At 43.0% G+C, this 285,913-nt stretch overlaps 8 protein-coding genes, 1 long non-coding RNA gene, 1 other non-coding gene and 3 pseudogenes across 18 annotated transcripts; 8 read left to right on the plus strand and 5 right to left on the minus strand.

Moving 5' to 3' along the window:
- Positions 1 to 11,687: 11,687 nt before the first annotated feature.
- On the plus strand, positions 11,688 to 12,232 carry LOC147574199 (splicing factor U2AF 26 kDa subunit pseudogene; annotated as a pseudogene).
- A 5,752-nt stretch (positions 12,233 to 17,984) lies between these two features.
- On the minus strand, positions 17,985 to 33,286 carry LOC112855338 (protein SLFN14-like). The gene is given in 9 exon segments (XM_086686659.1): positions 17,985 to 20,271; positions 23,673 to 23,921; positions 23,923 to 24,218; positions 24,220 to 24,559; positions 26,583 to 26,917; positions 27,157 to 27,536; positions 30,189 to 30,314; positions 31,861 to 32,336; positions 32,584 to 33,286. Coding segments are annotated over 8 exon segments (2,673 nt in total). The 5' UTR covers positions 33,147 to 33,286; the 3' UTR covers positions 17,985 to 20,271; positions 23,673 to 23,764.
- Positions 33,287 to 38,627: 5,341 nt separating this feature from the next.
- LOC112854578 (uncharacterized) lies at positions 38,628 to 41,449 on the plus strand. 2 transcript variants are annotated; one of them, XR_015244003.1, is made up of 4 exons: positions 38,628 to 39,066; positions 39,187 to 39,286; positions 41,042 to 41,180; positions 41,335 to 41,449. It is a non-coding gene; the product is annotated as an uncharacterized LOC112854578 (long non-coding RNA). The 2 variants fall into 2 exon arrangements; XR_015244002.1 differs by lacking the exon at positions 41,042 to 41,180 and having other exon boundaries at positions 38,631 to 39,066.
- Positions 41,114 to 41,210, plus strand: LOC112855893 (Z30 small nucleolar RNA). The gene has a single exon (XR_003223060.1). It is a non-coding gene; the product is annotated as a Z30 small nucleolar RNA (small nucleolar RNA).
- A 555-nt stretch (positions 41,450 to 42,004) lies between the features above and the next one.
- PEX12 (peroxisomal biogenesis factor 12) lies at positions 42,005 to 46,411 on the minus strand. The gene is made up of 3 exons (XM_025918088.2): positions 45,669 to 46,411; positions 44,839 to 45,392; positions 42,005 to 43,751 (listed from the first exon to the last, which is right to left on the minus strand). The coding sequence occupies exons 1-3, from the start codon at positions 45,792 to 45,794 to the stop codon at positions 43,352 to 43,354; spliced, it is 1,080 nt and encodes a 359-aa protein (XP_025773873.1). The 5' UTR covers positions 45,795 to 46,411; the 3' UTR covers positions 42,005 to 43,351.
- Positions 46,412 to 51,643: 5,232 nt separating this feature from the next.
- On the plus strand, positions 51,644 to 181,205 carry AP2B1 (adaptor related protein complex 2 subunit beta 1). Of its 4 annotated transcripts, XM_086686663.1 has the most exons (23): positions 51,645 to 51,835; positions 58,603 to 58,662; positions 64,734 to 64,833; positions 65,106 to 65,211; positions 70,015 to 70,150; positions 72,012 to 72,257; positions 87,319 to 87,509; positions 89,981 to 90,202; positions 91,423 to 91,543; positions 91,673 to 91,768; positions 99,489 to 99,604; positions 100,093 to 100,258; positions 101,698 to 101,796; positions 110,303 to 110,562; positions 123,246 to 123,438; positions 135,856 to 135,897; positions 136,758 to 136,904; positions 139,348 to 139,493; positions 145,483 to 145,612; positions 165,605 to 165,689; positions 166,612 to 166,698; positions 173,658 to 173,812; positions 180,743 to 181,205. In XM_086686663.1, exons 4-23 carry the CDS (start codon positions 65,189 to 65,191, stop codon positions 180,815 to 180,817), a joined length of 2,736 nt encoding a protein of 911 aa, XP_086542789.1. In that variant the 5' UTR covers positions 51,645 to 51,835; positions 58,603 to 58,662; positions 64,734 to 64,833; positions 65,106 to 65,188; the 3' UTR covers positions 180,818 to 181,205. The 4 variants fall into 4 exon arrangements, with proteins under 4 accessions (XP_025774067.1, XP_086542789.1, XP_086542788.1 ...); XM_025918282.2 differs by lacking the exon at positions 64,734 to 64,833 and having other exon boundaries at positions 51,644 to 51,835; XM_086686661.1 differs by lacking the exons at positions 51,645 to 51,835; positions 64,734 to 64,833 and adding an exon at positions 51,862 to 51,954.
- On the minus strand, positions 176,593 to 178,040 carry LOC147574200 (large ribosomal subunit protein uL24 pseudogene; annotated as a pseudogene).
- Positions 181,206 to 189,925: 8,720 nt separating the features above from the next.
- RASL10B (RAS like family 10 member B) lies at positions 189,926 to 200,964 on the plus strand. 2 transcript variants are annotated; one of them, XM_086686664.1, is made up of 4 exons: positions 189,926 to 190,165; positions 192,902 to 193,265; positions 197,817 to 197,941; positions 198,481 to 200,964. In XM_086686664.1, the coding sequence occupies exons 2-4, from the start codon at positions 193,050 to 193,052 to the stop codon at positions 198,749 to 198,751; spliced, it is 612 nt and encodes a 203-aa protein (XP_086542790.1). In that variant the 5' UTR covers positions 189,926 to 190,165; positions 192,902 to 193,049; the 3' UTR covers positions 198,752 to 200,964. The 2 variants fall into 2 exon arrangements, with proteins under 2 accessions (XP_086542790.1, XP_086542791.1); XM_086686665.1 differs by lacking the exon at positions 189,926 to 190,165 and having other exon boundaries at positions 190,299 to 193,265.
- A 635-nt stretch (positions 200,965 to 201,599) lies between these two features.
- On the minus strand, positions 201,600 to 210,069 carry GAS2L2 (growth arrest specific 2 like 2). The gene is made up of 6 exons (XM_025918160.2): positions 208,884 to 210,069; positions 207,214 to 207,455; positions 206,251 to 206,358; positions 205,059 to 205,155; positions 204,034 to 204,286; positions 201,600 to 203,504 (listed from the first exon to the last, which is right to left on the minus strand). Exons 1-6 carry the CDS (start codon positions 209,266 to 209,268, stop codon positions 201,950 to 201,952), a joined length of 2,640 nt encoding a protein of 879 aa, XP_025773945.1. The 5' UTR covers positions 209,269 to 210,069; the 3' UTR covers positions 201,600 to 201,949.
- Positions 210,070 to 213,402: 3,333 nt separating this feature from the next.
- On the plus strand, positions 213,403 to 216,683 carry PGBDF (plakoglobin binding and degradation factor). The gene is made up of 3 exons (XM_025918255.2): positions 213,403 to 213,515; positions 215,600 to 215,933; positions 216,027 to 216,683. Exons 1-3 carry the CDS (start codon positions 213,503 to 213,505, stop codon positions 216,235 to 216,237), a joined length of 558 nt encoding a protein of 185 aa, XP_025774040.1. The 5' UTR covers positions 213,403 to 213,502; the 3' UTR covers positions 216,238 to 216,683.
- MMP28 (matrix metallopeptidase 28) lies at positions 215,086 to 241,752 on the minus strand. Of its 2 annotated transcripts, XM_025917493.2 has the most exons (8): positions 241,297 to 241,750; positions 229,101 to 229,180; positions 228,703 to 228,890; positions 223,352 to 223,576; positions 221,140 to 221,385; positions 219,746 to 219,895; positions 219,283 to 219,450; positions 215,086 to 218,446 (listed from the first exon to the last, which is right to left on the minus strand). In XM_025917493.2, the coding sequence occupies exons 1-8, from the start codon at positions 241,405 to 241,407 to the stop codon at positions 218,052 to 218,054; spliced, it is 1,563 nt and encodes a 520-aa protein (XP_025773278.1). In that variant the 5' UTR covers positions 241,408 to 241,750; the 3' UTR covers positions 215,086 to 218,051. The 2 variants fall into 2 exon arrangements, with proteins under 2 accessions (XP_025773278.1, XP_086542793.1); XM_086686667.1 differs by lacking the exon at positions 219,746 to 219,895 and having other exon boundaries at positions 241,297 to 241,752.
- Positions 241,753 to 254,822: 13,070 nt separating this feature from the next.
- On the plus strand, positions 254,823 to 284,210 carry TAF15 (TATA-box binding protein associated factor 15). 3 transcript variants are annotated; one of them, XM_086686668.1, is made up of 17 exons: positions 254,823 to 254,950; positions 261,152 to 261,191; positions 262,674 to 262,725; positions 262,813 to 262,897; positions 262,980 to 263,082; positions 265,235 to 265,428; positions 266,722 to 266,842; positions 268,085 to 268,129; positions 274,378 to 274,412; positions 275,032 to 275,064; positions 276,278 to 276,387; positions 277,395 to 277,524; positions 280,471 to 280,563; positions 281,690 to 281,771; positions 281,888 to 281,976; positions 282,085 to 282,601; positions 283,881 to 284,210. In XM_086686668.1, exons 1-17 carry the CDS (start codon positions 254,944 to 254,946, stop codon positions 283,918 to 283,920), a joined length of 1,776 nt encoding a protein of 591 aa, XP_086542794.1. In that variant the 5' UTR covers positions 254,823 to 254,943; the 3' UTR covers positions 283,921 to 284,210. The 3 variants fall into 3 exon arrangements, with proteins under 3 accessions (XP_086542794.1, XP_086542795.1, XP_086542796.1); XM_086686669.1 differs by lacking the exon at positions 268,085 to 268,129; XM_086686670.1 differs by lacking the exon at positions 268,085 to 268,129 and having other exon boundaries at positions 266,722 to 266,743.
- LOC112855678 (U2 spliceosomal RNA) lies at positions 264,767 to 264,931 on the plus strand (annotated as a pseudogene).
- Positions 284,211 to 285,913: the final 1,703 nt, after the last annotated feature.

Raw genomic sequence — 285,913 nt, forward strand, 5'->3', positions numbered from 1 at the left:
CACCCTTACATATGGGAAAATATGCAACAGCATCTCATTTGGTCTGTGCAAATGAAATAAATTCACAATAGAAGTCATCCACCTCCACAACTTACTTGTGGATACACAACACTCTTGATGCATCTCTAGATCAGTTATTTCACTTATACAAATTAGTATCACAAATAGAGTATAATTCAAGTTAGCTATCTTAAATTTGTAAGAGTTAAAAGTAGGTGGAACTAATAAGGGGCTCCTTGCCTGTTTATTTTTATTTTTTTTTTAATATATGAAATTTATTGTCAAATTGGTTTCCATACAAGACCCAGTGCTCATCCCAAAACGTGCCCTCCTCAGTACCCATCACCCACCCTCTCCTCCCTCCCACCCCCCATCAACCCTTAGTTTGTTCTCAGTTCTCAACAGTCTCTTATGCTTTGGCTCTCTCCCACTCTAACCTCTTTTTTTTTTTTTGTTCCCCTCCCCCATGGGTTTTTCTTAAGTTTCTCAGGATCCACATAAGAGTGAAACCATATGGTATCTGTCTTTCTCTGTATGGCTTATTTCACTTAGCATCACACTCTCCAGTTCCATCCACGTTGCTACAAAAGGCAATATTTCATTTTTTCTCATTGCCACGTAGTACTCCATTGTGTATATAAACCACAATTTCTTTATCCATTCATCAGTTGATGGACATTTAGGCTCTTTCCATAATTTCGCTATTGTTGAGAGTGCTGCTATGAACATTGGGGTACAAGTGCCCCTATGCATCAGTACTCCTGTGTCCCTTGGATAAATTCCTAGCAGTGCTATTGCTGGGTCATAGGGTAGGTCTATTTTTAATTTTCTGAGGAACCTCCACACTGCTTTCCAGAGCGGCTGCACCAATTTGCATTCCCACCAACAGTGCAAGAGGGTTCCCGTTTCTCCACATCCTCTCCAGCATCTATAGTCTCCTGATTTGTTCATTTTGGCCACTCTGACTGGCGTGAGGTGATACCTGAGTGTGGTTTTGATTTGTATTTCCCTGATAAGGAGCGACGCTGAACATCTTTTCATGTGCCTGTTGGCCATCTGGATGTCTTCTTTAGAGAAGTGTCTATTCATGTTTTCTGCCCATTTCTTCACTGGGTTATTTGCTTTTCGGGTGTGGAGTTGGTGAGCTCTTTATAGATTTTGGATACTAGCCCTTTGTCCGATATGTCATTTGCAAATATCTTTTCCCATTCCGTTGGTTGCCTTTTAGTTTTGTTGGTTGTTTCCTTTGCTGTGCAGAAGCTTTTTATCTTCATAAGGTCCCAGGAATTCACTTTTGCTTTTAATTCCCTTGCCTTTGGGGATGTGTCGAGTAAGAGATTGCTACGGCTGAGGTCAGAGAGGTCTTTTCCTGCTTTCTCCTCTAAGGTTTTGATGGTTTCCTGTCTCACATTCAGGTCCTTTATCCATTTTGAGTTTATTTTTGTGAATGGTGTGAGAAAGTGGTCTAGTTTCAACCTTCTGCATGTTGCTGTCCAGTTCTCCCAGCACCATTTGTTAAAGAGACTGTCTTTTTTCCATTGGATGTTCTTTCCTGCTTTGTCAAAGATGAGTTGGCCATACGTTTGTGGGTCTAGTTCTGGGGTTTCTATTCTATTCCATTGGTCTATGTGTCTGTTTTTGTGCCAATACCATGCTGTCTTGATGATGACAGCTTTGTAGTAGAGGCTAAAGTCTGGGATTGTGATGCCTCCTGCTTTGGTCTTCTTCAAAATTCCTTTGGCTATTCGGGGCCTTTTGTGGTTCCATATGAATTTTAGGATTGCTTGTTCTAGTTTCGAGAAGAATGCTGGTGCAATTTTGATTGAAATTGCATTGAATGTGTAGATAGCTTTGGGTAGTATTGACATTTTGACAATATTTATTCTTCCAATCCATGAGCAGGGAATGTCTTTCCATTTCTTTAAATCTTCTTCAATTACCTTCATAAGCTTTCTATAGTTTTCAGCATACAGATCCTTTACATCTTTGGTTAGATTTATTCCTAGGTATTTTATGCTTCTTGGTGCAATTGTGAATGGGATCAGTTTCTTTATTTGTCTTTCTGTTGCTTCATTGTTAGTGTATAAGAATGCAACTGATTTCTGTACATTGATTTTGTATCCTGCCACTTTGCTGAATTCATATATCAGTTCTAGCAGACTTTTGGTGGAGTCTATCGGATTTTCCATGTATAATATCATGTCATCTGCAAAGAGCGAAAGCTTGACTTCATCTTTGCCAATTTTGACGCCTTTGATTTCCTTTTGTTGTCTGATTGCTGATGCTAGAACTTCCAGCACTATGTTAAACAACAGCGGTGAGAGTGGGCATCCCTGTCGTGTTCCTGATCTCAGGGAAAAAGCTCTCAGTTTTTCCCCGTTGAGGATGATGTTAGCTGTGGGCTTTTCATAAATGGCTTTTATGATCTTTAAGTATGTTCCTTCTATCCCGACTTTCTCAAGAGTTTTTATTAAGAAAGGGTGCTGGATTTTATCAAAGGCCTTTTCTGCATCGATTGACAGGATCATATGGTTTCTCTCTTTTTTTTTGTTAATGTGATGTATCACGTTGATTGATTTGCGAATGTTGAACCAGCCCTGCATCCCAGGAATGAATCCCACTTGATCATGGTGAATAATTCTTTTTATATGCCGTTGAATTCGATTTGCTAGTATCTTATTGAGAATTTTTGCATCCATATTCATCAGGGATATTGGCCTGTAGTTCTCTTTTTTTACTGGGTCTCTGTCTGGTTTAGGAATCAAAGTAATACTGGCTTCATAGAATGAGTCTGGAAGTTTTCCTTCCCTTTCTATTTCTTGGAATAGCTTGAGAAGGATAGGTATTATCTCTGCTTTAAACGTCTGGTAGAACTCCCCTGGGAAGCCATCTGGTCCTGGACTCTTATTTGTTGGGAGATTTTTGATAACCGATTCAATTTCTTCGCTGGTTATGGGTCTGTTCAAGCTTTCTATTTCCTCCTGATTGAGTTTTGGAAGAGTGTGGGTGTTCAGGAATTTGTCCATTTCTTCCAGGTTGTCCAATTTGTTGGCATATAATTTTTCATAGTATTCCCTGATAATTGTTTGTATCTCTGAGGGATTGGTTGTAATAATTCCATTTTCATTCATGATTTTATCTATTTGGGTCATCTCCCTTTTCTTTTTGAGAAGCCTGGCTAGAGGTTTGTCAATTTTGTTTATTTTTTCAAAAAACCAACTCTTGGTTTCATTGATCTGCTCTACAGTTTTTTTAGATTCTATATTGTTTATTTCTGCTCTGATCTTTATTATTTCTCTTCTTCTGCTGGGTTTAGGCTGCCTTTGCTGTTCTGCTTCTAGTTCCTTTAGGTGTGCTGTTAGATTTTGTATTTGGGATTTTTCTTGTTTCTTGAGATAGGCCTGGATTGCAATGTATTTTCCTCTCAGGACTGCCTTTGCTGCGTCCCAAAGCGTTTGGATTGTTGTATTTTCATTTTCATTTGTTTCCATATATTTTTAAATTTCTTCTCTAATTGCCTGGTTGACCCACTCATTCGTTAGTAGGGTGTTCTTTAACCTCCACGCTTTTGGAGGTTTTCCAGACTTTTTTCTGTGGTTGATTTCAAGCTTCATAGCATTGTGGTCTGAAAGTATGCATGGTATGATTTCAATTCTTGTAAACTTATGAAGGGCTGTTTTGTGACCCAGTATATGATCTATCTTGGAGAATGTTCCATGTGCACTCGAGAAGAAAGTATATTCTGTTGCTTTGGGATGCAGAGTTCTAAATATATCTGTCAAGTCCATCTGATCCAATGTCTCATTCAGGGCCCTTGTTTCTTTATTGACCGTGTGTCTAGATGATCTATCCATTTCTGTAAGTGGGGTGTTAAAGTCCCCTGCAATGACCACATTCTTCTCAATAAGGTTGCTTATGTTTATGAGTAATTGTTTTATATATTTGGGCGCTCCGGTATTTGGCGCATAGACATTTATAATTGTTAGCTCTTCCTGATGGATAGACCCTGTCACTATTATATAATGTCCTTCTTCATCTCTTGTTACAGCCTTTAATTTAAAGTCTAGTTTGTCTGATATAAGTATGGCTACTCCAGCTTTCTTTTGGCTTCCAGTAGCATGATAAATAGTTCTCCATCCCCTCACTCTCAATCTAAAGGTGTCCTCAGGTCTAAAATGAGTCTCTTGTAGACAGCAAATAGATGGGTCTTGTTTTTTTATCCATTCTGATACCCTATGTCTTTTGGTTGGTGCATTTAATCCATTTACATTCAGTGTTATTATAGAAAGATATGGGTTTAGAGTCATTGTGATGTCTGTATGTTTTATGCTTGTAGTGATGTCTCTGGTACTTTGTCTCACAGGGTCCCCCTTAGGATCTCTTGGAGGGCTGGTTTAGTGGTGACAAATTCCTTCAGTTTTTGTTTGTTTGGGAAGACCTTTATCTCTCCTTCTATTCTAAATGACAGACTTGCTGGATAAAGGATTCTCGGCTGCATATTTTTTCTGTCTAGCACACTGAAAATCTCGTGCCAATTCTTTCTGGCCTGCCAAGTTTCAAAAGAGAGATCAGTCACGAGTCTTATAGGTCTCCCTTTATATGTGAGGGCACGTTTACCCCTTGCTGCTTTCAGAATTTTCTCTTTATCCTTGTATTTTGCCAGTTTCACTATGATATGTCGTGCAGAAGATCGATTCAAGTTCCGTCTGAAGGGAGTTCTCTGTGCCTCTTGGATTTCAATGCCTTTTTCCTTCCCCACTTCAGGGAAGTTCTCAGCTATAATTTCTTCAAGTACCCCTTCAGCACCTTTCCCTCTCTCTTCCTCCTCTGGGATATCAATTATGCGTATATTATTTCTTTTTAGTGTATCACTTAGTTCTCTAATTTTCCCCTCATATTCCTGGATTTTTTTATCTCTCTTTTTCTCAGCTTCCTCTTTTTCCATAACTTTATCTTCTAGTTCACCTATTCTCTCCTCTGCCTCTTCAATCCGAGCCGTGGTGGTTTCCATTTTGTTATGCATTTCGTCTAAAGCGTTTTTCAGCTCCTCGTGACTGTTCCTTAGGCCCTTGATCTCTGTAGCAAGAGATTCTCTGCTGTCAGCTATACTGTTTTCAAGCCCAGCGATTAATTTTATGACTATTATTCTAAATTCACTTTCTGTTTTATTATTTAAATCCTTTTTGATCAGCTCATTAGCTGTTGTTATTTCCTGGAGATTCTTCTGAGGGGAATTCTTCCGCTTGGTCATTTTGGATAGTCCCTGGCGTGGTGAGGACCTGCAGGGCACTTCCCCTGTGCTGTGGTGTATAACTGGAGTTGGTGGGCGGAGCCGCAGTCAGACCTGATGTCTGCCCCCAGCCCACCCCTGGGGCCACAGTCAGACTGGTGCGTGCCTTCTCTTCTCCTCTCCTAGGGGCGGGATTCACTGTGGGGTGGGGTGGCCTGCTTGCACACTGCCAGGCTTGTGATGCTGGGGATCTGGCGTCTTAGCTGGGGTGGGTAGGCAAGGTGCACAGGGGCAGGAGGGGCAGGCTTAGCTTGCTTCTCCTTAGGTGATCCACTTCAGGAGGGGCCCTGTGGCAGCAGGAGGGAGTCAGATCCTCTGCCGGAGGTTTGGCTCCGCAGAAGCGCAGAATTGGGTGTTTGCGCGGAGCGAGCAAGTTCCCTGGCAGAAACTGGTTCTCTTTGGGATTTTGGCTGGGGGATGGGCGGGGGAGATGGCGCTGGTGAGCGCCTTTGTTCCCCACCAAACTGAGCTCTGTCGTCCGGGGGCTCAGCAGCTCTCCTTCCCTTTGTCCTCCAGCCTTCCCGCTTTCTGAGCAGAGCTGTTAACTTATGACCTCCCAGATGCTAAGTCGCGCTTGCTGTGGGAACACAGTCCGTCAGGCCCCTCCGCTTTTTGCAAGCCAGACTCGGGGGCTCTGCTTGGCCGGTGAGCCGCCCCTCCGCCCCGGCTCCCTCCCGCCAGTCCGTGGAGCGCGCACCGCCTCGCCGCCCTTCCTACCCTCTTCCGTGGGCCTCTGGTCTGCGCTTGGCTCCGGCGACTCCGTTCTGCTAATCCTCTGGTGGTTTTCTGGGTTATTTAGGCATGTGTAGGTGGAATCTAAGTGATCAGCAGGACGCGCGGTGAGCCCAGCGTCCTCCTACGCCGCCATCTTCCTCCTCCTAAAGGAGATTTAAAAACAAGTAAACTAAATGTAATGCATGATCCTGGATTGAATCCTAGACCAGAATTTTTTTCTTTTGCCATGCAGCATTTATTGGACAATTATAAAATTCAAATAAGGTCTACAGATTACATGACAGCATTGTATCAGCATTAATTTCTGCTTTTTAATATTGTACTGTGAGTGTCCTTAGTTTTAAGAATTACCTGCTGACATGTTAGAGGTGAAAGACTCTCATGTCTACAACTCATTTTCAAATGTTCCAGGGAAAAATTGGCAGTAGGAGGAGACACAGGGACAAGGAGAGAGAAGGCCATCAGGATAATCTACGGTCCACGGACTCTGGTCACAGTGACATCTAGTAACTAAATTTAAATGTTCGCCTTTCAGTATGTACAAACCTTTACAAGTTTTGCTATAGGTAGGACCTGATGTTCCTTGCAAGTTGGGAAATAAAAGAAGAGACCTTTCTTCATGAGATGCAGAGGTGTACGGAGAGGACAAAGCTTGGAAAGGTGTCATGTCAATCCAGGCTGTCCCTGCAGAGGTCTTAGTACAACAGTGCAGAGCAGAAAGAGATAGGAGACTACCAGAAGAGATCTGTAGAATGTGGAAGCATTTCTGGCATTCTCAGAACTCTTAATGGAGGGAAAGTAGATAAAAGACCAAACCTTCTGTATTTACGCACAATGAGAGCTCAGTCTTAGTTGGGCATGAGGGATCTCAGAGCTGCAGAATAATTTTTTCTGCTGCAAAGTAAAAGACAATAAACCAAATACTTTGTCCCTCCCTTCACTTTGTGTCAAATCTAGAGGAAAGAGAGAGTAAAAACAGAGTCAGGTAGATTCCCCAGTGTGTGAAGGGAAACCTCATCCTGGTTTTCAGAACTACATGAAATACATTGTAAATGTGATCCATGCCTTGAAGAGGGAAGCAGATACGAAGGGATGAGATTGTCACAGCCTTATACAAGGGAGAATAAAAGGAGGTTGTAGCAAAGTGGGATGTGGTAGACATGGGAATGCACCACGCAACCTCCCTTCAAGGAAAGACTTGCTACCCAGATTCACAGAGGGCCATCAGCACAGCCTCTATCTAAATGCCACCTCCTGGAAGACTGGCCTCAGTTGGGGGTGAGCCGCATTGTCTGTGGTCATGAGCAACTCCTAGGCTCACAACTCTCACCTGGCTCCTGGAAAATGAGATATGTGACAACATAAAGGCCCAGCCATTCAGCTCAACGCAAGACAACTCTGTTGGGCACAATTCACTCCACGGCATCTGCCGAGTTGGCTGAGGTGGTGAGAGCTGCATCACAGTTCACCTTTTTTCTCTGCCCAATTCTGCTTCCGTTTTTTCTTTTCATGGTTTCCATCTGTCCTAAACATCTTGCACCTGAAACTTGATCTCAGCATCTGTTTCTGGAGAATTCAGCCTGCAGTATGGGCAGACTCTGTAGCCACAGGAAAAAGAAATAGTGTGGCAGACATAGCAGATTATGGACATAGATATTTTCCTCCCCGGAGTGAGAGAGACAAGGAAGACAGGACCCTGGTTTAGCATGAAGGGAGGTGAGGAGAAGGTTGGCATAGGTTTGGATGTTGGTTCTGATGCTTTCAAAGAAATCCCAAATAGACAATGGCATATAGAGAGCAGAAGATTATTTCTCATAGAAAAGTTGAAAAACGGTGGGTTAGCGCTCCTCTGAGAAGTCATCAAAATCCAAGACTCCTTCCATCCTGTTGCTCTGCCTCACTCCACATGCTTCACGTTCTAATCAATTAGGCTATGTTGTGGTGCAGGGGCACATCCTCTCCCAATCTCAATGGCTCACCTGTTGTTTCTTGCCTATAGCGCATGTCTACTGGGGGTTCCCATTGGCTTGGCTCCACATCCTCCTCATGTGGAGATCCAGGCTGCCAGAAGATTCCCTGGGATATCACCAGGGTTCTGCCAGAAGGAAACAAGAGCAAGGAGAAGTAGCACACATCCCTTCTATTGGCATTTAATTGGCCACAGCAAATCATATGACCAGGCTTGATTCCAATGGGCCAATAAATGTAATCCTGACCGAAGGAGGGGCAGAAAATAGTTTGGAAATATATACAAAATATCACATAGATGTGCCCACAAAGATTCACTTCTCTAACCCACCACCACCACCTTTAAGGAAACAACTCAAAAATTCCACCCTAAAGGGATGTCCCATCAAGACAATGCCCAGATCCTGTGATGGTCTGGATAGGACTATCACTGGATGTCTATGAATTAGACATACAAATTAATATATATACTCTATACAATGTGGAACAGTAATGGGACAACCCCAACACCTCCCTCCAATGTAGACAGGGAGAGAATGGGAAGGACAGAATAGTCACTGGTGAACAGAAATTCTTAAATCCTCCAGGGGAGACTTTGTAGGGACCCCTTTCCTGGTGTTGGGAGTGTTCCCTAATCAGTTTTACTCCCAGTAAGTGGTTCCTCCGTGCATTTTTCCCTGTGGTACCTCGTTTCACCCTTATGGTTCCTTCTTTTCCATCACCTTCTTCAGCCACATTTAAAATGGGAATTTAGGGGCGCCTGGGTGGCGCAGTCGGTTAAGCGTCCGACTTCAGCCAGGTCACGATCTCGCGGTCCGTGAGTTCGAGCCCCGCGTCAGGCTCTGGGCTGATGGCTCAGAGCCTGGAGCCTGTTTCCGATTCTGTGTCTCCCTCTCTCTCTGCCCCTCCCCCGTTCATGCTCTGTCTCTCTCTGTCCCAAAAATAAATAAACGTTGAAAAAAAAATTAAAAAAAAAAAATAAATAAAATGGGAATTGAGGGGCGCCTGGGTGGCGCAGTCGGTTAAGCGTCCGACTTCAGCCAGGTCACGATCTCGCGGTCGGTGAGTTCGAGCCCCGCGTCGGGCTCTGGGCTGATGGCTCGGAGCCTGGAGCCTGTTTCCGATTCTGTGTCTCCCTCTCTCTCTGCCCCTCCCCCGTTCATGCTCTCTCTCTGTCCCAAAAATAAAAATAAAAACGTTGGAAAAAAATTTAAAAAAAAAAAAATAAAATGGGAATTGGGAGTCACACCCTCTTTGGATGCTGAGCAACTTTCTCCACACACCACTTGCCCACAGAATGGGTCTAATGGGTTCTTTTAAGTCTCAAAGAGTCAGGGTTTTTATTTTTTCAGCCAAGATTAGGGCTTTTTGGCAATTTAGCTCTGTCAACAATATTTTGTTGTTTGAATCTCTTTGACCTCATTCACTCCCTGTGCCAATACCTACATTGCTTTTTGAGTTACACTTCTCTCTGTAGATATAATTACATATATTACCTTGAACTTCACAGCTTTCCATAGGAGACCGTGCATTCAGGCTCTTTTCTCTGAGCCATTTGGTCCACTGAAAGGATTTGTTTGCTGTCAACTAAGTTGACTCAGAGGCTTCAGTCAGAGGCTTAATGGCCACTTCCATCTTTACCAACCCCAGAAGCGTCTCAGATTTCTTTATTAGTTAGAGATGAGACACATTTGCAACTGTCTACCTCCGAATGTCCATAAATGTCTATATTCTCTATTTTCTTTCCTTCTTGCTTGTAACAAAGTAAAACAAGTAAATGCTTTCCTAAGCACACTAGGGTTTTTTTCCATCTCTGTTAAGTTATTCAAGAGCAACCAAGGAGAATTACTAACACCTGTTTCCTGATCTCTTCCCCAAAGTGCAGAGACCTACTTAACCCATTATCTTTATTCTAAGGTATTGAAGATGACTGTTTTATCAAATATTTAACTATTACATGACATAGGTTGCCATCTTCCCAGGCTGCAGTCATACTTTTTCACTGCACACAGCTTGGGCCTGGAAACGAAGCCACATATTTTAGTGTTTTGTTGTTGTTGTTTTGCAGGATTCCCCCTAAGCACCAATTTCTGTATCAGTCTGAGCAAGCCAGGTTTTGCTGTAGTAACTAATTATCCCAAAAGTTTCAGTGACTTAAAACACCAAAAGGAAATTTGGCTGTATACTTCCTTTTTTTTTTTATGCCCAAACTCATGAAATTCTATGCTTTAAACATGTGCAGTTTAACGTTTGTGAATTATCCCTCAAGACAGCTGTCTTTAAAAAGCAAACATATGAAGAAATAGACCGTGGGCTCCCTGTGGGTGACTCTCACTGAAGGTGAGATCTTCCCTTTGAGATTGACGCACCCAGAACCCCCAAAGCCGGGAGTGCTTTTAAATTCCCCGCGGAGAAACAGAGGCGGGGCCTGAGGTCCCGCCCTTTTCTGAAAGCTCAGATTCCGCCAAGTGCAGTAGCCCTAGGTCGCCTCCCCCTCGGAGTGGCTGCCACCGCAGGCGAGGGGCAGCCACGCAAACTGAGGGTCAGTCCCGGAAACTGAGGCTCAGATCAGGAAAGAGACTGGACGGCACCACGAGTGGCCACCCCGGGGAGGATGAAGGTAAAAATGATTCTTACAGGAGCACGTGGGTGGCTCAGAGGTTAAGCGTGGGACTGGGCTCAGGTCAAGAGGGTTCCAGCCCCGCCTGGGACTGTGCGCTGACTGTGCGGAGCCTGCTTGGATTTTCTCTCTCTCCCTCTCTCTGCGCCTCCCTCTCTCGTGCTCTCTCTCTCTCAAGATAAATAAACTTAAAAAAAAAATTTTTTTTTAAGAATGATTCGTTACATTTTTATTATGAAATATTTCAGATGTACAAAAAGGCTACGGTCACCTGTGTACTATGACCCGTCCTAAAGAAGGATACATTACTACAGCTGAAGAGTCCTGTATATTCCCTCCACGCCTCTTTTCCACCCTCCCTCCCCTCCCCTCTGAAGACCATCTCCCCTCCTCTCCCTCCCTCTCCTTTCTCCGTTCACAAGCCATCCTTCTTATTCAGTGGCGATAGTATCTGACCTAGTAGCCAAGTGTAGTTATTTTGGAAGTTCCAAAGCGATCCAAACGTCTGGCACGTGACTTCCTTGCTTCTTGAGTTCACCCCGCGGAAAATCAAGGACAAGATACATAATCCGTTTGTATGCTTCAACTCCATGAAACAGTTTTATCAAAGGGGATACCTTGGGGCTCCTGGGTGGCTCAGTGGGTTAAAGCATCAGACTTCAGTTCAGGTCATGATCTCACAGTTCGTGAGTTCCAGCCCCTAGTGGGTCTCTGTGCTGACAGCTCAGAGCCTGGAGCCTGCTTCCATTTCTGTGTTTCCCTCTCTCTCTCTGTCCCCCCCCCCCCCCATTCTCTGTCTCTCTGTGTCTCTCAAAAATGCATAAATATTTTAAAAAATTAAAAAGATTCTGTGTCTCCCTCTCTCTCTCTGCCCTTCCCCTGCTTGTGCTCTCTCTTTCTCAAAAATAAACATTGAATTTTTAAAAAAAATTTAAAAAGAAACAAAACAAAAGGGATACCATAATTAGAAGCATTACATCAAATTCTCTTGTATTTATTTTACCAAATGATACTAAAGTCTTCTAAATCTCCACCGAAGTATTAGTAAGACAGAGTTGGAGGGTTTGGGTAAAAATGGCTGAATATTTAGCTTCGATATGCAGGACAGAGACGGACCAGGGTCTGTGCTCCCGGCTGCACAGCAAACTGACTTTCAGCCTGCCCACAGTGTTGCTTAACCTGTACAGGAATCCACAGAACACGGCCCAAACCACGGACCGACTGCACTGTTACAGGAGTGACGTGCAGGCACTAGAACCCTAGGATGACTTCTCTGAGGAAGTGTTCCCGGAGCTGCAGGAGAAGTAGGCAGAGATGGAAGAGATAAATGTGTGCTGAGGGGCAGGGGGAGGGGACCACCTCGAGGGCTATGTCTAGGCGAAGTTTCCACGGCTAGAGAACGAGGCAGCACAGACAGGGGCTGAAGTCAATAACCGCTGGTTCAACTGGCTGCCCATGCTTCATGGGGAGCTGTCTCCTGTCAACGACTTCCTGGGAGTCTCCCTGTAGGCAGTATGGGGGCGGGGGGCATGTGCCCACAGTGGCTTCTGCAACTTCAGGCACCTGTGGCCCACCCAGCTCCCAGAACCTGTATGGGAGGGGACCCAGGCACAGACTAGCCTTGAGACCATCCCAAGACCAGTGCCTAAGTCTGAACTCCCAAACCAGCTGGAACTCCAACCCCCCCCCCCCAACCCAAGATCAATCTGGATCTCCAATCCAGAGATCAGTCCCTGTGCACCTGTCCTGATACCACCCAGGAACTCTGGCCCCCCTCAAGGTCCCATACTGACCACTGTCCCTGAGAAAGAAACGGATAAGTGCATGGCTGCTTCTGAGACTCTGGCTGCCTTGATCTCCACCCCTAATAGGACAAATGTTCCTGGCCAGGAGCCCTCCTGAGAGCTCCCTTAACTCCCCTGTGCCACCCTCCCCAGCTCCAGGGCTCCAGGATGTAATCTGTTCAACACAGGGAACTTCTCTTACCATCCCTCTCCCAGTTCCGTACCGAGGGTTTAAAAAAAGAGGATTAGTAAAGAAGACATTCTCAAATTTTTAAAGTGCTACTAATTTCTGGCCTAAAGTTCATTTAAATATATTGTCTCCTTATCAGCAATAAGATCATACTTCCAAAGTCGGATTTTCCTATTTCTCAATTCAAAAGTTTTTAGAGAGAGAAATGCTTTACATTAGATGGAATGTTGTTTAAATTTTATTCTTGTTTCTACATTTGTGTCTACAATCATGTAGAAACATTTTGTTTCTGTATTTCTTGTTTCTACATCATGTTTATTCTATTCTGAGTGTAGTACTTACCTTTAAATATTTTTTCTCAATTTTAACTTTTTTCAAGTAGAAAACATTATAAAATTCAGGCTTCTGAAGATTAAATTAGCTAATGCATTTAATGTATTTGTGTAAGTTTCAGAGAGTCATGTTTATAGGGTGACCAGTGAGCTTATCTCCTTATTTTCTCCATGCCTACAGAGTGTTTCTTAAAGGGTTGACATATTTAAAGGATTGGAGATTTTGGCTTAATTTCCTTTTTTTTTTCTTCCTGGAAATCTTAGAGTCCCCTCTATTAGATTCATATAAGCACTTAGTAATATGTCAAAACTGACCAATATAGGACCACAGGATTTGAGGATATTCATGCCTCTTTATTTTCTAATATCTTCTGAAGCTAGGCTATTTTCAAAGGAAACTACTTCCCTTAGCTATCCTTAGCATATCCTTAGCACTTCACAAGGAACAAACAGCTTTCTCAACTATAATACTTCATTTCAGAAATGTTGGGGTTCCCACTGGGGCATAGAATTCCCCAGGATTCCTGATTGCATTTATCAGTTCCCTAGCAGTATAGGAAAACTCAGTCCATCAGGTCTCAATATTCTTAAAGCAAGACACTCCAACCATTCCGGAAAAGGCAAAATAATGGAGATACTGAAAAGATCAATGGTTGTTCACAGTTTGGGAGGAGGGAGTGCTGTGGGGAAGAAGAGGTGGGATACAGGGATTTTTAGGACAGTGAAACTGTTCTGCATGATACTCTAATGGTGGCTATGTGTCATTATACCTCTGTCAAAACCCCGCAGAATGTCCAGCACAGAGAGCAGACCCTAATGTAAACTATGGACCTTACTTAGCAATAATGAATCAATATTGGCTCAGCCCTTATAAAAAATGTACCACACTAAGGCAAGGTGTTATTAATAGGGGAAACTGGAAGGGGAGCAAGGAGGCATGTGGGAACTCTTGGTACTTTCTGCTCAATACTTTCCTAGAACTACTTTGAAACATAATGTATTAATTTTGAAAGCTCCAGGTAGAGGGGCACCTGGGTGACTCAGTCAGTTAAGCATCCAACTGTGACTCAGGTCACGATCTCACAGATGGTGATTTCCAGCTTAGGTGGGGCTCTGTGCTGACAGCTCAGTCTGGAGCTTGCTTCAGATTCTGTGTCTCCCTTTCTCTCTGCCCCTCCCTCACTCCTGCTCTCTCTCTCTCTCTCTCTCTCTCTCTCTGTGGAAAATAAAGCAAACTTTAAATGTTTTTAATAAATAAATATTTAAAAATATAGAAAAATTAAAATATAAAACTCCAGTTGGAAAAAGAACAGGAGATATGAAGAGACATTTCATCAAAGAAGATGTACATGGCAAATAAACACACGGAAAGACATGCAACATCACCAGCCATTGGGAAATGCAAATTAACGCCACAGTTGGCTATCACTGTGCACCTATACGAATGGCTAAGGTAAGCATCATCAGCACTAACAGCTAGTGAAGGCACAGAGGAACCGGATCTCTCATACATCACTCACGGGAATGTGAAATGGTACAACCACTCGGGACAAGCCTCTTTGTTTGAAAACTGTGCATTTATTTATTTGTTTATTTATGAGAGAAAGAGAGGAGTGCATGCAGAATGAGGGAGGGACAGAGAAAGAGAGACAGAGGGAGACAGTGAATCCAAAGCAGGCTCTGAGCTGTCAGCAGGGAGTCTGATGCAGGACAAACTGCAAGATCATGACCTGAGCTGAAATCAGATGCTCAACTGACTAAGCCACCGAGGTGGCCCTAGAAAAGTTTCTGGAAAAATGAAATATGGGCTTACCATAGAACCCAGCAATGGCACTCCTGGGTATTTATCCCAGAGAAATGAAAATCTATGCCCACCCGAACCCTGTGCATAATTCTTTACAGCAGCTCTACCTGTAATAGATTCAAACTAGAAGGAATCAATTCAAACTAGAAGTCCCTCAATAGGTGAATAGTTCAACAAAGTCTGGTGCATCCATACCATGAAATACCACACACAAGTAAAAAGGAAAAACTATTGATGGACATAACTGGAGAAATCCTAAAGGTATTATACTGAGTGAGAAGTCACATACTTTATGAATCAGTTCATATAACATTCTTGAAATTACACACTTCTAGAGACAGAAAAAAGATGAGTGGTTCAGGGTTTAGCGATGGTGGGACAGGGAGATGGATGTATATGAGTATCAAGGAGTAGCATAAGGGAGATCTTTGTGGTGGAATTGTTCTTGATGAGGGCAGTAGGTACCCAAATCACAATAAACCTATACCATTGTACCAATGGCAATTTCCTGGTGTGGCACATGGAACTATAATGACAGAAGATGTAACTATTGGAAGAATCTAAAAGGCACACAGGACCTCTCTCCACGATCTCTGAAACTTCCTGTGAATATGTAGTTATTTCCAAATAAAAAGTTCTTTTAAAGACAAGTATAAGTGGAAAGGATATATTTGCAACACAGAAATGACGGTATTAGCATCAGAATATACAAGAAATGCCTACAAATAAAAAGATTAAAACAAGCAATCCAATAGGAGCATGGGAAAAGATTTGAACAAACTGCAGAGGAGACAAAACTGACCAATGAATATAAGAGAAGATGCTCAGCCTCGGAGGAATTGGAGAAATGGAAGGGACGACTGAGGAGTTGTCATTTTATTCCCTTCAGATTGGCAAACGTTTGTAAACCTGGCAACATGAAATGTTGACCAAGATGTAGGGAAGTTGGAACCCTGATTCATTATTGGTAGCAGTATAAAATGGTGCAACATTGTGGAGAGAAGTTGGTAGTAAACTCAACATGTACATAAGCTTTGACCCATCAGTTACACACTTTGGCTTATATTTTTCCTGTTGGTTTATACCTTAGTAAAAAAAACAAAAACAAAAACAAAAACACACACGTCAATATTGTGCACGTGGAGACAAGAGCAGTCATTTTAGCACTGTGTGGAACACCAAATTTTGGAAATAGCTTAACCATCCATCAATAATATACACTATATATACAATAATATTTATTGGGGGAATATTAGGAATGAGTTTAAGAGAATAAACTAGGGGCGCCTGGGTGGCTCGGTCGGTTAAGCGTCCGACTTTGGCTCAGGTCACGATCTCACGGTCCGTGAGTTCAAGCCCCGCGTCGGGCTCTGTGCTGACAGCTCGGAGCCTGGAGCCTGTTTCAGATTCTGTGTCTCCCTCTCTCTCTGCCCCTCCTCTGTTCATGCTCTGCCTCTCTGTGTCTCAAAAATAAATAAACGTTAAAAAAAAAGAATAAACTATAACACACACATTGACATAGATGTGAGAAACAATATTGAGTTCAAACGAGTCTCAGAACTGTACATATAGAATTGTAGCTTTTTTTTTGCTGGGGGAGAGAGAGAGTGGAGGAGAGGGGCAGAGGGAGAGAGAGGATCTTAGGCAGGCTCCACACTGATCTTGGAGCCGAGGCTCAGTGCGGAGCCTTGTGGGCTCCACCTGGGGCTCACCAAGGGGTTCACCAAGGAGCTCGATCCCACAACCTGGGATCATGACCTGAGCCAAAATCAGGAGTTGGATGCACAACTGACCGAGCCACCCAGGCACCCCAGATTATGCCATTTATCTCAGCCTAACGTGCACATGTGACAATGTTCATATCACTCCTGGATATGTGTATGTAAAACAGTGTGTTAAAAACGTGATAAAGGGGCGCCTGGGTGGCTCAGTCAGTGGAGCGTCCGACTTCGGCTCAGGTCATGATCTCATAGTTCATGAGTTTGAGCCCCGCATCGGGCTCTGTGCTGGCAGCTCAGAGCCTGGAGCCTGCTTCGGATTCTGTGTCTCCCTCTCTCTCTGCCCCTTCCCAGTTCATGCTCTGTCTCTGTCTCTCAAAGGTGAATAAACGTTAAAAAAAATAATTAAAAAAAGGCGATAAAGACATGAAGTAAACTCAGAATATTCGTTACCTTTGAGAGGAGAGAAACATGAAACTGGAGATGGAAGGCAAAGAGAACCTCACATTTATCCACAATATTTTATTTTTCGAATTTTAAAAAGGCTTGAAGTAACTATGGTAAAATGCCAACAGTTGTCCATTTGGGGCAAGAGGGTAACAAAAGGCAGGTAATGAAAGAAGTGTTTGTTACAATATCTTTGTACTTACAGGAGTTTATCTTCCTTGCTCTTATGAAACATACACCACACAAACTCAAAGTGGGATTATCCCAGAATACAAGATGGTACAAGAAAACCATTAATAAAATATCACATGAACAATTAATAGAAGTCAAAATTGTCTCACGTACAAAAATCTGTTTGATAATATTCAGAAGGTGTTCTAGAAAAGCATTATTTTAGAATAGTAACAGGAAGATTTTTTTTTTTTTTTTACTTTGAGAAAGATTTGAGGCAACATCTGTCTACACACACACACACACACCTCTGACCCTGGTGACAAGGGCTTGGGGTGTGGTAGCCAGAGTGAGTGTGTGTGTGTGTATGAATGAACATATGCAGGTTGGAAATGGTGATGTGAGAAGGGGTTCATGGTGAGGGGAAGTAGGGTTATGAGAGACTCTGAGAAAATACAATCCACAAAGAAACAAAAAACAGACACAGGACAGAGGAGACCCACACCCTCATACTGGCTCTGACTGTTCCCCAGCATCTTGCTATGCTGTCTTATATTTCACAAAGACCCAAGTCAGAAAAGTTATGATCCAGGGAGCCAGGGTTGATAAGTCAGTTAAATGTACGACTGCAGCTGAGGACATGATCTCAGGGTTTGTGAGTTCCAGGCCCCCATAAGGGCTCTCTGCTGTCAGTTCTGAGCCTGCTTTGGATCCTCTGTCTCCCTCTCTCTGTGTCCCTCCCCCACCCATCCTCTCCCTGTCCCCTCCAAATAAATAACCATTTAAAAATTTTTTTTAATATATGAAATTTATTGTCAAATTGGTTTCCATACAACACCCAGTGTTCATCCCAAAAGATGCCCTCTCTTCAATGCCCTTCACCTACCCTCCCCTTCCTCCCACCCCCCATCAACCCTCAGTTTGTTCTCAGTTTTTAAGAGTCTCCCATTTTTAAATTTTTAAAAATGTTTATTTACTTTTGAAAGAGAGAGAGAGACAGACAGACAAAGCGGGAGCAGGGGAGGGGTAGAGAGAGAGGGAAAAACAGAATCTGAAGCAGCAGGCTCCAGGCTCTGAGTTGTCAGCACAAGCCCGATGTGGGGCTCAAACCCACAAACCGTGAGATCATGACCTGAACTGAAGTTGGACACTTAACCGACTGAGCCACCAAGGCGCCCCCACATGAAACTATTTTTTACTGTTTATTTTTTTGAGAGAGAGAAAGAGAGAGTGTGTGCAAGCAGTGGAGGGGCAGAGAGAGAGGGGGAGAGAGAGAGAATCCGCACTGTCAGCTCAGAGCCTGATACAGGGCTCCAATTCCAGACCGTGAGATCATGACCTGAGCCGAAATCAAGAGTTTGCTGCTTAACCAACTGAGCCACCCACGCACGCCCCCCCCCCCCCACATCAAACTATTATTAAGGAGGAACCCCTGGGAAGTGGAATTGGAGACGAAGAAGATAGGGAGAGAGGAATTATTATTTTGTCAAATAAGCCTGAGTTACTCGGGAAATGTGTCATGCAATAAAGAAAAGCAATGCTGGGGGCACCTGGGTGGCTCAGTTGGGTGAGCATCTGACTTTGGCTCAGGTCATGATCTGACAGTGAGTTCCAGTCCCGCATCTGGCTCTCTGCTGTCAGCGCAGAACCTGCTTCTGATCCTCTGTCCTCCTGTCTCTCTGCCTCTTCCCTGCTTGCCCTCTCTCAAAAATAAACATTAGAAAAAAAGAAGAAGAAAGAAGAGTGATGCTGAAGCCAGTTAGGGAATCAAGCAGTGCATCTCACTGACTTTCTCACTTAATTTTTCTAGTAGGCTCTGTAATTCCAACAGTCGTAGTTAAGTCCCGTTGAACTTTCTCCTGGATTTCCTTTTCTTGATTGGGCTCCTAATGCTGCTGTTATTAGTGGATTTGATTATGGTTTTTTTTTACTTACCACTCTGATCTGCCACTTCCTTCCACAACCCACATAAGTTACAGTTCCTTTGAGCTCTGGTTTGCTTGGTTTCTTTTGGGTGTCCATTTTAGAGATTGCAAGAATATTATAACATGGATTTAGCAATCATTTTTTTAACATTGAGAAAAGGTGTTGTGTACTAGAGGGAATTGAGTTTGAGATGTCATAAGCCAGATAATTAATTCCCAATCTTAGCTGCTCATTGGAAACTTTCACAACCTTTTTAAAAAATGCAGATTCAAGAGCTCCTCCCCCAGACATGCGGAATCCAACAATGAATCAATGAGTCAATAGTACTTTAAAGGTGATTCTACGGTCAGTCAGGCTTCGTTGTTTTTTTTTTTTATTTTTTTAATGACATTTTCTTTTACTAGACTCCCATTTCCTTTTTTAAAATTTTTTTAATGTTTATTTATTTTTGAGAGAGAGATACAGAGCATGAGTGTGGGAGGGTCACAGAGAGGGAAACACAGAATCCTAAGCAGGGCTCCAGGCTCTGAGCTGTCAGCACAGAGCCAGGGGTGGGGCCCAAACTCAGGAACCTTGATATCATGACCCTATCCGAGGTCTGATGCTCAACCAACTGAGCCACACAGGCGCCCCTCCCATTTCTTCTTTTTTTTTTTTTAAGTTTATTTTCAGAAGGACAGAGAGCATGAGCAGGGCAGGGACAAACAGAGAGAGTGGAGAGAGAGAATCCCAAGTAGGCTGGGCACTGCGAGCACAGAGCCCAAGCAGGGCTCATTCCCACAAACTGTGATATAATGAACCCAGGTGAAACGAGGGTAGGATGCTTAACCGACTGGGCCACCCAGGCACCCCCCAGACTCCCATTTCCTATTTCTCATTACCACAGTCTAGTGGCTCACTATTCATAGTGGATTGCCATAGAAATTACTAGTATTAGTAATTAGTATTAGATTGTCACAAAAACCCAATTTGTACCAAATCTGGCCAGTGTCATTACTTCATGATATTGCCTACATGTGGCAAGCAGAGGGGTAGTTATCTGATTGAGAAAGGTAATACAATACACAAATTAGCTTAGAGTCACAGCATTTCAAAAAATCATGCTTGAGGGGCGCCTGGGTGGCGCAGTCGGTTGGGCATCCGACTTCAGCCAGGTCACGATCTTGCAGTCCGTGAGTTCGAGCCCCACGTCGGGCTCTGGGCTGATGGCTCAGAGCCTGGAGCCTGTTTCCGATTCTGTGTCTCCCTCTCTCTCTGCCCCTCGCCCGTTCATGCCGTGTCTCTCTCTGTCCCAAAAATAAATAAACGTTGAAAAAAAAATTAAAAAAAAATCATGCTTGAGAACTATCCACTGAGAAAAACCCACGAGAGCCCAGGGGATGTCTTAATAGCCACTGCTCACAGAGGCTACTAAGTGTTGTGCCAAATCCTGTCCCAATAAGCATTTCTAGTACCCCCTCAGCCCTAGGAAGAAACTAAGCTTCCGAAGGGTTAAGTAACATTGTTGATAAAGTAATTTCTCATAATCACCTAATCATCATCTGACCGTGTGCCTGGCTCTGAGAATTTAGCGGCGGTTCAATAGCTACTGTCTGTTGGCTCTTGGGTTTGTACCAAGCACATGAAACAAAGCATTTAATCTTTACAACAACCATCTGAGGGATATACTGTTGTTTTTTTCCATTTTATACAGAAAATTCGGTTAAGCTGCCCAGATTACATTTGGGTGCTTGAGTCTGAAATTTGAACCTTGTCATGTCTGACTCTGAAACCCACGCAAGTGCACTAGTTACATTTGGGGAAATAAAGATATGTAAGTGACCATCCTTACTCTCAAGGAGCTCCCAGTCTGATTGGAAGAGAAAGGTGTATACATCTATTTCAGGACAGAAAGAACAGACTTGGAGAAGGGGTCAATAGTTCTCAACCCTGGTGGCATATAAGAATCATCTGGACGACTTTTAATAAATACCGATGCTCAAGCCCATGCTTGGAGATGCTTATTTAATTGGTTGGGTGTTTGCCCTGATCTCTGGTATATTTTAAAGCCCCTTTGCCCCCGCACAAACGATTTTCAGGAGTAGCCAGGGCTGAGAACCACTGAGTTAGACCTTCTACTTTAAGCTAGAGTGAGTTATTGAAGTAGACTAAGAACTGATAGACTCTCAAATTAAATATATATAACAATTATTTTTATTTGTATTGTTTTATTTATAATATTTATTTTGGAGAGAGAGACAGAGAGAGACACAGAGCGTGAGCAAGGGAGGGACAGAGAGAGGGAGACACAGAATCTGAAGCAGGCTCCAGGTTCCGAGCGGCCAGCATAGAGACGGATGCAGGGCTTGAACTCACAAAGTGCAAGATCATGACCTGAGCCAAAGTCGGATGCTTAACCAACTGAGCCACCCAGGCGCCCCTAAAATAATTATTTTTAAAATGAATTATTTTATCAGATTATATAATGTATACATACAGTTTAAAAAGTTAAATCGTACTGAGGCTTATGACTAAAATATAGCAGTTCCCTGTTTTTTCCATTCCCCTAATCCCTCCTCACTTGACTCTTTAAATTAATTTTAGAGAATTCACACACCGCCCATTATCCAAATGTTAATGCAGTGGTGTCTTTTGCTTCATCAGAAAAGAATTACTTGCTGGACTTTATTTCTCCCACCCAAAGTACCCAAATATCCCCAAGAAATGGTAAAAGGGAGGAAATGTCAAGTAACGGAAGCAGGAAGAGGCAGGGAGGGGAGAAGTTCTTCTGTTCAGTCCATGGTCAGTAAAGCTGACCATTAGGTTTCAGACTGGCCTGTCTGATCCTCTCCCATCTCTTGGAAAGGTGATGGGCTTTATGTGAAATTATAGCCAAAGGAATATTTCCACACTTTCTTTTGCATTCATGCCTGCCCAGCATCAATAAAGTTTTCTGAAACCTTTCTAGAAATTAAAAGCAATCTGGAGGGGCACCTGGGTGTCCCAGTCGGTTAAGCGTCCAACTTCAGCTCAGGTCACAATCTCACTGTTTGTGGGTTCCAGCCCTGCATCAGGCCCTGCTGACAGCCTGATTCCGCTTCTGTGTCTCCCTCTCTCTCTGCCCCTCCCCAGCTCATGCTCTGTCTCTCTCTGCCTCTCAAACACAAATGAAAGTTAAAAAGCAATCTGGAAGCTGGAATATTTCCAAAGCAACTTAAAAATCCTTAGAAACAGGAAAGCAAGTTTGCATTGAAGAGCACGGCATTGGCTTAGCTGTTTGGGGGCTGACCAGAGAAAGGGAACTGTGTTTATTTCTACTTCACATACACTGGAAGGAAAACATGATAGGAGAGTATTACGTAGATCTTGTTATGCTGACAGCTACTTCTCTGGCACAGTTTATAATGACTTTGGCACGATCCTCAAAAAGTTTCTAAGCCAGAGAATGGCTGCAAAAGGAGAGACAAAATTTAGGTCAGGGGGATGGCGAACGTTTAATTTGAGGAGTTGGCCTTCTGAACAAAGACTTGATCAACAAGCTAGGATTTCAGCAGGTAGAGGGGCAGACAAGGCTTTGAAGGCAGAGAAGAGAAGCACAGCCAGAAGCCAGGAGTGGGTAGGGATGGCATGGGTGGTAGAGTTGCCATCCAGGCTGTTGGTTAAAATTAACACCAAATCATAATGGAAGAGCTCAGGGATGTGCAAAGGCCTCTTACAGACAGACCATTTCCCAGGCCAGCAGCAGAGGATAAGCAGTTTTGAGCCTACGTGAACGTATGAACAGGTAGAGGATGAACATGAGCAGTGTGTGTGTGTGTGTGTGTGTGTGTGTGTGTGTGTGTGTGTTGGGAGGAGTAAGGGGAGGGTTGGTGGTCAACCTGGAAACTTTGGAAACTAGGAGAGAAGAAAAATAAATTTGCTTTATTTTGTAAACCTGACCTGTCTGAGTCCTTGTGGTGGAAATATCACTATTTTGAGATGACTGCACTAGTCGAATATTGCCTAGACTCTTCACACATTTGAATGGGATCCCCATTGCTGCAAAGCTATGCTCATAATTTGGCTTCCAATGTTGCCATTGAATATATGGATTAGCAAAAGCATCTGGCCCACTTACTACTACAGTACTCACTGTAAACTGACAGGGTGACATTTTCATGTGTGCGTTGGTCTTTTGTGAGCTTGACTGGCATCAAACCATCTCCAAGAGACCAATCCATGCTTCGTGCAAAGAGGAAATCAAGTTGTGGGCCCATGAAGCTCGAGACCCAGAGCCAGTATGAGGTACTCAACAAGGTGCTGCCCCTGAGATACCCGGTTAAAGTAAGTAGCCTGGGGGGCATCCTCCCTCCCACTCCCAAAATGGGTCAGCGAGGCTGGGCTGCCTTAGACGTCTTGGGAGAGGAGGTATAACAAAGGACACATTAGGAGAGGAAGTCAGGGTGTATCATGGAAAGCCTTGAGAATTGGTTTGGCTTCTAGCCTGCAGGGCCTCCCTGCAGATACGTTGGCAGGGAATGCCACACAGTCAGTTCCCTATTTAAGGAGAACCGCTGGTCCCTGAAAGATGGACTGGATAGGAAAACCAGAGGCAGGGGACCAATCGTCAGTCTGCCATAAGTGTATAGGAGGAGGAAAAGGACAGTAACAGCACACAGAGTGAAAGGTCACTCCCAAGAGACATTTCTTGGCTCCACACGGTACTTACTGTGCCTTGACTTTCTCACTTGCAATATGTGAGAAGGAGTAGCTGCCACCTCCCCCAGAGAAGAGACTCTGCTCTTTCTGGCACCTGTATTGTTAAAATAATTTTCGGAAAGCTGCCCTCTTTTCATAAAGCACGTAGAGGTGTTTAATGGCTCATGAGGCAAAACGGAGCTCATGTGCTTCTTCTGACAGTGCACATTCTGGACTCAGCCCAAACACAATCTTCCTCTCCAGGCCTGAAAACTGTTGAAACCTTCGTTGCTCCAGGGGTTACAAATAATCCCACTGCTTTTAGCAGTGCAGGCTCATAGCGTCCTCTGTCCTCCCTTTTCCTGCACAGAATGGCTATGTCTTTGGGCAGGTAGCCACATTGGAACAGGTGGTGACACCTTTCCACCACGTGTTTCACAATTTGTTCCATAGTGAGGCCAGTCTCTGTGTCATCCACCCCAGGCAGACCCTGGGCACACACTGCTTCCTTGTAGGCAGTTTCCCTGAACAATGGCAATGTGTCTGGGGACCTGCCAGAGGGCAGATTTGCTCTGATCCCTCCTCATTTCTTCTTTCGTGACCGTTGCTATTTCCAGAGCACAGTGGATCCCATTGGTGATTGTTTTTTGAGGAAACTGAGCAGATGAAGGGGGGAGGCCATTAATATCTGCATGATGGACTTGGAAAGGGTCCAGAAAAATCCAGAGAATCCCATGATGAAGGTTTTCACTCCCAGTTCCCCTCACCTTTGGAAGGGTGATGCTCCTGGCCTTCAAGTACTAGTCTCCATATTTACTGCAGAAATTCTCAGGCTCATCCATCACTATGTGTTTAACCTCTAGGAACTCCCCTTGTAAGAAGGTTTTCCGAGTCACAACTCTGCAGGTGGTTTGTTGGCTAGAGGATGAAAGAGAGAATAAGGTTTCAGGCATATATACAAAGGGAACACCATATGCATCACTATCTACATCGGAATTAGAGGCTAGTTCTCATCTGGAGACTGATTCATTGACTCAGTGGTGTCCTAAACACTACAAAACTACTCTACTTACAAGTTACCTGATAGAATACATAAATTGCAAACTCTACTCTTTGGGGTTATCTAATTAAATCTGAACATGAAAATTTTTGAAATGAACCCAGGTAGGAGATTTCATTTCTATTACTAGTCCATTTCTGCTGCTAGACAATCCCTAAAGACAGGCTCATTACATTGACAGGAAATCTCAAAAGCAATTTCCACTTGTTACTATCATTGCTTAACTTTCTTCCTTTTTAGAGCAGGCAAGCAGGTCCCTGGAGGCATAATTTTCATGTGCAAAAGAGGTATGGGCTAGGATGAATTCCTATCTAAAGCAAATCCTATTTCCCCACTTACTGGTAGTACAAAACCAAAGCCTTTTTAGATTTTGGTAAGGAAAACATCAGGAAGTTGCTGAGTTCCATGACATGTCAAGTAAGATAGAAAATCTACAGGGCTATGCCTCTCTGGGACTGCTACTCTGTTTACTTAGCTCAATTTTCCTTTGTAGTATGTTTTAGTGTACTAGAGGAGGAGGAACAAATTAGAGGAGGCAAGAAACAGCCAATTTCGTTATATAGATAGATATAGGTAATTTTTTCAAAGTAAACTTGGTTGTTTCTTTCCTCTAATTTAGATCCAAATAACATCATTCATTCCTATAGATTTCCTGATTTATATATGCAGTCCTTGGGGATTTACTCCCCCTATGCCTTGAATCACAGCTACTTACGTTCTTCTGTACCTGTTTCGACTGTGTAGACTTCTTGAAGTAAAGCACCGATTCTTAGTCCCCTCATATTAGGGGTTCAATAAATAACTTGTTGAGTTTGCCTTTTGACTGGGATGTTTTTAAACTTACCCATACAGCATAGCCCTTAGCACAGTTTACAAGATCCTCCATAATTCGGATCTCCTTCCTTTCTAACTTCATCACCTGCTACATACCTCTACTCCCTCCCTACTCCAGTAAGACCTACCATTCTGATTCTCTCATGTGCCTTTGCACTTGCTGTGTGCCCTTTGCCTAAAAAGCCCTCCACTTCTCCTACTGACTTCTTAAGAGTATGCCAAAGGATCCTTCACCCAGGACTATTTGCTGGCCAACCTCCAACCTAAGTTAAAATAAGCATATCCTTATTATCATATTAATTATGTAACATTCAATTTGCTTATTTTTTTCTTATCTCCCTTATCGGATCTTTAGGGCCCCATCTTCAATATGTTTTTCCCTGGTAACACTAAATGTACACATTCCTAGCATATAAGTGGGGCCCCAAAAGATTTATTGGGTACATAAGTAAACCAAACCAAAAATTAAAGTGAGTTTGCCCTCATTTGCTAGATTGTATAACAACCAATTTTTTTTTTTTACTACACTGAAAGGTAAAGACTTAAATCAGAGGCAAATTTGCATGTTTTCTGCAGTTGTCGATTCAGAATAAGTCAAACAAATGAAAACAGTTTATAAACAAAATGAAATGGGTATTTAAATTCAAGTTCCTGTTAGGTATAATGTCTAATTAACTGAAATACTCTATGACTTTGAAGCATTAAATATCAAGCAAAATGTATACTTAAAACAAAACAGGCTTATTTCCACTTTTCTTAAAGTTAAGGCCAGAGATTGTAGGGAAAAAAATGTTTCTAGTTAAAGAAATTTAAAGTGATATATATAGTTGGCTAATTTGTAATGAGATGTTTAAACTTGAGCATTACATAGTACCCATTTGTAGCTCAACTACCTGATCATTTGGAGATGTGTATAGGGTTTGGGCTCTCAGATTTATGCAGCTAAAGCCTCACAACGTCTTAAACTAGAAACGCAGATTACTCTTGAGATACTGTCGAAAAGACTGACTAAATATGTTTATCATGTTGAGTCAGTGGCACTCTTACATCACATAATCCTTTAAAGAGTCACTTTCACAAACATAAAGGATCTCTTTTGGTTTGCAGTGCAACAAATGCTTAATTTTCTCCATGATCTTTATGGCTAGGGCTGTCTTCCTGGTTCCTGGAAAGCAGTGGATAAACAATTCTCGCGGCTCCTGAAGGCTTTCTGAAAGCAACTCACATTGCTCCTCTATGAGCAAGTTGAAAAATTCACAGCCCAGCTGGTCACTCAGAAGAGATCTGGAACACAGTGAGACTATGATAAAGGCCGGCAACAAGTCTTCCATTTCATCCTTGGCAGCAAGCCTGTAGGACTGGGGGTAGTGAACAGGGATTTCTTTAAAAAAAAAAATTTTTTTTTAATGTTTTATTTATTTTTGAGACAGAGAGAGACAGAGCATGAACGGGGGAGGGGCAGAGAGAGGGGGAGACACAGAACGGAAGCAGGCTCCAGGCTCTGAGCCATCAGCCCAGAGCCCGACGCAGGGCTCGAACTCATGGACCGCGAGATCGTGACCTGAGCTGAAGTTGGACGCTCAACCGACTGAGCCACCCAGGCGCCCCGAACAGGGATTTCATTGGGGCTGCACTGTGTGCTGGACAGGTGCATCAACCTTGGGATAGCACACACTTTCCCTGTGTAACCACCAATGGTTCCCAGTTTCTGCTTTAACTGATGAACAGTGTTTCGGCCATATTCAAGCCCTCCAATCCAACTGGGGCGTATTAAGATTGTATGGAGTACCAGGGGACTGTTAACTGCTATTAGAAGAGCATCGCACAGGACATCCCGCTCTTTCCTTAAGCCAACATCACTGGCCCAGCTTCTAGAAAATATCACAATCCCCTGAGAACAAGGATATATCTGTGTCTTCATTAACTCCTTGAGTCCTTTATGATCTGAGAAGAGCTTCTTACAGAGGGATACTGGTTTAAACTGTATCTCTTCCTGTGTCACTGAAAATGCAAGAAATAGAAATTACAAACTAAAATTTACAAAAGCATATTGTAAGTATTCCTGCAACATCATAGGAAGAAATGAATCTAGCCATGGAACTATGGGTTTCCTCGTCTACAAAGAAAGCACCCCCTCTTTATTTTGATGTAGCCCAATAATTTATTTTTGCCTTTGTTTCCCTTGGCTCAGGAGACATATCTAGAAAGACCTGGTAATCACAATACTGGGTATTTACCCAAAGAATATGAAAACGCTAACTCAAAGGGATATAGGCACCCCTATGTTTATTATTGCAGCGTTACTTACAATAGCCAAACTATGGAAGCAGCCCAAATGTCCATTGATAGTTGAATGGATAAAGATGTGAGAAATATATATATATATATACACACACATGGAAATATATATGTATATGGAAATACATATGTATATGGAAATATATATGTATATGGAATATATATATATATATATATATATATATATATATATATGGAAATATACATATATATATATGGAATATTTTTGGCCATAGAATGAAATCTTGCCATTTGCAATGACATGGATGGTACTAGAGAGTATTATGCTAAGTGAAATAAGTCAGCTAAAGAAATAAAAATACAATATGATTTCAGTCATATGTGGAATTTAATAAACAAAACAAATGAACAAAGAGGGGAAAAGACACAAACCAAAAAACAGACTTTTAACTATAGAGAACAATCAGATGGTTATCCCAGGAGAGGTGGGTAGAGGCATGGATATGAAGGGGATTAAGAGTACACTTATCTTGGGGTGCCTGGGTGGCTCAGTCAGTTGAGCACAAACTTTGGCTCAGGTCATGATCTCACAGCTTGTGAGTTCGAGCTCCGCACTGAGCTCTGTTCTGACAGCTCAGAGCCTGGAGCCTGCTTTGGATTCTCTCTCTCTTGCCCTTCCCCCGCTTGCATTTTTTTTAAAAAATGTGGTTTTTAAACACTAAAAAAAGAATACACTTATCTTTTTAAAAAAATTTTAACATTTATTGATTTTTTTGAGAGGCTGAGTGTGAGTGGGGAAGGGGCAGAGAGAGAGGGAGACACAGAATCTGAGGCAGGCTTCCGGCTGTCAGCACAGAGCCTGAGGCAGGGCTCGAACTCACAGACCACAAGATCATGACCTAAGTTGAAGTCCGATGCTTAACTGACTGAGCCACCCAGGCGCCCCAAGAGTACACTTATCTTGATGAGCACTGAGTAATATATGGAACTGCTGAATCACTGTATTGTACACCTGAAACTAATGTAACACTGTAATTAGCTACTCTGGAATTAAAATTTTAAATTAACTCAATAATTTTTAAAAATAGAAAGCACCCCCTCTTCACAGGCCAGGACTACAAATTTCCTATTTCTGGCAGCTCTTGTGCAGGAGAAGGCAATAGGGAGGAGTCTTCACAGAATAGAATAGCCTCCTGGTACCTTCTCCTCAACCCCAAGTGGTCCACTACTGTTAGGAGGGCATTTCTTCCGGCTAAGGTGTATGTGTATGTGTGTGTGTGTGTGTGTGTGTGTGTGTGTGTGTGTGTGTACCTGGTGCTTTAGGGATCCAAGAACTTTCCTTCAGGACATTGATTCTTAACCTGTGGCAGTTTTGCCCCCTGGGGGACATTTGGCAATATCTGGAATATTTTTTGTCATAGCTGGAGAAGGTGCTACCGGCATCTAGTGAGTAGAGGGCAGAAATGCTGCTAAATATCCAACAAAGTCACAGGGCAGCCCCCCTCAACAAAAATTATCGAGCTCGAATATCAATAGTGCCAAGATTGAGAAGCTCTGCCTTAGGAAGAGTCCAGGTGACCCCATGGTTCACCTCTCTCTTTTATTTTTAATTTTTTTTTCACTGTTTATTTTTGAATGAGAGAGACAGAGAGTGAGCAGCAGAAAGAGAAGGAGACACAGAATCCGAAGCAGGCTCCAGGCTCTGAGCAGTCAGCACAGAGCCTGACAGGGGGCTTGAACTTACAGACTGTGAGATCATGACCTGAGCCAGTCAGATGCTTAACCTATTAAGCCACCCAGGCACTCCAGTTCACCTCTTTCTGATTGGAAAGCCAGGGGCAGCTGTGGTATGGACTTAAAGAATTTAAGAGAATTCCTATATTTTCTCAAATTTGGAGAACAAAAGCCATACGTGACTGGAAGCCCCAAAGCACACAGAAATATAATGTGGATACAATAACTGAGAAACAAGAGTCCATCGTATATATTATTTCAGGACCATTATGTCTACATTTGACCTCCTTTAAGGACTAATTGCTACCAATTCCTCCCAGTTTATTATTTTTTGTAAACTCTATGTTCAATGTGGGGCTCAAACTCATGACCCCAAGATCAAGAGTTTCACGCTCTACCAACTGAGCCAGGCAGGCACTCCCCAACTTTATTATTATTATTATTATTGTTACTATTTTAACTTTAATTTAATTTTGTTTTTTTTAGGGTTCATGTCCAGCGTGGAGCCCAATGCAGGACTTGAATTCACAACCCTGAATCAAGACCTAGGCTGAGGTCAAGAGTCAGATGCTTAACCAACCGAGCCGCCCAGACGCGCCCCCATCCTCCAACTCAGTTTTAGAAAGCAAAGTCCCTTCAGCTATAATGAAGAAGGAATACCTGGAAACAGACGTTGTAGAGGTCTTTTAAATTCCAGGACTTTTTTGGGAGATGATGGGCTTCCTAGGGCTGATGGAGCCGGTGAACTCAGGTGAAAGCTGTAGTCAGTGGCGAGACTGGAAGTTGCTAAACAAACACACGGCAAGTTGTTTCAGATGAAAAAAGAAAACTCTTTTTCATTGCCCTTACTACTGTTGACGTGAGATGTGCAGCGTGCCTGAGCCACTCATGCTTTCTACGCCTCAAACAGTTCACATATGTTAGGCAATGAAGACTGGAGACTCTTGGAGTGTCATGCATCTTCTAAGTCACTGTGTGGCTCATTTTGGGCAAGTCATTTCCTCTCTCTCGTGCGAACGTGAGCTGGTGGCCCCTAACGTTTCCTTCTAACTCTGATATTCTGATTCTGGGTCACCCCTAAAAGGAAAGGCTGCTGGTGGCTGATCAGAAAAAGGTTAGCACAGTATTTTTTTTTTTTGTTTTTGTTATAGTTTGTTTAAACCCCCATTCAAGGTTTAGTTGGATCAGAAAGCGGCAGGATCTCTAGACTGGGGTGTGTGTCTATGAGAAAAGTAAACTCAAACAAATTTAGGACAGGAGAATGATTTAGCAAAATCACTCGAGTCTTGATCCCAGCTTCTCTTATCAAATTTGGGACATATTGACCATGAAGACAAACTGACCTGTAAGTCCTTTATGGATTGATTAGAAATCACCAGGGCTGATTCTGAGCCAAATTGTAAGGGAGGTGAAAACACTATGAGTCCTTCTTCCCCTCCCTCATCCCCTGCTCAGCATCTCCTTTTACATTGGTTTTTCCCCATTTGGTAGTGCCCCAAGCCCACTGGTTGAAGACATTAGCTCTTAATGTTACAGAAACCATTCAAATTTGTCAACAAGCTTCCCTTAAAGGAATTAGTGGAGGGGCACCTGGGTGGCTCAGTTGGTTGGGCAACCAACTTCGGCTCAGGTCATGATCAGCCGGCTGGTGGGTTCGAGCCCCACATCAGGCTCTGTGCTGACAGCTCAGAGCCTGGAGCCTGCTTTTGGATTCTATATCTCCCTCTCTCTCTGCCCCTCCCCCACTCATGCTCTCTCTCTCTCTCTCTCTCTCTCTCTCTCTCTCAAGAATAAATAAATATTAAAAGAAATTTTTTTAAAAAAGAATTAGTGAAGTCATTCTTAAACAGTGTTTCTCCCAAATACTGACTTCAGAGTGACCCTGTTGATTAATGTTTTTGACTAGAAAACCAGCCTACAAAATTCTTTCAACAGGCAGTTACCGTGCATAAGGGAACTTTCACTAATTCATAGCTGATCGGATAAATTTCCAAAAGTGGACCAAAATCCAAGCATTTCTTGACCTCAAAGAGTTCATATTCTGGGTCTTTGGAGCTGAAAATATTTTTTTAGGATTGTATTTTTAAGTAATCTCCACACCCGCCGTGGGGCCCAAACTCACAAACCCAAGATCAAGAGTTACACACTCCACTGACAGCCAGCCAGGCACTCTGGAACTGAAAATATTTTCAAAAGAACCCTGTAATGGGAGAATATTTGCAAGCAAAATTGCTTTCTATCCTTCAACGAAATTACCTGACCAAATACCCATGGAAGGCACAGAAGGGATTCCTCCCTGGCTGACTAGATTATGACTTCTCTTCTGCTTTACCTGACTGAATATCCAGCATCATGGCTACCCAGTGCTCCGCCGTCAGCCTTGTGACAGAATTGTCCCTCATGATCCAGGAATCCGGGGCCTCTGTGAATACTACACAGCAGAAGGGCCCCATGTGAACCACACAGACATAGCCATACAGGACGTTGTTTTGGTACACATTCAAGATTTTGGTTGTGAAATGCACCTTTGGCTTCTCACAGCAGAAGTGGAAGGTTGGCAATTGTTCTACACAGCTTTCTATTTCCTTTTTTAGTAAGTCAGGGTTCACTTTTTCTCTCTGACAGCCAAACACTTCTTTGCTCTTATCATCTACCCCAATAATTAGGTATCCCCCGAGGGTGTTGGCAAACGCAGAAACGTAATGAGGCAGCATTTCTTTAATCCGAGGGACAATCTTTCTGGTGGTGAACCTTTTAAGCTCCACACGTGTTGACTCCGTAACATTGAGTTTCTCCTTATACAGGAGCCTGTCCTTTTGTTTTTTTTTATTTTTTTTTAATTTTTTTTAATGTTTACTTATTTTTGAGAGAGAGAGACAGAGCATGAGCAGGGGAGGAACAGAGAGAGAAGGAGACACAGAATCTGAAACAGGCTCCAGGCTCTGAGCTGTCAGCACAGAGCCTGACACGGGGCTCGAACTCACAAACCACGAGATCATGACCTGAGCCGAAGCCGGACGCTCAACCGACTGAGCCACCCAGGTGCCCCAGGAGCCTGTCCTTTTGAAACAGTTCTGAGGCAGACACCCTCCTATCTTCCTCTTCCTGAATGTATCCGTAAGGAACTTTCTGAGAACTCCACTCCTTCACCCTTGATCTTCCTCTTTGGGCTCTAGACTGCTTCTCTCTGAGAAGCTCCAAGGCACTGCTGGCGCTCAGGTTGACAGTGGAAGTCATGGCTCTCTGGTAGAGATTGGAACGCAAGCTGCAAATCCTTAGGGGGAGGCTGGAGACATCTGGGCTCCAGGACTTTACAAAAATCAGGAGATTGTGCCCCTGCTGCATGTAGTCAAGGTATTTCTGTGAACCTGAAGGAAGGAGCTTCTGAAAAGAAGTTTCCAGGTCCTGCCCCAGCCCATGGCATCGTTAACTGTAGGTTTTATCATCAATCTCTGCTTTGATCACACCCCCTCCAGAATTTAGCAGCGCACAGGTAGCTTGGATGATTTTTGCATTCTCCGTTCTTTTCAGATAGCTACTGGCCATCTTCTTCCTGCTCTCTTCTCCAAAAGTCATCCTGCCCACGTGTACAACTGTCTTGGGATAGAGCATTTCCATGTCGGTCTGGACGCCATCCAGCCCAGCAGTCCCTCTGTGCTCCAAACAATAACAGAAAAGGGTTCCAGGAAATAACTTGGACAGAAATGTGGTTTCTACATTAACAAGAATCCTGGAGATTACAATATTTTCTTTGAACTTACAGATTACTGGAGATACATTTTAACATTGGAAACACTCTTTGATATTACTATTTTCTAACAACATTGCAAGCTCCCAAGCCTTTCCAGCATGAACAGGTATAGGTAAAGATGAATGCTTAATATTTTGCCATAACAGAAAGATTCCATTGCTGAAACTGTTAGTCGTTTTTCATTTAAAGTCAGGAAGCAACAACAGTGAGCCCAGAGATAAAGGGCACGGATTGGCACAGCAGCCAAAGCAAGTTATACAGAATATGCAGAGGCAGAAGTTGAGCCAAAAGTTGCTCCTATTTATAATTCAAAGGGAAAGGAAGGCAATAGAGAACTAAGGGAGAATAGTTCTGGGATATATGTGATGTGGTCTTACTATAAAAACAAACATAAAAGTTGGTGTTCTTTATGCACTATTTTATACATTTAAAACATTTTACTCCTGGAAGAATGTCTATTGATACCAAATGCAGAAACCGTTATAGCTTCTCAAACCTTCTTCTAAAAATACGTTTTTTCATACACAGTGTGAAGTAGGAGCAGGAGTGTTCTTTCTCTTCTAAATAGTTCTACCCTGTGCTGGGGGAGCCTCCAAGGCTCAGAAGAAAACATGAGCCTTTGGAACATAGTCCTTAAACTATGGTCGATTTTCCTTTTTGCTTCACGGACCAGAGAGCAGCCATCCAATTTGAACTCAGGGCTCTGAAGCAAATGTTTCACAAACGGCCTTGTTAGCTCTTATTAAATGCAAAGCAAAATATTTACTAACCCAAATCAAAATTCTTCCTCTAGGAGAAGAGAACCATTTCTTCTGTGTGATCTCCTCCAAGTAGAGGCCATATGGGTGTTGTTTATGCCCAGCAAGAGGGGAAAAAAGCAGGCATCCGCAGGATGGGTACCCTCCTCTGCCATTTGTTTGCTCTTGGCTGCCTTCTCACTTCCTCCAGACAAACCAGAATCAGCCTGATGAATTGTTTTTTTCATATGTGAGCATCTTCTGTAGGTAAATGTAAACGTATGGCTCTTAGAGAAATTTCTGTTCATATAATAGAATCACAGAAGTGTTGGAAGGAACTTTAAAAATCTTCCAGTCCAACCATTTATCTGATTCCTAAGTCTTCTCTATAATATTCTCGACTCCCAACAAATCTTTTCAGCAACTGCTTGAACACCTCCAGCAACAGTAACTCACTACCTCTCAAATTAGTCCCTTCTATTTTCTGACAGCTCTGTTAGAAACGGCTTCCTGATTTTCAGTTATAATTTGTCTCCCTATAATTTCCACCTGCTGGGACCCACAAAACAAATCTAATTGCTTTTGAACTAGCAAACCTATACTCTCGTGATTGCCAAGTCTCACTGCTATTACTTGGATGCTGATAACAACTATGATAGACAATGTTTTCTGAGATTCTAGCTCCATATGAACATCCTTTGTACACTTCCCCAAATTTCTCACCTCCAATTTATTATTTTTTTTTAATTTTTTTTAATGTTTATTTATTTTGGGGACAGAGAGAGACAGAGCATGAATGGGGAAGGGGCAGAGAGAGAGGGAGACACAGAATCGGAAGCAGGCTCCAGGCTCTGAGCCATCAGCCCAGAGCCTGACGCCGGGCGCAAACTCACGGACCGCGAGATCGTGACCTGAGCTGAAGTCGGACGCTTAACCAACTGAGCCACCCAGGCGCCCCTCCAATTTATTTAAGATGTGTTTATTCACTAAGTATTTCATTTTATCAACAGAGGTAGTTAGGGCACAACCTTTGTACACACTACACACAAACTGACAAATACCAGTGTCCATCTACTCTCGGTTCATTCATAGAGATGGTTCAAAGACTATGGAGAACATAGTGACCGAGAGCAACAGTGCTGGCTGTCCCTCACCACTGACTGACCCTAGCTAAGTCTCCTAACTTTCACTCATTCTCTCATTCAATCAGCTATTGTTTGAGCATCTGAGATGTTGAAATCCTTGCTCTGGCCCTTTCTAGCTTTGAGACCTTAGTTATGCTAACCAAAGCCTCAGATTCCTTCTGTGTAAATTAGAGATAATAATAGTGTCTTCTTTGTACAACTCCTATGAGAACGAAATGTAGCCTGGGGCTACATGTCACAATAAAAACTGCTATTTAGTGATTGGCTTCTTTGGGCCAGATATGCAACTCTGATGGTCTCAAATTGTCCTTATGACAACTTGTAAGACATGCATTATTTTCATCATCTTATAAATGAAGAAACTGAATTCAGGGAAGTAAAGCTCAAGGCTACACACCTAGTAAGTAACAGAGCTGGGATCTGAACCCCTGTCTCTTGCCAAACTCATTTACTATCATTCTGCCATGCAGCCTTACTGTTAGCCAGAATAAGATACACGTCCTGCTCACAATCTAGAGAGGAAAAACATGTATTAACTCATTGCAATTCAACAGATATAATAACATCAGTTGAGCACTTTACCTGCTATGCATTCTCTGTGTGCTCATTCAACTCTTATAACAGCTTGCAAATATAGTCACATGCATGACCATTATACCCTAGTGCCACTCTGGAGAGCTAATAACATATGAACAGTGTGCTCTGGGTGTTCTGAGGAGTGACAGTAACTATGCTCGTGAGTATAAGATTTCATAAATGAGATGGTACATGAGTTGCAACCTGCAAGTAAGAATGTACCAGGTTGAGGGGCACCTGGGTGGCTCAATCAGTTGTGTCCAACTCTTGATTTGGGCTCAGGTCACAATCTCACAGTTTGTGGGATCGAGCCCCACGTTGGGCTCTGTGCTCACAGCAAGAAGCCTGCTTTGGATTCTCTCTCTCCACCTCTCTTTCTGCCCCTCCCCTACTCGTGCACTGTCTCTCAAAATGAATAAACATTAAAAAAAAAAAAAAAAAAAAGAATGCACCAGGTTGAGAGGGAGAGATGGGGAAAGAAAGGGAAACCAGGTAGAAGAATAGCACATGAAAAGACCCATTATCTTCACTGTCTAACGTCTCCTGTCCTGAAACTACAATGGAAATCCTTAATAGGTCTGGTACAGAGACACTCCATTTCTCTACATTCTTCCCTTTTATTTCTCGAACTTCAATCTAAAATGGAACCAGAGCGGGGCACCTGGGTGGCTCAGTCGGTTAAGTGTCTGACTTTGGCTCAGGTCATGATCTCACAGTTCATGAGTTCAGGCCTCACATCTGGCTTTCTGCTATCAGCACAGAGTCTGCTGTGGAGGTCACTTCAGAGTCTCTGTCTCCCTCTCTCTGCCCCTCCCCTGTTCTCTCTTTCTCTAAAAAATAAACATACATACATACATATAAATAAATAAATAAATAAATAAATAAATAAATAAATAAAATAAAATAAAATAAAATAAAATAAAATAAAATAAAATAAAATAAAATGGAACCAGAGGAGAGAAAATGAAATCTCACACAAGGGCCCTCAGGAAAATAAAAAGACTGAGAGACTCATTTCTCATAAATGCCTGATTTACAGAAAACTGATACTTGATATATTTTTGAGAGAGAGAGAGACAGAGACTGTGTGTACAGGGGCACACATGTGCAAACAGGGGAGGGGCAGAGGAAGAGGGAGGTAGAGAATCCCAAGCAGGCTCCACGCTCAGCCCCACACTGGGCTCGATCTCCTAAGTCGTGAGATCATGACCTGAGCCCAATTCAAGAGTCAAGGCACTCAACATATTGAGCCACCCAGGTATCCCTTGAATTTTCTTAAATGATAGTGAGTTGGTCAGGGGTTAAGTTTTACTTATGGTTCCCAAAGGCACAAACAAGAAATAACCCAGGTCAGGTTGGTCTTGCAAAGGAAGCTGAATTGAAGTTTGTTTGTATGACCAGACTGGTTGGTCTGGTCTGGTTTGCTTGGTGAATTTTCAAATCTGGCCTCCCTTTGTTTTTTATTTTAACAGACTCTAAACTGAGCTCTCTCCTCCTTACATTCCCTACCCAAATATGCAGCCTATCCCAAACTCTCAAGGGACTCAATGTAACTTGCTAACGTTTGCAAGTCTTGAACTGCAACTCCTCTGCTCTTCCTAAATAAGCTCATCTTTTTGACAATTTTGCACTTGTCTCAGTCTTCCTTTTTATTTAGGTTGACACCTTCTACCCATCCCTTTCTGACACTCATCACATTCCTCACGCTGCTTTTCATATGCCACCTCTCAATTTCCACTTCCACAATCCTAATTTAGGTTCTTCTTAGCTCTCACCTATGCCAATCACTTGCTATAGTTTCCCTTTCTTTCACTTCGCCCTCCTTTGATCTATTTAAAAACACATTTGCATACATAGTTGTCAAAAGTACAGCTCTGATCACTGATCTACTCCCACTCTGAAATCTTCAAGTCTCCCACTTTCTCCAGAGTAATCTACACAGCCAGTAAGCCACCATCTTTGATGAAGTCTTGATTTGTCTTTCAAATTTCCCACCACCTCCTTTCTTTAACACTAATAGCGGTCCTCAGACTTTGGTATGAATCAGAATCATCCCTGGGTCACCTTTCAATAATACATCTGCCTGGGATCCAACGCTAGAATTTCTGATTAGATAGTCTGGGTTGTGCTCCAGGCTTTTTGTGGTCTTTGGTGCTAGAGGACATACATATTAAGTATCCCCTCGTGTTTTCTAACTCACCAAATTTAGAAACACTACATTTTTTCGACTTTACTTACATTTCCAAGTTCCCCCATGCTTTCTCATTTAATTCGGGCGTCAAATTATTCCTTCTGCCAGAATCTCCTAATTTTCAAAACCCATCCATCTTTCCAGACGCAGATCAAATGCCACCTCTTCCAGGAAGTCTTTCCAGTTCTCCTGCGCATTTCTTTGATATTTAGCTGCACTTTTCTTGCGGAAAGCTGATCTAGGAAGCGTCCAAGCGCCCGATCAACGAAAGAGTTCACAGAATGGAAAGGGACACATTCCTCCCAGCCCCCAGCCCTCAGCCCTCCCGCGGGAATCGGACAGTGCAGTAAATCCTATTGGATCACTATCTGAATCGCTAATTCTTCCCGGAAATACCGGGCTCAACTCTTTCAGATGCCCTCCCCGGTTGTAAAACAAAGGACCGGCAACTGGCAAAAGACATCCCAAAGTCCAAGGGCAGGGAGTTGAGAGGCAGGCAGGAATCGCTCAAAGGCTGAAAAAGCACTAGCCTGAAGACGAAGACCCCCACACTAAGAAGCAACCGAAAAGGCGCTTCCGCCCTCCGTCCCGCTCCACGCCTCAGTGTCGCCTGGCCCTCCGATTGGCTGCTCCTCGCACCCGCCCGACAAAGGCTGTGACCCACGTGACTCAATGGCGGCCGGAGGATTGGTTGTCCGGCGGAGGCTGTTCTGGGCGGGGAGGTCTCGCGAGCTGCAGCAAAGCTAGGCTACCGGCAAGCGGGAAGCGGGACTGAGTTGTAGCCAGGAGCCGAAAGGCCGGGTGACTGCTGCTGTCAGTCTCCGCGGGCCGGAGCAAACCTCCCGAGACAGGGCGTAGGAGCTTGAGGAGTTCGGAGAGCGGGCTTTGGACTCGTGCCTGGGTCTTTGGTTTGAGCCCTGGCTTCGGCCTTACTCGCATTTCCCTGCAAGTACGGTCCCTCTCAGTCTTTCCTGAAGTCGGTGGGGTTTGGACTTTATTATTATTATTTTGTTGAGAGTCCATTGTATGGAAGCACCGGTTGACCTGTGCAGCGCGCCGTGGAGACCGCCATGAGGTAGAAGCTAGGGGAGGGAGGGCTTAGAGATGCGTGTATGGTTACCTGCGTGCAGTATTGGAGGTAAGCTGGCTTTTTAAATTGTGCTGATGACTTTGTAATCTAGGAGTTTAAGTTTAGGAGAGAGGGGCGCCCAGTGACCGAATTAAACGTTCATTTATTGAGCCTCGTCCTATGTACCAGGCACTGTTCCGAGTGCGATGGATGCAAAGGCCAGGAAGACACTGGCCTGGTTCTTGAGGAAGTCCGTGCCATGGGGCTGATGGCAGAGATGGAAGGAGGGGTATGTGCATGGGTAAATAAGTAGCGTGTGATGGCGTGCTGTGGTGGGGAAAAGTGCTGTGTGAGACGAGAGGATGACAGAGTTAGAGACCACTTAGAGAAGGTGACGTTTGAGTAAGGTTACTATAATTAGAAGTTCTCCAGGTTGAAAGGGTTGGGGGAGGCACTCCAGATGGAGCAAAGTGTACTGAGGAAGAGAACTAGGAATGTGTGCGTGCCGTGAATGGCGGGAGCACACTTGGAGCTCCGCTCCCAAGTTTCGTGCTTTTAGACAAAGTTATTTAAGTTCTCTCAGCCTCTGTTTTCCTCGTTTTTAATGTGTACTTCACCGGTGTAGGAAGATGAACTAAAGACTCCAGGGTAGCCCCTGTAAAACAGGCACTTTGTTAGTCCCCTCGCCCCCCGCCCCTTTTTAATGGAGTTTAATTGCTGAATGGTTAACACAGACCAACAGCTGTCAATTTTTAACTAAGGAGTATCAATCTATTGACATTTATAGATGGCTGAAGGAAGCATGTGCTGTCTCCAGAATTGTTACTTAGGTACTGACAACACCATGCTGAAAGGCTGGGGAGGGTGACATTGTGATCCAAGTACTTTTCCACATCAGTGACAACATACCACCAGAAGGTGTCATTTCGAATAAATGAAATGCAGTCAGCTTTCTTTTCTTACTCACTCACTTTTCTTACTTACAATTTCTTACTCAGAAATTGATTATCCAGGTTTTGAATTACTTACACTTTGCATTGCTTCTTCTTTTTTTTTAAACATTTTTTTTAATTTTCTGTTTTTTTTTAATTTTTTATTTATTTTTGAGACAGAGAGAGACAGAACATTAGCAGGGAAGGGGCAGAGAGAGAGGGAGACATAGAATCTGAAGCAGGCTCCAGGCTCTGGGCTGTCAGCACAGAGCCCCACGCAGGGCTCGAACTCACAGACTCTGAGATCATGACCTGAGCCAAAGTCGGATGCTCAACCGACTGAGCCACCCAGGCGCCCCTTGCATTGCTTCTTTTATCTTTCCTATGGCCTGGAGAAAAATGAAATTAAGCCTCATATTTAACTGGTAGTGGAAAAATGTAAATCTGATCATCAAACCTCTGTTCTCTTTCCAGCTCTGCTGTTAGTTAATTTGTTGTGAACCTTTGGCAAAACGTAGCCTCTCTGGATCTTGGACTTTTAAGATAGAAGATTCCAGTATAAAGATTTTATGACTATACTTCTTCTCTTTGTTAGGAGCAGAATTATAAATCAAACTGTATATTAAATGAGCTGGAGTTTATAATGGAATGTAGTAGAAAATCTTTTCTAAAGCTTTTGCTTTAGGATGATAAATCTCTTCACAGACATCCCTGAAATTTTATCATGCCTAGTGTTTGGGCTCATTAAAAAAAAATTTGGGGGGCGCCTGGGTGACTCAGTCATTTAAGCATCCAACCCTTGATTTTGGCTCCAGTCATGATCTCACAGTTGGTGGGATGGAGCCCTGCATCCGTCGGGCTCTGCACTGAGAGCCTGGAGCCTGCTTGGGATTCTCTCTCCCTCTCTCAAAAATAAATAAACATTAAAAAAAATTTTTTTTTAATCATAAATGCTTCTCCACTCTCCTGTATTTCAAAAGCAAAAAAGTTCCTCCAAGTTTGCATTTTTGTACAGCAGACTTGCTTAGAGCAAAACATAATGGAAAATAAAGTATTTGTTGAAAACCCATGGTTGAAACTTATCTATAAAGAAGCCTTTATTTTTTTCATAGGTTAACCTAAGTTTTCTTGGATGTGGAGAGTGTTGGGCTGCTCTTAGATATAGAAGGATGTGAAATGGAATGATGCGATGATGAGTGAAGTATAGTCTGACCTGGTATTGCCACTGCTTCGGTGTTGGCCTTGACCAGGGTATGATCCCTTAATCTTCTCTCTGAGCTGATTCTGGTTGTGGTTTTTCCACATTGGTATGTTTTAATCTATTTGCATACTGATTTTATTATGTATAAGAATGTTTCTTTGATATTCTTTTGAATTGCTGATACTTTGCTGTTTTCCTTCTTAGGCTGAGGTGAAAAATCTGGCTTTTGAGATCTTCGTGGAGGACTACATTATTTCAATCCTGAATCTGGTTCAGTTTCCTTATTGACTTATTATGATATTAAAAATGCTTAGTTAACTATGGTGTTTGTTTTCATAAAACCTTGCGCTCTAACAAGAACTTTTACAAATATCTATTACATTCTTCTTATGCTACACAAAAGTGTTAATATTTTCAAATCCATAGGTTAATCCATTTCAAAATTTAATCAACTTGGTGCTATCAGAGAATGTGCTTTGAATTGCTAAATGAGTGAAAATATTGGAAAACACTTATCTCAGCAGAGGCACTTAAATTATTTTCATCCTTCCTCCACCCATATATTTTCACCAACCTGACTATCCAGTGGCATGAATTTTACTACACAGAACTGAAGTGTTTCTGTAGTATTTCTAAGACGGTATTTCACACAAAGCTGAATTCTTGCTGTTGGAGTAGAGGATTTTTTTCTCCAAGTATTAGATTAGCAATAAAAAAAACCACAAACACACACACACACACACACACACACACACACACACACACACAAGATGTGAATACAAAAATACCTCAAAGTCAAAGGTGGTCTGAATGAAAAATTTAAACACCTCAGTAATCTTTACATTTCCACATAATCATGACAACTTGGAACAGCTCTTTGCCAAAAACATTTATTCTTAAAATTTGTTTCAGCATTTCACAGAAACTTACTAATAGCCAGAATAATTTGTGCCCATTTTGCAGACTCTTAACAGCAAGAAGAAAAAGATTCTTTTGCACAAAGTTAGATCAGTATTTTAGTTCATCTCTTAATTAGATTTGCTTTCACACTGAAATCTTCAGACAACAATATACACTCAACCCCTACTTTTCTTTAACCAGTTTCCCATCTTTATGGCTCATAAAGGAATCTTCTTTAAAAGTTGATAAACTGTAACAGGTGTTACTTAACAAGTGGATCACAGTATATGGAAGGCGCTTTGTTCTTCTAAAGTGTTTCTAAGTATGTCTATAAAGAGCAGGTCTATGTTTCACATTGTTTGCAAACTGATAAAATACCTTCTTCATAGGCAGATAAATGCTTTCTTTTCTCAAGAAGGCTGCTACTTATTCACTACCCGCTTTATGAGGTCTAACTTGGGTTTTTCCTGAGAGCTTCTATACCTCTTGTTCTTCAAGGAAAAGCTTCTGTACTATCCCCTTTTATCCACTTCCTGTACATTGACCTTCATGTCTCCTGTCAGTCCTGATTCTCATTCTAACCAGCTTGGTAAACTCTAAGTAGGAATCTAGACAGCAAGTTAAAAGGTTAAGATCAATGGATACATCTTTTTAAAGAAATCCATATACAGTTGACCCTTGAACAACACAAATTTGAACTGTGTAAGTCTACTTATATTCGGATTTCTTACAGTACAGTACGGTAAAAAGTACAGTATAAAATTTTTTTTAACTTTTATTCATTTCTCAGAGACAGAGCATGAGCAGGGAAGGGGCAGAGAGAGAGGGAGACACAGAATCTGAAGCAGGCTCCAGGCTCTGAGCTGTCAGCACAGAGCCCGATGCGGGGCTGGAACTCACAAACTGCGAGATCATGACCTGAGCTGCAGTCGGATGCTCAACCGAATGAGCCACCCAGGCACCCCCAAAAAAGTACAGTATAAAGGTACTTTCTCTTAATCTTAGTATTTTCCCTATCTTATTTTACTGCAAGAATACGGTATATAATACATCTAACATACAAAATGTGTGTTAATTGACTATTTATTCGTAAGGCTTCTGGTCAACAGTAGGCTATTAGTAGTTCAGTTTTGGGGGATTCAAAAGTTATATGTGGGGGGCCAGTGAACACATGTTCAGGGGTCAACTCTAGTTATTTAAAGTCCATATAATTATGAGTGGAGGATGAGAAGTATCAAACAATACTAGATACTGTGCTGAAAATCAGTCCTGTGGCCTTATAGTGCAGTAATTTTGTTGTGAGATAAAATGCTAATCCGTTTCAGTTCTCAGGGGAGTACAGTTTAATTAGATGTTGTACTTCTGTTGGATAACCTGTTATGGGACAAGCTTGGTGACTCCTGACATAATTAAACACACAGCGATAACAAAACACATAGCCAGAGGTGGCAAGAACAGTATCATTCACCCGGGTTTTACGACACAGTGGGCACACAGTCTTCATTTTGGGTAACAGAGGAGAATCAGAATTGTAGTCCAGGTGTACAGGTGGTGGCGGAGTAGGTAGGGCAGTCAGCGATTTGACGGTTTCTTGATTTTCAGATGAGTACCACCACTCAAGGAATTGCAGAAAGAATACTCCCACAGAAAGGCCAGTAGAGAGGGATAAGGCAGCACCTCCCACAGCTTTCTTCAGAGCTGACTTTATCTTCTCACCAACACTGGTGGGAGAACAGAACGAGGAGACAAAAGGAGAAACTGCTTATGTAGGTATCATCACAGAATGGCTACTAAAATTATAGTTCTTACACTCTTCATCAGAATCACCGATTCAGTTTGGGGATTGAGTAGTTGCTAGATTGGCACTGTCTCCTTTAGTATCTGTTCTAAATGATTTCTTTTTTCTGACCTACAGTCTTTTGGGAGTATAGGAGCTAAACTTTGTATTTAATGACTAGGGTCTTCTTTGTTTTTGTTTTAAGAAAGAAATTAGGGGGCGCCTGGGTGGCGCAGTCGGTTAAGCGTCCGACTTCAGCCAGGTCACGATCTCGCGGTCCGTGAGTTCGAGCCCCGCGTCAGGCTCTGGGCTGATGGCTCAGAGCCTGGAGCCTGTTTCCGATTCTGTGTCTCCCTCTCTCTCTGCCCCTCCCCCGTTCATGCTCTGTCTCTCTCTGTCCCAAAAATAAATAAACGTTGAAAAAAAAATTAAAAAAAAAAAAATTAGACTGATTATATAGATTGTGTGTGTGTGTGTGTGTGTGTGTGTGTGTGTGTGTGTGTGTGTGTAAGGTAGTATATCCAGGAAAAGGAACAACGCTCTTAACAAAAAATAACTTAGCAACATTGAGGAATATATATTTGAACTTGTAGGACACCACAAACACTAACTAGAAGCAGTATAGCATTGTGGTTAAGACACAGTCTTGAGAACTGTTGATCAGGCTTGGATCTCAGTTCTGCCACCTTCCAGCCATGTGGCCTTGGCAAGGGACTTCAGTATCCGGGCTCAGTTTCCTTAGCTGTTAAATGGAACAGTGAATTTATTTCATTCGGTTGTGATGAGGATTGAGGTAACGTACGTAAAGTAAACACCTAGCACAGGGCCTGACGCACGCAGCAAGTGTGCACAAAAATGTAGCTAGTGTGATGAGGAAGTTTACCAGGATGGCCACTCTTGTTCTATGGACACGAGAATTTTTCTGCGTTTACAAAATACCTCAAAGTGAACCGAGGAAGGTGGATTTAATAAAATTGGTTCTGATTTTAGAATATGTTAATGAAATATTTGGGGGAATGTTAAAGCCTTACCTCTTGGCTGGTTGCTGCATCATGCTGACTTCAGCTGGTCTGTGCTCCAGAGCTTGTATATCCTGAACTGTAAGTCGACCTAACCGAACACCAGCCAGACTCAGCAGTGGTGAGTGATGCTGAGCCTTTCCTAGGATGTATCGAAGTTGTTGTACAAAAAACCAGCCTTCCCATGCCATGTTAACAAATGGGTAGGCTGCCAGGAAGGCTCTATAAAACTGTTTCCAACGGGAAGAAGGGGGATGAATAGAATATTCATCCTCTTCTCTCAGGCTAGAAACCAGCTTCTCTAGCTTCACTTTCAGGTAGGGAAGAAGAACCAGGAACATAATTGACTTCCAAAGCTGCTGCTTTGGGAGACCAGCACTGGCCAACCTCTGAAGCTTGTGTGTGTCCTCCATTACAATGCGCTTTAAGCCATAAAAATTTTCAGAGAATGAGGCACTGGTTTTGGACAAATAATGCTGCTGGAGCAGAAGATCTAGCAGGGTGAAGATTTCATCAAACCACCTCCAAAAGAAGCCATAGTGGGCAGGATTGGATTCTGCAAGAACCTAAAGCAAAGTAAATTAATAAAATGAAATTCATTCCATTTCACAATTACTATGCATTGTATTTGCATTTCCCCTTTTTTCTTCTAAATTCCATACTTTAGGCTTAAATGAGCACTTCTTTTGGGGTCTGCCCTATCCTCCCTTAAGTGCTGGGTTATTCAGTACAGGGCTCTACACATAACATGGACTCAATAACCGTTAAACCATAGGATGTGAATAATTATTGGTTTGGTTTTTACCCAGTCCCTAAAAACTCTCAGAGAATTGACACCTTACCTTGACCACATGCTGAAGAGCAGGTCTCACTGCTGTCATTAAACTCTCCTGTGCTACCACCTCAAAGATGGATGGCTGGTCATCCACCACAGAAGCAGTTGTGATGTGAGCCCCGTGCTCAGCCATAATTTCCCGTGTGCACTGGGTTTCACTTTGCCCACAAACTCTTTAGTAAGCATGGACTTGTTTTAGTTATCAAATAGGTGCTCAGTCTTAAAGGTAATCTTTCTGCAAGAGACCCAAAACTCCTCTTTCATGGAAGTGGGGGAAAAAGACCTCTTCTGGAGGCAGAAGGGAGGGGTCTCAAACTAAGGAGGTTAAGAACGAAGTTAAGGCAGACGCGGGTGGAAGTGGTGTGTGGGGTAGGGGTGACTTGTCAAATGCTGTACCTCACAGGGCAGAGCATGCCTATGGGGACAGGGATGGGAGAAGGAGTGATATCTTCTGGAGCTGCAGCCCTGGAGGCTGCGAATCAGGAACTCTAACTCGTGAGGGCTCAAGAGCCAGCTAGCTCTGAGGGGTTAGAGGTGCCAGTGCGGACTCGGTACGCGAAGACCGGCTCCAGCCGTTGGCTGCGAAGTACCCCCGCCAAGGACCGTCCTTGCGCGCTGACCCCGGCGAGGCGCGAAGGACCCACGATTCCACGTTTGTAGAGAGGCCCCCGCTTTATGACAGGAGCCGCACCCGGAAATGGAAGCCGCTGGGGACTGGGATGGCTGGCGGCCGGGAGGCGCTCTAGCCCCGAACGTGGCCCGGAAACCGGAACGAGCAAACTCTATGACCCCACCGGAGCTTCCGCTTCCGCTTCCACTCCCGCTGAAATTAAAGAAGTGACTTGGGGGTCTGGCTTGGAGTTGGATTCTCAGCTCGTTTTACTTTTCTTAGCTAGGTTTGCATCGCATCCCCGATGGGAAGCCACACCTCTGAATCTCTCTGCAGAGGTCTTTTTGGAAAGGTGTTTGGGGCGCCGCGCGATGTCTGGCACCCAGAGTCCGGAGTTCGAGCCTGCTGCTGAGGCCTGTGTTCCCTTGGGCGATTTAGTTAAGGGTTGGGGGACGAATGGGAATGTGGACACACGGAAGTTCTCTCTGTGTGCGCCGGGCGTGGTGGTTAATTTATAGCCGGCCCTCCCAGGAGGGATTTGCAGCTGGAGATAGAAGTCTTTAACCTTATTGCCGCTAATTTAAAAAAAAAGAAAAAAAACAGATGATTAGAATGAGAAAGGCTCCTGATGTTGCTCAGAACTTGGACGGTCACTTTCCATTCTAGCGGGTAGATTAACTGTCTTGTAGGTGTAGTTACGTTCAAGCATAACTAGGCACTTGCTACACTTGATGAAAACGGTTCGTACTCTCCTACACGGTTGGATGTGTCACAGCGATGTGAATACAGGACTAAGAGGAATCCTGATGAGTTGTAACTAGAATCAACTGGAGACGCTTGGAAGATGGTACTTTTCACTGTATACCAAACTTAGTGTAATTTACAATTAGCAAAGGGCTTTTACATCATATGCAACTTATCCTTTCTTGAGTTGCTTATTCACGTTTAACCATTCCTCTTTCTTCAACCCCTCCCCACTTCTGTGCTAAATAGGAATAGAAGGTATTCACTGCTTTAGAGGACCTTGTGGTATAAAGATCATTGGTTTGCATAATGAGAACCCTCAAAAACAAGATTTGGGTTTAATTGTTTAAATAAAATCTTGCAAGTTAATCTTAATTATAGTTCTAAAAGGTTTTTTTTTACTCCACCAAATAACCTGCTAGCGAAAATCACATTGATACAAGATATTTTACCTTAGGGAATTTTAAGGACTAGAGATAATGTATCTGTATAAAGCACCCGACACGTATTAGGTGTTCTAACAATGGTAGCCCTTATTTGCAGGCTTCTCTTTTTTCTTTTCTTTTAAGTTTGTTTATTTTGAAAGAGAGGGAGGGAGAGAGAGAATCCCAAGTAGGCTCCACACTTTTAGCACAGAGCCCGAAGCAGGGCTCGATCTCACGAACCAAGAGATCATGTTTTGAGCCAAAATCAAGAGTCAGGTGCTTAACCGACTGAGCCACCCAGGCGACCCATATGCAGGCTTTTCTTGATTAAACAACAAAAAGACAAACTTGAGACAGCATCTACTATGACAAGTGGGAAATTGGTTAAACATTTGTATCAATTTTAGGGTTCTTTGGTTACAAGCAAAAGAAATAGGCCACTATTTAAACTAAAAAAAATATTGGAAATATATAGAGTAGTTAACAAAATGAGGAATGCCAGCTCTAAAAGGACAGGAACTACAGTCCTATTGGATGTCTCTAGCAAGAATTAGTAAAGTCTCACCCAGGCAGCATTGTTAAAATGAATGAGCTTCAACAAATTTCTGTCACTGTACTTACAATGCAAATTGTATTGCCCTACCTTAGTTCAGATGTCTTCTCCACTCTGTTTCAGGGAAGAGGGCAAGACATCTTGATTAACGGTCTTTGAAAATACCCCAAAAGTAAATTGAAATTGCACAACGAAAAGGCAGTCAAAAATAGTGTCAATTATTACAGCCAACAAATAACCACCTCATCATAAATCCCGTCCTCGTGTGTATAATGTAATAATAGATAAGACACATAAAAAGTGCACTTATGTGAAGAGGTATTCAGAGCCATCACACAGGCTAATATGACGTGAGTTTAGAGGAAGAGATAACTATCAGCTGGGAGGAATACACACTGCTAACCAGTTTAAACAGAACACCCTTATTGGCCTGCATAACCAAAGGCAAGAACATTGTTTCTAACCTCATGTTTTATTTCCACTTCCCTTTGCCAGTTGCTCTTTAATGCAATGATGTAACCTGGTACATTCTGTACCTCATATCATAACAGATGTCCACTGAGAAAGTTTTATGAATCAGGTGGACCTCAAAAGATAAGTACATTTGGGGCAAGTATTAGTAGTAGTGACAGAACTTTTGAGGCTAAGGGAGCAGCATGGAGTGGATAGGAGGAACAAATTGTTGCTTGCTTTAACTGTAGAGGCACAAATAGGAATAGTAGAGAGTATGTTGAAAATAGATTTAGACGGATTATGGAAGGTCTTAAATGCTAGTTTTAGTACTCTGCCTGTGGACGGTAATTTATTTAATAAATATTGAGTAACTTTAAAGTTTATTTGTATTTATTTTGAGAGATACAGAGAGCAAGAAGGGAGGGGCAGAGAGAGGAAGACAATAACAAGCAGGCTCCACCCACTGTCCGCACAGAGCCTGATGTGGGGCTCAAACTCACGAACAGTGAGATCGTGACCTGAACCAAAATCAAGAGTCGGATGCTTAACCGACTGAGCCACCCAGGTGCCCAATATTGAGTAACTTTTATGTGTCAGGCATTATGTTGGGTGATGGGTATAAAGTCGTAATAAAAACAAACTGTATGTGCCTTCATGGAATTTACAGTCTAGTTGAGGAGGGAGATAATAAATAAATTAAGATACAATTTGTAAATAGAATGAGAGGGCTGGGATGGTGTGGTGGTGTGGGCTGGGAGTGCAGAACCTTCTAGAATGGGTAAACAGAGTGCCTTTCTGAGGAGATTGCAATTAAACCAAGACCTAAATTATGAGCCAGCCATGTGAGGAGTTGCGGGAGGAGGGGGTAGTATTAGGTAGAAGGAGCGGTATTTGTGAAGGCCCTAGGATGGGAAAGAGTTTAGCATATTTGAGGGCTGCAATAGCTAGCAAAAGGAAAAATGAAGAGTAACTGAAAGGCATAAAATGATGTTAGAGAGGTAGAGGCCAAACCACGCAAGGACTCCGGCCATGAGAAAGAGACTGGATTTTAACCCAAGTGCAATGGGAATTCACGGAAGAATACCAGAATCACAATGAGATTTGTATTTTTAAGATGACCCTGTAATGGTTATGTGCTTATGTTTACTTTATGAAAATTCATCCGAGCTTTACATTTATAATGTGTGCACTTTTTATAAAATGTTTGTTATACTTCAAAATAAGTGCAAGTAAAACCTAAGGGCACTTGGGTGGCTCAGTCAGTTAAGCGTCCAACTTCAGCTCAAGTCGTAATCTCACAGTTCACGAGTTCCAGCCCCACGTCGGGCTCTGTGCTGACAGCTCAGAGCCTGAAGCCTGCTTCAGATTCTGTGTCTCCCTCTCTCTCTGTCCCTTGCCTGCTTGCACTCTGTCTCTGTCTCTCGAAAACAAGTAAACTTAAAAACAAAACAAAACAAAACAAAACTGGCTGCTGTGTGGATAATGGTTGGGAGAAAAGTTGAGGTTTCTAGTATTCCAGGCAAGAGGTGATGGTGGCTTGTATTAATGAGGTAGAATAGAGGGGATTGGATGAATTAAAGATTTATTTTGAAGGTAGATTGACAACTTGGAGATGGATTGGATGTGACAATTAAAGGAGAGCGAAATCAAGGATGACCCCAGGTTTCTGGCTTGAGGAATGTAGTGTAATTTATCGAGATAATCACGCAGCAAATACATACATAGTATGTGCAGCCATAGTTCTAAGTGCTTTACATATATTAATTCCCTTCATCCTTATAACAATATTTTGATTAAATATTACTATCTCCCCATTTTATAGATGAGAAAACTAAAGAGCATAGAGCTTCGGGGAACTGGGGGAAGGATAGGTTTTGGACATATTAAGCATAAAGGAGCTGTTGAAAGGTTTTGAATAGAAGAGGCATATGAATCAAAGTCTGTAAGATTTTTCTGGTGGCTTCTTCGTTATGAATACACCTCTGATTTCTGGGAATTGTAACTGGAACCAGGTTTTACAGCAACCCTCATCCCATCATTTGCTTAATTTGGGTGGGCCATAAATATAGAATTTTCCATAAGTGTGGTTGGCAATTTGGTGGTGAAAAGTTGGGAAAAAGTCAAGGCTAGAGATAGAGATTTTGAAGTCCTATGGGTAGGAAAGATCATTGAACTCATGGTATTGCTAAAAATAGTGTAAAGAAAATGTATCAATATAGAACTTAAAAAAATCCTCACTATTCTCTCTTTCCAATATCCTATATATCTTCTCTTTTCAGCCACATTTTCTTATGGAGTTATTTGTAACTCCTGTTTTCATTTCCTCCCCTCCACTATCCTCAAACTTCTGCAGCATGGCTTTTGCCTTCTGTCTCTACTGACGGTCCCAGCAATGATGACCTTTACATTGCTAAATCCTTGGATGCTTTTCAGCCCTTCCTCCTCTTCTCTCTAGCAAGTGATACTGTTGATCATTCATACATTTACACATTCAACAAATTTTGGAGAGGGGGGAGGCTAGGTCGCAGAGATAGAAGAGCGAATAGGTTAGTATGTTCCTACTTTCATAGAACTCTAAAAACATCCTAAAAAGTTATAGCCACCAGCTTTTCCTTCTCCTTTTCTACTTCGCAGTCTCCTTTGCATTTTGGTTTCCTCAGCTACTGCGCCAGGCACTCTCACTCTCCACATTTAAAAAAATTAAAGACTTACTATTTTTGAAGCAGTTTTAGGTTCACAGCAAAATTAAGACACAGGTACAGAGATTTCTAGGTCTCGGTTTCCAAAAGTAACTTACTATTGTGTAAGCACTCCTATTACAAGCCAGGTGCTTTACCTACTTTATCCCACTGAAACTTCCCAAGCCAGGAAGAGATAGGTTGTTGGCTCCTTTTCACAGACAAGACAAAGGTTAAGGAGACATTAAGGAACTTTCCCAGTCAGTCTCAAGGCAGGGGTTTGAATTCAGAAATTCAGATCCGACGCCATCTCATCCTGTTTTCCAACAGGATATTTCACCCTTTCTATGGGAGAGTTTTTGGAGAACTGTGCGAGGAAACAAATCCAGAGAACGACAATTTGTTTAATACATCCCTCTGTATAGCCACTGAACTCCCTCTCAGGTCCAGTATCCAGTCTCCGAGGAAAGCCTGTCCGTCTCCGAGGCGACAGAGCTCGCCGCCTTTCTGGTTCTGCCGCGCGCGGGGATGACGGTACGCGGCGAGGTTTTCTGACGTCAGAGTTTCCTGTCCACCATCTTTGTCTCTGGCAAAGTGGGTTTTGCGCAGTGGCTTAGACCTGGAGAAGGAGTCGTGACGTGCAGGAAACCATTACAACACCACTCGGGCCGTGCTCTCTGGCTGCTGCCGCCACCCCCGCCCTTGCCTCCGGTGAGTTCAAGGCGGCTAACTTCGGGGTGCGTCCGTCACTGCTGGGGGGAGACCCCAGGTTGACTTGGACACTGGCCGGGGGAAGAGGAAATCCTAGGAGCGTGACCGTTGAGTATGAAGTGAGCCGTCGGGTGTGACCGTTGTGAGGAAGAGGGTTGGAGAAAGGGACTCCACCGCTCTGGCGGGGCGAGGGAATCCTCGGGTGTGGCCGCTGGGAGTTGGGGGGCACCTGAGGGAAGATACGTTCGAGGTCGGGGGGTTGGGGCCAGAGGCCAGGGGTGTGGCCGGTAGAGGCTGGAGGCCAAAGGGGAGAATCTTCCTTCCTCCCCGCTTGGCGTCTTTCACTCAGAGGTGGGACGTGTCCAGCTTAGCAGAAGGGGAAAGGGATTCCCCCACAGGTTTGTCCATTGATGGGCGAACCTCTCCCGTCTCCCGTAATGTAAGGATAAGCGACACCTCTCTCTCACCTTGTAATGGAGGAACATATCCCTAGAATCTTGACCACCTGGGGCAGAAGAGGAATTCCTGACACTTGGGGGGAAGGGAGGAGAAACGTTCAGACCTGATGTGAGAGTGGGGGAAGCAAGGAGGGATAAATCTTAGCCCCGAATTTTTTCTTTCCGGGCTTAGCAGGAATGATCTGGTTTGAGAAAGGCTGTAGATTAAGCCAGAGGCAAGAAACTGGAACAGCCTGTTATTTCCATATTCTTTGAATCGAAAGAATTTATTCACGCTGTTTGTTTTAGGAGCAGTCTTCTATGGGGGTGGGGGGCGGCGGGGATGTTAATGATCTCACCTGGCTGTTTCATTATGGAGCTGAGCACATAAAGTGTTGCTGCTTCATTAAACGGATTTTTAAAAGAAGTGCGTCTTAAGTGCCAGAAACTGTTAATCATTGTGGTTTAAAAGTAAAGCGCAGTAAGTTTAGAAAAGGCCGTGTGACGACGAAGGTGGTCTCAATGAGGAACAATTTAAGTGACTAATTACCTGCTTGGTATGCCTGTATTGCTTAGCCTCAGGGTACACTTATAAAATAATAATAGAAAGCAGCAGATGAAGGAGATGCAGCTGTACAAGAAAACGTGTAACACATTCCAATGATGACTAAGCGTGGTGGTAAGGTGAGAACTGTTTGCAGGTATCTTAACAGTTTAAACTCCCAGCGAAGCAAAAGGATAGCGTGTTCTGCGGACAGCCTCGCTGAAAGTTGGGTGGTAAAATTAACACAAAGCTAACATTCTGTGAATTAAGAGACAGACTCAAGAAAGCCCAATTCTTCCATCTTTTTTTCCCCTTAAACATCTATATTTTATTTTATTTTTTAATTTATTCAAAAAAAGGTGTTTTTTTATTTTTTTTTAAGTTATTTATGTATTTTGAGACAGAGAGAGGGAGACAGAGAATCCCAAGCAGCCTCCGCACTGGCCGAGCCTGATGTGGGGCTCAAACTCACAAACCGTGAGACCATGGCCTGAGCTGAAATCAAAAGTCGGATGCTTAACCAACTGAGCCACCCAGGCACCCCACTGTCCATATTTTAAAATACTACATTTTATGCACGGATTTGACCCAAGCTGGACAAGGAGTGAATTAGATATGATACGTTCTCCTTTTCTTCTTTCTTTACTTCTAGGCTTAAATTTTCCAGAGTTTTGGTATTTCAGTTAAGAATGAGATGTAAAGGGGGGGGCCTGGCAGGCTTCAGTAGGGCATGCTACTCTTGCCCCATGCTGGGTATAGAGATTACTTAAAAAAATAAAATCTTAAAAAAAAGGATTGGATGTAAACCTTTTGAACTTCTTACTGTATAATATTAACACATTACTTTGTAGTCTGACATTTTTTTATGTTTATTTTTTGAGAGAGAGAGGGGGCAGAGGGTCCAACGTGGCCTCCACGCTGACAGCAAGTCCGATATAGGACTCGAACTCACAAACCATGAGTGCGATCACGACCTGAGCCAAAGTCTGATGCTCAGCTGACTGAGCTACCCAGGCGTACTGGTAGTCTGACATATTTAAATAGAAGTCACATCTTGTGTCTATTGTAATTAGATGTCTTATGATTTCTTATGAGCTAAATGATAATGGAAGACACTATTATCTTTGCATTGAAATTTCTGATTATTGAGATGTTGGAATATCTCAGCACCTTTCACACTTGTAATAAAAGATGGCCGAATGGCCTTTCTGCTCTATGATTAGGTTAACTCCTGCCAGTTTTTTTGCTGTGAGCACCAAACTGTAAAGCCCAGCTCTGTGTGAAAAGAAGGGACTTAGTGGCCTCACCAAGTCTAAGTTAGCCGCCATTTCCCAGAGAGCCATTTGAAATTGAGACCCTATTAATTTTTTTCTTGCCTTATTTTCTTTAGGGGGACTGTAAGGAGGGAGGAATAGAAGAGAAGGGTCTTGAGGCACCTGGGTGGCTCAGTCGGTTAAGCGACCGACTTGGGCTCAGGTCATGATCTTACAGTTCGTGAGTTCAAGCCCCGCGTCGGGCTCTTTGCTGACAGCTCGGAGCCTGGAGCCTGCTTCGGATTCTGTGTCTCCCTCTCTCTCTGCTCCTCCTCTGCTCGTGCTCTGTCTCTCAATAAATAAACGTTTAAAAAAAAAAAGAGAAGGGTCTTTCACAACCTATATTTGGGAGAAACTAGGTTATGTTAAATCCAGATATGTAATCCTGTGCAGGGAAGCTTTCTCTGAAATGCAGTGACACCACACTCCAGGCTAGGTCAAGTAAGAATGGTTGTGTGCTTTCCCTGTGATAGCTTCATTGTTTAGCAATATCCCTAGGCCAAACCGCAGGCCTTCAGAACAGTCAGTGACTTGTGGAGTTTGATCTGGTGGAAAGGTAGTGTGAGTTCAAACTCCATAATGCCTTTGCTTTTTCCTGGAGTTCTCCTGTAGGAACAAAAAAAAGTTTTTTTTTTTTGTTTTTTTTTTCGGGAAGAGCTTGGTTTTTGAGGCTCTTCAGCGAATATTTGATTTTTTTTTTTTTCCCTATTTTTTTTCAGCTCTATCTTGGCTTCTTTTTCTTTGGCTTCTAATGCAGGCTACGTTTTTCACCATCTTGTATTTTGGAGAATCTGCTTATGTTCATCCCTGGCTTGTGATTATCTCCTTTAAAAAATACATATGTAATTTTTTTGAAGTGTAATTCACATAACAAAATTAACCATTTTAAAGTGAATAGTGACAGGTAGTACAATCCCAGTGTTGTGCAACTACCACCTCTTTCCACTTGTTTTTGTTTAGACTATTTTCATTTTTCTTGGAGTTTTCTTTTGGCTTAAGGCAGGAACTGACTTAATACAATGTGTTCCTGCCAGTATGGGTAAGAGATGTTTTATTACTGTTTTTTCCAACAGCAGGAACTAAGAGTGATAGGTTTTTCCTTTCTTTAAGAGCAGAGAGGGGCGCCTCGGTGGCGCAGTCGGTTAAGCGTCCGACTTCAGCCAGGTCACGATCTCGCGGTCCTTGAGTTCGAGCCCCGCGTCGGGCTCTGGGCTGATGGCTCAGAGCCTGGAGCCTGTTTCCAGTTCTGTGTCTCCCTCTCTCTCTGCCCCTCCCCCGTTCATGCTCTGTCTCTCTCTGTCCCAAAAATAAATAAATGTTGAAAAAAAAAAAAAAGAGCAGAGATTCTTAATTTAGGATCTAAGATTACTTGACTCTCTTCCCTGAAATTTTGTGGGTGGGTATGTTATTCTCTAGTTAAGAACACAGTGCTCACAACGAAGAGGGAAATATATTCCTTGACAATGAAATTTAAGGGAGGTAGTTAAATGTGTGGGTCATTAATAAAGGTAGAACTTCAGACTAGGTTAGTTTTATGTTTAACAGACTGTGGTTAAAACTGTTAAAAATTTAATATGTGGGGCACCTGGGTGGCTTAGTTGGTTGAGCGTTGACTCTTGGTCTCAGCTCAGGTCGTGATCTCATGGGTCATGGGATCAAGCCCCACATCAGGCTCTGTGCTGACAGTGCAGAGCCTGCTTGGAATTCTCTCTTTCCCACTCTCTGTCCCTCCCCTGCTCATGGTCACACACTGTCTCTCAAAATAAATAAGGAAAACTCGAAAAGAAAAAAAAAAGAATTTAATATGTTTGGTGTGCCTGGGTGGCTCAGTGAGTTAAGCGGCCAACTTTTGATCTCAGCTCTTGATCTCAGGGTCATGAGTTCAAGACCCTTGGTAGGCTCCAGGCTGGGCAAGAAGGTTACTTAAAAAAAATTTTTTTTTATATGTGTATATGAATATGAGATCTTGAGAAAACAACAATTTTTGTGCCCCTTTTCAAAGAAACTGGGCGGGGGGTGGGGGGGCACCTGGATGGCTCTGTCGGTTAAGCATCTGACTTTGGCTCCGGTCATGATTTGTGAGTTTAAGCCCCGCAGTGGGCTCTCTGCTGTTAGCATGAGTGCTTTCTCTCACTGTCTCTCAAAAATAAATAAAATGTTAAAAAGCAAAAACAAGCAGTATGAAAAATTCCAAGCAGATTTTGTTTGTAAATCCTAAACAAGTTTTAAGTTTTGGTGATCTTATTGGACTTAATAGGCATAGTAACATCTTAAGCCATAATGGCCTTGAGCTATGGCTCTCCTGTTAGGCTCTAGTGATCGTTTCTGTATAGCCGTTTCTCTCTTTTTATGTGTAAGTTATTACATGATAATTTCAGATTTATTCCAGGTCTTTTATGTGAAGGACTCCCTTTCTTCAGTTTGCCCATTTCAAATTTAGTGTACATTGTAAATGGATTAAATGATTATAACATTCTTCAAATTTTTTCTAGAAAGGCATTATGAAAATACTGCAGAAGGCAAGCCCCTGTTACAGGTTAATTTTTAATTATAACAACTATCGGGGTGCCTGGGTGGCTCAGTGGTTAAGTGTCCGACTTCGGCTCAGGTCATGATCTCGTGGTCCGTGAGTTCAAGCCCCACATCGGGCTCTGTGCTGACCGCTCAGAGCCTGGAGCCTGTTTCAGATTCTGTGTCTCCCTCTCTCTCTGGCCCTCCCCTGTTCATGCTCTGTCTCTCTCTGTCTCAAAAATAAATAAACGTTAAAAAAAAATTTTTTTTTAAACAACTATCAAAACGGGAATTTCTTTTTTTTTTCAAAACAATTTTTTAAGTTTTATTTACTTATTTTGAGAGCACACGCAAGAAAGCGTGAAAGCATGAGCAGAGGAGGGGCAGAGAGAGGTAAAGAGAGAATCCCAAGCAGGCTCCACACTGACAGACGCTCAACTGACTGAGCCACCCAGGTGCCCCTAAAATGGGAATTTCTGTATTCTATAATGTTTGTGAGTTCTAGCTCGTGTCTTTTAACAAGGGAATTCAGTGAAATTCTGATACAACCTATAGCGCTCTTGCATAAGGATCAGGACTGTAAATAATAGCCACTTGGAAAGATCTCAGCTGAGTCTAATTTCCTTTAGGTTGTTCAAATGGCACATTTTAGAGATCAAATTTGAGCCAGGCTGTTTTCATTATTTCATGTTTATTTGGCTCTTTTTCGTTTTCCTTAATTACATCGATTTGTTTAGTGCTTAGGTCTTTTCTCTCTGATCCATATTTACTGTTGTTTGCCATATGTGGTATTACTCAAGTTTGCCAAATTTATGATCACTCATGTTGTGGCATGACAGTAATGAGCAGGTGCCAGGCATCAGTCCTAAATTTGGTAGTAAGTATTGTTGATGATGGTAAAGAAGAAGATACATGTTTTTGAGTGCAGAAGGGATATTATTAAAAGAAAATTTTAATACATTTAAAGATACCAAGTACTTTGGATGAAGTCTTGAGTTTCTCAAATCAGAAAACATTGTCTCATTATTTAGGGAGAAATGTGACCAGTCCATGCCATTTTTGTTTTACTAGTAAAACCATGTGTCAGCTGGATTAATTTCCTGGGAATTGGAACAGAAGTATTAAACTTGAGGCTGAGATCCATGATCTTTTAAGTTTTAACGCCAGTTCTGATTCTCTTTTGTATGCAATGGTGACTGAATAAATCTCTCTCTCTCTTTTTTTTTTTTTCTGGCCTTATTTTTAACTGTAAAGTGATATTCTTTTGGAATACAAAAGAATTATTGAAGAATGTTATTCTTTTGGAATATTATTCTTTTGGGCTAAGTGTAGATTGTTGGAAATATGAAAACTGTAATTAAAAAAAATCCATGCATGAGGCATGTTTGCCTCTAGATATTTGTTGTGAAAGAATATTGTCCTATTAATTTAGTCTTTTTTTCTTAGATTCCTTTTCTCAAGTGTAATAGTGAATAGGTTGGCACAACTGTTTTCTCTTTCTGCTTTGACCTTAACATTGCTTCAGGATATGTGTTTTCAGGATACGTCCCTTGAGGTAGGGAGTAAATCACATTTTCCTGAATGGAAAGTAATTGGGAGATCTTTCAAAACAAACTTTTTTTTATCTTAAATATTTGAGCGCCTAATTGAAGATGTATTTACAAAAAGGTCTAGCTTTAGATCTTCGAGGTGTTGAGATAATTATGGATAAAATTACAAAGCCATAATAGGTTCATATTATCAGTCCATTCCATTTAGCCTGTTATTTTGCCCCAGTTAGTTCCTTGAGGCAAGAGTTAAATTCTTAATTATCTTTGCGTCTCTTGAATCACCAATAATGGTGGTAAGGAAGAAAATACTCAATTTTGAGTACAGAAATTATTATAAATGTTCTTAAAAGTAGTTGAATTCCTTGCTGGACATCAATAATTTGGATAAAGGAATTTTTTTCTCTTGTTGTAGGTGCACATTAAAGATCCAAAACCATGACTGACTCCAAGTACTTCACAACCAATAAAAAAGGTAAGTATGAAAACTTGATTAAAGAACTTTTGAGTTTGAGTTCCTTCAAAAATTGTGGTGTAAGATTGTCCCACCTAGAATGTTTCTGACCTCTTTAGACATGCATATTGTGGACTATCTCATTGGGGATCTACTATTTGTACAGAAAGGTGTATTTGAATAAATTATTAAAGGATAGGCTTTTAAATATAGATAGAGCTGGGATGCACTTCATTTTCGCTTGGAGGTTCTGTTTTGGTGAAAGGATGAAATCCAATTTTAATTTGTCGAAGATGGGTAGGTCTGAGGAAGGCAGAAAGGGAAGCAGCAGCACATTTATTCTCTTTTTGTTTTTACTTGGAAATATTAAAGCAGGGGCACCTGGGTGGCTCAGTTGGTTGAGCGACTTCGGCTCAGGTCATGATCTCGCGATTTGTGGGTTCGAGCCCTGAGTTTGTGGGCTCTGTGCTGATAGCTCAGAGCCTGGAGCCTGCTTCAGATTCTGTGTCTCCTCCTCTCTCTGCCCCTCCCATGCTTATGCTCTGTCTCTAATAAATAAATGTTAAAAAAAATTTTTTTTAAATATTAAAACAATACAGATCACGTAAAAAGTAAAAAAGAAATTTCTCTCTCTCCTTATTCTTGTTCCTTAGGTGAACTCAGGGTGTATCCTTAGTCTTTTTCTGTGCATATAAATGCAAGTATTAATACATATGTTTAAAAAATTTTTATCTTTAACAAACTTCATGCAAACAGTACATAGAAACTTTATATTTTCATATCCCTCCATATAGATCTACCTCATTCTTTTAAATTTTTTTTTAATGTTTATTTATTTTTGAGAGAGAGAGAGAGCACCAGTGGGGGAGGGGCAGAGAACGAGGGAGACACAGAATCCGAAGCAGGCCCCAGGCTCTGAGCTGTCAGTACAGAACGCGACATGGGGCTTGAACCCACAAGCTGTGAGATCATGACCTGAGCTGAAGTCGGACACTCAACTGACTGAGCCACCCAGGTGCCCCAGATCTACCTCATTCTTTATCTGGGCTTTGTCTAAATATGTTCTTTATACTTAAAACAGGGAACCTTTAGAATCAGTTCCATGATTTTTAGGTTATAGACTGTGGATTACTTGAATAACTTTGCATTTATTAACCTCATTGTCTTTGTAATCAGAAATGTAATGCTGATTTTTACATTTGTGGGGTAGGAACTAAGGATTCTTGGGAAAATCCAAACTCCTCATCTTTTGTAAAATTGTTCCTAAATAATAGTTCATTTCTAGTGCTATAGATGGCCCTCCTATCAAAAACAGACTGGTTTCATTCTTCTCAACCTGTTGTTGAGAAGCTGAGATTTACTTTTCTTCAGGATTAGGATTCTGTGCTTTGTATTTAGCAGTCTTTATATTTACTGAAGCATTCTAACCGTGACACAACTATCATTCCTCTTATTCCTCAACAACTTTTCTCCTCAAATGGACCTTTTCTCCTTTCTTCCAGGGGATGAAATATAACTTCTCTGCCTCAGAATTTATCTTTCTTGTTTCCGTTGTAATTTACTGCCTCGGCCTCCTGACTGTCTTCAGATTTAACTAAGTTTAGTCTTGAAGAACCAAGGGTCCTTCTATCTTGTCTGATTCATTGCGTGTATTTATTCCGAAAATATTTATTGAGTGTCCACTGGAGTTTCTTTTCTGCAAGAGACAGAGCGCAAGTAGGGAAAGGGCAGAGAGAGAGGGAGACACGGATCCGAAGCAGGCTCCAGGCTCTCTGAGCTGTCAGCACAGAGCCCAACGCAGGGCTCAAACTCATGAACCTTGAGATCATGACCTGAGCCAAAGTCTGATGCTTAACTGACTGAGCCACCCAAGCGCCCCATAACACTATGGAGTTTCTGATTAAATATCCTAATTTCTTTCAAGTCAGAGTAGATGCAAAGGACACTGAATACCCTTTGGTTTCTAAAAATCATTTCCAACTAAAAGGAATCAGGACTTTTTGGAGAAATAACTGATTCCAGGGTGCATCAAGGGAAAGTACAAGATGAACATGAACATCTTATGCCAGAAAGCAAAAAAAAAATTGATGGGACAGATCAAGGAGCAGCATGGTTTGAAGGGGCTTCCACTTGCCAAATTTGAGATAAATTGAGCATTAAAAAAAAGTGATCATTAGGGGCACCTGGGTGATTCAGTCAGTTAAGTGTCCAACTCTTGATTTCGGCTCAGGTCATGATCTCAAGGTTTGTGAGTTCGAGCCCTACGTTCGGCTCTGCACTGACAGTGTGGATCATGCTTGAGATTCTCTCTCTCTGCCCCTCTGCTGCTCACTTGCTCACTCTCTGTCTCAAAACTAAATATTAAAAAAAAAAAAATGACCATAGTAGTAGATTATAACCCACTGAATAACATATACATGCATAAATCATAGTTATAACTGATTTAGGCAAGAGTCATCAGTGAATACTAAAACAACTACCAGGTGAAAGCTTGATGAGGAACAAGATATTTAAATAGTCTTGAAGTTTCCTTTCACAAATTACTAATCACAAAGGAAAAAATAGTAACTTTACAGGGTTAGGACTTGGTATTTACCAACTTAACCACATATTTGATGGTAACATCACCTATAATGGGACGCATTAACATTATTTGCCTCTTGATGTCATTCACTGAGAAAAACATACCATCCCCTAAGAATTATGCCTGTCAAAATGCATAACCTCAATGTAATCATGAGGGAACATCCATGATAAACCCCGTACCGAGGGCATTCTGTAAAATAACTGGCCTAAACCTTTAATAAATGTCATTATCATGAAAGACAAAGGCTAAGGAACTGTTTCAGGTTAAAGAAGACTAAAGAGACACTATAGTAAAATATAACATACTGATCATTGGATCCTGGCCTGAGGGGGGATGGTGGTAAAATTACTATGAAGGAGGTTATCAAAACTTTTGAGTTGAGTCCATAGATTAGATGATGATGATGTGTCAATGTTAAATTTCCTGATTTTGATCATAGTATTAGGTTATATAAGATAATCATTTTTGGAAATTGTACATTGATGTACTTAGAGCTAAAGAGACAGGATGGCTGCAAGTTTACTATTATTGTTTACTATTCAGGAAGAAACATGTAAATATATAGAACATATGATAAAGCAAATGTGGCACAATGTTAACAATTGGGGACTCTTGCAACTTTTAAGATTGAAATGATTTTTTTTTTTTTTTTTTCTATTGAGAGAGGGAGAGCGAGAATCCCAAGCAGGCTTTGCACTGTCAGCGCAGACTCGACCTGGGGCTTAATCTCACAAACCATGAGATCCTTACCTGAGCCGAAATCAGGAGCCAGATGCCTAACTGACTGAGCCTGGTGCCCCTGAAAAAAAGTTTTGTTTTTGTTTTGTTTTTTAATTTTAAAATAGGAGGGCACACTGTGGTGGTCTAGAGTGAGCAAACAGCCTATCTGCTGGATACGCTGTTTTCAGGAAAGTGCAAGCATATCTGGCCTCTTCTGGTCATTTGGAGTTATGTCAGGGTAAACAAACTCTTCTATTACAATACAGAGAACTACATAGTGAGTTTCTTAATTTTATCAACTGCTAGTCTGTGACTTTCAATCTTTCCTACACATTGGAATTTCTCAGGGAAGTGTAGAACAATACTGATATCTAGGACCCTCCACCTGAGATACCCTGACTTCATTGGTCTGGGCTATGGCCTGGGTGTGGGGATTTTTTAAGCACCCCACATTTTTCTCCTGTGTAGCCAAGATTGAGAACCATTGCTGGCTGTTAGCAGTGGTTGGTAGATTTGATTAGTGGGAGGAGGAAGAGAAAAATAGAAGAACTTGTATGTATGAGATAATTTGTGCCCTCTTTGGCTCTCACCCAACTTCTTCCCTATCTTTATTTTCTATACTTCACAAAAACTATTAGCACTTTGTCATTCATTATCAGCTTTTTTTCTGATTGTCTTACCATTCTGAAATGGCATTTATTTCTTCTTTTGTTAACATTTTGTGTGCTTTATGACCAAGGTATTGTCTATGTTGACATAAAAATGTATAATTAAAAAACTCCCCTAACTCTTCAAACCTTCTTTTGTAATGAGTCCTGGTAACCTTTTTTTATTCAGGGATTTGTAAAAGTTTAAGACCTACAGATTGAATCACGGCTGGGTAAATACCACATTTTAAAAAATGGATAGAGTGTGTTCCTTTTACTTCCTGCAACACCCACCAGAGCTGCCACTGGAACATATTCTTTAAGTTTATGCTAGGATTGGAATAGTTTCAGTTACATCCTGTTTTGATTCTTCAGCTCCTGCTGCTATTCACAGTTCAGACTTTTGAAACCCTGTGGCTTGTCCTTTACTGTTCCTAGAAGTAAATGATGGGAACCCTGAGAGCTGGATTTGGCAGCTGAGGACTTGATGGAGAGGAGCATGACTCTAAAGGGCCCAGCTTTCCTGACTGCTATTTTTGCAGTTGTTGATTAAATAAAGCTGATTTTTGTAGCATTAATCTGTTTGCCTTGTTGGTAGTGGATTTTAATGTCCCAAGCCTTTTTAGTGGTCAACTTTTATGTTTCTTACCAGTTTCATCCTTCCCATTGAGAGGCTTTAATAGATCACAGAATTTGCTGTCCCCACTGTTTCTGTACTGATGAATGAAGTCTGGTTAAAATGAACATCAAGCACAGTCCTAGAAATGGAGGAAAATGAGGCAGTGTTGTTGAAGAGTTTAAGAGTACAGATGGAAGGTTGAACGGGGAGTAGCCAGTTTCTCTTTCATAGGCTTAGTGGTATATTTTCTTCTTTCTTTTAAAACCGGTGGAAGATTGTTACCTTTTCTTTCAGCGCCAGTTTTCTGAAGATAGGTGAGCCTGGTCCTTAAGATAGTGATGATATCCCTGGCATTTCCCAGTGTGGGGCCTGAGTACTCATTCAGGATTGTGCCTTTAGAAATGGTTCTGGTTTGTACCATTCTTGAAGCTTCAAGATTATCATTTTTGTTAGATCAGTTGAATAGGATGGGGCCTTAAAGCCTGTCAGCTTCTTAAAGTGCTAATTAGAGCAGTGATTCTCAGCCCTGGTTGTGCATTAGAATCACTTGGAGACGGGCACCTGGGTGGCTCAGTCAGTTGAGCGTCTGACTTTGGCCCAGGTCATGATCTCACGGTTCGTGAGTTCAAGCCCCACGTCAGGCTCTGTGCTGACAGCCTGGAGCCTGCTTTGGATTCTGTGTCTCCCTCTCTCTCTGCCCCTCCCTAGCTCATGCTCACTTGCTTGCTCTGTCAAAAATAAACTTTAAAAAAAAAGAAGAATCACTTGGAGAAACTTTAAAAAGTATGAACCTAAGAGTTCTGTTTGACATGCTGATTTATTTGCCCCAGAATAGAGCCTGAGCATTGTTATTTTTATTTTTTTAGTGCTTATTTATTTGTTTTTTTTTTTTTTTAATTTTTTTTTAAACGTTTTTTATTTATTTTTGGGACAGAGAGAAACAGAGCATGAACGGGGGAGGGGCAGAGAGAGAGGGAGATACAGCATCGGAAACAGGCTCCAAGCTCCGAGCCATCAGCCCAGAGCCTGACGCGGGGCTTGAACTCACGGACCGCGAGATCGTGACCTGGCTGAAGTCGGACGCTTAACCGACTGCGCCACCCAGGCGCCCCTAGTGCTTATTTATTTGTGAGAGAGCGCATGTGTGCACACATGAGCGAGTAGGAGAGGGACAGAGGGAGAGGGAGACACGGTCTGGAGCAGGCTCCAGGCTCTGAGCTGTCAGCACAGAGCCTGATGTGGAGCTCAAACTCACAGACTGCGAGATCATGACTTGAACTGAAGTTGGACGCCCAACCAACTGAGCCACGCAGGCAGCCCGTTATTATTTTTAAATACCTCCCAAGTAATTTAGTGTCTAGCCAAGGTTGAAAACCTCTGGATTCAGCAGTCAGGAGACACAGTTCTAAGGGCAGCTCTGTCACTGACTCACTCTGCTCTTTGAGCCTTAGTTCTTTATCTGTGAAACTGAGAGTGGGTGAATGAGCTGATATCTAGTGTCTCTTTGGCTTGAAAACAGATTTGTGAACCTGTTCCCGTGCCTACATTTATTGTTTCCCTTGGGACCTTGAAATTCTGATGGAAGATCATCCCTCAGACGCCGTTTTCTCCCCTGTGTAGTAAGATATGAGATTTGCTTTTTCCCCACTCCCACACTTCTAAGATCCGGATTGCAGCTTCCTCTCTGGCATAACCTAAATGATGGTATCTTTATCAATGGTCAATTAATATTCTAGGGATTTGAATTGTACCTATCCTGTAATTTTTAAATCCTCTACTTCAGTTGCTGCCCTGTCTCTGGTCAGCTGTCCTGTTATTTATTACAGAGTGTAGTATTTTGCTCTAGTTTTCTGGTCCTAGGATCTTACCAATTTGTTCTCTTTTCTTGTAGGAGAAATCTTTGAATTGAAGGCTGAACTCAACAATGAGAAGAAAGAAAAGAGGAAGGAGGCTGTGAAGAAGGTGATTGCTGCCATGACTGTGGGGAAGGATGTTAGGTAAGGGTCATCACTCCTGCTGTCGGTCACTTTAGACCCATACCCTATTTTATGGCTTTTACTGCTTTTCATTTAACTGTTGTAAACAAAGAACCTATAAGAATGGGTTTGTCCCACTGAAAATCACAAGGAAGTATAGTTGCTTTTACGTGAACTCTGTGACTTTTTTTTGAAGAATGAAACCAGTTTGATTTTCTTGCGTCCAGATCTAGCATAAAACCTCCTGAGAGCTGGCACAGTTACAGATCTGTTGCTGAAGTAGTTTTAGGAGATGATAAAAATGTACCGAGAAGCAGAAGCTCATATGTTCTTTAATTGGCTCGAGCCAATGTTCTTAACTCTACAACTCTAGAATCAGTTGCTGAATTCAAGATGAAAATCAACGTTAACAAAGTCTGTTTTCTCACCCTCCCTGCTTTCCCCGTAATTCAGCCAGACCATTTGGAAATAGGTGCAGATTATCCGCAAGCCCCTGAGGATTCCCAAAATCCTTTTGGGGGATTTATGAGGTCAAGGCTATTATAGTAATACTTAGGTATTATTTGCCTTTTCACTGTGTTGACATTTGCACTGCTGATGCCTTAGTGCGAATCAAGGTAGTAGTGCCAAACTGTGATAGTAGTCATTGTATCCTTCATCACCACTTACTTCCAGGAAAAAAGGGCAGTTTCACTTAGGGCTATTCTTCATTGAAGCATTAAAAATGTATTTTATTAAGCCTTGAAATATGAGTCAGGTCTTTTTAATATACCATGCGATAAAATAGGAATTATGCATAAAGCACTTCTGCATAACATAGTGTGATTGGTTGACCTGGAAAAAAGCCGATTGTTTGAATTGGGAATACCATTTTTAAGTAAAAGAATGATTGACAGACAAATTATAGTTAATCAGATCTTCAGTATTTGGGAGACATTTTATCAAAAATGAACAAAGTGAACCTGTCACTTCTAGAGAAAAAAATTGACAGATCCATTTTGAGCTTTAAAGTAAAAATTAGATTGTTAGAAAACTTGTATCTCTCATTATGAGCTTGACAGCATCCCAATACTTAGAGACTTTTCTGATGAGATTGGTGGTGAAATGAATTAATGTATTATTTACTGTTCTCTGATGAAATGTGTCATTGGGAAGATCTGCATAACTCAACCAATATTTTCTAAATGACCAGTGCATAGATCATAGAAGTATCCATGGGTAAAAGATCCATTCACATTAAGTGATAAAAGATAGATCTTATTGCAAGCAAGTTTAAAAAGTTTGATATGGTTTCAGATTCCACATTGTAGCTGACTTTTAAGAGAAAAAGCCTTTGTCTAGCTTTAATGTATCAAAGAATATCCAGTTATTTGAAAAAGCTGTTAAAATACTCCTCTCTTTTCCAGTTAATATATGTGTATGATTTGCTTCTTACACTTCAGTCAAAACAACATTCTACGGGGTGCCTGGGTGGCTCAGGCGGTTAGGTGTGCAACTCTTGATTTTGGTCAGGTCATGGTCTCACGGTTTGTGAGTTCAACCCTCACATCGGGCTCTGTGCTGACAGTGTATGGAACCTACTTGTTATTCTGTCTCCCTCTCTCTGCTTCTCCCCACTCACATTCTCTCACATTCTCTCAAAATAAATAAATTAACAACAACAACAACAACAACAACAAAAAACCAACATTCTACAACAGGTTGAATGCAGGAGCAAATATGAGGATATAGCTGTCATTGCTTAAACTAGACATGTAAAACATGTAAAACAATATTGTCTTAATTTTTTAAAAAATACAAATTTTTTTGCTTTAAAGTGATATGTTAATATGAAATGCACTTGTTATTTTAGAACTTTTTTTAGTGTTTTATTTTTGAAAGTGTAAGCACATGCATGCAAGCTGAGGAGGGGCAGAGAGAGAGGGAGATAGAGGAGTCAGAGCAGGCTCTGCAGTGAGAGTGGAGAGTCCGATGCAGGGCTCGAAACCATGAACCGTGAGATCATGACCTGAGCCAAAATCAAGAATTTGAACACTCAATTGACTGAGCTACCCTGGTGCCCCACATATCATAGTTTAAACAAAATGATAGTAGGTATCTTTTGGCCTTCATTGTGTTTACTATCTAGTTGAAGAGATCCAAAATCTGAAAACTTAGGGAGTAATGAAATACAATTTTATTATTAGGAACTAGAGTATACATTAAAGGCAATAAGAATTCTACAAAAGAGAGATACATGTAAATAGGAATAGTTGAAGAACACTTCTCGGAGGAGATGGGATTTGTGCCATGCCTAGATAGCTCAAAGAGGCAGAATAAATAGAGCTGAGCTATTCATAGGTTATCATATTTCAGTCTCCCCTCCAAGTAACTTCAAGTTCAGTGCTGTGAGAAAGAAATACAGTGTGAGCCCCATATATGATTTAAAATTTTCTGATAGCCAAGTTAAAATAAAACATAGATGAAATTCTAATAATATATTTTATTTAACAGTATATCGAGTATCATTCCAATATGAAATTTAAAAATAATAAAAATTATTGAGGTAATTTACATTATATTTTTCATACTAAGTCTTCAAGATCCAATGTGTATTTTATATATACATAAATATATATGTATGTGTATATGTATATGTGTGTGTGTATATATATACATATATATATCTCGTATATATATATATCTCCTATATATATATATATATATATCTCCTATATATATATATATCTCCTATATATATATATATATATATATCTATATATATCTCCTATACACATATATATCTCTCTCACATCATAGTTCAGACTAGCCACACTGCCAGTGAGTAGCTACATATGACCAGTGGCTACCATATTGGAAAAATCAACTTTCTAGCTTTATAGGTTGATACTTAACAGTTTTTACCTCTAGAACTTTGTTCTTGACCAAGATCTTTTTGATCTTGGGCAGGTTGTTGGAATTAAATTACTCAGGATCTTAAATTTACTGTTGGTTAATGTGTCACATTTGTTTGTCAGTTTTTAGTTGTTTTGCCCATGAGTTATTCTAAGAAATGGAAAGAATATTCATTTTGGGGGAATGTTGATTAGTGTTTGTTGAGTATCTACATGTGCTTGAAACTAGGTATGTATATTGATTAAACAGTTTGCCTTTCAGAGCAGAAGTCATTGGTTCGTTGGAGATAAGGTGGATTCTTTGACTTTGCTGTCCATCTTCCTTTCTGTAAATAACTATCTCTGCTTATTGTGTGTGTGTGTCCAGGAGCTGTACCATGTGACCAGTTATTTCAGCCATTCTCCTTTTTGTAGAAATATACTGACATTTGCTTTCTGTGTACTTGTAGTAAGATGTTCAGAAGTATTTAGAAGTTTTACAGTACTTTGATAAAGCTTTAAGGGGAAGTTTAATTGCTAATCTCATAAAATTATAGTTCACCTATATTTTAAAAATACAGCTTATACGTTAAAATCCAATAAGCTCACCTTCTAAACTAATGATGCCACTTTCCTTTGGCTTTACAGGAAAGTAGTAAATCATGAAATGACTTGAACTTGGAAAAAGTGTAAACTCCTTTTATATTTGAGGAGACTCGTTTTCATTGTCTGAATACGTAATATTAAGAATAAAGAAATAGGGGCACCTGAGTCGCTCAGTTGGTTAAGTGTCTGATTCTTGATTTGGGGTTAAGGTCATGATCTCAACAGTTCGTGGGATCGAGCCTCTTGTCGGGCTCTGCATTGACAACATGGAGCCCGCTTGGGATTCTCTCTCTCCCTCTCTCTGTGCCCCTTCCCCACTTGCACGTGCTCGCTTGCTCTTTCTCTCAAATAAACTAAAAAAAAAAAAAAAAAGAAAGAATAAATTCCACTAGAAGGGAATCAGGACGTGTTAGAAAAATGACTGATTTTAATTGTAAGATTAGAAATGAACCAAGTGATCCTGGATGGAACATCATGTCCTACCAGAAAGCAAGGAAACTGGTGAAAATACAAGGTCACATCCCAGGAACTCAGAAGCGAACTGAGTAAGTTCTCACTGGCCAAGGATAGAAGAATATGAACATTTAAAAAGTATAGCAACCATAGTGCATTGAACCTACAATGAATTGATATGTAGAATTACTGTTAATTTGTATATGTGACAAAGACTGTTTTTTTAAAAGCAACATTCCAGGGGTGCCTGGGTGGCTCAGTTGGTTAAGTGTCTGACTTCGGCTCAGGTCATGATCTCACAGTTTGTGAGTTCAAGCCCCATGTCGGGCTCTGTGCTGACAGCTCAGAGCCTGGAGCCTGCTTCGGATTCTGTGTCTCCCTCTCTCTGCCCCCTGCCCTGCTCACACTCTGTCTCTCAAAAAGGGAGTAAACGTTAAAAAAAAAAAAAAAAATTAAAAGCAACATTTCTAAAAGATATGTCCTAAAATATTATATGTGAAATTATATGATGTCTAGGATTTGGTTAAAAATAATCCAGAGCAACTAGATGGGATAGGGATAGGGAGGGAGGGAAGGAGAATGGATCGAGGACATGTATTAATACTTGTTTATAGCTGGGTGATGGATATATTGGGTTCATTATACTGCTGTTTCTATTTGTTAGGAATTTTTGTAATGAAAAGTTTCTTAAAAACTCTATTTTTAGAGACTTTCTTGAGACCCAGGGTTACAGTTTCTTTAGAAATTCATCTCAGTGAGATAATTATTATTACCGTGGGGACATTTGTCCTTGCATCAGATCACTTTGTAAAATAAGGCCATTTCTTCAGGTTCTATCCATTGGCTTGACACCAACATCTTTTCATTTTTCTTTTCTCTTTTCTCCTCTCAGCTCTCTCTTTCCAGATGTAGTGAACTGTATGCAAACCGACAATCTGGAATTAAAGAAGCTCGTGTACCTTTATTTGATGAACTACGCCAAGAGTCAGCCAGACATGGCCATCATGGCTGTCAACAGCTTTGTGAAGGTAACATTCCCCCAGGGACTCAAGACCAGTCTCTTATGTCTCAAGTAACCTTTTCAGAAGTGTTTCTTGATATAGTTAATGTCTGCATTGCAAATAAGCAACCTCTGTTCCAAAAGAGGGCCTCTGGAGAAGTACTGGCACTGACTAGGAATGTTCATGTTTTTAAGCCTTCTTTATGCCAGCATTTGTCATCCAATTCAGACCATATGGAGAGCTTTCAGTTAGCTGGTCTTGGTGTCCTTGCCAGATGGAAGAAGAAAAGCAGGTGAAGAAGCCTTAATGTTTTACCTACCCAGGCTGACAAAGCTTAGGTATATCATTGCAGTTTCAGTAACCTGGGCTTTATCTAGTTTCCCTTTGTAAAAATTATGCTTATGAGTTAGAAGTAGTAGAAACCACAGGAGCTACTACCTCTGTTTTGTCTTAATAGGTCTTAACACTGGATTAATTTTTTTATTATGGAAACTTTCAAACATAATGAAGTAGAGGAAATCGTATTATAAATTCCTACCCATCTTGTAGTTGCAGTAGTTAATAACCCATGACCAGTCGTGTTTTATTTATTCTCCCATACATGCTTTCCTGACTCCTCCTCATTCTCCTACTAGATAATTTTAACGTAAATCCCAAACATGATAAAGATGAAAAATAATTCTATCCTTACATTTGTCAGAATAAGATCTCTTTTTTAAACATAACTACAATTTTCACATCTTAAAAAATTGACCATTAAGAAATTTCTTATTGAACATGCAGTCATAGTTTTCCTATCATTAGATTTGATGGACATAATGAGGCTGTACCTATTAAAAAATACATATTTTAATATTTTATATATATATATGGTTTTTTGCTGTTTTTTCCCCTTTGTTGGGAATTTAGTCTGCATTAAAAAAAAGACAGTATTTCTAAAATTAGCTTTTATTAAACTGTTCTGAAAAATAAAGTATATGCTTTCTTTCTTATGGAATTTTTGTTCTTTACCTGTGTTTAGCTACATTGTACAAAATCAGAGAACATAACATTCTTTCTGTCTGGTGGTTCATAGGTGGACTACATCATTGGAAAGATAATTTAGTTTACTTGTTTTGTACTTTGGTGTATACAAGGTTTAGAATGTTTAAAGAAAATTTTTAGCATAGTGCAATTTAAGGAGTATTCTATTTGTACTGTATTTGGAAGCATTTGCTAATAAAGGAGAATGTAGGAGTGCCTGGCTGGCTCATTTGGTAGAATATGCAACTCTTGAACTTGGGTCCATGAGTTCGAGCCCCATGTTGGGTGTAGAGTTCACTTAAAAATAAATAAGTAAATAAATCCCTCATTTGGGGAAAGAAAAAAAAAAAAAGGAGAATGTATGTTAATTGAGATCTTGGAGGGCTCTCTCTGCTGCTTAACTCCAGGAACTTGGGGCAGGCCCAAACCAGTTTCTCTCTCCTTTGCTTTCTTGGCTGTAGGCCCCAGAAAGTCCCAACCTCTTTTCTCTCTACTTGATATTTGCAGACTGGCTCTGGAGTGGAACACATCTTTTCAATTCCTCATTTTTTTCCTGTTGTTAAGGGAGGTCCACTAATAGCCATGGGGATGGTATTACCAGCTCACTAAGGTGCTGCCCTTCTGGGCATTTCTTCACTGTGTTTATGAAACAATTAAATGATTTTCTAAGCTAAACTCTTAAATAGGCAACTAAGATTTGTACTTAGGAAACAATAGCATGGGATGATTTATGTTCTGATATAGAATGTAACTGGAAGCTTACATTAAGGAAATATTTTTTTGTGGTTTGTATAAACTAGACTATTTACTTTTAGTTACCATGTACACCTACAGTTGTCAATGATTTTTTTTTTTTTTTTAAAAGGACTGTGAAGATCCTAATCCTCTCATTCGGGCCTTGGCAGTCAGGACCATGGGGTGCATCCGGGTGGACAAGATTACAGAATATCTGTGTGAGCCCCTCCGAAAGTGTTTGAAGGATGAAGATCCCTATGTTCGGAAAACAGCAGCAGTCTGTGTGGCAAAACTCCATGATATCAATGCCCAAATGGTAGAGGATCAGGGATTTCTGGATTCTCTGCGGGATCTCATAGCAGATTCAAATCCAATGGTAACAAACTTCTGCTTTTATAAAGAGAATAGTGCTTAAAATGGGTCCCTTTTAAAAAAGCATGTTTAAAACAAATCTTATGTTTGGGACATTGAAACCTAGGTTAGCTGTGGGAAGTATGAATTCTGTGTGTCCCTCAGATATCTGTCTCACACTGTAGGTGTTTCTGAGGTGAAAACCAACTACTAAAATACTAGGGTCTTAAAGCAAACCTTTGCATCATACCTATCCCTGTATTTGCTCAGCAACCGGTTCTTTCATCATTTTTTTAAGAGGATTTTACCTTAAATTGATAGCAGTTTTTTAAAGATGATTTCTTCAGATGTTTGTTGTCTTTTCTAGCAGTGTGGCAATAGAAACAAAGTTATATTTATTGCTTAGTGATTTTTATGCATTCTTCTACAGGAAAATTCTAGGACAAGATTCTCTTTTGACAACTAACGTTTTAAACATTTGGTAGCTAGGAGGGCCTGGGTGGCTCAGTCGGTTGAGCGTCAGACTCTTGGTTTCAGCTCAGGTCATGATCTCACAGGTTGGTGAGCTCGAGCCCCACATCAGACTCTGTGCTGATGGTGCAGAGCCTGCTTGGGATTCTTTCTCTCCCTCTCTATCTGCCCCTCCCACACTTATGCTTGTTTGTGCATGCGTTCTCTCTCTCTCTCTCTCTCAATAAATAAATAAATAAATAAATAAATAAACTTAACCAAAAAAAAAAAAAAAAACTTTAAACATTTAGGAGCTGGAAAACAACTTAACACCTTAAAGTTTGGAGTACTTTTATTTCTCATATTAACATTTTTAACTTTGTCCATATAATGAAGGGGAGAAAGTCCCGAGTGGTATGTTGACTCTGCTGGTAACTGGAGCTCATTTGAATTCAATGATTGGTCAAAGTATCATTGCTGAGAAGATGAAGGAATATGGCCACCTTTTCTCCCCTTTTTGCCTAATACAATATTTACTTAGAGGTGAATAATTGTGAGTTAATCAAATGAGTAACCTTTGAATACTTTTCTTGTTGTTGAACTTTCTGGAATTTGCCTTGAAATAGACATTGCCTCTCACTTGCAAATTACCCACTCAGATCTCTGCTTTGATATTTCATTTGGTTCATCTTATTCTTTGAATAGCCTTGGCTTCTGTTTATTCTCCTTCAAGTTTAGTATCAAGGTCAAAGGATGAAGCAAGCCCCACTTTTTTTTTTTTAAGGTACTATGGTACTTACTATCATCAGGGATCTTTTTAGCCACCTTCTAGGTACAGAAGTGGGTTGCGGATATGGATGTGCTTAAACTATGACTTCTGATAGGATGTCACCATCAGTAAGAAGATTCAGCCTTTCCTTTTTTCCACCTCAAGTAAGATCATGTGACTTCTCCCCCGCTTTTTTTTATTCCATACAGGAAGAAATTTATAGGGGCGTCTGGGTGCCTCAGTTGGTTGAGCGTCCAGCTCTTGATTTTGGCTCAGGTCATGTGATATCACGGTTCGTGGGTTTGAGCCCCATGTTAGGCCCTGCGCTGACAGTTCAGAGCCTGCTTGGGATTCTCTCTGCCCCTGTCCTGCATGTGTGCTGTCTCTCTCTCAAATAAGTTTAAAAAAAAAAGGAAGAAAGAAAGTTACAAGGCATTAGTATCTATGTTATAGACTGTGTAGTTGGTCCTAAGTTGTATTTTAGTGTTGTTTCTGAGTCACTGTTACTCTGAACAGCTGTACTGGAAATTTTCTACCTGAGGACAAATGAGAAGATGAAAAGTATTTGGCTTCCATGCTCCCAATTTCAGGCATCCAGATGAATAGGGTATTGTGCACTCATGGAAACTTGTTAAATAGTGGGACTAGGAATGTGGAGTGGAGTGAGGTGAAAATGAATTCTAACTTATTTAGGAAATTCCATTTTGGGGAGAAAAAGGCATTTTTACACTAATGTAAATTCTTCAAAGTAGAACCTACAAAATTAGATGATTAGGGATAGGCAGTAACTGATGGTTTAGTAAAGGTTTGCTTTTTCTTTTTTCGGCTCTTTTCTTTTTTTTGTACCCAAGCACTCAGAACTTAAAACTTTATCCAGATCAGTTGAGAGGGTGGAATGATTCTGGAACAAACCTAATTTAACTTATTTTAAGTTTTCATTATGGAGGAAGGGCTGGTTTTGGCCAGATCCTACTCTCAAGTAACATGTATGCCATTTATTTATTTATTTATACTTTATATTATGGGAATTTTCAAACATATTCAAAATTAAAGTGACTAAATGAAAATGAGATAAGTAAAATGAATCCATTTACCATCATCAGATTCGGTAATTATCAGCATGCGCTAGGCTTGTTTTACCTGTTTTCCCCCATGCCATACCTACCTGTATAAGTAATATAAACAGGCAACACATCAGTGGGTCTCTGTTTGAATTTAATATAACATTATATTAAACTATAATACTCTTAATAAAATTTCCTAATCTGTTTTTACTACAGCTTATCAGGAGGTGATTTCAGGGGATTTTCACAAGTTACCTTTGAGGAAACTTTTAGAGAAAATTTAAGGTCACCTGGTAGATTTTGAGAAACTTTCAGGAGCCACTTTTGTTTACTGTGTCTTTATTGCCGATTTTCCTAGAGCAGGTGTCAGCATTAATTATCATTGGACCTATCGCTCTCTAAATAGAAAATCTTTTTGATTCTCATCACATTTCTCAGTAGCAGAACTTTTCCCTTGATATTGTTCAATGGAGTGCTAGCAAGGCTCACAGGGTGCAAAATTTAAAATGGTACTCACATTCAGGTGCCAGCTCCATACCTGCAGAAGCCTGAAAGTGGAGTGTCTCCTTAAGCTTGTGCCTTACTTGCCTTACTCTTGTTCTGGTCTTGTTTTACATACTATTATTCAAATCATTTTTTGAGCTCTTCATGCTTGTTTTAGTGAAGAACTGAAAAGTTTGTGTTAAGATAGCCAACAGACACACATGCCTACCTTTGATCTCGAACCCATACTTTTCATCTCAATCGATGTCATGCTTTTTGCCAAAAAGTATTACAACCGGCATTTAGACCACTGATTTTCCTTTTTTATCAGCTGGGTCAAATACTGTTGATAGGAAACAGGTGAGTACATGAATGTAAGGTTTAATAGCTCAAACATCTGAGAGATTCCAAAGGATTCTGATGACCATACGTTCTTAGGAAAAGGGAAATTTAAACTTAAATGCATTCTATGCCAGATACATGCTTTTACTTAACGATTTATTGCTTCGTTCTCTTATCTTCCCAATGCAATAGAGGTTATTCCATGTTGAGATCAAGAAGTGTACACTCAGGAAATTATCCCAGAGTCCTACAGCTAGTGCTAATATAGCCAGGATTCTAACATAGTTCTGAGTCCCAATACCCGTTATTGGTCACTGTCTTCATAGAGGTATGTCTCCAATAGAATTTAAATGTGTGTATTCACACGTACACATTTAGAACTGTTTTATTGTTTCAAAATGGTTAAAATTTTGAATATATGAAGGCCTTTAATTATCTGAGACCTGTTTTACTGTGGAAATCCTCTCAAGCTCCTTACTCTGATGCTTGAGTCCTCTTCTGCTCTGGAGGGTATTTTGTTGCACTGTTTCAGAAGTTGTTCCACACGGTGGCAGCACTGCACCAGAAAATACTAGAATCTCTTGCAAAAAAAAAAAAAAATTAACGTTTCCAGGGGGTTCTGCTTTAGTAATTTTCTTATAGCTCACTTCAGAAGGGCATCCTAAAGGTGAAAGCACCTGCAGAAATGACTTTGAAATTGGAGAGTAAAATGTTGATCAAGATCTGAATACTTTTGGGGTTATGTTGATTTCCAAGCTCATTCCTGGAGTAGGGTACCTTGCTGCAAGTAATAGATTTGTTTTCATTTCTTGTCTTTCTGGGGGGGATCACCCACACTTCCTTTTCCTATAGTTATCCCATTTATAACAGTTAAAGCAGACTTTCAGTGAAATACTATTTGAAAGAGAAAAGACAGACTTTGAAGTAAAAAAATTCTCTTAAATTCTAGCTCAACGTCACTGAGTTTCTTCTTCTGTTGAATGAGGGGCGCCATTGTAGAAAGGTGTTAGGAGTATTTATTGAGCTGTGGTATAAAAAGTGCGTATTCAAGGGGCACCTGGGTGGCTGAGTTGCTTAAGCGTCCAACTTCAGCTCAGGTCATGATCTCACGGTTCATGAGTTTGAACCCCGCATCAGGCTCTGTGCAGACAGCTCAGAGCCTGGAGCCTACTTCAGATTCTGTGTCTTCCTCTCTCTTTGCCCTTCCCCTGCTCACGCTCTGTCTCTCTCCCTCTCAAAAATAAATAAACATTAAAAAAAAATTAAATAAAAAAAAGCACATATTCAAGTGCTTGGCTTATGGGAGCTCATGAGAATGATGGCTGCTGCTCCTGTAACTATGAAATAGACATTAGAGAGGGTTAACGTTATTGCTACAATATTAACTTAAAAGGTCCTGGTGCTGTTGATAGCTGTACAAACTCATATAGTACAGTCTTTTCTGAGAGAATTAGAGCCAAACTTATTTTCAGATGCAGATTTCATTATTTTGAAAGCAAACCTGTATTCAGAATGAGCAACCACTTTGGAGCTACAGGAGAATAGCTCCCATGACTTCTTCACAGATGTCAGAATATTTTATTTTATTTTATTTTATTTTATTTTATTTTATTTTATTACATTTTATTACATTTTATTTTATTTTTGAGAGGCAGAGAGAGACAGAGCACAAGTGGGGGAGGGGCAGAGAGAGAAGGAGACACAGAATCCGAAGCAGGCTCCAGGCTTTGAGCTGTCAGCACAGAGCCCAACATGTGGCTTGAACTCACAGATCGTGAGATCATGACCTGAGCCGAAGTCAGGTGCTCAACCGACTGAGCCACCCAGGTGCGCCCACAGATGTCAGAATTTTTAGAATTTCCACCAAATGTATATTTTCAAGAAAAAAATGCACTTTTGGGTGATAGTGATTGTTTTGTAGCTTTTTTTCCGTACATTAGGATTTTCCCTCCTTTACTATGGTTTTTATTTTTTCCTCCAAGGCATTTGAGATACTCTGACTTCAGTTAGCATGTTCATGCTAGAGTCTGCCACTCCTGAGACTCCCAACAACCCCATCGCATGGTTTCTTTTGTTTGTGAACTCGGCTCTCCTGAGTCCTGTTGGCTTAGGACTTTGCCCCTTTAATGTCTTCTAAACCTTCTCCATTCTGCTTCCATCAGTCACCATGAGAGCTGCCCTGGGAAGCCCCACTTCCCTCTGCTCTGTCCTCTCTGCCAAAGCACAAATTACTGAATAAGTAGGAAACCTATTTCTGTTTGATGAGTGTTCTGCACGAGCAGTATGTTCTCAGAATAGCCTCAGCTTGGCCCAGAATAGCCTTTAGCAAAGGTTCTGGTTAAAACTGCTAGCATCTTGGGGCACCTGGGTGGCTTGGTCAGTTAAGTGTCTGACTTTCAGTTTTGGCTCAGGTCGTGATCTCACAGTTTGGTGAGTTCGGGCCCCGTATCAGGCTCTGTGTTGACAGTGTGGAGCCTGCTTGGGATTCTCTCTTTCTCTCCCCTTCTCTGTCCTCTTCTCCTGCTCACAATGTGTCTGTCTCTCTAAATAAATAAATAAACAAACCAGTTAGCTTCTTTTAATTAGAAATTATTCTAGAAAGCTATCTTATAAAGAGGCCTTATAAAAATTTTATAAAGAGGCTTTAACTGGGTTCATTCACATATACCATGCAAGTGAAAGACAAGCAGAACCCACATTCCAAGGATCGACATAGGATGAGAAGCCTCCGATGATCCAGTGCCAGCTCACAGGTCAAAAGGCAGTCACGTCTTTTTGGTGACCATCACCAGCATGTAGAAGCAGCATGGTATTATGGCAGTGGATCTCAACTGGGAGCGATTTTGCTCCCCAGGGTACGTTTGGCAATATCTAGGGCACTTTTCATTGTCACAGCTAACTGGAGGGATGTTGCTAGTATCAAGTGGGTAGAGTCCAGGGCTACTTCAGACATCCTGCAGTGTACAGGACAGCACCCTAGAGCAACCAGTTATTCATCCCCAAATGTCAGTAGTGCTAAGTTTGCAAAAATTTGGATTATAGAAGTAATAGAAATAGCATATAACCACGTAGGGCCAGAGTGGCTGCTGTTTTGAGTCCTGGTGTGGCTGCTTAATAAAAATGTTGCCTTTAGCAAGTTATTTAAAATGAGCTTCAGTTTCCTTGTCTTTAAAAAGGTAATAATGCTTATTTTACCCAATTATTTTGAATATGAAGGAATAATTTAAAAATTTAAATAATGCCTGGGGCACCAGGGTGGCTCATCGGCTCAGGTCTTGATCTCAAGTTTCGTGAGTTCGAGCCCCACATTAGGCTCTCTGCTGTCAGTGCAGAGCCCACTTGGGATCCTCTGTCTCCCTGTCTCTGCCCCTCCCCCACTTGTGCACACTCTCGTACTCTCACTCTCTCATTCTCTCCCAAAAATGAACAGTAGGGGCGCCTAGGTGGCTCAGTCAGTTAAGCATCGGACTGCAGTTCAGGTCAGGATCTCACAGTTTGGTTCCTGAGTTTGAGCCTTGTGTCGGGCTCTGTGCTGACAGCTCAGAGCCTAGAGCCTGCTTCAGATTCTGTGTCTCCCTCTCTCTCTGCCCCTTGCCTACTCATGCGTGTGCGTGCTCTCTCTCTCTCTCTTTCAAAAATAAACATTAAAGTTTTATTTAAAAAAACATCAAAAAATTTTAAATAATGCCTGATATATAGCAAATATTTAATGAAACTGTAGCTATTGAGGAACAGACCTAACATTGCATACTTTCTTATTATTATAATTTCTATTTAGGCCTTAGAAAGTTGTGGTTTGTTGTCAGTCAGTCTGAGATGGTACGTATTGAAAAACTCAAGTCTCTAGATCACTTTGTAAATTTGAGGATTTTTATCAGAATATAAATGATGCCCTTGTGGGCTATGTTGTCTTTCAAAGATCAGTCTAGAGCACATAGAAAAACTTCATGACTTCACTTAATTTAGTATTTTCTATGATTTCTGTTATCCCTAAATGTATATTAATAAGTAGAGTTTTAAAGTACAATTTCATACGTAAGTAAAATGAGAAATACATAATGTTCTTCGTGCTAAAAGTCCATAAAGGAGTTCCGGAGCTGGTAGAATTTTAGGTGCATGTGAGAGTGCCTGTAGGTGGTAGGCACTTAATAAGAGTAATGTGGGAGGTAATATGTTCAGTCTGTCTGGGTTCCCCATGTGAGTAATGTTATATTTGGTACCAAAAGAGGAGCGATTTCTGCAGGAATGGAGTAAGTAGAATCATTAGAGGCTGCTTTGATATAAGGCTGATTGCCCAGCTCTTGAATCTCCCACTGGTTGATCTGAGTGTTGTTCTGTCTCTGCTTATAGAGGAAGTAAATGATTTTTGTTTCCTGTGTAATAAACTCTGGAAATCTTTCTGTGATTCTCACTTCTTTTTAAATCAGTTTTCTATCAGTTGTTACTAACTTATAGGTTATTTTTTTATTCTTTTTACATTTTTTTAAGTTTATTTATTTTGAGGGAGGGAGAGAGAAACCCAAGCAGGCTCCATGCAGAGCCTGATCTCCCAACTGTGAGATCATAACCTGAGCCCAAATCACGAGTAGGACCCTTAACCAACTGAGCCATTCAAGTACCCCTGAGTTGTTGTTGTTGTTGTTGTTGTTGTTGTTGTTCTTCTTCTTCTTCTTCCTTTTTTTTTTTAATAAGCTCATTTAGGGGGGATAATTTTAGAATAACAGAAAAGTTGCAAAGATAGTACAGAAAGTTCTCATATACTCTTCAGTCACTTTCACTTAATGTTAACACCTTACATAACCATGGCACATTTGTCAAAACTAAGAAATTAGCATTGGTACGTTATTATTAACTAAAGTACAGATTTTATTTGAATTTCACCTGTTTCAACACACATGTCCTTTTGCTATTTATTCTAGGATTCAATCCAAAATACCAAATTGTATTTAATCACTTCTTTTTATAAAGAGTTGACTCACTCTGTATGAAAGTGTCTCAAAAACAGAAAAGTGCTTTGTAATTATGAAATGGTATCTTTTCCTCTCCCCAGTACTGGATAGCATAGTGGTTAAGACTCAGACTCTTGAGCCAGACAGACTTGGGTTTGTATGCTGGTTCTATCATTTCTTGGCTCCCTGGACTTCTTTCCATCCTCATCTACATAGTAGAGGTGATAAATAAAATTTTTCTCGTAGGGTTGTTGTGAACATTAAGGAGAGAGAGCTTGCAGAGCCCTTAATCCTGAACCTGGCAGAGAGAGCCCTCCATAATATAACTGCCATTTATGGTCCATATTGTATAGTCACTGTGCTGCTGGAGATTAATAAGTTTAAAGGGGTTGATTTTTCAATTGCACATTTATTCTTAAAAGATTTAGTTCTTTTGTATATGTTATTTATTTAAAAGCAGACATTGTTTTTAGGGTAATTCTGGGGGCAGCTTACCCACAAACGAAGCTAGGTCTGTTTACAGTGTTACTTACTACACCATTGCAGAATTACTTTTAAAAGTTAATTTTTCCAGGAAATCCCTTTAAAGCAGTTCATCAGCAACTTCTTGAAAAGTGGATCTGTTGTACATAGTAATACTGAAAGATCACAGCTCATTCCTTTCTCAGTGTTCCCTTCAGGATGATCTCAAGACTTTTAATGTGGCAGGGGGTTACTTTGTTCTCATAGGGAGATAACTGGTATGGTCATACATTTTTGGTTTGTGTTGCAGCTTGCTCTAGTGTAATTTCAGGGTCTGTGGGCCCACTAACCCTGATTGTTAGGAGTGCCTTTTGTCTATTTGTAGATACCTATTTGTGATGTGAGAATATTTGCATTTTGTCAGACCATATCTTAAGCCACTTTAAGTAATGAATTCTATTGAGTCTTATTTGTGAATCTTAATTGTTACCATGTATACAGACTTCCTTGTCATCATGAGCTGTGTTGACTCAACCAGGCAGACGTGTTGACTCAAGTTCCTTATTCATGGGAAGATGAAGGGGGAAAAGTGGCACATTTTAGGATGTAATACAGTTGGCATATTATCTGTTGGCATTCTGGACAGTGTGTTGGGTAAAAGTATGAGCTCTAAGTTTTACTTATGTGGTGCCACATAGTCATTGTGTCCTTAAGGAGATGATCAGGACTGAAACATGCTTGGAAGAAATACATGTTGCCTTGTGCTTTCACATGTCAGTTGAAGCAACTCTATAAAGGAGAAAGCAAGATTATGTATATTTCAGCATAATAGATTTTGGTCAGTTATTATGCTTTCACTTGATTTCAGTCTTTAGGGGCACCAACCAAAAGGGTTGTAAATTGAACAGGAAAACTGAAGTATAAACCTGGATAGAGAGTATGTGACCTTGAAGGTCATTGCTGGAAATGGAAGTCCTCTAAATAGTACTTGAGTTAATAGGGAGAAGTCACGGTACTGGAAAGTGATGTCTTTCTTGGGTTCTGAGGCTATGGAAATGAAAGTGCAGGATGAAAGTCATTCAAAGGGACAGGGACATGTGTGAGAGATTTCTCGTAAAGGAGCTTCTGTCTGTGACACTCCAGTCCCACAGGAGATCTGGATTTCCCTTCTAGATTTCTTTTTTTACAGGATCATTTTTATTTTAACCCTACCTGCAGCTCTAGCTTGTTCCTTTTAAAAAAAAAAAAGAGGTCAAATTTATGTCCTTATAATTGATGCATATCAGATAGGGGTAGCTTATAAATCAGATTTTATAGCTGGATAGTAAATCCTGCCTCTTTAAGTGCTGTCAGGATATGATTATCTCTGAAATATATGAAGTAGAAGAATACATTTTTCTCCTTGTAGAAATCTCCTTGTATAAAGGCATGTCACCTTTGCCTGGACATAATGCTTTGATTATATTATCCTCCCCCACCTCTGATGTTTCTTTCCATTTCTCCCAGCTGAAGTTCACAGCTCCTGGAAATTCTGCAAATGCTGAACGCCAAGTGATTATTACTCAGAAACTGGAAGCAGACACAAACCTTGAGTTCATATTCGAATACTATCCCTTGCTAGCTGTGTCAACTAAACAAGTCACTAACTTCTCTAAATTGATTTATAAATTCATTTTTAAAGTCTGTTTCCTTATCTGTAATAGGTGGATTTTGATAGCTACTACCTCAGAGTTGCTGTGAGGATTAATGGCACATAGTAAGTGCTCAAAACATTTCAGTAGTTACTGTCTTTTTTTCTCTTTGCGCAGCCTTCTCTATTAGGTATGGTATAAAGTAAGTTAAAACACAATTTGCTTACCTTAAAAAAAGCTCTGCTGGCTCCAAGGGTCCATAAGGAACTGTCACACTGAAGAAAAGTCTGTAGTTAAGGCAGAGAAAGATGTGTCTAGTATGGAGTGTGATTTTATATGTATCTATATGTTTTGTATATAAATGTGTATATGGATGTTTGTGTTTAATATCTGTATCTATAAAGTATACACATTACATTAGGGGGTGGGGTAGGGAGAAGTGTTTAGTTGCAGTCATCCCAAGAAACACCATAATTGGGAGGCAAGATGAATAAAAAAATTTTTTTACAATATGTATGTGTTCCTTTGTAACCTATATGCCAACTTTTTATAAATCCACTAATGTACTGAGAAAACTCATTTAAGGAACCCTATTTATAATTATATTTTTTAAAGCAAAGCTTCTTTAGAAATTCCTTTCTAGGTTGTCTCGCTGGTTCAGTTGGCGGAGCATGCAACTCTTGATCTCAGGGTTGTGAGTTCAAGCCCCATGTTGGGTGTAGAGATTACTTAAAAATAAAATCTTAGGGGCGCCTGGGTGGCGCAGTCGGTTAAGCGTCCGACTTCAACCAGGTCACGATCTCGCGGTCCGTGAGTTCGAGCCCCGCGTCGGGCTCTGGGCTGATGGCTCAGAGCCTGGAGCCTGTTTCCAATTCTGTGTCTCCCTCTCTCTCTGCCCCTCCCCCATTCATGCTCTGTCTCTCTCTGTCCTAAAAATAAATAAACGTTGAAAAAAAATAAAATTAAAAAAAAAAAATCTTAAAAAAATACAAAGGAAAAAAAAAGAAACTCCTTTCTTTTTTGGGAACTGTAGTTTTTTTTAAGATTATAGTTAAAAGGCTGTTCTCTTCCTGGCAGTGTTTCCTAAGAGAAGTGCCAGTTTTCCAGGGGAGAAATATTATGCATGTTAGTCTTAGTTCAAATTCAAAGTGATAGTTCAAGTGAAAGAGACCTAATCTTTGGGTTTTTTTTGTTTTGTTTTGTTTTTTTTAATGTTTATTTATTTTGAGACAGAGCATGAACGGGGGAGGGTCAGAGAGAGAGGGAGACACAGAATCTGAAACAGGCTCCAGGCTCTGAGCAGTCAGCACAGAGCCCGACGCGGGGCTCGAACTCTCGGACTGCAAGATCATGACCTGAGCCGAAGTCGGACGCTTAACCGACTGAGCCACCCAGGTGCTCCCTAACCTTTGTTTTAATACATGGGTATATTAAGGCAGTTACTCCAAGGGTTAGATTTTTTTTCTTTATTATGTTGAATTACTGTTTGGAGAAGTCTTTCTGGAAAGAGGAAGTAGATCTTACATTCTAATCTGTTATTTTTAAAGTTTATTTTTACAAATAGACAATATATGTGCTGTGTAAATAGTACAAAATTCCAAACAAGCAGAGTATAAACATCAACAAGTGAATTGTCCTGTTACTGTAACCACCCAGCTGCTGTCCTGAAGTCAGTCTTTTTTCTCTGTCTACTTTAGAGTTGGTGTGACTAGCTTAAGTTTCCTTTAGAGTGGGAGAAATGTGGCTTAACGACCAGAAGACTACTCAGTCCCTACAGGCCCACCGTAGTATGTTTCTGAAATCATAACAGCCTGTGAAGATTAGGAGTTGAGAGTGGAAAGACAGAACAGAGGAACTTGGAGACGTTTTAGAGGAACTGTGGCATTTTGTTATTGGGGATGCATTTTTCTCTAGTTGGCCATTGGCTCAGTGACTGTTCGGCAGTAATCTCTTTTCTCAATGCAGGCCTTTCTAAATGTAATCCTATAATCTGGTCTCTCTGGATCTTTTAATGAGATTTACTTTTCCCTATTTCCTTTTTTGTTTTAATGTGATAATGAGTGGAAATTGCCTTATTTTGCCACCAGAACATACACTTCATTAGCCGCATTATGCACTTGGTTTAATTTCCAATTGCCTATGATAATGACAGGGGAATTCTAATTGTTCGTTCTGTTCAGCATCCTTCTGTTCTCTTTCCTCCATTGCTTTTTTTGATTCCCTAAATTCTGACCTTTTCTTTTTCTACATTTCCTATTAACAGACTTTATATTTAACATGTAATTTTTCTAACTTCAAAAGGATTTAATAGCAAAAATGGTAAATTGTGGTAGGACATCTTATCTTGGACAGCTGGTAACCAAGATTGGGCATGTGTTGTCAGTAACAATTTGAAAACAGGCATTTGGTCTTCTGATATGACATTTTGATCCTTTATAATATAATGTCAATCCAAGTGTAGAATACATGGGAAATCTCTTTTCCCTGCATGTACAGCACCTGAGATGATGGAGAGGATTAGTATTTCACTCTTCATGCCTTTTGTTTTTCCCTAAATCCCATGCTTGATGATAGCAGACAAAAATTAAGTCAGAAAAGAACTTCATACCTGCTACCATGTGGTATGTGGGCTAGACAATTCTTCCTGATTTGTCTTAATAGCAGTAAAATCATATCATATCCATAATCATACTTACAAGTGAGCCTTTGATTTTTCATCTTGGAATTTTGTAATCACTAAATTATAGCTGAAGAGGATTCCATTCATGGCATCATACCTTTTATGTAATTATGAATGTTGTCAGACTTACGTTATGTGATTAAAAAATCATGTTGTCTAGACATTTATATTCTAGGATAAATGCTGGGATAGCCCGCAAACTACTCAGATAAGGTGGATGGTAAAATCAGTAGCTGAGGGGCATAGTTCAGCGTCCGACTCTTGATCTCGGCTCAAGACATGATCTCACGGTTCGTGGGTTTGAGCCCCGCATCGGCCTCTGCACTGATGGCATGGAGCCTGCTTGGGATTCTGTCTCTCCGCCTCTCCCCTTTTTCTTGCTGGCAAAAGGATACAACTCTTAGTTTCTTAAGCTTTTAACAAGGGACTTCAGTGAGAACTAAGAATGAGTTGACGTTTGAACAATTTTAATATATATGACTGAAGCTGCTATCTCTTATCTCATTGATACTTAGAGAATATTTGGATTCAGTCTTTACCTTGCTTGTTTTTAGTAACACCTGGGAGCCTCACTGAAAAATGGGGTTTAGGGGTGCCTGGCTGGCTCTGTTGGTAGAGCATGCAACTTTTGATCTCAGGATTGTGAGTTTGAGCCCCACGTTGGCCATACAGATTACTTTTAAAAAATGTGGTTTTAGGAGCGCCTGGGTGTCTACATCAGTTGAGCATCCCACTTTGGCTCAGGTCATGATCTCGTGTTTCTTGAATTTGAGCCCTACATCGGGCTCTCTGCTGACAGCTCAGAGCCTGGAGCCTGCTTCAGATTCTGTGTGTCCCTCTGTCTATTCCCTTCACCTGTTTGCATTCTCTTTCTCTCTCAAAAATAAACAAACATTAAAAAAAAAATTTTTTTTTAAAGTGTGGTTTTAAATTCACTTATATAGGGCCATAGTATAGTTTCTTGTGTGTTTTTATTTTTGTGTGTTTTTGCAATTTTTGAAATACTTTATTCACTGGCTGTAGACTTCTTAGTTATATCAGGAATAATCTGTAATTTTGATAAAGGTTCACTTTTTCTTGAAACTAGTATGGATTCCCAGATCTGTAAGTCAGGATACAAGTGTACTTTCTTATATTTGGTAACAATTTTTCATATGTCATACTGCCTGAAAAGGTTACATTTGAGGCACCATATTTCTTTGAGTCTGAGATGGCATTGATTATAAGATGTGCTATTTTTTGTATTACCTAGAAAGAAATGTATTTCCTATTAAACTAACATGCTTTTGGTTATTAAATGCATCTTAGTTTCAGAGATGTTGATGTGAAAAACTGTGCAACTTAGTCTTGAAGAGTTATGGTAATAGTACCACCTTAAATTTGCATAAGGCTTTATAGAAAGCACATATGTATATCATATATCATCTGATTGAGCCTCAAACTAAAACTAATCTGTGAGGTGGATTAAATTATCCCCAATTTTCAGATGAGGAACATCTCCAGACATGATCAATAGTGAACTAGGGTTTCAAGCTCATAATTTCTTACTCTGAGACTCATGATATGATTGACAGTATCACCTCCCCACTCCCCCTTACATGCATACCCATACAGCTCTATAATTAGCCTAGATTTTTCTGTCCGTTGCCTGCCTAATGTACATGTTTTGTGTTTAAACTTCATTGATCTTATAACTGTTCATATGTCTTGATTGTATTGATAGTGTTGAATACTATTGAAATTGTTAATGTTCTTTTTTTTTTTTTTTTTTTTCACCGTTTATTTATTTTTGGGACAGAGAGAGACAGAGCATGAACGGGGGAGGGGCAGAGAGAGAGGGAGACACAGAATCAGAAACAGGCTCCAGGCTCCGAGCCATCAGCCCAGAGCCCGACGCGGGGCTCGAACTCACGGACCGCGAGATCGTGACCTGGCTGAAGTCGGACGCTTAACCGACTGCGCCACCCAGGCGCCCCTGAAATTGTTAATGTTCTAACAGTAAATCATGTGTGACTTGTGTGACTGTCTGCTAATACGTGAATTGTTTTAATTCTGGGTTCCTGACCACTAAGAAGCTCTATATACCATCATTGGTGGTGTAATATGTTTTGAAAGCAGTCTATCTGTTTCTAGCTGACTGGGTAAAATGTTCAGGAATGGTTATGAGTTGAGATCTATGAAGTGGTCCAGAGAAGATTATTTATATATAATTGTACTGTTCTTGGTAAATCAAGGTCATGTCTGTTTCTTTCCCAGGTGGTGGCTAATGCTGTAGCAGCATTATCTGAAATCAGTGAATCTCACCCAAACAGCAACCTACTCGATCTGAACCCACAGAACATTAATAAGCTGCTGACAGCCCTGAATGAATGCACTGAATGGGGCCAGATTTTCATCTTGGACTGCCTTTCTAATTACAACCCTAAAGATGACCGGGAAGCTCAGAGGTCAGTCTGTTTTCTTGGATAGTATCTGGGAGACTTGCCTGCTTGAATAAGTTCTGTCTATATTAGAATAAGGGTCTCTTATGTTGGCAGAGATCAGTGGCTTGTGGGGCAGATACTGCTATCCTCATGGTATTTTGTCACTGGATTTAGGAACATTGTAGGTGGTGGAGTGAACCATGCACAAATAACTCTTCCTAAGGGATGTGTATTTTTCTTTTATTTAAAAAAATTTTTCTTTGAATGTTTATTTTTTGAGAGACAGAGACAGAGTGTGAGCAGGGGAGGGGCAGAGATAGAGAGGGATTCACAGAATCTGAAGCAGGCTCCAGGCTCTGAGCTGTCAGCACAGAGGCTGGCATGGGGCTCGAACCCACAAGCTGTGAGATCATGACCTGAGCTGAAGTCAGACGCTTAACTGACTGAGCCACCCAGGTGCCCCGAGATGTGTATTTTCCATTTCTTGTTTGAATACTGTAGTTACCCTCTGCTGAAATCTCCCTCATCGTGGTTCCACATCTCCCATACAGCAGTTTCTGGCCATTTGGTACACAAAGGTTTTTGAGTGTCTCTCACCATAGTGACAAACTTTTCATTTTATGAGATACATAGTAAGTGGCTGGATACTAGTTACTAAGCTGAACTATACCTATCATTCAGTAATAGAGAAAATGTATTCAAGTCTGCAAAATATGTGATGTCTTCCATTAGATACAGAAATCACGTCAGTCTGAATTTAGAGAAGATTTTGGAAGGTGCACTTGGATTGTTGTGCTCAGCCCTTTACCAAGTTCACTGTTGTAAATTTTCTTTGACTATCACAAATTGACTACTAAATTTCGTATGCACCTACACACAGTTTACAGGATTGGCATTATCACCAATTTTTATTGAGTGTTTTGTGCATATAGGCACTATAGTAGGTAAAGTACTTCTGAAGAAATGGTGGCTCTTTGACATATTTTAATTATGTAGATAAGAACCTTCCTTGCCTGGATGAATCTCAAGCTACCATAATGTAAGTGCTCTTCACTTGTCTGGGAAATTGTTCCCTCTGGACCTGACTAAAACTCACCCTGATCGTTTCTTTCCATCCTCTAAAGTACAAGTATCTTATGGAAAGAACTTCATGTAAAATTTTATTTTTTGTTGATCATTGACATCTCACACTTCTTGTTCATTCACTTAGCAAGTATTTATTGAGGCTATGATGCCTGCCAGGCATTGTTATAGGCGCTGAGGATACACTGTCACCAGAATCGTAGCCCTCGTGGAACATTTATCCTGAGAGATGGTGCAGAAGTATATATTATATTATATTATATTATATTATATTATATTATATTATATTATATATTATAATTATATATTATAATTATATATTATAACATATTATAATTATATATTATAATTACATTATAATATAATAATCATTATATTATATTATATTATATATTATTATATATTATATTATATATTATAATTACATATAATATATAATATAATATAATATAATATAATATAATATAATATAATTAATATATAAATCAGAGCCTGATAAGTACTAATGAGAAAGATAAAGTAGGGAGGAGATCTAAAAAAATGCTGGGCATTTGCGGATGAGGAATTGTGTTTTATCAAAGGGTGGTCAAGAAAGGCCTTGCTGAGAAGGTGGCTTTTGTGTAAAGACCCAAGAGCTGAGGGAGGTCAGAGAGTCAGCCAATTAGATATAGGAGGAAGGGAGAGGATCCCAACTTAATTACCTTGAATCCTTAACTGCATATAATCAGCTCACCTCTCATGTTGACCAAGAACTATCAAAATTAGGTTAATTTCTGAAGAACCCTCAACAGATAATTAAATACTCAAGATTTAGTGAAGCCTTTAAGCATAGGTAGCAGGGGCTAGGAGAATGGGAGAAAGGTATGGGAGAATATTGCAGTGGTGTTCTGTAACTTACAAACTTTTTCAGAGATTTCCTTAATCATGAAGGCAAGGAGTTGAGTAGTTTTCCTGGTTAACTCCCTTCCTTCTGCATCATATAATGACACCTTCAGTCACAGATGGCTGGCATCTCTCACTATGAAGTAACTCTTAAAACTTAATTTGACATCCTATAAGTTGAGGAGAAATAGTCTGTGAGGCAGGAAGCCCTTATGGAATATGGGGAGACCGACGACCATAAAACAGGAAGGTAAGTGGTGTGAGCCTCAAGTATTTTGGGTATTGCTTAGTTTCCTTGCAGTTTGAGCATCCCTTATTGCTGGTTTCCTGAGGTCTTCTGATGTCTCTGTTCTGCCTGTAGTTTGCTGCAGTATAGGATCCCAGTTCTGTTTATACATAGAGCTTTGACTTTCCTGATTCTCTAGTTTCTCTTGATACTGGGGCTGTGGTACTCTGACACATTACATCATGGACTGGATTGAACAAAGAAATTTTAATTCAAGGTATTAATTTTCCTTTTTTCCCCTCAGCATCTGTGAGCGTGTGACTCCCCGGCTATCTCATGCCAACTCGGCAGTGGTGCTTTCAGCAGTAAAAGTCCTGATGAAGTTTCTGGAGTTGTTACCCAAGGACTCTGATTACTACAATATGCTGCTGAAGAAGTTGGCCCCTCCGCTTGTCACTTTGCTGTCTGGGGAGCCAGAGGTGCAGTACGTCGCCCTGAGGAATATCAATCTAATTGTCCAGAAAAGGTTGGGAAACCAAGAATTGGTGATTAAAGTGTTTGTGATTTTGAATTAAGCTCAATAATATCAATATTAGAGTGTTAAGTTTTATTGATTTTTATTTTTAAAAAGTGTTTATTTTTATTTTTTTAAAGATCACACTTTTTAAAAAATTTTTTTTAACGTTTATTTATTTTTGAGACAGAGACAGAGTATGAATGGGGGAGGATCAGAGAGAGAGGGAGACACAGAATCTGAAACAGGCTCCAGGCTCTGAGCTGTCAGCACAGAGCCCGATGCGGGGCTCGAGCTCATGAGCAGTGAGATCATGACCTGAGCTGAAGTCGGACGCTTAACCGACCGAGCCACCCAGGCACCCCTATTTATTTATTTTTGAGAGAGAGTATGTGTGCGGGGGGGGGGAGGGGGGGGCAGAGAGAAAGGGAGAGAGAGAATCCCAAGCAGGCTCCACGCTGTCAACTCAGCCCAGCACAGGGCTTGATCCCATGAACCGTGAGGTCACGACCTGATCCGATATCAAGAGTCGTATGTCAACTGATTGAGCCACCCAGGCGCCCCTAAGTTGTTGCTGCTGCTGTTGTTGTTTTAATGTTTGTTTATTTTTGATAGAGCACAAACGGGGCAGGGAGGGGCAGAGAGAGAGAGAGAGATGGAGACAGAATCTGAGGCAAGCTCCAGGCTCTGAGCTGTCAGCGCAGAGCCGGATATGGGCCTCAAACCCACAAACTGTGACATCATGACCTGGGCCAAAGTTGGATGCTTAACCAGCTGAGCCACCCAGGCACCCCTCCTCCCCCCCACTAAGTTCTTTTTAATGTATGGAAATGAAAATGTTGAATGGCAAGCAGCTTGTCCAGGGTGAGGAGGCTAATAGTTGTTTTTGGAGTGTCCCTGTGATAAATACATAGTGCTGCTCTCCAGTGTAGTTTGTTTTCTGAAGGGCCTCTTAATAGTATACCAGCTTGTGCCTGCTTCATACAGTTCAGGCTGTAGTTTAGAGCCAGATTGTTCTTCCAGCAGTTCTTAGCAGTATGTACCCTAATCCTTAAAAAATTTCTACCAAAAGGGGAACTGGTGAGAGGGATGTACAGGAAGTTTGTGAGGTTTTGGGGATGGGGAGGAGTGAATAGAGAGCAGAGAGACACAGATTAGATATTAATATAGACTTAAAAGGACATGTCAATATATGCCTCGCCTTCCTTATCTTGTGTTTCTGTGTACCGCAGGCCTGAAATCTTGAAGCAGGAAATCAAAGTCTTCTTTGTGAAGTACAATGATCCCATCTATGTTAAACTAGAGAAATTGGACATCATGATTCGTTTGGCATCCCAAGCCAACATTGCTCAGGTCAGACGTAAAGCAGACTCAGGTTTATAAATCACGTAGATCTTAAGGTCTGGCCTTCAGAAAAAGCAAGGCCATGAAATTGCTTTTTGAGAATCCTTAATGATTTTCTACTTCCTGGATTTTTAACAGGTTCTGGCAGAATTAAAGGAATATGCCACAGAGGTGGATGTTGACTTTGTTCGCAAAGCTGTGCGGGCCATTGGGCGGTGTGCCATCAAAGTGGAGGCAAGTGTCTAGTGTAGTTGTGATCACATTACAGGATTCGGAGTGTTCTCTTCACTCCTTTCTTTAAAATGGGTTTCTTGGGGCGCCTGGGTGGCGCAGTCGGTTAAGCGTCCGACTTCAGCCAGGTCACGATCTCGCGGTCCGGGAGTTCGAGCCCCGCGTCGGGCTCTGGGCTGATGGCTCGGAGCCTGGAGCCTGTTTCCGATTCTGTGTCTCCCTCTCTCTCTGCCCCTCCCCCGTTCATGCTCTGTCTCTCTCTGTCCCAAAAATAAATAAACGTTGAAAAAAAAAATTAAAAAAAAAAAAAAAAATGGGTTTCTTAAGTTTATTAAAATAATAAAGCACATAGGTAAAATTCCCAGAGGGAATCATTTTTATCTCTTTGTAGTTTCAGTTATTTTGACTACTCCCATGTTTCTAAATAATATGCTAATGGTATTTATTGATTTACCAGTTATACACATTATCTGTTAACTTTGTGCTGTAAGTACCATTCTTCATGTACCCCACCGTTCCTACTTGAACCATCCTATTCTCCAATACTTATTTCATGAGGTTTTTTGCTCCTGTATTGATTATCTTTGTAAATTGAGATAATATGCCTTCATTTGTTTTTCTGTTGACTAAAAGTTAGAAAACTCACCGTGCATATTATGACCAAATATTTAGGGCCAGTAGAATACAAATGATTGTATTTTCTTTCCTGTAGAGACTTTTATTTTTTCTGGAGTTTCTATAATGGCCTTTCTTTTTTTCTTGCATTATATGTCTTCATTGCATCCCTATCTTCTTCCATCCAAACTTTTCAAGCATAGTATCAAATGTGTGTAAGCCTTTTTTTGTCCTAATCCCTTGTCTCTTCAGTCCTCTGTCCTCTCACTTGCCCCAGTCTGGCTTACTGCTTTTTTGGCCTTTGCACAGCCATCATTCCATATAGCTTCTCTTCATAGCTCCTTGTTGTTATTCGTCTTCTTTAATAGCATTCCTTTTTGTGTGATTGCCGTAGCTTCTTGAGTCTCTGACAATATGAATTACAGTGTTTTGTTTCTGCAGTTTAAATTTAATTGTCTGGAGTATTGTATGGTGACCGTTGCAGGTCTATATATAATTTTTTAATTGAGGTGTATACCATGCTTATAGTAATTTACAGCCCATTTAAATTGTTTAAGAATGAGATAACAGAAAAGATCATTAGGACTTCTGTGAGCACAGGCAGGGCTGCTGACCAACAGGTTTCTGCTTTAGGGCAGGGAGTTGATTTTTACTTGGAAGTCCTCTGAAAGAGCCTCTCTGTGACCCGAGAGGGGGGATTGATTTTTAGCTTGGTTGCAGCCTTCCAGTAGGTGTTAATGGGCTATAGCTTATATTGCTCTCCATATTGTCCTCCCGTTTGTTTTTCATCATTCAGGAATTTGTTGAAATTAATGAAAACGTCTGTTTGCTATGATGTAGTGGATTCAGAACTCCGTATTTGTTCTTGCTACTTGACTCTATGCAGTTCTGCTTAGAGTCAGAGGATTGGACCATCTGATTTCTCAAGGATACTAAAATAATTTGCACAGTATGTCCAGTGCTTCGTGGGAACAGAAGGAAACAGATGCTGTGTCAGAGAAGCATCTATGAAAGCCACGTTCCTAATTATTAGCCTTCCTTTTATTAAGACAGTGCTGCTTTGTGCAGTTACCATTGATAAATCATTTAACCAGAAGTTAATTACTTCTGGTTCTGATCGCTTAGTTCAGATATTTAATACACTCTGTTACTCCACTGAGAAATAGGAAGTCTATTTATTGGATCTTGATATATCTCTTTTGTCACCATTCTTCACATTCTTTTCTTACTGAAGTATAACCACCCACTTACTATTAGATAATTTTCGGAGATTTTGGTAGCATTAAGAGTCATTTTGTGCTTTTCATTGCCAGTCTGTCATCACCTGTTCACTTCTTTTGCAAAGCTCTAGAGTCATACAAAATTATCTCTCATTCCAAAGTTAAAAGAGATTTTCTATCACTGAAATTACTAGAAAGTGTTCTCCATCTGTATTCCTAGAGGCTGTCAATGCCATGTATTGTGACTAATGGGAAAGTAGTCCGTAGTCTGGAAGGGATAAACTTCTGATGGCTTTCACTTCTTCCTTTGACTTGGGATGCCGGGGTAGGAATACGAGAGCATGTGAGGAATGAACTTTGGAAACGTAAGATCAGCCTTCTAGCAAGTGCTCTCTTATCTCAGGTTGCCTGGATTTGCTGGAGCACTTTTTCTAGACCTGATTCGGTCACGAAGGTTATCGGTTGGAAAGAGGTGCCTAGCCCAAACACACTTATTAGGGCCAGAGAAGAAATGATGGTCTGTTTCTAATAAAGCATTCACGGGAAGGGGGAAGAACCAGTGAGGGAATTATAATAGACTTTCTGTATAGCCTCTGAACCAAGCTGCTGCTTGCATTCAAGAATGCTGCTGCATTCTCTCAGGGCCTCTTACCTTTTTTAATGTGTAGTTGGTTTCAGAGATATGACAAATGAAAAATAAATGAATATTAGTTTAATGCTAAGCTGCGAGAGAAGGGCCTACCTAGCAAGTTTAGGGTGTCTTTAAGAGTTTGAGTTGTATTTTTATAACTGTAAAGATAAGTGTTTCTATGTTGCTGTAAGTATTCTGAAGTGAAAAAATATGTATAATTTTGTTAAGTTGGTTAGGTTAAAGATTAAGCAGTAAGCTGCTCAGTCAATAAATAGCATTAGAAAGGCAGTCCAGTAGTACTGTTTTTTTCCATAACTTTTGCCTATCTTTTGCCTGATTTTTTAGTAGATTTTACTTCACTCCTCCCCCAGCTTTATTGGGGTGTGATTGACAAAGTTATATGTATTTACAGGGTATACCTGTTTCTTCAAGGAAGAGATAAACCCCTGGTCTTTCTTAGTCAATTGATTTTATTTGTTTCAGAGAGATTAAGGCACTGAGTTCTCACTTCCCAGTGTTCTGTTCTGTGGTGTTTACTACAGATCAGGGTAAGATACTGATATGTATCTCATCCCTTAATTTAAAAACAAATTATTTTTCCTGCTAGGAAAACCATATGTGTTTGCTACATAAAATTATAGAAGCTAATTTAAATGAAAATAAAACACTGTTTTCTCCTACCCCTGTTCTACCCTCCCAGAGATGATATGGACATGATTTTAAATCTTTGTCTATATAGTCTTTCATACACCAGTGTACTTTTTACAAAAATGAGATGATTCTAAAAATGCTATTTACTTTTGTGGTCTGCCTTTTTTATTGAATTAGGCATGGACATTTTTCTGTGTTATTAGCATTTTATATCCTTTTTAGTGGATTATAGACATGATGTGTGATTGCTTCTAATTTATTTAGCCTTTCTCTTATTGTAAGACCTTAAAGTTCCTGCTCTTTTTCCAAATAATGACATAAAGAGGACCTTATAACCAAGTTTCTGATCTCTAGTGGAGGTGAACATTGTTTCATTTATTAGCCATTTGGAATCACTTGTTCATGTCCTGTGCACCTTTTTCCAATGAGTTATCTTTTCCACAATGATTTTTTAAAAATCTCTTATAATTAAAGATATTAATCCTTCACTTTGTAGCAGTTGTTTTCCCAATTTGTTTTCCTTTTGATTTCATTTGAAGTTGCGATTCACAGAAGTTTACGTTTCCTTGTTTAGTGAGTTCTGTTTTGTTGTCAGGGGTTCTTTAGTGGTACACCTAGAAGATTGTGCTTCACCTCAAACTTCTATAAAACCCACTGTTATTTTCTACTTTTATGGCAAAGATTTTATTTTTTACATTTAACAATATTTTCAATAATTAAAACAGAAAGAATTTTGGTGAAAAATATGAGGGTGAGGATCAAACACCAGACCAAACCATCTTTTCCTTACTGGTAGGAAATGTTGTCTTATACTAAATTTTATAAGTGTATATTCTGTATTTCTCTGTTTCTGGACTTTTTTTATCTGAACAGTGATTGGATGTTTAATCTTGTTCTTCTGCCATACTGCTTTAATGGTAGGTGTTTTGTGTTTTCCTCTTTAATCAAAAGCAATATGGTTGAGATGACAATTTGCTCAAAAATTACTGTTCCAGAGGCACCTGGGTGGCTCAGTCAGTTAAGTGTCCAACTTTGGCTTAGGTCATGATCTTACAGTTTGTGGATTTGAGCCCCGCGTTGGGCTCTGTGCTGATGGTTCAGGGCCTGGAGCCTGCTTCATATTCTGTGTCTCCCTCTCTCTCTGTTCCTCCGCCACTCTCTCTCTCTCTCTCTCTCTCTCAGAAATAAAGATTAAAAATAAATTACTGTTCCAGACTTAAATATTTCTCAGGTATTGATGCATCATGGGAAATAACCTTTTGTCTTTATTATAATAATGATACAAAGGGCTCACTAAATGTTAACTTCATATCAAACTCTGTGTTAAACACTTCATTTATGTTATTTATGATAATTTAAAAAATTTTTAATGTTTATTTTTGAGAGAGAGAGAGAGAGAGAGAGAGCGAGCATGAGTGGTGGAGGATCGGAGAGAGAGGGAGACACAGAATCTGAAGCAGGCCCCAGGCTCCGAGCTGTCAGCACAGATCCCGACTCAGGGATCGAACCCATGAACCGTGAGATCATGACCTGAGCCGAAGTCAGACACTTAACCAACTGAGCCACCCAGGCGCCCCAATGTTATTTATGATAATTTAGAACTTACAGCAGTCTATATCCTACATACTCTATAATTTATCACAACTTATATGTGATAAATTTTTCTAATTTTGCTGTTGCAGTAACCACACAGGAATTACTGGCTGAAAAGGAATAAAATAGAATCCAAAAATGGAAAAAATACATAAAAGATGGCAGAATCATTTCATGGTGCAACAGAATCATCATATAGCCTCAAGATGCAGTTTTGTTTTTATTAAATTGCTTGGAGTGGTTTAACTTCGTACCTTTAAAAGATTATATTCCAAAGTTTTCAGGCATACACTAAAGTGAAATTGATTAATGAGCTGTCGTGTACACATCATCCATTTTGAACAAGTATCAACATGTTGCTGTTTTTATCTTCTCCCTTACTCTTCAAGGGAATGAAGTGCTATTGTATTTTTTTTTTTTTTTCAACGTTTATCTATTTTTGGGACAGAGAGAGACAGAGCATGAACGGGGGAGGGGCAGAGAGAGAGGGAGACACAGAATCGGAAACAGGCTCCAGGCTCTGAGCCATCAGCCCAGAGCCCGACGCGGGGCTCGAACTCACGGACCGCGAGATCGTGACCTGGCCGAAGTCGGACGCTTAACCGACTGCGCCACCCAGGCGCCCTGTATTTTTGTTTTTTAAGTAGGCTTCACGCCCAGCACAGAGCCCAACCTTGAACTCACAACCCTGAGATCATGACCTGAGCTGAGATCAAGAGTCAGACACCTGGGGGCACCTGGGTGGCTCAGTCGGTTAAGCGTCCGACTTGGGCTCAGGTCATGATATTGTGGTTCGTGGGTTTGAGCTCTGCGTCAGGCTCTGTGTTGACAGCTCGGAACCTGGAGCCTGCTTCAGACCCTGTCTTCCTCCCCCTGTGCTCCTCCCCCTCTCATGCTCTGTTTCTCTCTCTCAAAAATAAACAAACATTAAAAAAAATAATAATAATAATAAAATAGGCCCCTAACCAACTGAGCCACTCAGGTGCCCCAGTGCTACTGTATTTTTTTTTTTAATTTTTTTATTCTTTCTTTATTTTTGAGAGAGAGACAGATTGCGAGTGGAGGAGGAACCGAGAGAGAGGGAGACACAGAATCCAAAGCGGGATCCAGGCTCTGAGCTGTCAGCACAGAGCCCACCATGGGGCTGAGTCCCAAAGATCAGGAAGCTGAGCCAAAGTCGGATGCCCAACCGACTGAGCCACCCAGGTGCCCCAAGTGCTATTGTATTTTAATGCAGATCCCAGATATGATCTTACAAAAGTAGTCCAATGTGTATATCTAATAGAGTATGTCCTTAAAAAAATACATTGTCATGATACCATTACTATACCCAACAACTAACAATAATTCTTTATCTCATTGAATACCCAGAACATGTTCAATTTTCCCTAGTTGTCTTTTTATAGTTGGCTTATTCAAATCAAAATCTAAAGAAGATTCACATGTTACATTTGGTTACTATGTTTCTTAAGTCTTACTTCCTTGAGGTGCCATGTATTGAAGTGATTATATCATTAGGTTTATACAGTTTTCCAGAGTCTGGATTTTGCTGGTGTAGTTTAGTGATGTTGTTTATCTCATTCTGTCATCCCCTGTAAATAATTAAATCTAGAGGGTTAGTAATGTTCATATTCAGTGCATCTTATCAAGAGGCATCTAATGGAGTGACCCATCAGAGTGCATCATGAGATATGATAAATTAGGCTTTGATTTTTAGGGTCTCTTGTCCGAAACCTTTCCCTTTTTATTTTTATTTTTATTTTTTTTTAAATTTTTTTTCAACGTTTTTTATTTATTTTTGGGACAGAGAGAGACAGAGCATGAACGGGGGAGGGGCAGAGAGAGAGGGAGACACAGAATCAGAAACAGGCTCCAGGCTCTGAGCCATCAGCCCAGAGCCTGACGCGGGGCTCGAACTCCCGGACCGCGAGATCGTGACCTGGCTGAAGTCGGACGCTTAACCGACTGCGCCACCCAGGCGCCCCAACCTTTCCCTTTTTAAAAACTATGACCTAGGGATGCCTGGGTGGCTCAGCAGGTTAAGCATCCAACTTCGGCTCAGGTCATGATCTCATAGTTTGTGGGTTTGAGCCCCACGTCGGGCTCTGTGCTGTCAGTTCAGAGCCTGGAGCCTGCTTCGGATTCTGTGTCTCCCTCTCTCTCTGCCCCTCCCCCACTCATGCTCTGTCTCTATCAAAAAATAAATAAACGCTAAAAAAATTTTAAAAAACTATGACCTAGAGTTTCAGTACATTAGTTTTATCACTTGTATTCTCCCATATTCCCTTCATTAATAAAAGGTTAATAGATCCAATTCTATTTTATAGATGAACTAAAGGCTGTGGAAAATTGCAGTTTATCTGAGGCCATAGACTTTCAGTTATATAGTTCAAAAGATGGCAAATTTTCCTTAAGAGTTTTTTGAGCCACAGATAACTTTGAAAATATAATGAAAGCTATGAATCCTCTCCCTGGAAAATATGCTTATATGCACATATGCAATTTGGCAGTTTCATTTCAGGAAGTTTGTTTTATTGGTTGATTTTAATTTTAAGTAATCTGTACACTCAGCACGGGCCTTGAACTCATTACCCTGAGATCAAGAGTTGCATGCTCCTCCTCTAGCTGAGTCAGCCAGGCACCCCTCATTTCAAGAGGTTTAAAGCCATGAACTCCAGATAAAGATCTACCTTGGCTTATTCTTTCCTCCTACCTTGACATATTCTTTCTTCTCATTTCTATTCTCTTGGCTATCCAAGATGATACAACTATCATTTGATCCAACTCATTTGTCAAGTATATTTTTGCAATGAATAAAATTTGGGGTTTATCTGGAAATTCTGTGTATCTCCATCAGATAGCCTAGCCTGTAGTGTAGCTTGGTCAAATTAGGTGCCTGATCTTTTAGTTTAGCTTAGTTGGTGCACATGTATGTCACAAAGCTATTTTTATATTGAGGTTGCATTATTGGAGAGATTGTCTGACTTGTCATTTATTGTGTTCCTCTTCATAGCAATCTGCAGAGCGCTGTGTGAGCACATTGCTTGATCTCATCCAGACCAAAGTGAATTATGTGGTCCAAGAGGCAATTGTTGTCATCAGGGACATCTTTCGGAAATACCCCAACAAGTATGTACAAGTACTTCTACCCTCTTCTTCCAACCATATAGGCAATGTGTAAGGCACTTTGAAATTGGCTAGGTATAAATTATTCTTTGTAATGTAACTGGTCATAATAGGATATTTTGTTAAAAATCCTATTAAAATGGATACCTTATGAAAAATAACTTTTGTTTATTTAAAATTTTTTTAATGTTCATTTTTGAGAGACAGAGAGAGAGGGAGACCAAATCTGAAGCAGGCTCCAGGCTCAGCACAGAGCCCGACGCAGGGCTCAAACTCACAAACCGTGAGATCATGACCTGATCTGAAGTCAGACGCTTAACCAACTGAGCCACCCAGGCGCCCCGAGCTTGTGCATTCTCTTAACCAAAAGCCTTTATAGTTTGGTGGTTTGGTTTAGGGTACCTTGTTGGTCATTTTTTTTTTTAGCCTTCATCGTTAAATACACTTCTCAGTTGTGCCCTCAATAACTATAGTTGATTTTGTTACATCAGGTATGAAAGCATCATTGCCACTCTGTGTGAGAACTTAGACTCGCTGGATGAACCAGATGCTCGAGCAGCTATGATTTGGATTGTGGGAGAATATGCTGAGAGAATTGACAATGCAGATGAGTTACTGGAGAGCTTCCTGGAAGGTTTTCATGATGAAAGCACCCAGGTAAGTTCTCACCTGTGTCCTGTATCAGATCTTTTGGGGAAATTTTCAGGGAAAGTAAAGGTTGAGCACTTGTGTGTGTGTGTGTGTGTGTGTGTGTGTGTGGAGAATTGGTGACCTTTTCAATTGTGCTGATTTCTTATGGAGCAAATCTGCCTTAGACCAGTGGTTCTCAAACTTTAGTGAACCTAGAGTTTGTTAAAGCACAGGTTAGGTTGCTGGCCCCACCCTTGGAGTTTCTGACTCAGTGGGTCTGAGATGGGCTTAAGCATTCTCATTTCTTACCAGGTTCAGGGTGCTGCTGCTGCTAGTGGTCCAGAACCACACTTTAACAACTAATGGCTGAGAGCAGTAATTAGCACTTTTTAATTTTCTGTCACTGGAAGATGATGACCTATTCCTGTTCGTAATGGTTGTGGCTCATTCCAGCAGGTGTTTTCGCTTAGAGCTGTGGTGAGGGTTGGCATGTGCAGTTTGAAAAGATTCTCTGGATAGCTACATTTCTTCCCATCTTCTGTCTCTCCTCTACCAAAATGGAGAGACCTGACCTTGGAACTGTGGGCACAGAGAAGCAGATAAATTATAAAACCCTTTTCCCCTGGCATTTGCACTCATTGCACATTGAAGGTCATGTATGTAATCCACCATAGTAATTTTAATAGACCTATACAAGGAACACATACAAGCCTATAGCTTTGTGTATGGTTCAGCAGCCCATATTTTTTTTACATTAAAAAAAATTTTTAATGTTTATTTATTTTTGAGAGAGAGAAACAGTGTGAGTGAGGGAGGGGCAGAGAGATGGGCAGACAGTCTGAAGCAGGCTCCAGGCTCTGAGCTGGCAGCACAGAGCCTGACACGGGGCTCCAACTCATGGACCACAAGATCATGACCAGAGCTTAACCAACTGAGCCACCGTGGCACCCTTCAGCAGCCCATTTTTAATTAGCTGTGATCTGGCATAGTTTTACTGTTTTTTGGCTCTTGCCCTAGTATGACAGATAATTCCCTAATTTCTCCCCAAGTTGTATCTTTTGGTGGAAATGAATATAAAGGATTTAATAAATAAGCAATTTTTTGTGCCAAAAATGCAATTTAGGGACAAGAGGCTAGTGAGTTTGGGTTGTTGTTTTTTTAATTAATTTATTTTTGAGAGAGAGAGAGAATGAGCAGGGAGAGGGGCAGAGAGAGAGAGAGAGGGAAAAAGAGAACCCCAAGTAGGCTCTGTACTGCCAGTGTGGAGCCTGATGCTGGGCTCAAATTCACAAACCTTGAGATCATGACCTGAGCCAAAACCAAGAGTCTGATGCTCCACTGGCTGAGCCACCCAGGCTTAGAAAGACCAGGTAGTAATTCGTAGATGGGTAAGCACTACTTTGGAAATAATGGTAGGGAGTAATGTAAATGCTTTTCACTTTATCTGTTAAATTACATCCCCATAGGTGCAGCTCACTCTGCTTACTGCCATAGTGAAGCTGTTTCTCAAGAAACCATCAGAAACACAGGAGCTGGTACAGCAAGTCTTGAGTTTGGCAACACAGGTATGAAATCTAGAAAAAGCATGGGTTTGATTTGTCTGCTTTTATATTGAGGAGATCATGAAACTCTGAGAAGATTCAGTTGGGGGGATTTGTTTATTTATTTTTACTTATTTATTCACTTATTATTTTAAGTAGGCCCTATGCCCAAGTTGGGGCTTAAACTCACAACCCCAAGGTCAAGAGTCACATGCCCCACCAACTAAGCCAGTGTGGCACCCCTCATTTGGGAAGATTTTAATTGGAAAGGGCGCAGTCTTTAGATCCTGTTAAAATATAAAAATAGTGCCTCTTATACATATAACATCGAATTATAGTTCGGTGGCTTTTAAATGAACTGGCTCCAGTTTCTGTTGAACTTAGATGGGCTTAACTTAGATATTTTACTTTTAATGAATGACCTACAGTGTGAAAATGACATTGAGTCTCACAGTACTGGGTGACTCACTTAAGTCTCACTCCTTCTGGGTGACTTAATTTCACCTTCTAAATGAAAGTACAATGATTTAATATTGGTAAATGCCTCAACAAAGGTCTCCGATATTGTTCTTTCTACCTTCTAGAATTGATTGCCTTTCTCTTTAAGTAATTTTAAAGTGCTTATGCTGCCTCCTTAATTATTCGATATTTTTGGTCCTCCCTAGGATGAGTTCTGATTTTAGAAATGTGGCAACTGGAGGCCACAGATTTATTGTCACCATTTTAGGTCCACAGAAATCAAAACAATTATTTTATCTACTGTAACTAGTATAGCAATCATCAATTCATCATAATTTCGTTATGTTCTTAATTGAATTTGAGAACTGGCTGGCTATAGCAGGCCGTCAGAAGTTCAGGTGTGTGTCGACACATGGAATCGGATTTAGATACTCAGTTTACCATTTTTCTTATTCATCTCTGTATAGTGGTAGATAATCAAAATTTGAAATCTTTTCATAGTACTTTTATCTGTTATCTTTCCTATTATTAATTTTACATCCTTTAATATATATTTGTAAGCATTCTTTGAAATGTTTCTTTAAAAAAAAATTCCCTTTTAAACATCTTCCTTTGCCTGAAGCAAAGCAATTTCTATAACCATCAAGGCAGTGGTTATTTAATACCTGTATTGAATTGAGCATTCTAGACTTGTTTTTTTTTAATTTTTTAATCTTTATTTTTGAGAGAGAGAAATAGAAAGTGTGAATGGGAGAGGGGCAGACAAAGAGAGAGAGAGGGAAACACAGAAGCTAAAGCAGGCTCCAGGCTCTAAGGTGTCAGCACAGAGCCCGATGCAGGGCTACAACTCAAGGATCTCAAGATCACGACCTGAGCCAAAGTCAGCCACTTAGCCAACAAAGCCACCCCAGTGCCCGAGCCTTTTAGACTTCTTAGTGTAGACCCTTGATCACCCATTTGTATCTGTGTTAAGGTGGATTTACAACAAGTTTCTAAAGAGAATTTGGGCCTTGCTCTCTCCCTGCTTATCTCTAGATAGGGATAGTCTTAAAATCAAGCAAGTGTCCTTGGTAGGTTCCATTGTAGTCACCGGTTCTCAACCCTATCTCCATCTCCATGGTCTGTTGAAGGCCTATGGGTCTGTATTTCAAAGGCGTCACAAGAGAGCTGTATTTTGGATTCTTGTCAGATTATCTCCTGTTATTTATCAAAATTTGCCTGAGATAAAGTGTTTAGGGAGGATTGCTTAAATAATACAAGGACTCTCTGTTCTTACAGATAAAATTCGCCACTGAATCAAGCCAGACTGGTAGAGAGCTGGGTATCTAGACTGCATTGTACCTGACCCTTAATTAAGTTACATTTACTAAATTATACCAATACATTCATCTAATAGTAGGGTTGTCATGAGAAACTATCCTATTTGGATCTGTTGTCAGAGTCATTTGTTATTCCATTATATGTTTTTTTTTCTTTATGAGGTTCCATCAAACAAATTCCTAACCAGTTTTGGATTCTCCTAAGCATTGGTAGGTATGTAGTTAACTGACCCTCTGAATGGCTTATGTAACTAGATTTCATGCTCATATGAGTTGGAAACTTTAGAGTCAAATTTAAGGATCTCTTGTAGAAAATGTGTAGGTCATTGTGGCATGCATTTTTCTGTTTCTAGTTCTGATTTATGCTCTCTAGTCCTGGATGCATTTTTGTAAGCTTTGCTAAGTCCTTTTCTGGGACTAGGGCAGGGTATAAGTAGACCATCAGATATTCCTGATTGAGACTTTTTGTATAAGGACTAGTATAAAATCTTTAATAATAACCATTTTTATTGTGCTTACTATGTACCAGGCATTCTTGTAAGGACTTTACACGTTAATTTAATCTCAGTAATGGTTGATACTGTTATTATTCCTATTTTATAGATGAGGAAACTGAGACATAGGCCCAGTTAGTATGTGGCAGAGTGAGGAGTCAAACCCAGGTAGCCTGGCTCCAGAGTCTTTGCTGTTATCTATCATGCTGTGCTGCTTCTCTAGCCTGAAGGTCAGGGATGACTTTGAGACTGCGTACTCCTTGCTTTCCCTCTCTGAAGCACTATTGTGCATAAGCCAGTACATGCAAGCGAACTTAGTGGTTTTAAGATCATTGTAGGTGATTATTTCATATTTGGTTGTAAATAATTATTAAGCAGTTTTTCTAGCCAACCCTTTTCTGTCCAGTTAATGAGATCTGAGGAGTTACCATAAAAGAAGAGCACATTGGTATATAAGTCTTTTCCACTGTAAGTTTTTTTCTCTGTTTTGTGCCCCCCACCCCTACCCTCCAAGTTTGTGAAATACGAACCTAATAACTTGTTAGGTACCAATATTAGGAACCTAATAACTTATTAGGTACCAATTTCAGTTGAGGGCAGTGTGATCTGCTAAGTTGTGTTAATTAAGTTTATTTATTTTTAATTTTTTTTTAAGTTGATTTATTTTGAGAGAAGGACAAAGCCTGAGTCTGGGAGGGACAGAGACAGAGGGGGTGAGAGAGAATCCCAGGCAGGCTCTGCACTTCTAATGCAGAGCCTGATGCTGGGATTGAACTCACAAAACGTGAGATCATGATCTGAGCCGAAGTCAGATGCTTAAACAACTGAGCCACCCAAGCATCCCTAAGTTGTGTTCATTTGAATTGGGTGATGGGAGTTCTATTTCTGCTACATCCCTGGTTCGAGACATGCCTGAGCAAATTTCTTTTTAATACTGTTCCTTTCCCATTTCAACAATAGAGTTAATTAATACTGGGTTTTTTTTTGTGTTTTTTTTAACCTGTGCTGATAATTCAGTGAAGTAATGTGAAATATTTATGCTTCTAACTTTATTTTTATTAAATAAAAACATTTTTTATGTTAATTTTTGAGAGAGAGAGAGGCAGAGTGCAAGTGGGGAGGGAGCAGAGAGAGGGAGACACAGAATTCGAAACAGGCTCCAGGCTCTGAGCTGTTAGCACAGAGCCCGATGTGGGGCTCGAACTCAAGAACCATGAGATCCGAAGCCGGCTGAAGTCAGCCTCTCAATCGACTGAGCCACCCAGGTGCCTCTGTGCTTCTAACTTTAAATAAAATGGTGGTTAATTAGAAATATTATTACAGGAAAAGGAAATGAACCCTTGAATCCAAGGCTTCATTTCAAAGGTTTGTCTTCTCTGCTTTGGTAGTTATAGAGCAATCAGTTAAGAATACACACAGAAGTGTCCAGACTTTAATAATTACCCTGTATAGTATGTTCAAGAAAAATTAAGATGAAGACTTCTCTATGAGCTAGAGAACACCATCATCAAAATCACCTGTGCTGCTTGCTGGAAATGTAAATTCCTGGGCCTGATCCTGACATAATGAAAATTTCTGTGATGTGGCCCTAGAATCTGCCACTGAGTGACTTTCCTGGTATGTTATAATGTTGATGCATAGTACAGTTTACTGTTTTCGAGCATGCCTGGTAGTTATTTTGGAAGCTCTTAAATTTTTAGAAATGTACTATTTTTTCTGGGGCACCTGGGTGGCTCAGTCAGTTAAGCATCCAACTTTGGGTCAGGTCATGATCTCATGGTTCATGAGTCTGAGTCCCGTATCAGGCTCTGTATTTACAGCTCAGAGCCTGGAGCCGGCTTCAGATTTTGTCTCCCTCTCTCTCTGCCCCTCCCCCACTCATGCTTTGTCTCTGTCTCTGTCTCTCAAAAATAAATAAACATTAAAAAAAAAAAAAAACAGTCACACTCCTGTTAATAAAAAATGTGGTATTCACACATACATACTCACACACACAATAGAATGTTACTCTGCCATGAGAAAGAAGGAAATCCTGTGGTTTGCAACAACATGGATGGACCCTACAGGCACTGTGCTAAGGAAGATAAGTCAGGTAAAGAAAGCCAATGCTGTTGGTTTCACTTCTACGTGCAACATAAAAATGCCAAATTCATAGAAACAGAGTAGGATGGTGGTTACCAGGAGCTGGGGGGTGATGGGGAATGGGGAGATAGTGGTCAAGGATACAAGCCTCCAGTTAGAAGATGGATAAGTTCTAGGGATCTAATGCTCATCATAATGATTATGGTTACTACCGTGTTATATACTTGAAAGTTGCTAAAAGAATAGATCCTAAATGTTCTCACTACAAGAAAGAAATGGTAATTAAGTAACATGGTGAATATATTAGTTAATGCTACACCAGTAATTATTTTGCAATATATAAGCATACCAAACAACACATTGTACATCTGAAATTTAAACAATGTTATATGTCAGTTTTATCTCAATAAAGATGACTGAAAAAAAAAAAAAAAAAGAAATGTACTATTTTCCCAGATCCTGGCCAGGAACTAGGGGGACTAACAGAAAAGCAGATCCAAAACCAAATTTTCCGAATCACCAAACATGGAATGGCACCTTAAAATCATAAAAAGTTTCGATTTTTATGTCACATGTCTTGACTGGGCCTGATTTTTTGTGGCCTCCATATAAATAGTGAGGCAGTGTTGACCAGCTTACAGTAAGCCTAACAAATCAGCCCTCAGAATAGCGACTTTCGAACAGTGAAGATCCTTGCCTGTTCTTTAGCTTCAGGCTTTGGAAAATTTGCACTCATTTCTCACAGGACCATATTTTTAAAGTGTGTGCCTATAAAGATTTACGGTGCATATACCCTTTAATCCAGGGATTCTATATGTAGCATTTTGCCTTATTGCCGTGTTTTGAATTTGTGGAGTATAGGGGGACTCCAAACTTCTATCATAGATGTACATAGTTTTGTGAATCCCCACAGGAATTAATTAATTAATTAATTTTGCATTTGGTTAAGTATGTACATAATGGAAAAGAGAAATAATTTGAAGTAAAAAGTAGTCAGTTTTCATCCATACATTATTAAATTGTATTATAGTTTAATACCTCAACAATATTACTAATCTATGAAGACAGAAGACTGAATTTTCCTGGGCAAGTGATGTGCAGTATTCATTTTAATTGTGTATAATAAAAAGCATAATTAGTATACAAATTTTAAATGGTGTGCTTTGGGGATTGAATATATAAATTAAGATTTAACTTTTATGTATCAACAAAAGCTGAGGTGGGGATTGCTTTCCTGACCTGATACGTCAAAAAACTGGTAGTCTATTCTTTTTTTAAAATTTTTTTTTTTCAACGTTTATTTATTTTTGGGACAGAGAGAGACAGAGCATGAACGGGGGAGGGGCAGAGAGAGAGGGAGACACAGAATCGGAAACAGGCTCCAGGCTCTGAGCCATCAGCCCAGAGCCCGACGCGGGGCTCGAACTCACGGACCGCGAGATCGTGACCTGGCTGAAGTCGGACGCTTAACCGACTGCGCCACCCAGGCGCCCCTTTTAAAAAATCAACTTGTTTTGGGTGCCTGGGTGGCTCAGTCAGTTAAAGCGTCAGACTTCAGCTCAAGTCATGATCTCACAGTTCGATTCCTGCGTTCAAGCCTCACATCAGGCTCTCTGCTGTCAGTGGGGAGCCTGCTTTGGATCTTCTATTTCTCTGCCCCTCCCCAGCTCATGCGCGTGTGGGCACTCTCTCTTAAAAATAAACATTAAAAAAAGTCAACTTATGTTTTGTGATGTTCAAACTTTGTTTCCAAATAAAGTAAGTAAGATTTCAGCCTATTTATAAACCAATTACCGGACTTCTCAAAAACAAAACACCTTATGTAAATTGAATATTATCACTGTTTCCCTTTTTTAACCCAGGCATTTCAAACACTACAAACATTTTTATATGCTATGTAACACAACCTATGAATGTGATCAAGATTCTTTTGAGTTATATTTACCATTTTGATATTCTGTTAACTAACTTGCCGTATTGCAGTGTTCCTTATGCTTTTTAAAATTTTTATTTGTTTGAGAGTGAGTGGGCGGGGGAGGGGCAGAGAGAGGGAGACACAGAATCTGAAGCAGGCTCCAGGCTCTGAGCTATTGGCACAGAGGCCATTGTGGGGCTCAAACTCAAGAACCATGAGATCATGACCTGACCCAAAGTCGGACGCTTAACCAGCTGAGCCACCCAGGGGCGCACCCTTATGCTTTCTTGTTTTTAACCAGTGGTCCACTGTGGGCACAAATTAAACAATACATGACTAAGAAAAACCATAGGAAACCATGTAGTCAAAACCATCTGGGTCATTGCTAGTGTTTATTAAGCTGGGTGTTAAGTGCCTTAAGTGGCTAACTCATGAACCAATTTATCTGCTTACTTAGAAACTCACATGGAAGCCCTCAAATTGGCCTACTTTTGAAGAAAATATTTTTGTATGTGTATTTTAAATACAGATACTGAAACAGCGACTTACTGTTGTGGCACTAAAACAGCTGGAATGCCATCATATAGACGTACTCTGAGAGGTAGATACCAGGATATTTATCGCTACTTTGTGATGTTCACATAAATGAATGCATGAGTGGCAGGAAGGAGGGAGAAAGAGGCAACAACCTAAATGTCCATTGATAGGGCACTAGTAAATAATGTTGCAGTGCTGTATATACTGGGGAAGTTTGCAGGTGTATATGCCAGTGTGGAAAATACCTTGCAGAGGAGTATATATAATGTGAAATTGGTTTTATATAAAATGGATATATGTATGCTTAGGAGCTCTCTGGAAGGATACATAACCACACTGTTAAAATGGCTATCCTGGGGATGTAAAGTGGGGAAGGGTTGGATGTTTGGGGGAGATTTAAAATTTTTATTTATTTTTATTAAAATATATACATATGTTTAAAGATTTTGTCCTTAACACACAAAAAAATTATTTTTTTTAAAGATTTTGTTTTTATACACCTACTGTGGGGCTTGAATGCACAACCCCGTCATCAAGAGTCATGTGCTCTACCAACTGAGTCAGTCAGGTGCCCCAGAGACTTATTTTTATATTACAAACTTTTTTTTTTTTTTGAGAGAGCAAGCATGAGTAGGGGAAAGGGGCAGAGGGAGAGAGAGAGAGAATCCCAAGCAGGCTTCATACCTCGTGGGGAGCTTGACAGGGGGTTCAATCCCATGACCCTGGGATTATGACCTGAGCAGAAATCAAGAGTCAGACGCTCAACTGGCAGCTACCCAGGCACTCCGATATGTTACAAACTTCTAATTGTGATATAGCATTGATGAATTTTTTTTTAGCCATGAGTATGAATAAAAATTATTTTAAAACTACCACAGAAAAAACAAGACCACTAAATTAAAAGGTCACCCCTTTGGGAAATGTTTAGTTCCACGCTCTCCTTAACAGTCATTTATTATTTTAGATAGTAGTACCTCTCATACTATATTGTAATAATTAGTATTCTGGACTTGTTAAAGTCAGGCACTATGTGTCTTATCTCTTTATTTCCAGGGCCTAGCCAGTGTCTCCATAGGAGATACTTAATAAATATTTGAATGAAGAAAGAAGGTATGGGTGAAATATTTTTAAAATCTATTTCATGAATAATCCTGCTGATGTTTATAGCAGTTAAAAAACATTTTTGGGGGAGGCACCCGAGTGGCTCAGTCGGTTAAGTGTCCCAACTTTGGCTCAGGTCATGATATCATGGTTCGTGAGTTCGAGCCCTGCATCAGGCTCTGTGCTGACAGCTCAGAGCCTGGAGCCTGCTTCGGGTTCTGTGTCTCCCTCCCCCTCTATCTCTGCCCCTCCCCTGCTCACACGCATGTACCCTTGCTCACTCTCTCAAAAATAAACATTAAAAAATTTTTTTTTAAAGAATTATTTTGATGTTCCAAGGCTGTCTCAAGGAGTTAATTTCTATCAAATTAAACTTTTATTTTCCATTTCCCATCTTCCCTTGAAATTTAGTCTTAGAACTAACCCATCTCGATTTATATTTAAATTCTTTGGAACATTAGAGATTACAGAATTATGACTGTATTAAAACTGTGTTGAGTTTAAATATCTTAACAGCCAACTTTATAAACCACTACAGCATTGCCTTAATATAAATCTAACAGGTTGGGTTTCTGTATGGAGAAAACTTCCATTTAAACCTTCTTGCCCTTGCCTTTCATTAGGATTCTGATAATCCTGACCTTCGAGACCGGGGCTATATTTATTGGCGCCTTCTCTCAACGGACCCTGTCACAGCCAAAGAAGTAGTCTTGTCTGAGAAGCCACTGATCTCTGAGGAGACAGATCTTATTGAGCCAACTCTGCTGGATGAGCTAATATGCCACATTGGATCTTTGGCCTCGGTATACCATAAGCCTCCCAATGCTTTTGTGGAAGGAAGTCATGGAATCCATCGCAAACACTTGCCAATACATCATGGGAGGTAAGCAGGTGAACTAGGTTTTGAGTGAGAAGTAACTCTTTTAGACAGACAGTTCTTCCTCCTGTTGTTATAGCCTAGAAAAGAACTTGGTATGCATTTTGCAAACTTACTATAATGCCCTGGGGTCTCCATCTGAATACCAGTGACCACATACATAATAGGTGAAGGGCTCTTCTGTGTTCTAATTTGGGAAGTAGGTAAGATAACAGCTTTAGAAAATGATGAAGACTTTTTTTTTTTTTAACTTTTTAGTTTATTTATTTTGAAAGAGAGACATGAGTGGGAGACATAAGCATGAGTGGGAGAGGGTAGAGACAGAGGGAGAAAGAGAGAGAGAGAATCCCAAGCAGGTTCCACACTGTCAGCAGAGAGTCCAATGTGGGGTCCGAACTCACGAAAAACTGCGAGATATGACCTGAGCCCAAATCAAGAGGTGGGCTCTTAACCAACTGAACCACCCAGGGTCCCCATTGGTGAAGACCTTCTAAACTGATAAATTTGAAAGTTGTTTATGTCCCCAGATGAGGCTAGAAATCTTTTCAGGGCTGAAAATTTGGAAAAAAAGACTATACGTACCTTTAGCTATCTTATTGCTTTAGTGTAACTTTGGTAGAAGCTTATGGATAAAGTTAGCAGATACTGCTTTTGTGCTATAAAGCTATTAGTGAAATAATATTTACAGGATTGTTTTATAAGAGCAGCCTAGATTCCTTCCTTCTACTGGCTTTGGGCTCTGTTCTTTATCTGGCTCCTTAAGGTATAAGGTTAGGTTTGGGATTTTTCTTGCTTCTTGGGGTAGGCCTATACAGCTATAATCTTCCCTGTTAGAACAGTTTTTGCTGCATCCGCAAGATTTTGGTAGGCAAAATGAAAACAACTGTGTTTTCATTTTCATTTGTCACCTTGTTTTTGATTTCCTTTTTGATTACTTGGTTAACCCATTCATTGTTTAGGAGCATGTTATTTAGCCTCCATGTATTTATGTTCTTTTCCAGCTTTTTTTCTTGTGATTCATTTCTAGTTTCATACCATTGTGGTCAGAAAAGATGCATATGATTTCAGTTTTTTTGAATTTAGGCCTAACGTGATATATTCTGGAGAACACTTGACAAAAATGTGTATTCTGCTGTTTTGGTATATTCTGAATGGAATGTTCTGCATATATCTGTTAAAAAGCATTCAGTCTAAAAAAGAGGTTAGAGTGGGAGAGAGCCAAAGCATAAGAGACTCTTAAAAACTGAGAACAAACTGAGGGTTGATGGGGGGTGGGAGGTAATGGGTATTGACGAGGGCATCTTTTGGGATGAGCGCTGGGTGTTGTATAGAAACCAATTTGACAATAAATTTCATATACTAAAAAAAAAAAAAAAAAAAAAAAAAAAGCATTCGGTCCTATGTGTCATTCAAAGCTCCTGATTGATTTTCTACCTGGATGATATATCCACTGATGTAAGCAGGGTGTTGTTCCTTGCTGTTATTGAACTACTGTCAGTTTCTTCCTTAATGTGTGTTAATAGTTGCTTTATGTATTTAGGTGCTGCCACGTTGGGTGCATAAATATTTACAATTGTAATATCCTCTTGTTGGATAGTTTCCTTTATCATTAGCCAGTGCCCATTTTTGTCTCTTGTCATGATCTTTGTTTTAATGTCTATTTTGTCCATTGTAAGTATTGCTACCCCATCTTTATTTTTGCTTCCATTTGCATGGTAAATGTTTTTGCATCCCTTCATTTTCAGGCTGCACATCTTTAGGTCTGAAGTGAGTCCCTTATGGGCAGCATATAGGTGGCTCTTGCTTTTTTTGTCCTTTCAGTCACCCTGTGTTGTTTTGATTAGAGCATTTAGACAGAGTTGGATGCAGCAGTGCTGTTCTAACAGGGAAAATTATAGCAATACCTTCCTGAGACTTAACTCAGGAAGCAAGTAAAATCTCTACCTAACCTTACACCTAAATGAGCTAGGAAAAAAAAAAAAAGCACAAAGCTGGTAGAAGGAAGGAAATAGTAAAGATTAGAGCAAAAAGAAATAGAGACTTAAAAAAAAAACAACAACCAAAAAAGAATCGATCCAGGAAACTAGGAGATGGTTGTTTGAAAAAATCAATAAAATCGATAAACCTTCAGTCAGACTCATCAAGAAAAGGAAGAGAAAGGACTCAAATCAGGAATGAAGGAGAAATAATTGACACCACAGAAATAAAAAGCATTAGAAGAGAATAGTATGAAAAATTATATGCCAACAAATTAGACAATCTAGAAGAAATGTATTAGTTCCTAGAAACCTGTAACCTTCCAAAACTGAATGAGGAAGAAATAAAAAATTTAAACAGACCCCTTACTAGCAATGAAATTGAAACAGTAATCAAAAAATTCCCAACAAACAAAAATTCAGAACCAGATGGATTCACAGGTGAATTCTGCCAAATAGTTACTACTTATTCTTCTTAAACTATTCCAAAAAAGAGAAGAAAAAGGAAAGTTTCCAAATTTGTTCTATAAGGCTAGCATTACCCTGATACCAAAACCAGAAGAAGACACTGCAAAAAAAAGAAAACTACACATCACAATCCCAGACTTTAGCCTCTACTACAAAGCTGTCATCATCAAGACAGCATGGTATTGGCACAAAAACAGACACATAGACCAATGGAATAGAATAGAAACCCCAGAACTAGACCCACAAACGTATGGCCAACTCATCTTTGACAAAGCAGGAAAGAACATCCAATGGAAAAAAGACAGTCTCTTTAACAAATGGTGCTGGGAGAACTGGACAGCAACATGCAGAAGGTTGAAACTAGACCACTTTCTCACACCATTCACAAAAATAAACTCAAAATGGATAAAGGACCTGAATGTGAGACAGGAAACCATCAAAACCTTAGAGGAGAAAGCAGGAAAAGACCTCTCTGACCTCAGCCGTAGCAATCTCTTACTCGACACATCCCCAAAGGCAAGGGAATTAAAAGCAAAAGTGAATTCCTGGGACCTTATGAAGATAAAAAGCTTCTGCACAGCAAAGGAAACAACCAACAAAACTAAAGGCAACCAACGGAATGGGAAAAGATATTTGCAAATGACATATCGGACAAAGGGCTAGTATCCAAAATCTATAAAGAGCTCACCAAACTCCACACCCGAAAAGCAAATAACCCAGTGAAGAAATGGGCAGAAAACATGAATAGACACTTCTCTAAAGAAGACATCCGGATGGCCAACAGGCACATGAAAAGATGCTCAGCGTCGCTCCTTATCAGGGAAATACAAATCAAAACCACACTCAGGTATCACCTCACGCCAGTCAGAGTGGCCAAAATGAACAAATCAGGAGACTATGGATGCTGGAGAGGATGTGGAGAAACGGGAACCCTCTTGCACTGTTGGTGGGAATGCAAATTGGTGCAGCCGCTCTGGAAAGCAGTGTGGAGGTTCCTCAGAAAATTAAAAATAGACCTACCCTATGACCCAGCAATAGCACTGCTAGGAATTTATCCAAGGGACACAGGAGTACTGATGCATAGGGGCACTTGTACCCCAATGTTCATAGCAGCACTCTCAACAATAGCCAAATTATGGAAAGAGCCTAAATGTCCATCAACTGATGAATGGATAAAGAAATTGTGGTTTATATACACAATGGAATACTACGTGGCAATGAGAAAAAATGAAATATGGCCTTTTGTAGCAACGTGGATGGAACTGGAGAGTGTGATGCTAAGTGAAATAAGCCATACAGAGAAAGACAGATACCATATGGTTTCACTCTTATGTGGATCCTGAGAAACTTAACAGGAACCCATGGGGGAGGGGAAGGAAAAAAAAAAAAAAGGTTAGAGTGGGAGAGAGCCAAAGCATAAGAGACTGTTGAGAACTGAGAACAAACTAAGGGTTGATGGGGGGTGGGAGGGAGGAGAGGGTGGGTGATGGGTATTGAGGAGGGCACCTTTTGGGATGAGCACTGGGTGTTGTATGGAAACCAATTTGACAATAAATTTCATATATAAATAAAAAAAAAAAGAAAACTACAGGCCAGTATCTCTGATGAACATAGATGTAGACATCCTCAACAACCTACTAACAAACTGAATCCAACAATACATTAAAAAATGATTCATCTTGATCAAGCGGGAATTTTTCCAGGGATGCAAGGATAGTTCAGTATTTGTGAATACTGAATACAAATGAATTAACATAATGCATCACATTAACAAGAAAAAGGATAAAAACCATATGATCACCTCAGTAGATACAGAAGAAGCATTTGACAAGATACAATATCCATTCCTGATAAAAACTCTCAACAAAGTAGGTTTAGAGGGAACATACTTCAACATAAAGGCCGTATATGAAAAACCTGTGGCTAACATCATACTCAGTGGTGAAAAACAAAGCTTTTCCTCTAAGATTAGGAACAAGACAAGGATATCCATTCTCTCCACTTTCCTGGGTACAGCAGTCAGACAAGAAAAAGAAATGAAAGGCATCCAAGTTAGGAAGAAGTAAAACTTTGAGTGTTTGCAACTGACATACTATATATAGAAAACACTAAAGACTCCACCAAAAAACTACCAGAATAAATGGACTCAGTAAAATTGTAGGATATAAAATTAATATATAGAAATCTGTTTTGTTTCTATACACTAATAAGTAAGTGGCAGAAAGTTAAATTAAGACAATATCATTTACAATTGTACCACACCATAATATACCTAGGCATAAACTTAACCAAGGAGGTGAAATACCTGTACTCTGGAAACTATAAAATGCTGATGAAAGAAATTAAGGACAGCAAAAACATGGGAAGATATTCCATGCCTTTGGATTGGAAGAACCCATATTATTAAAATGTCCATACCACCCAAAGCAATCTACAGATTTAAAGTAATCCCTATCAGAATACCAACTGCATTTTTCACAGAACTAGAACAAACAATCCTAAAATATGTATGGAACCACCAAAGACCCTGAATAGCCAAAGCAGTCTTGAAAAATAAGAACAAAGTTGGAGGTACACAATCCCATATTTCCAAATATACTACACAGCTGTAGTAATTAGATAGTGTGGCACTGGCACAAAAATAGGCACATAGATCAATGGAACTGATTAGATGGTCCAGGAATAAACCCATGGTTTTGTGTTGGAAAACTGTATAGCTACATGCAAAAGAATGAAACGACCTCTTTCTTATACAAAAATAAACCCAAAACGGATTAAAGACCTAAATATGAGACCTGAAACCATAAAATTCCTAGAAGAAAACATAGGCAGTAATTTCTGTGACCGAAGGAAACATTTTTCTAGATCTGTCTCCTCAGGTGAGGGAAACAAAAGCAAAATTAAACCATGGGGACTACACCAAAATAAAAGTCTTCCGGACAGCAAAGGAAACCATCAACAAAACAAAAAGGGAACCTACTAAATGCGAGAAGATATTTGCAAATGATATATCCAATAAGGGGTTAATATCCAAAGTATATAAAGAACTTACACAACTCAACAGCAAAAAACACAATCCAATTTAAAAATGGACACAGGACTTAAATAGACATTTCTACAAAGAAAGGATGGCCAACAAACACATGAAAAGATGCTCAACTTCACTAATTAGAGAAATGTGAATTAAAACCACAGTGAGAGAGGGGCACCCGGGTGGCTCAGTCAGTTAAACTTCCTGCTCTTGATTTCGGCTCAGGTCGTTATCTCACAGTTTGTGAGATTGAGCCCCACATTGAGCTCCATGCTAACAGCATGGAGCCTACTTGTGATTCTCTCTGTCTTTCTGTCTCTCTCTCTCTCTCTCTCTCTCTCAAAATAATATTTAAAAAAAAAATAAAACTACAATGAGATATTACTATATACCTTTCAGAATGGCTAAAATCAAAAACGTGTAAGAAATAACAAGTGTTGGTAGGATGTGGAGAAAAAGGAAATCTTGTGCATTGTTGGTGGGGATGCACACTGGTGCAGCCACTGTGGAAAACAGTGTGGAGGCTCCCCAGAAAGTTAATAGAATTACCATATGATCCATTAATTCCCTATTGGGTATTTACCGAAAGAAAACGAAAACAGTAATTCGAAAAGACACATGCACCCCTATGTTTATTGCAGCATTATTTACAATAGCCATGATATGGAAGCAACCTAAGTGTCCATCTATAGATGAATGGATAAAGAAGATGTGGTATATATACACTATGGAATAATATTCAGCCATAAAAAAGAATGAAATCTTGCAATTTGCAACAATATGGATGGACCTAGAAGGTATAATGCTAAGTAAAATAAATCACTCAGAGAAAGACAAATACCAATGATTTCACTCATATATGGAATTTAAGGAGCCAAACAAATGAACAAACCAAAAAGAAACAAGGAACAGACTCTTTTTTTTTTTTTTTTTTTTTAACATTTATTTATTTTTGGGAGACTGAGAAAGAGAGCATGAGCAGGGGAGAGGCAGAGAGAGAGGGAGACACAGAATCTGAAGCAGGCTCCAGGCTCTGAGTTGTCAGCACAGAGCCCAACACGGGGCTTGAACCCACAAACCATGAGACCATGACCTGAGCCAAAGTCCGATTCTTAACCAACTGAGCCACTCAGGTGCCCAGAACAGACTCTTAAATATAGAGAATAATCTGGTGATTGCCAGAGGGGTGGTGGGTGGGGGGATGGGCAAAATAAAAATATACTTGATGAGCAATGGATTAATGTATAGAGTTGTTGAATCATTATATTGTACACCTAAAACTAATACAACACTGTATGTTAATTATGCTTGAATTAAAAGAATAATAATAGCCTAGATTCAGTGTAGACAGTTTCTCAGTTACCTGTACTCTTTTTTGCCAAATTGATCATAATATCAAGGGAATTCTATTATGAACAGGTTCTCTGGTAGCATGGAACTCTTTCTTGCTTTTTACTGATCTCAAAATTTTAATTTTAATTTAATAAATTTAATAAACTCTTAGAATGGGTATCTTGGAATTTTTTCAGAATCTCTTTCCTTCCTTAATCATAATAAACCTTAAGCCTAAGTTTGATCCCAGATTGACTAAAGTGATTAATGTGTGTCTTGTACCATTTTCTAATACATATTGTTGTTTAAGTGGTTCAGAGTAGCCAGAGTGTAGGATTTATTGTTTTACAAATTAGCGTAGTCAACATTTTCAGCTCTGTTTAAACAGACTGTGCGCACAGATAAACAAAAAGGAAAGGTCAACATCCAAGCAAATCTTTAATTAATATTCATTAGTCTTTACTTGAGTTGACTCTTTGGTTTTAGGGCACGTGCTATGATTTTCACCCAGAGGAGCTGTAGCTTCCTAAGGATTAGGCCTTGTAACAGTAGGGTGTTTTGTCTGTAGGCAAATATATTTAACCTTCTCTAGATGTGATCATTTGACTTTTAAGTTCATCCATCTCATCCGTCTCCTAGTCTGTTCTTTAATTTTGGGTAATAAATAGGGATTTTGTTTTTAACTTGCCTCTATAACTATATTTATATGCCATTTAAATTACCTGTCTCCTGATAACTTAAAAAAAATTTTTTTTTAATGTTTTTATTTATTTTTGAAGGAAAGAGACAGCATGAGCAGGGGAGGAGCAGAGAGAGAAGGAGACACAGAATCTGAAGCAGTCTCCAGCTCTGAGCTGTCAGCACAGAACCTGATGCGGGGCTCTACCTCATGAACTCATGAACTGTGAGATCATGACCTGAGCCAAAGTCGGACGCTTAACCGACTGAGCCACCCAGGGGCCCCTCTCCTGATAACTTTTGACCCTTGGATGGGGAAAGTGAAACAAATCAAGAAATAAAAACAACCCTTTCTAGAACACAAGAACCAATATTTAAACCATAAAAAGGAACACAATCTCTTACATAAGGTCTTTATCTGATTAACAGTCTTTAATTTGTTACCTTCACAATTCCTTATGTGGTTGCTTTTTAGGTAATTTTTTTTGTCCATTTGTGCTTGTATTGTTTTTTTTTTAAAGGAAACACAAATGCATAAAAATCCCTTTTGAAATAAATAGGGATGATAATAGGGCGCCTGGGTGGTTTAGTTGGTTGAGCGTCTGACTTTGGCTCAGGTCATGATCTCACGGTTCTTGAGTTTGAGCCCTGCATCGGGCTCTGTGCTGACAGCTCAGGGCCTGGAGCCTGCTTCAAGTCCCATTTCTCCCTCTCTCTGCCACTCCCCCTCCCTCACTCACACTTCACCTGTCTCTCTCTCTTTCAAAAATAAATAAACATTAAAAACATTTTTTTAAATAGGGATGATATATTGCTGCAAATGGCATATCCATAATAGTACTGACATTACCTAGCTCTCTTCTGCATCACGCAGTTAAGAAGTGATATGCCTCTGACATGAAATACAGCTACACTGTAAAACCTTATCCTGCCTCTTCTAGAGATCTAAAAATGGTTACTAAACTAAATCTTTTAAAACCACTTGGAAAAGGGAAAAGTGCTTTTGAGTTGGGTATTGCTTATTAAACTTGGCTTCTCAGGGCTGTGGGAGAGATGTGAGATGGTAAATAGTAGTCTAATTTAGAAAAATCTTACCTTAAAAAATATTGCTTTGGTGACAGTTAAGCAGTTATTTCCCAGGAGTTCATGATGGGAAACATTTTCACGTTTATTTTCTTGTGTTTGTCATTTAGAATGCATAATGATTTACCATTTTCTTGTAGAAACCATAGGAGTGTTTACTTCTTTTCATCTAATGCACTTTACCTTCTCATGGAAGGAATTTATGTGCATTGTTACCTATTCTGCCTTCTATTTAGAGGTACTGATAATATGACAGAACACTTCTTAAATGGCACATGTCATAAGATGATAGAATTTCATGTTCAGAAATATATTTTATAGAGATTTCATATATTTCTTGGCAGGTGCATATGAAATCGCTTCCCTTTTTGACTTCCTTATTAATTTTTGGCTATTTTTGCCTCTCTTCCCCCAGTCTAGATACTTTTTATCTTGGCTTCCTTGACACTTTTTGCTCCTAAGTCATCTTTCTTAGATTGGTTTTCTGTATTTTATCTTTGCCATTCTGTGTTCATTCTTTTCTCTGATTATTAATCTTGATGGTGTTGCAAGACTCATTCTGAACCTTCTCTGTTTGTGCTTCTCTTTATTCCTTTAGGAAACTGATCTAAACGTAGGTACCGCTGATCTATTACAAGGCTTTACGGTTTACACCATGTTTTCATTTCATCCTCCCTAAAATAGATCCTTGTGTTTTGATGACATTGTTATCATTTTATTGATGAGGAAAGTTTGTCTCAGAGAAGTTGTCACTTGCCCAAGATCACACAGCTGGTAATTATTGGAGCCAATACTTGATCTTCGTCTTCTTAATCTAGACCGTCTACTCTTTACACCACACCCGTGGTACTCTCTTTACAGTCTCTTCTCCTAAGCTGTCTGTTAGACTTCTTGACTTATTTTTCTTACTTGAAACTTAACAATGGAACCACATTTATATTTCCTATCATCCCTTCAGATTTCTCTGTAATTATGAGGAACATCACTAGTTTTTTGCTTCTTAGTTTTTGTTTATTCTCCAAATTTGATTATTCATTCTTCTTTCGTGTATATTCAAGAAAATATTGTTAAAGGAATTTTTACAGTGTTTTTTTTTCCTTTGTATTATGTAAATCTTAGAAAACATTCAAGGTAGGGTGGTATAGCAAACTCATGTCTCTTTGTCCCTCAGCCTCCACAGTTACCACTGTATTGCCAATCTTGTTTCATGCATTACCCCCACAATTTTTTATTTTTTGAGGGAGCTGGAGTATTTTAAGTCAAATTCCAGACCTCCTATCATTTCACCCATAAGTACATTACTGGTAGCTCCAATAGCTAAGGATTTTTTTTTAATGACAATAAATTATCAAGCCTCACAAAGTACAATTAATATTGAATAAGCAGTCTGAACTACTTTCAGACTTTCTTAATTGTAATTCTCTATTGTCTTTTAAAATTTATCTAGGATTGACTTTATTGTTCCCTTAAATGTTTGGAAGAATTCATAGTGAAACCATCTCAGCCTAGAATTTTCTTCCTGGGATTTTCCCCACTTTTTAAATAGATAAATCGTTTATAGTAATCTTAAAAAAATTTTTTTTTTAATGTTTGAGAGAGAGAGAGAGAGAGAGCATGCACTTGGGGGAGGGGCAGAGAGAGAGGGAGACACAGAATCCAAAACAGTTTCCAGGCTCTGAGCCGTCAACACAGAGCCTGATGCAGGTTCGAACTCATGAACCATGAGATCATGACCTGAGCTGAAGTTGGGCACTTTACCGACTGAGCCACTCGGGCACCCCTCATTTATAGTAATTTTAATGCTGTGCTAACCTTTAGTGTATAGCTCAACACATTTTTACATTTGTATACAATCATAACCACCACCCTGATCAGATATTTCCAGCATCTTAGAAGATTTCTCATGCCCCTTTGCCATTAATACCCACTCTCCAGAGATAACCATTGTTTTAACTTATCTCACTACAGTTTTGCTTCTTTTTTTTTTTTTAGGTTTATTTACTTTGAGAGCGAGAGACAGAGCAGGGTACAGAGAGCATCCCAAGCAGGCTCTGTGGTGTCAGCGTGGAGTCCGACACAGGACTCAAACTCATGAACCATGAGATCATGACATGAGCCGAAATCAAGAGTCGGATGCTTAGCTGACTGAGCCACCCTGGAGCCCTTGCTTATTCTTGAACATGATATAAGTCAGGTGTATGTATGTTGGGGCTCTTATGGATAACGCTGCTATGAACATTCTTATGTATGTCTTGATAGACTTATGTACTTACTTCTGTATATACACCTAGGAATGGAATTGCTCGGTCATAGAAGATGACCCAGTGGCCATACGAGATACTGCCAGTTTTCCTGAGTGATCAGGAAATACACTCCTTCTAGCAGTGTATAAGAGTTCTGGGTGATCCACATCCTCAGAAGCACTTGGGATTGTCAGTTATTTTAATTTTTGCCATTCTGGCAGATGTGTGGCAAGGCCTTGTTTTAGTTTTCATTTGCATTTTCCTGTTGAGTAGAGATGGCTTAAGTCCCTCTTCATGTTTATAGACATGATCCGCTTTTGGTAGAGGACCCTCTACTTTAGGTAGTAGATCCTCTTTTGTGACCTGTCTGATCTTCTTATTTTTTAATGAGTTCTCTGTAGGAATTCTTTATGTAATGATTGAATGACTTGTAGGAATCTTTTATGTGATTTGAATACATGTCTTTTGTCAGACCCATGTATTGCAAACATCTTTCTGTAGTCTGTGAGACAAAGACTCGTTTTTTGTAAATGGTGTTGTTTGAAGAAAAGATGCTCTCAATTTTAATGAAGTCCAGGTCATCACTTTTTTTTTTCCTTTTTATACTTAGTGTTTTCTGTAGAAACATTTGTCCACTTCAAGGCCATCAAGGTCCTCTCCTCGGTTTTGCGCTTCACATTTATGTTTGCTATGTCTCTTTAATTTTTATTTTGTGAGATAATAGGAGTCAAGGCTCATTTTTTCTCACACAGCTATCCAGTTGACCCAACATTGCCTAGTCTCGGCGCTCGCCACTTTTTATTTTCGTGCATGGTGGCTGTAGCAGTTTAGATTACTCTTCGCTGATCCCCATGCTCATTCTCCCATCTTCGGTCCATTTTCCATACAGCTGTTAGTGTTTCTATGATATTTTTAGTTCTTTGTTCAACAAATCAAAGTGATTCTGTATTGCCTATCACAAAAAATTAACTTCCCAGGCTAGTTTCCAAAGTTTTATCTCCCTCATTTTCTCTTTCCCAAAATCTTAATCCCAATCTCTTATCCTGCCAGTACAATTTTTTCACCACCTCTGTTGTCAGATTGCTCATTTCTGTGCCTTTGCACTAACCATTCCTTCCTTTTGGGAAGGTGTCTCTCTAGTAGTTCCCCATAAATGTTCTGTTCTTCAAAAGCCAGTCATCATTCTCAGAAGCTTTTAGAATCAGCTGCACCTGGTTTTGTCTCTCTATCCTGTCAGTATGCAGGCACTCCTATGGTACTCGGTTTTACCTGTTACACAGTAAGTGTGCTTTTCAGTCATTTTGTAAATGCTGCTTTTTGTTGTTGTTTGAGTGTAAGTTATTTGTGGGCAGGAAACATATTTTCCTGTTTTAAACACACTGCCCTGGAGGGCGCCTGGGTGACTCAGTCGGTTGAGTGTCTGACTCTTGATTTCGGCCCACATCATAATCGTATAGTTCATGGGTTCAATCCCCACATTGAGCTCTGTGCGCTGGCAGCACAGAGCCTGCTTGGAACTCTCAGTCTCCCTCTTTCTCTGCCCCTACCCTGCTCGTGCTCTCTCTCTCAAATAAGCAAACTTAAAAAAAAATGGGAAAACCCTGGGGTTCTCATTACGGTGCTACATCTTAGAGTAGGTGCTCAATTAAAATTGATGAGGTTCTGTAGTATACATTTAGTTTCATTTTAGCAGCTATATTTTGATAAAAAGTAAGAATTGCTGTCATCTTTTCATGTGTATTAACGAATTATTATAAAATAAGAGGTTTTCTCCCCCCTCTTGTGTTTTATAGATTTCACGTTCATTCGTTGCCTTGTTATTATGTCCCAGGTGAAACTGACTTTTCTCTTTCCTCCTCTTTGTGTGTGTGACTGCAGCACTGATGCGGGTGACAGCCCTGTTGGCACCACCACTGCCACCAACCTGGAACAGCCTCAGGTTATCCCCTCTCAAGGTGACCTTCTAGGAGACCTTTTAAACCTTGACCTCGGTCCCCCCGTCAATGTGCCACAGGTGTCCTCAATGCAGATGGGAGCAGTGGATCTCTTGGGAGGAGGTCTAGATAGTCTGGTGAGTATCTTTCTTCTGTCTTTCTTTTGGTTATTTTTAATTCTTGATGTGCTAAAAAGCTTTAGGACTATTCAGCTTTTTAGAACTAGACCTTTCCTTGATGAGCAGAGCAACGTCCTTTGATAAAGGACAGAATTATTTGTCTTCAGAGAATTAATTGATACTAATTAATTGGTATGGGGCACATTTACAAATGCACAGGATGGTTTTGTTGCCTTGCCTCTAAATAGAACTTGTGATGTTTAGCCAACCTGTTGTTCAGCAATCTTAATATTTAGTATCCTTTCCAGAGCTTATTACTGTTCCTGCTTCTTAACTCTGGATAGCCCCTATAATTCCTTTTTCCCTAAACAGCATATAAATGATCTCAGAGAGATTATCTTATCTTGAGTCTTTCAAACCTTTGGCTTTTTTATATTTTATTGGCTTATGCCCTAATTCTGAAAGGCTTTGAGGCAGCCATTTGAGCCATTTGTGTAAAAAAATGTACCTTGATTACAGTTGGGAAGTACTGCTTGATTGGTTCTTTTTGCCCACCCCGCCCTTCCTCCCACCCATACTTCCAATTTAATTAGCTTCCAGGATTCTAATAATAAAAGGCTCCAACGTCCAGAGTATCTGTGACTATGTGCTACCAGTGGGAACTAAAATTAGTTTTTCTTGCTGTACAAGATAAATGAGAAATATTAAGGATAACCTCCGTCTGTGTAGCAAAGACTAGAAAAATAACAGGTCACATCACATGGCTCCCTGGAAACTAGGTTTTTAACTGAGGTAGAATTAGAGGGACTCTTTTAGCCAGACATTTGCACATTTGTATGTAAAGACATCCAAACAAACTTATTTCCCAACATGAGAAATTGGAAGACATGCCATAGATAGGAAAATATATGTTCTCAGAGATTGCATAATGCATTATGTCTGGGATTTATGCCAGCCAGTACAGGTGCATTTAATTTTTGGCTGGCAGAGGATCTGAGAAAATAGGGTTATGGTCCTATCTCTGTGGATTGTGCATTTTACTAATGGACAGTCACTGCTTTCAGAGTCTGTACACTGACCAAGCTCTGGACTCCAGCTCATAGGGATGCAAGTAGCACTCCTTATTGTCTTTCTTGGCAAAGTAAGCATTTGCTTTTCATAATTCATATTTTTAATGAGGAGAGTTGACTGATTATGTAAAAATAGCTTCTTCGTGTGATCATTCTACATGGCTGTATAGCCTCCCTGTAGACTCAGAAGAGTCTATGGAGTCTCATGAGACTGAACAGTGAATACTGAAATAATAACGGAGACTTCCAGGAATCCCACATAAACATTGAAATAGCTCTTCCTGTTCTGTTGACAAATCACCGACAGGTTATGTGTTATGTCCTTTTTTTTTTTTTTTCAACGTTTATTTATTTTTGGGACAGAGAGAGACAGAGCATGAACGGGGGAGGGGCAGAGAGAGAGGGAGACACAGAATCGGAAACAGGCTCCAGGCTCTGAGCCATCAGCCCAGAGCCCGACACGGGGCTCGAACTCATGGACTGTGAGATCGTGACCTGGCTGAAGTCGGACGCTTAACCGACTGCGCCACCCAGGCGCCCCTTATGTCCTTCTTAAGTGTATGCCTTACAGCCCTACTTATTAATTTACCTGATGGGTGACAACATAATGGACTCATTGAACCTAAGAATGACAAATTAAGCTTGAAGGATGGAGGGGAGAAAGAAGCCCTATATTTTAATGTTGTCTGGCTCTGGCTCAGGATTTTCTGTTCTTCTTGACCCACTTTAGTGGAGAAAGAAACAGACATGTTATGTGCTTATATATAAGCCACAGACATGTGGCTTATATTAGCAGTTGCTGGCCCTTAATGCCAGTGAGTTTTCTCCTTATATTTTGCTTAGCTATCCACAAGTATTACTTCAAATAGAAAAAATGTTGCATTTTTTAGGTTGTAGTAGCTGAAGTCACACATGGGCCTTTTTTTTTTTTTTTTCTTGGTAAAGGATGTTCTTTTGGGGGTGGGGAGTATGTTTCTCCATTTGGATTTGTAAATCCATAGCCTTTGCTATGTAGGCCCAGTCATGTTCCTGTGTAACTCTATTATTTTACCTCTTGCTGACTTCAGTATTCAAAATGGTATATACTTGGTGTTATAGCCCTAGAAAGTCATGTGGTTTTCAACTTATTCTGTAATATAAATTTATCTCAGAAATTAAGGAGTAAAAGTTTTGCTTTGTCTGTATGGGGTTAAATATGTATTCACTTAGAGAATTAATATCCTTTTAAGAGACTATCACAAAGAAGGCCTAAACCCAGCTGTGTGGAAGATGAATTTCCAAGACAGCCTATGCCATGATATTTTTTAAATGCTTTATTGTTCTTGTGTAAATTATCTAATTTAAAGGGAAAATAGTCCTCAGAGTTTTTACTTAATCTGTATAGATAGTTCTGTTTCTTGAATGAATCTTTTCCTTATGGTAATGCTTCTCAAACTATAATGTAAATCTGTATAAATCTTATAAATCTCCTAGAGATCTTGTATAAGGTAGATTCCGATTTAGTTGGTCTGGGGTAAGACCTAGAAGTCTGCATTTGTAACACGCTCCCTGGTCCATGAGTCAGATTTTAAATAGTGAAGCCATAGAATTTCTGTAACCACTTTGAACCACTTCAGTTTGGTGCTTGAACCTCAGCTGTTGGTAAACCCAGATGCCTCTTGCTCTTGACTTTATTAGTAAACACACTCCTGGAAAGAGGGCTTCTCGAGAACTCTGCCCCAAATTGAGGGAGAGAAACTCTTGAAATTAACTGCTTAAAGGACCTTCTTTTACTGTCTCGGACAAATAGTGTTGCTAGGAGTGGTAGAATTTGACCCAGTGTAAAATTAGGCCTAGGTTAGAGTTATGTGTTCACATGGCAAGCAGCTCTTGTTAACCTTAGTCAGCAAGGCCTCTACAGTGTTTCTGCCGCTTTTATCATTGCTGACTAATAGAACCCTACCCATAGGGGTCAGTGCTGTGCTGCTTATGAAGCATGACAGTTACTAACCTTTCATTTAGCTTTGGGATTCTCAACTCCACCTGCATTAATCCCACATTAGTACCATATTAAAAAAATACTATCAGTCTTTGGGCTCAATCCTAGAGTAATTAAGGAGAATTTCTGGGAGTTAGGACCTAGACATTGGTAATTTTGGAAAGATGCCCAAGTTATTTTAATTTTGTATCCAAGGTTCAGAACATTGAGCCAAAGGAAATTGCAAATGGAGTTAGGTAGAGATGTTAAAATTGATCTCTAAGCCAAGACAGTGGTTTTGATAGAAGATTTATATTCTGGTGGGCCTCTTCAGTACCTCCTACAAAAACAGACCTCTCTGACTTTACCTCTGTTCCTTCCCCCCATGACATTTTTCTGTTGTGATTTGCAATTAGGTGGTCAAGCCTACCAGAAATTGGCCAGGAGTTGAATTTGATCAATTTAGATTTAGTTATTCAGTCCCAACATTCTTTTTACTTTTACTCACTTTGCATAATTGGAGACTGGAAATTGTTTTTGTATTTTGGATTGTCTCCCATTTTTCTGTCCTTCTGTCTTATAACTTGATACTCACTAGAGAATGTTCTTCTCTTTTCATATTCTTGTGATCCTCCCATTAGATCTTGTTTTACCTTCTTTCATTATCGCGTTTATAAAATTTTGAGATTTAGGGAATAGAGGCTTTTTCTAGAATTGTTGTTAAGGAAATATTTATCTGTTTATCATTGTTGTTATTCTTATTTGCCATAACACCTGAAGACTTCAGCCTTCTTCCATCAATAACAGTGACTTCTAACAGCTGTGATTTTTAAACTGAAAAAAGAGTGAGTGGGGATATTGTTCTGATGTAGAGAAAATACACAGGGGTGCCAGGGTGTCGGTTGAGCATCCAACTTCAGCTTAGGTCATGATCTCGCAATTCATGAGTTCAAGCCCCACGTTGGGCTTGCTGCTGTCAGCGCAGAGCTCACTTTGGATCCTTTGTCCCCCCCCCACAGCCACCCCCGCCCTTCCCCAGCTTGCCCTCGCTCTCTCAAAAAGAAACATTCAAAACACACACACACCCCATGTCTCCTAGTTGATATTTATTTATTTATTTATTTATTTATTTATTTATTTTATTTATTTATTTAGGAGGCAGGCATCTTTGAAAATCATTGATTTAGGCAGAGCTGCAGATTTAAAAAATGGAATGCTTTTTCATCATCGGACTCGAGTCAAAGTGGATTTCCTCCATACTCTTTTCTGTCTCCTTACTGAAATAACCCCATTTTAGTTTCTGCCTGCCTTAGCATATTCTCTTTTGCTTGAACTCTGCAGATAGTTTCCTCCTTCTGTTAATATCAACTTAACTATCACCTTGGTGTTGGATGAATTGTATTGAAACTTCCATAGTTGATGTAAAGCAGGATAGTATACTATCTAAATGTAGGCTTACAAAAGTAGTTACTTGAGTCTTTGTTTCTTAGTTTCAGAAATCGTGTATGGGTCTTTTGGTGCCTCTAATACGAAACCTAAGAAAGTGCTCATTCTGGGTAGTGTGATTTTTCTGACAGTCCAAATCTTGGTTTGGTGTAGTGTGGGAGGTGACCTGACGCCCATGCTCATAACTCCTGCATACGTGTTATAAACGTGCAGCATTCGCTGATAGGTCTGACATCTGTGAGATCACTAAAGTAATAATAATTGAATCTTGATTTTTGTTGTTGTTGCCTTTACTTTCAGGCTGTCAGCATAGACCTTGGCTAAATTATAGCCTTTTATTCATCCAAGGTGCCGTGCACTATTCTATTTAGATAAATAGCGCTATTGTACATGAGGAACGGAAAGGAAGCATTATCCAGAGTGCCCTTTCTCTTTGCTGACAAAGGTTTTCCTGCCAGAGAAATGTCCTTTCAGTGTGCCCAGCTGGAGTATTGTGGGATAGAGGAGAAATGGCCTTTTCCTAACTCCAGTGTATGTTTTTCAAATCCTCCCACTCTATGTTGTTGTTTTTTTCCAGTATAATTAACATGCAGCGTTATATCAGTGTCAGGTGTACAATAGAGTGACTCAGCAATTCTCTACATTCCTCGGTGCTCACCATGATAAGTGTGCCCTCCCACCCTTTCTTTTATTTTTACCTTTCAGAAATTTTAAGTCGGGAACTATTTTAGTGATAATTTTAGTGTTTTTTTAGCCCGCAGGACTAAACCACTACATACTAGCTTTGCATCTTCCTATTTCTTCCTCTGGAAAATATTTGCAGTGATTAAAGAGCTTAAGTTTTAGAGTTGGTGCTGTTGTGGAGAGAGGTTTTTGAATTATAGCCCAGTTTTGCCTGGTAAATCTTCAGTGTGGCTTCTGTAACCCCATTGTCTTTTTTTTTTTTTTTTTTTTTAATATTTATTTATTTTGGGGAGACAGAGAGACAGAGTGCAAGCAGGGGAGGGTCAGAGAGAGAGGTCGACACAGAATCTATCTGAAGCAGGCTCCAGGCTCGGAGCTGTCAGCACAAAGCCCGACACGGGGCTTGAACCCACAAAGTACGGGATCATGCCCTGGGCTGAAGTCGGACACCTAACCAACTGAGCCACCCAGGCGCCCCAACCCCACTGTCTTTTTATCAATGTGTAGATTTGACCAAGGCTGGCCTCAGGCAATTTGGGGGAATAATTACTCAATACTGAGTTCCTATTTCTGTTCTGGTTTCCTGTGCTGCAACTCTTATAATTTCTAAACCTCAGAATAACTCTGCAAGGAAATTGGTATTGAACCCCATTTTATAGAAAACTGAAGGTGTCATAGCAAGTAAGTCTCAGAGTCAAGATTTGAACCCAAGACTATCCTGTGATTCTTCTAGTTTGTTGTCATCTTCTAAAATAGAGTCTGGTCTCACCTAACTTTGGTACTTTTCAAACTGGAGTACACGGTCTGTGGAGTACTCAGCAGAGTGCAGATGCATTTATAGCTGCAGAATAAACTTGGCTCATCGTCTTACAGTGTCATTCTTATTTGATGGTAAGGAGTATAAACACAGACTAAACACTGCTGTGTAAAGGCTTAGACTGTAAAATTGCATGAATGTTTAAGATAAAACACAAGGCTTGTTTGCCCTATGCCTCTTCTCGCTGTACATCCCAGGTGTTGAGTTTGGGCTAGCGTGCCACTAGGAGGCACATGAAAGCTTGAGAAAGACTGTAGAAGTGTATTCATTTGTGAAAACAGGGACCAAATAAGTTCATACATCTGTTTTGCAGCAAAAGGAACAAGATTGTTCATCTTACCCTCTTTGTAAGCAGAGCCACAAAATGCTGTCTTATCATCTCTTTGCCAGTGAACTGTGATATAAACCACTAGTGCTATCAAAGCAAATAAATGATGCACAGGGCATTCTGCTGAAAACTTGCTGTCAGAACTGCTCCGACAATAATACACTTCCTCTCTAGAAAGGACTTTGGCCTTAGGATGGGAACTGGGTCCTTTTTTTCCCTAATTGGTTCTGTACCTGTGTGTCAGAAATGTCGTTGCTGATAGGATGCTCTAGGACAGTTGATGAAACAATTTTGTCAGGCTTCTGTCCATTTTGTGATAATTTTCTCCAATAAAATGATTCATTTCAAAATTGTCCTCCCAAGAAGTAATATTGCTAGTATTCCTGTTTATATGGTTAGTAGAACATTCATTCCCTGAATAAATATTTGAGTGCTGATTCTGTATCAGACTTCATTCTATGTACTGGGAACATAGTTGTGTCTAGCCCTTGCAAGCATACGTTCCGGTGTGGGGAAGAGAGATGACAAACAACTCTATAGGCAGGTAGTAAGGACGGCAAAGGAAAATGAGACAGGAGGAAGAGCTTCTCCTGTGGAGTTTTACTATACTCCTCATTGGGTTCTGTTGGAGCTAAGAGACTGCTAGTGACACATTCTGTTCCTTGTCCCACCTCAGGAAGTGTTCTGTTACATCCCCCTACTTTGCTGTTGATAATCAAAGCCCTTTTTTTCTGTCAAGCTAAAGAGTCATCTGATGATTTTGTGGGATCTCAACTAATTTTCACTATTTCACATTTGGTCCATTCTTAGCTGTCAGTTTGTTTAATAGCTTTTGCATGGTTACGGATCCTTTTCACCAGTTTTAGTTGTATTTTATGATACTTTTCTGAATAGCTTTTTGAAGATCAAATTAATATTTGCAGCCAAACAGCTGAAAATTACACTTTTACCTACTTTTACCTAGGAGATGTTGTGTGCCTTCTAAAATCTAAAACCCTAATAGGAAAAACATAGACTAATGTTTTTAACACCAATAGGATTTTGGTACAAATTTTATTATTTGTGATGGAAATCACTGTATGCTATTTTTACATCATTCTATTTTGACTCCTTAATAATAACAGAGCTATCAGTAAGCATTCCTTTAGACTCCCTTTAATTAAATCAGTTCTGAAAAGCATTAAATGAAAAAGGTAATAATAACTCTAGACAGAAGCAAAGAAATTTGTGCGCTTAAGATCTGCACTTCTAATTAAGAGAATGTCTCGAGACCCTCAGCACCACAGGTTTAGAAGAGGTCAGTATATTTTGGACTGGCCAGATACACGTACCTGAAAGGAGCTAACCAAGATTGGCCATTGTGATCATTATTTGTGGAACTTTTTCTCTTTCTCTCTCTCTCTCTTTCTTTCTTTCTTTCTTTCTTTCTTTCTTTCTTTCTTTCTTTCTTTCTTTCTTTCTTTCTTTTGTCTACTTGGTGGCCATCTCAGCTGATAACCCCTTTTTTTTTTTTAATATTTATTTATTTTTGAGAGACAGAGACAAAGTGTGAGCAGGGAAGGGGCAGAGAGAGAGGGAGACAGAATCGGAAGCAGGCTCCAGGCTCCTAGTTGTTAGCACAGAGCCCGATGCGGGGCTCGAACCCATGAACCATGAGATCATGACCTGAGCCAAAGTCAGACACTCAAGTCACCCAGGGGCCCCTGATAACCCTTTTATAAAAAGACTTCTTTTCTTTTCTTGGAGTCGGGTAGACTTGTTGCCTTTAGAACCTTAGTCCTGAGTTCTCCCTCTGTATTTCTGCTATTTAGCATTTTGCCATTGGATGAGGGTGTTTTCTTTTGGTATCTAGCTGAACTAGAGTTGTGGGCCGACTCAACTAAAACTTTTGGCTCAACCTGGTTCTGTTGCAGAGATCATGTAACAATGCTGAAATCCCTTTAACCCATAAGTTACAGTAAATCACCATGAACTCATTGCTTTCCATCCAGTTATTGCAAGGATACATTATTATATAGTTCAGCATGAACTGAGCCCAGTTCAGCACTACTTCAGGGATGGTAAAGTGGCCAGTATTAGCAGTGGCCAAATGTTAATATTATTTTCAGTGCCATTTAATGACTACTGCCAACTATGATTTAGATGGGGGACGGGGGGAAACCAAACCACTGTGGCTTGGTTCACTAACCATACCACCATTTGGACTTGGGTATCAGCTTCAGACCTTTCAGAAAATTCTCACTTTTCAACATTTGAAATATTGTTTTGCCAATATTGGCACTTCTCCTTTCTTCATCTTCATCTATCCTGGTTTAGCTGGCATTATTTCCTTCATGGAGAAAATGGCAGCTGTAGTAAGACAATTCTGGGAACTGTGGGAAGTGGTTAGCTCCAAGAGACACTTAAAACACAGTATCTAGACACCTGAGATGGGGATTAAAGCCATGCCCTGCACACCTAACCCTTTTCATTCAGCTCCCACCAGCTCACTGGATAACAGATATTACTAAATTTTTACAAGTCCTAGTTTGGCTGATTTTGTACCCTACCTGATAAGTATAGCTGGACTAAGATGAATCTAGTCTGGCTCCAGATAATACCAACAACTGAACTGAAATGGTTGATGGCTAGTTGAGGCCAACATGAGAACTTTTCTGAGTTTTATTCAGTTTTCCAGCTTCTTTTTCTTAATATTTGCAATCATCCTGCTTGTCACTGTAGACAAGAGAGGCCACTCACTGGGTAATTGGCTCCCATCCTTGCTGACATCTCTTTATTAGTCACTCCTGACCATGACTGTGCTATCACCTTTGTCATGTTTTCCAAGAAGAGGATGATAACCTCCCCTAGGAACTTTTTCAGTCAAAAGGAAAGATGCTGAATAAAGTCTGAGTAGGTTACAGTTTTGCTAGTCAGAAAACGTATTGAAGCGGGGCGCCTGGGTGGCTCAGTCGGTTAAGCGTCCGACTTCAGCTCAGGTCATGATCTCACGGTCTGTGAGTTCGAGCCCCGCGTCGGGCTCTGTGCTGACAGCTCAGAGCCTGGAGCCCATTTCAGATTCTGTGTCTCCCTCTCTCTCTGCCCCTCCCCTGTTCATGCTCTGTCTCTCTCTCTCTCAAAAATAAATAAACATTAAAAAAAAAAAAAAAGAAAAGAAAATGTATTGAAGCTATCCTTTCCCTTTGCTCTCTGGACATAACAGTACTGTTAGGTGAACCTTTACATATTTGGCTATGTGTCTCTTGATACCCTTTGGGTCTTGTCTCTTACGATCAGATTTCCTGATTCTGGGTTGAAGCTGTGTTGTATCTGATATATTGAACATAAACATGGGAGTATTGGAATTGCTTTTCAGTTTCTTTAATGGTTTTGAATAAAACTGACAAGCAGTGTGGTGGGGAGAGTACATTCAGATCTTATCTGGCTAAGATAATGTTCATATAACACTCAAAGATAATAAGAATGAAATCTAAGAAAATAAGGGCCGTAAATGGGCTTTATTTCCTTTGGAAATAATACCACCAGTGAGTGCCTTGTATCAATGTCTTTTATTGAATTTAGCATATTGGATAAAACCACTGTTTCTCTTCGAGTGTGTGGTTTCTTCCTTGCCAAGTGCCAACCAGGTCCGTAAAGAATTCGCTCTTTTAAGCTTGGATTGTACACCTGGCCAGAGGGGAGGAGAATGGTTGAGGGGAAGAAGGGATAATAAGCCCATCAGAAAGTCAAACCAGATCAAAGCAGCAGGACAAATGAGACATTGTACATCCATCCCATCCTTATTAAGAGTTTTTTTCCTTTCTGCTCAAGTTGTAACTTTCTTTTTATTCAGGAGTTAGCTCCAAAGTAATTTTGAACGGATCAATCTTTTCTGATTCCAAATATTAGTTAATTCTTTAAGGCATTGGTTTTCAACCTTGTCTATACATTAGAATCACTAGGAGAGCCTTTCAAAATTCTGATGCCCAGGCTCCACCCCAGCACAATTAAATCACTACCTTGGGGGGGTGAAACTCGGGCATAGTGTTTTTTTAAATGCCTCCCCACTATACACACACAGGTGGTTGACTGAATTGTGTATCTAAGGTTGAAAGCCATAGTTGATAGAACCCAATTGAAGTACTCTTGAAAAGTTTATATCTTATTCCATAAACCTCCTGTAATCAGCCTGCCTTTGCAAACTTATTTTCTGTGGCTGTTTTTTTGTTTTGTTTTGTTTTTTTATATACACATATCTACCTTGTGCTCAGTCTAATTGGACTACTCATTCTTTTTGATCCTACTATTATTCATGCTCTTTCAGCCTTTGTTCATGCTATTTGGGAAATAACCTCCCCCATTTTTGCTTTTTATAATCCCACATTACCACCTCTTTGAAGCTTTTCATTATCCTTCAGCCAAAAGGAGGCTCTTCCCTTCAGTACTTATCTTTTTTGCTTTAGTATATTCCGTATGGTTTTGCATTCATGTTCTATTTCTCCTGCCAGTTTGCAACGTCTGGGTTTTATTCATCTATGTATTCCCCTCACTGCCTGGCATCTTTACATTCCCATAGTGCCTTGTATCCGGTTGACATTATAGGAGTGTTTGTTTGAATAAAAGGTGGTTTTCAGATGTCATGCTACAGATGTGTGCTATTCCAGAACCAGGGAGAAAGCAGGTGTGTAATATCTTTTCTCTTTACTTTAGACTTTCCCAGTTATTTGAATTCTTAGTTGTGGTGGCCTTTTTATTTATTTACACATGTTAATTTTTGGCTTGTATTCAACCATTAAGTAATTTTCAGGAACCAGGTTCTAGAAATGGCTCTTTGAGGTTTGGAGTGCTCTGTAACTTAGTGCAGAGGATGCTTAGTAATGCTAGTTCTGAAGCACCTGCCTTTTCTGTCACGGTAGAAACAGAATTTTGTCGTATGTCTCCATGTTTTTGAATGTAGAGTATTTTTTAGATTTTGGCAGCACTGTTTCATGTATTTTTTCACTGCGAAGATAAATACTCTTTCTCAAATCCTGAAAACCAGTACAGTTTTGTTTTTTAACATAACCACACACAAAGATTTCCAAGTTTCTACCACTAAATGACAGATAATAAAGGAAACAGTGTTTTGTAGAGTAGACAAGGCATTTGGTGATTCAGAGAAGAACTTCAAATGTACAATGAGAACTAGGGAAGAGGCAAATGTGGAACCGTAGCCAAAAAAGGTGGTGTTTGCTTTTTAAACAGCGCTGGTGTGTGTGCGTGTGTGTGCGTGCGTATGCGTGTGTGTTTCTTCATGCCAGCTATTTTCAGCTTCTGTTCTTCTTTAATGCTTTTGTCGTGGAAGACTGACTTCAGGGTGAATTATATCAGAGCCCTGAGGGGAGAAAAGGCCAGATTAAGACCATGTGGAATTATTTTCCTGTCACCTAGCTAATTAAGTCCATCTAATTCTCCAATAGTTAGCATCCTTTTAAATGATCTCCAAATAACTCACAGCATTTCTCCTTAGTAGTGTCAACTGTGAAAGAGATTTGAAGCATTGCATGCCTTCCTACTTCCTCCCCAGATAGGATATCTTCCTCTCCCAGCTGTTTTCTTTCTTAGGAAAGTTCTAAACTCTAAAAATCACTCTTGTTCCACCTATAATTTTTGAAGCTTGAAATTGCTCAATACTGGTTTGGTTCCCACTTTCTCAGTGGAACAGCAGGTTTTATAGATCAAAGCACATTTTAGTTTTTCTTTGCTTTTCTTTTTTTTCTCCCTTAAATTTCCTTTTAAGGAAAAAATAAAACACATTCAAAACATTACTCCTTGGAGATAGAGCTTCTTGGAATATGTAAATTCTTTAAGTCCTGTTTCGGTTTGTGCCTATGTACCCCAGTGGGAAGATTGGATCTGAAACATCGCTGAGATGTCCCAGCTCCATCTTCTTTCCAAGTTTTCTCAGAACTCCCACACACCGTCAATGCCACTACTCGGTTCCCCTAGGACATATTTTCTTTGCAATCTAGAATTTCTTTAGGCTTTGGGAGTCAAGTTGAATAGCATGTATTCCTAGCAACTTGGTAGAGCTATTTACAGATTCTAAATGGGCATCTAGTACTTAGCTAAATGAACTCTACCTCTCTCTCCTCTCTCTCCTTCTCTCTTTCAGCTTGGCAGTGACCTTGGCGGGGGCATTGGAGGAAGTCCGGCAGTAAGTGCCATCCGTTTTTTTCACCATGGGATGCGCTGCCCCCTGTTTGATGCCTTTCCTATGCACACATTCTCAGGCCAGCCACCGCTGCTATCTAGCATTGTACACCAGAACCTCTGTAGAAGCATATGAAGAGTAGAAAGTGGCGTAGGGTTACTTGGAATCTTCGGAGGTGTACACCACATGTGGTGTAGGGACATCTTTAGGGATTGGCGCTCTGGTGTCTACAGAGGTCTTTGTCTTCCTGACATTAAAGAGCTAAAGGAAATGGAACCTGCCATCTTGACTAGAGAATGTTCTTACTCTTTAGCGTCATCTACAAAGAACTTGAGAGAGTCAGCTAGACTCAGAGGGAGACTCTCCTCGTAAGTGACTGAGTTTGGGGGTATGAATATCCATCTCCCCCCCAGGAGAGTTTCCTACCAGATATTTATGCCTAAATGGGAAAGTAAGACTTGTCTGCACCCAAGTGGAACTAGAACTGCTTTCTAAGTTGAATGCTTCTTCTTTCTATAGAAACAGCCTCCCCCTTCGTTAGGGTGCCTGTAGGCCTTTTGCACAGAATCATGGAAGCTAAAATTGGAAACAAACAGAAAAGATCTTGGATCACTCTGTTCCTGATCCTACTGTTTTAGTCTCTCTTGATAGAACTTCTAAAGAGTGTTTGTATATCATCAGTGATGAAAAAATAACTGTGACGATTAAAAGGATAAAGAATATACTAATTCAGCTCCTAAGAATATTATAATTATGATGTATTCTTGTTGTTTTATCAATACTACTAAAATATAGAGCAACAGGTTAAGGGCTATTAATGTGTTCTTCCTGGTCCCCCCTGCCCCTTCCCTTTTTCCCTGCAGGTGGGACAGTCGTTCATCCCATCATCAGTGCCTGCAACCTTCGCTCCTTCACCTACTCCTGCTGTGGTCAGCAGTGGTTTGAATGACCTGTTTGAACTCTCCACAGGGATAGGCATGGCACCTGGTGGATATGTGGCTCCTAAGGCTGTAAGTAAAGCAATACTTTCGTAATGAACAAGACCTGAATAACTTGGCATTTTTTGTTACTTCCACTGATAATAAATCCAAAGTTTGGGCCCTTGTCCTAGAGGATTTAAGAGGAAGATAAAAAGTGGTCTAAAATTTGGCAATAAGAAGCACTGTAGCATCCTCATTAACCATTTTTGTAATTAGACTTAAAATTAGAAGTATTGAATATTTGTGTTTTGTTCTTGTATAGAAATGTTGTCTGGTTTGTCAACGCTGATGTCAGTCTAGTATAAATCCAGTTAACAATGCAACAGCAGGGTCAGGGAGGGTAGAATACACTAGAGGGGTACATATACACTAGAGGGGTAACGTTTTTACTTGTCATCCTTTCCATTCCCTGTTTCAGTTGGTATTACAGATGGATTCTACTACACTTGTTGCTCACATGCAGCCTTCCTGGGTTTTAGTGTACCTTTTTAGAGTGCTGATTTGGGTTTCTGTCATTGGTGCTTTTCTAGTCTCAGCCTTGCTTAATGTCATGCTCAGACTGAAATTCAAAAAGGGAAACTCACTGTAAGTGAAGCTTACTTCACCCTTTGGTGAAGTACCATCCAGCTAGGCTCAGTCTCTTGTAATTGCCTTTCTGAGGGACAACCTGCCTGTCTGTTTCCTAAATTCTCTACCTGCTCACCTGACTCGTGGAGGATCCCTGCTACAGAAATATAGACCAGTTGTCCATTCCAGGGGTCATAACTTGATCTACACAGCAGCTGAAGAGAGAAGCCAAAAATAGGATTTTAAACTGAACTGTAATGTTTTGGCACAATACAGTAGCTTTGTTGTGAGGTTTCTGTGTTGGATATTATCCCATAGACTTTTCATTGTTGATTAAAAGATTATCTAATGCATTTTTTTACTAATATTAAAGTAATACATACAAATGACAAATGTAAATAATGCGGAAATAACAGATGGAAAATTAAGTCTTTCTGCCCCCACTTTCTCGTAGATAGCCCCTATTAACTTTTGTGTGTTCTATAAGAACATATACCTATGTCTGTGTCCTTTAACAGTACTAATGTCAATGGAATATACTGTTTTCCATCTTGTTTTTTCTCTGCTGTATTCTTTTGAATGTCTGTATCCACTGTATTGATGTACCACAACTTATTTAATCATTCCCCTGTTGATGGACATACAGGTTATTCCCTTAGTCCCACCACACTCCTCCCTCTTTCTTTGTCATTATAGCACTGCAGCAAACATCTTTGTGTATGTATAGTGTGGTATATATATAACTATTAAAATAGACATTCTCTGGGGCGCCTGGTTGGCTCAGTCAATTGAGCATCTGACTCTTGATTTCAGCTTAGGTCATGATCTCACGGTTTGTGGGGGTGAGCCCTGTCCAGCTCTGTTTTGACAGTGGAGCTTGCTTAGGATTCTCTCTCGCCCTCTCTCTCTCTCTCTCTGCCCCACCCCACTTGCACTCTCTCCTCTCTCTCAAAAAATAAATAAACATTAAAAAATAAAATAAGTATTCTCAACTTACCTTCTAAAAGGAGACTTCAAATTACATTCCCAGCAGCACAATGCCAAGTGCCAGGTTGCTTATATTCTCCATTAAGGGTTATTGACTTTTAGGATTTTTGACCCTCTGATAGATGAAAAATATCTTATGGTTGTTTTGTTTTATTTTCTCCTTCTCCTTTATTTCTTTAGTGTGGCCAAATATGTTCCCAAGTTTATTCACTACCCACTGATGCTTTGGTATTTAGTCTTTGGTGGTCAGAACAATTCATGAATTTTCTGATTTTTTTTTTTTTTCTTAATTAACTCTTAAAGTCCAGGGGTTTCTGGGGCCAGGGGTGGGTTATGGATGAATTATATAGAAAGGATAGACATTCAAATTATTTAAACAACATCTAAGTACTATTTACCAGAAGCTATAGCAAGAGTTAAAAATCTACGTAAGACATGGTCTTTGTCCTTAAGATTACTGATAATAGTTTTGGTGATGATTAAAAGAAAAGTCTTCAAAGATACAGACATACTATTTTCATTAGTAGATTCAGTTTCTTCACTCTTAAGCCTGTTACCAAAAGTGCCAATAAAAAAAACCAAACACATTATACTCATTGGAGTTTTTCTTTTCCTTGTCTATACAGTTGGTAGCAGTACTCAAGCACTAAAATGTCCAAGTTGAACAGAAATGGAGAAGTAGCCAGGGTTACTCATATACTGTGTGTGTGTGTTTGGTTTGGTTCTTTAATTGAGGATCTCAAAATTCAGAAAATATGACATTATCCGGAGCCTTTTGGATCTAACTTGATATTTATGGTATAAAAATCACCATAATTTCCTAAAGAAGCGAAATCTTAATTTAATCTTTATATATTCAAAACAAAGAGCATGAAGATAAATCTTGTGTGGTTCCATTGAGCTTTATACTGTCTTTTAGGTCTGGCTGCCTGCAGTAAAAGCTAAAGGGTTGGAGATTTCTGGAACATTTACTCACCGCCAAGGACACATCTATATGGAAATGAACTTCACCAACAAAGCTCTGCAGCATATGACAGATTTTGCAATCCAGTTTAACAAGAATAGGTAAGAAGTCTGAGTCCTTGGCTCAATCACTAAACAGCATTGTGCCTTGTGTCCAACAAGAGAATGTTCCATTTAACAATACGTTAGATATGCATGTCAGAAGGGCGCCTGGGTGGCTCAGTTGGTTAAGCAGCTGACTGCCAGCTCAGGTCATGATCTCATGGTTCATGGGTTCAAGCCCCACATCAGGCTTTGTGCTGACAGCTTGGAGCCTGGAGCCTGCTTTGGATTCTATATCTCACTCTTTTTGCCCCTTCCCTGCTCGTACTCACTCTCTCTCTCTCTCTCTCTCTCAAAAATAAACAAACATTAAAAAAAAAAAACTCTCATGTAGCAAATGTTGAGTATAGAGTGAGTGCTGGCTCTTGTGTGTCTGTTCACTTGTCACCTTCAACTCTGGAAGCCCTGAGGAATTTTCTTGAGAAATTTATTCATATGGAATAAGGAAATCAGAACTTACTGTCTTCTTAAAGGATTCTAGGACTAGAATGTTTTTAATAAACCATTTACCAAAAAAAAAAAAAAATTCTAATTGAAATCCATTTATTCATTCAACAAATAATTGTTTAGCATCTATGTGCCAGACATTCCTAGGTGCTGGTGCTAAAGTAGTGAACAAAATAAATGTCTGTCCAAATCCCACATTTTGGTGGGAAAAATGAACATACTTTGATTTATGTAAGATATTTGAAAGATAGTATACCTGTTAGCTGAATATATAGGCTGACAATCTGCTTTGCCTTAATAAGGAAGAGAACATGAAAATGTAAATCTGCTTTGCCTTAATAAGGAAGAGAACATGAAAATGTAAAATATTGATGTCCTGTAGTTCTGAAGCATCACTGTTCATTATTAAATATTGTGGTTCAGGAAACTGCCTGCTAGACTTTGATGGCAGATTCATAAATACAAGATATTTAAACTTGTTTCTAACAAAGTAGTAATTGGACCCCATAAAGCAGATTTAATAAAATTTGTTAATGACAGCTTGCATCGGCGACTGTCTTACTTCTAAGCATTTGGAAATAACTTCTATACCCTAGATTTGAAAGTTGGCACATTAGAAATCACTTAAGTGGTTTAAGTCTAGAGAGAAGACTTTCTCAGGTTAGTTCTGTTTCCAGCTATTTTCAGGGAGCTGGCCAGGTTAAAAGCCAAGGCTGATGGACAGATTTGTTGTAATAATGGCAGTCTGCATAGCGTATCTTCATACTCATATCTATTTGTGTTTGCTTTTTTTTTAAGTCTGATATTGAGAAAACCTTATATCTTTGTTGATAGTTCTGCTTTTTTTTTTTTTTATAAAATTCCGTTAGTCCCTGTTTTCTGTGAAGATAGTCTCTTGATTTCCTACTGTAACTTGTATCTATTCTGCCCCCCCACATTGCCTAATGTCAATAGTACTATCTCTCTTTGGATTTACTTTTGTACCTGAAGTATACTTAAAATTCTACTACTTGATTTGTCATCTTTGAAGTCCATTTATGACAGATGAGAGATGAGGCCAAGAGCTTATTTTTCTTTTTTCTACACACTTACCCCCCCCCTTTTTTTTTGTTTTAACCTTTATCCCCATCTTTGTTTTGGCTTGGATTTGTGCTTACTGCCAGTCCTTTTATTTAAGTTGTCCTTTCTTGAGGACATATCCTTTCTTGAGGTATGTTCCTCAAAGGGGGCTCATGTAAACAGCAGTCCTGTGAATTAGACAGTCTTTTGTGGTTAAAACTATGACCTTTTACCCTTGAAAGTCCTTGACTCAAATTCTTTGTTTCACTCCTTTGTCTTTTGTCATTGAATGTTCCTGTGGAAAAGTCTATGGCCAGCCTCATTTTTCCCCATGTTAGTGTGTAAGTGATGACATCATTTTGTCTGGCTGCCCAAAATTTTGAGGTCCAATAATTTTATTAGGATATTCCCAATATTAACCAATCTTTGTCAGTTTTTCCTGGAATAAGGTGTGCCTATTCCATGTGTACATCCAAGTCCTTTACTTCAAGAAAATTTTTAGGGTTATATGTTTAAATTTTTATACTGTTCCATTGTTTAGATTTTCCTTTTTGGAGAACTATGTTTTTATTAACTCTTTTTTGTCTATCTTTTATAAATGCTTTTTTCCTAATTTTTTCTTCTGTATAAATATTTTATATATATATATATATATATATATATATATATATTTCATGACTTTTTTTTATTCATAACCCGAATGCTATTATCGTACCAAAATTTTCTTTATATCATTAAATTCTTTAATATTATTAAACATCCAATCAGTGGGTTTTTATAGTGGTGTAATGTTCTTGCACAGTTTGCTTTGTCTGAACAGGGTTCCTAATAAGGTCCCCATACATGCCAATTGGTTGATTGTGTCTTGTCTCTCCAGACCTATAGGTTTCTCTTCTTTTTTTCTTGAATCTATTTGTAGAAGAAATTGCATATTTTTATTTATGGAGTTTTCCACAATCTAGGTTTTGCTGATACATCTGTAAATTGGAGGCAGATATATAGGCTTGATTAGATTTAGACTTGATCTTCTGGCAAGATTGCTACATGGATGGCAGTGATTTTATTCTTTATGTCTCTTACTGTGTTTACCATGGTGTCTGTTGTTCTTTGTAACTCTCCCTAGCACTGTAATTGTATTTTTTCTGTAATTTTTTATAAGTGATGAAGTCATCTCCATCTGGTTTCTTTTGCTTAGGATAATGCTTTGTGATGTATCAGTAGTCTGTCCATTTTATTGCTGAGTGGTATCCATTGAGTGTACCACAATTTGTTTACCTTTTACCAGTTGGTGGAATTTAGGGTTGTTTCCAGTTTTATATTTTATGATTAAAGTTGCTTTGACTATTTCATATACAAGACTTTGGTGGATATATGTTTTCAGTTTTCCTGGGGAATTACCTAGCAGTGGTATTGCAGGGTCATATGGTAAGTGTGAGAATTTTAGCTATTCTATATCCTTACCAATTTTAGCCATTCTTACGGATTTATAGTAACTTGCATATAATTTATTTCTCGTTTTAATTTTCATTCTCCTGGCCCCATCGATTGAGTGTCTGACTCTTGATCTCAGTTCAGGTCTTGATCTCAGGGTCGTGAGTTCAAGCCCCATGTTGGGCTCTGTGCTGGGCATGAAGCCTACTTTAAAAAAAAAAATTTTTTTTTTTTCATTCCCCTAATGACTAATGATATTGAGCAGTTTTTTTCATCAGCGTATTGACCATTCTTCTTTAGTGAAATATCTGCTCAGATCTTTCTTTTTTAATTGTTTTATTATCAAGTAGTATAAGTTCTTTGTATATTCTAGATACAAGTCCTTTATCAGATATATGTCTTGCATATACTTTTTGTGGCTTTATTTTCTTAACTGTCTTTCAAAAAGCAAAAGTTTTTTATTGCTTATACTCTTTGTGTTTTTAAGAAATCTTTGTCTGATCCATGGTTACAAAGGTGGTTTCTTTCTGTGTTTTTTTTTTTTTTTCATAGAAATGTTCTAGATTTAGCTTCTACATTAACTTCTGTTATCCATTTTGAGATAATTTTTAATGGTGTAAAAGTAAGAGTCAAAGTAAACTTTGTTTTCCATAATAACCCTTGAAATCAGATACTATAAACTCTTCTTTTTCAAAACCGTTTTAGCTATTCTAGGTCCTTTGCCTGCTGGGATTTTGATTGAGAGTGCAGTAAATATGCAGATCAATTTGGCAGAAAATTGACTTCAAACAGTATTGAGTTCTAATCCATCAGCTTGCTTTATGTATTTACTTAGATCATCTTTAATGTCTGTCTGCACTGTTTATAATTTCTCATGTATACCTCTTGCACATCTGTTGTCAGATTTAAGTATTTCATGGTTTTGATGTCGTAAATAGCATTCTTTTCATCTTAATATTTGTTTCTTACTGGTATATAGAAGTAGAATTGATTTTTGTATATTGAAGTCATATCTTGCAACTTTGTTATACTTTTTTTTATTCTTTTCTGAGTTTTATTGACTCTCCTTTACCTTCTCCTGCTGTCTGGCCATCGCTTCCCCAGGTGCTTCCTTCACTGTTGTGTCCTCCTTTGGTAGCTGCAGTTGCTTTATTAAGTGTATTTTCCCCTTAACTTCCTGTATAAATGTTTCATAATTTCCATTGTTTTTACGGCAAATCCTTTTCAAGTATGTTTTGTTTGTCAATAAGGAAGTTTGTACTGCTGTTTTTCCACTTTTATGTAATAGTGTCTTTGAATGTGTGCTGTGCTTACACCATTTTGATACTCCTTTTTTAATGAGTTGGAACTTGTAAGACTAGCTTAGCAGGAGACTCCTGTAGATGAGGAAGATAAGCCAGGGTCATTTTTTAGGCTTTGCTGCTCAGAGACTCTCCCTCTTTACTGCCATGTGGCTACAACTCCTTTACCTCTCAGAACCTGACTTTATTAAAGAATACTTTTTATTTCAATCCTGAGCTCTACAGATTTCCTTATTGGTCTCTACCTCTGTCTTCTAAGGTATCTGTTTCCCCTTTAGAAGGTAGTGCTTTTTTTTTTTTTTTTTTTTTAATGTTTATTCATTTTTGAGGAAGAGAGCATGAGCAGGGAAGGGGGAGAGAGAGAGAGAAAGGGACAGAGGATCTGAAGCAGGCTCTGCCCTGACAGCAGCAAGCCCAGTGTGGGACTCGAACTCATGAACCTGGAGATCATGACTTGAGCCAAAGTAGGAAGCTCAACCACCTGAGCCACCCAAGTGCCCCTGAAGGTGTTGCTTTTTTGAGCTCTATCACCTCCAGGCCCCACTGGGGATTTTCCACCTTCTTTCTTCATCTCACCTCTGTGTTGTTTCCTGTTTGATCTTTGGCCTACTCACAGCACTTGGCACCAGAATGGGGTGGGGGGGGTTCTCTTCTGAGAATGGGTATTTCCCATCAGTATGTGAGGCCTGCTACCTACCACTAGTTGCCTCTGAACTCATTGTGCGTTTGCACTGCACCTTTCTCTCTCTCACTGGTTCTGCTCATCTTGTGTGCTTTGGCCACACTTTAGTATAATTGGGAATTTGTAGGTTTTCTCTAGCTTCTAATTTTGCAGAAGATGAAGCTGTAGATTAGTAAGGAATTTTTCCCTCCTTTGTTTCTTCTATGTCATTTCTAAGAAGAGCATTTAGAAGATTAGGCTGATGGCGTGTTTCTATCCTGATACTGCTTTCTTGACAGAGTTTGCTGACCATGAGAGCAAAATCATAAGAGCAGAATGGCTTTTTGATCTACAAATGTTACACCAAAATGAGTGATGTGTATTCTCAGGATCACTTTATTATTACATTTTGATATTCTAAAGCACAGTTTAGGAAAAAGAGAGTGTTTCTTCTGCCATCCTGTGACTCTTGAAAGATGTTAGCTATGTAAGCTCTGTATTTATTTTATATAATCTTAAGTGTTCTTTCCCCTAAGAATTATCTAAGAAAAGATATTTAAAAAAAAAAAAGAGAAACAGAGACTTATTAAATCTGTCCCTCTAGTTGTGTGAAAACATAAGAAACTAACAAAGTAATTCTGTACTTATGTTTTCTCCTTCTTCAAATCCATTTCATGGGAAACAAGGGTTATGTAATCAGTGTTATAGGAAATTAGAATTGAGCACCTTGGTTCCTGCTATTCCTTCCATTTAATTTTTTTTTTTTTTTATTATGTTTTCAAGGCTTCTGGGTGGCTCAGTTGGTTAAGTGTCTGTTGGTTTTGTCTCAGGTCATGACCTCATAATTCATGAGATTGAGCCCCACATCAAGCTCTGTGCTGACAGCATGGAGCCTGCTTGGGATTCTCTCTGCCCCTCCCCTGCTGTCTCTCTCTCTCTCTCTCTCTCTCTCTCAAAACAAATAAATAAATAAACTTAAAAATTAAAAATATGTTTTCTTGATATGGAGTAAAGAGCCACTGGAACCCAAAGATGTGCCTAAATCCTGCCTCCTGGTTAACCTCTGGAATTTCTTCATTCTCTTTCCTAGCTTTGGTGTCATCCCCAGCACTCCTCTGGCCATCCATACACCACTGATGCCAAACCAGAGCATTGATGTCTCCCTGCCTCTCAACACCTTGGGCCCAGTCATGAAAATGGAGCCTCTGAATAACCTCCAGGTTAGAGTTTTACTTCACTCAGGGATGAACTTGATTATCTTCCCAATTTTATTTTATTTATATATAACACAACTCCTCTCTCTTCCTTATATTAGGTTTGGTCATGGAATATTCAGGTTTGAAATAACTATGGAGAAGAGTTTTATTTTTTATTTAAAAGAAAAACACGCCAAAGCAATGCCTGGCTGACTCAGTCAGTAGAACATGCAACTCTTGATCTTGGGGTCATGAGTTCAAGCTCCACATTGGGCATAGAGTTTATTTTGTTTTATTTTTTTTTTTAATTTTTTTTTTTTTAACATTTATTTATTTTTGAGACAGAGAGAGACAGAGCATGAATGGGGGAGGGTCAGAGAGAGGGAGACACAGAATCTGAAACAGGCTCCAGGCTCCGAGCTGTCAGCACAGAGCCCGACGCGGGGCTCGAACTCACGGACCACGAGATCATGACCTGAGCCAAAGTCGGCCACCCAACTGACTGAGCCACTCAGGAGCCCCTGGAGTTTAAACATAAAAACAGATTTTTTTAAAAAGTCCTACATTGACATAGGAAGTTATTCATTATTTTGCTCAACAAACATTTAGAAACTTTTTAAGATCTTATTTACAAACTTTTTTCTTAAGACTTTTGTAGTGAATTTGTCATTTATATGAGAAAAAATTTCAGTAGAGATTTATATAGAGGTTATCTTTGAGCACACAACCCAAATATAGTTATCTGGATTTAAAGACACCCCCCCCCCCCCATTAGCACATAACTATGCTAAGTAGCATCTTACAGAAGCTCAGAACTTTAGCAGGTCTACAAGAGCCTCTCAATCTTGAAAATATTGAATTTTTTAGAATGCTTAAGTACTAGCTGAGTTTCATTCAGTTTTCATCTGTTTTGAATTTCTCTTTGAAATATAAGCCTTCTGGAGTTAAAGAAACATGAAGGCACAGTAGTAAGCTTGTAAGCTAAAGTGTGGCACTGTTGAAGGGTTATTAATACAGATATAAGCCCTAGGTGTTGGGGATTTGTAAATGCCCACAAGGACAAGAGAGACAGTCTTGGTTGGGCCCACCGGAGATGGGGAACTCTAGCTGATCTCTGCACAGAGCTGATACCCTGGAAAGGGAATTCCCTCAGTGAAAGGGGACTGGGAAAAGTGTTTCCACTAAGGCAGGTGATGGAAAAGTATCTCTCTGACCAGCGTTCTGGGTGCCCTCTTACGACAAATCCATGGCCCAGTATTTTGCTATACATGGCGTAATATACGGACGTGTAGTCCAAATATAAAAGCTATTTGGTGAAGTGTTCTCCAAACCAATAAATGAATGTAACATTGGCCCAGGACTGGTGAAACCCAGGGTTCCTGGCAGAAGCAAATACAAAGCAATCATTTTGCAAGAGCTCTAAACTTCAGGGCCATCAGGACTCCTACCTGAAAAGAAACTGTCTGTTGACAATGAGTTCACAAATTGAACCATAAAAAGAGGGAAAGGTGTACTGTGAGAGACAGAAGTGACAACAAAGCAGAGGACAAGTATTCCTCTTCCACCAAGAACTTGAAATGAATAGTCTGGATGAGACTAAAAATATAAAATATGTTGGAAATGATGAAAGAAAAATATCAACCTTCCACTTCCCAGTCAGGACAGGTGAGATAGCATTGCTCAGTGTTTCTGGAAACACCAGTGTGAGACCTACTACTGAGACACCAGCAGCAGAATTACTTGGAGTTAAAACCCATGTTCTTCTGTAATTTAAATACCAGCGCACCAAGCCTGTTCGCAGGTTCACTACCTCAGTGCCACAGTTAGTTGATGCCTCTTTCTCAGCAAAGGGTATAATGATTCAGAGCAAAGATGAGTGAGTCATGATAGAACTTGGCTCAGACTGGAAGAACAAAACAAGACTTACTGTGCAGATGGAGCTGGCTGTTACTATGACGAGAGCAGTGTGTTAAGGGGCTTTTCCAGCACAGAATCCTGAAGTAAGGAACTAACCCAAATCTCCATCTGCTCCCTTTCCATTGAGACCTAACCTCCTGTTGGCCCATAGAGCCTCCAGCATAATATTTGAGGACAGTCGGCAAGAATGCTTTACTTTAGGAGTAGGATAGGGAATTTGGGTCACAGAAACCAGGGCAAATTTTCTGCTCTTAGAACAAAAAGGAAACAATAAAGAAATGAATGTCTGTTTACTTTCCTATTTGTATTTCCATTTTTCATTCAGTGAAATGAACATCTGGAATAACGAACCCTCATAAGAGCAGTTGATTCTTAGTCCAAATCCCTCCCTCAAAAGTGTTGATTAGGACTTAATAAGTATTTGTTTTTGCAAACCTGAAGTTATAAGAAGCAAACATTTAAAAAGTTTCCATCTAAGTAGAGTATAACAAAGCATCTCAGCTTTCTCTAGGAGAAAAGAAAAAAACTTACATCTGTAGTCAAGTACTTATTGTTGGAGTTTTCTCCATGGTTCTCTTCCTTCATGGATGTCATAATTATCGCTGTTTTCTCATTAATTGGCATTTCCCAGTGGAGAAGATAAGTAAAAACTTAAAAGAGAAAAACTTTTTTCCCTATGAGCAGCTCTATTTAATGTCTGCTGGTGGGAGTTGAAAGTTATGGCTAGTTTTAAGGTGGGTGGGTTTCTGTAGATTTCAGCTTCCATTCTGCCCTTGTCCCAGTATGAACAAAAAGAATCCAGTATTAACTCCAACAAATTTAGATCATGAAGATCTAGGATAAAGCCAGATAAAAATTGATTGACATTTAAACATTATATTTGCATAAGTGTTTAAATTCAAGAACTCATGTAGGAAAATTAGTACTTTTCTACACTTTAGACTATAAAATCAGAAAGAAAAAACGTTTGGGGTTGGAGGAAACGAAATTTTGAATGCAGTGTGGGTTTAACTATTTTGGCTGATTTGATATCAATATATAGGACAAATAAACCCAGCTGCCAGAACTTAATGTAGCACTTAGTACAAAAACTTTTCATTGTAATGCTCATCAGACTACTTACTTACAGCCTGTCTGAAACACTATTGAAAGGTTGAAAAGACACTGTTCCCTCCTAAAATGTAAAATAGATTATACCTTAGAGACAAGAATTAAATACCTAGTAGAGGTGTGAGCCTAGAAAATGTCTCCTACTGCACTGATGTTGTTAAAACCTTCATGAATCCAACTTATAAGTATTACACAAAGTAAAGTTTAGCTTGCCTCTGCTGGGATCTTTTGAGTTTACTTATATCATACAATTATATTCTTTGAAAAAGAGACTTGGGGCGCGTGGGTGGCTCAGTCGGTTGGGTGTCTGACTTCGGCTCTGGTCATGATCTCACAGTCTGTGGGTTCAAGCCCCGCATCAGCCTCTGTGCTGACAGCTCAGAGCCTGGAGCCTGTTTCCAATCCTGTGTCTCCCTCTCTCTCTGCCCCTCCCCCACTCTCACTTTGTCTCACTCTGTCTCTCAAAAATAAATAAATATATAAAAAAATTAAAAAAAAAAAAAAGAAAAAGAGACTTGATTCCCTCTATTTAAATGAAACCAAAACACTAGCAAATGTCTAAATGAATTATTTCTAAATGAGTCTTCTCTGACATCCTTGACCTTCATTTCATCTGTGTTAGTTGCTTAGAAACATTTTCCCAATATACTTCTTCAAACTTGACACCCGGCAGGCTACTGCTTCAAGTCAGTGTCTGCAAAAAGACAATAGACTTACAGCGTCACATGTATTCATTCTGGTCTTTGCACAGATGCTGCAGAGTTCTCACAGCTGCTTGGCTTCCCTTCCCACTGGGCTATAAACTCTTATGGGATCATTGGTAGCACCATTCTTTCAAGTTTTAATTTTGTCAGGGTTATAAAAACAGTTTAAAGAGTCAACTGGTTCTATAGTTAATTAAGAAAAACCCAGTCTCCAGCCTTCTCGCCCCGACATGACCCCCAATTTCTCTTTCCACAGAGTCCATCCCTCTCGCCTCTTTCAGTTGATACCTTTTGCATTTACTTCTCTATGTCTGAATAACATGCTTGTATTGTGACTTCTGAATTTTTCCATTTTAGGTGTTCCTGTACATCTTTCCCCACTCACTGACATTATCTTCATGCCAATTTCCTCTCCTTCTATTTTCCCTCCTATTCTGCTAGCTCAGAATTTGCTTTAATCAGAGCCCAGTGTTTACATTATTATTGCTGTACTTCAGAGCAGAGCTATAAAGGATAATTATTTTTTTCTCCATAAAACTTTTTATAAGTAGTTAGTTGCATGCTTACCTGTTAATACCTGTCTCTTCTTGTTTGCTTAATTTTTAAGTTTATGTATTTTGAGAGAGCCTGTGCATGAGCAGGGGAGGGGCAGAGAGAGAGGGGGAGAGAGAGAATCCCAAGTAGGCTCTGCACAAAGCAGATTCCAGCGTGGGGCTTGATCCCACAAACCTTGAGATCATGACCTGAGCCAAAATCAGGAGTCAGATACTCAACTGACTGAGCCAACCAGGTGCCCCAGTTTTTTGTGTTTTTAACTATAATTCAGTCCCAACTTCCAATGAAGTCAGAGCCTTCAAACACAGTTTATCACTTTTCACTTTATTGAGGGTCCCCTCTGGAGTTTTCTGACTTGCTCCATTCTGGACTGGTTTTCTTTTATGTGTGAAACATGGCTGTGATCCTGGGAACTCCCTTCATCGCTATTCCACGGTTCATTGCCTTCACCTCTCTTCTATGTTGGGTCTCCTTACTGTATTTTTCTTTTCTTTGTTTACTCCCTCATTTTGATGGAAAACATCCTCCAGTAGCTTCCGAGAATGGTACGTGGAGAATAAAGGTTTTAAAGTTTCACGTGTTTTACGGTGTTTTTATACTTTTTGACAATTACTGTATAACATTCTAGGTTACAAATCACTTTCCTCCTAGTGGGATGCCATTCTAATTCTGCGCTGTTGTTTCTTATTGACAACTTGTATTATTCTTTATCCGTCATGTTCTGAAAGTTAACAGTGATGTGCCTGAAGAGGTATGAGTCCCTTTTCACCCATTGTATCAGGTACTCATTGGACTTTTTCGAAGTGGAAACTTGAATCCCAAATTCTGGGTGGTTTTTTGTTTGTTTGTTTGTTTGTTTTTTAACTTTTATAGATCTCCCATTATTTGCTTGCCATTTAGATGTTGACCCTTAAGGGAAAATCCCTGTTTTCTCCTCCTATTTTCCATCTCTTTCTCATTTTGCTTTACTTTCTAAAAACTTTTTATGGAAAATTGTTAACATTACAAAAAAGTAAACAGAATAGTGTAATGATATGTATGCCATACCTGTCATTCAGTAATTATCAATCCACAGTTAATATTGTTTCATCTATACCCCTATCCCCAGCCCTACTCCATATTATTTTGAGAAAATATCGACATAGCATTTCATCTGTAAATATTTCAGTATATAACTTTAAAAAGAAGAGTCTCTTTTTAAAAAATATAACCACAGTAACTTGTTCACATTAAAAAATTAACAAGAATTCCTTAACGTCAAATACCCAGTGTTCAGGTTTCTAATTATCTCAGCACCTTAACCTTTTTGTTTTTCTCATTACTGTTTGTTTGAATCAGTAAAGTGCACATATTATGATGGCTTGATATCTCATAACTCTCTTTAATGTGTACTTATTTTGAGAGAGGGGGAGAGCAAACAGGGTAGGGGCAGAGAGTGAGGGAGACACAGAATCCGAAGCAGGCTCCAGGCTCTGAGCTGTCAGCACAGAGCCTGACACGGGGCTCAAACTTACAAGCCATGAGATCATGACTTGAGCCGTAGTTGGATGCTTAACCACCCAGTCCATCCCAAGCCACCCAGGCCCTCCTCTCATAACTCTCTTTAGCTACAGTGTTCAGTAAGGTAGCCACTAGCCACATGTGGCTTTTTAAATTGAAATAAAATTAAATAAAATAAAATTTTCATTTCCTCAGATGGATTAGCCACATTTCAACCATTACGTACCTAAGTGTTTTCCTTATATTTATCTGGTTAGGGGTTAATTGATTGTCTTGGGTCTGTAAGTTGATTGTTTCTCCCAAATTTGCCATCATTTCTTCAAAGTTTTCCTGCCCCATTGTGTGTCTCCTCCCTCTGGCACTCCAGCTATACAAATGTTAGACCACTTAATATCGTCCCTCAAATCATTGAGGCTGTTCTTTTTATCATTTTTCTCTGTTCTTCAGATTGAATAATTCCTATTGATCTGTTTTCAAGTCTACTGACTCTTTCTTCTGTAGGCTACAATCTTCTATTACTTCATGCAGTATAATTTTCTTCTCAGATAACATACTTTTTAATTCTAGGATTTCCATTTGGTTCTTGGCTAAAATTCCCTATTCGTCCACTCAGAAGTACAACTGGAGAAGCCTGTTTCACACCATACCCTCCTTCATCCCATCTCTACCCTTTGGCCATCCCTTGGGCCTAAGGGTATGCTTACTGACCCTCAGCAAAAGTGATAGAAGTCTCTCAAACAGGCCCTGGAAACAGTGTTGGGTCTGTCTGCCAGGAAATTCTGTGTGTTCTATCTGCGCATATCTCTTTGGTCCTGAGAATTTTTCTATCCATTGGTTGCAGGGAGGCCACAGGAGGATCAGAGTATGGCTTTCTAAACCAGGAGATCCAGGGCTGGACCACCAGTTTATTCATCACTGAGGGCAGCTGGAATCCTCTATGTCAGTACTTCCACATCTTTTTTCTTGGGCTGGCTTAATTCTTCCAGAAATTATCTTTGACTCTCTTGTCTAGAATATAAAGGCTTTCTGCCAGCATTCTGGAAGCTAAATTAGGAAAGATGGCTGAAGAGTCTCAGCATTCATTATGCATAAATGCGCTGAATTCATCACCCCTATTAAAGAATTAATCTTTAGTTTTTCGCAAGGGTTGAGGGCCTAAGGTAGCTTAGAATGGTGGTGGGGATGTCAGACTCCCAACAGCACCTTAAGCCTGTTTCTTTTAACACTGTCTATCCACAGTCCCCTCCATACATTTCTAGAGGTGTTGCCAGTCCTGAGCCTTTGAGAATTCTGTGGTGGTGTTGCTAATGCATGTATTTTACACTACCGAGATTTTATTGCTCCCCAGTCTTTATAATTTATACCTTTAATTTTTTTTCTTTAATTATGACAGAATTTCTTCCAGGAGAAAGAAAATTTGTAATTTTCAGTCTGTTGTTTATACCTGAAAGTCTGATAACACCTTTATAAAAATTCTTCTTTCTATAGTAGTTACAATTAGGAGCCTTGGAGGTAAACCTATATATGGTTTTTGTTATCAACCTATTGCTTTTAAACCCTACATAAGCATTGTTTGATAGCAGAATGAATACTAATTAGGGAAAATGTCTCTGGTTTTTTTTCTTTGAATGTCTCTTCTAAAACAACTTCTATTCATTTTACCCTTGGAGTGATTAGGGGAGAATGTGCTGAAGATCCTAGCTCCAGAGAACACAATCTTACAGTCCTATTTATTCATATCTTTAAGATCTTTGTCAGCCAAAAGGGTTGTTTTTTTGGTTGGTTTTTTTTTTTTTTTTTTTTTTTTTTTTTTTTTTTTTTTTGCGCCAGTGTATGGCCCTGAGAAAATTCTGTCCCTTGCTACTCCTACATTGCAGTTCCAGCCTGTGAGACAATCAGTTGCAGATGGTGCCTGTCCCTGATATTTCATGGCTTACATATGTCAGTTCACACTCAGAAAGCCCATAGCTGTAGCTATTGTACCAAAAAAACTGGTAAATGCTTCCAAATGGAAGACCTTTTCAGCAGCTTCCATCAAATGAAGCTAACCAGCTTGGCATTTGCTGATTTTTCTTGACTATCGTGCAAGCCAAACAAGTTCAGTGTTAAAAAACTTCTTTGGTCTTCCAGGATCCACAATTGAGGACTCTGCATGCTGATTGCTTTTATGGGGCTACATGCTGCTTGAATAGCTGTTGAGTCCTTGAAGTGGTGGATTTTATGGGAACTATAAGAGGTTCCCAGGCCGGACAGTTAGATCCAATGCTGAAAATAACCTCTGTAGACAGGACGGAACCTGAAATGTTCCATTAACAATATGTAGGTCATGGAGTCTTGGTTATGAAAGATGAAAACATTTTACTACCAAAGAGAAGAGAAAATTACTTTCTGTGATTGCTGCTTCAATTTTTTTTTCTAATCTTTATTTATTTTTGAGAGAGACAGAGTGCGAGCAGGGGAGGAACAGAGAGAGAGGAAGACACAGAATCCGAAGCAGGCTCCAGGCTCTGAGCTGTCAGCACAGAGCCCAACACGGGTGTCAAACTCACAAACCGTGAGATCATGACCTGAGCCAAAGTCGGATGCTTAACTGACTGAGTCACCCAGGTGCCCCTTTGCTGCTTCAAATTTGATTCATTTTTCATGTCTCATCTGAGAAATTAGACTATCTTACATACATACTAGATATTGCTTTTTTGCTAGGTTATCCTTACTGAGAATACTCCTTATCCTTTTCATCAAGATAATCATGTACCTTGGTCCATGTACCTTGACTCTACTAGGCAATATCTTTTGTCTTTCTATAATAAATCAGCACTCAACAACTGGCTTATGGGACTCCCTTTTAGGATATACTTATTAATAGCAACTGCCCTGCTTGAATAACCACCCATAAGCAGTGCCAGGAATTCTGTACCCAGATAAGCAGAGGTGGTCCAATGCATCATAAATCTGGCATCAGTGGCAGGACACAGTTGTTCCTGAAATTCAGAATTCAGTTCTGAAAACACCCAAGCTTGTGACCTAGTTCCTCATAAAGAAGGGTCTCTCAGATCAGATTACTCAAGTAGCTGAAGCCCATGCTGCAGATCTTCAGCAAAAAATGAATTTCATAAGGTAGTTCTAAAGTGGTAATAAAAATGATTTGTGGGTTTTCATCTATTAAAATCCCAGCCATCTTTATATCATGATGGTAAGTTAGGAGTTGATGATGAAAAATGTAATCAATTTTGTGGCTTTGGTTTGATAAATAATTAGAAAGTAGATTTAACAATGTGATCTTTATGCAGTAGGGGACTTTGAATTCTGAGTAAAAAGTAGGCACCTCTTTCTAGTCCCTGTGTTCTCATTATGGCTGATAATTTATGCAAAGCCATACAGTACGTTGTGGGTTGGAATTAAAGAGAGTTTACTCTGATTTTTCTGAGCTGGATTGAAGCCCACTCAAGAGCCATATCCTGCCCTCATTCATATTTACTCAAGTCTTATATTTTGCCGTAACATCATGTTCATTGAGATAAAAGAATTTGCTTTATTTACAATTTTTATGTAGGAGTTAAGCATTGGCTTCATGGTATTGAGGTCCATGTACCTTGAAAATAAAACTTCAAACTCTATTTCTGATGGAGTTTACCCTATATTAGCAGTAATGGTATCTCAACATCTACATGAATACTAGTAGTGATTTACTACCCTAGAATGGCCCATTCCATCTTAAGTTAGAAAGTTATTTATATTGACTAAAACATATCTTCCTTTAAATTCTGTCTGTAGATCCTAGTTCTGCAGCTTGTGGTTTTATAGAACAAGTTTCTGTCTGAATCAAGGTTCATAGGGCCTGAAGATCTGTCAGTCTGAACTCATTTCCCTTTCAGTCCACTTGAGGAAAGCCTAAATTTATGGAAGGACATTTATTTGTGTGCACTGCAAGTAGATGCCAGTTTTATTCTTCTAATTTTAAGTAGAAAAAATTGGTTAGAAATAGAGACACTGGTGAATGTACTTAGAATCAGTTACAGTTTGGAGACCAAGGGAAATAGTATTTAACCATTTTTGAAAAGTGTGTGAATAAATGGTGGTCCTTGGTTTGGTAACATTCCTTTCCAGAAGCCATTAAAGGAGTTGGAAGGCTGAAAGCACAAAACTTCTCAATTCCATAGCTCATGCCTTCACAATAATTTCTGTCCTTCTATGTGTGACCTGTTTCCCCAGTAAAACTGCTCAGAGCCAGCATCTGTGCATGGCGGCCTGTCCATGTGTCCAGTCATCTTGAAAACTATATGCCCTCCTTTTGTCCATGTTAAGATTAGATAATATACCGGGCAGAACATATGCACACCTGTGAACCCCTTTGATTTCTGACTTGCTGCTAACTAATCTGAGACTGTATGTTTATTATCTAGAACCTAGTTTCATTCTAGATCACTTTTACCCCAAGATTTAAAACTGAGTAATGTTCGGGGCTCCTGCGTGGCTCAATGAGTTGAGCATCCGACTTCAGCTCAGGTCATGATCCATGATCTCACAATCCGTGGTTTAGAGCCCCACATGGGGCTCTGTGCTGACAGCTCAGAGCCTGGAGCCTGCTTTGAATTCTGTGTCTCCCTTTCTCTCTCTGCTCCTCCCCCACTCATTATCTCTCTCTCTCTCTCTCTCTCTCTCTCCCTCCCTCTCTCTCTCTCTCTCTCTCCCTCTCTCTCTCAATAAAGTAGATAAACATGAAAAAAAAATTTTTTTTTAATGAGTAATGTTCATTCATTGAGGTCTGTGCATTTCCATTGGGTCTTCTGGCTTATGACATATCAGACTGGGGTGTGGAATATCTAATCACTTTAACTGGTGGTTTACTAGTCCTGTTTTCACCATTTTGTGATTCAGTACAATATGTATTAAATGTATTTTTTAAATTTAACAGTAAGCCCTACATAGCAAACAGTTCATGCTGTTACAGCAAATGGTATTCCGAGATGTGACAGCTACAACCAAGGTCACATCAGCTAGACCTAGCAAACAAAGGAGGGAGAGAGATGGGTGCCTAGAACCTATATAGATCTGGCAGAATCTGTTTAAGGTAAGACTTTAGGATTTGGGGAACTGTCAGGCAGGCTGAAAAGCCTGTGAGAATGTTGCTAGCTGTTTCTGGCAACTGAAACTGTATAGAGTCATTCTGCTGTAGACTGCTGGAGGAAGAGAGAATTTGGGGTTTGTAATAGAGGTTTCTGGATAGTAACCAGATTGGTCAGTATGGTATGGCAGGTGAGTTCTGTGTTGGCAGGAAGAGATCACGTACACATTTGCTGTAAGTTTCTGATTTATTTTGCCTGACATCTAAAACTTCTTTAAAATAAGGAAGCTAGGGAGCACCTGGGTGGTTCAGTCGGTTGAATGTCCTGAATTCAACTCAGGTCATGATCTCATGGTTCGCCAAGTTCAAGCCCTGCATCAGTCTCTGCTGTCAGCATGGAGCCCTCTTTGGATCTTCTGTCCCCCTGTCTCTCTGCGCCTCCCTCCCCCCACCTCAAAAATAAATAAGCTTTAAAAAAAAAACGAGGAAGCTACCAGAGCTTCAGTGTATCTTAGCATTATTTTCCCTTATCCAGGTTCCTTGTGCACAGCTGCCCTCTCCAGTGATCTTCTCCATATAGGTGTGGTCCTATCAGAGTTTCGATAGCGGCTTAATTTTTGCTATACCATTGCCCTGTTCTACTCAGGTATACATCGCCTGTCTGAAAGAACTTGTGTTGATATTTTTTTCTAAGCAGAAAAGCCAAAAGCCCAGCAGTTGTCTCTAGGGCCCTGTGTGATCTAGCCCTGCGTTTCCTCATTGACTGCGTCTGGGACACCTTTCAATTTTAATCAGAGGACTACGAGTACAAATTCATTTTCTTCCAAGTAGGCAAAGCAAACATTAGAAGCTATTGCTTCTTTACTCTGTTCATCAATATTTGAAAGGGCAAAATCACAGCACATTAATGGACCCCAATTCCAAGGTTGGAGATAACTAGGAAAATAGAACGTATTTCTATTCAAATATTTGGAGAACGTTTTCTGTTGCTAACCTATGTCTGTGTGCCACTTTAAAATAAATTGCCACTACGCAACTATTTATTAAACTGTTATCCTAATTGCCTAAGACTATTTTGGATAATATTTTCAGAGTAACTTTGGAGGCTCAAGGGTGCTCTGTAAGTGTCTTAGAGCCTCAGAGAAAACCAAAATCATTTGGATGCCTGGTAAGAATTAGAGCTGAGCAATTCCCTTTTTACTGTAAGACCAGGAAGAAGCCTGTCTTTTTCATAATTGTGATAGACACAAAGCTAGAAGGAGACAAATTTTAAGAGCGGAAAATGATTATCTTTTGCCAGTGGATATTCATTGTATCTCATTGCTCAATTCTTCGCGAGGTAACAATTTATTCAAATACTCAAAACAGTCTAGGGGTGGTTAGGGGTGGCTCAGTTGAGCATCGGACTCCTGAGTTTAGCTCAGGTCATGAACTCACGATCTATCCATACCACTTTACAATCAATCTTTCTTCCTTCCTTCCTTCCTTCCTTCCTTCCTTCCTTCCTTCCTTCCTTCCTTCCTTCCTTCCTTCCTTCCTTTCCTCTTTTTTTTTAAATTTATTTTGAGGGGCAGAGAGAGGGAGGGAGAGAGAGAGAGAATCCCAAGCAGGCTGCACACCCAGTGTGAGCCTGACCCAGGCCTCAATCTCATGACCACGAGATTATGACCTGAGCCGAAATCAAGAGTCAGACACTCCACTGACAGAGCCACCCAGGCGCCCCACATGCCACTTTACAATCTTAACCTTCTCTTTGGTGTTCTAGAGATATTAAGTTGGCCTGCATTCTAATTCGTGGTATAAACTCTTTGGGAGTTTTTTGAGATGGAAATTAAGCAGATCTCATGACAGGATGGGGACCATAGGAGGAGTCAGGGTCCTTTTGGTTTCTTTTTACCTCCTCTCAAAACGGCCTACTAAGAGAGCTTGGCTCTTAGGATCTCCTTGCCTTTCTAAAACCCAGTGATTATAATGCTCTTATAGAAGAGGGTTTACAGTTTAAGAGATCATCTGGGGGTCTGTTCAGAGCTTTCCTTTCCCTTCTAAGAGCTCTTTGGTCTTGGAACCTTCAAATGCTGAAGTGCCATGTTGTTGCCCAGGAGTAAATTACAGACATGGAGCCACTGCTTATATCAGGAGGAGGGGAACCTGTCGAATTTTCTCTGTACAGAGTCCCACTGTCCACGCACTCTTAACAATGAGAAAATCCTAACTGTTTGAGAGTGAACAAGTCTGGCTTTTATCTACGATAGGCAGCAGGTTGGTACTGTTCGAGGGCTTCTCGGCTGCTGTGTAATCCCATCTGATTTGTTGGTGGAGTGAGAAAGAATATATAGAGATTCCAACAAGATTGGAATCTCAGTCTTGGAAGTAAACTAAAGATGCTGGTCAAGTTCAAATATGATTAGCATCAGAAGGAAAGTAAATTGACACTTTCGGTGGCAGGTTTCGTGATTACTTCTGCTCTGTTTTTAGCTGTAATTTCTTTTAAACTTCAATTTCTCAGGATTCTCAACTTATTGGTCCACAGGATTTGAAATGGAAGACCATATTTTATACTACAGATGGTAGATATTTGGGGGGCATTGACCAGAGATGCAGAAGTACAGGTGGGAAGTCCAGCAGCTAGCAGATTGAGTCTCAGATGACATACATCACACAGTTGGAGTATGTGCCATTAAAAACCTGTCACTCAGAGCCATTCCCTCAGGATCTGTTGACTAGGTGGTGTGGCACTTAAAACACATCTGAATCATCATTCCTCAGAGAACTGGAGATGGTTGGCGTCACTGCCTGGTCCTAGCTTGGACCAGCCTGCAAATAGTCTTTCCAAAATCTAAATGGAGAGGAGGAATGAAAGAAAAAAAAATATTCTTCAGAGACTTGGAAAGGTCACAAGTGACGTCATGAAAGAGTAGATGATCTACTCTTCAGAGGTGAGCTGTGTGCCACTTGCCTGGGTTTTTCTTGTGGCCCTGCCTCCTGCGGTTATCTCTGGTGAGAGGCTGCATTTACCAGAGTTCAGACTGAGTTCATCTCGTACCTTTTTATAGTACTTTTGAGTACACTGGAACGAGGTTAGAATATTAATTTAGCCTGCTTGTCTCCAGCTGTGCACCATAAAGAGGCTTCAGCTACCGCAGCAGGCTTCCTATACTATGGAAGGAAACTAATTGCTACTTACAGGCCGAAGCTGACAGGCTGCACTTTCACTGAAAGTAACTTTTGAAAATCATTATTATTATTAAACATTTATAGCCCGCTTTTGTGTTTTCCAACTGCCTCATAATCATTTCTTTTTGCTCCTCCTATTGATGTCCCTGAAAGGCAAGTTGATATTGTTATGGTCACACGCTGCACGTGACAGGGCAGAGGCACAGAAGATTAGGTAATCTGCTCTTTGGTGCCATCTGTGATCTGCTTTAGGCGTCCTCAGAGCAGCTTGAGGTATGCACTCTGTTCCTTTGTCCGTTGAATCCATTTCCTCACTGCTTGCTTTTTACATAGCGTGTGAGTATTCATGGCTTTTATACTTTTTTGACTGACACTTACAGTAAGAAATACAGTTTCTGTACACACACACACACACTGCATACGTAAAACCAAAACAGTTTTGGGAAACTGTTCATAAGATGCACTATAATATTTTCCATCCTGTTTTATTTTTTAATTTATTTTAGATAAATTTTTATTTTGAGACAGAAAGCCAGCGTGTGAGCGGAGGAGGGGCAGAGAGGGAGAGAGAGAGAGAGAATCGATCTCAGGCAGGCTCCATGCTCAGTGCAGAGACTGACACGGGGCTCGATCTCACAACTGTGAATCATGACCTGAGCTTAAATCAAGAGTCTAACATTTAACTGACTGAGCCATCCAGGCACCCCTGTTTTATTATTTTATACAAGTTTCAACCCACTATCTTAATCTTAAGAAGCATCATTTGGTCATGATCCACAATTTTTAAACACACTGCTAGGAGGTACTTGAAGTGAAGAATACACATGGGACATTTTCTGGAGCATCAGTTTTACTCAAAAGTAAAGGGAGAAAACACATTTTCATATTAAAACATACAGATGCATTATGGAATAGTGTGGAACTTCAGAAAAATTTTGTTCTTATGATGGGCTACTTCATCATCTACCCCCAATCCTGACCCTTCCTTCTACTTCCACCCTGGTATATATGTCCATACTTTCCTCTTCTGTTAAGGGAAATACAATATAAAAAACTTGAGAAGTACTGTCCTTTTGGAAACTTTAGACCAAGTTTATATCTTGTCTAAACCTAAATGGTTTTCAGGTACTTTGAGTAGTACATTTTACAGTTGGTATTCTTACTGAGTACTCAGTCTGTACCAGTCACTGTTCTAGAAACTGAGAACAGTTTCGTAAAAAAGACAAAACCCCTCCTCTCATAGCATTTCCATTCTGCTGCAGGGCGGGGTATGTGTGGCACGGGGACAGGCAGTGAGTAAACCAACAAATAAGTAAAATAGTATGTCAGATGAAGGCATTGGAGAAAAATAAAGCAGAGATTGGGATAGGCAGTCCTGGGGTGGTGTAATTACACCTTGGTGGTGTAATTTTATAAATACATTGATCGTGGAAGACCTACGTGGAAAGATAATATTTGATTAAAGCAAAGACCTAAAGGAGGCGGGAATAAGCCATGCAGATTTTTGGAGGAAGAGAATTCCAGACAGAAGATACAGCAAATGCACAAAGCCATAAGATAGGAGAGTGCCTGTTCTGTGCCAGAGAAAACAGCAGGCCCCTGTGGCTGACATGGAGCTAGCAAGGAGAGAGTCACAGCACATAATATCAGAGAGGTAATAGGCATCAGATTATAGGCATTCGTAACTTTGGTTTTTATTCTTAGTGAGATGGGAAGTCATTGGAGGTTTGAGCAGAGAGGTATTTATGAGCTGACCCACATTTTAAGAACTCTGTGGCTGCTGTGTTGAGAATAGACTGGGGTGTTACAGGGGGTGGAGGAGGCAGGTGCAGAAACAGGGAGACTATTAGAAGGCTTTGTGGTATTTCTATTTACTGTTTAGGGATGGGGAGGGGAGATCAAGAAATTGGTTTTAGACATGTTCAGTTTGAGATAATTAGTTATCCAAGTAAAGATACTAAGGCAGTTGGGATATATATGTTGTAACTGATTTCCCATACGCAAGCTAGGTATTGATATTAAAGCTCTCGGAAAGTAGTTCTTCAGCTTGTCAGGATTATGCCTTCCTATCCTGTATATGTTGGGATGGTGAATTTCAAAATAAGAAAGCTCTCTAAAGCAATCAGTATTATCCTCTTTAAGGTTCTGTTTAAGAGTAGCTGCCATCCGGATTGGAACTGAGCTGGCTTCATACTGTGTTTTTCCCTTGATTCTTTTTGGCCTCAATGCCTAAAGAGTGATTGGCATGTCATCCTTGGAGAATCTAGTATTTGGGTTGTGATTTACTCCCTATGTTATTCTTAGCATATAGATGTTCTTCTAGCTCAGTGATTTCAAACAAAAAGAGCTTTTATCTATCATCCACCTGTCCCTGCCTCACTGAGTACCAGTATACCTAACAATAGATGTTAATGGGATTATATTAGGCATACAGATGATAATAGAGGTAGAAAAAGTTGGGAAATGAATGTTTCATTCCATTTGCTCAACATCTTCCCCTTAATTTCATGCAACAAATATTTATTGAGCCGTGGGCATGTCAATGATAGAGCCCCTGCCCTCAAGGAGCTCATTATATTATGAGGGAGGCAGATGTAAACTGTTATGTTATGGTGGAAGTGTATGCACTGGGTGTGTGGAGAGGGATTAGAGTTTTCCTGAGAAATCTTAAACTTGAACTGAATCTTCAGATTAAATAGGTATTGGGACACCTGGGTGGCTCAGTTGGTTAAGCATCGGACTTTGCTCAGGTCATGATCTCACGGTTCTTGAGTTTGAGCCCTTAATCAGGTTAGTACAGGCCCCACTTCTCTTTCTCCCTCTCTGCCCCTCCCTCATTTGCGCCCTCTCTCAAAACAACAACAACAACAAAAGATATTTTTCAGACAGCTGAAGCTTCAGGGGAATATATTAAGCAGGAAGAACAATATGTAAAAAGGCACAGAGCTATGAGTTTCAGTGTTTGGAGAACAAGAAGTAATTTTGATATGGTTGAAGTTAAGGAAATAGGCTGGAGAGGAGGTAGGCAGGGGTCAGATCCAAGAGAACCATATACTCTTGAATGGATGCAGTAGCCGAGAGTAAAACTGGGAGCTACCAAATACAGAGTCTGAAAAGCTAATGTAAGAGGGGAAGTGCCTCCTCCAGAGTGACCTGTGCTGTGGATCCCATAAAGAGAGATTTTACTAAGGGCACAGTAGCAAGAAGAATCATTAAGCTAACAGTTTGCTAATATGCCTTTTTTTTTTTTTTTAATCTCTTCTGATCTCTTTTTAGCATAGCGGTAGTACTACATTTGAGCATGTGTAAGTTTTTGCTTGAGTCTAGTATGGTTATCCTTTATATGAAAATTCTGAATAAAAAGGCAAAAAAGAGGATGAAAGAAGAGGGATTTTTTCTTTCACAGACACTTGTTAGCTTACTTACTGTAAGCCAGGCACCATTCTAAGTACTTCATCAGTACTCACTCACTATTCTCTTAACAATCCATGCATTCAGCACCATTATCTTCATCTGTGGACAGGACACTGAGCTGAGTACTCCTTGCCCAAAGTCACAACAGCTAGTAATTGGACAGAGTCAGAATTTGAAATCAGGTGGTCAGGTCTGGTTCCCAAGTCCACGTTCTGAACCACCACTGTGTCTGCTGCCTCTGATCTGGGTGTCCCAGCTTCTCAGAATTATTCTAGAGCAGAAGTCCCAGGATAGTATTCAGGGTGTCCTGAAATCCCTGAAATTGTATGTCAAAATGTTGCGTGTATGTTTTTCAGGAAGAGGGTCCGTGACTTTTATCTGTTGTCAAGGGGGTCCCCGAGGTAGAATGGTTTAGCACTACTGACCTAGAGGAGCTTTTCATGTCTTTTCCATTGTTAAAAGGCTCCAATTAGAAGGATTCCCTCAGAAGAATAAGATACTTGCAAGCTTATTCAGACTCCTTAGGTGACACTGTTTGAAATTAATTGCTTCTCTGCTTGGTCTTCCTAGGAACTTTTTCCAAACTAGACCACGCCAGGCTTCAGATTTAGATTGTTATTTACATAGGATGAAGCCTTGGCTTCTGTTTTGAAAAATCTCTCCAGATGATTCTAATATGTCTGGTTAAGAACCACTAATGTTATCCCCTGGAGGACAAAGATTATATTTTCTGTATTCTTCCTTCTATTTCAAATGCTTGGGATATAGTAAACACTAATAAATGTTTGAATGAGTGGCACATTGTGAAATATGACTGCTTTATATTCAAAGATGATAATCACTCACATTTCTCATAAGACTTTTCTATAACCCACACTAGCCCACCTCAGTTTTCCCTTCTAAATAAATACCATTTACAGAGCCCGGCACTACCTCAGGATCTTCTTGATGCCCTTATTTGAAGTAAGAGTTCTCTCATTGCTGAGTACCAGATGATTTAGAAAATACCTCTTTCCCAGCAGCCCACAACTGGTATAAATCTTTTCAAGTGGTACTCTAGTACATGTAAATGTCTGTGGTCCTCTTTCCTGAGGTTACTCTGCTTACATTTACTAGACTCTAGCTTTTTTAGAATCCTGCTGTCTCAGCATTTGGGGCATCAGATTATGTGATATAGGTCAGAAACTCCTAGGGGATTGGTAATTGAAAAGCACAAGTTACAAAGAAAGTAATTTGATGGGTTCTTCTGGGAGAGAGAGAAGAGAAAGACAGTGTCAAGTAGACATAACCAAATTATGGAGAGGAAGTAAAGGTATTATTTAAGCTGGGGGAGTTGAGTTGATGATAAATGTAAAAGAACTGGAAAAACTTGAAAAGAGGATATTTATATCTTGTGGCCAAAGGTTTGATAAAGAGCTAGATACGCTGTTGAAGTTTGGACATTTGCCCCAAAGGAGTGAAGGAGGGGTGCTAGATAAGCCCCCCCCCTTTTTTTTTAAGTTTATTTGTTTAGAGCAAAAGGAAAGAGAAATAGGCATGGTTACTGATTATAGGACTTACCCAGAGGACTGTTTTCCTGCCGTGCCAAGAGCATAGATGGGAAAGTTACTAGTGACTGAAACCAGTGGGAAGTGGTGGTTTAGAGCAGTTCTCCTCCTCCTCTCCCATCTTACAGTATGTGGTTTTTGTCATCTGCTGCAGTGGAACCTGCCTGTTTCTGAATATATACACCAATCAGTGTCACCCCTGAATAAAAGTACTTATTGTAGCTTTTTAGAAATATAAACAGCATGCTCTGAATTGAACAACAGGCTGTGGTGGAATTCACAGCCTCCCTAAATCAGGAGCTTGTATTGTGACAAGAAAACTCATTTCTTTGCTTGCTGTAAGTCTTTTCCTTCTTCTAGTCCTCAGATTTAGCAGTGTTTGACCAGCAAGCTTTTTCCAACCATAGGGCTTAAGAAAGAAGATTTTATAAAAGAAAAACTTTAAAACTTGTATCTAGAAAGGTGATGGGGGGTGGGTAGTGCTGTCTGGCACCAGTTACTTTGGAAAGAGGAAAAAGTAAAGGTTTGGAGTCAAATTTGCTTTTGAGCCTGCTACGTCTGTGCACTAGCAGTGTGACCCTGGATGTTACTTAATCTTTCGGAACCTCAGTTCCTCATCTGTCAGATGAGCGGGGAGTGACACCTACTTTGGGATAATAACAATGAGGATTAGAAATAATATCATTAATAGTACTTAGTAAGTGGGAGCAGAAGCTACTACTGTTAATAACCATGGAAACAAACAATAACTGAATAGTTTATTCTGGGTGCAGAACTTGACGCCTTCAATTTATCCCTCCAGGGCTCCTTCTGGAAAGAGGTAGAGTTGCGGGTTGTCCAGGGCTCTGACAGTGGAATGAGTAAGGGATGTGCTTTGCAGTGTATGGGCTGGTATGTCTTGATTTGGGAAGTCCTGCACTGTCTGTAAGAGGAAGGAAATAGAGTGATATATTTCTAGACACATACTGTTCTTTCCCTCCTACCTGGCTTCCTATGATGTCCTGATTTTCCCTCGATACTTTCTTGGCAGGTGGCTGTGAAAAACAATATTGATGTCTTCTACTTCAGCTGCCTCATCCCACTCAATGTGCTTTTTGTAGAAGATGGCAAAATGGGTAAGTACGTCCTCCTGTCCTTCTGCCAAATATACCTTTGCCCTTCCTCTGAATGTCAGACAGAGTATAGCCCAGAAGTTTTTTTAAGATTGAAAAAAAAAAAAAAAAAGGTGGGGGGGAGGGTAAGCCTGTTTTAAAGGCCTAATGCTTACTAATTATATTTATTCTCCTGAGTCACAGTTGATCTTGCCTTGCTGTTGTTCTCTCTATCATAGTGCCGGTTTTCTGAATAATCCGGTCACTCCAGCACAGAGTAAGTGGTTTGGTGACAAGGAGATGTGGATTTGAATCTCACCTTCACTGTTTGTTAGCTGTGTGGTTGTGGCAAGGTGCTTAACTTTCCTGAGTTTCAGTTTCCAAGTTTGCAAAGCGGAAGTAGTTATTGTAAAGACTTGATGAGATAATATATGCAGATTTAGCACTTAGCCCTATACTAAGTTCTTACTGTCTCAAAATAAGAATTCAGTAATTTGCAATAAACCATTAGTACTCCTCATGTGGTTGTTGACATTTCTGTCTTCCCTTACTTAAGAAACCACCACCTAATAACACTCACTTATACTGGTACATATTAATTGTATTGGTACTTAATTGATTTGATTCTTAAAATGGCTCTTTGGGTAGGCAGGATAGATGTAATTACATATGATGAGATTAAGGGTCAGAAAGATCACAAGACTTACCCAAAGTCATGAAACAGGAGAACAGTGGAGCCAGCGCTGAATCCTGGATGTAGACTTTTTCCAGTGATGTGAGATTGATCGGTGTGGAGTATTTGCACAGCTGAGGACTGGCTCTGGGTCTTGGCCGCTCCTGGCTGTGTTGTAAGAGCCAGCACTCCTGAATAGAAGTGGTTAAGGCATCAGAAATCGGAATATTGGCAGACTACACATCCTCCCCTTCCCTCTGCTTCCCCACACAGAACGCCAGGTCTTCCTCGCAACATGGAAGGATATTCCCAACGAAAATGAACTTCAGTTTCAGATTAAGGAATGTCATTTAAATGCTGGTGAGTAATGACTCTGAATTTCTTGTGCAGCTTAATAAATCAAATTAGGTACTTGAAAAATTTGTTTTTAATTACCTCTGCTTTCCACATCTACTTGTTTCTGGTGGCTATATGCTAGGTATTTGACTTTGTAAACTTCTCTTTAAAAACTTGAGATGTTTTTATGCAGGGTACTACGTCATTCACAAGCTAACAGATTTCACAAACTAGAATGGGCCCATCCACCCAGTTCTTTAGCAGTTGAACATGTGTTAGTCATGTCTCTTGCACATCCCCCTGTAAGCCTCAAGTAATTGAAGTGGCATTTGAGGATATACACTCTCCCAAGGATTAAAAGGACTGTTTCTCCTTTTGTATCAACCTTCAGTATTGGAAGAAAGGTGACTTTCTAAGATCCTTGTGCAGAATCTTGTGATTGTAATTAAACAAAAATACATCATAATTGATTAAATTAGCTTTTTTTCTTGAGTTGTATCAACTTTCATATGATGATACTAACCTCTGTAATCACCATTAAAAAGCCCCAGGCCCTTCTGTAGTTAATTTTATTACTGCAATAGAACATCAAAGCAGGAACCCAAAGAGGAGAAACCATACAGCTGTATTATTCCCTAGGTCTTGATAGGGCTTGTCTCACGGAAGTTTCCTGAGGAGTTGGAAGGGGCCCTGAGCTTTGCAGTGTCCTGCCTTGGTCCCAGGCACTCTTTTTTTTTTTTTTTTTTTTTTTAATGTTTATTTATTTTGAGAGAGAGAGAGAGAGAGAACAAATGAGCAGGGGAGGTACAGAGAGAGGGAGAGAGAGAGAATCCCAAGCAGGCTCTGCGCTACCAGCACAGAGCCTGATGCAGGGCTCAAACTCATGAACTGTGAGATCGTGACCTGAGCCGAAACCAAGAGTCGGATGCTTAATCGACGGAGCCACCCAGACATCCTGGCAGTCGCTCTTTTTTTTTGAGGTTAGCACAAAGCTTTCTAAGTTTGAATGAAAATGAGCCTTGGTGCTTGGTACCTTCTCCTCCTCCTTTTATCTATTTCCTCCTCATTTGTCAGTGGTTTGCACATGGGGTTTTCAGTGGCTGTCCCACCATAGCTGCAGCACAGCAGTGGGAGAAAGGGGCAGTATGGGAGTACAGAGAAGGGTGAGAAACTCACTGTCTTCTCTCATTCCTACCTTTTCTTTTTAACTTTTGTCTTTTGGGGCTCTACGATATATGTATTCATCCTCTGTGTTCAGACAGATCTTCTCTTATGGGGCTGCTCCTGAACCTTTGACGAAGTGTCTAAGGAGATAGTCTTCTATAATTTCCATTGTAATAACTATGTAGTTGATTCTCTTCAGGAACACCACAACATCTGCCTTCTTCCTAATGTAGTCTTGATCTAGGTTTCTCACCCTGACTGGTTATGTATGTATTAAACAAAACTAAAGTTTTTGCTACATTTTCATAAAAAGTCATAATCCAGAGGCACCTGGGTGGCTCAGTTGGTCAAGCATCCGACTTCAGTTCAGGTCACGATCTCTCCATTCCCAAATTCGAGCCCCACATCAGGCTCTGTGCAGACAGCTCAGAGTCCGGAGCCTGCTTCGGATTCTGTGTCTCCCTCCTCCTCTGCTCCTCTCCTGTTCATGCTCTGTCTCTCAAAAATAAATAAATGTTAAAAAAAATTGTTTTAAAAATCATAATCCAGTTGAGGTGCTTTTGGTGCCATATTCTAGGTAGATGACGGTGTTACCTGTCCTCTCTGAGGCTCATGGTCAGCTACCACAAGCCTCATTTCATGAGTGTAGGAGCTTGGGTAGCCTTCCATGGCAGAAGCTGTGCTGCAGGAAGCTGTCAGGTGCAGAATCCACAGTGGCTCATGGTGAGAACCAAAGCAGATCATGTTAGAGAAGCACTCCTACCCAGCTTAGAAGACACCCTTCGTTCAAGTCACTCTTGCGGTAGTTGGTCCTATGGCAGCATTTCATATATTATTGTCCTGAGAACATTTGTGTCTCAAAGAAAAAAGGGGGTTCTGTGGTTACAGCTGCAAAAGGCAGTGCATGATGGGCCTCTACTAGAAGTTGCCATTGCATGTGAGCACACATAAAAGCTGAGGAGCCCACCGTTGTGGAAACCTGTTTAACTCAAGGTTAACTGAATTTATTGACCATGGAATTTAAAATCACAACACGCATGGGGCGCCTGGGTGGCGCAGTCGGTTAAGCGTCCGACTTCAGCCAGGTCACGATCTCGCGGTCCGTGGGTTTGAGCCCCGCGTCGGGCTCTGGGCTGATGGCTCAGAGCCTGGAGCCTGTTTCCGATTCTGTGTCTCCCTCTCTCTCTGCCCCTCCCCCGTTCATGCTCTGTCTCTCTCTGTCCCAAAAATAAATAAACGTTGAAAAAAAATTTTTTTTAAATCACAACACGCTTATTAACATCCTGTGGAACACCAGTGTTCCTTTTTTTTTTTTTTTTTGAGATTTAATTTTAATCTCTACACCCAGTATAGAGGCTCGAACTCACAACCCCGAGATCAAGAGTCACCTGCTCCACAGACCGAGCCAGCCAGACGCCCCAACACCAGTGTTCCTTGAGCATGATCTGGGAAACACTGGCCTATAGAGAACAGAGAAAGGCCAGAGTAATTGGAAAGGTTTGGTTTCAGACATCCAGTATGAAAGGGAAATGGTTTTTCAAAAAAAAAAAGAAAAAGAAGTTTGGATGACTGATGGTTTTAGTCTGGCCTGCCAAAATAAAAGATCCCCCTACATCCAGATTGGAGTTCTGAACCCTTACTGCACCTTAGTGTACATTTATGATCTTGCCAAGGAAGAGATGTCTGGCCTTTCTCCCAGTGGGGCTGTGTCCTCTGCTGTAGCCTGGCACAATTTCTCAGAGCAAATTCAGTTTTGATCAATTCTGCCATGGCTTCATGCCAGTTCCTCACTGCCTTGGGTGCTCCAAATACCAGCGAATTGGTTTTTCGGTGACATACTGCCTTATGGCAGCACAGCATATGGAGTGGAAGGAAAAACAGCCACTTTTGTTTTCTTCAGGAGGCCAAGGCCATCATTTTCCCACACTAAATCACTGCTAATCTGCAAGACCACTTCCTGCAACTAATCCTTTCTAGCTTTTCCTCTGCATCCACCCCAAAGTCTGGAGTGGCCTGGCCTTTACATTTCCCTCCAGTCCTGAGGGCTCTATTAACAGTATGTTTCCAGGTTTAGTGCCTTCTGATTCAACACCCTGGGTCTAGCTGGGAGCTAAAAATACCATCCTTTCCAGCTGATCTGCCCTAATCACAATAGCACCAACACTTTAAATAGCTTTTCTGTGCCAGAGTAGACATTTGACAGATGGAACTAACACTCTGAGGGCTACAGGAAGTCACAGGCTTAAAGGACTTAGCAACCTGGCCTTCAGTCTTCACTTTTGCTCTTCCATTTCTTTCCATAGAAAATAAACAGGAAACCCTCTTCCCTTCCTAAGCCTTAAAAATTATAATCAGATCTTAATAGAAAGATGTATATGATAAGGGGCTTGTGGGACCACTAGTTGTGTAAATACTAGAAAATGTTAAATCACGAAGGCACTAATATATGGGTTTCCCTGCTTCCTAGCACTTGTCATCTCTCCTGGTGTCAAGAGTTTGCATGAATCTGTTCTGCAGCTTACCATCAGCTACATGTCAGGGTTAGTGTATGTCTGGGATCACTATCTTAATTGCACAAGAACTAGTTGCAATGCTTTGAGAAAGGAGCCTTTCTGGCAAGCAGTCTACAAACCTGTTTTTTTTAATTGTTTATTATATCTTTAAAAGCTCAGCGGCATATTGTATCTGTATTCACTAGTTAGGCACTACAGTAGGGGACAGATCTTTCTTCTGGCGGGATACTTAGGTAGGGGTGAGTTCTGTTTCTCTGTTTTGTTGTCGCTCTCCCTGTCCTTTGGAACATGTCAGAAATGGAAATGCTTCGCTGGCCATCACTTAAGTAGAGTTTGGTTGCTCAAATGGTAAAGTGTGTTTTTTTCAGCAGTCGTAGTAGTTTGGGACTCAGTTGGCCCCAAATGTAAATTTCCCCTTCCCACTCTCAAATATAAGTACCATCTCCACTCTTCCTGGTGCTGGAAGAGATGTGACCTTAGCTAAAGTAGGAAAATGAAGACCATATCCACACCTCCTCAGATTTTAGGCCCCAGACTCAGCCAACTTTGGGGAAGAAGACAAATGAACAAGAAGAAACCACATCTGAAAGCAAGTATAAACCTATTTGATATCTTTTTTAGTCTGTCGTTTAGGGCAGATCTCCTTGTGTTTACAACTCCTCCTAACATTCTCAGACTCTCAGAGTGGTGGTAAGATTGCATCTTATTTCCCAGAAGTTCAGGTGTGTTAACACACACACACACACACACACACAAATGATACCTTGTCAAGAAATGTATCCCAGTCTGGCTGGGAAGCCTCCTCACATCTGGCTCCCATTGCTATTCTTTTTTTTTTTTTTTTTTTTTTTTTTTTTAACATGTATTTATTTTTGAGAGACAGAGAGAGACAGAGCATGAGCCAGGGAGGGGCAGGGAGAGAGGAGACACAGAATCCAAAGCAGGCTGCAGGCTCTGAGAAAGCTGTCAGCACAGAGCCTGATGCGGGGCTCGAACCCACAAACTGTGAGATCATGACCTGAGCCGAAGTCGGATGCTCAACCGACTGAGCCACCCAGGCGCCCCTCCCGTTGCTATTCTTAATAAGTACATTTAGTACAGTCCGATTATTCTTTCCTCTATCTGTCTTCAAGCTCAAACCTAATATGTAAGATTTATAAAACTTGACTCATGCATACCTATGTTCTAAACCCCTCCCTGCAGTTGGTCTTCTGGTAGAAATTATAAAATTATATACAGCCATTCAGTAGGAGCAGAGCCAGGTTTCTGGCCAGAATGTTTCCTAAATGTATTAACGTTACCTTCATTCAACTTGTTTATTCTGCCTGGCTGTTTGCCACATTTTTTAATTCTGGAAGGCTGAGTGTGTTTGTGTATTTGTGTGCTTCCATTTCTTACCCTGTCATCTCTTACGTAAGTGGTGAAATCATGAGAAGTCTGTAGGAACCTGGGCCTTGCTATATATACAGTCTAGAACACATTTTTGCCCATGCAGCAAAGTGCCTCTTCAGTAAAAGCTCCTGTGTGTGTTTTCTGTTTCCTTGGAAATGGGCAAGAGCCTTGAAAGTTAGGAATAGCTTTTACAACTTAAAACAAGCCCCCCTGTCTTAAAACAGGACATTTCTGTCAAAATACATTAGCCAAACTCCAGCTGGTGATGTTGCCTAGCAACTCAGTGTAAGTTGCAAGAGCCCTTCATTATAGGAACCAAGGTGGCAGAACTGCCTGACCCTCAAGAAGGTGATTAAAAAGCACGTTGAGGCCCCCTCCTCCAACAGTATTGCACATAATTACCATGAGATACACTTTTTAGCTCCCCAGAGGTAGCCGGTTCTTAAGTTATAACTGCTCTGCTTGGTGTTAGTGAAAACTTGGAGGTAAAAGGGGAAGAGTTAAGTAACAACTAAATATGGTGCGAATGTTTAATGAATGGGCTTTAATGCCTCCTTCGCTGAGCTCTCATTGGTTTGAATGTGGGAGAAAGACATGAGAGTAAGAACTACTTCCAAGATTAGCCCACATCTAAGTAGGTGGTTTTTAATGCCTATGGCAGTGTGTGTGTGTGTGTGTGTGTGTGTGTGTGTATATGTGTATAAATCGGCCTCTCTAGCACCCGTCAGAGGCTCATTCGCCGGTATTGATGGCAAGTACCCATTGTGCCCCAGGTACCATGGGACAATGATGAGAAACTCCAGGATCCCTGTGCTCAGAGAGCTTCTCCTCTAGGGAGAGCAGCGAGGCCAGCCATCATTGCATTTTTTTCCTAGAGAGCACAACAGAATAGGACAGATGTTTATGTGGAGAATTCCTGAAGTCAGCATGAGTAATTTGAATTCTCATCAGAAACAAACGTAATAAACTCTCAACAAAGAAGCAGCATTTATTCGTCTCTGTTCTTAGGAGTTTCTTTCTCTGATGCTTCACCATCTCTCCTTTTGGCAGTCAGAGAACAAGGAGACTGAAATGACCTTTAATTCTGGACCTTCATGTCTCTGGGATGTGGCAGTCACAGGAAAGACCACAAACACCAACCAGGTCTTACCCTGGGCCGGGGGCCACAGACGCCTCTGCTGTGCTGAGCAGCCACAGTCCCGGGTATAGGGCCAGGCGGCCGTCCTCTTAGCATGACTTCAGTCTTTCTCACAGTCTTTGGTTGAGACTTTTTCTTTATTAATTTGGAGGCATGGTATTATGATATAATTGGAGGCTTGAGAAATCATTTGCCGGCTTAAAAAAAAAAATTCTGAAACATCCAGGTTAATACATTTGACTAGCAGGATTTCTACAACTCTGGGCCCTTTTCTGATCCTGGCAGTTGAGGCCAGAGTGGCTCACAGTGAAGTAGTAGCGATTTGGGAAGTAAGTGTGGATTTGAGCATCAGTCTGTGTATCCCTGTAGATCTGGGAGCAGTGTTCCAGAAGTGGATACCAACATGGCAGGCACTATAGCAGTACCTTTACACCTGCTGTCTTTGTCCTCTTCAGAGCGTTTTTGTCCGTCTAGCCCCTAGTTTCAGATTACCAACTCTCTGACCCCACCATAATCTCCACAGGTAATCTTTACACTAATGTTTAGGTGCACCTTACTCTGTTTTTCTCTCCTGGAATCTGTTAGGCACTTCAAGAGCCTCTTCCTCACGCACTGCTGTTGTGGGTGAAGGGCTTTCTGAAATGTGTGCCTGCGTGAGTATGACCGTGCTTCTCAGGAGACTATACGTGTGGCTCATGAGGATGTCAGAAAAGTTAGCATGCATTTGTTATTTTAACTGAAGGTTAACATTTTGAATTTTTAATCTGTGTTTCTAGACACTGTTTCCAGCAAATTGCAAAACAACAACGTTTATACTATCGCCAAGAGGAATGTGGAAGGGCAGGACATGCTGTACCAATCCCTGAAGCTCACTAATGGCATTTGGATTTTGGCTGAGCTACGTATCCAGCCAGGAAACCCAAATTATACGGTAAGGCCTTTCTCAAAATAGGTGAGATGGGTTCAAGGAGGGAGGTAAGAGCCCTTTCATTTCTTCTTAGCACCACGGAAAGACCTGGAGGAGGCGCTGCAGACCCCAGACATCCAAAACAAGCAGTCAGTCAAGAAGCCCCCATTCACCTCGTTGGAGGACCTTGTCTCTTCAGTGTCTGTCTGCCCCATCCAGTAGGCACGGTGGCTCTGGCAGCAGGGAGTGTGTGGACTTGCTCTGGAACGTGCAGGGTTCCTCACGATACTTCTCTAGCATTTCTGTGCATGTGGTGCTGTCACAAGCTGCTAAGAGGGCTGTTTACATAGCTCATTTCAAGAAGGCCTTCTTTCCTGCCCTTGGAGTTCATGACTTAAGACTGTCAGAGTCATAGACACATGAGCCTTATAAGCCTTTGTTTTCACAGCACCGTGTGTCCTGAAATGCCCGCTGAGAAAGGTGAGGCGAAACTGGGGCACACCTTTGGAAGACTGCAAGGGGACTTTAGTTTGGAAAACTCCTTTGGTGCCATAACTGGACTAAAGTTAAAATTCTGGCAGTATTTTTAGAGCAGGAGTGATTGCCTTGAACAACAAAAACTGACCCCTCAGGTACTGGACATTGTTTGCTGTTAAGACATGTGATCTCCCAACAGGATGCTGCTTGTCATCTGCATTTTATAAAATGAAAGCTCCTGGGATGGGGAAAATATCTTAATCTTATGTTGTCTTTGAGGTTTCTGTAGGCTGTTTTGAAGGAAGGGACAGGAAAGTGACAGAAGAGAATATGGTTCAATACTGAAGAAGCTGAATAGGAGATTAAGAGGCCATTTTAGCCACTGAGTGAGAAAAGTCTGTGACCGCACTCCTTAATTTTAACAGCCAAGTCTGTTTTCATTAGCATACATCAAGGGAATAGCACCACCCGGAACTGAGAATTCTTGTGTTTTCCCTACTAGTTCCCTCCTTTGAAGCAGCTGGAAGCACACGTGTGTTACTGTGTGTGTGTGTGTGTGTGTGTGTGTGTGTGTGTGTACACGCGTGTGCATGCACGCATGCACGCACACACTCCTCAGTTCTATCAAGCTAGATTTTTGTGAGTGGGAAACTTCAGGCTTCCTCCATGAACTAGACACTCCTTCCACCCACCTTCTCCTCCACCAGTCTCATCTTTTTTGGAAAGAAACTACCCCATCGTTTACTTTGAGTTCCCTAAGAAAGGAAAAAACCCTTCTGTGCTGTTGCTGAAAGGGCAGGTCTAAACTGTCGAATCGGGTCTTGTAAAATAACTCTATTTTCTTCCTTAGAAATGTGCTCTTAAGAGAGGGGCGCCTGGGTGGCTCAGTTGGTTAAGCATCTGACTTGATTTCAGCTCAGGTCATGATCTCCTGGTTCGTGGGATTAAGTCCCACATGGGGCTGTGTGCTGACATTGCAGAGCCTGCTTGGGATTCTGTCTCTTCCCGTCTCTGTCTGCCCCTCCCCTGCTCTCACTCAGTCTCTCAAAACAAATAACTAAGCATTGAAAAATAATAATGTGCTCAGAGAGAGAGTGTGCGTTTTGTTTATCTATCTTATTGTGTACAGGCTTTCATCTCAGCTATGTTAAAGAAGCGTGGTCACTCCTTGTTTGCAGATAAGGAAACCCAAGTTAAGAGTGTTTATCAACTTGTCCACGATCATGTAATTTGTTGGTAGTTGTGTTATGCTTAGAATTCAGGTTATATCTTGACCCTTACAGCATCTTCACTGTGAGGATAGTGAGAATTTGGAGAAGGACCTCTTAATGTCACTGTCTTAAACATTGCTTGTTTAAAATTTTCTAACTTTTTTATTTTGAAATAAGTTGAGACTGACAAACTTTGAAAACGGTACTGGGTTCCCACATGTCTTTCACCCAGTTTTCCCTATTGGTAACATCTTATAATGCCCATAGTACATTCTCAAACAGGTTATTGATATTGGTACAATACTATTAACTAAACTTAGCCCTTACTCAGATTTCACCAGGTCATACATTATTCTGTTACTGTTGATGGGGGTGGTTGGCAAGTGTACAGCACTGTGCACTCTTACTACATGTGTGTAGATTGGTATAGTCATCACCACAGGCAGGACTTCAAACTGTTGCGTCACCGCAAAGAAGTTCCGTTCTTGCTCTCCCTTTATAGCCAGATTCTCATCCAGCCCTGTGCCCTGGCAACCACTGATGTTCTCTCCATTACTGTAATTTTGTCATTTTGAGAGTGTACTATAAATTTAAATTCTTAAAATATGAAATCTTTTGACGTTTTGTTTTTTTTGTTTTTTTGTTTTTTTGTTTTTTTGTTTTTTTTTTTGCTTTTGCTTATCGGTTAGCACAATACCCTTAACATTCATCCAGGTTGTTAATGTGTAACAGTAGTTTGCTCGTTATGACCGAGTAGTAGTCCACCATATGGATGTACCACTGCTTATCCATTCACCTGTTGAAGGATATTTCCTCCCCTATTTTTTCATTTTAACAGTTTTTATATAAAGTCATATATAAGGGGCGCCTGGGTGGCACAGTCGGTTAAGCGTCCGACTTCAGCCAGGTCACGATCTCGCGGTCCGTGAGTTCGAGCCCCGCGTCGGGCTCTGGGCTGATGGCTCAGAGCCTGGAGCCTGTTTCCGATTCTGTGTCTCCCTCTCTCTCTGCCCCTCCCCCGTTCATGCTCTGTCTCTCTCTGTCCCAAAAATAAATAAACGTTGAAAAAAAAAAATTAAAAAAAAAAATAAAGTCATATATAAGATTATTTTATTCCTACATCTTCCCAATTATTTCTTTTTTATATTTGCCCTTTTCCTTTCCTACTTGCAAGATTTGGCTTTATGTTCAAGGATCTTCTTGTGGTCTTTGCAGTTTTAGTCTAGTAATAACCACCTTGCCAGGCTGGATGCCCACATGGACAGTTGTGCCTTTCGCCCTCTCTCGCTGTACTCGTTCAGTGTAGATGACGTATTTCTTCCTGTAAACCTGGACTACGTTGCCAATTTGCTGACCTCTGTAGTGCCCTCACACAACCTGTACTTACTTCCTCATCCTTTTGGATGGGCGTGGATCGAACATTGTACTTCTGTCTCAGCTGTTTGGAAAGAGGGGAAGACAAAATCTTCCTGCAAATGCGGGAGGATGCATTGACATGCCTTTTACGGTTCTTCCTCCGGTCAGAAGTCACAAAGGGATTGAACTTCGTTTTGGCCACTGGAGCTTCAGCAGTGGCCACAGAAGGGAAGAGCCTCCTATGTATATTTTTTAATTTTTAAGATACAGATTTATGTGCAGTTGTAAGAAATAATCCAGTGGGATTTTGTCCTCATTGTGCCTTTTTATAGCCACACCCACCTCCCTTCTTTCCTTGTATTTATAAATGGTAAATTTGTTTATACTTCCTTGCCCTCTTTCCTGTTTTCCATCCATCTGGTGTCTAGGTTCCTTCTGCCCACAGAACAATCCAAATTTTCCATCACAACATGTGACACAGACCTAATCCATTCCCCTAAATGGTGCTGCAGACTTCAAAGTCCCTGGGGTCTGTTTTCTTCCTTCCATCACCCTAATACCTATTACACTATTGATCTGTCTCAGCAAGGTATTAAGGAGGAAGAAAATCTGGTTGAGCCAGTACTAATGCTAGAGGACCGGTGGTCCCTAAGCCTCCTAAGAGGTGGATAAATCACTCCCTCCCCCCTACCCCTTACTGTATTTCATTAGGAAAGATGTTTATCCTGTAAGGATGAGGCCCTGTCACTCTAAGCAGCTACATCTTATCGGGAAAGGTAACTTGTCCCTGGTGAAAAAGTATGTGTTCCAGACTGTAAACCAGAAGTAGATGTGTTAAATCCTTGGCTTACTTAGGCATAAGAGGCGATTCTTCTTTCCTCAGTGGGTCTGGATGTGTGACATTCCAGAGTGGTTGGTATTAAAGATGTGTCACATAAGTAGGCCAGCAGTTCAAAAGTTAAAACCCTGGTAAGGTCTCTTTTCCCTTAGTAACCATGCAAAACAAGACCCAGAGTCGCACCTTTATTTTATAAGTCAAATTATTTGGTTTTATTAATTGTTTTTTTAATGTATGTTTCCCTTGTACTTTCTTCAGGATTTAGGAAAATCTTTTTTTTTTTTTTTTTTTAATTCATTCTAGCTTGTCTTAGTTGGAAAGCAAAAGATAAGTTTAAGCCTAAACCTGACCCTTTGTTAGAGGTTGGCATGGCTTGAAGAGGGGAGTATGATATAAGGAGAGAAAGATTGATTCTTCCTCATCCAACCCCCTCTGCAAAGAGCAGCTGAAACTTAGAGTCCAGGCCTGATCTGTCCATGACTACTCCCCTCTCCCCAGTGCTAGCTTGGCAGATTGGGCTTTTGTAGAGGAAGGCAACATTTCCTTACCAGTCATGAACAACAACAACAAAAAAAGAGTCTCCAAATGGTACATCTTACAAAGGTGTGGAAAAAATATTTTGGGGGAGAGGAACCACCCCTCTGTAGTCTGAGAGTTAACTCCCTTAGGCTGGTCGTCCTCTTTTTAGCTTCCTCTCCTCCTCTTCTGAACCCACATACTTTCCCACGAGAATTTTCCACGACACTGGCAGTGGAGAGGCTGTGGAGGAGGAGGTAGAGAATTGCCTCTATAGTCAGGGAAATGCCTAGAGCTGCAACTTTGACCAAAGTAGGGAGCTGTTTTCTATGCATAATGACATTCTTAAATTAGTCGGGGTTGTTTTTTGGTTTTGGGTTGTTTTTTGTTTTTGTTTTTACATTTGTCAGAATTGCTTTCCTGATTAATGTCAAACAGCAACTTTGAAAGTGCCTTAGAGACCGAATATTAAAGCTGTAAATAAATAGAGCCTCTTTTGATGTTCTTTTGTTTGGCTGGTTTTTGGGTTTTACCTTTTTTTTTTTTTTTTTAAAGTAATCTCTGTGCCCAAGGTGGGCCTCAAACTCACAACCCTGAGATCAAGAGTCACATGCTCTACTGACTGAGTCAGCCAGGTGCCCTGGTTTTTGCATTTTTTTAATTTGCATTTTTAAACTTTTGAGGATGTACGTTTTTTTCAAGAAATTCAGGGTTGCAACAACATGGATGGAACTAGAGTGTATTAGCCTGAGCAAAATAAGTCAGAGAAAGACAAATACTATCTGATTTCACTCACATATGAAATTTAAGAAACAAAACAGGTGAACCTAGGGGAAGGGAAGGAAAAATAAGATAAAAACAGAGAGGGAGGCAAACCATAAGAGACTTGTAAATACAGAGAACAAACAGGGTTGCTGGAGGGGAGGTGGATGGGGGATGATGGGTTGACTGGGTGATGGGCATTAAGGAGGGCACTTGTTGGGATGAGCACTGGGTGTTATATGTAAGTGATGAATCACTGGATTCTACTCCTGAAACTAATACTACACTGTATGTCAACTAACTTGAGTTTAAATTAAAAAAAAACAAAACAAAAAGAAATTCAGGGTTGACCAATATCTTCCTGATATTTTTGCTAAATATATTGTCACCTTTTGTACTATGTAAAATTGCCCAGTGTCTCTGAGAATAAAGAGGTAAAGGAATGTAACATCTCATAGTGCTATATGATTAAAGACAGGTTTTGCTTACATACCCTAATAGATGAAAACAATGGTGTCGGTAATGCAAAAAGAAAATGTTCAATTTTCTGGTTCTAAATGCAATTTGCATGCTTCTGTTATATTACTGTTAATAATATTTTGGTTACTCTGATACAGTCAAGGATTTCAAATCTGAGAGGGAGGGAGAGAGAATCTTCAGCAGGCTCCATGCTCAGCACAGAGCCCGACACGGGGCTCGATCCCATGACCTAAGCCGAAACCAACAGTCAGACGCTCAACCGACTGAGTCACCCAGACGCCCTAATCTGGGTTTAAGTTTTGTGCTTATTGACCCACAAAATGAAAATCTCAGTGTTCAACATTGAAATTGTTTTATTAAAGTTTTCGTTTTAATTTGATGATTGTGAGACTAGAAGAAGAGAAGTGGTAGACGAGTAGCATAAGGAGTGTCTTTGCCTGTTTAGGGAGGCAGCAAATGAGGAAACTAGTGCCGTAAATTGCTGTCTGGTTATACTAAGTCAGTGTCTCTTGGTGTTCACATTTGCCTTCCATAACAGTGTTTTTGCTGTCCTCGGTGTAATACAAAAAGGACTAGTACCTTGGATGTCCCTCTCTTATGCTTTTATTTTGCTTGATCGTACATCTTGAATTGGAACTGAGATAACCATCCTTGTCTGAGTGAGAAACTGGGGCAGGCAGCCAAAATGACCCCAACAAGTTAGACTTTCACCCTTCCCTTTTCATTTGGTAATAATCCCTGTGACCCTTAGCAGAGCGTTGGAGTAGCTGTTCCCCCACAGTCAGAGGTTTTGATGTTTTTAGTATGGATGATTCCTAACCTCACAGACCCACAGAGAATGTAGGTGGAAACACAGCACAAGTTGACATTGATTAAATTGAAATTTTAAAACCCACAGAACTTAACAGAACCTCTCTTGGTTTGGCCTCTCAGTGAAAGAGGCTCTTCTCTCTTTGCATCAGAAAGAGATTTTCTGGGGCGCCTGGGTGGCTCAGTCGGTTAAGCGGCCGACTTCGGCTCAGGTCATGATCTCACGGTCCATGGGTTCGAGCCCCACGTCAGGCTCTGTGCTGAAAGCTCAGAGCCTGGAGCCTGTTTCAGATTTTGTGTCTCCCTCTCTCTGACCCTCCCCCGTTCATGCTCTGTCTCTCTCTGTCTCAAAAATAAATAAATGTTTAAAAAAAAAAAATAAAAAAATAAATAAATAAATAAATAAATAAATAAATAAAGAGATTTCCTTGAACTGAGTACTGGCTACCTTTCAAGCCAATGCCAGCCTCCATACTAATCCTCTTCTCCTTTTCTTCCTAACAGCTGTCGCTGAAGTGTAGAGCTCCTGAAGTCTCTCAGTACATCTATCAGGTCTACGACAGCATTTTGAAAAACTAATAGACTGGTCCGGCGCCCTCTGGCCATCCTGTGATTGGTGCAAGCCAAGAACTCTTAACTGGAAGAAATTGTATTGCCGTGTAGAATCTGAACCCAAACACACTGAGGCCACCCACCAAGGTAGTGACTAGTCTAACCTGTGCTAACATTAGGGCACAACCTGTTGGATAGTTGTAGCTTCCTGTGAACATTTGTAACCACTGCTTCGATCACTTCCCTCCTCTTGCCACTCGCCGCTGCTATCTGTCCTTACTTGTGAGCTTCTCCATAGTGTGCCAGTGGCTGGCATTTTTGAGTGTAGTTTGATATTTTGTAATTGAGAGCTCATTTCAAAAGCAGAAAAAGACAAAAAATATTAAAGCAAGGAAAAGTGTCACTGAAACATAAACTGCACTTTATTGTTTTATATTTTTGTACATATGAGAAATGGAGGGCATAGTGTACCTGGTAGAAAGTGTTAAAACACCTGACTGCCATTAACCACACAGTCCTGGAGGAAGAAATGCAGTTATTTGCACCCCCTGTTAGGGGTTCTCTTATCTGTGGCAACCTTGCCCCTGCTCATTTGGGTTTTCACTTTCTTCTCTCTCCAAAGTCCCTCCCTTTCTTTAGGATTTCCGCCCCCTCCGCCCCCCCACACCCCTTATTATCATCTCATCTGATTGCTCTGCAGTTGGGAATGGTGGTCTTCCTTGAATGGTGTTTCAGGGTGTGGGAAATAGGGCCTGTTGGCACTAAAGCTGAGAGACGTTAGAGCGTCCTACATTCCTTTCCCTCGATCTAACCCGTTAACACTGATCAAGGAATTTGAGTAGAGATGGGGATCAGGAACCAAACTGTGCTTCCCCCTCTCCCTGCCCTGGATTTAATTTAATTCTCAGCTCCAATTCAGATCTAAAATCCTAGTTTTAGAGTTGAAACAGACTTTAAATAATAACTTATCCAACCCTGTTTTTCCTAAAATGGAAAAAGACAAAGATGTAGACTGCCTGAGGCCTTTTAGCTGTTGAGTCGCAGAGCAGAGCGGGAGGACTGGGTCTCCTAAATCCCCATCAGTGTTGTTGGAGACTGCAAGAGCCGCTCGCTCATTTTTCTTTCCTCAACGCCTTTCTCTTACCTTTCCTGTCCTGCTTCTTCGTGGCTCTTCTCCTACTCCATGCTGATTTTGGCCCTCCATTCACTGGCATCAGGTGGCAGCAGAGTGTCTCTTCAGTCACCGGAAGGTAAATCCAGATGCCAGAATGAGAGGGTAGCTGAGTGTTCCCGCATGTGCTCCTAGAGCCACAGTTCTTGAGGCCAGCAGGGTGGGTGCAGAGATGAAGTGAGCTTAGAGAGGTCGTGGACTCACTCTATCCTTTAACAGTCTGATCTGCCCTTTACTTGTGTTAATTAGGCCCCACAGGCAGTTGACACCACCTCAGAGGGTCAGTCAGTTCTTGTCATCTCTCCCAAGACTGGGAGATACGAAATCCCCTAACACGTTGGGCGTGTTTTGTCCAAGAGTGCTTTGTGCCCAAAGCACCAACTCTTTAGCTGTGTTCACACTATTACATCTGTGGGCACTTGTCACACTGCCTGGTGCCCAGTGCTCAGGGTGCGGGAACAAGACCGCTCTTCTCCGATGCCCTGTTCAAGTCAGAGGCAGTTTGGGGCCCAAAGGCCTCATGTTGAACTCAGACCTCAGAGTGAGTCCAAGGGGAGAAATCCTAGAAAACAGCAGAAACTACCCTACAGCCCTGTCATGTCTGAAGTGACCCTGATTCATACGAGGTACAAAGCTTTGGGGGGGTGGGTCCCCCAAAGCAATTTCCTAAACCTTGAGACTCTCCAAGAGAAGAATTACTGGGGTCGGGGGCCCTTGTCCTGCACTCACCACCCAAGGCACGTGGAGGATAGGAAGTAGCACAGGGGACGTATGTGGGAGGTGGGTAGGTTGGCTGTGTGTCAGGTGGAAAAGCAGGTCGATTAGTTTCCTTGTTGGGAGATCATGGAGTCGGATGGACACAGGCAGTGAAGAAGGTTCACACTACAAATACCAAGTTCTTATCTCAGAGCAAACCGTGGTTGCACAGGGAAATGTATGTGTCAGCTAAACAGACAGCACACAGTTTTATACCAGACTATGTCCCTCTGCCTCTGAAACGAGGCTTCTCTCACCTTCCCCAGCAGTGGTGGGTAACAGCTGCTGTTCTCAGCTCACCTGACTGAGCCAATCCCGGAATCCTTCGCTCCTTGGGGAGGCTGCCTCCTGTCGCAGCCCCGAGCGAGCGTTCAGGGAGGGATCCTGCTCCGTGGAAGAGGACCTCTCTCCTGAAGAGACAGACTGTCGCCTCCACTGCAGCTTCCCTTTTGGCCCGTGTCAAGCTCGGCCGAATCGGGGAAACCGAGTGGAGCTTGCCCTCCATTCTCCTCTCCTCTGCCTCCGTATGTCTTTGTAACATCAGCTGGTATCCTACAGAGGGCAGGGAAGCACACACACACCCAGAACTCTTGCTGGTCAGAGATTCCCTGAGTGTCTGTCCTCGCCCGAGCCTGTTTCGTGTGTCTGTGTTGTGGAGAGCAGTTGGGAGTGGGAGGGGAAATGTTGCCCTAAGAATGCTTATCATTCTTTGGTTATTGGGATCTGTTCTTGGGGAGGGTGGGGGTGGGGGGAAGCTTGACCTTGTGTCTTCATCAATAAACTCATTTACACAAAATGAAGTTTGTGGTGTGGACTTTGTTCCCAGAACCGACCCTCTAGGATGCAACACTGCTGGCCAGGAGAGGGATGGAGCACTAATAAGCATACTGTTAGAACTTTTCTTTTGGCTGCCTAACCGTCCCAGGGATTTAGCCAGATGAAATTAAGACTACGTAAGGAAGAAGCCTGTATCTCACGGAGGCTCCTGTTAACCAAGCCCCCTGTCACCACCAGCACCATGGGCAGGAAGTGCTCACAGGAGCTGGTCTGTATCCCCTGGCAGGTTCTCTGCTAGGGCCCCAGGCAGATGGTCCCAGGGACAGCCAGCCAGCCAGCCAAGGCACAGGGGCAGAAGCGGCACAGCAGAGCTACTCACCAGCTTCCTGTCACCCAGGACGACTCATCTCGATGTATAAGCGCCGCTGGGACCTGAACTCGGGGCCGGCGTGTTCCCAAGTGAAAAGAATTCATGCTTCAAAGCAAGCTTCCCCAGGAGTTCAAGTCCAGTCACGGGCATTTGCGTCGCAGGGATCACAAGACCCAGGTGTTGTCAAGATAGAGGCCCTAGATCGTGATGAGCAACAGCCTCTGAAGTCTTCTAACCTGAAGCTCAGTAAAGAGGCTGAGGGATCCAGCGCCAAGGTGCCCTGAGCCTCTCACCACTAGAGCGAATGTAGAGAAGCTGCTTAGCACTTAGGCGTTAGGACTTGGATGTCCCAACTCCATGAGTGAACTGCCTTTGGCAGCCAGCAACATTTGGGTTGTCACCTTGTTGCTGGCTTGCAGTTAGCCCAAGCTATAACAGGAATAACACTTGGGAAGCAGTGGGGTCAGGATGGTCTTTGTTGATGTTCAAGGCCGAAGAAATGAAGAGGGATGGGCTATGCTGAGATCTATCTGGATTTACCAACTAAGAATGATACCAGGTTGGGCAAAGAAAATCTTTAGGGCAGAGGGTTTCAACTCTTCGCCCCCACCCCCGCCAAAACTCTATTTTTAAGTAATCTCTCTACCCAACATGGGGCTCGAACCCACAACCCTGAGACCAAGAGTTGCATGCTGCACCGACTGAGCAAGCCAGGTGTCCCCAGAGGCTCTCAAGTCTGGTGTGCACATTGACACCACGTCTCGGGTTTCAAAAACCGGTGATTCTGCTCAGCCAGGCTGGCGTGTGGCCCTGGGGAAATCTGCATTTTTAAAGAACTCCAGTGTTTCTAATGTGCAGCTCGAGAAAGACACACCTGTTTGTCTACTTTTAAATTTTTTTTTTCAACGTTTTTATTTATTTTTGGGACAGAGAGAGACAGAGCATGAACGGGGGAGGGGCAGAGAGAGAGGGAGACACAGAATCGGAAACAGGCTCCAGGCTCCGAGCCATCAGCCCAGAGCCTGACGCGGGGCTCGAACTCACGGACCGCGAGATCGTGACCTGGCTGAAGTCGGACGCTTAACCGACTGCGCCACCCAGGCGCCCCATGTTTGTCTACTTTTAAAGGGATACAGGTGACAAATGGTAAAGCACTGGGATAGCAGCGGGGGGGGGGGGGGTGGGGGTGGGGGGGAGTCGGTAATCTGGGAAACAGGTGAAGGGGATTAAGAGGTGCAAACTTCAGGTTTATAAAAAGCCACAAGGACGAACTGCATAGGGCGTTGTAGTCGATAATGTAAAAAATTTGCATGGTAGCTACACATACTGTGGTGTCATCTCATAATGTATGTAATTGCAAATTACTGTGTTGTACACCTGAAACAAATATGTTGCATGTCAGCTATACTTCAGTTTTATTTATTTATTTGTTTATTTATTTTTAATGTTTATTTATTTTTGAGACAGAGAGAGACAGAGCATGAACAGGGGAGGGTCAGAGAGAGGGAGACAGAATTTGAAACAGGCTCCAGGCTCCGAGCTGTCAGCACAGAGCCCGACGCGGGGCTCGAACTCACGGACCGCGAGATCATGACCTGAGCAGAAGTCGGACGTTTAACCGACTGAGCCACCCAGGCGCCCCTATACTTCAGTTTTTAAAAATAAGAAAAAAGTGAAGTTGCCAAATAAAATGCCAGTTACCCAGAATCATACTGGGGAAAAAAAAATGGTAAAGTACTTTCATGCGCATGACACCTGCCTACCCCATGAACCTGGCATTACCCCCATTTTTCAGGTGAGGTGCGACAGAGAGTAGAACAGTTCCACTGAAAGTTCTGTAATAGGCCCTCCAGCCCCTCTACACTCAGCCACCAGGCCAATGGCCGGCCTTGCTAAAACCCCAAGCTACCAGGATATGGAACAATAAGCAGGGCTTGCCGGCCCCAGACTTTGACCTTCGATCGTACCATCCTTCTCAGCCTCCAGAATGGCGACTAGGAAATTCTGAGATATCAGGTACATTGTTTCTGAAGCTAAGAAACAGTTGAGGACTCCCAGAATTGAGTCTTCCTACTCCCACCTCATGCATTGATGCTTTTTCTGATTTTGCTTGGACCCAGATTTCTTTTCCCCGCCACCCCCAGCTCCAGGAGGCAAGAGCCTGTTTATTTTAATACCTGGTGTGGCACTTGGGAAAGATCACACCTCCCCCGTTGTTACCCATTTCTATCTCCTGAGCACTAATCCTAGAATCCCAACCAGCCCCCAGACATGTTATTAGCAACAAGGATGTTTCTTGAAAAGTTTCCGAGTTGGCTGCAAACTTACCATCTCAGTTTTCTCATTTAGCTTTTGCCCTGCCATTCTTGATGCTGCCAACAAGGGGAAGGCTGATTTGGGGGTTGATAGGACGCAGATGGACTTAATCTCCAGAAGAATTGCTTTGAAACGGGACTGCCCCAGCACTCTGGGACTGAGAGAACGGCTCAGGAAACAGGACTGCCCCTGCACTCTGGGACCCACAGAACGGCTCAGGGCCTTCTCCCACTATATGGGTATTAGAGGAGAATGTTCAAATCCAGCCTTGGGCTTCCCCTCCCTTGTTTCATTCACTTTCCACTTAAGGTCTTAGGCTCCAGGGTCTGGCCAAACAGCCTCTGAAAGCTCAGTGGGGGTTTCAGCTTTGATGGAGGGTTTGGGGGCCTGTGGACTAGGCAGCTCCAGGTCTCTGTTTTTTTGTCCCCCTCGGGTGCCTGGGCCTCAGATGCTGCAAGTGGACCCACGCATCTGCTCCCCCAGAGTCTGTGCTTGCGTCTCAGGTGTCCCCATAGGAGGCCCAAGGTCAGACCCAAGGACAGAGCCTCTCAAATTTTTTCACCAAAGTAACTGTAATGATAGAGGAGAGTGAGCAGTCCTCTACAGTGTAAGAAGTTCTTAGCCCAAAGTGACTCTCAATAAACTGAAATGACGTAGGGGCACCCGGGTGGTTCAGTCAGTTAAGTGTCCAACTCTTGGTTATGGCTCAAGTCACGACCTCATGGTTCGATTCATGGGTTCGAGCCCCGCATAAGTCTCCCCGCTGACAGCATGGAGCCTGCTCAGGATTCTCTCTCTCTCCCTCTCTCTCTGCCCCTCCCCACTCATGCTCTCTCAAATAAATAAACTTAAAAAAAAAAATGACTTAGGAGAATCTTAAATGCAGGCATATTTTGCATTTATATTAATACTATGGCTTCTTGTTTTTTATATAAAAATATTTTAAATGACCTACCACCGAAGGCAAGTGTGAGGCTCCATGATGGACCTTTGGCTTTGTGTTCCCCTAGTAGGAGAAGCTTCCGAGAAGCCTGGTGCCAGGTTATGAGTATGAGCACTGCACAATTTCTCTTTCTAGTCTACCTTGGGCTAAGATAGAACCAGAATGGAGGTGTTGGCCAGTAGACACAAAGCCTGAGATCTTTGGTCATAGTAAGCATTAACGATTTTGAGATACAACGCGGGGGATGGACAATGCCCCGGACAATTAAGTTAGGAAAAGTGTCACTCTAGGTGACACTGTTAGAACCCCATGGGTCAGTAAAATCTGATTTCTCCCTGGGAATTCTTCCCGAAGGAAGCCATATCCTTCTCAACCCTGTATTTGTTTCTAGCTGCTGCCCTGGCCCTTCTCATACACCACCCCAAACCCCTAGAAGCCCACCTAGAATAAAAGGAAATGCTTTTCCAAGGTGATGTTCAACCTCCCATACGAATGGCTGTATGTCTTTTAAAAAGGCAAGAAAAGGGGGCACCTGGATGGCTCAGTCAGTTAAGTGTCTGACTTTGGCTCAGGTCATGATCTCACAGTTCGGTTCATGAGTTTGAGCCCCACATTGGGCTCTCTGCTGTCAGTGCGGAGCCGCTTCAGATCCTCTGTCTTCCTCTCTCTCAAAAATAAATAAACATTAACAAGAATGAAAAGGCAAGAAAAAATAAAGGCTACATGTTGAGACTTCCTACAGGTCAGGCACTGCTGTTAAGAACGCTACACTCTTGTAAGTCCTTTATGCTGAAAGGACGACTGATCGCATCTCCGCTGCTTTACAAATAAAGCAATAGCTGGGGCACCTGGGTGGCTTAGTCGGTTAAGCGTCCCTTGGTTTCAACTCAGGTCATGATCTCACGGTTCATGAGTTCGAGCCCTGCATCAGGCTCTGTGCTGACAGTGAGGAGCCTGCTTGGGATTCTCCCTCTCTCCCTCAAAAATAAATAAACTTATTACAAATAACGCAATAGGATTAGGATAGTTCAAGTTACTTGCCTTCAGTTACCATCATGGTCACATAGTCAGTGGAGGGCCAGGATTTAAATCCAGATCTGTCCGATTCTGAGGCCCAGGCTCATAACCACTACACTTTCTGTCTGGATAGAAGAGAGAGGAGGAGCAATTGGGAACATGCCCAAAATGCAGAGCCCAGAGGGAGGAGGAAACTGGCTCCATGAGGAATCTGGAACACAGGAGTAATAGGAAGTCTAGAAAGTCGCAGGGGGGCATGCTGGGTCCCAGGGATAAAAACACGGGTGAGCTCTCTGGGCTTCCCCTTCCTCTTCTGCCCTGCAAGCAAGTACAATGTGGCTCTGGCCAGGTGGTCACTGCCCTGCTTCAAGACCCTTCATTACCTTACCATCCAGCACAGGGCTAGGTCCAAATTCCTTACCCAGCAATCATCACCGCCTTTGAGACCTCACCTCAAGCCCCCTCTCTGCCTCCTCTCGCCAAGCTGCCAGCCCCCTGGGCTCCCTTCTCAAAGCTCTGTACTTGCTCCCATCTTCTCTCATCTGTAGCCCTCCTCTCCCACAACCTCCTCTCACCCTGACGCCCCAAATCCATTTCTTTCAAGGCTCCTTCCTTGAAACTTGCCTCCTCTGACACCTCCACTGACTCCCCTAACTATTTGGTCCCCTCCCTGCTCCCTCCCTCCAGAACCCTGGCTTTTCACACAGCACATAATTAGTGCTGCTGGGCCAGCTTCTCCCCCTCGGGCGGGGAGGGCCACCCAACTAGAGATCCCCATCTTCTATTCCAAATTTTGCCCTTCAGTAAGACAAGTCACTCCACCCCTCTCAGTCCCCAACTATCCCATCTGTAGAATTGACCCCACATGAGGCACCTGGGTGGCTCAGTCAGTTAAGCAACTGACTTCAGCTCAGGTCATGATCTCACGGTTCGTGGGTTTGAGCCCCGTGTCAGGCTCTGTACCAACAGCTCAGAGCCTGGAGCCTGCTTCAGATTCTGTGTCTCCCTCTCTCTCTGTTCCTCCCCTGCTCGTTCTCTGTCTCTCAAAAATAAATAAACGTTAAGAAAAAAAAAATTTTTTTTAAAGAATCGACCTCACAGAATTGTGAGGATTAAGTTTGAGGACGCAGGTAAAACTTAGAGCCCGTTGTCTGGCACACAGGACGCACTCCACAAATGCTAGCTATGATGAATGACACTGTGGCCGCTGGTTTTAGAAAAAAATATATAGGTGATTCTGCCTGCATGCAGCCCCTGCAAATGCTGGCATCTCCCGGTGTGGAGAAGAGAGGGGAGCAGTGGGTTGAGGGGAGTGGAGGTCATTCACTGAGAGGAGATACGCTGCGCTCTGCGGCCAGCCTGGTGTGCCCTTCTTGCACTGCTGCGGTGAAGGGCGAGAGTGACCACCCTGTACTCTGTCCTCCAGTGGGACAAGGTGCAGGGCACACAGGTGCGCCCGCCCTGCAGCAGACTGTGGCGTGGGAAGGGTCAGAGGGGGACCTAGAGAGAGCAGCTGGGGTGGACGCGGGGTGGGGGGGGGCGGGAATTGGAGTGAAGGAAGCAAAAGGCTCTAGGGCCTCTCTGGCGCCTTCCTCCCACCCCTCCAGGGGAGAAATAAAAACCTGCCAGGGGGAGTCGGGGGAGGGTGCAAGTCTAGAGGCGCAGGGTTCAAGAATTCGTCCAGGACCGCGCGAGCGAATCTGTCAGGCTCAGGGACCCAGCGGAACGCCAGCCCGAACCCCCCCACCCCCCTCCCCGCGGCCTCGCGCTCCCCTCCGCCTCCCTCCAGCCGGCGCGAGCGGGCGGCGCGCTCCGGAGGGAGAGCTGGGCTGGAGGTTTCCTGCCCCCTCGGCGCCCGCACCTGCCCTCCGCGCCCGCCGCTGAGCCCGCGCCGACTGGGCAGCCGGGGGCGCCCCCACCCCTCTCCCCCCGGGCCGGGGAGCCGGGGGGCAGCGCCGGAGCCCGGGGGGAGCGCGGCCCCGCCGGCCGGCCGGCCAGGGCCGGGGGCAGCTAGGACGGCCCCGGGTAAGCGGCGGGAGGAGGGGAGGCGGGCGGGGCAGGGCCGGGGGGCGGGTGGGAGCGGGGCGGCCGGGCCCGGGGGCCGGGGCGAGGAGGGTGGAGGGGGACTGCGGGCTGGCGGGGAAGCGGCGCGGGGCGGCCACGTGAGAGCGGGAGCTGGTGGGGGGGGGGTGCCTGCAAGGTGCTGGAGGCGGAGAGCAGGCAGGGCTCCGGCATCCCCCCCCAGACTCCCACCAATCAGGTCATGGGGAGCCCAGCGTCCTCTGCCGCCCCCACCCGCCCACTCCCACATGAACGTGTGGGGACAGACAGCGGGCAGACGTGTGACTCTGCCCATGGGACCGCAAAGCCAGGGCCGCCAGTCTGGAGCAGGACTCCTGTGTCCAGGCCTAGGGGAGGGGACAAGAAGCAGGCTTTGGCCCCTGTGTGTGTCCCGGTCTCTTGCCGGGGCGCTGTCTGCAGACTCACTGCGGAGCGCAGGCCTTGGGGAGGGAGCCCTTAGGGAGCTGGGCCCTGATACTCCGGACAGCCCTCTTCAGTCCCCACCCAACTAGGGATGTTGGGTTAATAGGCACTTAGACCCAGGACCCCCCGCCTGGGAAGAGGGAGGGGACACTAGTCACCTCTGAGTCAGGGACAGGGCCACACTTGGGCCTGGTGAGTTCCAGGAGGGTGGCCCCAGCCTAGGGGCCTCTCTTGCATCCCTTCCCTGGCTCCAGCACTATGCCCCGTTTATTTCCCAGCAATTCTCCAGAAAGGGTTGATTTCTGTGCAGGGAGCGTGGCATCCGGGAGAATCTGCAGGTAGGACACATCCTAGATACCTCTAAGTTGCCACACCCAGAGAGAGGTCAGGGATTCTTCTTGCATTCCTTGTCCTCTCTGCCTCCCCCAGTATGCCCCCCTCCTCACCTGCTTGTGCTGGTTATGTAATTAACCCAGCTGAGGCTCTCTGCCAAGCTGACAGTGTCCAGGGATGCCTGAGGGGCCCAGGGCCTGGAGGGATTTGGGGGGAGGAGGGACTGGTACGTACCTCAGTGGGAAGCCCATAGAAGTAGATAAACACCTGTTGGGCAAAGGACACCACATGGGACAGAAAGGAGATCAGGATCCTCGTTTGGTTGATAGCTCAGCTGGCTGTATGGTTTTCACTTCCCTGAGTCTCTGGTTTTTGGTTTTGGTTTTACCTTCAATAAAACAGGGAGAAGAGTCTCTCTCCCTCCCTCTCTTTCTCATACACACACACACCATACAACATGTACGTGAACAACAGCACAACAGTGGATAGTGACCCATCCTGGGGTTGCTAGGAGGTCCCACTGAGATCTTAGTAAACCTCAGGTGAATGAAGGACCCCCGTACATAACCGTGGCCACTGTTAGTTGAACACCTGCTGTTCCTGGCACTGGGTTTTACTTTCATGACCTCACAACACCCTATGAAGTTTCTTGCCCAAGGACACATTTTAGGTGGCAGAGCTGGGAACCAAACCTTGGTGGGTCTCACCCCAAATCCTGCCTTCTGTTTACTGTCTGTACACATACCCAATAGATTGGATTTTCTGGGCCAGGCCAGACTGAGGGACATTCAGCTGTGAACTGCGCATATATGGAAAGAACATATATCCACAGAGAGAACATGCACATAACCTGAAAAGCATGGCCTTGTCGGAATCCAGCAAATCCGTCTGCCCTGGGCCCACATAGTAGGCACTGGTGTCACCTTCCTGTGAACAGTCCCTGGACAGGAGGTCTCAGGCGTGGACCAGCCTCCCTGGTCACCATCCCCAACAGAAGGAGAAAGCAGCTGGTTAGGAGGTTTGCTTGGATTATCCCAGAAGTAAGGCCTGTTAACCCCACTTTATATGTGTGCAGACTGGGCAGGTGATTTGCCCTCTGACCACAGCTAGGAAACATCACAGCCGGGGTTTACCCCTAAGCTCCGAAGTCACCGAAACTGAGCATAGCAAGGTCCAAGCCTGTGGCAGTCCTTTCCTGGGCACCTGCTATGTGCCAGGCCCTCTGAGTTTGGGGGGATGCCAGAGAATGAGACATAGCCCTTGGCCTGTAGGCATTGACCAGCTCGAAGCACTAAACTCGGAGGAGGTCGGAGGTATTGCAACTTTGTGGAGGGGAGGCTGTTGCTGTCAGCTGTGTGCCCTTGGGCATGCTTCTCGCTCCCTCTTGAGTCTTCTGGAAAGGGGGATGGTTACCCATCCCTGAGGGCTACTGTTTTGACTATGGATAACCATGTGGCTGTGCTAACACTAAGTGTTCAACAAGTAGTGTGCTCCAGAGCCAGAGCAGTCATCTGGGCCAGGGTTCCCAACAGGATGTAAAACATCCTGCCCAACAAAGGACTCTCTCCACAAAATGCTGTGAGTGTCTCTGATGAGACACGCTCGGCCTTGGCTCATCCTGGTCTCTATGGGAAAGTGGGGATTGGAGCAAGTCTAGGGTGCGTCCCACTCTGCTCTGCAGCCTGGCCTGGCTGGGGGGGGTCGGAAGTGGCCACATGTCTGATCATAACACAAGAAAGAGTGATTCCCACCGGTGGGCGGGTGGCAGGAAAAAAAATGGAGAAGGGAGGGTGGAGAGGCTCTGGGTAGATGGAGCTAGGTGTTCTGGGAAAGGGAAGGCTTTCTGAGAGGCAGTAACAGCTTCAGCCAAGTTCCTGGGCTGGGGAAGTACAGGCCAGGTCCAGGGAAAAGCGGGCCCACCAAGCCCACCTCTTGTCCCCACAGTCCAGGTGGAGGCCGCAGAGGGCCCGGGGCAAAACAGGGGCAGCAATGGTGGGTCCTGACGGTGGCTGAGCCCCCAGCCCCTGGAATATGCAGCCCGGGGGAGCCCCAGGCAGCGGCGAGGACGCGGTGGCGGAGCGGGGCGGGAGGCATGGTCTCCACCTACCGGGTGGCCGTGCTGGGGGCGCGAGGCGTGGGCAAAAGTGCCATCGTGCGCCAGTTCCTGTACAACGAGTTCAGCGAGGTCTGCGTGCCCACCACCGCCCGCCGCCTCTACCTGCCTGCTGTCGTCATGAACGGCCACGTGCACGACCTCCAGATCCTCGACTTCCCACCCATCAGCACCTTCCCTGTCAACACACTGCAGGTAGGGGGGCCGGCTGGTGTGGCCAGCCGGGGAGTGGAGGGGTGGGGGAGGCGCTGGACTCCCGCCTTTTCCAGGCTCTGGCCCTGTCCCCATCCTTCAGGCTGTGAGGGCTCCATGCAGCACCACAGGCCACCCTGTCTCGAGCCATCACGTGTGTGCGGCTTTATTCAGTGCATCTTTAATGAGTGTATAACGTGTGGTGGGCACCAGGGCAGAATGGCGGGCAAAACAGATGTGCAGTTTGCTCTCCAGGAACTAACTCACCGTCGGGTGAGAAGGCAAACCGGCAATTATTACATAGTACAGTAAATGCCGTGGTCGGCATCAGCTCAGTGAGATTGGGCAGGTAAAGGGCAGTGGAGAAAAAGGCAGGAACACTAGATGCTATTAATACTCTGGGTTGTGCCCACCGTGGCCTCAGACCCTTGTCATCTAGGACAGCAGAAGAAAAAGCCAGGGCCTGGGAAAGGTATGTTCTCCGAGACTGGAGGCCCCAACCGGTCCTTTGCCTACAGGCCGTTCTTTAAGTGATGCCCTGCCCCCTGGCCTCAGGACTGGCTCACTGGGCACCCTTCCTGCAGGGGGTGGATTCAGATGCCCCCAGTGTCCTGGCTTATAGTGCCCCTTTCCCCAGCCTGCAGGGACCAGGCCCCTCTTCCGTCTCTCTACCTCTGGCTTGAGAGGGGATAGGGTGCTAGTGGAGGCTTAGCTCTAAGACATATCTGCTCACCGAAGGAAGCCCCTGACCAGAGCGTTCAGAAGTTTCTCTGGAAGGAGAGGCAGGGGCCACAGCTTGGCCAATTGTGACCACAAATACAGCAATCTCTGGGGCAGGGGCTAGGTCTCAGCACTGTCTCAGCAACTCCGGGCAGGAGGACCTTGGCCCAAGCCCAAGGGTACCTGTCTGTCCCACCCCAGGTGTGGGGGATTAACACCAAAGACAAAAACCTGATCCACACATGGGCCTCTTGGAAAAAGTGAGATCAGGGCAGCGCATCTGGGGTCAGGGCCCTCTGGTTCTCCTCCACGGTGGACTTGAACAGCGGCCCAAGTGGATACTCAGATCTTGTGCCAGTTTTGCACATTGAGCGGCTTTTTTCACATTTTGTTGTAGATTTAATTTTAATTTAATATCGACTTTGGAATGGGTAAGACATAGTTTAAAAGTCCAAACTTTGTGGAGTGCCTGACCGGGTCAGTCAGTTGCGTATCCACCTCTTGATTTCGGCTCAGGTCATGATCCCAAGGTCATGGGATCAAGCCCTGCATCAGACTCCATGCTCAGCCTGGAGCCTGCTTAAGATTCTCTCTCTCTTTCCCTCTGGCCCTCTTACCTGCTCATGCCCTCTCTCTCTTAAAAAAAAAAAAAAAAGTTCAAACTGTAAAAAGGTACATACAGAGAAATCTCAATCTCGCCCCTGCCTTCTTCACCCTGATTCTTGCCCCACTCTCTATGGCCATTGTCAATTGTTTTTTTACTCCCACTTCCAGTGTTTCTATAGATAAATAAGAAAATGTATTCTTATTCCTTTCTTACAGAAAAAAAAATTGCTCTACACCTTGTCTTTTTGCTTTACGTTTTAACCTGGAGATCTTCCCCGAGTGTTAGTACCTGAATGTCAGTAGCATGGCCACACTGTGCCCTATCGGAGAGATGTACAATGGAGTCCCCTCTTGTTGGACGAGTGGGTTGTTTCTAGTCTTTTGCTGTCTTAAGCAATGCCACATAAATAGCCTTGTTCGTAGTCTGCACACAGGGAGGTGTTTCTGTGGAAACGAGCCCCCAAAATGGCATTGCCAGGTCAAAGGATGAATGCAGCTATATTTGGAAGATATTGCCAGATTTCCCTCCCCTTCTAGAAAGTTGCACATTTTGTGTTGCGAGGACTGTACGTGAATGCTACTTTCCCTAAAGCCTTGCCATCAGGATGTATTGTCCACCTTCTGGAGTTTTGACAGTCTAATGGATGAGATGAGATATTCTCAGAATAGTTTTTATTTGCATGTCTGGTTGTGACCAAAGTTGAGCATCTTTTCATATGTGTAAGGGCTTTTGCGTTTCTTTTTTGACAACTAGTAATGCCTTTGTCCATCTTTCTGTTGGATTGTTGGCCTCTTTCTTCCTGATTGATCCTGAGTTTTAGACTCTCCAGGCTATCCAGGCTTCACACAAGAAAGGGACCCTGAGCAGAGAAATACAGAGAAAGGACCCTGCATGCCCAGAGATCAATATAAAAACCCAGTGGCCACTGTCTGAAACGAAAAGGGAAATACATTCTTCCCCAATGACAGATGAGATCCAGCCCAGAAGAGAGTGGCATTTTCTGAGCCTCAGTCGTTCCTTCTGTAGTCCCTCTCCTCCTATCAGAGGAGGAAGCTGAGGTTAGAGCAACAAATGCATGGTCAGCAGCCAGGTGTCCTTAGAACTGGACTCAGTTTTCAGTGCTCTTTCTTTGTTGACACAGCCCCAAGATGATTTCTTACAGTCTGGAACCCCGCACAGAGCTAGCTGGAAGGAAAGGTCAGTTTTCTTGCTCCCTCCCTTCAATCAGGAGTGAAGGCACAACCCAGACAATCAGGAGACTTCCTCTTCTCCCTTTTAGGCGCCCCCCCCCCCAGCAGAGCAGTGGGCGGGAGGGCAGGCTGGAGGCCCTCTGGAAGAGGGAGCATGTTGGGGGAGAGGTGGGCTATCACCCTCAAAGGCCGTCAGCTGTTCCCTCTCCCCAGCGAAGGGCTGGAAGAAGGTGGGAGCCTCTCTGCCCGTCTCCCCGTCCCTCCTATTTCCCGCTGATATCCAACCCTTGCATGAGATGAGGGAGGAACTGTGTGCACATGGGGGTCCCAGGCTCCCAGAGGGCACCGTGTCCAGCTGAGTGCAGTCTTCCCTGGCCTGAGAAGCCAGCTCCTGGTTCCCTGTGGTTTTAGATTTGTCCTCAGCATCTTCTCCCTGCACCAGAGTTAAAACTCAGCACAAAGAAAAGATGCCACATCATCTCCCTGGGGAAATCCACTGCAGCAGCTTCTAAGCCTTTGAGTTGGGAAGTGCTTTTCTGGAGCTGGACTTAACTCTCTACTCCTGCCTCTTTTCTTCCTGCTCTGAGGTGGAGAACCAGCTGTAGTCCTGCAAGCCTGGCCCCTGCCCCAGCGCAGCTCATAAGCTGGCACCACGGGGACATGTCTGCACCTCCTCCGAGTCTTTTGCTAGGGCCCTCAAGGCAGAAGACCCTGGGTCTCTTTGTCCTCGGAGGCCTCCCCTCCCCCAGCTTCAGGGACCCCCTTCTTGTTCACACACCAGCTGCCTTCAACTGCTCTTGCATTTGCCATCTGCTGGAAGGTTAATCAGCTCATTAGTCTCCTAAGGAACCTTCCCTTTAGTACACTTCAGCCTTTCCAGGAGCCTACTCCTCTTGAGCTGCGGCCCCTCCTTGAGAATTTGCGACAAGCATTCAGGATGCTCTGACTCCCCGGAGCCGCCTTTGGGCCCTGCTCCACATCAGCCCCCACTGTGCGTCCAGTCTCAGTCTTTTTCTCCTCGACCCTGACGGCAGCGTGGAGCACACAGAAAGGACAATTCGGGTAGCAATCCAAGGGCAGTGTTATAGGCGGGCGTTGCATTGATTCCAGCATGGAACAGGTAGGGTTCAAGACTGCAGAGGGCTCACCAGTCTAGGCAGTGCAATTAAAGAGCCTGCTGAGAGCCAACACAGCTGGGAGGCACTCAGCAGGGAGGAGAAGGAGGTGTGTAAAAATGTGGAAGACCTGGCTAGGGCCCTCTCAAGAGCTCACAACAGAAGCAGGGAACTGGGGATGGAAACAGCTCTAACCAAGGTATAACTAAAGGATTCTCAGAACACAGGAGATGTTCTGGGCGCTCGGTCAGTTAAGCGTCTGACTCTTAACTTCGGCTCATGTCAAGATCTCACGGTTTGTGAGCTCGAGCCCCCCATTGGGCTCTGCACTGGTGCCATGGAGCCTGCTTGGGATTCTCCCTCGCTGTCCCTCCCCTGCCCATGCTCTCTCTCTCAAAAATAAATAAACATTAAAAAAAGAGGAAGAAGAAGAACACAGGAGATGAAAGGCATAGTCTTCTGCTTGCAGGAAGGCTTCCTGGAGGAAGAGGAAGCATTTAAGCTGAGCCTTGGAAGATGCAGGATTTCACAGGATCTATCAACTAGTTCAGAGGGCTGGGCTCTTAGGGGCACTTAGTAAATGTACTGGAACAAAGGTCCAAATGGACGGATGGATGGATGGACAGGTTGGGCGATAAAAATGGGACAAGGCTGATCTCAGCTCCAGATGTGCACAGGACAGTGAGGGCATTGGCTCTGGAGGTCAGATAGTGTGACCTTCCCTATCCTGGCTTGGAGGTGGGGGAGCCCCAATACCGAGCTTGTCCATTTTCCTGGGCCAGGCTTCCTGGGATGGGTGGGTGTGGAAGGTCTGGGGTGCAGTGGCAGGTGAGAGTGCTGTCAGTGTTTGGCTAGAGGTGGCTGGGGGCAAGGGGAGGTCCCCGAGTGGCCCTGACCTTGGCACTGGCTGGGGGTGTTGCAGGAGTGGGCAGATGCCTGTTGCAGGGGACTCCGGAGCGTCCATGCCTACATCCTGGTCTACGACATCTGCTGCTTTGACAGCTTTGAGTACGTCAAGACCATCCGCCAGCAGATCCTAGAGACGAGGTGAGGGGCTGGGATACCAATGCTGGCTACTTCCTGTTTAAGGGTGCAACAGTGGGGTGCGCGCAGAGTTGCTAGATGAAATATCCTCTGGTTCCCGCACATTCTCTCTCTCTCTGTCTCTCTCTCTCTCTCTGTCTGTCTGTCTCTCTCTCTCACACACACACACTATGTTATGTCCCCATTTCTAATAACTCACTTTGGGATTCTTACCAGGGGGGTGGCTAGTCTAGTGCAGTGCTTAAGAGCAGGGGCTCTGGGGAGGGAAAAAAAAATGTCAGGGTCACTCTTCTGCATGACTTTAAGCCACTTAACAGGTTAGACTCAGGTTCCTCATCTGTAAATTGGGGATAACAATAGTACCTACCTTTCAGATCAGTTGTTCTGATTGGACAATATAAGGTATCCCGAGGGCTTAGCGCTGCAGGCGGAACACAAGTATGGTAGTAGCAGTATTGACCAGGCACAGCCGGCCCTGCTCGAAGTCCAGTGGTTATGAGACCGGACTGTGGAGTTCTGAGATTCCCCCCTCACCCCCGCAGGGTGATCGGCACCTCGGAGACGCCCATCATCATCGTGGGCAACAAGCGGGACCTGCAGCGCGGGCGCGTGATCCCGCGCTGGAACGTGTCACACCTGGTGCGCAAGACCTGGAAGTGCGGCTACGTGGAGTGCTCGGCCAAGTACAACTGGCACATCCTGCTGCTCTTCAGCGAGCTGCTCAAGAGCGTCGGCTGCGCCCGCTGCAAGCACGTGCACGCCGCCCTGCGCTTCCAGGGCGCGCTGCGCCGCAACCGCTGCGCCATCATGTGACAACGCGCCCGCCCGCGGCCGCATCCCGACGGGCGGGGACCTCCCCGGGGACTGCCGGGCTCGGGCGCGGAGGGGCGGGGTAGGACTCTGACGGTCCGGGCCTGCGACGGCCCCGCAGCCGCGCGCCTCCCGGTGAGGGGCGGAGGACGAGAGAGCCTCCGGTAACTGCCCAGTCCAAGCCCTCTCCTGGGCCAGCGGTCTTCCTGGGCCCGCTGCCCTTAGTGCTGGAGTTAGCGCAGTGCCCGGCCAGGCCCCCAAGGGGCGCCTCAGCCTTTGGGGATTGGCGGTGAGCGCGGGGTATGGGGGTGGGGGTGGGGAGGTGCTGCCTTGGCCGGGGCCCCCACCCGTCTTCTCCAGAGAGTGTGTCTGTCATTGCCCTGCGTCGTCTACTCCTGTGTCTGTCTGCCCAAGCGTCTGTTGGCCCTTAGCTGTCTTATCCACCCTCCGGTCCACCTTCCCGCCCCCGGCTCCGTTCACAGGGCTCTCACTTCGTTCACCCCCTTGTCGCAGATCCTGGCAGCTTCTCTGTGAGGCCAGCCTTTGGACGGTCAGCACCACGGGCACAGGGCAGAGAGATGCGGGTGGCCCAAGGACCATAGTCAGGGTCCGAGGGTTGAGGTCAAGGGTCAGTCAGGGGGAGAAGGCTGAGTTCTCCCCCTTCCAGGGAGATCTCCCCGCCCAGCAGCCCCCAGAGACACAACAACCTACCTTCCAGCCTTAACTCGATGGTCCATCCCTGCCGGGTGCCCCTCATCCCCTTCCTGACCCCAAAGCCAGATCACCCCCTGGGTTAAAACTTTTTGTTTTCCTTGACAGTGTGGAGAGGGAATCCCCCAAAGGATAAATTTATTTCCATGATGCCAGATTCCAGCCCTCTCTTCCCCCTTGCGTTGGGTGGTCTGCAAGATTGGGGGATGTTGGGTTTGGGGGGCTGGTGGTGGGCAAGGTGGTGCCCTGTGAGGGGGAGGGGTTAGGTTGTGCTAGTGAAGACTCTTATCTCCCCATCCCACTCCAATCTGACTGCCCCAGACCCTACCTGCCTTGAATCTCAGATTTCTCTGATAAATCTGGGGAGGGGCAGAGCCAGGATAAGAATTATGGAGACCCCTGTCCTTGGGGGAGATATGCCCACATACCCACCCCTAGATGGAGGCCCTCAGGATCTGATGCCCCCTTGTCCCAACACCAGTTGGCCCTATGCCCTGACTCACTCCACCCCATTTTCTCCGGCCACCTGGCCGGTTTCTACCTCTTGTCACCGGAGCTGATCACTGTCAGTTTTGTACCGATTTAGAAATAACAAAATCCATAGAAGATACTAGGAGCGGCCTGAGGGATTACTGGGGTACTCGGAGGGTGGGACCAATGGCGTGTGTCCCCTGCCCCCAGCTGAGTGCTCCTTGAGGCTGAGCCCTGAGCCCTGGTGTGGTGAGAAGATAAGAAGGTCCCTTGTTAGAAGACGGGCAGATAGAACAACCCAGCCTCGATGTAGCCAAGCTGCAGCGTCTAGACCAGAAAAATCAGGTAGCCCAGAGTGGTGATGGAACGGAGTCTGGGGGAGGGGTCATGGGTGGGGAATTTATCCAGATCTAGTGTGAGAGGGAATCTGATTCTCCCTTCTACTTCCCCAGCTGATTCTCTCTCCACCCATGGGGTGTATCCGCAGCCCTGCAGTGACTGCCCTGACCTGGGGCAGTCCCATATTCCTGGGTTCTAGTCCCTGCTCTGCTGCATGACTTTGGGCAAGTGACCGGCTCTCTCTGAGCCTCCCTCTGAAACAGAGGAGGTGGCTCCCCTTCCCCACACCTTGGGAGTGGCTGGGAGGGTAAGGAAGAGGGCCTGCCCCCTTTTATCCCCTGCATCCCTGCCCCCTGGTTCACCAGGGGGCTGGGGTGAGGGATGGCAGCATCTCACCTGCCCCATCACTGTCACCCCTAGCTGAGGCACCTGAGGTGGGTGTGGGGAACCCAGGCCTCTGGCTACCCCTTGTGGGAGCCATTGGAATGTATTGCCTGGCCAACCCCCCTCACCCCCTCCACTGCACCCCAGGTATTTGATTTTGATTCCCTGCACTCCCATTCTGAGTCTCTGTCCCCACCCACCCAGGGTTTCCCACCACAGGGTCTGGAAGTTTGTGTGTGTGTGATGCCCATTGCGCTGTGATTGGAAGTCAGATTAAAAATCAGGGAGTGTTTTCCCTCGTTTCTGTACAATGTGTTGGCTCAGTTCCTGCCCTGAGAGGGAAAGGGTTCCCTAGAGGGCCTGCCTGCTGAGATCTGCTGTGGAAGGACCACCAGGGTAATGAGGTGGCTCTGAGTCCCAGAGCCTGGAGCAACCAGGAGAATTAAGAGGAAGAGTTTGGGACTCATCTTCTCTCCCTAGCCCCCTAGCCCTCCAACTGATCAAAACCATCCTGAGGGAAAGCGAAAGGTCTCACCCTCCGCCCCACTCTCGGGAAAACTTTCATAACTGGACTCAATCCCAGCTCCTGCTGCTGTGTCTTTGTTCCCACTCGTGACCAAGCTTCTGCAGCCCTTTTGTGGCTGTGAATGGGATAAGAACAATCTCAACCATCCCTCTTGACTGAGTGATCTCAGTTCCCAAACCCCAGAGCAAAGTTTTGAAGTCCTGAAGTGCTCTGCCCCTGTCCATGGTGCTGACACACAAGCAGCTTCCTGGAGAGACTGGCTGCCTGGCTAGGTTGACTGAACCTCAAGAGAGGAAGCGTCTCTCACCCCCAGTTCCCCGCGCCTCATCCCCTTCCACTCCAGTGGGTAACACTTGAAGCTTTACCTTCCTGCACCACCACAATGCTAGAGTGAGGGAGTCAAGAAGCTGGGGGCTCAGGAACAGACCCACAAGTGTTTAATAACTTATAAGAGTTGTGGAAATGGTAGGCATGGCCAGAGGCCAGGAGTTTGGGGAGCTGTTCTGGGGGAAGGCAAGAAGACATTGGGTGGCCCCAGTGCCCCTGGAGTTGGAGTGGTCCCTTTGGCCAACAAGCAGACTGAGTCTATATTTGTCTTCTGACCCCACCCATATCCTCACCACCCCCCCGCCCCCCACCGTGACAAAGGCCCTGGATAGAGGTGAGGGACCTAACTTTCTGTTCAAAACTGGGGTCCAGCAGCTACATGGCATCCTTTTCACTTCCCTTCTTCCCCAGAACCACAGCTTCAGGTCTGAGAAGGCCCCTCCTCAGACCCAGGACTCCTCCTCAGGTTGGAGTGGGTCTTGATCAATCTGCTGGAGACCCCCACCCTCCAAAGCCTGGAGGCTGCTCTTCAGTGGAGCAGCTGGTTCTTTCCACTTCTTTCCTTCTTCCTCCTCCCCTGCTGAGGCGCCATCCACTGGGTGGGACTCCACTCCCTTGCTGTCCAGCACTGCTCTCACCAGCCTGCCTCTGGGGAGTGCCCTGGCTGAACCCAGGTGGAGGTAGGCCAGTGGCTTCGGGATGCGTGAAGGCTGCTTCTCGGGCCTGTGGTCTCTCCGGGGCCGGATCCTGGGCCTCAGCTTCAGCTTGTAGATGGATGGAACTCTCTGGGGCTTTCGGAGTGTTCTCTTGGCCTTGCCCAGACATACCTTGGTTTTGTCAGAATTGGGGTCCGAGGGTGAAGGTGAGGGGGCTTCCAGGCTGGCAGACACAGTAGGAGCTGAGCAGTCCTGCCCTCCTTGAGCTGGGACCTTATTCACTCTGGTGACCTTGGCACTCAGGCTTGCCTTTACCTTTGGCTCACTCTTAAGGGCTCCCAGTTTCCCTTTAGGGCTTCCTGGGCCTGTGGTAGCAGCTAGTTTAGGGGAACCTGTAGGGGCTGCCTTCCAGGCTCCCAGGTCCACTTTAAGGAGGGCTGGGGGACCCTGAGCCAGTTCTTGGATGACTTTGTCATAAGGACCCCCAGGCTCAGGCCATCGCCCACATAGGCTGGGGACATAGACTCCACTTCGAGGGATGACCCCAGACCCTGTGCCCTGGGGGCAGGCAACTCCCACCTCTAGCAGCTTCATGTTGGTCAAAAGCTCTTCCTCGAGCGTGTGGTACATGGCCTGATCCTTGGTCCCACCCAGGAGCAGGGGAGGATATCGCCCCTCCCACTCGTGTGGACCCAAGCCCTGAGGCTCCCCAGCCTTTGCTGTCACCTGGATGTCCAGCTTCTGGTCCCCTTGCTTTGCATCCACAAAGGAGTCCTCATGTCTCCACCCAGCCGGGTCCCCAGTGACAGCCCTTACTGGGATGGATCCGCTCCCCAATTCTGTCATGGTACCTACACTTGCAGGACCTGGGAAGCTACTTCCTGGAGTTGGGGGGCGGGCAGGGGGCAATCGGACAGGGATCTTGGTGGGCCCTTTAACAGGGGTTGGAGAGCGGACAGCTGCTGGCTCCCTGAGCTGGGCAGAAGCACCCTCAGCCTCACCCCTGGGTGGTGGCTTGAGGCTCACGGGCTTGGCTGGGCTGGAGGAACGAGGCAGTGGGGATGGTCCTCTCACTGGTGTCTTTTTGGCTGTGGCTTCAGGGGCTCGGAATCTCTGGGAGGTGGGGGCTCTGGCATGAGTTCCCTGGCTGTCTATCCCGTCATGAACCCAAGATGTGGGAGTCCTTCCTCTGGGGTGTTCAGGGGAGTATCTCTCCTCCTTTTTCCCTGAGGAGGTGCCCTGTGGGTCTTGGCTCCTACGGGGGGATGAGGATTGGGGGCCAGGTGGGCTGTCCCGAGCTGGCAACTGCCTCCGAGATGGGGTAGGTGACCTCTCCTGGCACCTGAAAGGGAGAATCACAAGGTTGACAGGATCATCTAGTCCATTCCCCTGGCTCTGGGAAGGGAGGGCCTTTCCCCAGCCAGAACACCAAAGGGACCAGACTTCATGTTGAATGACACCGATGCTCTCTCCCTCTGTGCCTGCCCGAGTCTTCCTTATGACTTATTCTCCCTCATTCCCTGTGTAGCAGATAGAAAGAAGCCTGGTTTGGACCCTGAATTACTTCAGGTCCCACAACTAAAGGTCACCAGTCTTGGGGGAGGGAATGTCTATTCTTCTGTGAAGTGGCAGAAGGACCTTGAGAAATCTGTTCCCTTTATGGGCCTCAGCTTCTTCATCTGTGAAATGGGAGAGCATATGAAAAAGCTACATGATTCCAATGGTGCCAACTGGATGCCTTTTTGGTTCTGAACACCTGGGATAAGGACACTGCCAGGACACCTGCTTCCCTTATCTTGGGGTGGGGTGGCCCCCTGAGAATATGGACTCCGTAGGGGAAAGAGACCCTGCTCTGTCCTTCTCCTTTGTACCTCAGGAATGATGCTGTCTCTCTGGGGAGTCCCGCCTCTGCTCCTCTTTTACTGTGGGCTCTAGGGGAGGAGGAGGTGAGGGCCCTCAGCTTTCGGCCTGAAGAGGTGTATGTCTTCCAGTCCACGGGGGGCAGCGGGCTCTGGGAACGGCTGATAGTCATCGTAGGTTGAGGCAGCGAGGGCCCATCCTGCACCCTCACTTCATGCTGCACCGGTGGGACAGGGGGCTTCTGGAAACTGCCCGTCTTGTGTGCTACCAACACAGGCCCCCAGAGAGAAGAGAGGAAGAAGGGGTTAAATTCCTGCTGATGGAGCCCACTGTTCTCCTCCCCCAACTGTCCTACCTCCCCCTGCCCACAACCCACATTAGAGACAGTGGGACCTACAGTACCAGTGCCGGTGCCAGAGCTTCCTTTTAGGGGTTCAGGGGATGAAATCCGGTCAGAAGGCCCAGCTGGGGGACTTGCTTAAAGCTGCATTTATACTGCAAGTTCAAATCTTTTACTTAGATTGCATGTTTGCATGGGGTAGCTTGAGGTGCTAATAGAAATTTTGGAAGGACTGAAGACCCCTCCGAGTCATACTCGGTGCATTGGAGGCTGACCCACGCTCTGCCTAGAGGCACCCTGACCAAATGCTGATTCTGTGTGTTTGGCGTCATCTTGTGGATATAATTGGTATTGCAATTTGTCCGCCCAGCTTCCTTCCCATGTCTGAAGGCATCCCACCAGTATCTTTATCTTTTTCTTCTTTCTTCTTCTCCTACTCCTCCTTCTTCTTCTCCTTCTCCTCCTTCTCCTTCTTCTCCTTTCCTTCTCTCTTTCTTCTTTCTTCCTTTCCTTCCTCTTTCTTTCTTTGTTCTTCTTTTTCTCTTTCTCCTCCTTCTCCTTCTTCCACCAGTACCTTCTATAGTATCTTCCTTTCTCCATCCCCTGCATACTTCCTGGCCCTGGAGATCAGACCTACCTCCCACCTCTGCTCCCAGCCTCCCGACCCAGAGCCACAGGGACTCTCGGAGGACTCACAGAGGGATGTGCACCGGCAGGGGTCATGTTTGTCCAGATAATGGCTGAGTGTGTCCCAGCCGCCCCCCACACGCACCATCACATGGTTCCGGAGGATCTGTAGAGGACAAGGATGAGGTTGAGGACGGGATGGAGGGTTTTCCCTCTTCCTGGAGCGGCCCACAGTTTTCCAGCATACACTCCCATCCATGTACATATGCACACACAGGTACTCCACACAGGTGTGTATTTTGCAGCCTGCCTCTCCACAACTAGCATTGGATAGCATGTGTTGTTAAGGGTGGTGACCAGGCTGACAGAGAGTTGCCCCACAGCTGGACAAGGGATCTCCCAAGCACTGGGCAGCCTGGCCCCAGAACACTCTCCTCTCCCCCTTCACCTGCACATGCCTATGTCAGAAACGTGGCCCTGGCTTTGCTCTATAGTGTGTGTGTGTCGAGGAATCCCTGGGAATCCCGGTCTTACCCCATTCTGGGGCAAGTCACAGTCTCTCCAGGCTTCCATTTTTCACCTCAGTTTTCAACTGAGGAACACAATCCCTTGTCCTTACCTACTTCACAGAGCTATATTGGCCCAGGGTCTGGGTGAGAGCCCCAGGGAGCTGGCTCTGCCCCCAGGCATGACCCGTGATCAAGGAAAGGGCGTGCATACCTATGAGCTGCTGGCCAAGCCTCTGGGTACGATCTGTTTCTGGTAAGGCATTGCCAGGTATGAGGGTGTGGGTATGGGAGGTACGTTTCAGACCTGTACTACTGCTCACTCCGCAGAATGTACCAAGCCAGGCATGTGAAGGGTGGACTATGGGGCCCACGTGGCTGGGCCATGCACTGAACACAAACTTGGGGTTCTCAGGCCCCCTGCTCTGACAAGGCATGTGGATGGAGTGGAGGCAAAGGAAATTCAGCAGTACCCTTCACACTGCACTTCTGCCTGGACACCCCTCTGCACTCAGCTAAGGTGGAGCAGACGGGGACAGGGTTCTGGCTGCCGTAATGGGAGGAGGGGATAGGATTGCCCACTCTGCCAGCAATCTTCGGAATTCTGCAAGGGAGAGAAAGAAAGCCCTAAGGCCCGATAAGTTGGAGTGAATGATGAGTTCCTATCCTTGCCCTCAGTCCTGGGTATGTTCCCATGAAAGGAAACTCTATTCTGCGGATCCTGGGGGACACCCCCACCCCTGTCCCAGACTTACCCGGATGAAGATGAGAGTGTTGGAGTCCCCCACGCGGTACTTCCCCTCAGACACCTTGACCATGGAGAACTGAACTGGGCACGTGCAGTGGCTGACGAGGCTCTGTACCTGTGGGTAGTGACGATGGGCTCAGCCCTCCCTCTGCACAGGTGCCCAAGCTCCCTACTCCCCACCCTGGATCAAGCCCCGGGAGAGGGAGCTGGTCTGTCCCCAGAGCCAGCACCTTGGCTTCTGCTGAGGTCAGGGCTGGGGGCTGAGAAGCAAGTGCAGAAGACTTTTAATGACCCAGTGAAAACAAGACCTATAGTCCAGTCACCTATAGTCCAGTGGTCTGTGGGTCAGCTGACAGAGGCAGTGGAATGTAATGGTGAAGAAGATGGACATTGGAATTTGACAGGCGTCGGCTGGAGTCCTGTCTCCACCGCACCATAGGCCTTGGGCAAGTTAAGGAGCCTCCCTAAGCTCGAGTCCTGGATAGCAGAAATGGGTTCATCCCAGTAAGAGCTAGCTCCTATGAAGCGCCCCCTCTGTGCCGGACACTGTTCCCAGCACTTCATACGCACTGGCTCATTTAATATTCAGCAGTCATATAAGGTACTATTACACCTCCACGCTACAGAATTGAGGCACAGAGAGGTTAAATAATTTGCCCCAAGTCACACAGCCGGGGAGCAGTGGAACTAAGATTTGAACCAAGGTGTCAGAAAATTCTTAAAAGCCGTCCCGCAGAGACTCAGGTCTAGAGCGCCGGATTGTAATAAAAACGTAATAAGCGATTTAGCTGCTACTATATGCGATGAGGATTGAGGCTCAGAGTGGAACAGGACTTAAAGCCGCGCTGTGAATTCAGACGGGGTGGGGGCTGGAGCTCGAGAAGGGCGTGGATCGGATCCGGCAGGCGGGGCTGGGGGAGGGGCGTGGCAGCGGGAGGCGGGGCCTGGAGGGCGTGCCCCAGCCCCTCACCATCTGGTCCAGGTTGCGGAAGTGGCAGGGCCGACGCGCAGGGGGCTCGGGCGGCGGGGGGTCCGGCGGGGGCAGGGCCAGCTCCTGCCGCAGCTCCTCGTCGATCTCCTCCTCCAGCCGCACCAGGGTCGGCGCCGCCACACCGAAGCGCCAGGCTCGGCGGCCCAGCTCCAGCAAGCACAGCACCACGTTCTTCACGTTCTTGCGTAGCACCAGGTCCTCGGTCTCGAACATCACCACCTCTGGCAAGCGGAGGTGGGGGAAGGGGGCAGGCAGCTGGGAGAGCCCTGGGGCCATCCCTGGTCCCGGGTGGAGGCCCGAGGGGGTGACTCGGATGGCAGGATCTTGGAGTCAGGCCAGCCCCCTAGGAGGGGTCTGAGAAGAACTGCACAGGCACTGAGTGCAGACTAGGTGGCCCGTCTCACAAGAGAGGCTGGGGTGGGAAGGAGGTGACACAGCCAAGCCACGAGCCCGGAGCCCAGCTGTGGGTTAACTCCACCTTGCCCTTCTTCCTATTCAGTTTGACAAAATGGGTAGGAGCAAGGAGCACTTCTGCTTCCCACCCACGCAGCCCACCTCCAATATCCAGCAGACATCTGGAACTCAACCTTCAGCCCACATCTAACCAGGCAGGGCTGAGTGCAGGCTCTGGAGCCTGACTGTCAGGGTTGGCGTCCCCGTTCTCCCACCCAGCAGCTGTGTATCCTTGGGCTAGAACCTGAGCCTCAGTCTCCTCCTCTGTCAGATGGGGCGTAGACTATACCATGGGGTTGTTGTAAAGACAGTTGTTAAGTGTCTGCAGACGAAATCTGGCTACATGGGAAGTGCTCAGTGAGACACTAGCTTTTCTCAGCCCTCCAATCCTGAGCCGCTCTGCCTTGCCACCAGCCAGCAGCTGGCCTGACTCTTCCCTCTGTCTCACCCCACTCTGCCTTTGACCTGGAGGATGGCCCAATATCCAGCTTCATCCCACTGTCGGATCCAAGGCCTAGGAGATGAGGGATCCTGGCAGGTTACTCCTCTGCGACTCACAAGCCTCAGCATGACTGCCTCTCCCTAATGTCCACTTGCCTGCCCCCCTTGTCCTCCCCCACCCCCACCCCAGCCCTGTGCCCTTACCCACACTGGCTTCTGCCAGTCATCCGAACACAGCATCTCTGTGCCTGTGCCCCTGCGGTCCCCTGCCTAGAATTCCCTTTCCTCCAAACTTCTATTTGTTCCCCAAGACTCAGCTCAAGTCTCCTTCCTCTGAGTGGCCTTTCTTGGCCCCCACTTTCCACCTCATCAGGTAGCTGTTTCCTCTCCTGGTTGCCCAGCACACACACCTCTATTTTGGGCTTTTATCACACTGGACTGTAATCTGTGTATCTATGCATCTGTCTCTCTAAGACCATGAGCTCTTTGGACACTGAGTCTTAGTCCTCTTGGTCCTTTGTGCTGGGCACAAAGATAGGGACTAACTATATATTTGTTGAATGAATGAATCATTCAACACGTTTATTTTTTGAAGATTTACTATGAGATGGGGAAACTGAGGCACGAGAAGGGATGAGCTGGCCCAAATGAGGAAAGAGGACCCTGGCTCCTGACTCCAGCTGCAGCCCGAGCCTCAGAGAGTAGGTGGATGCCTGGCAAGATAAGGGTCTGGGGAGAGGGTGCAGGGTGGTTACCTTGGATGCCCATCTCCTTTCGACACCAATGGATGAAGTTGGAGACATTGTCCCGGGCCTGGAAGGTGCCCGGCTGGGCAGCCCCGTTGCAGGAAACCCCAGCCCGAGGCAGGGGCATCCTTTGGGCTCGAGCAGGTGCTTCAGCCAGGAAGGCCAGGGCAGCCTCCGTGATGGCGTTGGCGTGCCGGCACAGCACCAGGCCTGTCTCCAGGACCTGCAGGAAGTTGGCCGCGTCGATGTCCAGCCCATAGAGATCCCGAAGCCACTCAGCCAGATCCTCCTTCATGGCTTCCAGGTAGTGCTCGCTGGACTTAAAGGGCCGGATGCTACGCACTGGTGGCCCAACAGTCCCAGGCCTCCTCCCACGTCCCCTAGGCTTGGACATGGTTGGACCCTCAACAGGGAGGAGGTGGGTGCCTCCTCTCTGCCGCTGTTGTGTCTTCACTACTACCTGCTGGGTCGTGGCTGACCCTGACTCAGGGGTTCCCCGTCTACCCTCCAAGAGCCCAGAACTTCCGGCTCTGCTACTTGCTGCTGGCTTCAGCCTGGTCCCCCGCCCCCCCACATTCCTCAGTCCCTGCTGGAACTTTCCCTACTTGGTGGCCCTGCCGTGACCTCACTCTTGGGCTGCCCAGTTCTCTCAGAGTTTGCCACCTCCCGGGACAGGTGGAGGTGAGGACACTGCTCTCTGCCCCCAGGACTAGACAGGTCCACTGGCTGCCTCCCACCCCCCAGCGGCTGGTGGAGCCCGGCTGTCCGGCTGTCCGCCTCTCCACTCTGCTTTCTCCTCCTCTCCTTGGAGACAGCGGCTGCTACAAACACTCCTTGTTAACCCTTCCTGGCAGCCAGCCGAGGACTGCCCTGCAGAGCCTGCCCTGGGATCCAATGGAGCAGGGAGGAGAGGCTGAGGCGGGCTTCTCTCCCTTGTTGGAAGCATGGGGGATTCTGGGAATTGTGGGAGAAAAGCAGGGCCAGGGGTTGCCGAGGCCCTCGGTGTTAGTGAGCACTGTAAGGTGGGGATGAAAGAGACAGTGATAGGAGCTAAAGACAGGACTCAGCCCTGGCCCCTTTCCTTTATCCTCCTGGGACTTTCATATGCTACCTAACCTCTCTGTGCCTTAGTTTCCTCTACTGTAAAATGGGAATGTCTACCTCTGTTGGGTGTTGTGAGGACTAAAGGAATTATGTAGGTGGAAAGTTTCAGGACACACGCACACACAGGACTGGGTGGGTCCCAGCTCTCGCTGATTCTCCCAGCAGCCCCATCTATGCTCGGTGATCTCCACTTTCTCTGAGAACCTGCTCCATCCTCCCCTCCCACCACTGATTCTTCTAGAGCAGGTTGGGGCTGTCAACCACCGTACCTCACCCTGGCCACAGCAGCACATCCCTTCAATAAATATCAAGTACCTCCTGTGTGCCAGGCACTATTATAGGCCTGAATACAGAGCAGTAAATGAGGTGCCTGACCTCATGGAGGCTACATACATGTTAGTGGGGGATGGATGACAGGTGACAAACAAATAAATCAAGAGTTAGTCCGATGGTGATAAATACCAGGGAGAAAAATAAAGCACTAAGGGAGATGGAGCAGTGGGTGGAATTTTATGGGAGGTGGTCAAGGGAGGGCCTCACTGACATGATGTTCAAAGGGTAAGAGGCTCCAATCTCTTAAATATAAAATATTGTTATATATTTAATATGTATAATATATATTTTAAAAAATATATTATAAATCTTGTTATATATACATATATGGGAATATATGTATGTATGTATATATATACGTGTATATACATGTGTATATATATTTTATATATATATATATATATACATATATATATATATTCCCACTTGGGTAACCCTTACATACCACCTTATTGGATATTTCTTCTTGCAACTTACCTTTATTGCTCAACTAAAATGAACATGGAATCTCCGTGTTATACCTGGTCATTACAAGTTAATGTGCTATATGTGCCATTAATTTACATATTAAAATCTTAAAAAGTACAAAAATTATAGCTTTACTTTGGACACTCAACCTCATCTTGTTCTCCAGATTTCTGGGAATGGCAGGAAATAATGCTTGCCGATAAAATGTAGCTCCTTCTCTTCCGGTTTTAAGAAGTTTCTTCTGGATAGAGATCCAATTTTGAGTTCACACATCAGTGCAGTTTCTCCCCTTTCAAGGGGCCTTCCCAGCTTGGCATCTGAGTCCAGGAGGCATGCTTATGTCCCTGGTGGAGTGGGATTACCTGTCTGTTCTCGTGCTTTCCCTGCTGACTCTATTACTACTCTGTGATCAATTTCCAATGGAGTTTTATGCTGATATTGTTTGTTTTGACAATCCCGCTTTTTATGAAGGTCCCACAAAACCCAGAATATCCCTGAGAAAGTGAATGAACACCCTAAGGATGACAAAGGACCTCTGGGCAAGTTGAAGTGGGTGAGGCGGGATGAGGTGAATGACCAGACATGAGGGACACCCTGTCATGGTTGTTCGTGGGATGCTCCCAAAAAGCCACGGCACAGACTCAGTGGTTTGGATGTGCCTGGCCAGGGACATTAAATCTTAGGTAGTGACTCAAGAAGGTTGTTCATGGCGCCAGTGACCAGAGGTGTCCCCCGCAGTGGCTTCTGAACTGTATTATTCCTGTGGTGTACTCTCAGCTGTGCTTGCCCTCACCAGCCTTCTATAGTTCCTGTCCGATTGCCAAATTGGGCACTCTGTGAGCTCCCGCTGCTCTGTCTCTTTAAATTAGCCAGAGTAGGGGTGTCTGGGTGGCTCAGTCAGGTGAGCAGTTAAGTGTCTGACTTTGGCTAGAGTTATGATCTCCCAGTTCGTGGGTTCAAGCCCCCTGTCGGGCTCTGTGCTGACAGCTCAGGGCCTGGAGCCTGCTTTGGATTCTGTGTCTCCCTCTCTCTCTGCCCCTCCCCCACTCATGCTCTCTCTCTCTCTCTCTCTCTCTCTCTCTCTCTCTCTGTCTCTCTCTCTCTCTTTCAAAAAATAAATATTAAAAATAAATAAATAAATTAGCCAGAGTGAGCTTTTGAATTTTGCAATGAGGAATCCTCGTGGCTCTAAGCTCTTTTAGGAAATGTAAGGAAAACAGGTTTGTTGGGAGACAGTTCTCCATGGGTCTTTTGCATTTCTGCCTGTCTCACAAATAGAGGCACGGACTTTTCAAGGATGTTTAGTGAACAACCTTTGGAAGATAGTGACCATGTCTCTCTCTGGAGCAGAGAGCAGGTTTGCTTGCTTCCCATTAGAAAAGACTTGTGTTCCAGGGCCCCTGGGAGGCTCAGTTGGTCAAGCGTCTGACTCTTGATTTCAGCTTAGGTCATGAACTCTTGGTTGTGAGACTGAGACCCGTGTCAGGCTCCCGTGGAGCCTACTTAAGATTCTCTGTCTCCCTCTGCCCCTTTCTCCCTCAAAAAAAGTTAATAAAAAGATTTGTGTTCCTAAGCTCAGAGTTCCTCCTGTAATGCAAGCCAGTGCACATGCAGGCATTCACTGACACCCATCCCTGTGACACCCATGTCAGCAAGAGGTGCTGACACACATATGCTGATGTTGCTGTGCCATGAGGAATCAAGTCCTTGTCTCTGACCCAGGAGCCTCGTGTTTCTTGGCACACCCATGACACTCGGGCAAGTTAACTCGTTAGCATTTGAGAGCAAAACTTCAGACCCTCCACAGTTCTTGACAGAATTGTCCCCATGTGACTAGGACATTCCTGGGAGCCGTTCTGTTCTCCTTGTCCTCCGTCCCACCCACCTGCCTCCACCAAACTGGGAGATGCCCGAGGGAGTGACGCCATTCTCCTCCATCCTCAGACTTGAAGGGAAACCAAATCATTCTTCCCCGTCAGACTGAGGCTCTCCAGAGCTGGGTTTGCATCCTCTGACCCCTCTGCATACTCCTGTCTCGGCCAACACATGCCGCTGTGAAGGCCAGGAAAACTCATTTCCAGGCTCCATGATTTTGTCCCCTCCCCCAGCTCCAGTTCTCACACACACCTACACCACATTCTGGAGCTACACCCAGCTCTTGCCTGGGCCCTGCTTCCTACTGGACTTGGAGGCGTGTCCTCTGCTTCTTGGAGCTAAGGCAATGAGCTGGAAGTAAGTTGAGGAGGGAGCCAGAGTGAGGAAGGATAAAGACAGAAAAGGGAGGAGAGAACATAATGATACAAATAAACATAATGCTTTGAATGCTTTCTGTAGGCCAGGTAAAGTCTGGTACTGTGTGACTATCTCTGATTTACAGATGAAGAGACTGAGGGTCAGAGACAACATGCTGAAGGTCAGATAGATCTTACGCTTATGTGGTTGAGCTGGGATTTGAACCCAGCCTGCGGCAGGCCAAAGCCACTCCTTTCTCTCTTATAATGCCTTGCCAAGAGGGGAAGGTAGGGGACACCAAGGTTTAAGTGCTCTTGGAGGCTCTAGAAAAGGCAGCTATTCCTTGGTGGGACCCTTTGGGCAGGTAAAATTCTAGCCCCACCCCCTGTGATCCAACAGAGGCTCTGGAGATCAAAGTTCTATGTGTCCTGGGACTTCCCTCTCATCCCAGTCCCTGATCAGGGGAAGAGGACAGCCCAGCCTTGGCAAGAATGGATAAGCATGGTGAGTGGGGCTGGAGGCAGGGTGGGGACTGAGGACAGGGCCATTGACTCCTGTTAAGTGTGGATGCAAACCCAGTGTGGACCAACTCACCCATCACCATAGCAACGCCAGAGTAGAAGTCCAGCCTTTTCTCAGTTACTTGTACAAGCCCTCTCCTCTCTCTTTCCTGAATATTCTCGACATCTGCTCCCTCATCTTCACCTGCTGTTTTTGGGACCTTTGTCTTCTCTGCCTGAACCACGGTGACGATGTCCTGCAGAGAGGCCATCCTAAAACACAGCTCTGAGCATGTCCCTCCATCAGAATGTCCAGTGGCTCCACCCTGGAACGACAAAGTCCAAACTCCACAGCCTGTCACCCAAAGTCCCAACCTTCCTGTCTAACGTCGTTTCCTATTCCCATTTCAAAAAGTTCCAGCACCCCTTTCTGGCTGCACGCTAAGTCTGGCCTTTTACGACCAAAAAGCTCCTTAGTGTGTTTTCCCTGGCTTTCCAGCTTCAGCAACATCAAGAACTGGCAGAATCTTTGAAACAACTTTTTTGGGGAAAGATTTCAGAAGGCTTGGATGAAATTCAGAGGCCCCTCTGTGACTTACCTCGTCCCTGCCTGAGATGGTTGTGAAGAAGAAGGGGCACAATGTATGGAGAGTTTAGCACAGTGATTGCATGCTGTGAGTCGTAATGAGTTGGTGCTCATTACATGTGAGCTGGAACACTAATTTTATCATTCTCCTTTGTTCCCAACCTCTTTAAACAGGACAGGCAGGGGTCAATTGCAATTTTCTTGACCTTTTCAGGGCAAACCACGGTTGTATCCTCCCTGCCCTCCTCCCCCTGCTTTTTGTTAGAAGTCTAGCTCCCCAGATCCAGCGGATAGCAGGGCACACGGTGGTGCCAGGGGAAGAGAGGGAGGCTGCCGAGTAGTGGACACCTCCCAGTAGAGGCCAGGTTACTTTCAATGCCCCCCACCCCCCCCCCCGCCCCGGGTGGGGGAACTTCCTGCCTGCCAAGACTACTGTGATGAGTTATGAAGTCTGTGCTCTCAACAAGGGAGGGACAGTGGTGGCTGAAATCCAGCTGGCAATTGGGGTCAAGCCCGGAAGGAGGCTTTTCCTAATTGGCTCACTCCCAGCACCACTCCTTTTCTTAACTGGCCTGTCCATGTTGTTGTTGTAGGTGGTGGTGCTGATGGTGTGTGTATATAGTGGGGTTTTTTTTTTTTTTAATTTTTTTTTAACGTTTATTTATTTTTGAGACAGAGAGATACAGAGCATGAACAGGGGAGGGTCAGAGAGAGGGAGACACAGAATCGGAAGCAGGCTCCAGGCTCCGAGCTGTCAGCACAGAGCCCGACGCGGGGCTCGAACTCACAGACCATGAGATCATGACCTGAGCCGAAGTCGGCCGCTTAACCGACTGAGCCACCCAGGCGCCCCTATAGTGGGGTTTTTAGTCTGCCCAGAGGGGGCACTTTTTTCAATTATTTTCCTCATCACAGCTGGGCTTCCTTAAGGCAAGGCCCACTTTGAAGAAGGAAATCCTACCCAGAAAACAAAATCTAAACAACTCTCTAGAAAAGCTGCACTTCAATGTTTATTGACAGCCTACACAGAGATCAGTTCCCACCCTAGAGCCAATGAGAAGGAAGGTGGTGATGAGCCAGCACAGCCTCCGGGTTCGGATTCAGGTTCGCAGCCCTCGTTGCTGCGCCTTGATGATTGCCTCCCAGCAAGCCCTGGGCTGGGCACTTTACAGAGATGCGACCTGATACCTGCCTCACGATGGGCACCGCTTTTGACAGATGGGGACACAGAGCTTGACATGACTTGCCCCGAATCCTCAGCAAGGAAGAGTAGAAACCTAGGAAATGGCGGGGGGTGGGGGGACAGCCCTGCAGGCCTTGTCTCATCCGGGAAAATCCTGCACACTCCGTAAAACTCTCTTCGAAATCCTAGCCTGGTGCGTCTCGTGCACACCGTCCTTCAGGCGCCTGTCTTTTTGGGGGGTCGGGTTGTGGACAACAGTCAGGGTACCCGGCTCTTCCCCGGGGACAGCGGGCCCGCGCTGACCTCCTCCCTCCCGCAGGAGTGAAGACTCCCTTGTGGAAGAAGGAACTGGTAGAGCCGCAGGCCAGAGAGGCTGCGGCGGCGGAGGAAGAGGAGGAGGGGTTGGAGGAAGAGGAGGACGACGACGAGGACGAGGAGGAGAGGCCGCGGGAGCAGACGGCGGCCGAGGGCGAGGCGCAATGCCGGGAGGCGGAGGGCGGCGAGGGTCGCGAGCGGGACTCCGTGTCCTACTGCCCGCTGCGCCAGGAGTCCAGCACCCAGCAGGTGGCGCTGCTGCGGCGCGCGGACAGCGGCTTCTGGGGCTGGCTCAGCCCCTTCGTGCTGCTCGGCGGCCTGGCGGCTCCGGCGGACAGGTGAGGGCGCGCCCTGGCCGGGGCGGGCCGCACGCGCGAGGCCGCGGTGGGCGGGGACCGCGCGGGGCACTGAGCGTCCCGGGCCCCGCGCAGGAAGCGGAGCCTCCCGGAGCCGCCGTGCGTGCTGGAGACGCGGCGCTGGCTGCCGCGCGCTGGGGGCTGTGCGCGCTGCGAGATCCTTTTCTGCAAGAAGTGCAGGAACCTGCACAGCCACCCGGCCTACGTGGCGCACTGCCTTCTGGAACACCCGGATCTGCGTGAGGCGCGGGCTTCGGGGGGCGCGGGGGCCGCCGGGGGCCCCTGAGCGCCCCCACTGCCAGCCTTTGTGCCCTCCGTCCTCGCCTGACCCCAGCCTCCCCGCCACCTTCTCCTCTCCTCTGACGCGGGGCGTTCTCCAGCACATTCCGCACAACAGCCCCTTCCCAGAGCCGCCCTGCCCGGAGCGCCTCCTCTGAGCCGGCAAGTGGGCCCACCTGTCACCGAGCGTCCACCCAAGGCTGAGCCCAGCATCACCGGGAGCTCCATGCCTCCGTTAGCGCCTCCCGAGGGCTTCCGCCCCGGGAGGCACACAGTGCCTACCGCCCACCTGACTCACGTCCCCTGGCACAGCCTCACATTCATCTCTTGGGTATTTCAGGTCCGTCTGACCCAGTGGGCAGAGGCATTGCCTCGAGAAACTAACCCCTGGGTTCCCTCACCGCTGAGAAACCTGCCCCTGCCCCTCATTCAATAAAGCCTCTAATCAAAGTGTCAGTGCCTTGAGGTGGGGGCCAGGCGGCTCCCTTGAGGGTGATAAAGACCCTCATTTCCCCTCCCCAGGGTTCAAGCCAGAGAAAAAGGGGCAGGCCAAGAGCCTCCTCCCTCTATCCCCACCAGGACTGGGCGGAACAAAGCAGTTGCATCCAAGGGCAGTCAAAGGCCATTTCCCCCCACTGCACAGAGAAGAAAATGAAGGCGCAGGGCCAGAAATGCCCGTGGGGAGCTGAGGGCTGAATCTTGCCAGATCTGTCTCCCCTTCTGCTGGAAGCCTGGTCTTGCCAAGGTCAATGTGTGTGCAAATGAGGCACTGGCAGGTGTGGAGGGGGGAGGACAAGAGACCCAGATGCTAAGACGGAGACTGCCTGAGGCAGAAGACAGAGAGGCTGGGGAGCTGGTTTCTTCTCCAGGAATCCCAGCTATTCTTGGCCAGCCAGCAGGAGCTCCTGGAATGCTGCGTGTGTGGCCCGAAGAATGGGGCCATTGTGAGTACCAGGCCTCCCCCAGCCTGCAGAGACCCCAGCGCCTGCAGCAGAGCAGCCCTCCAGAGAGGCCCCTGTCCTCTCCTTGCCACCCATGACTCTCCATCTGGCCTGGGGGGGTAAGGGAGGGCAGGGACATGTTGCTTTTTCAGGCCCCCTCTCCGCATCACAACTACTCACACACAAGTCTTGGCTTGGATGAAAGAACATGGTTCCAGCTTCTCCAGCATTCGTGCCCCACCTGTTCTTCACTGGCAACCATCCCAAGGAAGATTGATGCCTGCCTCCAGGCCCAGAAGCTGGGGGGGGGGGGCACCTCTTTATTCCAGCCTCCCCACCCCCACCAAAAGTCAGGCCCAGCAGGCCTGCATCAGTCTCCCTCTTGCTCTGGGTCCTAACCACCCCCTTCCCTCCCACCCAAGGCTCTCTGAGGTTGGAAATCCTTGTACCCAACCCACCCAAGCTTCCTGGAGGTGAGGCCTCTCATTTAAGACAATTCTCCAAGAACTGAGCCAGGAGGTCCTGAGGGGAAGGAGAGGTTGCCAAGTGGTCGCAACCTCTCCATGGAGTTTTACATCCTCCCCGGTTGCCCAGTGCCACGGCCTCATGGACAGGAAGTGCACCTTTAGCAGAAGGAACAAAATCCCCAAGGCTTAGGGAGGAAAGTCCTTTGGGGTAAGGTTTGAGACCCTTTTCGGCTTCTGCTTGGATTGATCCCACAAAGTTCAATGTCTTGAGAGCACATTCTTCAGGGAACAGATGCAGACGTGGTCTGGTCTTCTGCAGGGAGGCTCAGAGGCTTCCAAGACAGGACTTGCCCCTGGGGCAGGGGACACACGTTGGCCATAGGGCATCAATTCACTAAGAGGTGGGGGCGTCTTCAAAATAGGGCACCCCCCGAGTTGGCGTGCCAGCAGCCCATCCAGGGCAGCTCTGTGGCCCAGCGGCCTGAGTCCGTCACCTGCAGTTTGGTCTGGTCAAGGCGCCAGTAGCGGTCATCCCTGAAGAAGATGATAGAACCGTCGGGCCGGGGCAGGGCGCCACTGACCTCCTCAGGGACACCGTCCCAGTCCTGCAGGCCTCGGGGGTAGTAGGGCTCCACCTGCAGTCCACCTCGGGCCAGCACGTAGTAGCGGGCACCCTTGAAGAGTATCAGTCGACCCAGAGGAGGGAAGAAGAGGGCCGCGTCTGGGTGACGGGGCAGGCCTCCTGCCCGGCACAGCTGTGGTGAACTCCACACTGGCTTAGGGCCCCGGAACCTCCAGCATCGGCTCCCTGTAGGGCATCGGGAGAGCCAGGGTGAGCGGGTGGCTCTCACCCTTTGGTCCTCCACCTCACCTGTGTCCTCCCATTCCCCTGCTCCCCCTCATCCTAGAGCCCAAGGTGGTTAGTATTTGTGATAATCAAAATGGATCACACAGCACTAATAATTCGTTACACCCAGTACGGAGGGACTGTTGTGGCCTAGATCTCCAGCAGGTGTCAGCAGAGGGCAGAGGGCACTGTGGGAACCCATCCCTGGGAGGCGGGAAGCAGGCCCCTCCCTGGGTAGGGAGTGGACTATCAGGAAGGCCAATCACCATCTTTTCTACAGAGTTCTATGAAGGCAGGGATTTCTGTTTTGTTCACTACTGTAGCTGTAACACCTCCAACAGTGTCTAATGCATACAAGACATTCAATATTTGTTGGATGAATGAAACTACTCAATATACTGCACACTCCTCAGACATCATGCTGTTTGAATTCTCCTTCCCCAAGAAACCTGAGGGATTATTTTCCTCATTCAAGAAATTCAAGTCCGAGAGTTAAGTGACAGGCCCAACCTTACACAGCCAGGATGCCAAGGAGGTAGGACTTTCCGCTGGATCACAGAGCTTGGGAGTGGTTCTCTGTTCCCCTTCTAGACTCTTCTCTGCAGCTCTCCCATCCTCTCTCTCTGGGACAACCTCCACACCCACGCCCCCCAACCCATCACTGAAGGAACCTCCTAGTAGAGGTCCCTGGGGTCACAGGTTCAGATTGGAATTGAGACTCCTCCCTTCTGTTGACCTTGGACAGAACACCTCCCTTCTCTAGGCCTCAATTTTCTCATCTGCCCCAGGGCTGGTACCTTTGAAGAAGTAGAAGTCCCCATCATCCAGTGACACTGCAGCAGCCTCAATGTGGGGGGGCAGCCCTGCCCACCTCTCCTGTAGTGGGTGTGGCTCAGAGACATTGCCATTCGGTGTCACCTCCCAGAAGTGGCTTCCTTGAAAAACATACAGTCGCTGTTGCCCATCTGTCCGGAGACAAGAGAGTTGAGGAGTGACCATTGGCCTCCTGCCTTCCTTCCAGGGAAGGTGCTTCCCAAGCAGAGGAGAGAAGATGTGGCCTGCTCAGCTGGGACAGAGGGAAGTGCACAGGACGAAGCAGGGTTTTGCTTGGCGTGGGCTTGCTACCCTGCAGGATGCTTGTGGCTTGGGATTTCTGGATTTTATTATTCATAACCCCACCTTGTATTCCAGCTCTGGAGACCCCTGGAGATGTGGGGGAGGAAGGAAAAAGGAAGTGAGGCACACGTGGGACCATCTTACCTACAGTGATGGCATCGAAGGAAGCATGGCAATATTTAGGACCCTGAATTTCAGGGCGCCTTCCCTGTGTTCTGTGGGGGTCCCAGGCCTCGAAGTCAGTGAACAGCTTTCCTGGGAGCTGGATGGCCACTGAGCCCCCCTGGGGCTTCCCTTCACGGGGAAGGAGAGAAGAGGGAGAGAACACACACGGGTTGGGGAGGGTGTCGAGGGCTCAAGACCTCCCCTTTGGCTCCTTTCATCTTTATCTGGTATGAGAGGCAGGGAAGGAGAGTGGGGGTGGGGGTGGGTTAAGAATGGTCCTTGGTTGTTGGTATTAACCACAGCACTAAACTCAAAAGTCCTCTCTTCTGCTCAACAGTCTGGGAGAGAGGGACCCGTTGGAGTGGGGGACCAAACAAGAGTTTGGCACTAAGAAGGGCAGAAGATTCTCTTCCCTGAGTCCTGGGCAACACAGATGGCATGAGGACATGGTTCGGGGGCCCAGGCTGTGATAGTTACAGCAATTATAATAATTACAACACTATTTCACTTAGGAGACTGAGGCAGAGTCCAACAAGCTTAGAATTTGGCACCAGCTCCTGCGTCTGGGTCTACAGCTTTCTAGCTGTGTGACCTTGGACAAGTGTTCTAACCTCTCTGAGCCCCATTCTCCTTCTCAGTGGACAAAAGGATACTTATGTCGTGAGTGTATTGCATGTTAAGTGACTGGCCGGTAATATACATCCATGAAATAGCAGCTGTTTGTGTAGGTTTCTTAGGGTACAAGAGAAGTTCACGGCCACTAGTACTACCGCCCTGTGAGGTAAGCAGTTATTATCTCGCAGAAGGTGAAACTGAGGGCTCCCAGAGGGTAAATGCTCTGCCCAAGAGCAGCTGCTTAGCACGAATGGCATGGGCTCTCGGCCCTGCCCACGCACCGTGCACTCTGAGGGAGGACAGCCCTGGTTGGGCGGCAGCACTGGTCAGTTCATCCTGGGGAGCAGACCTCGTCTGAGTCTACCTCCAGGCAGAGGCCCAGGCTTGGAGGGAAGTGGGCACCAGCGTCAGCGACGCGGGAGGCTGGGGGGGGGGGGGGGGGAGCAAGCGGAGCGGGAGCGAGGGCTGGCATGGGGGAAGACGCGGGACCCCTGGCTGGGTCTGGGTGACTGGGCAGGGATGCGAGAGGAACTGCCAAGACCGGGGCTGGGCGGGAATCCGGAATTGCATGGAAGGGAAGGCTGTGCGGCGCGGGACCTAGTCGGGATCGAGAGGCCAGGCATGGGGGACAGCAGGAGGGCGAAGGTTTTGGGATTTGAGGGAAGCCTGCGGCTTCCGGATCGGGAGGGACCGGTGGCGGGGAGGCCGGCTTGCAGCGCGGGCGTCCAGGCCCCGGAGGCGGGGCGGCGGGGGCTCACCATACAGGTCCTGCACCGCCAGCACGTCGTCCCAGCTGAGCAGCGCGTCGCGGCCCAGCCTCTTGTAGTAGGGCGCCATGAGCGCGCGCGGCGCGGGCGAGTGGGCCAGGCCGAGCGTGTGGCCGATCTCGTGCGCCAGCACCACGAACAGGTTGCGCCCGCGGCGGCGGCTCAGGGACCAGCGCTCGTCGCGGTCGAAGTGCGCTTCGCCACGGCGGGGCAGGAAGGCGTGCGCCAGGGCGCCCCCTGCAGGCGGCGCAGAGGGTCAGGGGGAGCCACCCGCCCGCGACACCCCCAAATTCCACCGTCCAGCGCAGGGGCCAAAGGGTGGGTGTGGCTGTCTTCTGCTGCATAATTCCCCTCCTAACGACGTCTGTCAGAGGCTGAACTGTGGAGCGGTGAACTGATGGCGAGGCTATGGGGTGGAGGCGCCTAAGAGGCAGCGTGGTATACACACAGCATGAGACCAAACTGCCTGGTCTTCTATCCTGGTTTCACTATTTTCTAGCTGTGTGACCTTGGGCAAGTAGCACCCCCTCTGATCTGAAATGGGAATGATGATAATGAGCTTCTTCCTCACGGGGTTATGCTGAGGATTAAAGAGGGATGTGGTATATGTGTGTGTTACGTATAATATTTAGTGCCTCGCCCGTAATAAATGCTGCATAGGAATTATTTTCAAAAAGATATGGGAATAGGTGTAGTGGTTATCCCAGAGGTGGGCATGATGAGACCTTACGGATGTTGGTACTGTTTCTTGATCTGGGTGCTGGATATATGTATGGGTGTGTATAGTATCTTTAATTAAAAGTATATATATTTTTGTGTTCTTGCCTTCTTCTGCCGGGGCCCCTTTGTGGGTCTCTACCTGCCAGGTTGTAGTAGGAGTGAGCAGAGGGAGTGAGCTGGATCAGTGATGTTCAAGCTTGTGACATGCCCCAGAGGGAGCTTATCAGTCACGCAGTTCCCAGGACCTCACGGTTCACAGTTCACTTTCTGCAGGGGCAGGGGTCAGTGAACTGCGCAGTGATGATGTTGGCCTAGAAGCCTGCTGAGGGTGCTTCCAGCGTTGCCTTCTTGGGGCCCAGGCCAACGGGGAATGCCTGCCATTAAAGGAGAACCGCAGGGAGTGTGGGGAATGGGCCGTATGTACGAGGAATACATGCCTCCTGTTTTGAATATGCCTCGAGCAATGTTAGCCCTTTCCATTCAATTCTCCCAGTAATCCTGGGAGACAGATGGCAGGTTTCAGAGGGAGAAGGCCTAAACTCAAGAAGACAAAGCACCTGTTCTAAATCAGAGAGCTTTCTCCCAGTCCAGAACCCTCTTAGCCACCGGACCCCACCTGGGTGTGGGCATAAACATCTCATGTAGATATCATGGGTGAAGTGACTCACATGTAAGAATACGTATGTGTTACATGTGGATTCCTGAAAAGCTTAGATTTCTCCCAGTCCTGCCCTGGGTACCACCAGCAGGGCCTGGATGTTGGCTTTGCTCTGAGTGGGCTTGTTGGAAAGCAGAGGAGTGTAAGGGAGGTGTGGGCCCTATTGCCCAGGCCACGCAAGGTCTCAAGTCCCCACCAGGAAGGGATCTGATCAGGTCTCCTTCCCTCATTAGCAGGAGGAGATGCACAGGGAGCCTGCGTTCAGGTTCTGAAGGTCAGTGTTGGGCAGAATGGGAGGAGAGCAGTTTAAACTGCCTTTAGGTTGGGGGCAAACAGGAGAACTGTCTGGGCTGTGGGAATGGGAAGCACTTCCGTGACAGGTAGGGGGTAGAATGCCTCTTGCCCTGTGGCAGTGACTGTGGTAGTGGGTGCAGGGAGGGTAGGAATGGGGTAGCGGTGGCCTCTGGGTGTTTTCAGGGTGTTGGTCTGGAGAATATCCATGTTTGGAGGACAGGAGAGGCATGGGGCTCTCTAGAAGCAGAGGATGGATGACGGGACCTCAGAAGATTCTCCCAGAAAATACTCTGGAATTTGCAAAGCACTTTCCATGCAGAAGCTCATCTGGCTGTCCTTTCAGCCATGTGGCACACAACTGGACAGAAACCATTGTTCCCATTCTATAGATGAGGAGACTGAGAGCTCTTTAAAAGAGAATGCAGCTTGGTCAAGGCCAAAGCGAGAGTTTAGGCTCCATTGCCCTCCCCAGACAGCCTTTTCTACCGGGTTCCCCTCCTGCCATGGGAGAGAGAGCCTCTGTGTCAGCACCTGGGCCATCAAAGGCGTTGCCCAGTCCGTCGTTGTGGTCCCCTTGGAAGAAGGTGAGGCGGATGTCAGCGGGGACTGTGGCTGGGGCCTCCCAGAACTCCAGCGCCGAGACATTGCTCCACAGCTGGAAGGCAGCTCGAACAGCCCCGCGAACTGCTGGCTCGGGTAGGTGCTGTGGCCAGTTCACCAGGCGGTAGGAGAGGTGCTGCTTGTACCACTTGCTGCCTGCCAGCCAGAGAGGCCACATCAGTCATACCTGCCTGCAGAACCTGGTGCTGGTCCCCGGGGACCCGTATGATGGGGAGACAGGCCCTCGTCCAGGGAGTCCTGGATGTGAAGGCAAGAAAGGCACAGCCCTCGCCCTGGGAAGATCCCATCTGGCTGGGGAGACACTGCTCTCTTGCACACAGGACTACCTTTGTCCTGGAGAGTCCCCGGTCTAGTGGCTTAGTCGGGGGAGGACCCCGGGGAAAATGTGATCTCTGCCCAGGAAGAGCCCCCAAAACCTGAAGGACTCTCTGGTCTGGCCTCTTTTTCTTCCCCACAGCCTGGGCTGAGCCTGAAAACAAGTCTGCACCTCTTGCTGGCAACAAATCCCTACCCCTGCCTACTGTGTCAGGGGCTGGAGGAAAGATGGGGCCACCGGGGCCACAGCTGTGACCCCCTCTCACCCCTTCTTCCTCTCTACTCTTCAGGCCCACCTGCCCCTCCTGTTCTAGTGCCTCAGGCCTGCTGCCAGAGAAGCTACCAAACCCATTTATTAGCGTCTTTCCCTGACCCCTAGCCCCCACCCCCCACTTCCTCAGGGACTCTCAAGAGCTCGGAGGTGAAAACAAATAAGAACAAAGGGTGTGTTTTGTCACTCACTGACAGAGAGAAATTTTTCCATCTCCACTTAGTTACGAGTTTCTATTCCTTTGCTCAGAATTGTAATTCCTCCCTTAGGCCTAAGACTCTGGACTCTTGCCCAAGCCTCAGGTCAACCCCCTACAGCTCACCACACACCCAGGACCAGGGTGCTTAGAAGGTTCAGAACCCGAGTTTTTCACAAACTATTTCTGAGCCTTGTAAGCTCAGGGGCTGAGACGGTGACCCCAGGTGGTGGAAGATTCACAGCTCAGAGGCAGACCTCATGGGCCCAGGGGGTGCACAGGTATCATGCTATTTTGGGGGCCCCAGTTTCCCAAATGGACCAGAATTCCTGATGTACGGGTGACAAGGAGGTGGCCAGGCCAGTGAGCACAGCCCTCTCTTTCCTTGGAGGAACAATTGAAGATTCAGACCTGCTGCCCTTCTGTCTTGGGGAAGTCCTTGCCCAAACTGGGGAAGAGGGCTAAAGTCATGGAAGGTTGGCCATCTCCTTACCAACCTCTCTGCTGTGTTCTCGGGAAACTGAGACCAGGGGGAAGGGACCTGTCCAGGGTCACAGAATGAGTGAGAAGCCAAGCTAGGCCCTGAGCCCAGGCCCTGACATCTGACACTGTGCACTTTCCACTATACTACACAGGTAAGCAGGCACATTTGCTAAGACTCAGGGCTTGTACATTTGTGTAAACATGGCTCCTTTCAGTCAAAACAGGGGCTCTGCATGAGCTGAAATTCTCCAGATGGAAGGGAGGGTGGTAGAGAGCAGAGGAGCTGAATGCCCTTTCCCTCCCCCACGCCCCCCTTCATCCCCCATGGAAGTGGGGGAGGGGCGGGTCTTTTCTCCCACCCTGAGCCAAGCTCCATTCAAGGCAATGCTGCCTCCCTGGGCCTGTTTGGCCTGGCGGCCACCCAACCCCTCCCAGCCAGTGACCCAGCCTCTGGGAGGGAAGAGGGAGGGATTCTTAGGAAGGGAGGGAGAAAAGAAAGGCAGAGGGAAGGTCTGGGGTCCAGAGGTGCCTCAGAGGGCTCTGGACTGGCTGGCGCTGGGCACTTCCACACCTCGCTGTGGATGACTGACCCCCAGACTCTCCCCGCCCACCTTCAAGCTTCTAGAAGTGTGAGGCAGCTCCTTCTGCCTCTTTGCCAATGGTGGGGGAGGGGGGGGCTTACTCCCTGGACAAGAAAGGGAGAGGGTGGGCACTTCTCTCACTGTAGGTAGCCAGGGAAGGTGACAGCTCACAGTATAAAAATCCTCTGAATGTGTGTGTGTGTGTGTGTGTGTGTGCATGTGTTTGGGGGAGGATGGGGAGGACAAACAGGAACAGGACTGAGAGAAGAAAATGGCTAATTTTTCTTGGGAGGGGTTGTTGGTGTGCCCGCCAGGAAGGAAGGAATGCCCTGGCCAGCAGCCTGAGCCCTCTGTCCATCCTAGAGCAGGCTGGCCGCCTCCGGCCCCATCCTGAACTCCGGGCCAGGCAAGGCTGGATTCTGTAGCGACTTCTAGGCCACAGAAGCACCTGGCAGTGCATCCCCCACACCCTTGCTCCAAAATCCAAAAGGGAAGAGGAAAGGTAAAGGACACCAGGAGTGCAGACACCTCGTTGGGGGAGGACCCTGGAGTCCTGACGTCCAACAGGCAATGGATACTGAGGAAAGAGCATGGGTTGGAATCCCAGTACTTCTACTTATAACCTTACATAGCAAATTATGGAATCTCTCCAAACCTTAGTTTCCTTATTTGCAAAGTGCAATTTATAAGACTTGTTTCTGGTAAAAATGAAATGGCAAATGAAATGGCAACATATAGCTGCTGGGCGTATGGTAGGTGCTCAGTAAATACCCATTCACTTCTCCTTCCTTTTCCACCCCAGATTCACCCGTGTCCCCCAAACCCACCAGATTCACCCCTATGTCCCCCAACTCCCATCAGATCCACCCCTGTGCCTCCCCAACCCCCACCAGATTCACCCTTGTATCCCCTCCACCCCCACCAGATTCACCCCTGTGCCCCGCCCCCCAACCTCCACCAGCCCCAACCCCCCACCAGCTCCATGAAGGACCAATGGGGATTGAAAATCTCCCCTGCAGGCACAGAGTGGACCAGACATTCAGAATGAGGTTGCCAGATTTAGCAATTAAAAATATGGAACACCTAGTTAAATTTGAATGTCAGATAAACAACAAATAATTCTTTTATTTCACTTTTATAAGTGAGAACAAAACAGTTATTTTTTGTCCATCTGACATTCAAATTTAACTGGACATCCTATATTTTGTCCAGCAACCGTACCCTTGAACCCGACTTTGTCAGCATAGCATTCTCCACAGAATAGACAGTCATGGACCTGGAAATCCACATCATTTTTAAAGCACCTACCCATGTTCTGGGTTTTCACATGTGGAATCTCACTCAGTCCTCCCAATGACAAGAAGGCTTGGCCACACCCTGGCTATGTGGCCCTGGGGAAGTTCCCCAAGCTCATTGTCCCTTAGTTTGCCTAACTGTAAAATGAGGATAAATGGCACCCATCTCATAGGGTTGTTATGGGATTAAGTGAGTTAATCCATTTAGAACCATGCTTGGCGAATCATAAATGCTCAGTAAGGGTCAACTGTTATTATTACATTTTCTTTCCTAAGGAAAACATAGGAAGTGTTCAGTGCCTACCAAGCATACAGCTCCTTTCTAGGGAACCTCTTCCCCTAGGGGATAAAGGATGTCAAGCTTCTTCGGGTCACGCTGTGAGCAAGAGGGACAGTCCCTGCCTAACTTGGCCACTGCTGTCTGGACCAGGGGTCAGTGTCAGACAGTGGCATGGGGCCAGGTTGGCAAGGCAAGGCCACCTGCCTGGGAGATGCCTTAGCTTGAATCTCTGTCCCAGATGGAGGCTCCAAATTAAACAGCGACAAATGGACTCCATCGGATTCAGATACTCCCTTGAGAAGGCATGAGAAGATGTCGCCAGAGGAAGTCTCCCTACTGCTCCTGGATGCCCAGGAGGCATCGTCCCAGTTCTCTGGGAGACCACCTTTAGCCTGGTGGTGGCATGCTGAGACTGTGTCTGGGGCTGCCCCCACCTTCCACTGCAAGCCCCTAACCCTGGGTGGTCAGGGCCCATCTCTACTCTGTAGGCAGAAAGGGCCTGGGTCTTGGGTGAGGAAATGGAGCAGTGACACACTGCTGAACCCAGAGCCCCAGCTCCAGGAAGGCTGCGCCTCCGTTCCACCTTGCCTGTCCAGAAACACAGTGGGATGCAGAACAGGTCGACACCAAGGATGTCTGGAGCCCAGAGTCTGGCCCCCATCGCTGCCATCCTCCAGTAGCTAAGGGGAGCCGCCCACGACTTCCTTCTGGATTAGCTAAGAAATAAAAACGACCTATGTGCCTCCTGATCTGCTCATAACAGATATCGTCGGCGAAAGTGGTTAATGCAAATTAAAAGAGGCAATGACCCAAAGTGCTCATGGTAAACTCAATTGTAGATGAAAGCCTGACTGAACAAGCCTATCTTGTTGGAAATCTTAAGAACTGCCAACATCGATCAGAGAAAATTAGTACAAACAAAATGTTAAAACCACACACAGTAAAACCTGTTATTGATGAAGAATTGCTAGAAGTAATCAAATCTTCATAAATCTTAGACCTGTAGCTTTTGACCCTGGAAGATTGCATTTGGACAAAAAGGAGAAAGAGGAGGAGAAGGAAAGATAAAAACAAAACTACAAAAGGAAAATCACAATAGCAGAAACTGTGGTGTGTAAAATGAGTTGTGATGAAATGTCCAGAAGAGGCAAATCTGTTCTACTAGGAACAGAAGGTAGATTTCCTGTGGCCAGGGGCTGTGGGGAGGGGATAGGAGGTAGGGGGGAGGGGAGGGGGAGGAGGAGTGACTGCTACTGAGCATGGGGTTTCTCTTTGAGGTGATGAACATGTTCTGGAATTAGATGGTGGTAATGGTTGCACAATTCTGCGAATATACTAAAACCCACTGAATTGTACTTGTTAAACGGGTAAATTTTATGGTATGTGAATTATATTTCAATAAAGCTGTTAAAATGTGCTGTAGACAAAATAAAACTGATCAATAAGTCACGTCTTTGTTGAAGAATTCTTGTGAAAAAGGCATTGAATCTGACGAAAATAACTTTGGGACACTATAAAGCAAAATGTTGGCAACAGTTGAACTGCCCTGCATCACAAACTGATGGAGGGCTTGATGGGATTTGCTCTGGAAAATATGTGCCCAATGAAAATTCATCGACGTGGGTGTAATTCTGATTTAAATGTCTGTGTTCACAAACACGGCCCTCTAGTTGAGGGGTCCTGCTCACCCACTGCTTACCCACTGCTCACCCCTCTCTCGCCCTAGGGAAGAGTTTACAGACAAAGCCCCTTGGAGGCTGAACTGGGTTTTTCTCCGGCCACGGGGCTTCCGGGTATTGAGGAATCCCAGCTTAGCTAGATTTAAACAGGACTCACTCACCTTGCTTTGCAAAGCGTTTCTTCCGCCTCATTCTGGCCAGGCGTCCAGCAAACAAGGCACTGATCCTCTCCGTCCAGGCTGCCTGACTGTCTGTGTCTGCAACCCCACAGCGGGGCCGTGTCATCTGGCGCAAGGTGGCAGTATCCAGCACGCCACTGATGGGCAGCTGGGACACCCACTGGAACTCTCTGTCAGGAGGAATTGAGATAAAGGGTCACAGAGCAAGGGTGGGGGGTGGAGGTGAGGGCAGGGAGCTTTCCCTGGGGACAGAGAAGGGAGGGAGCCATGGAGTGTGGCCCTTGGACACAGGTGGGAGGCCAGCCTCCCAGGAAGATGGAGGAGGCTACCCAAGCTTTGCCCTCCAGCACCCCCAAGTTCCCCACATCCCTCCATCCTACCTGAGGGCATTGCTGAATCTTGTCGAGGTGATGTCTTGGGGGACCTGGTCCTTGAGATATCCGTACTTCTCCAGGAATGCCTGGGGGAGAGAGGAGTGTCAGCCTTCCCATGGTGTGGCATCCTTTCCCCTCCCTTGGTCTCTGAGACTCGGTGGCACATATATCATGCCCAATCTCACCTTCATCTCAACAAAGGGGAAGGAGTCCTGGGACCAAAGTCAGAAGGATATAGACTCAGTTCCTGGCCACCACTGACTAACTTGACGGTCTTGGGCAAGTCACTCAATATTTCTGAACATTAGTGTCCTTCATTCTCAAACTGGCCAAGCAGTCCCCACCCAGCATATTTCACCGCATGGTCAGCAATCACAGCAGGGCATGCGGCACAGTGGAGTTAGGGGCTCTGGAGTCACGTCGGCCTGGGTTTTAATCTCAGTTAGCAAGCTATTTCTGTAAATCACAGGTTTCTTATCTGTAAAAGGGGCTTAGAAATAGTACATAACTTACAGGCTTTTTGGTGAGGCTTAATCACAATAGTGAATACAAAGTACTCAACACAGTGCCTGTCACCTAGGAGGGGTCCATACAGAGTAGCTATTATAAATATAATATACACTGTTCATATGCCTCAACTCTGCTCCTGAAGCATCTCTCCTCTCTAGGGAGCTGCCCCGTATTATTATTATTATTATCTTTTTTTTTTTGAGAGGTGGGGAGAGGCAAGGGAGAGAGGGAGAGAGAGAATCCCAGGCAGGCTCCATTCTCACCATAGAGCCTGATGCGGGGCTATACCCCATGACCCTGGGATCATGACCTGAGCCCATATCAAGAGTTGGATGCTCCACCGACTGAGCCACCCAGATGCTCAGGGAGTTGCCCTGTATTGATCAGAAGTTGGGCTGGTCACCTGTGGGCTTTGTCATGCCTGGATTGGGAATTAATTCCCTTTCTAATTCTGGCTTCTTCCTAAACAACCCCCCCCCCCCCCCGCCATATATATTTAAGGCCCTGTGAACAACAAATGCACTTGCTCTCAATTCTATGGTTTGTCAAAAAATTTGGCTCCTTAGGAAAGTCATTTTGGGGGGTGCCTGGCTGGTGCAGGTAGAGAAGCATGCTACTCTTGATCTCAGGGTTGTGGGTTTGAGTCTCTCGCTGGGTGTAGAGATGATTTACATACATCTTTTTGAATTAGAAACCTACAACGTGGGGCGCCTGGGTGGCTCAGTCGGTTAAGCATTGGACTTTGGCTCAGGTCATTATCTCGTGGATTGTGGGCTCGAATCCCACATCGGGCACTCTGCTGTCAGCACAGAGCCTGCTTCAGATCTTCTGTTCCTCTCTCTCTCTCTGCCCTTCCCCCACTTGCGCACGTGCTCTCTCTCAAAAATAAATAAACACTTGGGGCGCCTGGGTGGCGCAGTCGGTTAAGCGTCCGACTTCAGCCAGGTCACGATCTCGCGCTCCGTGAGTTCGAGCCCCGCGTCGGGCTCTGGGCTGATGGCTCAGAGCCTGGAGCCTGTTTCCGATTCTGTGTCTCCCTCTCTCTCTGCCCCTCCCCCGTTCATGCTCTGTCTCTCTCTGTCCCCAAAATAAATAAACGTTGAAAAAAAAATTAAAAAAAAATAAATAAACACTAAAAAAAAAAAAAAGGAACCTGCAACACTCTGTTTTCATGCATTCATTTGTTAATTCATACAATGTACTAGGTACCCTGCAATGGTCAGCGAGATACCCCTAAAGGAGCTTATACACTTGTGGATAGAAACAGACAATAGAATCCCAGATAACAAGTAAAGGGGGCACTTTTGGTGCTATAAAGAAAAGAAACTGGGCGATGTGATGGAGAATAACTTAAATAGAAACTTTCCACCAGAAGGAAGAAGGACCAGGTCAGAGAAGGACCACCAGGTCAGAGAAGGACCATCTGAAGAGCTGATAGTTGATGTGAGCCCTAAAGAATGAGAAGTCGCTGGCCATGCAATGAGGTAGGAAAGGGTATTCCAGGCAGAGGAACAGCCAATGCAGAGCCCTGAGCTAGGAACGATGTTGCTGTGTCCAAGGAGCAGAAGGAAGGCTGGAACACAGAAGTGTGAAGAAGCAGGATGTGGGATGAGGCCACAGGGAGAGGCAGGACTGTCACCAAGGTAGGAAATGGGAGTTTTATTTGGGTCTTGATGATGGGTTAATTGTGGGGAATGAAAGAAAGAGAGGAATCCTGGGGGCGCCTGGGTGGCTCAGTCGGTTGAGCGTCCGACTTCGGCTCAGGTCATGATCTCATGGTTCATGAGTTTGAGCCCTGTGTTGGGCTCTGTGTTGACCGCTCAGAGCCTGGAGCCTGCTTCGGATTCTGTGTCCCCCTCTCTCTCCGCCCCACCCCTGCTTGCGCTCTGTCTCTCTCTTTCAAAAATGAATAAACACAAAAAAAGTGTTTTTTTTTTAAGAAAAGAAAGAGAGGAATCCAGGATGGCTCTTCAAGTTTTGCCTTGGATGGCGATGCTATAGACTGTACGAGGAAACCAAGGGGGGGAACAGATGGGGGTGGTTGGGACAAAGATGAACACTCAGATGTCAGACGGCCCTGGCTGTATGATCCTGAAGCTCAGGGGAGAAGCTAGAATCTTCCAGCATGTAGATGATGTGACCGCTATGATATCACAGCTGGATGTGATCCTCCGGGGAAATTAGTGTAACTGGAGAACATCTTGTGGCCCAAATACCTGTTACCCACTGCCTGTCCTCACACACCTGGAAGTTGCTCTCCCCGCAGCCACGTGTTTGGAGGCCAGTGGAGAGAAGCGTGTGACTCACTGTCCTTACCTATCACCAGCCCTACCCTTCTGGGAAACGATGCACTTGGCTCCCTGCTTGCCCTTGTCACTGCTAAAGCCTCATCAATGGATTAAAAGAAATGTCACCTCAGCTGCTTAATTCTTATGCAGACACACATTGTGTCTCCAATTTTACCCTCCTTGCTGTGTTACCTATATGGAAATAATTTTCTGTCTTCCTTGTTCTCTCACTCACTTTTCTTTGCTATATTTCTTTCTTTCTTTTTTTTTTTTTAGGTTTATTTATTCTGAGAGAGAGAGAGAGAGAAAGTGAGCAGGGGAGGAGGGACAGAGAGAGAGGGAGAGAGAACATCCCAAGCAGACTGTGTGCTGTCAGCACAGAGCCCAATGTGGGGCTCAATTTCACGAACTGCAAGGTCATGACCTGAGCTGAAACCAAGAGTTGGATGCTTAACGGACTGAGACACCCAGGTGCTCCTCTTTGCTGTATTTCTTTTTTTTATTGTTATTATTTTTTTAAATATTTATTTTATTTTTAAGGGAGAGAGAGAGTGCGCACGTGCTCTCATGAGCGGGGGAGGGGGAGGGGCAGAGAGAGAGGGAGACACAGAATCTGAAGCAGGCTCTAGGCTCCGAGCTATCAGCACAGAGCCTGATGGGGCTTGAACTCATGAACCTCGAGATCATGACCTGAGCCAAAGTTGGCACTTAACTGACTGAGCCACCCAGGCGCTCCTGCTGTATTTCTTAAATCAATTCCAATCACAGCTGCTGTTTCAAGGAAAAAGTGCAAACAGAGAATGAAATGAGACACTAAGAGCCAGGATGGGCAAGTTCCTAAGCGTTTGCAAGTATCCTGCCTCTGTTTTGTGAATTTCATTATACCTGCCTTCAGCGACCTCCACAACCTCTTCTCAATAAAGGGTTCCCATAAGGAACCCTTATTCTAGACAAAAGAATACTCCCCAAGTCCATTTGATTATTTTTCTGCACTAATTTATTAGAATTTCAGTACTATTTTCTTTTTTCTCTTTCCAAATGTATACTATTTGGGGATGCATAATGGATTAAAGGGGTTCTAGTGGCTTAATCTGGAGACTATGTATTGCCTAAAATAGTGTGGCATCATGGACTAGCCACCAGGCTTGGAATCAAGCATCTGTTCCTGACCCTGACTTTGGGTGGCCAGGGACAAACTACTTAACATCTCTGAGCCTCTGCTTCTTTACCCACAATGTGAAAACAAGAATAGCCTCAAAGGATTCTCAATGAAGTAAAGCAACGGACATCTAGCGTGCATAGTAAATACTCAATGAACAGTTGATCTAGTTGATTTACTTTAGTAGAAACCTAACAGACTTTTGGAATGTAACCCATCTAACAAGATGGGAAACGAACGCTCTGAAGAAGGCAGTTATACCTCTGTTCTCCATTCAGGTGCTCTATCTTAGACTTGCCTCACCCCAGCCAGGTACCTTGTTCTCTTCCTTGCCTCCTCCCTTTCCCTCGGTGAGGCTGGATAGAGTGGCTTTAAAAAAAATTTTTTTTTGGGGCGCCTGGGTGGCGCAGTCGGTTAAGCGTCCGACTTCAGCCAGGTCACGATCTCGCAGTCCGTGAGTTCGAGCCCCGCGTCGGGCTCTGGGCTGATGGCTCAGAGCCTGGAGCCTGTTTCTGATTCTATGTCTCCCTCTCTCTGCCCCTCCCCTGTTCATGCTCTGTCTCTCTCTGTCCCAAAAATAAATAAACGTTGAAAAAAAATTTTTTTTTAATGTTTATTTTTTATATAGAGAGAGAGACAGAGTACGAGTGGGGAGGGGCAGACAGAGAGGGAGACAGAAACTGAAGCAGGCTCTAGGCTCTGAGCTGTCAGCACAGAGCCCGATGCGGGGCTCGAACCCACAAACCATGAGATCATGACCTGAGCTGAAGTTCAATGCTTAACCGACTGAGCTACCCAGGTGCCCCAGGTGCCCAGCCAGGCTTTCTAAAGGAAGCCAGGAAATCAATGTCCCTTAGAAGCAGATTTGCCGAGTGACTTGGGAGAGGCTGGGTCACAGGCTAACAAGCTGGCACTCCCTGTGCTCCTCCCCGCAAACCCGCCCAGCCCTTATCAGAAAGTTGGCTCTGGTTCTGGAACTATGAGGCCTTGGACAGTGCAGGAGAAGGGAGGGGGTACTGACTAGCGGCGTCTCCTGTTTCCTGGCTGGACTGCCGCGCCTGGTACTTTGGCAGGCACGGTGGTGTGGAGGGCAGTATGGGGGTGGAGGCCTTTTTTTTAATTTTAGGGGTCCTTCAGAGAGGAAATCCTGGGCCTCTCTTCCTGACTGGTCTCTGGGACCCTGCGGGTTGCAAGCCAGAGCTGAATTTCCAGGAGGCTGTGTGAGCACGTGACCAGGCCAAGAGACACCAAAGGAATGAGAAAAATAAATTTTAAGAATTTGACATTCTATATTTCCATAAAAGCACTAAAATATTATAATAGCAATGATCAGAACTTAAGGATTCCCTTATACTTATTTTATTTTTAATATGAACATTAATTTTTGAATGTTTATTTACGAGAGAGAGAGAGAGAGAGAGAGAGGGAGAACGAGTGCACAAGCGAGGGAGGAGGGGCAGAGGGGGGCGGCTCCAGGTTCTGAGCTGCCAGCACAGAGTTTGACATGGGGCTCAAACTCACGAACCCTGAGCCCACGACCTGAGCCCACGTTGTACACTTAACTAACTGAGCCACCCAGGCGCCCCATGAACATTAATATTTTTAATATGAACATTTTAAAATTACATATAGGAAGGGGCCCCTTCATGTCCTCAGTGCTGAGGGCTCTAAAGTCCTGCAGAGAGGAGGCAGAGCCACATGCCTGGGTGTTGTCCCCTAACTCTCTTCTGTGAGCCCATTTGCCAAACCTCAGTTTTTGCCTGCCAAGGTGACAGAAATGCCCTGTCTGCATGGGATAAAGAGCAGGGGTGTGGGGCAGGTGACAGTGTGGCCAAGGGATCCCAGGAAGAGACACAGGACAAGGAGGTGGAGCTCCTGTTCTCATTCCAGCTTGATCACTAACACCTTGGAGGTGTCATTTCCCTTCTGGGCTGTCATTTTCCTAGGGCTTTTCCTGGGATCTCTTAGGGACCCCCTGAGCTCCACTTGGGGTCACCCCCATGGAGGCTGTGTCCTGGCAGCTCCTCTCAGCCTTGCGGTTCCAGACACCACGTTTTCTCTTTTCCCTGTTCTCCACCCATCCTCTCTCCTGCAGATCCCAACGCTTGAACTGAGCAGAGAGGAAGGCGGAGGACTGTGCCCTTCCGTGATTCACCCTGCCCAGACCTAGAAGCTTGTGACAACCTGCCTCACCCACTTGCTCAGGGCTGGGGCCGCTTCCCCAGGGAGTCGTCTCTAAGAAGTCCTGGGAGGGGCTGTGGTGTCTGGGTAAAATGAAAATGATTCTCCCTGGGACCCAGGAAACTGAGTGGAATTGGAACTCTGGGGTTCTAGCCTTGCGTCTGTCCTGACTTGCCATGGGAGGGTGTGTAGAGCCCAGCCCCTTTAGTGCTTGAGGGATGGGGAAATTCTGGTCATTTTGTATCAAGGCAAGACTAGCAATGAGGTGTAGCAAAATGAATTGAGGCCTGAGTCGAGAATTCTGAGTCACTGGCCTGGCAGGGCAACAGCACTGGGCTGTGTCTTGAGTTTTATTCCTTTGCTACTAAGAACTGTGTGTCCTTAGGCAAGTTCTGTGCCTCTCTGGGCCTCAGTTTCTTCTTCTATAGAATGAGAGAGTTGAATTAGAGCTAAAATGTACTCCACCTTAATCTACCATCATGACCTTGCCTCTGTAACTGATTAGCTACGTGAACTATGACAAAGTTACTTAACCTCTCTGTGACTCAAAGTGTGACATGGGGGTAAGAATGCTTTAGGTTTCTCACAGGAGTGTGGTAAAAATCCAGTAAGTAGATGCCTTGGGAGAGCTTTATGGTAGTTGCCCCATTAAAAACGTTGTGTCCCCCGCTATAGTCACAGAGAGTTATTGCTAGAAAGGAACTGTGTTAGGTAAGTCTAGGAAGGGCAGGGCCCAGTCTTACATCTAAAGAGTGGCTGTGATACCCTCAGTATCAAAGAACTGCAGGAGCAAAACTGAGACCAAGACTTTTTAAATTGCAAAATGGCAAGCTTATGCAGAAACCATGTTGCTTTACCTGTGACTTATTTCATCTCGTATCACCTTTCATTGTGATTTCATTCTTTCCTGAGTGACTCTGTGATTGTCTTTGTCATTCAATACATCTTGAGCACTATTAACCAAGTCAAGATGCAAGGGATGATAGTTGGTGTTCTGCCTTGGCATGTTCTAGAAATAAAAATATTTTCTGGTAATCAGGAACACAGTGAGTCCTTGACTAGTGCAGAGCTTTTAAGGGGTTTCCACCTTTGAGTTTCAGAATCACCTTGCAAGAACATAGGCAGGATGGGTGTTGCTAATCCCATGTTAAAGATGGGGAAAGAAAGTCTCAGGAGAGCAAGCAGTGCCTTGCTAAAGGATCCTAAGTGAGTTCAGATCCTCTCTACCTATCCCTGGATGTCTTATTTGACGTTCAAACAAGTGACTCAGTAGCTTTAAAACTGAAGGCAAAGCTTCCAACCTGCTGTCTCCACTGGGGAGACAATTCTTAAATGAGAAAAAGGAAAAGCTGGGGATGTTTCTAGCTGGATTCCTCCCACCTCTTCTGCAAGCAGGTTCAGGGGCAGAGGAGAGGAAAAGAAGATGTTTAGGTGGTGGACTCTGGCTTTCAATAGAAGCTGGGATCACATCTCCCATCACACCCCAAAGAGGTCTTCTGACAAGCTACAGGTATTCATTCATCAGGACTCAAGCATGTTCCTTCCCAAAGACAAACATGTTTCCGGGATGCTTTGCCTTTGTTCTCTGGCTCCTGGAATCTACGGAAGGCCCCAGGGCAGCAGGACCAGCTCAGACCCTTTCCCTTTATTTTGGGCAAAGTCTCCCCTTCCCTCTGACTCCCTGCCTCTCCCCCCCCTTTCCCTTGTCCCTAGTCTCATATTCACAAAGTTCTGTCTGGGAGTAGCTTTGATATCTCTTGCTGTATTCCCCGCTTCTTTCATTTTGCATCCTTAAGGAAGTTGGAAAAAATTAGCTGGTCAGTCTCCACCCAGACCCCTCTTGTACTTCTTCTAACGCCAAATAATCATACTGAATGGTCCTCACTAGGATTGCAGGGCTAAATTTAGGGCATGAAATCATGCTCTAACCAGAGTTGTCCACCTATCTTGCTGCTATGTTCCTGCTTCCACCACCCAGCTTTTGCTCGATTTCTTGGTTTTCTACTGTTTTGACTACTGCTTTTCCACCAACTCATGGTTCTCTGGGACCCTTGAGAGCCTCTATTTACCCTGCACCCATGAGTCACTGAGCTGAGCTGAGGAATGGCTTCCACGCCCGGGGTTCTGGGCTTCTGACTCACAAAAAGCCAAATGAATAGCTCTGGGGTATGAGAAACAGACACTGCATCTGGGGGTGGAGACTCCACAGAAGCTCCAATGTTTCCCTGGAGAAATGAACTAGCCAGCTCCTTATTGTACTGACACAATGGGAGTAGCTATGCAGATATGCATAGACCACCAAGCGGAAGGCAGGTCTTGGACATACCACCTGGGTGTTTTAAAGAAGGTCCAAGCACAGCACAGTAGGTAGATCCCTTGGGACAGTCTGTGTCACCCAAAAACAGAGTAGGGCCTGATTGGGATCAGGAGGGGGTCCGAGGTGATGAGGTCATTCATTAACTCTCAATCCTGCAACTCAGCAGTGGAGGCCCTTTCTGCTCACTAGTGTCTCGTAAGCAGCCCTAGTTTTCCCAAGTGGGCAACAATGAACTTGTTCATAATGTAGCTTTGTGAGAGGTCAGTCTCCTCCTAGGCAAAGCCCACTTTGGAAAACCCTCGACTTTATTACTTTGTATGCATACAAGGGACACATACAGCCATGCACACAGGACGCAGGGATAAACACGGAGACATGGGAATGGGAATGCAGACACATGCACACAGACAGACACGGACACACAGGCAGATGAAATGGACACACACTCACGCACCCATACAGGCACTGGCACACAAACACACCAAAGCCAAAGAATGTTAGCTCTGGGAGAGTCATTTAAGAAATTTTACTCCCTCATTTTAACAAAGGAGGAAACTGTAGCCTGGAGAAGTGAGGGGACTAGCTCAAGATCACACAGCTGGTTTTTATTCTTTCTTTCCTTCTCTGTCCTGAATTCTGAACTTTGCCCACAAGCTCAGCAGGAGTGCCGTGCTTTGCTTGGGGGTCTAGCTCTGTACCGCAGTCAGGGAATTATACCTGAGCAAAGAGCCAGGGTGATCACGGGGCTCACTTTGTGTGGTTCCCTTCTGTGGATGGTTGTATTTCCCCAAGTGACCACAACAATAAGCACATTCCCATGCTCTTCTTACAATGACTTCAACACTCCTGCCACCAGTCTGTGTTCCTTCCCCTTGATCTGGAGCTTGTGACTGCTCCAGCCGATCGATGGGGTGCAGCAGAAGCAATGCTGTGCAACTTCCTAGTCTCAGTCATAAAGAGGATAGGACTTCTGCCCTCTCTCTGTCTCTCAGCACACTCATCCTGGAGACCCAGCCACCACATTTGGGCCCAAACCAGCCCACATGGAGAAACCATGTGGATGGGCCCATAGGAGAAAATCGTGGCCCCCAGCTGACAGCCAGCGAGCCTTCAGATGATCCCATCCTCAGACATTGTAGAGCAGAGACAAGCTGCTCTTATGTGCCCTGTTTGAAATTCTGACCCACAGTATCTATGAACCTAATAAATGTTTGTTTGACTTTACTAAGTTCTGGGGTCATTTATAATGTAGCCATAGTAACTGCAACACCATCTCTTAGGAATTATAGCCCTGTGCTGCCTCTTGTCCGATGCTGAAAATAGTTGCCTCACATATTTTGCCCTGTGTTATTGTTCTAGGAGAGCTAAGTCACCAAGCCAGGACTTTAATCTGTTCTCTAAAATGATGATAAAGATAAATAATAACAGCAACAATATTGAAAGCAACTTCCTTGGGGCGCCTGGGTGGCGCAGTCGGTTAAGCGTCCGACTTCAGCCAGGTCACGATCTCGCAGTCCGTGAGTTCGAGCCCCGCGTCGGGCTCTGGGCTGATGGCTCAGAGCCTGGAGCCTGTTTCCGATTCTGTGTCTCCCTCTCTCTCTGCCCCTCCCCCGTTCATGCTCTGTCTCTCTCTGTCCCAAAAATAAATAAACGTTGAAAAAAAAAATTAAAAAAAAAAAAAAAGAAAGCAACTTCCTTTTATAGACTGCTTTCTATGGACTGGGCATTGTGTTGATCATTTTATATACATTATCTCAACGAAGCCGCATAGCAGTCTTACGAAATAGGCATTTATTATTAACCTCCTCTGTACAGAGAAGAAAACTTCATAGAGATTAAATGATTCACTTATGGTTTGCACACAGGTCTGTCTGACACTGAAGCTGATGCAATTGACCATATACAGAAGCTCATACAGACACACTCACACCCCCCAATCTGCATTATATATACATACATATGTACATGCCTAGGCATATAAAGATGCATACACACCCATTACACTTTTCCAGGATTTTTTATACATTTAAAATATTTCTTGTTCTCCGAGGTAAAAATCCCCTTCCCCCAATTTATGTTAAATAGACTGCAAGAGACCCAATCTGCTTAGTATTATGCTTCCCAAGCACACCCCAAGATAAAATTCTCTCCATCTGGGGCCACCACAGGCATGGGCGGCAGAGATATTGTCTCTGTTCTCCTGCCAAGGATTGTCTGGGACCCAGACTTTGGGGGAGGTGGGGCGGGACTCTTAATAGGACTTGGCTTGGTAGACAGAAACCTTCTCCCGGGGCCATGAGAACTGTGCACTTGATGTTGTAAGTTTCAAAATTCAGTGAAACACAGTGATTCCCAAACATGCAAAAGCAGAGAGCACAGAACAAGAGACCAGTGCTTGGAAGGGGAGCAGGTGAAGGAGTTTGACACAGGACCCCCTTGTTGAAATAAGGTAATTTCCAAATATTCCAGAATAGTGATGGGAGCTGGCTGATGGGATGAAGAGCCATTCAATGGGGGCCTCTTCATTCTGTAGGTTTACTAGATTCAGCATGCCTCTTCTTAGGAAGAGGAATGGGAGGTACTGAGAATTTCTTGGCTGGCAGTTTCAGAACAGGAAAGAAGCTCTTAGGGAGCAAGAGTCTCAGGGCAGAGCACTGGGCTCAAGAACTTGGAACTTCTCCTTGGGGCGCCTGGGTGGCTCAGTCCGTTAAGCGATGGACTCTTGGTTTTGGTTCAGGTCATGATCTTGGGTTCATGAGATCAAGCCCCGAGTGGACCCTGCTTGAGATCTCTCTCTCTCTCCCTCTGCCCCTCCCCCCCCCCCCTCGCTTGTGTTAGGCACGTTCTCGCTCTCAAAAATAAATAAATAAATAAATAAATAAATAAATAAATAAATAAATAAATAAAAATTAGAACTTCTTAAAATAGTGGAGACCCCAGTTCTAATCTTGCGAATACAGACAGAGATGGATACTGATGTATTATTACAATCACCTTTATCTGGAAAATAGATACCCCAAGTGGAGCCCCACCCCTGCCTTCAAAAAGTTCCCCTTGTGCAATCTACAGCAAGCAGCTGAATTCCAAAAGGAGGAAAGTGAAATGGGAAGTGTTTAAGGTTCACCTCCAACTCTCTGCCCCCTTTGTCAAATTCGGTCCTGAAGCACTGTTCCAAAGCTCCTTAGAAGCAATCCTTGAGACTATATATAATATTCTTACCCATTTTACAGGTTATGAAACTAGTCCCGAGCTTGGGCGCTGACAAGCCGCTGGCTCACTGGCAGCACCAGCCCAGGAAGCCAGTGTTGTCTCCTGTGTCCCTGGCCAGTCAGCGGTACTCTCTCCACCTCACCAATCTGGGGGGCTTTGCAGCCTCTGGGAAGGCTCGGGGCATCGGATGAATGAATGGCCAAGTCTCCCCAGCCTAGGCGGTGAGGGGCAGTAGGTCCGTGTCAAACTAGGGTGCAGAGGCCACTTCTCTCTCTGTTGTTGCCCGCCTGTCCCATCTTGTCGCTCCCTCCTTCCCCTGTCCGGGAAAATCAATGCAGATCCGCGTGCCTGGGTGGTCCCAGCCGTGGCACGGGGGAGAATGTTCCCCAGACTCTTTGTGTCCAAGTGTGTAGAGCGCGGACACTGGGAGGGTAGTGCAGATTGCCGGCTCAGATGGGACGGCTGGGTGACCTGACTGCAAAGTTCTGGGGGGTCTCTAGCCCGCGGCTCCCTTTCCGCCCTGCACACATCCTTTACCTCCGCTTCCCTGCGCAGCTCCTGGCCTCCGCGCTCGGCGAGCTGGGCGTCCAGGCCGCCCCACAGCAGCAGCGGCAGGGCGCGCAGCAGGAGGCCGACACGCGCCGCCATCTCGCCGCCGCCCCCGCCACGGGGCGCGGGCAAGTGGGGAGCCGCTGAGCGCGCGGCTGCCCGAGGCGGTCAGTGGTGCCCGGGACCCCGCGGATGCTCCAGCTCTGCGCCGCCCCCACGCGGAGGAGGGAGGGCCTAGGGGCGCGCTGGGGCCCCGGCTCGGTGCGCCGGGCCGCCCCTCTGGCCGCTTCGCGGGGATCCGGCCCCAAGTGGTGCAGACCAGGCAGTGCCTGCCGGCGGGTCGCCGGCGGGGGACCTGGAAGGCAAGGGAGGAAGGGAGGGAGGAGGGGCGGGGGCCGGGCACTCCGGCCCCACCCACTCCGCTCCGCCGCTGGAACGCGCCGCAGTCCCGGAGCCTCTTCCTCCGGCTGCAGAGCCTGGCCTGGTGCCCGCCGCCGCCCTGCCCACCCGTTCTCTCTCCAGCCACCTCCAGTTGATCCGAACTCTCCGGGGAGGGCGGGGGAAGAGGGGTCTTCTGGAGACTGTAGCTACCCTAAGACTTCGATCAAGCGGGGGCGGGGCGGTGGTGTCCTGGCCTACCAGAGGGTCACTGATTATTTCAGTCAGGCTGGCAGGGAGCGAGATTCTGGGCTAGGAGAGAAGGAGCCCTGGGCTGGGATCAGAATAATTGGGTTTGAGTTCCAGATCTGATTCTTTGCTAGTCGTGTGAATCCTGCCTTAACTAACTTGCTGTCTGCGTGGTCATGGGCAAGTCACTCACCCTCTCTGAACATATTTTTCTCATCAGTAAATGGCGATAATGAGAATACCAATGTCATGTGGTTGTAGGGAGCATTTAATGAGCGAATAAGATCTGTAAGTAACTGAGCACTGCCTGACATCGTGCAGTACCCGATAAATAAATAGCAGAGTGCAGCTTTGTGACTTTTGGCAAAGGATTTAACTACTTTCGAGTGCCAGTTTCCTCATCAATAAAATGAGAGCAAAGTGATGTTTAGTTCCCAGAGTCGCATGAAGATTTTAAAAAACAAGAGTAAAGTGCTTTGCGCTTTATATTTCACATAGTCTGTATTGAAGGTGGAGCGAAGCGATTTGTGGAGAGCCTTCGCTAAACTCGCACTAAACACAAATAAACTGTCTTTATTATCTGCCTGAGTAACAGCGAGCAGGTTGCTGCTCTTCTAGTCTCAATTTGCTAATCTGTGAAATGCAAATGGCCCAATGTTACCCACCACCAAGGGGACTGTTGTGGCGATTCCAGGAGTTGATATGTGTAATTTGGAATGTCTAAAGTGCTAAGCAAATGTAATGACTTCTTATCCTAAGACTTAAAGCCTTAGTAGTACACAGAAGGTTTTTGTGTTACTTCAAAAAAAGGTGGCACTCTCCATCAGAGTTTTAAAATTTTAAACAGGCACCTCTTTCAGTGGACTTAGAGAAGTTCCGTGAGCTAAAAAAATTGGAACAGGCCACGCCCACTTCCCCACCCAACCAATGAAAAGGGGGCAGTCCTCTCAGGCGAGCCAATTAGAAACAGGCGCACCTTTGTGCAGGCCAGTCAATAAAAGGCGGCCTTTGCCTACCCTCCGCCAAGGGCCTCCATTCGGGCATAGAGTTATAACGTATGTTTTATCCTGTAGGTGCCCCTTCTCCACTGATGCCGTTGTGTACATTCATAAGGAGCGTCCTTGCCTGTAACAGAGGCCCATAGGTGGTGGTCAAGGCCTGGGCCTTCCCCTCAGAGAGTTTTCAGTCTAGCGGGGCAGCCTGGAAGGAAGGCTCTCAGATCAGGACAACTGTGACACAGCCTACAGGTTTAAGCAGAGTCCCGTGGTGAGCTTACAGGATGGAGATTCTGAAGGCGAATAGGATAGGGTTGCTAGATTTAGCAAATAAAAATACAGGATGTCCTGTTAAATTTGAGTATCGGATTAACGACAAGTAATCTTTTTTAGGATAAGTATGTGCCAGTGCAATGTTTGGGACATCTTATACTAAAACATTCACCAGGATCTGAAATTCAAGTTTAACTTGGTGGCCCCTACTTTATCCGGTAACCCCAGAGTGTGTGTGTATGTGTGTGTGTTGTCTGAAGGTTGCAGGTATGATGTAGTATATAGTGCCCTTGACCAATAGGTGGATTATTTTTCAGTTTTTATTTAAATTCCAGCTAGTTAACATACAGTGTAATATTAGTTTCAGGTGTACAATTTAGTGGTTTAACACATACAATACCCAGTGCTCATCACAAGTGCACTCCTTAATTGTCTCACCTATTTCACCCATCCTCCCACCTACCTCCTCTCTGGTAACCATCAATTTGTTCTCTATAGTTAAAAGTCTACTTCTTGGTTTGCCTCTCTCTCTCTTTTCCCCTTTGCTCATTCATTTTGTCTCTTAAATTCCACATATGAGTGAACTCATACGGTATTTGTCTTTTTCTGACTTATTTCACTCAGTACTCTCTAGCTCCATCCATGTCATTGCAAATGGCAAGACTTCATTCTTTTTTATGGCTGAGTAATATTCCATTGCATATAACCACCTCTAAAGAAGAGGTGGTTGTTTATCAATTAACGGACACTGGGCTGTTTCCATAATTTGGCTATTGTGGATAATGCTTCTATAAACATCGGGGTGCATGTATCCCTTTGAATTGTATTTTTGTATTCTTTGGGTAAATACCTAGGAGTGTGATTGCTGGATCATAGAGTAGTTCTATTTTTAACTTTTTAAAAGTATTTTTTAAAAAGATATTACTTGGGGCGCCTGGGTGGCGTAGTCAGTTAAGCGTCCGACTTCAGCCAGGTCACGATCTCGCGGTCCCCGAGTTCGAGCCCCGCGTCGGGCTCTGGGCTGATGGCTCGGAGCCTGGAGCCTGTTTCCGATTCTGTGTCTCCCTCTCTCTCTGCCCCTCCCCCGTTCATGCTCTGTCTCTCTCTGTCCCAAAAATAAATAAACGTTCAAAAAAAAAATTAAAAAAAAAAGATATTACTTAAAAACATTTTAAATGTTTATTTTGAGAGAGAGAGAGCACATGAGCAGGGGAGGGGCAGAGAGAGAGGGAGACATAGAATCCAAAGCAGGCCCCAGGCTCTGAGCTGTCAGCACAGAGCCCGACACGGGGCTCGAACCCACAAACCATGAGATCATGACCTGAGCCGAAGTCGGCCACTTAACCAACTGACCCACCTAGGCACCCCCAAAATATTTTATTTTTAAGTAATCTCTACACCCAATGTGGGGCTCAAACTCACAGTCCCGAGATCAAGAGTCTCATGCTCTACTGACTGAGCCAGCCAGGTGCCCCTATTTTCAACTTTTTGAGGAACCTCCATACTGTTTGCCTGCGTGGCTGCACCAATTTGCATTCCCACCAACAGTGGATGGGGATTCCACTTTCTTCCCATCAATGAGTGGATTTTGAAAGGCCAGATACTACTCTGTTTTGGAGCAGCGAGCTCTGAGGAACACCAGTTGGTAAGGACATTGTGGGCCAAGCTGGAGTCTATCCCAGGTTTTCCAGTTCTTTCTCCAGGCAGAATTTCTCCATCCCTCCCTCCAGTACATCTCAGAGGGTCTCCATTTCAGCTGCACTGGGAGGGGAGGGGAGGGCAGGAAGCAATGCTTCCCTGGAGGGCTGAGTGACTGGGAGGATTCAGCCACTCAGAGAGCTGGCCCTCTGGCTTTTCTCTGCATCTCAGGCTAGCCATCGTCCCTGGACCTTGAAAACTAGCACCACTGCTTTGTTTGAACGTTGACTTCCTCCACTTTCCTCTTGTATTCTTGGCTAGATTATTTCATCCCATCCTCACTTGTCCCCAGTCTGCCTGTTTGTGGTCACTTGGAGATGCCATCCAGACTTGAAAGTGCCTGCAAGAATTTATGCACAACAGAGCCTTGTTTGCCCACTTATTCTGGGCTTCAACCATATCTTGGGACAGGATGTCTCCATTTCCCAGAAAGACAGCATGTTTCCATAGTTAGAGCCTGGGTAAGCAGGAATTTCAGTTCCCTTCTGCCTCCAAAGCTTACTCCTAAGCCCCAGAGCACCAGATTCTCTGATCTTCTTCAGGAATCCAGGGGCCTACACAGCTCCACAACTTACCTGCCGTATGTTTTTACTTTCCAGGACACATCCTGAGCCAAATCACTTTGATGGGGTGGAGGAGGGTGGCCTGCTATGTAGAGGGACACTGAGGAAGAAAGGAAAATGGGAAAGGGAGGGTAGTTTATTGGAAGAAGCTCGGTCCACAGCAAGGGCATCAGAAGAGTGACGGGGATACTCTTCTGGGGGAGAATAGTTTTGGATCAGGCACATGCAAAACAATACTGTGATGACAAGTCCCTATGTGAATCTAATACCTTCATTTTCTCCTTCAGTGGGAGTGGGGGTGGGGATGGGAATGAAGAGTTGGAACAAATAATAGTGGTTGATACTTGTTGAGAAATTAACATGTGCCCTGTATGTGCTATGTCCTTTATGTAAATCATGTCACTGAATCTTTGCAGCTTCCTCGGGAGAAAGCTACTATTATAAGCATCCTTATTAAAATTTTTTTTAAATGTGTATTTGTTTTTGAAAGAGAGAGAGCGGGGGTGGGGGGAGAGAGAGAGAGAGAGAGAGAGAGAGAGAGAGAGAGAGAGAGAATGTGAGCGGGGGAGGGGCAGAAAGAGGGAGACACAGGATCTGAAGTGGGCTCCAGGCTCCGAACTGTCCGCACAGAGCCCAAAGTGGGGCTCGAACCCATGAACTGTGAGATCATGACCTGAGCCACAGTTGGACACTCAACCGATTGAGCCACCCTACAAGCATCTTTATTTTAAAGATTAGAAAACTGGGGGTGCCTGAGTGGCTCAGTCAGTTAAGTGTCTGACTCTTGATTTTGGCTTAGGTCATGATCTCACGATTGTGAGATCAAGCCCTGTGTCAGGCTCAGTGTGGAATCTGCTTAAGATTCTCTCTCTCACTCTCTCTCTCTCTCTCTTTCTCTCTACCTCTAACCCTTCCCTGTTAGTGCTCTCTCTCTCTCTCTCTCTCCAGAAAAAAAAAAAAAGTTTATATAATTTGTCCAAGGCCATGAATCTGGTAATGGAGCCAGGGTTCAAACTCAGATAGCTCTTAAACACTATGCTGTCTCATTTCAAGTCAAAGGATCAGTGGATCACCTGCATGGAGAAACTTGTTAAAAATTCAGATTCCTGGGGTGCTTGGGAGGCTCAGTCAGTTAAGCGCCGACTTCAGCTTAGGTCATGATCTCGCGGTTTGTGAGTTCAAGCCCCACACTGGGCTCTGTGCTGACAGCTCAGAGCCTGGAGCCTGCTTCAGATTCTGAGTCACCCTCTCTTTCTGCCCCTCCCCCGCTCACGCTCTGTCTTTCTCAAAAATAAATAAACTTCAAAAAAAGTATAAAAAAATTCAGATTCCTGAGCTCTACTCCAGGCCTACTGAATCACTAAATACTAGATACTGATGTTCAAGGGGAAGATAGGACTAGGTTTTCCAAAGGCCTGTCTCTCTCCTTCCCTGCCTCTCCATTGTGGTTGAGCAAGTTCCTGACCCAGCTAGGCTGGCAGTCCTCTCCTTTCCTCCTCTTCAAAGAGAGCTGCTTCCTCTCCTTCTCTCTCTGCACTGGGGCTCACTTCAGGTCCAAAGTGCTTCCTGACTCTCCCAGAGTGGACAGACTTCTCTGAAACTCATGCCAGAGCTCAGGTCTGTTGCATGCTCCGGGGAGCGTCTGGCAGCTGCCTGGGCCATTCCTTCTTCTCTGACAGAAGGCAACAGCTGGCCAATGAGTCGTCTTCCTGACCAGGACCCCTTGAATCAGGCAGGATATATGGATGTGGACAAGGCCCCTTCTGGGCCTCAGTTTCTCTCTTCATAATATGAGGAACAATTAGCTTTGTCTGTGCTCCTTCCTCCTTCCCAGGAAGTGTACGGAGCACAAAGTAGATTTTATCAAAAGGAATTCTGGGCTCTGGAGAAAGACACTAACAGAACAACCAACCTCCCCAAATCACAATAATAGGAACAAGAAGAAGAATGAGGACATGGGATCAGCTTGGGAGACCTGAAGAGGAGGCATGCCCCAGAGTTGTGAGGATGTTAGCTGTGATAATTTGGATTCATTATTGACCATAACCTCTGTGCATTCTTAGCTGTGATTCAATTTTAGAAGCCCTGAAGTTCTAGCAACCACTTCTCCCTCTGGAAGAGAAATTTCCTCTCTGACATGTGGATGTGGTCTCATGGGTCTGGGTCACACTCACAAGTGTACCTGTCTATCTACCTCCCAGTACACACACACACACACACACACACACACACACACACACACATGCTCCAGAGGACTGGAAAAAGCAAGAGATATGGAGTGAGACAAAACTGGGTTTGAATCTTGACTTTTTCATACTCTGTTATCCCTTGCAAGTCAAATAACCTCTCTGAGTTTCTGCTATTTTAAAATGGGACAACAATGGGGCACCTGGGTGGCTCAGTCGGTTAAGCATCTGACTCTAGGTTTTGGCTCAGGTTATGATCTCACGGTTTGTGAGTTCAAGTCCCGCACTGGGGCTCTGCGCTGACAGTGCGGAGCCTTCTTAGGATTCTCTCTCTCTCTCTCTCTCTCTCTTTCTCTCTCTCTGATCCTCTCCACTCTGTCTCTCTCAAAGTAAATAAACTGTACGAAATGTTTAAAAAATTAAAAAAATAAAATGGGACAACAATAAGTCCCAACTTTTCTGTTATCCTGATTTGCTATAGGGAGCAAGCTAGACAATAACTTATAATCCCGTCAAGTGCTGGATTCTGGGTGCACAGACACCAGCATACATGCATGTATATACTCCACACAGGTTCACACTGGGGTACACTCACATCCAGATGACATACACAAGCCTGCCCCGGAACAATCACACAAGCACCTCCTTGCCAGCCACAGCTCTCTGGCTCAGAGCAGGCCCGTCTTTCCTAACCCTCATCATGATTTGCAGGGCGGCAGCCTCTTCTGGTTTGTTTTTTACTCACACCAGGACCCAGGGGACTTACAAGGAGCACAATAAAAGCCTAGCCAATCTGGCATTGTGCCCCACTTCCCTTCCACATAAAGGCTGTCTAACCACTAGGCATCTGGCCTGAAAGGCTGGCCAGGACCTGCTCAGCATCTGTTGCTTTGCTTAAAAGACCTGCTAACAGGAAAGTGTCTGGTTCCTTTCCACCCCAAACAGGAAGTGCCTGCCACTGTCCAGAGGATGGGGTAGCTGGTCATTTACAAGAAATCAACCCTTGCCTTGCAGAGCCTTGGGGTAATCTTCATGGGATGCTTGCTCTCTAGGAAGGCTGGAAGAGCAGGATTCCAGGGACACCTCCTGGGATAGCGGTGGGAAGGTGGTGATGATGGCTAGGACTACTTACTGCCTGTGACACCTGGCACAGAACAGGCTGTCGGTCTCTGAACAACACTCACGAACACTTACTCTGTGCCCAAGTTCTAGAGAAGGTCTTTGAGCTTGAAGAACTTACAGACAAGTCAGAAAGATAAGTCATGCCACCCCCCACCCCATTTATTTATTCGTTCATTAAACACAAGGTTGTCTTCCTTCCCTTAAAATTTTTTTTTTTTTTTTTTTTTTTTAGTGCCTACTGTTTCAGGCACTGTGTGGGGCACTGTGGAGTTCAGAGGGGAACCAGGCAACCCAGCTAGAGAACAAATCAGCCTGTTACCAGGTAGGCAAGCCTGGGATAATGTGGTGCAACTGAGAGTTCCATAGGGTTTCAAAAGAGACAAAAGATCATTGTTTTTTTTCTCTGGTGGGAGCAGTAGTCTTACTGCTTTCTCTCTTGCCCCCTACGGTCCACTCTCATGACAGCAGCCGGAGCAACCACAGTAAAACAGGTCAGACTGTCCTATGGTGGCTCTGCTAAGTGGCTCCCTCTCCTGGCTTCCCTTCTCACTCTAGGAAAGTTCACAGTCTACAGGGGCCTACAAGACCTTACACAGGTGGTGGAAGGTTGGAAAGCCAAAGAGGGGTGGAGGCAACTCCAAAATTAATCAACATCACTAAGATTCTACCAGCTATAGGACAGAGGGATGAAGGGAGGATTGGGGCTACAGGATCCCAGGAGCCAAGGCCATGAATAGAAATGATCTCTGGGGGCACCTGGGTGGCTCAGTTGGTTGAATGTCTGACTCTTGATTTTGGCCCAGGCTCGTGGGTTGGAGCCCCGTGTCGGTTTCCTCGCTGGGTGTGGAGGCTGCTTAAGATTTTCTCTCTTCCTTTCTCTCTGCCCCTCTCCTCGACTCTCTCTCTCTCTCTCTCTCTAATAATAATAATAATATTATTATTATAAAGAAATGATCTCTCGAGAAGACAGTTGCTGCCCAAGACACCCCTGTAGCAGAGAAGGAGGGGTAGACATAACCCTGGCTCTTCCCTTTTTTCTACTATCTGATTTCCCACCAGGATGCCCAGGGGCTGATTCTAGCTGGAAGCTACTGCCTGAGGGACTCTCTGAAACTGGAATGTAGCTTAGAGGGGTTAGCTCTCCAAGTGAGGATCTGAGGAATGCATCAGGGGCAAACAGGCCCAGTACTAAGACCTTCCCTGTACATTCTGCTAAAGCTGGTGTGTGCAATGTATCTGCTGTCTTCTATGACTATGCAGAGTGAGTCCAGGATAGTGGATACAGAGGGAGCAAGATCCTGTAGCTTGAAGAATGACGGCGTGAAGGTCGAAGGTGGTTACAGACAATCATCCCCAGGCAAAAGCCTGGAAGATGGGGGGCACAGAACTCAATCTGTGAGTCAGTTTGTGGTAGAGAAGCGCCCTTGGAAAGAAGCTCCAGAGAAATACAGACTTGGAAGGAGTTCTCGGTTTCACGTTTGAGAGACCAGGGACACTGTAAAAAGAACCTTGCGCTTAGTCCAAAGGCCTGGATATGAGCTCTGCTTCTGTCCCTAATTTTCTGTGTGAACTTGGTAGAGTTTCACCTCCCTGAGCTCCAGTGTTCTCATCGACAAAATGTGGATAACAGCAAGACCTATTTCACAGGGATGTCCAGAATGTTAAAAGAAATAATGAATATAAAAAACTAAATGTCACTCCTTTGATTAGATCCCTCAGAAGTGTCCTATTGTTTGTTTGTTTAAAGGATTGTATTTTATCTTAAAGGGTTCTACTTTTTTATAGAAGTTTATTATTTTGAGAGAGACAGAGACAATGCAAGTGAGGGAGGGGTAGAGAGAGAAGGAGAAAGAGAGAATCCCCATGGCTCAGCACCATCAGTACAGAGCCCAAGGTTGGACTTGAACCCATGAAACTGCGAGATCGTGACCTGAACTGAAACCAAGAGTCAGACACTTAACTGACTGAGCCACCCTGGCACCCCTTGAAGGACTCTCTCTCTATTTTTTTAATTTTATTTTTTATTTAGGGGCGCATGGGTGGCTCAGTCAGTTAAGCATACAACTTCCACTCAGGTCATGATCTTGTGGTTCGTGAGTTCGAGCCTCAGGTCAGGCTCTGTGCTGACAGCTCAGAACCTGGAGCCTGCTTCAGATTCTGTGTCTCCTTCTGTTTCTGCGCCCCGCCCCCACTCATGCTCGTGAGCTCTCTTTCTCAAAAATAAATAAACATTAAAAAAATTTTATTTTTTATTTTTTAAAATTGACATCCAAATTAGTTAGCGTATAGTGCGACAATGATTTTAGGAGTAGATTCCTTAGTGCCCCTTACCCATTTAGCCCATCCTTCCTTTCACAACCCCTCCAGTAACCCTCAGTTTGTGTTCCATATTTATGAGTCTCTTCTGTTTTGTGAAGGACTCTATATTTTTAAGTAATATCTCTGCCCAATGTGGGACTCGAACACCACCCCGGGATCAAGAATTTCATGCTCCACCGACTGAGCCAGCCAGGCTCTCCTTCCCTATTGTTTTTTATTTTTTTTCCAACGTTTATTTATTTTTGGGACAGAGAGAGACAGAGCATGAACGGGGGAGGGGCAGAGAGAGAGGGAGACACAGAATCGGAAACAGGCTCCAGGCTCTGAGCCATCAGCCCAGAGCCCGACGCGGGGCTCGAACTCACGGACCGCGAGATCGTGACCTGGCTGAAGTCGGACGCTTAACCGACTGCGCCACCCAGGCGCCCCTGTGTTGTTTTTTTTTTTTTTTTTTTTTAAAGTTTATTTATTTAGTTGGAGAGAGAGAGAGGGAGAGAGAATCCCAAGCAGGCTCTGCATTGTCAGTGCAGAACCCCACACGGGGCTTGAACTCATGAACCTTGAGATCATAACCTGAGCCTTTACCAAGAGTCAGACGCTTAACTGACTGAGCCACCCAGGTGCCCCCCCCCATCATTGTTTTTAATTTAATATCCAAGCTCCTCTGCAAAGCACACAAGGCTCTTCAAGATGTGGCTTCTGTCTACTTCTTTCACCCATTTATCATTTATCACCACTCTCTACCCGTGCAACTCCACAGACCAGACAGACAGAACCATTTGCAATTCCCAGAATTTTGCTTTCTCATAGTCTTTGCAAATACAGTCCTTTCCGCCCACAGCATGCTATTCCTGATACACATCCCTTGTCTAATTCCTGTTCTTTCTTCAAGGCTCAGTTTAGGAGGCATCTCCTCCAGGAAGCCTTCCTTAATACCCCATCTGCCCTTCATGTGGGCTGGGCCATTACTCTCTTTTCAGGGGACACTCTGCATTGTCCAATTCTAGCACGTGCAGTAGTTATTGGAATTAAAGATTTGTACCGTTCCTCTTTATGAGACTGCAGTTCCTGGGGGGGCAGTGGCCATTGTGCTTCCTATTTCCCAACCTGCAGGGCTTGACATCTAGTAGACCTCAGGAGTGGCAGCTGAGTGAAGAAGAATGAATGCATGCATGAATGAATGGATGGAGATACAAACTTAAAGTGTCAGTGATGAGCAACACTTTTGAATTTCCATCTTAAAAAAAAAGAACACCCAACTGCAAGTAAAATTTTAAAAAGTGGAAGAACAATCTAGAAGTTTCCCCCATTTCTCACCCAATTCTCTCCTGCTATTGCACATGCCCATCATCTCCTCCTCTGGGTTGCCTTCCTCATCGTATATGCTGAATGACTGAATCATTTTTAGTCATGAAGGACTTTTTATTCCTTTAACCCTGCTTGTTTGGCGCAATCCAGAGAGCTCTGTGACCCTCTATATCAAAAGTGGAGTGTACAATTACTGCTAGTATAATTAAGAGAGATGACCTCATGTCTTTTTCTTTTCTGGCCTGAGGTGTTATTCTGAACTTACCCCTCTATTTCCACCCCCAACTGGCTCCTCTTCCTGTTCCCTATCACAGTGAGTGATACCACCATCTGACCACTTGTCCAAGTGGAAAACTCAGAATTCATGCCCAGATTTTTACTCTCCCTTAGCTGCTCCCTCCTAAGTTGGTCACTAGATCTTGTCCTATCATGTAAGTAAGTATCTTAACTTACCTTCATCTCCACAACTACAACCTAAGTCTAGGCCACTGTGATTTCTCACCAGAATTATTGCATTGGTCACCTAATTGGTCTCCCTGCTTTTAGGCACCTTTCACCTCCATACATTTTTAAAAATTAATTAATTTAGGGGCGCCTGGGTGGCGCAGTCGGTTAAGCGTCCGACTTCAGCCAGGTCACGATCTCGCACTCCGTGAGTTCGAGCCCCGCGTCGGGCTCTGGGCTGATGGCTCAGAGCCTGGAGCCTGTTTCCGATTCTGTGTCTCCCTCTCTCTCTGCCCCTCCCCCGTTCATGCTCTGTCTCTCTCTGTCCCAAAAATAAATAAACGTTGAAAAAAAAATTTTTTTTAATTAATTAATTTATTGTTTAATTTACATCCAGGTTAGTTAGCATATAGTACAACTGATTTCAGGAGTGGATTCCCTAATGCCCCTTACCCATTTAGCACCCCCCCCCCCGCCACAACCCTCCAGCAACCCTCTGTTCTCTATATTTAAGAGTCTCTTATGTTTTGTCCCCCTCCCTGTTTTTATATTATTTTTGCTTCCCTTCCCTTATGTTCATCTGTTCAGTATCTTAAATTCCTCATATAAGTGAGGTCATATGGTATTGTTCTTTCTCTGACTGGCTAATTTCACTTAGCATAATACCTACCAGTTCCATCCATGTAGTTGCAAATGGCAAGATTTCATTCTTTTTGATTGCTGAGTAACATTCCATTGTGTGTGTGTGTGTGTGTGTACACCCCCCCCCATCTTCTTTATCCATTCATAGGTCAATGGACATTTGGGCTCTTTTTCCATACTTTGGCTATTGTCAATAGCGCTGCTATAAACATTCACCTCTATACGTTCTTCATACTGCAGCCTGAAAATGCAACTGGGACCTTCCTTTAAAATCCTCTGGCTCCCCACTGCCTTCAAGATAAAGCACAAACCCTAACATACCATATTTTACAAGGTATCAGCTATTTAGCCCTCTACTTTTCTGGCCTCACCTATCATCCTCATTCATCCCTGGAAGGTAAACTCCAAACGTATGGAATTACTTGTTTTACAACTAGTGTAAGGCACTTTACCCCACTTCTCATCATCTATGGCTTGACTCAGATGTTGCGTAGCCTGCAGGGAAAATGTTCTTTCACCTCATTTAATACTCTAAAACTCAAATCCCTACTAGGCAGTACAGCGTAATGGTTAAACCCACAGGCATTGGTGTCTGGTTACTAGGATTCGAATTCCACGTTGGCCATTTACTAGTTGTGCGACCTAGGGCAAGTGAATAATCACGTCTGTAACGTCAGGATACTATTTCATCAGTGTGTTGTGAGAATTAAATGAGATGATGTAAGGTGCCTAATAGAGTTAGCCAATTATAACAGCCCCGAATAGTAAGGCTCTACCTCCCACCCCGCCACATTCTCAGGACCAGGTGTGTGTGTGCTTTCGTTTTAATGCACACGTTTGTTCCAGTATCAGCCTTGTAGTCCGTGTTTTACTTGACAAGGTAGTTAGACCTGGAGGCGCTCACGACTTTCCGTCCCCGAGCTCGGCGACACAGAACGCCCCGAGGTGGCTCCAGCTGCCTGCAACCAAAGAGGAGCGAACTAGGGCATACCATTCGAAATCTTAGGGGAAGAAAGGCTTTCTCTAACCAAATAGTCTGTGTTTATAAAGTCTCCCCTCTTTCGCTTCCTAACCTCGAATTCTGTCGGGTGCAATCAAAGTGAGAAACGGCACTATAGGTGGGAGGGAGAGACAAGGTCTAACTTCCTCCCCCATGCTATTCGCGGCATTGGTACTTTCTCTTCTCAATTCCCTCTCAATAATGGTACCGTTCGCGGAGGGGAGGACGGAGAGGCATTGTGAAGTCCTGAGGGCTAGGAGGCTGGTACTCGTACAGAACCACCCCTCGCGCCCTGGCACTGTGGTACCGCCCACTGCCCTCTGATTGGCTGCCGAGGCCCCGCAGTCGGGCTCAGCCCGCCGCGCCGCCCTCAGTACAGCTCCGGCCGCCGCGCCGCCTGGCTTTCGTATTCCTTGTTCTCGGCGGGCTCTGGGGGCTCCGCGCTGCGGCCGTTAGTCATGTCGGGTAGGTGACTCCTTCAGCGAGCAGCGGCAGCGGCGAGAAGGGGCCTGGCGGGGTTGGGACGTCTTCCCGCCCACCGGAGGGCCCCGAGGGAGAGCCTCCGGCCCTGAGGGAGGCTTGGGGGGGGGCGGGTGGCCGCGGCCGCCGCCATGTTGGGCTGAAGGGACGCACGCTCCCAACGCTCTCCGTCTGCAAATCACGGCGGGAGCGCTTCTGGCCCCTCTTTTTTGACCCTGTCCTTGGAAGCTGAGGAGACGTGCCCCTCCCGGGGAGGGTGTGTGAGTTGGGGGGGGCGGAGGCCGTCTACGCCATCACAGGGGCGGGGGGAGCCCGTGATTAGAGCATCCGCCTGAGAGAATCGGTGCTTCTGGTTCTCCGCTCCGCCTCAGATCTTTCAGCGAGGCCTCGGGCCAGTCGTCTCGCCGCCTCGTACCTCAGTTTCCCCATCTGTGAAGTGGAGCTGGGCCTTCCTGACTCACCCATTCATCAGGTGGGGTTCTTGACGCTCTGGGAGCCCTTTCAAAGGACGTTGCCTTGCACGAAATCCTCCTTCTCGTCATTCCCTCAACCGTAACCACCCGGATTCGAACGGGGGTGTTTGCATATAATTCAGCTTCCTCCTCACCCTGCTGTCGTTCTTCTCCCTTCTCCAGTTGTTTATCTCCTGCAAGAGCCTGAAAGTGAGCCTTTTCTATTCTGGATAGACTCCCGTAGGTACATGTGGCATTTACCTTAACACATGCAGACCAGAGGAAAGGCAGTCTTACACGAAGCATTTAAATTGATAGAGCGCCCCGCCTCCCCGCCCCCCCCCCCCCCCCCCCGCCCCCATCGTTGTGTGGAAGAGAAAGAAAAAGGCACTGATCTCTTCGGGATAGTCCGTTGAGATCCTGCTATAAAGTCTGGAACACGAATGTTCTCTAGATGTAGCAGTCTTGGCTCACCACACAAGGTCCTCTGTTAGGGTACCTTACAGGCTGCAAAGACCCAGCCATCCACTTGCTAGAAACCATCAGGAGAGCTCACGTTTCACATGGAAAAGCAGAACATTTCTTTGAAGCCATCTGATTGGGATGAAAGTGACTGCTGGCGCAGTCTTTTACATTGATTGTCTAAGGGAGAGCCTTAAAACATACACGAAATCCCCCAGTAACACAGTTTTGCAAAAGGATGGAAACGTGTGACAAAAAGCGAGTAGGTGGAGATGAGACCAAATTTGCAAGAATGGTTGGACAGGATAAGAAACATTCCTTAGATTGACATTGACATTAAGCCTGAATATTGAGCTTTTGTGGAAAGGGGCGCCTATCTGATGGAAGAGGCTGTTAACTGCACAGGATTCTTGCCTCTTTCAATTTCTATTTAATCCTTGCTCAAACAAGAATTTCTTACTCCAAAGTAAGTACTTCTTTTACCAGGTGCAGAATTTGGGATGAAATCTGGTAAAGCTCCACAGAAGTATGTAGAAGTATACCCTTAGATGTGTAACCCATGTATGATTAAAAAATAAATAAAAAGATTCTCCTACCCTCATGGGGAAATTTACCATTTCAATGAACATTAAAAACTAATGGTGTGTCTTGATTTTTAACATTTTTATTGGTATAAAACAATGACATTTTTATAGGACTGGGTAGCTTTTGTGGAAAATTAAAGTTTAGAGGTTACTTACCATCTGTAAAATCCAGGATTTAAGTGTGTCATATTAGTGTGTGAGCTAGTTTATCCATTAGTACTGATCTTCAAAGTACCAAGACACTAGACATTTGTCACTGTGTAATTTAAGTTTTTTTAAATACAAGATTGGCTTTCACATGTGAAAACTTTATAACAATTGTTTTTAAGTTAAGTCCATTAAAGCTAGAATCTTTAAGTTCTACTTAGTGTTCTATGCTGTTTATACATTTTGTAAAACATGTACAAAAATACTTTTGACTTTGTATAAAAATGAGAATAATGCTTTTGACTTGTTTTTTGGTGAACGTTTCAGTTAATAAATTTAACAGTAAATTCCCCCTAACCAGCTAATTGTTTTAAGTTTAGTTAAATCCTTTAAACATTTCAAACTCAACCACTCCAGATGCCTGACAGGACAGACCTATAAATGAAATAAAAGTGCTTACATAGTTAATAAATAAGTCAAAATTGTAAATACTGTAAGTCTGACTCTCAGACATTCGGATATTGTTTACAAGTGTGAATTATCTGACATCTTCAAGTTAGAATCGAATCTAATATCACTTATACAAAAATTACAAAGTTAGCGTACTTATTTTGGTATATGGCAGACCAAAATAAATTGAAAATCCTCTATCTACAAACACTTAAAGATGCAAGAATTTACAAAAAAAGAAAGGGCAAGACCTAGCTGCCAGAAATGAAGTAGAAGCCGGATATGGCTAACTTGATGGTTGCCCTGAAGAGGAGGAGGGTGTAGGTCTCATCATTTAGAGACTTGGGTTTTATTACCCAAGTGACTAAGGGTAGGAGATGGAGCCTTGAGACTATTAGAGCCAAGTAATGGGAACTGAGACCTTACATATAACGTATATGTTTGAAAGACTTCAGTGAAAGGATTAACTAGAAAAAAACTTTTTATCAGCATAACGGATAGCAAAGTTTGGGCCCTGAATGAAAAAAAGTCTGTCCTGATAGCTTGTAACCTGGGAACTGCTTCATACAATTTGGGTGTACGTTTAAGCTAGGTATGGGACTCCAGGAAAACTTAAGCCAAGAAATTAACAAAAATTGGTTCTGGGCTGGTAATAACTTTGGGGGGTCCTCGTAGAAACAAACGAAAAGCTTTTTTTTGGTGGAAACTTCACAGCATAGGTCACAGGAATCTTCTATAAAAAATAAGCCTTGCAAAAGATGAATTCACAGTAAAAAGTTGTAGAACTTGAAACAGTTCACCAAAATGATGGTTTGTGACAAATGGAATTAGAACCCCTACAGGTAATCTGAAAGCAAATATGCTTAAAATTATTAAAAACCTAAAGGAGTCAACTTTAAGACCAAGACATTCTGAAGAAAGGCCATGCTGATACAAAAAGAACCAAGTATATCTTCTAGAAATAGAAATAATGCATAAGTTGAATTGCAGATCTAGCAGAAGAAATAATTAGTGAAGTGGAAGACCTCTAATTACCCACAATTCAGTTCAGAAGGAAGAGATGAAAAACAAGAAACAGATTGAGAAGTCCTGTCATTTAATATGCGTATAATGTGTCTGCTAAGAACATGGCGAGGAATCACTATTATAGTTGGGAATTTTCCAAGATTGATGAATATTTTGGGTCAAAAAGCAGCAGTCCCAAGCATGGAACATAAAAACCAATTAATAACGATATATGTTGATGTGAAATTGCAGATTATGAAATATCAATAAATACGAAAATGGTAGTAGACTTAAAAGTTTTAAGAAGCCAGAAAATGAACTGATCCAAGGACTAGTGAATCCAGAAAAGGGAAACAGGATGCAAAAAACAGTATACAAGAAGCAAACACAGTAAATAAAAAGCAAATATTGATCGTATGGAACATCAAAGATTAAAATGATTACATTTGGACGTTAAAAAATGGAAGCAAAAGTGAAGTCTGTGATTGCCATTATAGTATTAAGATTCTAGTAGAGGTTGGAGATTGTGAATTTTGTCCAGAATGTATGTTAAAAATTGAACATTAAATTATGAACGGTAACTTATTGAGAGAACAAATTGAATGTTTAACTTTTAAAGCAGTAGGGGAAAAAGGAGTAAAGAAAATCCAGTAGGAGGCAGGAAAGGAGTTAAAGGAGAAAGAAAACCCCAGTAGGTAGAAAAATCTAATATAGGTGTGTAGGAATAAATAGTAAAAGTATGAAAACACCAGTTGAAAGAAAGATTTCACATTGGGGGAAAAAAGATCTGTTATGTTCAGAAATGATACACCTAAAACAAGAATGTTGGAGGTATAGAGACAGAAAAAGATTAACCAGGCAAACACCCACCAAAAGCAAGATGCTGTTTAGGTATGTTACCAGTCAAAATAAAGTTTGGACATTTTTAATTACGCTCTTCATGCAGTGTTAAAACGGAATTTATCAGGAATATATAAATTTGTACTTTTATGTGGCTAACAATATAACCTCAAAATATAGAAAGCAAAAAAAAACCCTAACAAATCTATGGTCAGATGGAAGTTTTCTAGCATACCTTTCTCTGTAATAGATTAGGCAGACCAAGTGTTAAGAAGGGTATGAATGATACAATGAACAAATATCTAGACTTAGAGAATTTATTCAACATTTAGCTAATACACAGTTCTTTTCAAGCACATGAGGGCCATTTATGCAAGTAAAGTATTTACCAAGGGAAAAAACAAACAGCAAATCCTAATAAGTACCAAGAATAATAACAAAATACTTTTTTAGCCACAATGGAATATAATTAGACAAAAACAAAGAGAATCAAAACCCTATACATTTGGAAATGAAAGCATTTCTAAATCATGGATTTAGACACAGGGCTCAAGTGTCAAGTACTCAGTGAGTAGTGGTTTGAAATGCTATTAAAGAAACTCATTTTCTCTGATGAGTGTAAAACATCTGTACTTTCTCACTCAAGTATTTATACTAAAGGCTGTGTTTATTGGTCAATATGTTATATCTTCCAGAGTTTTAAAGTCAGCCAGCTAAAGAAGTCAGATTTGTAGTTTCAGAGGAATGAAATGATTGGGTTAAAATTATAGACTCATTAGATTTGAACAAGGGTCACATGACCTATATGCTGTGTACTTCTATAATTTTGCTTGAGCCAAAGGCTAATAAACAAGTATGTCATTGAGAGAACCCACATCCATGCCTTAGGATATAATTGAAGCTAAAGCTTCATTTATGCCTGGAGTAACTTCAGTTTTACTCATATATTTCCACCACTTTCATAATCCTTTCCAGTTTCTGACTTGGTTGAAGCTAATTTCTCATTTGGTAGATGCATCTAATCTCTTTATGGTCCATTTAGATTCTGTGTCCTTTTCGCATTTTATTTGGTCATTAGCTAGAAGTCTGATAATTTTATTATGGGTGTGGTAGTGATGCAGTTTTTTTCTTTTTCATCTCAGCCTTCTGTCTTTTACATTCATAGAAGTAGTTAAGATTTCATTCAATATTCTTGAAATGAAAATATTAACTATTAATATTTAAAAGCAATAAATATTTTAAAAGTAATTTGTTCAGCCTGATTGCAGATCTCTACTACAGAAAAGTGGCAGATCTGATGTCACCTTAAACTGCCATTGGCAATGTTTTCATATTGTAGCTTAATGTGAATTGAATGAAAAAGTCACTGATTTGATTTCTGGTGGTTTTCAGAACTGTTTGACAGCAAACGATTTTGTTTCATATCAGATGAGGTTGTGCCTAATGGTCAGCAGTTTCAGACAGTCATTTTTTGCAGCTGAAAGAGTATTTCATATAATATTACTCTTATTCATCGCTAATAAACTTAGGTCATTAATTTGACACTGAGTAGAAACCTAAAGGAGAGAGCCTCTTCAAAAGTTTATGATATAAGTGACATTTTGAAGTATGAAGAAAAAGCTCATAGTTCAAAAAAATTTTTTTTGCCGTACTTAATTCATGCCTTCCTTGGTATCTTTTGTTGCCAAAAAGGAAGCTGGAAGTAGGTATTGCTGAGTTGGTATACTGATTGGCCAAGTCCCTGAAAGCTTGGTAAAGTTGAGGATAAACAACTAACTTAGCTGCTTTTGTCGGAGATCTGTTTGTTGCTGCTGACAGCCAGAGCAGTCTAGTACAGGGGAAAGGTATATATGTTGGGCTGGTGAGGATATGCAAGTCAGTGTAATCCTGGGGATTTATCTCGTCAGAGTGTATGTCTTCCCCTGCCCCCATTTGGTCTTGGTTAGTTTCAGTAGATGTCTTTTTGTACACAGAGATAGCTTGAGCTTTGAGTTTTTGTTAAAAGGATGGATTTTTCACTGATTTACATTTGTTTGCTTGGTTCTTGTGACCGTCAGGACACATTTGTAGAGTAGTTGTTTTCAAAGATGTAAACAAATCTTTCCACAGTATTTTTAACTAGTTTTCCTTCTGTAGTTAATATTTATGACATTTTCTTAATCACATTTCATCTATAAGAGCTAAACTCAGCCTTTGAGGGAAGCATAATTTTAAATAAGATTTAAAATTCTTTTTATGTGTTTTAGATTCTGGAAGTTACGGGCAGTCTGGGGGTGAGCAGCAAAGGTAAAGTATACGTATATTTTAATAATACCATGTAAGAGTAGAACTGAGGAAAAAAAGATGAATTTAGTTAGGGTTTCCTTTTGAGATTTGGTATCTGGATTTCTAAAAGAGTTAAATATTAGCTTGTCAAGGAAAAGAGTCAGACTGTGTACATACATACTAAAACAATTTTTCCTTTTTTTTTAAAAAAAAGCCTGCTTGAATCAGTAAATTCAGATACCCCCTAGAAATTAAGACAAATCTCATAGGTATTTTAAAGATTGTTTTCTTTAGGAAATTTTAAAAAAGTAGTTTAAGTCCTTAAAAGGATTTAAACAATTCAACCAATATTACAAGTTTTTAGAGAAAGCATTTCAGTTTTTGGTTGTATAAAATGCTAATATTTTTTTCAGAGCAGATTTTCTTGAAGCACTGTAATAGAAATGCTTAGCATTTTAAAAAGACTTCTTACCATGCTCACAGTAAAAAGAAAAGTCTGTTTTTATGTGACCATATACATGCAGTAGGGTTCTTTTACGTGCCAGGAACACAGTCTTCATCTTGCACTATAAATGTTTTGCAGCTCAATGTGAGATACTCAGAATAGCATCTCAGGTATCTTCTGTCGTCAGGTTTTAAGCTCCATGAAAACAAAACTAGTTTGACTTTTTTATTCTCCTAAGATAGTGCTAACCTTATAATAGGCAACTAGCAAATGTTTATTCACTGAAATGTATTTTATAAAGTAAAATTGTGTTAGTACTTGATAGTTATAGAATAATAAGGTGTTTTTTGTTTTTTTTTTGCAAATATTTTATCTTATTTTGGCAGGCATATATTCAGAAAGTTTGTTTCTGACTTGTTAGGGTTTACATGCTATAAAATTGAAGAAAATTCAGTTCTGAGGAAGGTACATTTATTTAGTCAACGAACTATATGCTAGGCTGTGCAATGACACAATATAATTTCATTCAGTGATAAGACTCAGAAGATACACATGTCTCTACTGAGGCACAAAAATTGGACTTTTAGTGCCTATGGTGCCTTTTCTAGGAAGATAAAGGCAGATTTAAGGCAGATGGTAGGAAGAAATTAACCTGTAAAAACATAGCTAATTTGATGAAAGCACTAACTTAAAAAGTCCTCATTTTTCTGCTTCAGATATTAGGGGTTTTGCTTCCATGTAGTCACTCCCACACGCAGGTATAATTCTCTTGAGATTTTCTAGCTCTAGTGAAGTTTTATTTGTGGGATATTGTTAGAGTGAAACTTTTGGTGCTTGTTTGGCATTCAGGAGGTCTGGGAGTGACTTCCTTTATGTCTTTACACTCTTTGGTCACCACCTTTAAATTTAGACTCTTGGAGGCAGATTGACAATTTCTCAGAAGAAAAGCTTGTATGGAGTTGAAAGTTGAAAATGAAGATAGGGCTTTCTTTGGTTTTGTTTTTAAGCTTTTAAAATTCTAGCACATCTCTTTCAAATAGTACATTTTTCTTTTACAGTTATTCTTCCTATGGAAATCAAGGCAACCAAGGTTATGGACAAGCACCACAAGTAGGTTAAAATATAAATTAATGTGTTTCATAAATAATTATTCCTATTTTAAGTAGGTGATGAAACTTGTATTTACCTAAATTTCAGAGCTATTCTGGCTATGGACAAACTACTGATACCTCATATGGACAGAACTATGGCGGCTACTCCAGCTATGGACAAAGCCAATCAGGTTAGACTTGTTTGTTAAATTTGCTATTTTAGAAATTTAAAAATCAGATCATTTACTAAATGGTATATCCATCCAACCTTAGGTTATTCACAGTCCTACAGTGGTTATGAGAATCAAAAGCAGAGCTCATATGGCCAGCAGTCTTATAATAACCAGGGACAGCAAAACACGGAATCATCAGGAGGGTAAGGAAACAGTAAAGGCACTGAGATTATGTCGGGCAGTGGAAATAACACTTCGGGTATTAAATAGACTTCGCCATCAAATTCCTAGCTTTAAACATTTTTTCAGAAAAGTTTTGATGAAGTATGAATTTCATAGTTTTGTGTTATAAATGTGGAAATTGTCACCAATGTCATTTGATTCTTATGATGTGGTTATTTGTAAAATTACTGTTGAGGTGTATGTAAATGCACATGATTTAAATGTTAAAAAGGAAAATTTTGACCTCTGCTTTATACCTGAGATTAAATAAAAACCTAGCTATAAAAGGACACTTCTCAGTGATTACTTTTATTTCCATTTTATTTTTTAGCCATTTTAATGTATTACCTTTATTACCTTTTTAGGGACAAAAATATTTAAAAAGTGCCAAAACCTATCCACATATTTCAGATACTCTAAAGATATTTTATTAATATAGGTAGGTAAATACATACCAGCAAGTTTACAGGTTTAAGTATTTTTTGGGGGGGGGTTTGGTTTTATAGTTTTTAAGTTTCAGATGAGAGGAGGCTGTTCTTATTACTAATTTTAGTGATAGCAACTTAATTTTTTTTATTGTGCTTTACATTTTCTAAAATGCTTTTGCATTCCTTAATTTATCCTTAACCACTGTGACATAGTGTCAGTAATTATCCCCATTTTGCAGAGGTAAAGAGAAGTTATTAAGATTATGTAAGCTGTTAAGTTACATAGCTGAAAAATGAGGCAAAAACTGAGCTTACTAGTATTCTGTCTGCAGTGAAAAAAATTATTCTAAGTGAAATTCAGTTAAGTATGAACATTGGGAAAAGATTTATGAGGTTGCATTGTCAGTGTTATAGATATGAAAGTGTTTTGAAAAGTAGAAAAATAGAGTAGAAGGAAGATCTCTTCAACCCCTGTTGGTTAGTTTTAAATTTAGAAGAATCCTTTTATAAGGATGCATTTTTGGAAGCATACATGTAAATGCAAACCAAAGAAATGTGTTAGATTTGGTCTGACCACCATTTTAATGGGAAGTGCTAGGTGCACCGGGGTGGCTCAGTCAGATAAGTGTCTTGAATTTGGCTCATTTCATGATCTCACGGTTTGGGGGGTCAAGCCCCACGTCGGGTGCTTTGCTCACAGCATGGAGGCTGCTTGGGATGCTCTCTCTCCTCTGCCTTGCCCGTTCACTCTCTCTCAAAATCAATAAATTAAAAAAAAAAAGATGAAGCACTAGGGTTCTGACTGTTGATGTGATGTGCTTTGGGTACAGAGTTGGGGGAACATACTAATCTTTATTAGATTCTTCTCATCTGATGCAGAATAAGATGTGACTATTAAGTTATGAGGTTTTTTGTTCCCTTTTTGTAAAAGTAAACATTAGAACTCAAATCCAATTTAAACGTTCCTTTTAACATCCCCATCCTGAGAACAGGTAATTAATAGTCCTGTTGCTCAGAACATACCTAGAAATTTCTTTTTGAATTGCCAGAGATAATAAGAAAGTAGTCTCATTATTTGGTAGACTATTTTCAGGTGTAAAAAAAAAAAAATGGCATCACAAAGCAAGTTCCTTCCTCTAAAAATCTGAAAGCTATCATTGAAGATATTTAGGAGAATGTAATATAGGTTGTAAAGATAATTATAAGAGAATAGTCCCCTCCCCCCCCCCCCCCCCCCATCGCTTCTCGGCCTTTTGGCTAAGATCAAGTGAAGAGAATAGTCCCCCAAATATTATGAGATAACGTTGTTAAATGACAGAGCTTTTTAGTGTAACTGTTAAAAGGACTCAGCACTTGTGATATATTTGTTAGAGACATATTACTGTACTTTGTGGCACCTTTAATTTTTTTAAATTCAAGGAGATGGTAAGAGGCATAGTGATTTTTTGCTTTACCAGTGTTTTCAGAGGTGCATGTGGTTTTCCTCATAATGTGGGATTTCTTCAGTGATAGTGCAATTGGTTTGAAGGCCATTCCACTGGTGATAAGGAGATTTTGTAGATAAAAGAACTAAATCCTTTGCATCAGAAAGTAGTATTAAATATGGTTGAGGTCTAGCTGGTCAGGTCCCTTCTGTCAGTCTCAGTCAACTTGCTACAGTGAACATAATCCTTCTATAAATTTCCAATTCTTGATTTCTGTTTAGCCAAGGTGGAAGAGCACCTCCGTATGACCAGTCAGACTATGGTCAACAAGATTCGTATGACCAGCAGTCAGGCTATGATCAACATCAAGGTTCATATGATGAGCAGTCAAATTATGGTCAGCAACATGATTCCTATAATCAAAACCAGCAGTCCTATCATTCACAAAGAGAGAATTACAGCCACCACACACAAGGTATGATATATTATTTTTCTTTTTTCCTCTCAGAATTACATTGAGTTCTGGATTAAAAGACCTACAGGATTTTAGTTGTTTGTATAAATTCAGAGTGACCTTGAATATATGTTCTTCTTTCTTATGGCCATTAAAACTAGTTTATTGGATTTCCATTTCTGAATTTCTCAGAAACTCCCAAATGGTCATATGACTTTTTGATGATTGATTACCTGAATTTCCTTTGTTGTGTCAGTTAACTTTGATCATTTGACAATGTTGCTGCTACCATTGTTTTGGTAGTGGTGGTATACCTGATATAGAGAAACTACCTATCAGGTATACCTGATAATAGAGAAACTAATCACCAGTAATTAACCTTCTCTCACCTCATCTAAGAAGGACCAGCCCTTCTTTCACTTGTTTTCCTGTAGCACTTAGACTATACCACTGATATTTAGGAATTTGTCCCATGTTTCAAGGGCACAAGTCCTGTCTTACTCATTTGTACCTTCATTACCTACTATAGAGCCTGGTTCATAGTAAGTGCTTAATAAATATTTGTTGAATAATTGAATAAATAAGCGAATGAGTAAAAGTGGAAGCTTATTCACTGAATATCTTCAGTGAACATATTCACTGAATATGTCTCAGTTTTAAAATCGTTATTTCTTGTCCCTGCTTGATTTACATTTAAGTATTTTTGAGGTGAAGAAATAACTTTTTAAGATTAGGGTTATGCTCGGGGCGCCTGGGTGGCGCAGTCGGTTAAGCGTCCGACTTCAGCCAGGTCACGATCTCGTGGTCCGTGAGTTCGAGCCCCGCGTCGGGCTCTGGGCTGATGGCTCAGAGCCTGGAGCCTGTTTCCGATTCTGTGTCTCCCTCTCTCTCTGCCCCTCCCCCATTCATGCTCTGTCTCTCTCTGTCTCAAAAATAAATAAACGTTGAAAAAAAAATTTTTTAAAAAAAAGATTAGGGTTATGCTTTTCATCTAATTTATTAAGATTCTGTACCTAATGTTGCACTTTAGCTATTCCTCATCACCATCACATCAAGTGGTGATATCCATGTCACCATTTTGTTATCTGACTACGTAGCAGGACGGAATTTGACACAGATACAGTTCCCAAACACATTTAATTCCAGATGTTTTTTTGATGGCTTGCATTTGAATTCTGTATATATGTGCCATATTCCAAAGAATATAATGTATAACCTAAAGAGCCATTCAAGATTATGTTATGGGAAGCCTTTGTCAGAAATGACCCATGGTTATTTATTCATGTGTATATTATTATTATTATTTTTTTGTAGATGACCGTCGTGATGTGAGTAGGTATGGAGAAGATAATAGAGGATATGGCGGGTCACAGGGAGGAGGTAGAGGGCGTGGGGGATATGACAAGGATGGAAGAGGTCCTATGACAGGATCAAGGTAAGTATTTAGGTATAGGTGCCTACATTCCTTCTCTCTTTAATTTTTTAAAATTTTTGTGGCTTTACTTAGCTGGTTTGATTCCAGCATCTGATTTAAGAGGCTTAAGTAGATTATGTTTTAGAGAAGAAGGCAGAAACTCAAAATTGATTTTCAGTCTTCAGATGTCACATAAATTACCTGAGGATAGGCTGTGTTAGTAGTTCGTTTATGTGGTGTATATTAAACACCAGTGGAGAACATTCCCATTTTGGTTGTGATTAAACCACTTAATATGTTTTTCCTGCCAGAGCTATAGAGTCTAAACTCCTTTAAATGATGACTCTGGGAAATCCAAGTATAATATATGTAAAAAATAAAAGGTAAGTTAATTTTAGATTGGAGTGCAGAGAAGCTGTTCCTTAATCTTGAATCCCCTTGGGAAGAGAAAATATTAGGTGATAGAATATAAATGTGGGGTTGGCAAATGAGAAAGATTTTTGTAATTAAACTATTTGGTCTCCCTTCTTTAGTAAATAATTATTGGAATAATTAGTGCAGCATTCCCTGTCATTATGTATTTTGTTCAGACTAAGCTGTGGAAAAGAAGACTTGTAAATTCAGCTTTTCTTTTCCAGCTTCCCTTTTCCCTATTGCTAGTTTTATCAGGTTTTGGTATTTAATTTTGGTATATGTTATGAAGTTGGTTTTAAAATTACTTTTAAATATATCTATAAATTTGGCACTTTGGCCCTAAAAACAAGAATGAAAAAATAACTGACATTTGTTGAGGACACTCAGATGAGGTTTTCAGGTTGCAAATTCATGTGTAAAGTACACAGGCCTTAAAAGATAACTGTGTTCCTTGGGAATTGAAATTGTTAGTAGCCTGTTAACTGACACTTAATAATATATCAGTACCAGTTCACTCTTTTGCATCTTAGGGACTGTCTGTCCCCTCAGCTGACCTGAGAGACATACAGCATTGTTATTTCTTCAAGTGAGCCAGGAGTTTGGTCACTGACTTGTATTTCTCTGTGTTTAGTATTCAGTGTATTGATATTATGGAAAAACTAAAGCCTAAACTTACTTGGTAAACGTTTATAAGACTGAATATTAAGTCTTTTGATTGATAACCAAAGTCAGTTTACAATATACAAATATGTTATTGTGTGCTCTTCATTATCAAAGTGAGCAGCCTGCCATCATGTGGATGTAAGTGAACAGTGTTAAGTGACATGGTGCTTACTTTCTACCTAATAGCCTCCCTTTCACCTCAAACAGAATCCCAAACAAGATAACCAACAGGTATATTTAATTTTCCAGCTAATATGTTTTAGATAATTGGCTTCTTTGGAATGCTACATGTTTTGCAGGATATCATAGGTTTAATTTTCTTCATAAGGAAGCTGTATGCTATAAATTATTAAACTATGACAGTGTCTGAAAATGGTAGAATCCCACTTTTCAGGAGGAGGCAGGTAGGGAAATCTTTAAAAATACATTTTCATCTTTGAGAGATGACTCATCTTAGAATCAGAGATTTGAAAGGGCCTTGAATGAACCTCTTAATAGAAAAGGGAAGCTCCATACCATAACCAACTTGAGAGTCCTATTTTTAATCACCTTTATAATTTCCTTGGCAACATATTTCAGTATAATTTTTCATGAACTAAGTTTTTGATTTTCAAATTGTATTTAGGCTTAGAATCTCTTCATACAGTATCTTATGTAGAAGCCCACTATATCTTAGGTAAAATGATACTGATCTAGTTTATGGTAGGATTGGGGGAGGGGGTCTTGTCCAGTTGTTACCTATACCCACCCCCCCAAGCCAGTAGATGGCATGTTCATGAAGGGCCTTTTTTAGAAATCCACGTGGATGATGATTATTCTTTGTATTGGGTTGGTAAATTTTTTATATGAAAGGCCACGTAGTAAATATTTTAGGCTTTTTGGGCCATATGGTTTCTGTTGTAACTGCTTACCTCTGCCCTTGTAGCACCAAAGCTGCCATAGACAATATATAAATAAACATGGTTGTGTTCCAGTAAAACTTCATGTACGGATATGGAAATTTGAAGTTCATGTGATTTTCATGTGTTACAATATCTTGCTCAAGATGTGCTTTTTAGCTTATTTATAGGGATAAAGTATTTTTTTTTTTAATTTTTTTTTTTTCAATGTTTATTTATTTTTGGGACAGAGAGAGACAGAGAATGAACGGGGGAGGGGCAGAGAGAGAGGGAGACACAGAATCGGAAACAGGCTCCAGGCTCTGAGCCATCAGCCCAGAGCCCGACGCGGGGCTCGAACTCACGGACCGTGAGATCGTGACCTGGCTGAAGTCGGACACTTAACCGACTGAGCCACCCAGACGCCCCGGGATAAAGTATTTGGAATTAGAGTAAAAATGCCCAGTTTCAGGATTTTTTTTTCACACTTGGTTTTATATTTAAGTACCAAAAATATCCAAACATTTTTTGTTAGTCGTCATCAACACTCCCATTTGTGTTTCTAATCATCTTACTTAAAAAAATTACATCAAGGTTGAAAATACAATCCTTTCAGGGCTGTTTGAAGAATATCTGGCATTAGTTAGGTTTATATTTAAAGAAGAAGGGGCATGGTTTGTGGGTGAGTGTGGGATATGTTGTAAAGGATGGGGTATTCTTAGACTCAGGTTGTATGATTGCTTGGCTAGAGGAAGAATACAAACCAAAAAAGCTGTCAGCTTTCCAAATATGAAAGAAAATGTGTGAAAATTATAGGGACTATAGGAAACAGTGTTTTTCTTGAAAAAGCAGTTGCAGCAAAAAAAAAGAATGAATATCTAATTGTCATTTAAAATTGATCACTTAGTGGACTAGAAGCTTAAGGCTGTAAGATCTCTATGTGTTTTTAACTTCAGCATTGTGATGAATGCATTGCAAAATTGCCAGAACTTTATAGATTGCCATTTTTCATGATTAAGTCATCAAATTAAGTAACTCTTTTCAGGCTTTAATATCTTAAGCTTAAAAAAAAAAAAAGTCATCTTGAATTTTGAGTGTCTTACAGGAATTTTTGATTAGTTCCCTTTAAAATGTTCAGGTGATAGTCTAGAAAAGCACTGCCCAATAGAAATGTAATATGGGTCACAAATGTGAGCCACATATGTAATTTTTTTAAGTTTATTTATTTTGAGAGAGAGAGAGAATCTCAAGCCAGCTCTGCACTATCAGCGCAGAGCCTGGCATGGGGCTTGATCTCACGGATCATGATATCATGACCTGACCTGAAATCAGGAGTTGGACGCTTAACTGACTGAGCCATCCAGGTGCCCTGTGTAATTTAAAATTTTTTAGTAGGCATGTTAAAAGAATGTAAGCAGGTGTAATTAATTTTAATAATATATTTTACTTAATCTAACATACCCAAAATATTTTATCATGTAATCAGTACAAAAATTATGGAGGTTATACATTGCTTTTTTCATACTAAGACTTTGAAATCCATTTTGTATTTTTATATTTAGAGTGCATCTAAATGTTTATTTTTTTTTATATTTACATTTCAGTTTAGACTGTCCACATTTCAAATGATTATTAGCCACAGGTGGCTATTGAATACTGTATTGGACAGTGTAGCTCTAGAATGATAGATATATTGGCTTTCTGAAATGTGGGTAAATGTTGAATCCAGAGAGCCTTTTTACCACATAATACAAGATATGGGAGGAAATAAAACATAAATATATCTAGTGTTGAGAATGGTATTTAAATCCATCCAATCATTTACATTTGGAATTAGTGTTAGTCTTCTTCACACCTAAAAAATTGTATTTTGGATTTACTACTATGAAAGTATAAGCACGGTGGTTGTTTTTTTTGTTTGTTTGTTTTTAACTGATCTTTTAAAAATTTTAGCTAAGTCCCTTTTTCTCTCTAGATAATGGATTTTCTGGGAACAGAATTTTCTGTATTGTCCTTTTACTTTTTGGCTGTTTAAGTCTTTGAATAGATATATTTAGATTTTTTTTTTTAATGTTTATTTTTGAGAGAGAGACACACAGAGTGTGAGTGGGGGAGGGGCAGACAGAAAGGGAAACACAGAATCTGAAGCAGGCTTCAGGCTCTGAGCTGTCAGCACAGAGCCTGAGGTGGGGCTTGAACTCATGGACTGCGAGATCATGATCTGAGTCAAAGTCGGACGTTTAACTGACTGAGCCACCCGGGCGCCCCTAGATTTTTTTTAAATTAAAGATTTGGAGTAGAGATTCTGTTAAAGAACTTTTTCTTGACTAGCATCTGAAATTAAATGACCATTTTCTCTAAATATGTAATACCGTAACAATGGAAGAACCCTCAGAGTCTACCTTAGGGTAGGCTGCTCATTGTGGTTTTGAACTTGGGACAATTTCTGTAGTTGAGTCAAGAATATACAGTTGGTTTTCTTATGCAGGGGGCTCAGCCATAAATTTGAGTGTGTAAACTCTACATTAAATACCTCTACTACTTCACCTTAATATATCTTTACTTTAGGAATTCTTTATGTGTACAGGTTTGCTGCTTTTTCTGGGAAGAAAAATTGTTGTAACATCTTGGCTTAGATTTTCACATAACTTCATTGGCCTAATTGGTTAGTGAAGCCTTAACTTAGTATATGGAAAAGGGACTTGAAACTTGACTACAGGTTTGAAAGATTCTTAACCACAGGCCCATCTTCTAGTGCTATTTGAGGTTTATTTAGTATATTTAATATAATAAATTTCTTTTTTTTTTTTTATTTTAAAAAAAAAATTTTTTTTTGTCAACGTTTATTTATTTTTGGGACAGAGAGAGACAGAGCATGAACGGGGGAGGGGCAAAGAGAGAGGGAGACACAGAATCGGAAACAGGCTCCAGGCTCTGAGCCATCAGCCCAGAGCCCGACGCGGGGCTCGAACTCACGGACCGCGAGATCGTGACCTGGCTGAAGTCGGACGCTTAACCGACTGTGCCACCCAGGCGCCCCATAATAAATTTCTTTATAAGGGATTGTAATAGAATATGTTAATATGAAATTTCTTAATAAGTGAAGAGAAAAATGATTGAAACATTTGAACTTGAAAGAAAGCTTCACCTAGAGTTCTAGATCATCTAGACTGGTGCTTCTCAAACTTTACATGTGAATTCCTTGGGGATCTTATTAAAATGCAGATTATAATTCAGTAGGTATGAGGTGAGGCCTGAGATGCTGCTCTTCTAAGATGTTCCCAGGCTCTGCCTGTACTGTTCTTCCCCTGGAACACCCTTTGAGTAGCAGCAAGGATGTAAAAACTCTTATTTTGTGAAGGAGGATACTGAAGCCTAGGAGAATTACGGATTTGTCTAATTTTTCAAGATTGATCAGTGATAGTAAAGACTATATCCTGAGTCTCTTAGTTTGAAGACTAGTACTTTCTCAAACGGATTATGGTGTTTTCATATTTATGGCCATTGTGTTGAAATCTTAAGCAGCTGCTGTATTTTCAAAGGAAATGCTCAGTATATGTGACTTAAGTTAAAATGTCATTCTCTGGAGAAACAGGAAATAATAAACCTATTCAAATATCACTTTTTTAATGTTTTATTTAGTTTTGAGAGAGAGAGGAGGTCAGAGGGTCTGAAGCAGGCTCTGTTGACAGCAGAGAGCCTGATGCGGGGCTCAAACTCACAAACCATAAGATAATGACCTGAGTTGAAGTCAGTTGCTTGACTGACCGGGCCACCCAGGTGCCCAAATGTCACTTGTTTTATAGCACTTCTATTTTGCAGTGATATTGCTTTTTTTATTGTTCAAAGTTATGTTGCTGGCCAGAATAGAAATGACAGGAATTAGCTGATGTATACAGTTGCAAAATTTCTTTCCACTGTGGCCAGATGAAGAGTTTGGTATTTGGTTAATATTAACATGACTGCAAAATAATTAAAAGGGGTCTCTTCTAGCACTTACTTGAAAATTTCCTATTTAAAGAATCTACTTTATCTTGGGGACTTTAACTTCCTGACAGGAATATGGGCTTGATATTTTCACTAGTTCATTCCTCACTTTTAAAAATTTTTTTTGAGTTCTCATGATCATCTTTGAAGAAACCAGAGATATTTTGGTGTCTAATAGTAAGATTTTTGGCAGTTTATACTCTGTTGGCTCTCCTTTCTTAAAAGAGTTAAGTGGTGATACACAGGTCGTTTAGAAGTGTAGGGAGAGCTTGGGTACTGTTCTCAAAGAGGGGTCTTTAGAGACTCAATGGAAAGCTATATGTATATAAAAGACTAGAGCTTTATATTGTCTGTATAGCCTTGAAATAGCCTTATTTTTTTTTATGGTTTTCCTGGAAAACAAGTAAAATTAATAGCAGATCAAGATGCATGTGTCTATACTAAACTGGTTGCAAGGGGATATTTTTTACATCAAGGTAGCAGAAGAGATTTATAAAAGAAGAATGCTTTCTCATTTAGTTGGGGTGATTTTTTCAGGATGGCTCAGAAAAGCCATCTACCTAGAGACTAGAAGGGGCCGCGTTGGTATTACAGGAGAGGCTTTAAGCAGTGAAGAGACGTTAGTGTATTGGGTTAATTTTTTGGATTATAGTAGAAGATTAATTGTAGTAGAATATTAGATATCACCATCTGAAAACTGGGTGTTTTTATTTCCATGACAGCACATGAATTCTAGAGGGTTACTTCAGTCAAGAGAAAAGCTTTTAATGTATGAGTATTTAGACAGTGTCTTGATTTTTTTATATAAATTTATACACACAAGGACTATTGACTTATCTGGTAGCGGAAATATGCCAGATAGAGTCATTTTCTTGTAGGTAGCTGGGATATTGGAGTATGTTGCATTCTGTCTCTGATCTGGTCTACTGATTGGTGTTACAGAGCATTTGGCAGCATGAATCTCAGTAGCTCTGATATGAGGAGATCTAGTATATTATATTGGGTATAGGAGGGCCGTTTTAAGTTATGCTTTCTTTTAGTGCTCATTTTATCAGATTTCTGAATGATTTGAGATTTTTTAAGACTACTTTCAGGCTCACTTTTGTGTATATTTATACCTTTTTTTAATCTCATAAAACCCATAATTTGGTTTCACAGTAGAACATACTAAAGTTTTTACCTCACCTATTCTGCTATCAAAATCTTAACCTAGCTTTATATTGTTCTTCCAGTCTTTTTCCTTTATTCTCATATTTTAAAAAATATCCCCTTGGAAAGAATGTTTGCTCTAGTTTATCATTCTTCATTCTGTGCCTCCAGCATTTAAATTATGATATGAATAGAATCCCTTTGGCGTGGGGTTGGGAAGATTTTAAAAGTAGATTAGATACATTCTGTAGTAAACTTGAAAAGGAACCCTTGTGGAAATAGATTCTTGGGAAAACACTTAGGTGAAAACATTTTGGAGTCTATGAAATAGAATTTACTGGAAAGTTAGAGGTGCTACTGTTTCCCTAGGCGCTCTACTTATGACAGTTAAGTGTAGATTGAGCCCAGGGCTCAGCACATTAGAGACTTAAGGAAGAAATCATTTCTTCAATTTTTCCTCTGCAGTGGTGGTGACCGCGGTGGCTTCAAAAATTTTGGTGGTAAGTGCTGAGTATCCCAAAATGTTTCAGTGGAAATGCTATATAAATCTAAAAGCCACCAATATCCCGCAGACGCAGTCTAAGCCCTTTCTTACTCTGTTGAGGCTGGTGTGTGTTGTGTGCTTTAAAAAAATTAAATATATATACATATATATATGTCAAAGAAAACATTAAAAAGTCAAAGTTGATCTCAAACAGTCCAGTGGGTTTCTACGCAGTGAATTTGCATGAAAGAGTCTGTGGTGACCAATGAATGAGACTTTCAGTGGATTTTGACAATACATTTTTTAATAAAGGTAGCTGACATGGTGTTTTTAAATTATTAGGGTTTTCCAATCAGCCTTCACAACCAGAGCTTAACAAAAGTGATAACTAGCATAATGCCAAAGTGGCGGGTACTGTCTGGGACAAGTTTAAGGAAATAGTGACTTTCATCTTGATTTCTTAAACTTAATAAAACTTAATTTATATATTTACTTTGTAAATCTGTGATGGTTGACTTTCAAGGATTTTGGAAGTTTTGACTTTTCATGCCTTGGTTTTTATTACTATTTTTTCATGATTTCTAATGAGTTGCTTTAAATAGCTTTTTTTTTCTTTTTCTTTTCTTTTCCCTTAGGTCACAGGGATTATGGACCCAGACCAGATGCTGGTAAGGTTTATGGTAGTTTGTGACTTTGCCATTAAGAGACTGTTAGTTTTCCAATTTTTCAAGGAAAAAAAGTTGGAGGAGTTAAGACAGGAGGAAGATTTAATTTGACAGTGCTTCCGGAATTGGGGAGCTTCACTTCTAAAAATATACCAGAAAGAAAACTTCAGGGAAATTGATTGGAAAGTTTGCTGGGGAAAATTGCTGTGTTTGTGGTTTCCCATGTTCTGCTTTTTCTTTTGTGAAGAAAAAACTTGATTTTTTATTGCTAATTAACATTTATTTAAATACTACATGTCAGACGAGAGAGTTGGTGTCATTGGGGAATTAGAAGTAGAAAAACTATGTTTAAGAAAATACTGCATTGGATTGGTAGTCTGCCTAGTGGGCTTAAGAAACCGAAGTTCCTACCTGAGAGAATTGTCTTACTCTAGGCAGAAGTCACCCATTTCATGTAGCTTTTATTTTTGAATGAAATTCAAGGCCACCTGCAGCCTTTTGGGAGTTATGATTTAGTTATTAAAAATCTATTTGAGGCAAAAACTTTTAATATATATTGAAATCAGAACTTTTGTTTTTATTAAGATGCCAAAGTATTTTATATGGAAGGCAATTTCTGAATTATCCCTTGATGGACGAATTTTTGTACTCCTTTCTTACTTTGTTGTATTAATCCAAAAGTGTGCGTGTAAGGTAAGGTGTGTGTCAAGGTGCCCTTACGCTCTGGTATCTACAAAGTTTATTGCAATGGACAAGAAACTAGCAGTTGTGGTTGCCTTGCTTGGAACTCCAAAGTGTCAGATTTGGAGAATTTTCTCCTAGAGAGCCTTACAAGTATTGATTAGCTATAAAGAGTTAAAGCTCTCCAAAGAAAGGAATGCTGATTTATACTAACTTTCTTCATCTCTTCATGAACTTAGGCCTGTATCTGAATCTAAAGAGCAAGATTTCTAAGATCTCGCTTAATTGGTCTGTATTTCACATAGTGTGGACTTGATCTACTTTAACTGCAGTTTAGTTGTAAGAATTGACCTGCTACCAAAAAACTGGTGACCACTTTGCCTGTTGATACAAGATTTTTTTGTATAGTGGTTCTTTTTCCTTTTGGTCATAGAAACAGTTGAATATTGGACAATTAGTTATTGCTCTTGATTACTAAACAGGATGCAGTAAAACCAAGGATATGTAAAATTAACCATAATTTTTTTCCCCTTAGATTCAGAATCTGATAATTCAGATAACAACACAATCTTTGTGCAAGGACTTGGGGAGGGTGTGTCTACAGATCAAGTAGGGGAGTTCTTTAAGCAAATAGGAATTATTAAGGTGAGTAGAAAGTATAGCTTATGTTGAAAATCTCATAATTATTAACAAATTCTAGTTAAGATACATAGATTACGTTGTAAGCCCAAGGTTTGTTTCTTAAAATTCCCTTATACACATGCTCACCCATGTCTGTAGGCCTTTTGCTAAATTTGCTAAATACATGAAAATTTTATTCCTTGTGTTTGTCTTTCCACAGCCTGCCACAGCTTTAGCTTTCAATCTTGGGCTCTAAAAATAGTCTCTGCCTAGGTCCTAAAATTGTGAGAACGAAATGAGATTGTGAGAACATTTTATGGATTCTGAAATGCCAATATATGCGAACCGAGCTGTACATTAGCCCTATATATAATGCTTTATTCCATAACTATGTTATTCATTGTTTACTTGTGTCTTGTGTACTGTTTGTTTCATGCATGTAATTTTCATGTTTTCAACTAGAAAGCAGCAGTTAGAATAGTGTTAGTAGATTGTAGCAGTTGCCTGAAATCAGTTTGCAATTGTTCTTGTTTGGTTTCTGTGTAATACTCATGTTTTTTCTTTCTTTGGGAGTTAAAATTTCTTAAGAAATTTTTTACTCATGACATGTAAAACATTCACACAGTTCTGAAGAGTAAACATTCTTTGTCTTCCACTCCCATCCCAGCCAGCTTCAGTGTGTATACATTAGTGGCAGTCTGTTAAATTTGCCTGGTGTACATTCTTTCTGACCTTTTTTTTAATGTTTTATAAGGTACATATTTACCTGAAGCATTATCTACATTTTTTTGTGTGGGTTTAAAGAAATTATACATAGATAAAACAGTATATTATGTATTGTTTTCATAGCTTGGGTTTTACTTAATGTATCTTAAGAGAATTTTCCTTTTCAGAACCTATAGATAACCTCATTTTTATATTAGGTACATAGTATTTGTAGTATGTATATGTGAATTCCTTTTTAAAAAATCTTTATCTGGTTTATGATCACTTTTTCTTAAAACACTAATACCGACTTGTTTGTTTCTCAGACAAATAAGAAGACTGGAAAACCAATGATAAATCTGTATACAGACAAGGACACAGGGAAGCCCAAAGGAGAGGCAACAGTGTCATTCGATGACCCTCCTTCAGCTAAGGCAGCCATTGACTGGTTTGATGGTATATACCTCATTCATACAGTTTCAATATGCAGTTTGGATAAATGTTGTCCAGTCTTGAAGTCAAACTATATTCTGGTAGACTGGTTATTTTCATGTTTACTTTTGTGGGTATTCTATTAAAAAAACAGGCCAGAGTAGGGGCGCCTGGGTGGCGCAGTCGGTTAAGCGTCCGACTTCAGCCAGGTCACGATCTCGCGGTCCATGAGTTCGAGCCCCGCGTCAGGCTCTGGGCTGATGGCTCAGAGCCTGGAGCCTGTTTCCGATTCTGTGTCTCCCTCTCTCTCTGCCCCTCCCCCGTTCATGCTCTGTCTCTCTCTGTCCCAAAAATAAATAAATGTTAAAAAAAAAAAACAAAAAAAAACAGGCCAGAGTTTTTATATACCTTTAGAAATGAGGTAGATGAGCTCTCTCCTTGTTTGTCTCAAATATTTCCTTATTATCATGCCTTGTGCTTGAAGCCACTCTGATGGAGATTTAGAGGGTTGGCCTGCTTAAATCTGTTCTTTGTAAATTTAGATTAATTTCCCTTCAAATATAAAGTTAATACATATTTGGAAGAAATAGTAAGACATTTTTCCCCTGAAAATAAACTATGGGAAAGTAGAAGAAAGCAGTAAAGCATCCAGTCCTTTCTATTCAGAGATAACCGTTGATAATATTTAAAAAAGAATTTTTTTTTTAATGTTTGTTTATTTTTTAGAGGGGGGAGGACAGAGAGCAAACAGGAGAGGGACAGAGAGAGAGAGGGAGACACAGAATCCAAAGCAAGCTCCAGGCTCTGAGCTGTCAGCACAGAGCCTGACACAGGGCTGGAACTCATGAAATGTGAGAACATGACCTGAGCCAAAGTCAGATGCTCAGGTGCCCTGATAATATATATTTTTAAAAATTTTTAAAAACATTTATTTATTTTTGAGAGACAGAGAGAGACAGAGCATGAGCAGGGGAGGGGCAGAGAGAGAGGGAGACACAGAATCCAAAGCAGGCTCCAGACTCTGAGATGTCAGATGTCAGATGTCAGCACCCCCCTGACACAGGACTCAAACTCACAAACCGCGAGATTGTGACCTCAGCCGAAATCGGACGGTTAACCAACTGAGCCACCCAGGCACCCCTGGCTAATATTTTTTACTTACATTTCCTTCCACTCTTAAAATGTATTTTAAAAATAGTTTATCATTATATTCCAAATGTAGTTTTGTTTCATGCTTCTTTCACTTAACATTTTAATAGTCATTTCCCCATGTTATTAGAAATTCATTGTTTTGTACCCTAATAAGAAGTAACACTGCATGTTAACTGTGGTTTATAGTCTAGGCATAATTCTAAAAGCTTTACATGATCCTCAGTTTGATCCTCACAGTAACCCTATGAGACAAACCCTGTATTATTATTTTATAGATGTGGAAACTAAAGCACAAAGAAGCTCTATAATTTCCAGGATCATATGTGCTCGCTTCGGCAGCACATATACTAATTTCCAGGATCATAGCATAATTGACAGAGTCAGGATTCAAACTGAGGCAGTCTGGCTCCACTGTCTCTAAAGGACTTAACCATGCTAATTAGATTGACAGACACCTGAGGTCCCTTCCACTTCTGAGATTATTGTACCTGTGTCTTTGAAAAACATAATTGCATTTCCTCTTCAAAAATGAGATTGGATTCTCTATCTGTCCTCACCTTAATATTGTTTACCTTTTTGCATTAATCTGTCAGGACTAGCACCTTGCTATTGAAGGCTAGGTCCATTTTTCCTCACTTTTCTGTGTTTGCCATAGTTTTGGTGAATTAAAAAGCAATCTCTTTTGCTCATACATATTCAAAAATTATTGTGCCTGTTGCCCACAGGGCATATGAGCCTCTTAAACCTAACTCCATAGTTCAGCTCATTCATAATACAGCTTTGAAAATACTGATCTGTGAGTGGCTTCTTATATTATACTGTCTGGTACTGTGAAAAGTTGCCAGCCGCAATGATGAGTGCTTTGGTCAGGGAGCTAAGGCTCCTGCAATTCTGACCATTTTATAAAATCCTTGGGTACCTTTTCCTTATATGTCAGTTCTCTTGTTTAATACAAAATAAAAAGATTAATTCCTGTCTCTAAGGCTGTGAGGCTGCAGAATATATGTATGTGTGCATGTATGTAATTACATATGTATGCAGTTTTTTGCATGTATTATTTTTAAAGCTAATTCTTGCATATGGTAAAAAAGTTTCAAACTGTACCAGAAGTGTATAGTGAAAAATGAGCTTTCTTTCCACCTTTGATCCCCAGTGATCTTTCCCCTGCTGAGAGTGAGGCATAATAGGCAGTGAATATATAGCGTATGTGTATTTGTAAAGGTATGTGTACACATGTATGTGTGTACACCCACACACTAATTCCCTTTAAAAAGTAGAAGTGGTAGTTGGGACGCCTGTGTGTGGCTCAGTCGGTTGAGCGTCTGACTTCGGCTTAGGTCATGATCCCATGATTTGTGAGTTCGAGCCCTGCATCGGGCTCTGTGCTGATAGCTCAGAGCCTGGAGCCTGCCTCAGATTCTGTGTCTCCCTCTCTCTCTGCCCCTCCCCCGCTTGTGCTCTGTCTCTGTCTCAAAAATGAATAAATGTAAAAAAAAAAAATTAAAAAAAAAAGAAGTGGTAGCATACTACACACAAGGTTTTGCATTTGGCTCTTTCCATAAAAAAAATATTAGATGTGGGTTTTTTACTCAGTAAAAAGTAACTGGGTCCCAGTGACAGATCTGCTCTATTCAATAGATGATAATCATGTTTTAACACTGTTACCTTGATTCTTTGGAATACTAGTGTGTTTGAATTTCTGTGAGGATATGTCTGTTAATACTCTGAAACTAAAAGTTTCCAAGACAGTTTTATATTTTTGTTGAGAGGTAAGATGTGGAGTAGCACTTCTTTAAAATTATGTCCTTTTTTTCTTAGGAAAAGAATTCCATGGCAACATCATTAAAGTGTCCTTTGCTACCAGAAGACCTGAATTCATGAGAGGAGGTGGAAGTGGAGGTGGGCGGCGAGGTAAGATACTTGTTGCTCACAGGCCTGGATATTGTACAGAGGGTTTGAATTTGAGTCCATGGTCTGTCTCTATTGTGTGAATTACTACTTCTTTTTCTCCCTAAGTTTTTTTACTTAAATCTTTTTTTTTTTTAATTTTTAAAAATTTTATTTTAGTTTTTAATTATTATTTTTTTAAATATTTATTTTTGAGAGAGAGAGAGAGAGAGTGAGCACAAGTGGGGGAGGGGCAGAGAGAGAGGGAGACACAGCTTCAGCCTCCAAGCTCCCAGCACAGAGCCTGTCGTGAGGTTTGAACCCATGAGCTGTGAGATCATGATCTGAGCCCAAGTCGGACATTTAGCCAACTGAGCCACCCAGGCACCCCTTAGTTTGTAATTCTTTTAAAATAAATTTTTATTTATTAGAGAGGGTGCAGGCACACAGGAGAAGCGGGGAGAGAGAGAGAGAATCCCAAACAGGCTCGCTTCATGCTCAGCACAGGGCTCAATCCCACGACCCTGGGATCATGACCTGAGCTGAAATGAGGACTTGGACACTCCAACCAACTGAGCCACCCAGGCACTCCATCTTTTTCCTTATATCTTAAAGTGAGAGTGGATACTGAAAGGAGATTGGGTAAATAAGGTGTCATAATAGCTAAGAAAGTAGTTGAAAGAAGGTTCTAGAAATCCCTTTGGAAAGCTGTGTAGCAGTTTTTTATTCACATGGAGATCAGGAGACAGTTGCTTAAATGATACTTAATTAGGTAATCTGACCAGTTTATAAATTCCCTGATACAGTTGCCGTCACCTTAATTCATTTCTATTGTGTTTAATTTCTTAAATTTCGAATATGTTTTCTCTGCCTTTATCACTGAGATTCTCAGACTAAGGAGGGTATTATAGAAAGTGGACTTTGAAGTTTTTTAGTGCATTAAATAATGCACTGTATTATGTGCTTGCGGTCTTTTCCCACATTTCTTGGATTTACTAAATAAAGCCTCAAATGAAAAGAATCAGGGTCCTACCATAAGGGGTTCATTTTGGGGTGACCGCCCAGTTATTGATGGGTACTTGCTCTGGCTTTTCCTCTGTTTCATTAATGTCTACTGCTAGTTTTTTTCCCCTACTCCTCTTTCCCCCAGGCCGTGGAGGATACAGAGGTCGTGGAGGCTTTCAGGGGAGAGGTGGAGACCCCAAAAGTGGGGACTGGGTTTGCCCTAATCCGTAAGTATCTCATTTATTTTGTCAGTAATAGGGTTGGGATTGGGGTCAGAGGATGCAAGAGGGGGTTCTGAATCAATTGGAAACTATTGAACATTTTTATTTTCCTCCTTTCTCAGATCATGTGGAAATATGAACTTTGCTCGAAGGAATTCCTGCAACCAGTGTAATGAGCCCAGACCAGAGGATTCTCGTCCCTCAGGAGGAGGTGGGTCAGCTTTTTAACAGCAATTCCATGGCATTTATCTTCTGACTAGCATTAAGGGTGCTTTACATTATTCTGCTGGCCTTGCTGATTTGCATTTTTACCTTGCAGATTTCCGAGGAAGAGGCTATGGTGGAGAGAGGGGCTATAGAGGTCGTGGGGGAAGAGGTGGAGACCGAGGCGGCTATGGTGCAGACAGAAGTGGAGGTGGCTATGGAGGAGACAGAAGTGGTGGCGGCGGCTACGGAGGAGATAGAAGTGGGGGTGGCTATGGTGGAGACAGAAGTGGGGGCGGCTATGGTGGGGACCGAGGCGGCGGTTATGGTGGGGACCGAGGCGGCGGCTATGGAGGAGACCGAGGCGGAGGCTATGGGGGAGACCGAGGCGGAGGCTATGGAGGAGACCGAGGAGGTGGCTACGGCGGAGACCGAGGCGGCTATGGTGGAGACCGAGGCGGCTATGGTGGAGACCGAGGCGGCTATGGAGGAGATCGAAGTGGGGGGGGCTATGGAGGAGACCGTGGCGGCGGTGGCTATGGTGGAGACCGAAGTGGAGGCTATGGAGGAGACAGGAGTGGTGGTGGCTATGGAGGAGACCGAGGTGGCTATGGAGGCAAAATGGGAGGAAGGTGAGTATTACAATGTACTTGTTAATCTTTTTATTTTACTGCTCCTAGGGTTTAGGATCCGAGCCCTTTTTGTCACATTTTCTTAATGTCCAGTTGTTTGGAACTTGAATTTTTCATTGGAAACTCTCATGGAGAAGATTCATTTCGTTTTCTTGCTTAGAAATTTCTAAAACTCATTTTGTTTTGGAAATTGTTTCATAAATCTATATTTGTATGAGGGTGTGTATATGGCTGTGGTATTTTCTCATGGCTAAAGTTAATTGAGATTGAGAGGTAATTTGAAACTGTATGTAAATCAGAGGTTCTTAATGTTAAGTGAGGGGAGCACACCTTTCATAGGGGCATTTTCTGAGATCACATGTGACACGTGCCACCCTGTAGTTGTTTCTCTGGAGAGTCTGGTAATCCCTTTTCCAGATGAAAATTCCTGATGGTACTGATGGGAGTGTGTTGTGCACATGAATGGTGTAGAGGCAGAAAAGTTGATGAAAAACAACTTCGATTATCATACTAAGCATCTGTATGCCAGATGCAGTATAGGGTAGTGAGAATTAGTATAGCATATGGTTAAGAGCATGAAGTTCAGAGATAAGAAGTCTCTGGTTTCAAATTCTGGCTTCACCACTTACTAGCTGTGTGATGTTAGGCAAGTTACTTAACCCTTTGGAGCATTAGCATTCCCATCTATAAAATGGGGCCAGTAATACCTCCTTCATGGAGTTGTATTAGATCATGTAATGAGAGTTCCTGGCCCACAGTAAGTGCTATATAATTGTTAGATACTAGTAATTATCTATTGAACATGTCTTACTGTATAGCAAATCCTGTGGAAGTGTCTTTCTATTCTTTAGTTTAGTCCTCAGCTCCATGAGGTAGATGTATTTCCCATTTTGTGAAGTAGGAAACGTTGTGTAACTTTTCCAAGGTCACATAGTAAGTGGCAGACCCAGAATTCTTACATGAAAATGTGTGCTTTCCTTTTTCTGTTATGCCACTCGTCTGTTAAGAGTGCTTGACAGCGGTTTAGAGTCCTTACTGTAGATGGAAAGTTTTTAAGACTCAGTGATAGCAAAATCTTCCAGGAACTTTGTGGGTCTTAAAGCTGATAAATTAGATGTTTATTAAGCACTTCTAGGAGTAGAGAAATAAATTAGGTATGGTGTCATTCTTACAGAAATTGTCAAGCTGATGCCAGTCACCAGCACCCTGAGGAAGTGTCTGATGCTCCCCCTTGGTAGAAAATTAGAATTTAGTCTGGCTCTTTATTTTTCATTCCTAGAAACGACTACAGAAATGATCAGCGCAACCGACCATACTGATGACTGTTTTGAATGTTCCTTTGTCTCTGACATGATCCATAGTGAAATTGCCAGAGTTTTGCCTGCTGCTTTCCTCGTGGCCTCTTCTTGGGTAGTGAAATTAAGTGACATTTGGATTTTTATTTGGGTGGGAGGGCTGGGACAGTTTTTCTTTTAGAAATGTCCATTGAAATTTCCCCATTTAGTTTTCCACCTCTCCTTTCCAACCCTTGAAGCTAAGTGCGTTGTAAAATATTGCCAAAATGGAAAGTGTTTTGTATTACTGCAATAAAGGCTGCTTGTTTTGTGGACTTTTGTACATTAGTGCATTGTTCTATCACACTCAGGATTCAGTTACAGCAGACTGTAACCCTAAAGAATTAGGAAATTCATTCTGTTTCATTAACTTAAAACGTTACTTTCAACAATACTGAGCTCCTGCTCTGTTTAGAGTATTAATTGGCAAGAATGACTGCATGTCACAATTACCCGAGGAGGTTATCAAGATTAGATTTCTAGGCCTCACCCCAGGTCTACTTGGTCAAAACTTGTTAAGTGTGGGGAGCTAGACCTAGGAATCTATATCAGGCTCACCAGATGGTTTTGATACAGTCACTTTAATGGCGGTTTACAGCTGTGAGCCATTTATTTAGGGCAGTGTTCTAGATGCTGGGAATGTGGAAGTCTAAGGGTTATGTAGGAAGAGTAAGGATTTGATGACAAGCCAGGGTGAAGATACCAGTGTGCTGGGTATGTTACTTGGCATTCATTAAAGAACTATTTCTCCTACACTTATCAGGGGTAAGGCATTGCACCAGATGCTAGATAAGTTGCCCCTCAAGCAAACAGACAATATACAGTCTGACAAGTACTCCAATAAGAATTAAGTACAAGGTACTTTGAAGGCTGGTTGGAAGGACATGATCCAGTCATGTACAGTCGAGAAGGCTTGGTAAGTCTTGAGGGAAGAGTAGGAGTTGGCTAAGTAAGAAGGCTGGGTGAGGAAAGGTATTCCCAGCAGAAAACTAATGACATGAACAAATCAGGAGTTAAGAGAGTGAAGAACAGGCTCTGCATTTGAGAATTGTATATAGTACATTGTGGTTAGAGGGAGGAGTTCAAGGATGACCCTGCAAAAGGTAAGACTGGAGAGGTAAACATGCTTGGTGAGAAGGTCCTTCTTGCATTTCATTTTTCCCCTGCCTCCAAATAGGGAGTCATTAAAAGATTTTAACCAGGGCAGTAGCCTGACCTGAGTGGCATCAACTGAAAGATGATGATGGCTGCCTTGTGGAGAGGCTGGACTGGAGACAGAATGGTAAGCCAGGTGAGAGATGATATTGGTCTGAGCTCAGATAGTGACTGGACAAGGAGGAGATAACTAAATTGATTTGAGAAATGAGGGAGGGACACTGAACAGGATTTGGCTGGATGTCAGAAATTATGGGGAGAAAAGCCAGGTTTCTAGCCTGGTGATTGGGTAGATGTGCTATTCATTTAAATAGAAAACACTGGGAAAGGAACAGGTTTGGGAGCAAGATTAGGGGAAATGAGTAGGTAGCTGGGTTGTGCAAATCTGCAGCTTAGAAAGTTGGCATTCAACATTATGCATGCTGATTTTTTTTTTCTGTACTGACTTCTGCTTCCTTTGCTGCTTCTCTGCCTGACCTTCAGATGTAGGAGGTTTCTCAGAGCTTGTTCTGAATCACTTTTTCCTTTTCAACTTACACTCATTTTCATCCTGGAAGAACTCATTCAGGCTGTGGCTTTAAATACCATCTAATACACTGATGATTACCAAATTTAAGCCTCTAGTCTTGACCTCTTGCCTTCCTTCACTCTGGATTATATTCAGCTTCCTACTTGACCTTTTTATTAAGATGTACTGAACAGAACTTTTTTCTTTTCCTTTCTTTTCTGTTTCCGTAACTCTGACGGGACTAAACAGAACTTTTGATTCCCTTTCCAGATCACTTTCTCTCCTATACATTCTTTTTCCTGTAAAGTCTATTTT

Source organism: Puma concolor, chromosome E1 (genome assembly GCF_028749965.1).
Source record: "Puma concolor isolate L17-30 chromosome E1, mPumCon1.1.hap2, whole genome shotgun sequence".
Lineage (NCBI taxonomy): Eukaryota > Metazoa > Chordata > Mammalia > Carnivora > Felidae > Puma > Puma concolor.

Excerpts from the sequence above, each read along its gene's own strand:
- PEX12 (XM_025918088.2), bottom strand. The coding sequence starts at position 45,794 with ATGGCTGAGCACGGGGCTCACATCACAACTGCTTCTGTGGTGGATGAC. Across the intron at positions 45,393-45,668 it reads CTCTTCAGCATGTGGTCAAG|GTTCTTGCAGAATCCAATCC; the intron begins GTAAGGTGTCAA and ends ACTTTGCTTTAG. Across the intron at positions 43,752-44,838 it reads ATGCAGCAACCAGCCAAGAG|TGTTGGTGAGAAGATAAAGT; the intron begins GTAAGGCTTTAA and ends TTCTCCCACCAG.
- AP2B1 (XM_025918282.2), top strand. The coding sequence starts at position 58,626 with ATGACTGACTCCAAGTACTTCACAACCAATAAAAAAG. Across the intron at positions 72,258-87,318 it reads TAGCAGATTCAAATCCAATG|GTGGTGGCTAATGCTGTAGC; the intron begins GTAACAAACTTC and ends TTTCTTTCCCAG. Across the intron at positions 136,905-139,347 it reads GATATGTGGCTCCTAAGGCT|GTCTGGCTGCCTGCAGTAAA; the intron begins GTAAGTAAAGCA and ends ACTGTCTTTTAG.
- RASL10B (XM_086686664.1), top strand. The coding sequence starts at position 193,050 with ATGGTCTCCACCTACCGGGTGGCCGTGCTGGGGGCGCGAGGCGTGGGC. Across the intron at positions 193,266-197,816 it reads TCCCTGTCAACACACTGCAG|GAGTGGGCAGATGCCTGTTG; the intron begins GTAGGGGGGCCG and ends GGGGTGTTGCAG. Across the intron at positions 197,942-198,480 it reads CAGCAGATCCTAGAGACGAG|GGTGATCGGCACCTCGGAGA; the intron begins GTGAGGGGCTGG and ends TCACCCCCGCAG.
- GAS2L2 (XM_025918160.2), bottom strand. The coding sequence starts at position 209,268 with ATGTCCAAGCCTAGGGGACGTGGGAGGAGGCCTGGGACTGTTGGGCCA. Across the intron at positions 205,156-206,250 it reads ACACTCTCATCTTCATCCGG|ATCCTCCGGAACCATGTGAT; the intron begins GTAAGTCTGGGA and ends TGTCCTCTACAG. Across the intron at positions 203,505-204,033 it reads GAGACAGCATCATTCCTGAG|GTGCCAGGAGAGGTCACCTA; the intron begins GTACAAAGGAGA and ends TCTCCCTTTCAG.
- PGBDF (XM_025918255.2), top strand. Across the intron at positions 215,934-216,026 it reads CTGGCGGCTCCGGCGGACAG|GAAGCGGAGCCTCCCGGAGC; the intron begins GTGAGGGCGCGC and ends GGCCCCGCGCAG.
- MMP28 (XM_025917493.2), bottom strand. The coding sequence starts at position 241,407 with ATGGCGGCGCGTGTCGGCCTCCTGCTGCGCGCCCTGCCGCTGCTGCTG. Across the intron at positions 228,891-229,100 it reads AGATTCAGCAATGCCCTCAG|AGAGTTCCAGTGGGTGTCCC; the intron begins GTAGGATGGAGG and ends TCCTCCTGACAG. Across the intron at positions 221,386-223,351 it reads CAACGCCTTTGATGGCCCAG|GGGGCGCCCTGGCGCACGCC; the intron begins GTGCTGACACAG and ends CGCCGCCTGCAG.
- TAF15 (XM_086686668.1), top strand. Across the intron at positions 262,898-262,979 it reads CTATGGACAAAGCCAATCAG|GTTATTCACAGTCCTACAGT; the intron begins GTTAGACTTGTT and ends ATCCAACCTTAG. Across the intron at positions 276,388-277,394 it reads AGCAAATAGGAATTATTAAG|ACAAATAAGAAGACTGGAAA; the intron begins GTGAGTAGAAAG and ends TTTGTTTCTCAG.